Source organism: Anguilla rostrata, chromosome 13 (genome assembly GCF_018555375.3).
Source record: "Anguilla rostrata isolate EN2019 chromosome 13, ASM1855537v3, whole genome shotgun sequence".
Classification (NCBI taxonomy): domain Eukaryota; kingdom Metazoa; phylum Chordata; class Actinopteri; order Anguilliformes; family Anguillidae; genus Anguilla; species Anguilla rostrata.
In genome coordinates, this window is record NC_057945.1 from 12,886,815 (window position 1) to 13,149,780 (window position 262,966).

General features: G+C 44.6%; 9 protein-coding genes and 2 long non-coding RNA genes across 25 annotated transcripts; 4 read left to right on the forward strand and 7 right to left on the reverse strand.

The window, feature by feature from the left end:
- The first annotated feature begins 1,802 nt into the window (after positions 1-1,802).
- On the forward strand, positions 1,803-58,860 carry LOC135238390 (RNA-binding motif, single-stranded-interacting protein 2-like). 2 transcript variants are annotated; one of them, XM_064306229.1, is made up of 14 exons: positions 1,803-1,967; positions 23,610-23,776; positions 34,964-35,022; positions 35,318-35,409; positions 43,523-43,680; positions 43,878-43,957; positions 44,175-44,284; positions 45,261-45,304; positions 45,971-46,064; positions 47,732-47,782; positions 48,373-48,483; positions 49,026-49,106; positions 49,502-49,589; positions 50,742-58,860. In XM_064306229.1, the coding sequence occupies exons 1-13, from the start codon at positions 1,896-1,898 to the stop codon at positions 49,580-49,582; spliced, it is 1,200 nt and encodes a 399-aa protein (XP_064162299.1). In that variant the 5' UTR covers positions 1,803-1,895; the 3' UTR covers positions 49,583-49,589; positions 50,742-58,860. The 2 variants fall into 2 exon arrangements, with proteins under 2 accessions (XP_064162299.1, XP_064162298.1); XM_064306228.1 differs by having other exon boundaries at positions 1,804-1,967; positions 50,770-58,860.
- On the reverse strand, positions 33,644-46,044 carry LOC135238392 (uncharacterized). The gene is made up of 3 exons (XR_010325102.1): positions 45,946-46,044; positions 43,562-43,711; positions 33,644-34,480 (listed from the first exon to the last, which is right to left on the reverse strand). It is a non-coding gene; the product is annotated as an uncharacterized LOC135238392 (long non-coding RNA).
- Positions 58,861-60,164: 1,304 nt separating the features above from the next.
- faim2b (Fas apoptotic inhibitory molecule 2b) lies at positions 60,165-74,585 on the reverse strand. 2 transcript variants are annotated; one of them, XM_064306231.1, is made up of 12 exons: positions 74,289-74,585; positions 70,550-70,637; positions 70,091-70,188; positions 68,721-68,785; positions 68,570-68,623; positions 68,088-68,138; positions 67,348-67,387; positions 66,107-66,144; positions 65,113-65,200; positions 64,811-64,906; positions 64,494-64,547; positions 60,165-64,201 (listed from the first exon to the last, which is right to left on the reverse strand). In XM_064306231.1, the coding sequence occupies exons 1-12, from the start codon at positions 74,301-74,303 to the stop codon at positions 64,052-64,054; spliced, it is 837 nt and encodes a 278-aa protein (XP_064162301.1). In that variant the 5' UTR covers positions 74,304-74,585; the 3' UTR covers positions 60,165-64,051. The 2 variants fall into 2 exon arrangements, with proteins under 2 accessions (XP_064162301.1, XP_064162300.1); XM_064306230.1 differs by lacking the exon at positions 66,107-66,144 and adding an exon at positions 66,284-66,321 and having other exon boundaries at positions 74,289-74,584.
- A 3,455-nt stretch (positions 74,586-78,040) lies between these two features.
- On the forward strand, positions 78,041-86,305 carry LOC135237362 (zinc finger and BTB domain-containing protein 39). Its single transcript, XM_064304464.1, has 3 exons — positions 78,041-78,768; positions 80,162-81,724; positions 81,950-86,305. Exons 2-3 carry the CDS (start codon positions 80,192-80,194, stop codon positions 82,793-82,795), a joined length of 2,379 nt encoding a protein of 792 aa, XP_064160534.1. The 5' UTR covers positions 78,041-78,768; positions 80,162-80,191; the 3' UTR covers positions 82,796-86,305.
- A 374-nt stretch (positions 86,306-86,679) lies between these two features.
- Positions 86,680-95,691, reverse strand: LOC135237363 (phosphatidylinositol 5-phosphate 4-kinase type-2 gamma-like). 3 transcript variants are annotated; one of them, XM_064304466.1, is made up of 10 exons: positions 95,517-95,691; positions 93,994-94,091; positions 91,733-91,829; positions 91,178-91,327; positions 90,240-90,386; positions 89,772-89,810; positions 89,052-89,165; positions 88,188-88,452; positions 87,644-87,747; positions 86,680-87,500 (listed from the first exon to the last, which is right to left on the reverse strand). In XM_064304466.1, the coding sequence occupies exons 2-10, from the start codon at positions 94,056-94,058 to the stop codon at positions 87,420-87,422; spliced, it is 1,062 nt and encodes a 353-aa protein (XP_064160536.1). In that variant the 5' UTR covers positions 94,059-94,091; positions 95,517-95,691; the 3' UTR covers positions 86,680-87,419. The 3 variants fall into 3 exon arrangements, with proteins under 3 accessions (XP_064160536.1, XP_064160537.1, XP_064160535.1); XM_064304467.1 differs by lacking the exon at positions 95,517-95,691 and adding an exon at positions 95,400-95,423; XM_064304465.1 differs by lacking the exon at positions 95,517-95,691 and adding an exon at positions 95,025-95,383.
- A 1,370-nt stretch (positions 95,692-97,061) lies between these two features.
- LOC135238549 (uncharacterized) lies at positions 97,062-97,581 on the reverse strand. The gene is made up of 2 exons (XR_010325145.1): positions 97,470-97,581; positions 97,062-97,189 (listed from the first exon to the last, which is right to left on the reverse strand). It is a non-coding gene; the product is annotated as an uncharacterized LOC135238549 (long non-coding RNA).
- A 1,803-nt stretch (positions 97,582-99,384) lies between these two features.
- Positions 99,385-106,709, reverse strand: LOC135238064 (insulin-like growth factor-binding protein 5). Its single transcript, XM_064305710.1, has 4 exons — positions 106,117-106,709; positions 104,867-104,898; positions 102,222-102,341; positions 99,385-101,878 (listed from the first exon to the last, which is right to left on the reverse strand). The coding sequence occupies exons 1-4, from the start codon at positions 106,454-106,456 to the stop codon at positions 101,765-101,767; spliced, it is 606 nt and encodes a 201-aa protein (XP_064161780.1). The 5' UTR covers positions 106,457-106,709; the 3' UTR covers positions 99,385-101,764.
- Positions 106,710-109,901: 3,192 nt separating this feature from the next.
- LOC135238165 (SPRY domain-containing protein 3-like) lies at positions 109,902-167,786 on the forward strand. 2 transcript variants are annotated; one of them, XM_064305878.1, is made up of 11 exons: positions 109,902-110,072; positions 111,067-111,201; positions 113,092-113,167; positions 119,783-119,907; positions 120,328-120,463; positions 122,823-123,011; positions 148,629-148,778; positions 155,670-155,727; positions 160,680-160,799; positions 161,577-161,713; positions 164,589-167,786. In XM_064305878.1, the coding sequence occupies exons 2-11, from the start codon at positions 111,074-111,076 to the stop codon at positions 164,721-164,723; spliced, it is 1,254 nt and encodes a 417-aa protein (XP_064161948.1). In that variant the 5' UTR covers positions 109,902-110,072; positions 111,067-111,073; the 3' UTR covers positions 164,724-167,786. The 2 variants fall into 2 exon arrangements, with proteins under 2 accessions (XP_064161948.1, XP_064161949.1); XM_064305879.1 differs by lacking the exon at positions 122,823-123,011.
- Positions 167,787-167,896: 110 nt separating this feature from the next.
- On the reverse strand, positions 167,897-205,124 carry LOC135238164 (LIM domain and actin-binding protein 1-like). Of its 5 annotated transcripts, none has more exons than XM_064305873.1 (11): positions 204,856-205,122; positions 188,602-188,756; positions 185,994-186,039; positions 181,348-181,764; positions 175,980-176,052; positions 175,313-175,431; positions 173,066-173,143; positions 172,447-172,492; positions 171,168-171,262; positions 170,811-170,944; positions 167,897-170,614 (listed from the first exon to the last, which is right to left on the reverse strand). In XM_064305873.1, exons 2-11 carry the CDS (start codon positions 188,721-188,723, stop codon positions 169,402-169,404), a joined length of 2,343 nt encoding a protein of 780 aa, XP_064161943.1. In that variant the 5' UTR covers positions 188,724-188,756; positions 204,856-205,122; the 3' UTR covers positions 167,897-169,401. The 5 variants fall into 5 exon arrangements, with proteins under 5 accessions (XP_064161943.1, XP_064161945.1, XP_064161944.1 ...); XM_064305875.1 differs by lacking the exon at positions 204,856-205,122 and adding an exon at positions 204,578-204,779; XM_064305874.1 differs by lacking the exon at positions 204,856-205,122 and adding an exon at positions 196,242-196,409.
- Positions 205,125-206,285: 1,161 nt separating this feature from the next.
- On the reverse strand, positions 206,286-215,340 carry LOC135238024 (tumor necrosis factor receptor superfamily member 6-like). Its single transcript, XM_064305650.1, has 7 exons — positions 215,164-215,340; positions 211,868-211,967; positions 210,808-210,876; positions 210,371-210,454; positions 209,595-209,652; positions 209,175-209,263; positions 206,286-208,977 (listed from the first exon to the last, which is right to left on the reverse strand). The coding sequence occupies exons 1-7, from the start codon at positions 215,176-215,178 to the stop codon at positions 208,946-208,948; spliced, it is 447 nt and encodes a 148-aa protein (XP_064161720.1). The 5' UTR covers positions 215,179-215,340; the 3' UTR covers positions 206,286-208,945.
- Positions 215,341-224,392: 9,052 nt separating this feature from the next.
- znf740a (zinc finger protein 740a) lies at positions 224,393-238,186 on the forward strand. 6 transcript variants are annotated; one of them, XM_064306679.1, is made up of 9 exons: positions 224,393-224,543; positions 227,046-227,213; positions 228,378-228,551; positions 229,474-229,590; positions 230,422-230,545; positions 231,983-232,078; positions 232,935-233,030; positions 235,012-235,130; positions 235,700-238,186. In XM_064306679.1, exons 2-9 carry the CDS (start codon positions 227,169-227,171, stop codon positions 235,871-235,873), a joined length of 945 nt encoding a protein of 314 aa, XP_064162749.1. In that variant the 5' UTR covers positions 224,393-224,543; positions 227,046-227,168; the 3' UTR covers positions 235,874-238,186. The 6 variants fall into 6 exon arrangements, with proteins under 6 accessions (XP_064162749.1, XP_064162752.1, XP_064162753.1 ...); XM_064306681.1 differs by lacking the exon at positions 224,393-224,543 and adding an exon at positions 224,677-225,804; XM_064306680.1 differs by lacking the exon at positions 224,393-224,543 and adding an exon at positions 225,811-226,008.
- Positions 238,187-262,966: the final 24,780 nt, after the last annotated feature.

The following is a 262,966-nucleotide window of genomic DNA, read 5'->3' on the forward strand; positions in this document are numbered from 1 at the left end:
ATGTTTGATATTGTTGCCTTGCTGTAGGATGAAGCGCAATCCAAAGAAAACTGAGGCATTTAGTTGAACTTGAGCAGATAAGATATTTCCGTACACTTCAGAATTTATTCTGCTGCTGCTGCTGCTGCTATCATCAGTTACATCAGCAATGAAGACAAGTGAGTCAGTGCCTGTGGCAGCCATATATGCCCAATCCATAACACCCCCACTACCATGTTTCACAGATGAAGGGGGGGGGGCTTCGAATCTTGGGCAGCTCCATTTGGCCTCCACACTTCGCTCTTACCATCACTCGGATACAAGTGAATCTTGGTCTCATCAGCCCACAAGATCTTTGTCCAGATCTCTTCAGGATCTTTTAGGTACTTCTTAGCAAACCAAACTGTAACCTGGCCATCCTGTTTTTGTGGCTAACTAGTGGTTTGTATCTTTCAGTGTAGCCTCTATAGTTCTGTTCAGGAAGCACACCTGGCTATGGATATGGATGTGAAGAGTGTTTCTGATCTGTTGTACAGGTATTTGTTTTTTTTTGTTTCTCTAAATTATAGTGAGAATTCTTCAGCCATGAGCTGTAGGGGTCTTCCTTAGCCTACCAGGCCTTTCACAATTAGTGCTCCCTCTCTTCTTTATGATGCTCAAAACTGGATTTCGGTAAGCCTAAGGATTGGGCTGTGTCGTAGTTTTTTTCTTCTTTATTTCACAGCCTCATAATGGCTCCCTTGACTTTCATTGGCACAACTCTGGTCCTCACGTTGACAAACGCCAATAACGGACTTCAACGGCAATCAAAAAAGCCCAAAATCAAGACTACATACTGAAAGCTCTCTTATACCGTCACTAAGGAAGCAACTGAACACCTGGCTAATCAGAGAGACCTTAAATACCCTTTAGTAAAAGCTGAGAATCTGCACTTCAGCCACATGAGAATAGTTTGATTACAAATCTAATATTGCGGAGTATAGAGCCAAATAAAATTAAAAAGTATTTGTCCCAAATGTTATGGAGCTCATTGTGTGTGTGTATATATATATATATATATATATATACACACACACACACACACATACATATATCAAAACCAGTGACTAAACCAACAGAACGGGGAAATCTTAAAAAATGTCCAAGTGGAACTTTTGTGCATGGCCAAATAGATAATTTATGCGATCTGTCACAAATTCATGCTCAAACAAAAACTTCTCAATCCCTGTACAGAGCAATCTTGTAATAATTCGTCCTCCAGTAGGGGGAGTTTGGATTGCAACGTCCCATCTGAAGTGAATTAAATACCCTTCATGCAGACAGTCTTTAGAAAGTGCTTAAAACGAATGCTTAATTGCATTCAGCAACCAGTAAGGGTCATTTCAGGGCATTACGTTCTTTAAAAACACAAGTGCTGAAAGTGTGTATACGCTGCGCTCTAGGAATTTGACGATGGCTACTATATTAGCCTACATTTCGGTTCATTCAAAAAGTAATGCGAAAGCAACATATATATCTGGAGTCTAAGTAAACCCACTGTGGTTTTACTGAAACATTCTGGATTTTTAGCAGTTTCAGTAATTTCTCAGATCTCCATCTGGGACAAAAATATTGCTTCTGAAGCATGTTAAATGTTCTACAACTGCTACCTAAAAATACCAGGCATTAAAATTTATGAAAATTAACGTTAAAGTACGCACTTGTACAGATTTTGTAGTTATTTTCTGAGTCTAAAGACATTGAAGATTCTATAACTGAGGCGCTAGGACCCAGCTGATTTTAAGCGCGCACCGCGGCAGCAGCAGTGGCGGCGGCGGGACTCCAATCGCTCCCCCAGATTCCTAGCTCAACTTCCAGAGCTGACGTCAGCGGGCAGCCTTGGCAGTTCTCGCCGCTCCGGACATAACGCTGTAAAAATGCTGCTCTCCGTACCGCCAAGGACAGGAATCAACCCATACAACGGCTATAACAGCAGAAACAGCAAAAAGGTAAAGTGATCCTGGGATTAATGGTTTTCCTTCGCTGTCGGTCGGCCAGCGGAGCTCACTCCCGCTCATGTCGCGACAGTAGCCTATTTTGTGCATGACTGTAAGCTGCAGTGTCCTTGAACGCAGAGCATACAAAAAAAGCAACTTCGCTGCTCGTAGAGAACAGTGCTGCTTACTATACTGCACCCACTCTGTGGTGTGGGTGAAAAGACCCGTGCTGTGGTATTTATGTATGCTGTATTTCGGTTCTTTTTCTCTGCGCTTTTTTAGTTCTGATTTCGAAGTGAATTCTCTCACACAAATGTGTAAGAAACGATAACCGGGATAAACGTGCAAATGAAAGCGAAGGAAATGGTGTAATAATATGATGGGGGGCGGCTAAAACCAGAATGGATGTTGTTTAACGTAATAGATCATTGGTCCTTCTTCATAATGGCACTGTTTAAGATGCGGCGAAAGGAAGAAGAAAACAGATAATATATATTTCACAGGTTTGGCAATGGTGTAAGTTTGGCAAAGTTTTTTAAAGTAGTCGAAGCCAAGAGGGTGAATTGCCCCACCCCTTAAATTTCTCACTACGATGACGGGACTGCGCGTCGCTTGCCAGAAATTATGAATCGGAAGAGAAACTGTTACCATTAAAAGAAGCGAAACGTAACGACACTGTTATCATTTTGCACGCTGTCTGTTTACATTTTGGTAAAGTTTGATTTTGTATGTCGGCTATTTTGAGTAAATTAATCCGTTGAAAAAGAGGAAAACGTCAAAGTTTTATACTTACATAACTATAGGCTATGTGGATTTTGTCTGTGTCTTGCCGAAGCTCGATTGAATTTTTGTGCTTAGATTATGGTCGACATTGGCCTGTTTCACGGGGAGACAAACGGCGATTCCCATTGCATAAAAGGACTTTGAACGAGTAAACACTAAGAATTATTTATTTTGAATGTATATTTCTTTCGTACATTACATCTACAGCTGTTTTTCAGAACATTGTTTTTCAAGGGACTGCTAAATATAGGCCATTTCATAAAAATGGTACTTTCGCTGTCACATGGAAATTGATAACGTAATAGAATATCACAATGTTATTTCTGTATTATTTTAAGATAGACTTCAGCGAAGTCCCAGAAGTATTGGAAATTAAAAATATAAAAATAATAATAAAACATGGGATTGCTTACTTACACAGGGATTTAAAATTTTTTTTTTTTTTTTAAACAGACTAAAATCCTTTCACATTTGAATAAGCCACATTAAGTGAATTAGAAATGACAATCATAGGCTACATGTAATAAATTATTGCATTCGTACGTAATTGACGCGAAAATAGTGAAAAAAATAATGTTCATTTTGCCTCAGTTATATTATATGCACATTTGCGCATGTGATAGGCCTAAATTGGCGAAGGGTCTGAAAGTGGTATAAGCGAACATAATTTGATTATCTACATATGTTTGGCCCAACAATCGTTTTGATTGTCCCTGTTTGTTATTTAAACAATATATTACTGGTAGCCTTTACAATATTTATTTTATATAGGGACAGCCCAGTAGCAAAAATGATAGATTTTAAATTTGACACCGACGACAGGACGCTATTTCATTTTCAACTTTTCCACCGTGCCCAAATTAATATATTGGGGAAAAACAATCGCAGTAACCCATACTCAAGGACGCTGTTTTAACCCGTACTATTTTTTAAAACAAATGTTTTTGTTGTTTGTTCTACGTGCTCTCGGTGACTTGAGTAGGTCGCTGGTTTCGAAAGTATTTTTGACAATACATTTGCTTATAATCTCATATTGCTTTCGTTTTAGACTTTCATATAAGTAAACCATATCTAAATAAACCAATCCTTGGTCATATTACAACCGTAGTGTCTTTATATCTACTAGATAGCATGTATTGTATAGAATAGTGACATAATGACATCGCGATAAAAGGTATACTTCCATTACTCGTGTAGGCCTATTAAATACCATATTGTAGCCCAAAGTGGGTGCCGGATAAAGGTGTCAAAAGTTAAGCATCGTATTAAGGTCGGAGTCCTCTGCCACAGGGTGGTCATTTTAGGGGGCATTGCGATGAAAAGATTCGGATGCCCTTGGGCTATCCAACATCTCTTCTGCATTCACCTCTCGGGCCGCGTCACTTAGTGGCAGACAGATTGTATTTCCCCCCCAAAAATGTGTTTCTATTATTTGTATTGCTCGGAAAGGAGATGGCAATGTTGTTGTGTGACAGACAGTGATGTATGACTGAGAATGTGACGGACAGGGAAGTAGAGGCTAATAAAAATAACACGTCGTCCTTGATGCCTTCCTTCCTGCAAGGCGAGCGAGAACAGCAATCTCTCATCGCGCCTGTCGTGACTATTCTAAAACCACGAGAAACAAAAAAAAAAAACGGACTTTTAGATGGTAGGCTACCAAGCAAAAATAACATTTAGGCTAAGTGGCATATACTGGTATAAAATGAAATTATTAAATGTCAATGTTGCTTATCTTCAACTTTTTAATGGGCCACCTGCCTTTTCAGCTCAACATTAAAAGTATTTTTCATTTTCACTAGCAATATAATAATAATAATAATAATAATAATATGGAGAAGCATTACATACACATGCATAACATCCATAAGTGGTGAAAACATTTTAGTCCTGACCACACACACACACACACACACACACGGTATATCTGTCCAATATTCTTGAAATGATCTGTACTCAACATTTTGTTGAATGTATTTTTACAGTCAGGAGTATTAGCAGAAGTCCATAGCTGGCTCTTAAATATGTTTTGTGGTAAGCAACCAACTATTTCTTCTGTATTTGTATCTGTAATAGGTCGTTACATATTTTCTTTTTGTCCTGTGTGTGTCGTTTCATTTGTCGGATTGTTGGCAAATGTAACATTGCAAGAAAATTTGTGGGCTTGATTGAACTAGCTACATAGCCTTCTGATCTCAGATTGCCCAAATAAGAAGCTTTGCAGTGTTGGTGCCCACAGTGCTGTGATGGCCTGGAGAGAGAGAGTTGCTGTAAATTTGGACATGCGTTAACTGTAGTATACTTACATCTCAGGACAGTTGACAGGTTCAGAATTTATCACAACATGGCAATCCACAGAAATGTGGTAGGTAGAAATACATTGGGACTTCCAGTAACTTTAAACACAACATTGTGTGCCAGAAATGTCCTGGACACACTCTCCAAGAGCCCCATGATGACTGTCAAATTTGTGACCGTAGTAGGAAGCCTACCGTGTGAATTCTGGTGATGTCTCAGGTATTCTGTCAAACCTACCACGTTGCTCTACGTTCAGGTCAGCCCACTGTCTGTCTGTGTGTAAACCTGGCTTAAGTATTCTTTGTTCTTAACAGTCTTGTCTGTTTGTTAGGTTGCTAACAAATCACCCATTTGCTTTCCTTGTCTTTCTAATGCACTGTGATTACACCTGGATACGTGAACTAATGTCCAATGGAAAAAGTCCTCGTCAGCATTGCAGCTGGGGGTATTTTTTAAAACCTTCAAGACTTTAAGCAAACAGCTTCTTTGAGCGGCTGTTCCATCACATATGGAAACCCACGCGCGCACACACACGTGCACACACAATGAATATTTAGCCCCAGATTCAATATAATGAAATAAGGTCTTTCTTCAGACCACTGAGTGGCAAATTTTAGCTAAGCATTATTTTTTTGTTTGTTTATTCCTTAAGAAATAGTATCTCTGAAATGTAGTAACATTTGTATTTCTGTGTTACGCCCAACACATTTTAAGGGAGAATTCTGGTCCTAGTTAAAAAAAATTTTTGTAAGCCATAAGCCCGACCTTCTATCTTCAGTCACTGGCCCAGTCTGGCAATAGTGGCATCCAAACAATCGGCCTAAACCGACTAGAGCAGTCTAATCTGATCACTCCAATCAATCATGTTCATCTCCAATCATGTCATCAAAGGAATGTTCCAATGCTCATTTTTAGCAAAGAGATGATACCATAGTTTACAACTAAAATGAAATAAAAGAAAGCACAGGCTTCCTTGAAATCAGTGACTTTTTAAATATTGTCACTACACAGAAAACCCAGACTGAGACACTGGCGAGTTGCTTTTATTTACCCGATCATTTGGTGTCTTTAAGCGATCAGAAAGCTATCCACTGGGAAAAAAAAAACCAGCTTTTTCACAGCAGGGTTCATGTTTATCTCTTGGCTCTAATGAAAAGCTCTGGCTGGGAGAAAGCCTGGCTTGCATCATCGGGGGTGGGATGGGTGTGGGGGCGTTGGGAGGGGTGGGGGAAGGTCCGGCTCTAGGGTTGCAGGACGCGGTTTGTGTGCGATTCAAACGATCGGTCAGCAAAGGCTGCCTTTTCCTGCTTTTCGCACGGCAGTCATTCTGCTCTCCAAACCATGACAGCCTGATGACTCGATTTTGAAAAGTACCTGTGCCCACTAGTCTGTACATGTGATGATGTCCAGTGGAAAATGGGTTAAAATTTCTGCCCCTTCTCTTAAATATAATTAATGTTGTGCATAAGGTTTTTAAAATTGACATTTAGACCATGTATCATTACTCACTAATAGTAAATCTTGCATGCTAGGCTTGTCATAGCATTCTGTGCAGTTACAGACTATGGCTCTTATCTCATAAATTGCTTCTCATTTTCAGACAAATAACCTTTTGACATGTGCTTCTGAGCTGTGCTCTATATATGTGTATCCATTTTTCCTATTTGTCTTTATATAGCACATTAAGTTGTGCTACATTCAGACTAGCATATGCAGCAACTTGGAAGATGTTTTTATATTTGGGTTTGATTTAATGGAATGAAATCAAACATATTTTTTAAGGTATTTTTACAGTGCCAAAATGTATGATGGCCTCATACTAGCCTCTAACTGTAATCATGATACTCACGATAGTCAGCGTTACACAAAGCCAAATGGGGTCACAACCCAGAAGGATTTCGTTTATTTGTAATTTATTTAAATTGAGTTTGTGGTACAGGAAACATACACGCGATACATGAATGACCCATCCTCAGTTTGTGCAGTCTACAAAGGGCCAATAGAGGTGAGATGTTGGGCTTTGGGACTGCACATGAAACGCCCTCGGTTTGAGCCCATCTTCACTATGGTCAGTGGTTTTTACCGAAAACCAAAAATTTGTACCGTAGTGTTGTGGGACATCGCAGCCATACAAAATTGTCTGTGTAATTGCTCCCACAAGTAAGACTGGGACAGTGGCCCCTTTAAATTTGAGAGGCAGTGTTGTTGCCACAGTAACTGTGAGTGAGTTGTTGCTCATCAGTTGCAGGAACTGGATGGCTATCTGTTCAGTTTCTTGCCATGTCTTCCTAATTGGCCCCGAGCTTGCTTCCTTTGTACAAAGGAAGCCTTTGATTGATGTGTGAATTTCTGAAATCAAAAGTGTTCTATGTTCCTATAAACTTATCTTGAAAACCAAAACTTTTTTATATTAGCGCCTGTGAGACTCAGAATGATTAATCTGGTAGGCTGCTGGGTGGCTCATCCTATTAAGGCACTGTTCTAGTTTATCAATGGCCCAAACAGTCTGGTATCATTACATTAATTACATTACAGGCATTTGGCAGACGCTCTTATCCAGAACAAAGTACAACATGGCTGCATTCCTCAGCCATTGCCAACTGAGCAAGCAGCCCCACAGGGAAATGCGTTACTGGTCCTGTCCTCACCCGGGGATGGGAAGGTTTCAGTCACCTATGGTAACAGTATCTCATCTGTGCATACTGACCACGCATACTGACTGTGAACCATGGTGCAGAAAGAAGTGATGGCTGACATCATGTGTTTTTAATGACGCGTGTTTGCAGAGCTTGATACAACGAGCGCTAATTAAAATACAGTGGGGCATTTCAAATTTGGGAGAAAAAGGAGGCAAAACCATTCAAAGAAAGATTCATCTGAATATTTCCTTATTTTATATTTCTGTGTGAGTTTCTGAGGAATGCAGCCATGTTGTGCTCCAATAGAGAATGCCTGTGTGGCTTGTGCTTTTCTGCACTAGTGGCAGGCATCCACAGGATCCTTATGTTAGAACGGCGTTTCTGGCTTTTGAATCATTGGCTCTGGTTAAAGCCAGTAATTTGAGGCCCTTTCAAGATTGGCTCTCGTTTCAGTCAGGACTTTGAGGCTTTTTCAGGACTGGCTGTCATTTAAGTCAGTATTCGTAAGATCTTTCACGACTCACTCTTGTTTGCGTCAATATTTGATGGCTTTTTCGGGATTGCCTGCTTTTTGAATCTGTATTTTATATGAAGCCATAAACAGTGGCGCTTTTGGCAGACACGTCCAATTGCTCAGACTAGTTCAAGTAACAAACAACACCCCCCTCCACACACACACACACACACACACAACATACACCGGTGTCCTAGGCACATAGGTAGCCTGGGCTAGATTAATTTCTTCATTAATCAAGTCCCTGCCAAGACCAAACACAGACCACAGAAACCTGGAACAACTCAAAACACATGTTGGCAGGCTTCAGAAGTCCTCTGCCTACGCCTTTGTACAGTGGATACAAAATACGTGTTGCGAAAATGAGAGCATAGGACAGCCGATGTTGGCACAATGCAGGATTGACACTTTGTACAGCTTTTCTTATGGTGGAACTGTTTTGTTATTGCACTTATTGAACAACATCTATCATAACTGAGGGGACACATTTTTTTTTTAAAGACTACAAATGTTCTCTTAATTATGTCCACAACTAAGCTATTAAAGAAGTGTATGATGGTTGACTAAATAGTCAAAAAAGGCTCAAATAAAACATTAAAGGAAATAGACAAATCGACTTTAAATTCATGTCAGTCTTGGAGTGGCCCTGCTGGATAGATTCGATTTTTTTATCCCTCTTTTTTCCTGTCATCCAGAGTAGTATTTCCACCTTCCTGGTACGTAAAAGATGAATCGAAGCAAAAGAATGTCTTCCCAGTTTGAACCGACGGTGGCCTGGGTTGCTCCATATTCTTGTGGCAACGTTTGAACTGCCTTTTGGCCAGCTGCCACGCTTTTGAGACTCTACCCGCTCCTTACAGACCAACACAAAGAATGCTTCATGAGAGCGTGCATTTATCCTCGAATGCTCCCAGCCTTGAGGGCTAAAAGCCAAATACACCTTTTCTGTCTTTCCACTCGGCAGTGTTTTCAGGTTGCGGAACATCTGGCGGGGGCCGCCTAGCCGAGGCTCAGCACATACGCAACTCGGGACGCATTCCATGGGGGAGGGGCTTCGGAGCGAACGCAGACGGAACGAGGTAGTCGGTCTCGGGGGGATCGGTCTGCGCTCTGAGGGGCGAATCGAAACTTAACTCGAGTCATCCCTTACTCGAGGCTTGCTGGAGCGGCCTTCGAGAGCCGTGCGACGAACGGAGATAGAGTGCAGTTCCGAAACGTTTTGCGCCCTTTTGTTTTTACTTTTTTTTTTAAAAAACGAGTGGGATGGAAAAGCAGGGGAGGGGGGGAACGGGCCTTCGCTGCTTTGGAGGGCTTCTTTTAAGAGCCGCTCGATGCCGAGTTCACGCCGAGGTCAAGTGGCCCGGTCAGAGAATTCCTGACATATCTCTTTCCTTTACCTGCGGTTCGGGGATAAATAAGGGAGAGGACACTGAACAAAATAAACGCTGCCAAAAAAAAGAGCCCTTTGTTCGGGAGGTGATTTCGAAACCAGATGGCAACGGGTTTCATTTACACCCGTTCCCCCACTCCAACCCCCCACAACCCCCCCATTCACCCTCCCCTGCCGTTTCCCCATTTCCTCTTTCAGATCCGTAGAACACGAGATTAAAAAATCAAAGGGTATTCTTATTTTTCGTTTAGTCCTTTTAAAATTGTCACTAGGCCGGAGAGCGCTGAGAGCAAGCGAGGCCTGTGGAATTTCAGCCAATAGATGCTAAGGTACAAGATAAAACATTAAAAGTAGAAATATAGTACCTAGAAAGTTGCTTTTGAGCGACGTAATTGTGTCATACTAAACAGAAACCGGAGCTTCACAGCGGCCTGCGACGTTACCTCAGGTCATGGCGAACGCGGTGCCAGACAGTGATTCATAGGAGCAGCGTTCTGCGATGTCTAGATACAGAACGTCCTACTCCCCCTCGGTATCTCCACCGCCGGCGAAAGCACGCTGCGGTTCCGCCGGTCGCCGGCACTGCGGGGTTTTTTGTTCGACGCTGTTTCGGTACAGCTGGTGCTAAACTTACGGCTGAAGTATTGCCGCGCTACTCCTTTTCCTGCTTTGCTGTTGGCATGGGGTCCGACTGCTCGGATTAATGCCTCGGAAATTCAATCCAATTCCATTCCGAGTCGGAATCCCAGGAATTTCTGCCTCAAACAATGCACTCATTACTGGAGGGGGGTGTTGCCTTTTTTTCTGTGTTTTCAGAGTTGAATAAACCTCTCTGCTCCAGAAAGATTGTAGGTGATTGTGTTTACGTCTCCTGCAATTGTGTGGTGAGGAGATCCAGACAAGCTTGTTTTCAAGCTAGCTGCAAGAGTAGGGATTTGCAAGTAAATGTTTTAAGCAGCACAAGGCATTTTCCTTAAATCCCTACCTTTAAGAACTCTCATTTTGTTTCAGCCATTTGTAAAATGTGAATCTCAGCATTGTATCTTTAAAAATACACTGGCTGTCTTTCAGTAAAGGCCAGTGCACAGTTATATGTAAGGTGTAAAAACAACTCTAAGAGATTCATTTTCAGTTTGATCCCACTTAAACAGATATAAATGAACACTGAGCGTTTTACTCTGTGTCCATTCTCAGACGCTTATCATCTGGTCTAAATCATTTGAGACTGTCTCTTCCTCCCTGCTTTACATGGTTTAAATGAAGAGCAGCTCTTTCTCTGTCCTTGGAACTGGAACTCGTTAATGGATTTCTTTCATTTTCCATTGGGATGGCAGGTATGCCGTCCGCCAAGTCTGGGCTTGGCGGGGCATGCCCAATACCTATACAGCACCGAGAATCTGGCACTTTTCAGGGTTTCCTACAGAAATAACCACAACGACCACAGACTCTCAGCCCTTAATAAACCTCATATAAATTAAACCTCATATAAACACACATAATTCAGATACAACATGTCCACACAATGAAGCCCCCAAACTTTGGTTATTTTGCATTTTCCCTCTTTTTTTCCTAATGATCTCGTCATCACAAATGCTCCAGTCCCACAATCAGCAGTTCACCCCATTGTACATTAAGGCTACGTTAACACCATCTGGTAAAAGTGACCCAATTACGATTTTTTGCTGACATGTGGCATCGGATATGTATTATGAACCTGAAAATGGGAAAAAGCACATGGAATTGACCGCTCTGGCGTTTATAGTGTTAGGTACTTTTTAACTAGGTTACTGCAGCTACCTTGCAAATGCCACATTTCTAAATTAATGTTAACCAGGCTTATAGATTTACCAAAATACAAACATTTAGTGGGTCTATCTTGTATACAATAATCCATTAAAACACTTAATCCGTAATCCATTTAAAAATATGAAAAACACTTTCATTTATTTGTAATTCATAGTAAAGGAAAGATTACTGAATCCACACCTATGTATTTCTTTGAGCTAGAATGTATGTGTGTTTGCATGTATGCATGTGTATGCACGTCTCCCTCTAGCTGGTTTGTATGGGCCATAAATCTATATGCTTCATTATCAGTCACTCATAACACACTACAAAAAATGATATATAAACAAAAAACACTTTCAGCGTACAAAAATGCCATGTTACTCGTGCACACAGAGCACTGTCTGTAAGTCATTAAAACTAGACAAATCTAAGCCTGCCGTGAAATGTATTGATATCAAAATGAGGCCAAATTACAAAAACAATATTGGCTATCTTAGCTCACACAAATTAAAGAAGCTTTATTCTAAAGCGAGGCTACCCAATGTTTCCTAGATTATTTAATGTAACTTGGTCCTGTGTTTTTTCGTTTTACCATCTGAAGAGAATTTGGTTGTTCAAATGTTATGCCTCACGTAAAATAAACTTGTCAATGAACAAAAATGTTCTCACGGAAGAAGAAATCATTTAAATGAATGTTTTAAACAGCTGATGAAAAATTACACTCCATAAAGGATATGTTTACACTTGGTTGTCCAGGTTTTTGTATATTTGCAACTTAAAATAAGTATTGATTGTACAATAGGCTGATTGGTAATCTCTACCATGGTAGTGGCAAGGTAAAAATGGATCTATATGTTCTGCTCAGGCTTGTGATGGTCCTTATCTCAGTACAGCTTGCTACCACATATTTATGTATTTTACTGTGAGCACAGCTGATAATATCTTTTCTGTTTTTTTGAGAGACATGATATGGAATGAGAGCCTACTGGTCTTGGGAAGAAGATGCTAATTCCATGTTTAAAGACATCAGCCAGGATAACTGTGCATCTATATCTAACTATATGTGTGTTAGTATGCTAGTATGTTAGACTAACCTGGAACTTATTATAAGCGATATTAGAGGTTGTAGCAGTCCTAACGCTAACAGTAGTAATTGCTTACTGGTAGAATTATCAGCACCATTTATGTCAAGTTTTGCCAACATTGTGATTTATTTTCCTCTGCAAGAATGAAATACTGTATGTATAGATATGTTTTAACAATATATTCATGAATTTTGATATCAAATCTTTTGTGGGGTGAAAGTTTAAATGTTAAATACTTCATTATGTAAGAGTTTGGAGCATGAACTCTAGTTTTACTGTATATAGTCATTTATTTTGCTCTACATATTTGAATCTTCATTAATGAAGAATTCACAGCTAGAATGAAAGGCATTGTGCCCAATGAATGGCTTTTGGAGAAACATGCCAAAACATTCAAAAGTGACATTTTAGCTGTTGAAGACGCGAAAAAACGATTCAGTTTCATGCTTATGAGTCTGCAAGCCCTTGCTCCACTTTCCCCACCCCAATTTCATTTTTTGTACCTCGATTCGCACAGCTGTAGACACAGGCCGGTCAATTTTGCTCAAATTGGTGTAAAATACAGATTCTTCGCAGTTCCCTCACTCACTCCTTCCCTCCTTTTACCTCTCCCTCTCTCTGAGTTCTTCTTCACCTGGTTCTTGAAAAGCTCCCTGACTTGGGTGCCATGCAGCAGCACTAGATTGAGAAATCTGTCTGAAAGAGAAAAAACACGTGAAAGAGGAGGGCCCTTTTTTTGTTGGTCTTCGTTGATTAAATCAGGCAGTGGCGGCTAGGCGGCGGGGGATTAGGGTTAGTTGCTGGATGTAAAGAGTCGCGGGAAACATTAAGCAGCTGTAGGCAACTGAAGGCAGTGAGGTCAACGTGATCTTCTCCACTGCGCCTCTGTGTACATCTTCCATCAAAGCGGATAGACCTGCTCCACGCTTCCAGGGTCCCTCTCTGCGAAGAACTAAAAACACAACCGTAAACGACATGGTGAAATGGTTGGAGTGGTCTCCATAATGTATGCACATTCTTCAACGCCAAACAGTTTAGACTTGTTCATGGAACTAACTGTTCCTAGGTTGTGCTATTCATATGCATACCTCTCCGGGTCATATTTAGTGAAGGGCATTGTGTGTTGTAAGTGGTTTTGACTACAGTTTCGGCAGCGATTAGAGTCGCGTAAGGAATCCATGACTTTACAGTGGGTAAAAGACTGGATGGGAATCATCTCGTTCACTCTCAGCTCTGGTTGTAATTTGGGTTATCCCTGTAGGGGGGCCTGTAATCGGGACACTGGATACCCTAAACTGGTGGTCCCTGTGCTGGCTGGGAACTGGCCAATGAGTGTGTGGGGAAAAGTTGATGGCAACTTGTGCGGTTGTCGATGAGACTTGACAAAAAGTGTGCAGCACGTGGTCCTGAGGAAGTCTGTATCCAGATCACAGAAGTTTGCACCCAAACCTCCTGACAAGGCGTCCCCAACCGAGATGGGGATGCCAATGAGACGAATGAGACTCATCATGCGAAGTGTTCCTTACCATTAAAGTTTTACTGTATTTGAGATCTTATCGTCTTCCAGCTTGACGGTAACGTGGGATTTTGTCCAGCCAATTTGTTGAGTCACTGCATCACACTGAGGTTAAAACTGAGGTTCCAGTAAACTTTCAAGAGCAAAAATTGAAAAACAGGGAGATCCTAATAGCACTTCTTGGTGTCTCAGGCACATGAGGATAGGTTGGCTACTCTTCACCAGGCTGTGCATGCGTTGCTGGCTCACTCTGTAAGCAGTTGTGATGCCGTTTTTTTGTTGGTTACTTAAAATGACTAAAAAGCAGTTGTAATTTAGCTCTAATACATTGAATATGCTATTCAGATGTACTCTCTAAGTTGATTCAATTCAAAGTGTTTTGCTGTGTAGATTAGAAGCAATGGATTAGCACTGTGGTCGTGTGTTTCGATGGGAAAATGCTTGATGCTCCTCACCTGGTTAATTTTATGGCCAGTGCCTTGAAAAAGCAGTCCTTTGAAAGTGGTTCCTTTTTCTGAACCGGGCGTCTTTTAGGCAACATTACTACTGTTGACAGTTGTTGACTTTACAAGCTTTTCAACTGCTTGTTTTCAGTTGCATCTGACTTTTATCACAGCCCTGGGGTACTGCATGAGCGAGGCTAACTTTGCTACCCCACGTGTGTGGATTTGATCGCTTATAACTTCTCGCATTGCAGAGCAAACTGCCAGCCCTTGCTCAACTTTGTTCTCGTACATAAACATGATTTAAAACATAGAGAAAAAAAAACGTGGCATTGTATCAGCGATGAGTAATGAAATGCAGGCCAGAGACTGCAGCAGAGTAAACTGCTGTGCCGAGGTAGTCCATTGTACTAATGGTGCTGCGTGTGAGGGTTCTTTAATGAGGGGCATTATGGGATGCCGGGGAGTCAGCGTAATGCCTGAGCATTAGCGGAGGAGCCATCAGGCGTTCTCGGCGGACGGCTGCAGGGACGTGCCTGGGCTGGAGCCTGGTGTCGTCTCCCTGGTAGCGTTTGGCGGTTCACCTCATTTGCTCCGCCGGTAAGAGGGACGAGGGGGTGCCGAAACACGAGGAATGGGGAAGTGTTCCCCTCCAGGGGCATCATCTCCGGGAGGAGGGATGGGGGCGGAGATTTGTTCGATTGGACGTATCCCTACTTAGCATTAATCCATATGCTTTGAAGGGTGCTCAGCTCACCTGATTGAGCTAGAATGGAGTGAGTGTGAGTCGTGGTGTATCCAGGGTTTCTCTAGTGTGGTAGATGAATGGTATTGTACATTTCTTTTTAAAAAGTCAACACCTACTGCAGAAATCCTTGAGGTGTTCAAGATTACGCTTGACTCAGTGTTATATATTTCCTGAACTAGGCAAAATAGATGGGCTGAACAGCCTGCTCTCATCAAATGAAATGAAACACCTCTGCTATTGGGATTTGTCTTAGCAAGGGGATTTTGAGTGAAAAATGAATAAGGGTTTTTAACGTGAGCACTTTAAAGTACAGATGCCATTTTAGATGAACAGATGGCTGACTCTGTATTCTTAACTTCAAGCTCTGTGTCACTTCCTTTGATGATGAAAAAGATTGCATTTATTTTTATGAAGATTAAGGGGTGTGAAGAAGTACAGTGCGCTTTCAGTGGATGTTTGGAAGCACCGGGAACTCCTGTTACTAACCAGAACCTCCTGGAGAGGATGTAAGGGACACAGGAGCTGACCATCTGGTTAGTCTATAAACATATCTGTGTTTAAAGCAAGCCATTCTTTAGAAGGTTTCATATTTTCAGGTGTCTGGATAGAACGTGCCTTTGGATTTTTGTACTCAATTTATAACGGAAAGTAAGAGAAGGTATATATGGTTCTGAAATGTAAAGTAAGCATGCAGTGATGTTGTCAGTGCACGGTCAGAGACAGCCCCCCCCAAAAAAAAAGAACACGGTCAGAGGCAGACCCCCCACCAAAAAAAAGGGGCCGTGTGCTGAGGGTTTTGGTCAAAATCAAGCAGGGACTTTACGGAATCCCTGGGGGTGAGGGTTCACGTGGAACAGCCTTGATCCACTGTGAGCTGAGACACCCTCGGACAATGGGCTCTGACAAAGTGCGCAATCTTCAGCACTTGAGCTTCCTGAATGTAATGAAGGGCACAGCAGCTGTTTGTCTGAGTGATCCCCTTCAGGCCTTTCTGCTTGTTCTCTAAGGGGTTGTAAGCCTGCCGATTATTAACCCACCATTTTGAATGTATTGGTATTGGTTGAACTGAGGACAGGGATAACAGGTTCCTTTGATATTTTCAAACCATAAGCACTAAAAATTGTTGACTAAAAACAAAGGAAAGGTAATAAAAATGAGGAGAGAAGAACAAAGGTAAGAGAGAGAGAGAGAGGTTAAGCTGTAAATGCTCACTCTGGTTGTTCCCGCACGCAGCGATAGCCAGCTTTTGCTCTCTCCCCCGAAATGGCAAACAGACCAAGGCAAAAATCCAGCAGTACAGCAGGAGGATAGGCAGCACGGTTGATGGGAAAGTCTACATTTGAGGGAGAAGGCACGGCACCTAAGCGCTCTCCTAAGCGGACCTGCCCCCTCGAAACCCACAGCAAATTATGAAACGGCAGACAAATGGATTTCCAAGTGCCTGGCTTTGATCGTGACGCGCAGCTGCTGCGTGGGGAACCACCGCGCGGGATTTGTGATTTCCCCTTGAGCCAGATAAAGACAAAATTAGGGCATGCGCTGAGCTGTCGGGCTGGCTTTTCCACGTCTCCATTTAACCTGCGAGCCCTCTGCGTCAGAACAAACACGACGGCACCCGTCCCGGAAAAGACTGCCGCGCTCCCACTCGGAGACTGTCCCACGCTCGACCGTGCGATCTGCTACCACGCATCGTAGCGTTTAATTATCATCACGTAGGTATTCACTTCCTTGCTTCTCGTGTGCTGAGCGTGACACGCGTGATATCGCAGCTGACTAAAAGGAGGAGTGCATCAAACTGTGCTCAAAACACAAAACTTTTTCATTAATGTATTTACTTTTTTAAAAAGACAGTTCTCCACTCAAGTCATTGCCAGTGACCATGGCCATCAATGGTTTGACTGTCAAAATGAACTTTTTCATCTAGTGAAGTAAATAATGATGAAAACTGTGTGTTTGAGTTCAGAACCTGCACGCTCTTTTTTTAAATAGTTGTGCTTTTGCAAACCAATTCTCTTTTAGGGCATGTGTGTTTTTGATGTTTGAACCACTGAGAAGCAATTCAGATGGAGAAGTGGTGTGCTAAAGGGCATGCTAAAAAGGTGTTTTCATGTTTTTCTAACCTGTCATATTGGTTTAAAGCATTGGAAATGGGCATCAAATGTTTCTACAGGCGATGCTGCAAACAAAGCTATTTGAAAATATTTTTTATGCACAAAGTTAAAGCGGGCGCCATGGTCTTTGGTTTTTATAACGCAGCTAACTGTGATAGGTGTGAAGGTGATGCCGGCATATCAACAGGAAGGAATTAGTCCGCTCCAGGAGCCCTCTAATCGCACGGCGTGTTGTGACGACTGTTACCCCCGTGAAGGAGGGAAGGGCAAAGAACTCACATTTTGGTCTGAGAAAGTCACCCGAGATTAGAACCTCTGGACTTTCAGAGACGATACTCGGGAAGTCAGCGGGCTGTGACTCTGTGCTGTCTCAATCAGGTCCTCACAGGGAATGATGGACACGCATCATAAAATGTATTTGTTTGTAAAAAATGCACACACACACAGAGGCAGTTTACACTCTTAATGTGTCCCAATGTTGAGTTATTATATTGCGATTGAATGGCGTCCCTGTTCAGCAAAATGATCTACGTATTGGTGGCTATAGATTAATCACGGAAAATCTTGAGGCCTAGTCAGCTCCCGGCATTGCTTGTGACTCTTTCAGAGAATTTCAGGCACTACATTTAGAACAAATGCAGGATGCAGACCACGAAAGCACCAATTACATTAATGGGAATTTTAAAAAAGCACTGATAGATGGTCACATTGTTGCATTTTTGTGAAGTCATGACAGGAGCACGCAGCAGAACAATGGACGAAGTGGGAAGATGCAGTAATGCAGAGCTCAACGCGGGAACGAGCACACACGAGCCATTTCCCAGGGAGGGTGGGTGGGTGGGGCGGGAGGAAGGGGTGACATCAGTGTTTTTGACGTACGAATGATGTCAGACCAATAAAATGTCCACGAAGGCTGCAGCCTGTGACTGCCAGGCGTGAGTTCCCTTTTCGGTCGTCTCTCATTTTCTCCTCAGCCCGCAGTTATTTCTGCTACCCTCTCCTCGAAAGAAAGTTGCGTGGTGTCGCGGAGGCACTGGAGGCAAACGTGCCCTCTGACGAGTTGTACGATGTTGTGTTGTGCGTCTGTGTGTGTGTGCGCACATCTCTTGTGTTTGTACCCCTGGCGTGGGCATGGGTGGGCCCCTTAAATAGTATCCTGGCCCACCAGTTTATCTTGTGTATGCACATGCGTGTTCACACAGGTGTTTGTGTGTATGCTATGGTATGCAGCAGGGACTGTCACTTTTTAAAAAATTGAGTTTGAATGAATCTCATAAGAAAAATCTTAGAGAAGTTGTTAAAATTTTCTACCATCAAATTTCTATATTTTGACCGAATATTTTAATATCCCATTAAACCTGTAGTTTAATAGCTTACACGTGCTATGCTTTAATTATGAAATAACGACAACAGTATCTTGAACTATTGTTACGCAAAATAAAACCAGGGAAGATCATAACAATGCCAGTGATGCTGCTCACAGCAATAAAATGACTCGGTGGATTAACTGAACTCAACAAGAGAAAGATTTAACACACTATTAATTCACAACAATGGCATGACTTACTTAAACTAACCTGAACTGACCTTTCAATCAGTATTTTGAGGGTTAGTACGGTAGTTTCGGCTTGCTTATGTTTCTCCTTGGTCATTATTTTGTCTCCAATGGCATAGAACGTGTAATATTTCCAAATGGCACTCCCGAAGTGCGGTGAAGCAACAATTTTTCTTGGCTCCCCTATTGGAAATGTATAGCTTACGGGCTACGCGGATAGCATGACCCTCACATGAACTTTATTTTTAGGCTACCAAACGGTATACCCTCCAGACAAAACAATAAGATGGCTTGCTGTTTATAGGTCTCTTTGATATTGAGAGCTACCATGAGTGCAACGGGGATGAGAGAAGAGCGGAACTGGGCTTGTTATTTCGCCTAGGCTAACGGGATAACACGTTTGAACCCTTAATCACATATTCAGATTTTCTTTTAATTCCCTGAGATTTGATGTTCCGTTATGGAACAGAAAAGTGACAGCTCTGGTGTGCAGCCGTCGGTTCACCGACATTCGGCAGAGCAGAAGTAATGAGCCGGTGCTTGACTAGCAGGCACATGAGAAGGATTAGCATCTTCTGCTAACGAGCTCTGACTCCAATTAGCTGTGGCTGCTGTTGCTGGCCCCAAGGCAGCGTAGCGAAGCACGGGAGAATGCAGTGGACATCAAGAGAAAAATATATATGGAAATATGATGCAATCACAGGACAGCCTATCAGGGCAGGCCTACATTGGACTACATTACTGCAGAGCGAAGCTCCTTCGGGCTGAGGGTATGTACTCTAATTGTAATGTGGAATGTCAAAGCTGAGCCTTCCATTTTAAGTTACTACTTATTTCATACTGGTGGTAGTCTAGTGGAAAATAATGGTAGTAGACCAGAAGAGCATGCACACATCGCTTTGCAGGTTTTCATTTTGCTATGGCTGCCACACAGGTTTTTGGCTTTCATGTTTGGGGGTGCGATTTGCACTTATTTTCGCAATCGCACTTGTAATTTTGACACAACTCACATCAGTTGGACAAATCAACACCTTTGCCTTTGCGAATGAATGAAAGTCACGGCAACACGTGACCTGATGAAAGCGGTCCGTCTTTAACGAGGATCGCATCAGAAACCCTCTTGTTCGGACCGGCTGTGATCGTGTCCGTAGAGAGGGGCCGCGGGGGAGCGTGTCGCCCGGGTAACCTGCCGGAACGGGACTCTCGAGCACGAAGTTCCCGAGACGGCCGACGGCAGCCGAGGCGGGACGGCGGCGCAGCCGTGACTGTGGGGACGGGCCGTGGGGACTGGGAACGAAGGGGGGGGGGGAGGGGGGGGGCGGCGGGTAGGATTGCTTCAGTGTGTCCAATTCAAAGGAACTCTTGTAATCCTGGAGAGACATTCCAGGCGAAGCGGCGGCCGCTGACGAGGAGATTAAAGCCGCGGGACGGGTTGTCAGCGCAGGGGCCGGGCGGCGGCCCTGGGGGCGGAGGGAGTGCTCGGTTCATAAATAAAAAAAAGGCAGAGGCTGCCAACGGACGGGCTGTAATTGGCGAGATTCTTATCTTTCCTCAGTTCTTTGCTTCGTGCCCCTTCCCCCCTCCGCCCCCTCCCGCTGAGGTATTCCCAAACACGCAGGGTCTGTCCCATGACCTTGTGACTCCTGACAAATTTGCCCATTGTCCCTATGGACCAGTGGACAGCCTATTATAATTAAATATTTCATCCTCTGGTGCACCCCTGATGAGTCATGCATGGGGAGAGAAACCGGCCTTCACGTCCAGGACGTTTCAGCTGTGTGAGGGCGGGGTGGGAATGTGGATAGCCTTTATTTCCCTGTATTCCCATTCCCGTTTTCCACGGCATTTTTAATAACCACACTTTTACAAATAAAACAAGAGGGCACCCTCTGCCCTCATTGTGCGGTTGCTTGTTGCACTGGGGATTAGCATGTGAATTCGAGAGCTTGCTGCCCTATGAACTGTCCAATCACAAGACTTTTTTTGTGCCATGAGTTCCGCCCTTAATTGCCAGTGTGAAAACAGAGGCTGTGATTGGCGGTTGTTCTGTAATTAATCTGTACAACCGTGCTGACATTTTAGAGTCAGCATGGCATCATGTGTCGCTTTGCAAATTTGGGCAGTGAACATTGGCAGCGTTTGAATATTTCGCCTTGTCCTAAATCAGGAAACTTTGCCTGTGAGTCTGTAATGAATGCAGACGCGAATATGTGGCAGTGTGAAATCTACAAAATGTTTAGACTGGCAGATTTCTGATGGAATGGATAGAATCTAAGGCCTTAGATGATTACAACCCCCACATTTTCAGCACCACTACTAAGCAGGAATTCAAAAGTACGCAAACAACCCAATGACTCTAATTGTGTTGTTTTGGAAAATGTGTTTTTACCAAGTAGTTTCGCTGATTAAAGAAAACACATTTTGGGGGTCGTTTGAACAGGGTGTTATTGCCCTTCTCGCTGTTGTGAAAAGCCAATTGTTGACAGAGATCTTGGTAAAGCGTTCATAAGCAGAGTCCTGTGCTATCGTCGTGATGTTTACAATCAGTAATTTCATCAGGAATATCTAATCAGTTCCTATAAAATCACTGGAAGGCCTTCATACAGACTTGTTGAGCATATAAAGCATATGTACTTTGTGAATATTTAGGCTTTTCGGATGAGCATATTGAACTTATCTTAACTTTCTCCTAAAATGATGCGCTATTAATGTACTTGTAAACAGCCGCAGGATTACCTTGACCACATCCTTGACCAAACTGACCTGAAACATTGAGCTTTTTTTGGTTTGGCCATTTCAAGGTTATTCTGCTTTGAATGGCTGACTGACGGCAAGCGGTTAAACCATTTTCACCGTTAACACAAGGATCAACTTTTGGGTGTTGTTTCTGGAGGAACACGGATTTCTTATTTTTTCATCTGCAGCTACAGTTCCTTCACCATAATACTCTTAAGTTCTACAATAAGGCGAAAAAAAAAAAAAATACAATAAAGAGACTGCAGTCGTAGCAAAATTCATAAATAAGTTAACTGTGTTATGCCATTTTTCATCTTGTGGGATGTTGTGTTTGAGTGCACCCAGCGTTGCCGAGGGAGTTGCCTTAGTTGTCTGGTCGAAACGAAGCCAGGCAAGCAGGCAGGTGACATTTCGAGGCTTCACTTTGGTCAACGGGTTGAAATCTTCTCTGAATGACTAAGGACAGGTTTGCCTGAGCTGACAGTTGCAGAGGGGGAAACGTTTGTGCTAAACAGGCAACACTGGAGTTGTTGATATCATTCACCGGGAGTCCTGCAGTGTGATTCGTCACTCGCCGCTGTCTGTAGGCGTTGGTGTGGAGGTGTTGAATGTAGCGATGTCACATAATGTTCATAAATCTGCGTGCATCTGTACAGAACACGCTTTCCTCAGCTCTAACACATTGTCCAGATTCCTGCTGGAATTAAAATGTGCCTGAAATCACATCTACGTTTATGTTTTCTGTAAAAAATCATTTAAAAAAAAACAAATTATTTTTCCTTTTAACCCTACCTATGTACTGACTGGATGGAAGGGTTATTTAACACCGACTCCAGGATCAGGACATAAGACTACTGCACACATTTCAAGGCTCATCAACAGACAATGAACACTGTCAAGAGGACAGGTTAAAAAAGAACACTAAAAAGGGGACAGAAACAATAGTGACAATTCCATCACAGGACCTACTCATCTACCCACTATACACTGCTAGACTACCTGATGGAAAGGCAGTGTGTTGGGAAATACTGTTTGGCTGGCTTGTGTCCGGTAAGCATTCAGTCAGTGAATTAGCTTTTTGGTAGGCCAGCTCCTTTGTCCCTGGCTTCATGGATAGTTGAACCCTGAGGATCTGAAGCTGTATGAAGATCACTCTAATGCTTCTTCAAATGTAAAATATGCCTTATTGTATGGCCTGATATCAGCAAATCTACACCAAATACAGATATCAAGATCAGCCATCAATCTGTATTAGAGTACATTTTTACAGAGCCTCAGTACACGTAACTATAATAGAAAATATCTAATGAAATAAATAATGGCATCCCTAGACACACATGTTCAAGGCTTAACCTCTCAATGGTGGTTACAGCGCCATGTTACGTTATGAGCAAAGGTTCTTCTGGCTTGGTAGTAGGAGAAGCACCATCCATGTTGTGTCACGCAAGTGGAGCGGTTGAGAGATTAAACTCTGATGGTGTGGGCTGCAATTCGGTGTGCATGGAGATCACTGTTGGTTTTTATTACTGGCTCACTAACCACGCGTTGCCATAGAGACTTCTTACTTTGATCCCATATATGCATAATGATGCTTGGCTGAATACCACGCACCTCCATTTGACTTTCCTGGCAAGAAGTACTGTTCATCAAAGTGCTCGGCCTGTTTACCTGAAGTGAACCCAACAGAGCATCTCTAGGACATTGTGTGAGCGTGTTAATCGTTTACCATCTCAACACTAAGAATTTACTAAAGTCACTGAGTTGATTTTTGGGTTCCCTTGACAACTTATGTGTTATAATCATGTACGCTATAATTTACAGTGGTCAGATATCCATTTGTGTCTGGTACATAGATTCCCCTTCCACCCATTGCCAAGTAGGTGGCATAACTTGCAGAAATTAACTATGGATTTGCCCCAGAATCCTCTTAATTATGTAAAAATGTGTAATTGAATGCTTTGTTTTTGCCTCAGTTGTAAGACATCCAGTTATTTTGTCTCTCTTTTTCAACTATTTAGTAATAACACCCCTTTTGTTTCTGTCTGCAGCAAGCCTATGTGTCCTCCAGCCAGCAGATGGCACCCCCCAGTCCCAACACCAACAGTAGCAGTAACAGCAGCAGTGGGGGAGGCGAGCAGCTGAGCAAAACGAACCTGTACATCCGTGGTCTCCACCCGGGTACCACAGACCAGGACCTGGTCAAGCTCTGCCAGCCGTGAGTATCTTTGGTCGCTTACTCTCCGCCTCCTTATCGTTTTTAATAGTGGGCAAGAAGGCCATAGCTGTTCCTGCATGACTCATCAGGACTGCTCATATGTCCACATATGAAACATATTACTCTGGTCTAATGCACTGTTAAACCACTGGTGTATTGGAGTGTGCTAGTGCGTTCGGCTCATAGGCTAATTGGGCCGCAGTACTTGGTGGCTACAACAACCTGCACACGCAGTGGCCCTCCAGGAATGGAGCAGTCCACTCCTGCTTTCATGGGACTCTGGTGACATTGCACACTCAAACCCACAATGCTGCCTCCACGATCTCTCCCTGACACAGCCACACCTTGGTGGTCTACATGTTACATGCAGCATAGATTCATCTCTTTAGCCTTAGCGGTGTACTTTAGCAACCCCATAGACTATTTATTGTATATAGGAGCCATCGATGGAGTCTGACAACCTTCAACTAAATTCATGGTAGTATTTCCAGATTAATTTAGTATTCAGTTATTTAAATATGTTTAGCGTAATCTCTCCAATTACAAAGAAGTACAACTGAATGGTTGTGCCTTTCCAGATCACTGCCATGATATCTACACCCACGAAAGAGTCAGCACAGCTGAAATACACACACTCCTCTTGTGCACTCCCCACAAGACAGGCTATTCCACGCTAGGAGAGCTAGTGCTGTTTTGGGGCGTGGCACATCTTTCACTGACAGCTGGTAGCCTGTGGGCACCTGGCAGGTCATTGGTTCATGCAGCAGTAACCATAACAACCACCTGTTGGTGGACTCTCAGTCATAGCTGGCTAATGACATAAGCAGAGCTGAAACCTGCCCCTGAGAGTCATTCACACGGATGTGTTTTTTTTTCATACATATCATTTCAATTCTCCTGTTTATCGCTACCATTGAAGGTTCTCATTATGAGATTACTGCAGCTCATATAATATAGGTGTAGTCCACATGCCGTGTTATTTCCCAGACTGGGGCAAACAATAGACAACTTTCTCTTCCAGATAGTGCCACTTTGGATCCTTACACACAACTGAGGATTGTTAGCACTGAGACAAGACCGTTCCTAGCTTTAACAGACATTCATCAGAATTAAATCTGCTGCCTGTTTTCTTTTGGAAAGTATTTTAGAGATGAGTGTCGTTCAAGTACCACATCACAACAAAAAGAACTCCCTGGAGTAGACATTCTGGCTCAAGAGGTCTTGATCAAGGTGTTCAACTGAAGGATATATAAACCATTTCCTTTTTCAACATGTTATTACTGCACATCTCTTTTTCTAGCTGCTGGGTACAATGTGCCAAGCATGTCACTGCACAGGCACTCTCTTTGACCCTAGCGTAAACCAGTTTGACTGAAGCTATCGTACAGCTGTAGGTGTGAAATTCAAATGAGTTCACTTCTCTTACTGATTTAACCTTTTATTTATTTTATGTAAAATAACAATTTGCAGTAATTACAAAAGGGTGTCATTTGACAAGCCTGTGGGCAGGGCAAGGGAAAGCTTCCCCATTGTTAGGTGCAGCAAGAATATTTGCATGAACTATTTTATTCAGTTTTCTGTGGAAATCATGTAGACCAACACAGGCAGGGTGAGGGCATCCTGGATGAACGAATGAATGACGCGTGAGCAGAATGGTGGAATCATAGAAAAACCGGTAGAGAAATAGGGGGTGATTTCTTCAGAGGGAGAGGAGTAATAAGAGAATGGGGGGCAAGAGAGGGACGAGTAGTATGGAGAAAGAGAGCATGGAAACAGGGAGGGTAAAAGAAAGAAAGCAGATAAATCGAGAGTGTGTGAAAGAAGGAGGGGAAAGCCGGAGAAGGGGCCTGATCGGGGGGGATGCATGTTCTGGATGTCCTTACGTGACACCCCCTCTGGCCCCTCCCCATCCAGCGGCTGAAAGGAACGCAGCAGCCTTTTCAGGCGGGGTGGTGTGTGGTGGGGAGGGGGGTGCTTGTAAAATAAATTATCCTCAGCCTCGCCGTTTCCCCCCCAAAAAAGCAACTTAACAGCTCCGCGGCTAACCGCGGCATCCGTCCCAGGCAACGAGGACAAAGGGAGACACTGTTACAGGGAAACGCCAAACGAGTAACAACACAACCGCGCACGCGAGAAGAGAGGCCTTACATAACGACGCGGATTCCTTCTGCGTCCGTGCGACACGCACTCGGACGCCAGCGCTCGGATCGCGTTGCCGTCTGAAACTCCCGTCGCCGGGCGAGCGGGTTTGGCCCCCCAGAAGCCCGGGGCGGCCTGATTTTCCCAGAGTCCCCTTCACTTCCCTGAACTCCCCAGCTCTAGTTCGGCTTGCCTTCGCGCTGTGCGCGCCAAGGTCGGAAATCTCGGGTGCGAGGTTTCGGGATCGAGAATGTTCCGGAACGCCTTGCTTAACCGCGTCTTAGCCGCTGCTTCGCAGAAAAGGAGGCGGGGTGGCGAAGCGGGAAATGAAACTCCGGGGGACGCGTCTCCGTTTCCCGCGGCTCCCGGCGGCGACAGACGCCAGAGCGCCCGTGACAGCGGCAGCGGCGAACTCGGCACGCTCTGGCGGAGGTGGCGGCTGTGGCGTGTGGAAAAATTCACGTGCGATCACGTCTTGAGCGGTGCTTTCAAGCTGGCAGGCCTCAAATCCAGACTCTCTTATGGCTCGCTGCTCAGTCTACCCGCCGCCCCCCCGCCCCCCGTCCCTCGTCCCCTCCCACGGATAATGCAATGAAGAGAAAGTGAACGGAATTCCTTCCCGGAAACGTCCTAGGCCGGACCTATCCTCTTACCACCAGGACAGCTTCTCAGTCTTGAATTTCTCTCTCCTTTCTCTCCGTGTTTCTGCTTATTCTCTCTTTGCCGTGAGTTCCTTTTTCCTCTTCAGTCATTACCTTTTTTTTCCCCCCATTCCTGCCTCCCCAAAGCCCCCCCCCCCCCCCCCCCCCACTCCCGGGCCCCTTCACCCTTTTTTCTCCCCCCTTGTGGGGAGAGCCTGCCGGCTGACAGTTTGAGATGGTAATTTCACACTGACGTCGTGGGATAAACGGCTGGCCTGACAGCTCGGGCCTCTGTTTCTCCCCGACAGAGCCAGCTGGTTACGCTCTCCTGTCTGGAAAATAGGGAAATGTGGCCCCCTGGCTAGCACAGGGGTCGGCCCGACACAACACGCTAGTGCGACGGCGTGGCGGGACGTTTGGTTCTGCGGAACTCTTTAGAGAGAGGCCAAACAGGCCTGTTTTTTTTTGTTTTTTTGCCAGGGCTGACCACGCTGGCCGTGGTCAAAGCTGGAGAGGAAACCGGACCATTCTGGAATTTTTGAGGCCCGCCTCCTAGGAAAAGGTGCCGGGCAGTTTTTACTGTTTGTTTGTGTCAAACGTGCAGGAATGCCAGCTTCCTGTCCATAAATTTTAACTTCGCTTCGGCTTTGAAATGCGCTTTGATGATCTTGCCTGAGATAAGCAAGCCAAGGGTTTGAAAATAGAGGCCCAGGGAGAATCAGTGAAACAGAGAGAGAGAGAGAGAGAAGGGGGAGGGAGGGAGTGAGAGAACAGAAAGAGAGGGGCAGAGTCGATGAGGGAGGGAGGAAAAAATGGGAATAGAAGTAAAGAGAAAGAAAGAAGAAAACAGGAGAAAAACAGAGAATTTGAAAGTGAAAGAGCAGAACAGTCGGACAATATTGAGAGAAGGTGGGGGGAATAACAGGAGAGGGCTAAAAAAAGACAGAGGCGGGGCAAAAGAAGGGAGGAGAAGAGAAATGAAGGGAGAGATAGCAGGAGGGAGCAAGAGACAACAGGAGGGGAGGGAGAGGCTGAGCGAACGAGGCAGGGAGAAAGCGAGGGAGCGAAGAGAAAAGGAAAGAGAAAGAGGAGGGAGGGAGGGAGGCAGGGAGCGAGACCTGCTCTTTTTACAGCTGTCTGGAAGCGTTGGCTCACGAGAGGCGGCCGGCCCCGACAGGAAACGGTGAACCATCGGGGAAGGGGAAAGATAAACAGAGGAGCGAGGGAGCTGCGAGGGGGGACGGAGAAACAGAAACCGGGACGCGGGGAGACGAGGCCCCGGCCCTGCTCTGCCGGGCCGGGAGTCACTGGAGCGCAGACGGGCCAGGGGGAACGCTCCCAAAAACCGGGAAAGGAAAGGGATTTAGCACAGCAGCCCTGGGGCTGCTCACCTCATCCTAAAGACCCCGCACGCTGAGCATATGTGCGATGCATATTGTGATATTGTATTCTATTGTGATGTTGATAGCGTTAAAAATAGCAAAACACAATAATTTATTTACAATATTTGCAGTATTGTCAAGTACAAGTGTCTCTCAATTATGGTTCACAATGGCTTCACGAAAATGTGTTGTCTGGTTGCTACAGCAACTAGAGCATTTCGCATGGTTCCTAAACACTGTTATGCTATGAAGCGCATTTCGTAGGCCTACTTTTACACTGAAAACAGCTGGATTGAATAGCCTACAACAACAACATAGACTAGCCATAGGAGGGAGGGAGGGAGGGGTGGGGGTGAGCGAGGGAGGAGGCAGGAGGAGAGGGATCAGAGAAAGAGAGGAAGTGTCAACTGAAGGGGGAATTGATTTAACTGGGGAAAGAATACCAGGCCTCGTTAAGTGGGTCAGAGTTGAAAAAGCCCCTCTATCGTCTGCAGCCGCGCTCCCCTTCCCGCACCCCCGCCGCCTCCCGCTCAGCCGCCGTAGCCGCCCGTCACTCCGGCTGGGGTCAAAGATCGGGGAGTTTCCGCATTCCGACCCCTCGGGCTGTTCGCGGCGTGGCTAAGCGTGACCGTTTCCCCGCGGAGGACTGGCGCACTTTTACTCTCTCTCTCTCTCTTTTGAGAAAGGCCCTTTCTTCAGGGAGCGCGGGGAGACAGCCGCTGTGTCGTACCAGTAAACATAAGACCCCGGAGCAGCTTCTGTCGCCGCTCCGCACGGTCAGTGAAGAGCGACAAATAAAAAAGGCCCCAAGAAGCACCTCAAGGAACATCGCTCCATAAAACCATGAATGTTTCATTTCATTCACATAATGATATGTGGAGCGTCCAATATTTTTCACTGGGGACAAAACAGTGACATTATTTGAAGATCGTAGCATCATCTTCTCTTGGAAAATTGAGTGAAAACTGAGCTAATCCGGAATATTTTTTAAGGCTCTCTAAGACGTAGGTTCTTGTAGAGCACTTGGTATCACAGGCACCTAACACTTTGGACTTAAAGTGAATAATTTATTGAAGAGCAGCAAACAATGACGAGCAGCTTTAGAATCATTGCACTGAAAATGTAAATTGTTATGCGACAAAGTGCTAACAGTTTATCTGTGAGTTGACAATAAATTTATAGTCGTTTTTAAAGTTGGGAGAAAACAGAGGCTGAGCGTATGAATAGCAAACGTGTGAGAAAATATGAATATGCAGTGGGAATCGCCAGGGGACGAGGCCCAAGCAGGGTAGTTTTTCTGTTCGTGTGGTGATGGTGAGCAAAGGCTTCCTTTCATATTTTTATTGGCCTGAAAATGACGAACAGCCACTCGCTCTCTTGCTGGCGGGTCAGGGGGGGTCTGCCGTTGGGTTTTGCCCTCATTCACAGCGACCCTTCGCTTCCCCGAGGCTCTCTCGCAGAATGTCACCAACGGCGAATTTCCAACGGTTCCCTCCTCCCCCTGACGCCATCTCTAAATCTGTTGCTTCTCTGCCTCTCTCAGCGCTCTGCGAACATTGCAGGCTCCTTGGGCTGCACTTGACTCCACCCCATTGGTTGCCGGGCAACTAATGAATACACACGATCCCGCCCCCTGACTTCTGCATACCCTGGAGAGCTGTTTCTTCCCAAGTCATTTTGCAAAAGTGCCTTCGTCTGCCAATAGAGAGGCAGGCTTCTCCTGCTTCAGGACAAATAGACACGGGACATAGGAGGATAGGGGGAAGGGATTGACTCCTTAGCCCTACATGAAAAGGCCACTCGCCCCAAAATCATAAACCATTGCAAGTTGACCATTAAATTCTGGGGCCAGTTATTCAGTTCTTCATACTGTTAAGGGCAGATGACTGCCTTGGTCGTGTTTCATTAATGTTTGACCAGGTTTGCACTTCATTAATGTTCTACCCCGATCCTCCTCTACAGAAAGCTGAGGGTGTTTAATTGTAAAGAAGGCGTTTACCACTGAGGGAAGATCAGCAACACACTCTTTTCTTCAATAAAATGTCAAAATTACAGCTTGGGGGAAATTCTGCATCTCAACATTAAAACCGCCATAGCGCACTGTGGGCTACAGAGCATTGCACGTTGTGGCCTTTGCTAATGCAGATTCACGAAATACTCACGTCAGCAAAAAAAGCGCCAAAAAGATCACTGTGACTGCGTTCCTCAAATATGCTTTATATGCTGCGCTGTGCTTGCCGGAGCATGTGTTCGTTTCCGTTAATTCAGTGGAATGCCCGTCATGTTTTAGCGTAATTATGATAATGTTGCTGCAGCTACACACTGGCACCAACAAAATTGGCATGAATCTTTGAAACGGAGATCTCTAAAATGGAGAGAGAAAGATGGTGAGAGAGAGATAGAGAGAGAATGAGAGAAAGAGAGAGAGGTGGAGAGAGAGAGAGAGAGCCAGAGAGACTGTGAGAACAGGCTTCACTTGCTGCACACACATTGTATTGCCACTTTTAATTTAGCGTTTTTAAACTGTACAATGAACTTTTTCAGACCGAGGTCAGATCCACCTGAAATTGAATCAGTGCATCGGGGAAAAAAAAAACGTTTCGGAAGCGTTTTTAGTTCATTAATCGCGTTTGAATTAATCGTCTGAACTGACAGAATGGAGGTGGAATTGAGCCCGACCCTGGTACCTTTGCAGTGATTTAAGTGCTGATTCAGCTGGCCACTTTTCATCTATGACCTTTACTTCACAATGCACTCTTGCTCTGGCCTAAGTGCACATTTAGCTGCAGTTGTCATGAAAATGTGGCGGAGCAGGAAGCCTTGTTGTGGTGTGAGATGCCCGGTCTGTATGGACACATGCTAAGTGCAGACCTGTGGGTGAGCCTGTGATAGGCAGAGCTTTTAAGATAAGGCCCGTGTGGAACAGACTGTCCTTTGTTCTTCGCCCTGCACTCCGAGTGAACTCCGAGCAGCCCGGCCAAACCCCCCGGGGCTCCAGGTGTCACTCAGTGGTCTGCGGTCCACAGGCCTGTGAGCGCACACATGCACACATGCAGTCCACGTGCATACGTGTCGGTGGACATACACGCACACGCGTGCACACATGCAGTAAACGAACAGGCACGTTGGTGCGCATACACGCGCACGCATGCACACACGCAGTCTATGTGCAGTGACATCGGTGCACATACACGCACACGCATGCGCACATGCAGTCCACGCGCAGGCACGTCGGTGCAAATACACGCACACGCATGTTGGTGCACGTACACGCACACCCATGCACACATGCAGTCCAAGCACAGGCACGTTGGTGGCACATACACGCACATGCATGCACACGCACTCGCACATGCACACCTGCAGGCACACACATCCACAAGCACAAAAACATGAGCACATACACAGACGCACACACACACACACACACACACACGCATAAACAGGACACTTTTTGCTTCCCTCAACGGAGCACTCCAGAGACCTTGCCACAGGTTGTTGTTCCACTAAACTGGTCACAATTACGCACAGCCTGTTTGCCTAGCCTGAAAATCTCATGTCGGTTAGCGGATGGCTACCCAAGCTAGCTATATCCGAAGAAGTGGAAAGGAAAAAAGCGATTATTAAAAAGGAAAAAAGACATGTCTCCTCTGACAAACACAATCGTCAGTACTTTTGAGAGTGTATGTATCCTTGGGAGCGTTGCAGGTAGAGAGAACATATGCTACAGCTTCCCCACAGGCAGACACGCACTCACGGAGGACACGCTTTTGATTTCAGTCCCGCTTGTGCAAACAACAGCGCTGGTTTCATATCCGCATGCCTTAAATCCAGAGAGCCTGAATCACGCCACACCAGCAGTGCGGTTTACTACTGCCAATATTATAATTGGCAAGAGCGTAGGGCCAGCGCACTGGTGTAGCTCTCCAACAATGCTGGGTTTTTATTGTACGAGGCAGAGGAAAGACATTTGACCAATGTGGTTTTCATCAGAAAAAATTTGGGGCCCAGGAGATGAATCTGGGCCCTCTGCAGTTTCGCGTCTGGGTTTCACAGCCCGTAAATCAGTCCTCTGCTGGCGAGCCGGGGGTACAGCCTCCGCGCGAAGCCGCTCGCTGAGGAATCCATCGTCTCTTTTCAGGGCCGAAACGATCTCAGTTAGCCATTCGGTGAGGAGCGATTGTCTATTCATGAGAACAAGCTTTCGTATTCTTGCATTCTTCAAAAACGAGTATTCACGTTTGTAACATTATCAAACTGTGGAGATGTGTACAGTGTTAACAGGATGTTTTAATATGTTTCAATAAATTAGGACCTACCACCCTCCCCACCCCATTAAACTCCAATTCTTTCTATTCACCCCACAACTGTCACTTGACAGTAGGTGATAAACACCATTATATGGATTCAAATACTGTGTGATGCAGAGACAGTACACTGCAGTCAGATGTCTCGTGACTTTGGTTCTTAAACTCTCTACATCTCAAGCTCAGTGTTTTGGTGTTAAAATCTGCATGTTTTCCCAGCACAGACAAGCGGGGTATTTTATTGCGTTTGTAATTTAGAAAAACATTTCATATCACCTCCAGTAACCAGATGATAGGAATTACTGGAGTTGATCATTGTCCTATTAAATTTTAGACTAAGGATTTTACTGCACATTATTCAGGAAGTTGGGAAAAATGAGTTCAAAGCTGTTCCTGTTGTATTTGTTTGAAATACAAAGAATTTGAAATTCTATTCTATTATTTTTTTATCAAGATTAAAGGAATATCATTTGTCTACAATCTCACACAGTTTGTGGCATGACGCCAATCTATGAGTACGATGAGATGATGATGATCAGGAAAGAACACAAGATCGTCTTGCTTTACGTAGGGATTACGTCACGCCCGTTTATTTTCAAGGCGAGAATTTAACTCCTTCGTACTCAATGACGACATGTACCATAACAATCTACAAGCGTGCCAATGCTTACAACGAAAATATATTTTATTTCCGTTGCATAGGCCTACATTATCATCTGTGCACTTAGTGCTCTTGATGTAAGATGTTTGCATTTCTGTCAAATTGATGTACGGTATGGGATTTTTACCCACGCTAATTGGTGGCGTCTCTCCCATGTAATCGATACGATAATTGAGATAATACTACAGTAAGTGGCCTCGAATGGTCTGCGAGGCTGACCTAGATTAACGACGTCCACGCCGGCGGCGCGTGAGTGCTGAATTTTGTTTGCTGCAGACCGCGGCAGATGGAATACAATACTATCCCCCGGTTATTTGCGGGACAACGTCTGTGAGCGGATGTCGGAGCCTGTCTCGTTTAGGCGTCGGCTCATTGCAACAAACAAAAAAAAATACGTGTTGGTGTGTTTTGCTTAAACTGCAGTGCGGGCTCATACACAGTGTGTGTACCAATGCACGACTGAATGCACTTAACCTACGCCGTATTTACACTGCTGCGGATGTGTGCTGCGTATTTATAACTGGCTGCTCATTATGTATTACCAGGGGAGATGAAATGAGACCAAATTAAATCACTGAGGAAAAACGAGTAATTTTCTTTCACTTTCGTTTCATTTTGTAAAATAAAGTGTCCCTCCCTTCCAAAGCATTCAAAGCACTCCTGGAATATTTAAAACAAATATTGAAAAACCTCATTTTAAATAGAAATTTAACAATTCACAGATGCTAATTGCAGAGTCTCATAAAATAAGATTTTATTAATTGATATATACATAAGAATATGTTATAAAATTTGTGGCAGGTTGTTACAGTTTATGGCAAATATATGCGGTAGATTTTTCAAAACATATTCAAAATAATAATAACTGCGACAGTGTTATGACATTGGTCTCATGACTGGTTATGACCAGAGGAGAAAAATCCAGGTACTAGTGAAAGACCTCAAGACCCCACAATTCTTCAGTCAGGAGGTAGAACTAATTTGTGAAATCAGCTGGCTGAGTTCATGGCTGGAAGAAACACAAGGCAGGACTGACCCCTGGACCTTCCACCTCTGGTTCTGATCAGTGTTATATCGTGGTTACAACAATGTTAAGTAGGTTTTATGGGGTCTTTTTCAAGAAAAGAGTGAATAAATATATTAGGATAGGGTGGTCACCATTCCGTCATCCTGTTTATAATATCTTGGAATGCAGATATGTGCAGATAGATATTTGCAACAGTTATTCCCATACAATCAAAGGATGGTGGAAAACTGAATTAGTCATGCTGGTTAGCCATCTGTGCGGCTGATGGGGTGTGAATAAATTATTTGCCCTGAGCTCACATCAGTTGCCACGTGAGTCAGTTAGCCACTTGGCTTCAGTCACGGGTCAACTGAGCTGATCTCGGACTCGGTTTTGTTGAGCGGAAAGTGTCTGGTTGTTGACGGTTTAGGTGGGGCGCTGGGAGTTGAGGGAGGTGGGGCGGAGGGGATTCCCAGTTTGGGCGCGCTGGTTGTCGGAGGCCCGCAGTGCGTTTCCAGCCAGCGCGTCGTGCAGGGCAGGTCGAGTTACGGGCTGGGAGGGAGCCAGGCTTCGGGAAAAAAAAAAAAAATCTGCAGCAAATCATGCATCACCTCCTTAATAATGCACTGCAGCACAAGTGCCGCATAATACAATCAGATTCATAATAGCCGGCATTCACCTGCCCCATTGTGCGGGCTATGTCGGAGCGGCCCTCCCAGACATTGTACACAACAATGCGGGATCGTGCGAGGCAATCCACACCAGCGTATAAAACAGGGCGGGGTGGGAGCTGTCAGAGGTGAAAGGAGCAGGCGGACTGGGCGGGGGAGGGGGGGGGGGGTATGGGGCCAGAGAGGCTGGAACAAATTGTTTTCGTCCCCAGGCGACGACTTGCTCGCCATCAAAAAAAATTTCGCAAAAAATGGGCGGGTAGAGCGAACCACGGTGCCAAGCGTACGGTGCCCACAGGTTCACGGGCACCCAGCAGTCTCCCCGACTCTGCGAGATACTCTGCGACTCTACCTTACGCCCCTCTCTCTGTATTTTTAAGGTACGGGAAGATCGTTTCCACTAAGGCCATCCTGGACAAGACCACCAACAAGTGCAAAGGTGAGAGCTGCAATTTTTCCGTTTTTGTTTTGGGCCCACGACGCATTGCAAGCATGCTCAGTCTTTCTCTCGGGCCTGAAGGGGCTGTATTACATAACAGGGCCGATGCTAAGCGGTTACACTTGACACCTGATTGACACCAGAGTTATTATGTGTGTTCTTTGTTTCCTGGTTTTGTTCAGCCATTTTGAACGCAGCCCCGTAAAGCATATTTGCCCCACAGCGTTGCCCATTTGGGAGGCCTGCTGGGAGTTTGTCATTGCCCCTCTCACCAATGCCTCGCGTCCCCTCGCAGGTTATGGCTTTGTTGATTTCGACAGTCCAGCTGCCGCGCAGAAGGCGGTGACCGCCCTGAAGGCCAGCGGCGTCCAGGCACAGATGGCCAAGGTAGGAGGCCCCTCCCCCTTCACCTGTCCGTCGAGACGCACATACGAAACACTCACTTTTTATTGTTGTCTGTTGACCTTCGGTCATTGACGTTTGTGCCATGGTCCAATGGACAAGGCTGCTGACCACAAGGTTCAAGGTTCAGATACAGCTAAAGAACTGTTTAATTATTGACTGTCAAATAAATGGTGGTAAAGGGACAGCAATGTTTAGTTTCATAATATGCAGGTTAATAAAATTTTTATACCGGCCTGAGGTTATGGTTCCATGCATATTTGGCTACTTAAAATGGCAGTTAAGGTTGCTGGCACCTGCCGATTTTGCTTTTTGATTGAAAGAGTTTAATTGAAAGAGAGAATGTTTAATATGAAAAGGGTTTCAGAAGGGGATGCTGGGTGACGCATAAGGTTAAGGCGCTGTTCCTGCTTGTGGACACACTCCACAGCCCGGTACTGAATTCGTCCCTCTTGTGCGCTTGGAACAGCAGCCACTCTGTTCAGGGCGTCTTTGCACAGCACACTGTGTCCTAGTTTTAGGTGTCACCTGATTGTGTGTGTGTGTGTGTGTGTGTGTGTGTGTGTATGTGACCCCTAGCCACAAAAAAGCAGTATATCCGTGTGTCGGAAGATGCGCTTCTGGGGGTGCGCCCTGGGCCAGCTGACACGGGGGCTGCTGGCTCTTTGGGGGACCAGTTGGCCCTGTAGCTGTAGAGACTGAGGGGAGATTTGCAGCCCTGAGCAGATACTGTACGTCTTGCTGCAAATGGCAGGCTTTATGGGCTCACAGGTTACAGAAGGTTGACTGACCTAAATTTGGGAGAAAAATGTTTTTTCCCAAGGAGTCAAACCGCTATTTTTCTATTGGTAACTGTGCAAAGTTCATATGAATTCATTAAAAAAATAAATAAATAAATTCAAGTAAAAAATATACACAGACACACGCACGTGCACATACACACACAGTTTTGTCTGCTAGTCCTCAGTGGAATAGTAAAAAGTTGAATCTTTTGACCAGAAATATAACCATGTACGATATACTAAAGTATGTATTATATATGCACATATAGTGATATGTGGGTAAATGGCTGAGGATAGAGAGGTGGCTCCCTCACCCCCCCTCTCTCTCTCTCTCTCCCTCTCCCTCCCTCTCTCTCTCCCTCTGTCTGTGCGCCCTGTGGGGAGGGCTGGCGGGCGGTCGCGGGGCCTTTGTACGGGCGTCGGCGTGTGAAAGGGGCTTCTTGTAGTCTCATTAAGCCAATCCGTCCGCCATTCAGAGCTCCCCGCTGGGAGAGCCAGGGGAGCGTGCTCTGGCGCCCGAGGCAACGACAATGGCGACGGCTCGCCATCAACTCCGCGGCGACATGGGGGTGGTGAAGGGGGGGGGGGCTGGGGGGGCTGGGGGCGGACGAACGTGCGGGTGGCCCTCATCTGCAGTAGTGGAGGCTCTCGCTGGCCTCTCGGGGGCTGTCTCAGTGGTGTCTCCGTATCTGAATTCCTCCGTCTGCTCTGCGGCCAGGCGGCGGGCGATGCGCTTATGCTCACGTCGGCTGAGTTTGCTCCATTTCAAGGCATAACTAGTCAACTACCGCTGTGCCTTCCGAGCGAGAGAGTTTTTAGGAGTCGCAGTGCGCAGTTTCGGTAATCTTCTGAAGAAAGTGTCCTGATTGCATTGTTTGTTTCTGAAAGGCCACTATAAGGGTAATTTTTGCCGATATAAATTACGATACAGTACTGTGGTGTGGGGATGGCTGGTTTAAGCAGCCACACCTGCCCTGGGTCAAGCTAATTAGACCTGGCCAATTGGATAATTGGTGAAGAATTAGATAATTGGCCAGGCTAATTGGACCCAGGAACAGGAGTGGCTGCACCTGTGCGTAGTGAGGTAATCACTGCGCACAGGTTAAATCTGCCATCCCCACCCACACCAGGAGCTTCTGTCATGACAGGAATAACATCTGCTCATTTGGCTGTTACCATCTTGCCAAACCCTCGTGGAATAAATGTGGACTGTTTTGAACATCTTCTCCCTGTGTCTCTGTGCTGGAGGGCCCCAAGAAAAGCCACTTCGGTGGCCTGTGGCAGGCGTGTTTGCCACAGTGGCGCCCAACGTGGGGCTCCTCCGGCACAGCAAAGAGGCACAGGAGGGCCAGCCAGGAAGCACACTGGAGAGGGGGCGCTGAGGTGTTCCCGACAGGGCTTCGGGTGGATCCTCCGGGCCAAAAATGGGGAGCTGAAGATGACCAGGGAGGGGAAGGAGGCAATCCTCAGCTGGGACGCTGAGGAGCTGCACCTGGCGAGAAGGCAGGTCAGCGACGGGCGGTGCACGAGAGGTGGTCGCGCCGTGAGCTGGACTTGGCCGGGAAGGCGGGTCAGCCACGGGCGGCGCACGAGCGGTGGCCGCGCCGTTTTGCTTCCTTTCTCGTCCGTTTTGGTTGTTTTTAGTTCTTTGTTTTGGCCTGGTTGGTTTGCCCGGAGCCCATGAGGGGATAAGCCTGCAGCCGCCTGCCAGCAGAGCCGACTGGCGGCCACCACAGCCACGAGGGTTCCTGGTCCCCAGCACCACACGGCCAGTCCACCAGCCCACCAGCCCAGCCACCCCACCACAGCCCCTGGAACAGCCCAAGCCGGTGACGCCCCCACCAGCCAGCAGAGCAGCCCAGGACTTCCCGTGCTCCAGGAGGGAGGAGGAAGAAGGGCTGCCTTGTCCGAAGGAGGGTCACCGCATGTACTGGACTGTTCCGGGGCCACCCACCCTGACTTTTTAAAAATTTTTTTAGCGTGTTTAGAGTTTATTTTTATTTGTGTTTTGCTTTGTTGGGAGTGCAGGGGTGGGGGGGGGTAGGCTTCGGCCAGTGATTCTCCCTGGCCTCAGTTTGGCGTTGGGGGTATGTGGTGTGGGGATGGCTGGTTTAAGCAGCCACACCTGCCCTGGGTCAAGCTAATTAGACCTGGCCAATTGGATAATTGGTGAAGAATTAGATAATTGGCCAGGCTAATTGGACCCAGGAACAGGAGTGGCTGCACCTGTGCGTAGTGAGGTAATCACTGCGCACAGGTTAAATCTGCCATCCCCACCCACACCAGGAGCTTCTGTCATGACAGGAATAACATCTGCTCATTTGGCTGTTACCATCTTGCCAAACCCTCGTGGAATAAATGTGGACTGTTTTGAACATCTTCTCCCTGTGTCTCTGTGCTGGAGGGCCCCAAGAAAAGCCACTTCGGTGGCCTGTGGCAGGCGTGTTTGCCACAAGTACATACTGTATACCATCATATTGAAGTTCGAAGTTCCAAATTCTGCTACTGTGAACCTACCTGTTTTGTTTGCGGTTTTTATTGCTGTCAGCTATTTTCACATTGTAGAAAATGAAACCATAAATTATAATTCCTTTTATAGGAAATGCGCTCGGAGCAAAATTCCCCAAAGTAGAGAACATCTCTGTCGAACCATGAGTCAGGCCACACCCTCCCTGATAGTAAAAAAAAAAAAAAAAAAAGGTCAGGGACATGATACGTAAGTGACGTGAGGGTTTGGTGTTGATTGCGTGGGAGGTTCTTTTTCCCACACGGAGGGAGGAAAGGACAGACAAAAGAGGCTTTTTAAAAAACACCCGGAGACGTTCGGCTCCTGTGGGGCCCCTCCCCCTCGGCCGGGCGTCAGCGCTCGCGTAGCACCTCAACAGACTGGCTCGACCGGGGGGTTTGGCTCCAGTCAGCCGCGCGGTAAACACGCCACAGCGCCGCTCTCACTGCACGCCGACCGATTTGGAACCGTCGAGTCTGTTTACGCTGTCTGTGACCGTGACAACAGAGGGTTGGACAGCTCGACTCCCAGGAAGTTATTGAGGAGTTAAGTAATGATGCCTTGCTGTTTTGCTCTCCGAAATACCAGTCCTACAATGGGCCAGTGCAGGTTAAGTTCTACTCATAGTAAAAATGGGGAGTCGATTTGCCCTAACACAATTTCCTACTGACTTGAAACAAGTGGTCAAAAGATACTGTAAGATATTGCACAGAACCAAGATGGAAGCGATAGGACAAAAGCCATATGAAACTTTGCAGCATGGGTTAGGGGACAGCGTAATAAGTAGTGTTTTACACTTCCTGTACGGTACTTGTATCGCTGTATACTTTTTCCCTTCACATGGTTTTTAATTTCCCTATAACTTTTGCATTCTGGGGAGGATCTTGTTTCGGAAATGAAAATGAATTATATGCCAGATGCAAAAAAATCTGAATAGAACATCGCTTCCTGTGGTCCACGACCCTGGTCCTAGAGAGTTGCAGGGTTCTGCCATGTTTTTTCAAAAGCTCAAAGTTGACCAAGCCAGTAACACAAGATGCAGGATTCTAACACGAGTTGCTGCTTGTAATTACAGCTGGGCTTGTTCGAGCAGTTTCTGGGTGTCGTAAACCCGTATTTATCGCAAACGCGAGGCCACGGGAACTGAACTAATGACCCCTCGGTTTCTTGTCCTGCTGGAACGGAGCGAGGAGCGCACACCCCAGAGAGCCACGCCCTGTTTCTCCCTCATATCGCAGTGCCGGCGGTGCACATCGGCACGCCGCGAGCGCACAGAGCACCGCGCTGGTTAACCTGTTGGGTACAGCTGCCGAGTCATGATATCATAGCACAACCCGTTAAGGAATTATAACACAGCTAGTTAAAGCAATCGTCTGTCCTTTAACTAGTATGTTTTTTTTTCAGACTTTTTCAGACGTTACGCCGTTTATTTGATGCGTTGTTATCGACCACAAAAGCAACGGAATAAACTGCAGTTGCAGTGTATGAAGGAGCAAAGATGTGTGTCCTTTGTCCCTGTTGAATGTCACGTATTAACCGCGACAGGCCTTGTCACCAAGCAAAGACTGCACAATGGGGTCCATAGTTTATATATAGCTGTTTGCAGCAGCAATGACAAAGAGACCTTCTTGAGCTGAAGCCACATTCCTTTTCACTGTCTCTGCGACACACACGCACACACACACACACACACATTCTCTCTCTCTCTGTCTGACACACATGGGCTTGCACAATGGGTTCGCTTTTTTGCCCCTTTCACTGAATAGCTGTGTAATAAAAAATTTGGACAGAGAAAAGGGGGACTCTCTAGGGATGGAGTTCAGTTGAAGTCCTGACAGTCCTCCCTCTCCCTCCCGCCCTCCTTCACTCTCTGTCTTCTCTTCCTTCTCCTCTCCACCTCTATCACCACCCCTAGCCAACCCCCCCCCCCCCACCCTCCCTCTCTCCCAACCCCCATGATGTCCCACTCTCCTTTCTCTGGCCCCACCCCATCTCTCAGCTGCCAACCCAGCCTCTGCTCCTCCTCTCATTCCCCCTCCCAGCTCCTCTTCTTCTCTTCCTTCCGTCCGACCCTCCTTTCCCTGATCCCCCTCTCCGGTTCTCCTCCTTTTCCTCTGTATCTCCGGTCCTGCCCCTTTTGCTGCCCCATCTAGAATCCAGGCCATGTTTCCTGTGCGTTTCGTGGAACTCACGCTCGGTTCAGTTTTCACAGCCAATCAGAACCGTGCCTGGAAAACCTCTTCCCTCATTCGTCCTCCTGGTACAGCTAGTTCTGACTGAACTGAAAATTAGTCACGAAAGATTTCTGTGAAATCAGTTGCAGCAGCCTTAAAAGTATGCCTGTTTTTTCTCTGTCTTCTGTGTTGTAATGCATTTAAAAAGGTACTTCAGATCATTTTTGGACTACTATGTGAACAGTGTCTCACAATAACTACCATAACAAAATATATTAGGACTGTTACATTTTATGTACAAAGTCAGTGCATATCAAAGTACAAAATAAATGAAAAATCACATTTAACACATTTAATAGATATTTCTCTTCTAATTTAAATTGTTGTTTGCAGTGACTTCTGTCATTGTGGTAGAGCAAGCTGTCTGTCCACATAATGGTTTTCCTGTATATATCTTCATTAAATGAATTGAACTGAGACAAACAGTTAAGTATCCTGCACAATTAGAATCATGTTTTATCATAGTCATATAATGAACCAAAGAAAACGAGTACTATGATATTTAGCCTGTTTTATGCGATAGAGATTTAGGGTTTTTTTATTTTATTTGAAAGCACATCTGAAAGGTATTTCCCACTACTGGAGGATTTGGTATTGGCCATTTGGCGATCATGCATCTCGCATAAGAAGCATGGAGCTTTCGTTTTAATGACTCATTGACCTTTTAGTGAGCTACAAATCAGAGGGGAATGTTCACACAGAACAGACATTCTGTGTCACACCTCCATTTTCCATCTTTAAAAATGACATGCCTTACATCAGGACTTTTTTTTTTTTTTTTTTTTGATGTTTCTAAATTTGAAAAAGTACAGATCTTTATCTCCCGGCTTAATTAGGGCTTTAAAGTTAAAGTTCATTTTTTAAATTTAATTACTTGCGGGCGGTGAATTCCCCACCCAACACTGAAGGAGGCCGAGTCTTTGAAGCCAGAGATGGTCTTCAAAGCCTTCGGCCTGCTTAAGGGCAAGTATAGACTGAAAATGCTGCACATGACCGTAATAGGATTTCCTGCTGAAAAACAATGAGCATCTTGCTTCATTTTCACTGGACACCCATGTATTCTTGGCCATTGGGATAACATGTAAATTGCCAGGAAAAGAAAGGCAGCACATACGATGCAGTGCGCAAGTATCCGGACAGTGACGTCATTTTTGTCGTCTTGGCTCTGTACTCCAGCACATGGGATTTTAAATGAAACAGTGCGGACTGTCAGTTTTAATTTGAGGGTATTTACATTCACATCAGGTGACCCGTGTGGGACGTAGAGTCATTTTTTACACGCTCCCCCCATTTTGGGGGAGCAGAAGTAATTATACGTATTTACATAATCTTTAATAGTCATCATATTTAGTACTTGGTTGCAAATCCTTTGCCTTTGATGACTGCCTGAAGTCTGCAACCCATAGATACCACCGTACACTGGGTATCTTCCCTGGTGATGCTCTGCCAGGCCTGTACCGCAGCCATAATCAGTTCCTGTTTGTTTCTGGGGTGTTTTGCCTACGGTCTTGTCTTCAGCAAGTGAAACATGTGTTCAATGGATTCCGGATGGCTGATTGATTTGACCAGTCAAGAACGTTCCCTTTGTTGCTTTAGCAGCATCGTCCTGCTGCAAGGTTGGTTTTAGTTAGTACTGGATAGGCAGATATGGACCGGATGACTCTGCAGTATCATTCCTGTTATCCATTCCCCACTCATTTTCTTTATCCTGTTCCCTGTCACGGTCTGCCCTAGACCGAGCTGTAGCACAGCCAATGATTTGGCTCTATGTCTCTGATTGATTTATTCAGCATCACGATGGCCTGCTTTATTGGCATTGATGCTTATTGGGACCTCATTTTTAGAGACAGAAGCAACAGATTCCAAAATGCAAATTACACACCTAGAATCAACTCCAGACCTTTTGTTAGCTTTCTTGTGCATGAGCTAATGATGCAAAGATGCACAGCTGGCCAAGAAACAGCTGAGCAGCCAACTGTCCAATTAGATTTGCTATACTATGTGCTATGACTATGTATAAAATGGGCTGTACTGTCTACATGGATCACCTGATATGAATGTAAATACCCTTAAATTAAAGGTGACAGTCTGCACTTATCTTAGTCTAGCCTCATATTTATTGTTTCATTTCAAATCCAATGTGCTGGAGTTCAGACCCAAAACAACAAAAATTGTGCCACTGTCCAAATACTGACACACTGCACTGTATATTAAAAATGAAAAGCAGGGAAAGTTTTGATTGGATGTTCTGAGCACAGGCCCAAATAGACCTCAGGTTCTTTAAAACAGCCAGATGGTCAGCTCTTGTGTTCCTTCTGACCTCTTCCTAACCACAGAAGGTCTGGATGGTATATTGGAGTTTATTAATATTCATGAAGAGGCAGGCCCAAGGGCAGAACATTCATTGCCACAGTATTGTCCTTGGCCACGTCCCATTAGCAAATATTCATAAGATGCATCAAACTGAAATTTTATTCATCCAACCAAGCAGCATCCCTTTGCCTCGGGTGTGTGTGCGCCTTTTAATAAGCCCCGCCTCTCCCCCCCCCCACCCACCCCTCCTTATTGTCTCACAGCAACAAGAGCAGGACCCGACCAATCTGTACATCTCTAACCTGCCGCTCTCCATGGACGAGCAGGAGCTGGAGGCCATGTTGAAGTCCTTCGGCCAGGTCATCTCCACCCGCATTCTCCGTGATGCCAACGGGACCAGCCGCGGCGTGGGCTTCGCCAGGTAAGAGCAGTCCCCCCGGCCTCACCGGAACCTGCTACCACACCAGATCAGACAGAAACGGGCAGCATTTACCAAACCCGGCAAGACGTAACGCGTAACATAACCAGAAGAAATCATACAGGAGTAGACAGTAGTGGTGTGGGGCTCGGTTCACCGTGATTTGCCCCACTGTATTAACATCGTGTGCTGACTTTCAGGATGGAGTCGACCGAGAAGTGTGAAGCCATCATTCAGCATTTTAATGGCAAATACATCAAAACTCCCCCTGGTGTCCCAGGTATATCATTACACTTTTGCTTTTCACAGTTGGTCAGTGACGTACAGTAACTATTTGTTATTAAAAATCCAAAGGTACATCAGCCACTGAAGGACATTTCTGCAACTCTACAATGATTTTAATTTGAATAATTTAAAATAACAATTCTTCTAATTTGAATACATTTGAGTGCTCCTGTTTGTTCATTGTTCGCGTGTGTCCTCCATCTCCCTGGCAGTGCCCACGGAACCCTTGTTGTGTAAATTTGCGGATGGGGGACAGAAAAAGCGACAGAACCAGGGGAAGTACCTACAGAATGGGCGGCCCTGGACCAGGGACGGGGAGACGGTGAGGGGGTTTGGTTTCTAAAGGCTCTGGGTGTTGTCATATTGTGCCACATTGCTTTTGTGATATAAAAATCTGTTTGTTTCTCACAAATTGCTCTAGAGCCAAGAATATGAATTAAAGGTTAAAAATATAAGCCAGAGGACATGAGTATAGTTGGCTGTTCCACTTTCCTCATTGAGAGAATATTGCTTTAGAATTAAGCCGCTTCTCATAGTACTTTTGCAAACCCAGGGGATGCATGTGATTAAATGAAGGCATTGGTTGTCAGAATCTTTCGGGGAAAAAAATTAGTTTAAATACTTTCATTTCACCAAGGAAAAAAATCATTTTACAAGAAAGGCTTCCACTACATAAATGACATACGATGTGTAAAATCCAGGCTAGTGCTAAATTAACAGCTCAATTAAATTCCTTGTCCTAAGCCGTTTTTGCAGACAGCCTTATCCATCTTAAATTCACTTATCCATTCATTCAGATGAATTTTTTTATGAACCACTTCAGAAGACATGCCTTGCTCAAGGCTATACCAGCTGTGTCTCACTTATCATTTGAACCTGCAGCCATACAGTTTTTAACCTCTTCACATCACACCATGTCAGACAGTCCACTGATCATTCCATACCACACAGAGATATGGTAAAACAAAATGGTGGCTTAACTCCTCCAGGCCTGAAAAAAGCACATTGCTGAAAGTGATCAGAGGCCTACCAGACCTAATGATTTTTGGTTTTGCCTCAAAAACAGAGACCAGCTCTGACCCAATAAACCAGCTGAGCCAAGTTAATTGTGTAATCAGTTGCTTTTATTGAACAATTTAGGACTGAGTAACAATGAAACCAGCAGACTGTGGCCCTCCAGGACCAGGGTTAAGCATGCCTGTGCAATAACAAATAAGCATCTTTTCTTAGATTATGCCTTGAATAGGAAGTGCTGTAAATTCAAAGGCATCACCAGCGATTGTCTTGCGTTTTCACAGGGAGGAATGACGTTAACGTACGACCCCACAGCCTTACAGAACGGGTGAGTTCCCCCCCCCCCCCCCCCGCCTCTCACACAATCACACGAAACCACGCTGCGGAACCTCAGCTCAGTTACTTTTTTTCCCCCATTTGGCTTCATTTCCAGATCACAAATTTGAAATTTAACAGTAATTACATCTGAAACCGTGTCACATTCAACACAAAACCATGTTTTGTGCAAATGCCCTCTTATTTTATGAAAGCGGGGAGTTAAAGTTAACAGTTCATTCTCTGAAATTGTGACAGAATTTTTCCTGTGAACATGTGACATTCATTTTGAGGGAAACGTTTGTGGGAAAGAATATTTAATATGAATTCTATATTTTGTTTGTCCCAAGCAAAAGTTGGCAATTAACAAATTAGATTTTCTAAAATTGAGTCATTTTTCCATCTGTAGTCATTTACAGTTTTATATTTGATCAGTTGTTTTGCTGTATGACCAATTCATTTTTATTACATATTTTGCATTGAAAATGTATTTTGGAACACAGCAATAAAACGCAAACCAAACCTGAAACCAAACGCTAGCAAAGGTACCAATTGCAGCGTAATCACATACTTCCATCTGCTGGATGGTTAAGGAACTACAACACCAATCGTTTGTATAGCCCAAAGTAAATTCTACTTCAAAGTCAGTCTTACTTGCTGCCTGTCCATGTGTTTGCAGATTCTATTCGTCCCCCTACAGCATCGCCCCAAATCGAATGATTGCTCAGACGTCCATTTCCCCATATATGCATTCTCCTGTCTCCTCCTACCAGGTTAGTGCTCACCTCTTAACGCATCCCACCTGTACCCCCCCCCCCCCCCCATTACCAAACAGCTTGAGCTCGTTTGTGCCTCTCAACTTTGCTGTCCCACAGGTGGTTTAAATTCAGCACTATCAAACATGGTTTCTCTTCAGGTTGCATTTACTGAGGAAAATACGCGAGGTCTTGCAGGAGTTGACAGTGCTCGTGAAGGCAGGGGAGACCTGACTTCATGAATGCGCACAAGGAGATTCTTTTGATTCACAGATCTTGCAGCGCTAACAGTAACATGTCCCTTCTGCTTTTGTCTAGTAACCTTACACTAGATCACTGCGCTTTTAAAGATCGCACGTGCATGTTCTCCTTGCGTTCAATGAGACCTTCCATTTAGCTATTCCCACCTAAGGGTTCCATCACTGTGTGATGAACATAAGGCTTTTTTTACAGGATGTCAGGCCTTATAATTAAGGAAATATAATCAGTGATATAATATTATCAAATTAACTGCTATACTTTTTTATGTTTAATTAGTGACAGTAAAAAGACTGAACACGCCCTGAGGCAGGAATCCCCAGTCCTGGTCCTGGCGAGTCACAGGGTGTGCTGAGTTAAGAAAATCAGCACTTAATCGATCAATTAAAGCAGCTTATCACACAGTTGACTCAGTTAATTGACCTTGTTTCCTCGGGCTAATTTAGTTGCTGATTTTTAAGCTGAAGGCCAAATCCAGCAGACCCCGTGTCTCTGCCTTGGGGTTTATTGTACACTGGTGTGTGCAATAATAACGCCAATTAAACACGACAGAACTAATTAATCGGGAGTCCTATCAAAGTTGCGTTTTCTGTCATTTTAGCTTTTCCTCCTTCTCCTAAAATAAGGATTCCTTTCAGTGTTTGCTTTATTCAGGCAGGGAGAACGTAGAGAGGGAAACGGACAGAGAAGGGATCACAGCACAGAATGCGCCTTGACTGGGGAATCAAGCCCCCGCCCATGCGAGGGGGTTCATATAGGACTCGAGAGTCTGCTGTCCTACGGGCTTCCCCACACGTCTAGCCCACGTTCTGGCTTTATGTGACATTAGCTCAAGAATGAAAATATATGAATAAAATGTTTGTGCAATTAAAGGCATACTATGCAGGAATTTCACCTTGAAAATATTATAAAACAACCATACTCAGTCATTACTATACCCGTTACACTGGCAGTCTGTGTCTGGGTGTACTTCTGTCCAGTCCTTGCTTATCTGCCTGTATTTGTTATTCTAAAAAGTGTTTGGGACGATTCTGGGCGTGGCCCTTTTTTCTTCTTGGGCCGTATCTGAAAAGCACGTGGCCAATAGAAGGAGAAGAAGAAGGGGAAATGTGTATGGATTAGCTACTGTGAGTGGTGTGTTTTCAGTTGGGTTAGAGCTAGAGAGGTAGGGTTATCTTGGTGGCCGCTATCCAAGTGGCTGGTCAGTGTTAGGCAGCTGCTGTAATTAGCTCACTAACTAAATTCAGTTATGTTTGCCATGTTAGCTGGCTGGCCATGATGGCCTGAGAATTTGCTGTGGGTCTGAGCAATTTGTGTACACAGGCCTGCTAATGTTCCACTGGCTCAAGGATGAAAAATTCTCACCTTTCTCTCTGCTATCCCCCCCGCCCCTCTCCCCCACCCCACACACACACACCCACCCACAGGTACACAGTCCATCCTGGATGCATCACCAGTCGTACCTCATGCAACCAGCGGTAAGTCTGCATTTCCCCACCACCCCTTTTCCAGCCCTGTTAGCGTCAACTCATCACATTTATCTCACCGTAGCAGGATCTGAGGCCCTGCTATAGCTGTCAATGCTGAAGGCTTCTGCTGACAGCAGTTACATATTCATGTACAGCCGAGACGTGAACATATTCTGCGTATTGAACGAGTGCCTATTACTGTTCCTGGCAGGTCCAGATCGATTAGAAAGAGAACAGTGCAAATAACAGTCCTTACTGAATGAATATGAATATTCACAAGCACCTGTTTTACACTGGCAGCCAAACAGTTACAACCGGTTCTCACACGTGGACAGACAATCTCATGAAAGATGTGTTTTTTTGGACCTCTGGCTCTAACCACTTACTGTCTGTCGTTGTGTACCGTATGTGTGTTTGAATGTCTCTGTGTGTGATGTGTCTCTGTGTGTTGGGCACGTGTGTGCGTCTGTATCTGTGTGGTGTGCGACTGTGTGTGTGCGGTGTGCGTATTTCTCTGGTTGTCCGTGCGTGTTTGTGGTGTGCGTATTTGACTGTCTCTGGTTGTCCGTGCGTGTCTGCGCATGTGCGCATGTGTGCAGGGGACCGTCCTGACCCCCACGTTGGACCACGCCATGTCCATCCAGCCCACCTCCATGATGGGCCCCCTCACGCAGCAGCTCAGCCACCTCTCCATGGGCAGCACCGGCACGGTCAGTCGCCAGGCAACCGCCACAGCGTTTCTCAAACCGTACTGGACCCATTCCCTCTCCCAATGCCCACCGCAACACAAGGGAGCCCTCTAAAAAGCATGGGGGGGAGGCAGGGGGGGCTAATTAGCTCTTAATGCTCCAATTTCCATTGATGTGTGAAGCCAGTTACACAAGTGAGCCAGAGTAAATGGTGGAAACAGAAGTCTGTGTCCAGAAACCGTCGTCCACCCCCCGCTCGAAGAGCCTGGGGGTCTGGCACCGCTGCTCATGCTACATATTATATTTCCATATAGAACTGGCAGAATTCAAACATAATTTCTCAGTTTCCTGTATTGCCTGCCCATGTATAATTAGCCTCTTTCCTCCTTCTTCTCTCCCGTTTTTGAATGCCCTGCCACATACATCAGTGCTGCCATTGCTGGCCTTTTGGTATTTATTGTGAAGGGCGCCCCTTGTGGCGATGCCAGGTCAGGGTTTGATTGTCCGTCTCTTAAGAGACGCGTGGTGTGACGGTCTGTTTCTCTGCCCGCTCTCTCTCACAGTATATGCCCGCAAACACAGCTATGCAAGGGACGTACATCCCACAGTACACCACGGTGCCTCCTTCCAGCGTCTCAGTAGAGGTGAGAAACTAACCTTAAAGGAGGGGTGGGGAAACTGTGCCGCTCCAAGTAAACAGAAAAAAACTTCCACTTGCACAATTGAAACTGGTGGAACATGTACATGAAAATTTTAAAATTGAGGGGTTAAGGGTAACATACTGAACAAGGGAAATTAAATACTATTTATGCTTAAAAAACCTTACATTGTTGAACATGCATATATTCCATCTCCCCTGGTCTAAATGAGTAAAATTAGCTTATCGATCTATTTTTGTGTTCTCATGAGGCATATGTGACATGAATATATCAGGGCAGCTCTGATATCCACCACAGTGAGATGTTGTGAATCCAGTCCAGTTTTTCATTGAATCCAGTAACACATGTCCCTTTTGTCCCTCACTCCCCGGCCTGTCCAGGACAACAGTGGTCAGCAGCAACAGGTTGCTATAGAAACACCCTCAGAACACACGAACTACTCCTACCAGCATAGCAAGTGAAGCAGAGGTGAGTCTCCCCTTGAGGGTGAACCAGTGAGAGCTGGCTGCGTTCAGAATTCATTCATATGTTGAGTTCCAAAGCCTCCACTTTTCTATCTATGTAAAATGACATCCTTTTTATTTCGATGAAGCTGATGCCATCAAGCATGGTTGCCCCTTTTTTCTGTTCCCTCACATTTGTCCCAGTTTGAAATGCCCAACCGTAAAAACTGTGCTTTAATCAGCGTTTAAACTGGACCCTCCGCAGTCAGTTTAGGGGAGCACAGAGGGGCGCGTGCTGTCCTCCAAAGCATATGGTGTCACGCGCAACTTCCCACATCGCAGCTCTCAAGTCGGGCCTGCACAGAGACGAGTCAGGGCAGGGCACTTCATTCGCAGCCACTCCATTGACCAGCAGGGGTCGCTGGAGAACAGTGAGTCCCGGATCCTTGCCAAATGAACCCTTGCTAACTCTGGGTGACACTATCGTCAATTATGCATACCTCTGTAGGGCTACAGGCCACAGTTAGCTTTAGCTTGGGACTCAGTCCTAGATCAAGGGGCTCATGAACGCACTAGAATGAGAACGGTGCCTTTACCAGATGAGCTACCCAGCAGCCCCATGGTTGCCATTTTTAATTATTTAATTTTTCAACACCTCAGCTCATACTGATGTAGACTGATTCAGACCAAACAGACAGGTTTGGAGAAGGTTGACAGCAAATGTTAGTCACAAATCACTATTACATTACATCTTCATAATCAGTGTAATGTCAAAACATTTCTTTTTAATGTTTAGGTTGCCTGGCAAGAGTCCCCTCACACTCAATTTCCCCTCAATTTTTAAATAGTATAGTGCGAGAATTCGAACCTCTACCGTGCTGTAAATGTTCATACTGGACTTGGTTTCCAGTTTTGTTGCAGTAAGTTTTCCAATAGTCAGGGTTGTGGTTGAAGACAGAACATTCATAGCTTCACCTGTAACATGGCAACAACAGTACTGGAACTGCCTATAGCAAGGGGGTCTGCAGGAACTGACCATTCGCTGTGTATTGCATTGAGCATAACCAGTACGAAGGGGAAGCTCCACGCTTGTACAGTATCCCTGTGGTAAATAGCTGCGATACTGGTGCTGCCTTTAAGGATGGTAGCTGACAGATTCACTTGGGCGGTTTTTCAGAAGAGTTTCTACTTCTTCCCTTCATCAGCTCTTCAAGGAGGTACATTCTGGAGTGGGGTCAGGAGATTCCCGCTCAGAGCCTGACAGTGGCTTTGGTCCCTATGTACCAGGACACTATGCACCAGGACTTTTACACAGAAGACAAAAAAAGGAAACTCATTTCTTTCCGAGAGGACAAACACTTATTTCGTCAGGCTTTTTTTTTTTTTTTCTTTTTTTTTTTTCTTCGGGAGACAAGCAACCAAAGGTGGGGGATGTCCACGAAGGAGAACCAACTTCTTTGTATTTTGCTAACAGAAAATCAAAGAAACAAAACATTGAAAACAGGATAACAAATAGAGAAAGGGGGAAATAACGAAAGCGTTACTTTTGTGCACGCAGTATAGCGAGTTTTTTTTATTTTATTTTATTTTTTTAACATTCTGGAGTTGCAGAACGAGACAAGGAAAGAAAGTTACAACACGACGTGTCTTTTTTTAAGGTTTCTTTTTGTAAAATATTCAGACTTTTATTTTTTAGTTTGTGTCTGTTTTTTGACATTTTATTAGCTGCAGTAGGACAATTTTTGTACAGATTCTAAAACTCGAACAATGCATTTTTGTCCAGTTTTGCAATGTAGGTTTGATATCATTATTGTACTTCTAAAAATGAAACATTTAAACACAAACCGCTTAAAGCTACTACTTCCAGTCCGTTCCAAATTGAAAAACATAGCTGAACAGCTTCCATTAAGTTGAGAGGCAGAGCATCTGGAGAGCAGAAATAATTGAAAATGCATGGAGTTACGCTAGATGGTTAGGATTATTTAAAATAGTCTTTTAAATCACCGACCATGTAACGGATTCCCTCATATACAATACCAAGAGTATTTTTATTAAGAGCAAAAGACAATCATGACTATTTTTCTATTTATATTTTGGTCATAGTTCTATTTTTTTAGAGTGTAAAAGGAGAAACACAAACGTATCATGTATAGTTTATTTAATTAGCCTATTTAACAAAGTATGTAAATACTTAACATAGACAGAGGTTAGACAGCTTTCTATCTGGATAAGGGTCGATGCTTATTTGAGATTTTAGATGTTCTATTCACAAACAGGTATCCAGTTATCATGAAAATAGGTAAATTCTACTCTAACTCTGAAGCCAACATGTGAGGAGATTTTCATTGGGTTATTTCTATAAATAAGAATCTGTTTCAATTTTTTGAGTACCTTCTTGTCATAAAACTAAAGTCCATAATGTAGAAGATTTGTTGTTCCCTTTAGGGAAAAACATCTTAAATATTTTGTTCTAATGTATTTTGAAGTTTAAAGAAATCAGAAATCATGCCCCCCATAAAATTACTAATGTTTTTATTTTATTTATAAGAAAACACTTCCTATGAATCCTATGAATTTCATGCTATAGCAAGAAAGAAAATAATGAGATATCTGCAGTAGCAAACAGGAAGGACTGATGCTCATGCAACATAAATCATTCAGATTATAATGACATTAAACTGTGTCAATTCAGTCATAACTGTTACCAAATTATGTTGTCCATCAGAAATGTGAGGACTATGTGGCATGAGCAGAATTAAATATTATCCAAAAGTTATATAATTTCCCTCTATCAAAGCCCCTATATATGATGTAGTTATATATTAGTAGCCTAAGCAATACTCATCTCTTAGACAGCCTGTGGCAGTGCAATCAATACTCTCATATTTGTGTGTTGTAAGACGCATCGACAAGCTACCCTTTGAGAAAGGGATACCGGCTGTCAACACAATATGAGAGTTTATCACGTGCAGAAGTTAAACAATTTAAAAGCATATAATGCTGTATAGAGCCTAACAATCTGACCATACTCAGAAAATGAACTTTCCGGAATACCCTCAAGAACGGCATTTAAATCACTTATTCGAATTTAAAACAGGAAGTCATTGCTCATTATTGCGATCATTTAATTGTTGCCGTAAAGTCATATATATATTTGTTTTGTATAAACACACTGTGCATTTTTTGTGGAGTGTTCTGTGGTGTTGAATCGTTCTCCAACACACTTGTGTTAACTAAGCATACGAATATCTCTGCTCTTATAACAGTGAACGGTGCTACCGTAGCTCCGCACTGACAGCCTCCCCAGAATACACGCCGGCCTGCTCTGCGGGCAGGTGCCAGTATTGCAGAGCACCGCGCCGAAGAAGTGGTTTTAAGCGGTTTCGTTCTCGTAGTTGCTGAGAAGACTGTTGGGCAATCTCGCTTTTTTTTTGCGTGGACGTACAGGTCCAGTAAATAGTAAGTAATAGTAAGTAAACGTGTACAAAAACACTACAGAGTTGCATAAGAAACGATTTTTAAAACATGTCAAATTACGGGAATTTTTTTTTTTTAATTGAGCGCCATGTTTTGTGTCCGATAATGTTTTGTTGTAGATGGCGGGAGTAGCTGTGGGTGGTTTTAGATTTTTGCTTTCACGATGCTGCTGTTACTTTGTTTTACTCCTTTCTTTCAGGTTTTAAAAAGTTGTTTCTCTTGTGGGGCTTTTAATTCACTTGAAAACTTTTTTTAGATTTATTGTCATTTTTGTTGAAAAAAATGTTTTTTTTAAAAAGAAATTTCTTTAGATAATGTAGATCTTTAATAGGGAAATAACTTTTTTAGGAGTGTAGCTTTTAGCTTTTTTTAAAAGATTCATAGGATTTTGAAATTATGCTTTAGTCTGTTTGTACACGGTTTGTACACGGTCCATGCAAACCACAAATTTATTTAAACTTTTCTTTCCCATGTTTCTGATACTGTGCATCTTTTTCGTTTAAGTGTTCTTTCTCTTTCTCTCATATCCAAAAAGGGCTTTGCTGCATTCTTGGGGGGATAATTTGCAATGAAAACTTATCTTTCTTGTCAGCTTTGGGCCAAAAGTAAAACAGCAGTCAATCATATTAAAGTTACCATAGAATATTTCAGATTCTAAACTGGCATGGCGCTGCTTTATGGAAAATGTTAGTCGCCTGTCTTACAAATTTAAGATTACAATCTCCAAGCAGATGTTACAATTACAAAAAACTGAGGGAGAAGCATTTGGTTTATAATTACAAGTCAGTCACCATTACCTTACAAATGCTTGATCCATCCAACCAGACGTTTTCCATGCCTTTTCTTTCATCAAACTTCTCAACATTTTTAAAGGTATGCTATGCAGGATTTTTAGCCTTGCTGTGGTCCTGTGCTTGCAATCACTGAAGTCTCCTCCTCTGCCCTCAACCCCGCCCACACACCGCCATTGAGGGCACTATGGTTGGGGACACCCTTGAGCTCAGCAAGCATAGCTAGCTGGATAGCTAGAGGAAACGTTACTTACAAGGACTCCCACCCCACAGGTTCTGCAGCCACACCCACCCCTCCCCACACAGAAAAGAGTGTCACGCCCAGACACGCCAACTCATCTAAATGCAGGGGACATTCAATGTGTGCATAGACAGGTTGCCCGTGCATCATAGATATGGCTGTGCATGGTTATTTTATTATATATTCAAGGTCAAAATCCTGCATAGTATGCCTTTAGGACAAAAGCATAGGTAACAGTATAACACTGCAGAGTATTGAGTGCTTTCGGTACGACCCAAGACTCAGCATTTTGCCGTCCTTAAAATAGCCTAATCTAAAAAACAACTTTCAGGATACCAAAAAATATGAGATTTAATGATACTCCAATGGTGACATTTACCATATATTCTTTGTGTTGTCCGAAAGTGATATTTTCCAAAAGAAAATATAGGCTATGTATACAACATGCATTGAAGGCATACTTGTGAACAGTTGTACTCAACTGAAAAATATGAATGAAAGCATACAAATCGAACATGCCTCTAAGGCTGGATAAGTTCATTATCTAACTATAGGAACAGTTTTTAGCCATAAACAACCCCACAGGACACAGTTTCATGTTAAAAAGAATATGTATCCACCCAAACATTTTGCATACAGTACATGAAACATACCTATTACACATAGGTCCCACATAATCTGATGAAAAATGAGCATGTCCACAATCAATTCTAGTCAACATACAGACATACAGATTTTTTTTGTTTGTCATCAATACTTATCAGAGATGGATCTGTCCTCTACCTGAGAATGCCTGGATGCATTTTCTCCCAGGTGCATTACTGTAGGTATAAATGCAGTTAGTTAGTCATACACCCAGTCAAAGAACAAGACCGCACTCAAGAGCCATTGATAACTTCTAAGTTCTGAAATACGGCAACATTTTCCTTTGACCGAATCGCACGTTCTTGATATTCTTGTAGCCTTCCTGTGCATAAAATGTCATTGATATTGATTCACTTTTTGAAGCAGTCAGATTTCTGGTGCCTAAAAGCTTTCTGGATGGTTAAACATCCTGGACACGTGGCAGAGCTTTAAAAATGCCTTGAAACCCATCTGGCTGATGTATTCTTGTGAAACAGAATGTGCAGCAGCATACTGTATGCACAATAAATACAGCAGGGTGGTTATGAGAAATCAGTCTGTGTCATGACGGAACCACTGCGAAATGCACTAAACTTGGAAAGTCAGTTTTTTCCTCTTAGTAAATAAATAGACCTCTTGATTTTATTAAATTTCTCTTTTCTTTTGTAATTCAACTTCAAATACAGTGTCTGTGCAGAAAGGGCTATTCAATTAGAAATGCATTTTTCTAAAAAAAAAAGTAATGCAAGTTTTGTTTCCCTAAAGTAAGATGTTTTTGTAGAGAAATGTCAGGGATAGTATATATATATATCCCTGAATTAATGAATGTACATTATAGCTTGGTAAACTGAGATAAGGTTTCTTTTTGAACCTTTAGGGTTGGTTTCAAAATCATTGCTACTCTGGGGGAACCTTTAAGATTCATTAACCGTTTTGTGGGGTTCAATTAGGAGCTGCTTTAAAAGGTTAACAATTGAAAGGAAATGTAAAACTAAATCCAAACATACACAATTCAGACGTAATCCCAGGCATTAAATGCCTGTGGGATTGTACAATTTGAACACTGGGAGTAAAATGTATCATCATTAAAAGGGCACCCAAAGTTGTTCTGTCCAAATTAAGTTAAATATTTCCCCTACATATGATTGTTTGCAATCTTTACTCTATGGACTATATGGCTAACGATTGTTAAAAAAAACATGCTGCCCTGGTCAATTATGTCTATGTTTTTATATAATTCAAAATAACTCTGGAGAGAAGATATACTTCTCTCTCACTGTTTTTACTGCTTGTGCTCACTCTTTTTCTCTTTCTCTGTCTCTCTCGCTCTCTCTCTCTCTCTCAAAAGTGTTGTTTATGTACCTTACCAAAGACAACAAAGCCATCCATGTAACATTAAGCAAGCTGTCTGTCTGTCCAAGTACATCTTTAGGGGATAAAAAAGCTGAAATCTCATATGGTGAACATTTTTGCCCTTTTTTTTTTTTTTTTACATTTTCTGTTTGGTCGGCAATATCTTCCATAGGGAATTTGTGGCTGCTGTTTCCCACAAGCCCTTGCAAATTCCAAAACCCTTTTAGAAGAAAATCCTCAACAGGGCTTTTACGGGGCATGTAAGAGATAAATGAAACAGATAACATATGGCTAGATGCAATTTGTCACAACTCATCTGAAGTAGAATCATGATATTGCCAAGTAAGCTGGGAAATTTATATGTGAGGATGGAGGCAGTTATGAGATTTCAGGCTTTTCCTGTAACTCTTTCTGTGTACATAGTGAGACTCTCAGCTTTTCTTTTTTTATTGAAACATTGTTAGGACCATCCTTCCATTTTATGCCTTTTTTTTCCTTGTTTTACTGTTGATTGTTTGTTCTGTGATTTTTTTAAATGTTCAGATACAACTATTGCCGTCACAGGTTTATCACAGGTTTATGCACCTCATGAAGGAGCGAAAAGCGAAACTGATAAATTGTGTCTCAGCCACTATGTATGGAAACATAACATGGCTTTGAAACTATGAAATGACCAAGTCGTTACGTCGCAGTGTTTCCCTTGAAAGCGTGTCTTGTCAAATGCCGATCTAAATTTGGGTCAAAGTCTGGGGGAAATTGGCTCGAACTTCAAGGCGGGTTGATTTACGCAGAGTTGCATGTAGCTAGTCCAGATCTGTCTCTAAAAATTGTGAAAACTGTAGGAACTGTAAAGCAGCTACCCAAAGCAAAGGCATATTTATTTGTCAGTCATGCTGCCATCATTGTAGGAGAATCATTTTACCTCAATCTTGAACCTCGTAGTAGTCCATAAATGGGTTTGCAGATGAGCCGAGTCAGCCAAAAAATAACTAGGTCGAAGGCTGTAATGTGAGATAGCCAGAGTTGGCATAGAAGTTCAGCTAGCTAGTCAAACTATCTCGGTAGATCCCACTTTGAATAGGCTCTTGCAAAAAGTCATGGTTTTTAAATGTCAAATTCACAAGCGTGGCTAGCCTCATGTAGCTTAAATGGTTTATTTCATAGTTTCAAAAGGTTTTGCTGCTAACAGGAGATGTGAAAGCAGTTTGTGAGTGGTGAGCCATGCTGGTTGTTCAAAACTGCAGACGTCAATCCATTTTACGAAACCTGGAGGATTCATTGCTTGCCGATGCACTGCAAGGCACTACCATTTAGCCATGTACTTACACATTCAATGGCGACAAAGGGCTCAGCTATTTTACCTTACCTGTTTTATGATTTTTAAGTCCAGTGAGCTTGTCCCTCTTCAAAACTGGGAACAGATCATATTTTTTATGCAAAAAACTTGTTTTAGTTAAGAATAACCGCATGTTTGACCCCATATGGCCTCCCTTTACACAACTATAAATAATCATTGTAAGGGTTGTATACACAGGAAATGAGCATTTCTTTCCTTAAAACATATTGGTTAAACAGTATTTTCTTCCCATATTTTAAATGCCCTTTTAATAAAGCAAACTGACAGTATGTTGATTTATTTCATATACTTGGGTAAATGGAAATAAACTTTTAAAAACTTTAATATTTAACCAGGAAAGTCCATTTTTCGAGGTAGACCTGGCCAAGATGGCACACATTACGAAGTTACAAGAGTTGGTAAAAAGCATATTAAAATATTGGGAATATAGGGAAATAAAGCCGACATACAATACAATAATTGATCTAGCTCAGGAGAAGCCAGTACATTCTTCAGTTACACAGTCATTGATCATGACTTTGAATTTACCTATTAAACTGGCTTGTTGCCTGTCCATTCGGTAGCTTGGTGTATTTTCAATGCTTTGCATATTTTTATTTAAAATTCACCATACATGATGTCTTAAATAATTAATGAAATATTAAAAGCTGAGTTTTTAAGTTAAATAATTTCAGGTATCTTTTAACTGTTAACAACACAATCAGGCCCTGGCAGGAAATATGTCTTGATACAAATACGCAATATAAATGAGAAATTACAGTGGTACTAGCACATACCTGTGTGCTAGAAGTGGGATACTGCTAGTAGACTAAAGCAAGCCTTACTGACCCTAACCTTGTGTAAATTTTTACGCATGCATCCAAATATGAAATCTTTAATAATATCCAAGCAAAAACAAACTGTGTTGCCCAGGAAACATACACATGCAGAGATGCTGACATTGTATGTGATTGAAGTGCCACTCTTTTAAAATAAAAACAGGTTTTTTCTCTCTTAAATGACAAATTATATTTTTGTCAAGGTCACAGGGCCTGTACGCAAGTATGGGTTGAGATCAGAATCATGCCCTTTGTAGCCTACTGCTAGTCCTAAATGTACGTCAGTTGCCCATTGGCAAATTATCCAGGTTCCAGTCATCTTTTTTGATTACAAATATGCAACTGGCTCCTCACTCACAAAACATTGGCTTTTAAACATTTTCCTCAATCATACAATAACTCATCTGTATAATATATGAACAGAGAAATGTTTTGGTATTTAGCTAGCTAGCTTGCTAGCTATTTTTGTCTTCCTGTGCCATAGAGTTGCTGGTTTCTTTGTTACTCTTGTTTTTTTTATTCATGGAAGAAAAAAAATCACAGCCTTTTGAATTGTTTTTGTTTCTTCTTTGGATTTACTCTTTGAATTTGACATGTCCAGTTTTCTTTTTTAATTAAAAAAGTTCTTGTTTTTCCATCTGTGTGCCTGTGTGTTATTGAATCATATTAGGTTCTGGTGATTGCTAGTACTTTTGAATGCCAATCAGTGCAGTTGTTATGAACAACTATTATGTTAATACTTTTTACCCAAAACGTATCCCCTCTGCCATATGAAAAAAAAATCTGTGTCACTTGCAAAAAATTATTTTTTAGCATTGTTCAATTTAGAAATTAGCTGGGGATTTACACTATGTGGCGGTACCCATATTTATGTAAAATGATGGGGACATTAAATTAGCAGGTAAAAGATGATTGGTTGCCTCAAGCAGTCAAGTTATTTTTGTACGTAGAAAAACTGTTGTTCAGATTCCTGTTTCAAGATGGAAATTACTAAAATCTAAGCTACGCTTAAAACCTCTTATCAAACAAATTCACAAATGATAAAACGTTATATATTTACTCTGTTATAATTCATAATAAATGTTATAATATATAATAAATAGTGTGTTAAATAGTTAAACAAGCACGAAACCGTGCAGACCCACGGCGCACCTATACAAAGTGTCATGAGTAAAACTTGGCTAACTACATAGCTAGCTAGCTATGGTATGTCCTCACCTCTGTAACAGTATTTGTTGTCCTCCGTGGGTCCATAAATCTGTATCGGTGGTACGCGCTAAGTGGGTTAACTAAAGTAGGCGAAACGCTAACATGTTAGGGTTTGTTAAAGTAACGTTAGGCGATAAAGCTGTGCTTAAAAATCTCGTGCTGTTCGAAGTGATTTCGGACGATGCACCTGCGCATGCGTCCTACTAAACGAAGCACCACCTGCCATGCCATGCATTTCTATGATGCCATGCATAGCCCACGACGGCAGTTCCTGGGCGCCGTGGGGAAAAGACTGTTATGGTCATATTGGTGCTTAAGTGATAAGCTTATGTTAAATAAAATTTTAAAAATAAATAAAAAATTAAAACTGTTATGGCCACATTTTAGGCTAAGTGATAGGCTTATGTTCAATGATAAAAAGACATTTGGAAAAATGATTGGAAATAAAACAATTTATTGATTTCTAATGCCCCCTTTGTTATTTCTATTCAATGCTTACTCATGTGCCACAATAATGTAATGTTTTTGAGTTGAAATATCTATATTCGGGGGCTTTTCCAAGCAAATATTGATATATGCAATTAATTGCGATTCATTTGATTAATTAATCAGCATATCATGTAATTAATTAGATTTAAAAATTTTAATCGATTGACAGCCCTAGTTTATACTGGTGGTGAGCATGACACTGTTGGATTTTCCATAAATGAAAAGCTTGCTGTAAACAAAGTCAGTATTGAATAATTTATTTTCAACTTACAGAAAATACAATCTTCCTTCATTTCCCCCCAATTAATACGAAAGTAAATAAATACACAATAAAATATACAGGATGTGTGTTTCAGTTCATACAATGACTTGGACACATACAGTATATCTGGAGCACTGGGAGAAAGTATAATATCTTCAGTATCTCACAAAAATAGCACAGTCCCTCTCTCTTAGTACTGTGGTTATCTGATACAAATGTAGCTTTTCTAAATGAAAATTTCAAACAGATTTTGTATGAAGAAAAAACCTTGAAATGTTTCTTAAGTAATTTAATTTGCATCTCATCTGACATTTACATTTCATGGCAGTTATGGAATTATTGTTCCAAAGGCCACAAACAACACAGTTAGCAAATAGCTAATACAGAGTAACTTGCCCCTGAACTTAGAATGACTGTGAACCTGCATAGACATCACTTATAGCGATAAAGGTATCAGATTTTCCATTAACCTCCCCTGTAAAAGCCAAGCACACCATTGCCCTGAACGTAAAGCAATGTCAGTACAAAGCTTTCATTTCAAAGCGTAACTGGCCGAGGTGTTATTCTATGTAGTTTACCGATACAATGGTTTTGGCATCAAACACAAACTTCTATGGTCTTCTATGACCTTTTTTTCAAATAAACTGACAAAAACATAAACTGCAATGCGTATCATGCCACACCTTGTAGTCTGAACTCTTTTGATGCCCACTTAGAAAAACAATGCTTTTAAAAGAGATATTAACATATTGGATTATTCAGACATAGATGGTCTTGCCCATTTAATTCAAGCAGCACCACAATGGTCTTGATGTAAGTGTAATCTATGGTAGGTTTGAACAAGACCTCACGTGACATGAAAAACTACCTTGATGAGAAAAGAGTTTGCATGCACACAGAAACAGCATTCATTGACCATGCAATGAAGACTGAGCTAACTTGACTGGTGTCAAGGTTGAACGTTTAAATTTGTTTCAGCAACTCTAACAAACACAGAGCAAAATTAAGAGCATGCTGTTGTTACCAGTGCAAAACCAATACTCGCTACGGTGATTTAGCTTCTATAATACTATTAGCTGTAATGTTATAGTTTCTTTCCTGGGATTTTTCCAACTGAAATACATTTATTTTCCTTTTTTTCCTTTTTGCAGATGGACTCTGCTTAGCAGAGAAAATGTATGACCTAATTAAAGATAAATAATAACAGACCAGATGCACAGAATGCACAAAAAGTATTTGAAAATTGAAATGAGAAGTAAAAATGTTCAAAATGTGCTTGATCTATTTTTGGATTCACACTCAATAGTTGTCATGAGATATACTGAGAAGCACTTAATGCCCTCACACTGAAAGAAATACATACTTCCCTGGCAGCAATCAGGAAATGTATAGCTTATTATTTTGGAAGGGTTTAGCTCATGTTATATTGCTCAGCATTGGTTGGCTCAATTGTTTCTTGAAATAACACACTGAAGATTCCTTTCCAGTGAAGAAAAAAGGGGAGGGAGTGGTACTTCATTTGCAGAAATGATCAAATTCCCCAAAATAGGTACTATAAAGCTGCCATTTCCGTTAAGACTTCCTTCATTACTTTTCTTCTGCTGAAACCACGTCCTTGGATAAAAAAACAGTGTTTGACCAAATAGTATCATATTATATGAGCTTTTGTAGGTCTGGTCTAAGTTTTGTGAAATCTACAGTAAAATATTTATGCTTAAGGAGAAATAAAGACCTGGCAAGCTAGGCATAGCTATGTTTCCTGTATATTTGACAGTATCATGCACTTGGTTTTAAGGTATTGAATAAAAATTAATCTTAATACTAAAACAAACATGCTTTGGCTAAGACACCATACAATATTTTGGGAAAAAAGAAACAGAAAAGACAACCAAAACATGAAAATTCAATACTCAAACTACAGAGTGCAATTAGCAGGGTTGGCTGAGTTTTTAGGAAAGTAAAATTCAAGTGTTGACAAAATAGAGAACACAGGAACAAACACAAAGGAGTGAAAGCATTCCTGTACCGGTGACAGACAAGAAAAGACACAATGGACAGGAGAAGAGGTGAGCCACCCACTTGTATCAACAACTACAAACCCTACAGTACTATTATCCATCCATCCATCCATCCATTATCTACACCCGCTTATCCTAGGCAGGGTCGCGGGGCAGGTGCTGGAGCCTATCTCAGCATGCATTGGAGAGGCGGGAATACACCCTGGACAGGCCGCAGCAGCAGTACTATTATATTGCATGTAATCATTACTTAAATTTTTTTTTTCCCTTTTCCTCTCAATTTGGAATGGCCAATCATCATCGGCACTGCAACCTCTGCGACTGATTTGCGATTGCGCAGACAAGCACGTACCCTCCTCTCTAGCGTGCGATGTCAGCCGCCTCTTTGTATCACGCTGTAGCCTGCAAGCTGTCTCGCACAGACACGAGTCAGAGGAAGACACTTCCCCTGCGGGTCAACAGGCGGACCGCCGTTGCCCAATTTACCAGTGGGGGTCGCTAGCGTGCAGTGAAACAATGTCACCCAGAGCCGTCTGGCAGAGCGTTCAGCATGAGCCTCGCATCGACCAACGGGGCTGCCGGCCGTGATCGGCACTGGCATGGCCCAGATTCCAGACCCAGGGACATTGGGATATCCCTTAGAAAAGTTTTAAATCAGTCATCAAAAAATATATCTTGTGATATTTTGATTTAGGGTAAGTTAATATTTATTTCAATTCTTTTTTTTTTGCTAAAAAAAAAGACTTTGGTTATGTTTTAACCCAGCACTAAGACAACTTATTCTACTTATTAGTTGAATCAGGTGTTGTAGTGTTCGGCACTTTTCAGATACGACTTCCGCCGTCCTGGTCTGCGCCATCTCGAATCGGCAGTGGGGTTTGTGCATGAATACAGTTACAGTTGCAGATATTTGGACATTCCAAATTAGGGTGGGACTTGGACATGTTCAGCCCTGTGTTGGGTGCCAAATTTGTAAAATTATTCAGTCACTGGATCAGATTTGTAGTGTTGATTAGCCGGCGGTCAGTGGTTTGTCTCAATTCTAACCTGACTTCTCCGTGACAAATTTGAGAAGATTAGAAAATAAATGTACCATTTCTAATTTTGGAATAGAACTGGGGAACTGAACGGGTAAAAAGGGGAAGAAGTTAATGAATAGATTTTGTTGTGTTACAACATACAACTACCACAGAACAAGCATAGCAGAGGATTGGAAGTTCAGTACAGTGTCAGAGCTCCTTTTATAGAGAGCTTTAGGAATGAACATCTGCATGCTGGTGTTCATATGGCTGCAAGTGCTCAATGGAATTTTCTACCATTTGGTTCTTGTTGGCGCTGTAATAACATCATAGAGATCTAGCCATCATTCTCTTCCAATTAGAAGACATGCTCTTTCAGATTTGACCATGAATTATGTTCGTAGCTCATAATATTTCGGCTCATTTTTGGCTCAAAACCCTACCGGTCGAGGGGTAGTGAAAAACAAACGCTGAAAACAGGCAGCTTTGCATGTGATTGGTGGGACAGTGGCATTAAGCAGGAGAGTGGACCAATTAGAAAAAAAGGTTCAGGTCTTGAATTAACTAGAGCGCAATCAACTACTTGATAGAGTTTTACACGGTCTAAAAGACAAAATGACTGACATCACAAATGTGTATTAGGACCGGGATCAGTTTCTACAGTGAAGCCAGTTAGCATACAACCCAATCATGCAAGGGGGGTGTGAGGCGTCACTCAGTTGGGCGAGAAGGTGAGAGACCTGGAGAAGACCTGGACCTGGGGGAGTGGGGGGTACGGACGATCACAGTGGAATGCCTTTCGGTCGCGCGACGCCCCGGGCCCATGGGATCACTCCCGGCCCGACCCGAAAAGCTGGAGGAAGAAGGAGAAGATGTAGATGATGTCCAGGTAGATGCTGAGCGTGGCGAAGATGTACTCTTCGGGGCTCAGGGCATATCGCTTGTTCCCCAGCAGAAGCTGGGTATCAAACGCCAGGAACTGTGGGAAATGGGAAAAAAGGAAAGGTAAATGGACTGCATTTATATAGCGCTTTTATCCAAAGCGCTTTACAATTGATGCCTCTCATTCACCAGAGCAGTTGGGGGTTAGGTGTCTTGCTCAGGGACACTTCGACACACCCAGGGCGGGGGATCGACCCGGCAACCCTCCGACTGCCAGACAACCGCTCTTACCTCCTGAGCCATGTCGCCGAAAGGGAGTGAGCCTGCCAGGAAAACCTGGATTGTAAACTTACATAACAATGGGACCCATCTCAGGGTCTGACTCTTACCATAGTGAACAGTGTCGCTCCTAGAGCAGCGTAGATGCCATGTAACCAGGGGACCTGCAACACAGGACAGGATTTATCCGAGTCAAGCGATGCTCGGACAAATAAGGGAGTGGTAACAGCCTTGCGGGGTCAAGGGATTAGAACAATCCTTCTCTGTGCCAGAAATAGACCCGACCATTACCTCATCCTCGACTTTATAAATACCCACACTACAAGCAGTCCGAGAGGTGGCATGACCTGTTCTTTTAAAAGCTGATTTATTTTAGTTTGTGTATGTTTACAGGAGACCTGGGGGGTGGGGTTTTGGGATTACTCACGTATCCGCAAGGGACGACAATGGCCAAGACGATCCCACAGATGAACATGACCATGCATAAGGTCATGAGCAGGCCCTGGCAGGAAGTGAAGTCAACCTGGACATAGACAAGAGACAGACACTAAACGGTTGCTCCCTCTTTATATAAAACGGAAAATAACTTCATTTTATATTGGCATGACTGCCAATACAATGCTCATTACATACCACTTATTGTTCCATAAACAGGAAGTGGAAATGTGTAGCCTGCTTCATGAATGAGCTGAAGAGCCCTATGCTACAGCACGTTGTGCCCTTTCTCACCTTGGTCTGGAAACTGAAGACAGTGACAGACAGACAGACCATGGCGGTGATCCCGAGACACAGCACCACGGACTTGGTGTTGTAGAAACTGTACATGAGAAACAAGAGAGTGGTTAACAGGCAGGCGTAATGTTCAAAAATCATCAGCCCAACCTTACGGAATTGACACACACTAAAAAATATTTTACAATAAAACATACTCTATTGACACTTCAGAATATATGGCTAAATACATAAATTATTGCTGCCTTCTGAAAATACAACTTCATATATATATACAAATATACATATAAACAGTACAGTGAAATATATTTATCAGTAAGTTTTTTTAAAAATCCCCAAACCTTCCACGTTTTGCAGTATACAGCATTTCCAGAAGGATACACATCCACACTCATGCAATCACAGTGTTTGCAGATTAGAGCAGGGCTGCCAAACTCACTGCTACAGTTTGGCAGCCTTTGGCAGCTGTGATTAAACTACTAATGCTAGCCAGGTTAAGGGCTGAGTTAGAGGCAGTCATGAGACTCAGGTGGTTAAGTGTCTGGCTGGCAGGGTAAGCATGCAGACAGTGCTGCCTTTCAGGAAATACCTTAGCCTGGATGTATTTCTTGGAATACTTAAATACCCCCACATTATACAACTGTCTGGACTATGTGTGAATAATTTTGCTGAAGTGCTTTGGCTGTTTATTGTAGTGAAGAATGGAGTGCAGAATTGGCTAAATAAATCAATTTCCCCACCCAAAAACCTACATTTAAAAGAAAAAGCTGACATAAGTAAGCCAATATGTGTGAAAATCACCACGAAACCTTGAAATTAACATTGATAATTAAATTGCTCATATCAATAAAGAACAGAAATGCTTTTAAGAGAAATGAAGGGTAGAGGGTGTGGCTGGTGCAGAGCAAGGCTGTGTCAGGCGTGCTGTGATAGGCTGGGACTGGCAGGGTCGCTGAGGTCACGGCGCAGTAGCACATGTCAGCTGGGTTACCTGGACACAAAAGCCATCATGCTGGCCATGCTGACAGTCTGAGGAAGCATGCAAACAAACAAAGCACAGGGGAGAGACACAGACGACGGTGAGAATCAGGGGCGTGCAGAGAATGCGAGAGAGAGAGAGAGAGCGAGAGAGAGAGAGAGAGAGAGAGAGAGAGAGTGGTGACTCTACCTGGCCAGCATCCCTGTCATATAGGTGAGAGACAGAGTCTAGAACACAAGAGGCTGCAGTTAGCATGGCACAGCCGCAAGCTCACAGATTCAAACTGACCGCATGGCGCTTTGCCCTTCGGCTAAACCCAACCGCCGACTCAGGAGGGCGTGGCCTGCCGCACACTCCTGCCGAAACGCCAGCCGCCCCCTCTTTTCACTTGGACACCCACCGCCGTTACTGCAGTCGGACATTTATTTGAGAGGCTCAGGGTCTCAATGACACAGCTACAGCAGCATCCCAGCTGGGAATTTAACGCACCACATCACAGGCTAGCTTCCTGACTCACCATGCCACACTGCCACCTGGTGGCCAATCTCAGAATGCACTGCTGCAGTACAGCAGAAAAATTACACAGATTTTTAGCACCATTGTTTGAAGGTTTAGGTTCAGCACTTAGCATATTGTTTGAACCTGGGCCTGCACAGAGACAGCAGGGTCCAGGAGGAGACGGCCAGGGTATGCAATAAACGCTTCAAGAAATAATTTTTTGTTAAAGTGCGAGTTTCACTGGCAGGAACCATGGCAACCTAAAAAACATGAAAATTCCACTGACATCATTGGCGATGTACATTGTTGCTGACCACCCTTTTTTCTGTTTCTCTTTATTCAGACAGGTAGAAAGCAGATAGGGTATCAGACGGAAAAGGGGTCCCAGGTCAGAAGGTGCCACAGCTGGGGATCAAACCCCCGCCCACGCGGGGGCGAAGGGGGGATTTGCATTTGGCTTGACTGTCTCTTGCCCTACAGACTGTGCTTCATGCCTCCCCCCACTCAATCTCTGTGATTCCTAAACTGTTTTTTGGTGCTTCATTGTTCCTCGTAGAAAGGTTTTAACAATGACTCAAATCATTAGTGAGGTCTAATCCTGTTTCATAATGCCCCGAGTCCTTAAAGTCACAATAGGTCTGCATCTCACTGAGGACCGTGGGGGGGGGGAAAACACAGAAGTATTTGTCTAGACTCTCCCAGCCCCGTGAATTCTGCCCGCACAAAATGACTGTTTCCAATTCTTGGATACTCACAAAGACGGCCAGCAGAATCAAGTTCCAGGGAAACTGCCTCCTGCAATGGAAGTACAGAGGAGTGAGACTGTCATTGTTCTTTTATTTCCCTTTCACTGACTTGATAATGTAGGAATTTTCTTAACAAAAATGATGGTGCTGAAAATAAAGATAACAAACGATAGAGTCAGGAGCTCCTTTATATAATTTAATGATACGACCAGTCGGGAGGAGGTACAAGTACAGTCTTCTTCCAATATATGAGTTTGTATAGTTTTCAGAGACAAAGAACTGTCGTTCCAGGCTATGAGATTAACTTAATCACCATAAGCAAAGATTCCATTTAGCCAATCATCAGTTAGGATCAGGGAGTCCATACCAAGGCTGACCATGCAGGCCTAAAGGTCCTCTAATCCCCTAAAGCACTTGATATATACCACAGCTGGAGTCTATCTCCTCTAGCTTACATTGCAACAGGAACATGGCACGGGGTGAAACAGCATACACGTAGATATACAGCCTTTAAAAGGGCACTTTCAGAAGTACGTGTATCAAGTTACCATAAGATCTATATGATGTTTTACATAATTGCTTATATAATTGCTCATATAACATTTTCTGAAAGTCAACTTTTTAATCATAACCCATCAACAATTAACAATAAGCAAATGTGGTGTTGGAGCCGCAGACGCTAGGCTAATCTGTGATAATCATCTGAACGGCCTTGATGCTTAACATTGAGGAGGCCGGGTGACACTCACCTTGGTCCCGCGCAGCAAGACAGCGTCAGGTAGGTGACGAAAAACACGGCGCTGTCGAAGAGCAAGACAATTAGGATCAATCTCAGTGCTAACTCAGTTTAATCTCAGTTTAATCACAGTGCTAACTCAGTTTAATCTCAGTTTAATCACAGTGCTAACTCAGTTTAATCTCAGTTTAATCTTACCCATCTGTTGGGCCTGGGTGCCAGATACGTTCCCGGAAGCCCTAACTACATAACCGGATTAATTATTGGGCTTAATGAAAGCAGGTGACCGTGTGCTAGAGGAGCATTCAGGCACAGACTCCTCATAATCAATCAAACTGAGTAAATAAGCTTGTAATGGGTGGAAGGAAAACTAGAGATGGCTTCAGCCATCTGGGACCGGGTTTCGTCTATCAGTGTGATACAGTACAGTCACATCTACGGATCAGTGTGATACTATACAGTCATATCTATGGGAGCAGTGAAACGTCCACTCACTAGGAAGCCCAGTACCAGGCAGGGTTAGCCTGGATGTAGAACCTCACTGGGTCACTGGAGGAGAGAGAGAGATAAGAGTGTTACTGTATGTACCGCAGGCATGGGCAGGTTATGTGCGGGAGGGGTGCAGGGAAGAGCTCAAAGCGCTCACCAGAATGTGAAGATCGCCACAATGGCCATCGTGACGAACAGCTGGATCATCAGGATGGCATAAACCTGCAGGGAGGGGCAGGCATGTGAGTGGAGCCCTGAAACAAATGCTGCACACACACACATGCGCATGCACACACTCACTCACTCACATACACACACGCTCACTCACTCACACTCACGCACACACTCACTCACTCACATACACACACGCTCACTCACTCACACGCATGCACACACTCACTCACTCACATACACACACGCTCACTCACTCACACTCACGCACACACTCACTCACTCACACACTCACTCACACACACACACATGCATGCACGCACATACGCATGCACACACTCACTCACTCACATACACACACGCTCACTCACTCACACTCACGCACACACTCACTCACTCACACACTCACACACACACACACACATAGACCATGTGCACGCACATACGCATGCACACATTCACTCACTCACATACACACACGCTCACTCACTCACACGCATGCACACACTCACTCACTCACATACACACACGCTCACTCACTCACACTCACTCACACACTCACTCTCACACACACACACACATACACTCACTCACTCACACACTCACTCTCACACACACACACACACACACACACACATAGACCGCGTGCACGCATGTACACATACACTCACTCACTCACTCACACACACACACACACACACATGCGCGCACAAGAACACACGTATGCATACACTCACTCTCACACACACACACACACACACACACAGACCGCGTGCACGCATGTACGCATACACTCACTCACTCACATACACACACGCTCACTCACTCACACTCACGCATACACTCACTCACTCACACACTCACTCTCACACACACACACACACACATAGACCGCGTGCACGCATACACTCACTCACTCACACACTCACTCACACACACACACACAGACCGCGTGCACGCACATACGCATGCACACACTCACTCACTCACATACACACACGCTCACTCACTCACACTCACGCATACACTCACTCACTCACACACTCACTCTCACACACACACACACACACACACACATAGACCGCGTGCACGCATGTACACATACACTCACTCACTCACTCACTCACACACACACACACACACACACACATGTGCGCACAAGAACACACGTATGCATACACTCACTCTCACACACACACACACACACATAGACCGCGTGCACGCATGTACGCATACACTCACTCACTCACTCACTCACACACACACACACACACACATACGCGCGCATAAGAACACACATATGCATACACTCACTCACACACACTCACATGCAAACGCACACATATGCAGCTTTACCTTGCGGATGAAGATCCTTCTGATGTTCTTGTCATCCCAGCTGAATTCTGTCAGCATCTCCCCGTCAAGGTAACTCCCACTGTAAGTGGGGCTTGATCCTAGAGAGAGAGAGAAAGAGATAAATAAATAGCAGTGATAGGCAAGGCCCCACATCGGTATATCTATCCTGTAGATCAGAGGTGCCCACACTTTTTTGACTTGCAATCTACTTTTCCAATGGCCAGCACAACATGATCTACCGACCACTATACTGGCGATACTGGTTCATATAGGGTTGACTGTGCCATATAAAATGCATTGGCAAAGTTACTATCATGTAAAAATATATAAGCCAAATTGTGCAGAAACCTGTATTGGCAAAAATGTGTCATTTTGGAAAGTGGAAGAGGCACCTGATTGAATAAGTGAACTGGTGGAGCGGGTCCACGTTAAGGGGTGTGCGTGCACCAGTCTAGTTACCTGCTGTCGCCTCTTGGTAGCTGGGCGGAGCAGCTGGCACAGCACCTCCCTCTTGCTGCCCATTGGCTGTCTTGTTTGTCACGGAGAGCTGAAAACAGATTAAACAATCAGAGCTTCTCTCACCTAGATAATGACATCAAATTATAAAGACTGCACTGTTCTCTGTGCCAATAGGGCATGTCTACTAGGAGGCACTTTACTGATAATGCATTTGCATGTATTAAACTCCACAGTTTAATACATGCATAACAAGTGCATAATTAGTGTTCCCACGATGTAAAGATACAATGATTTCCCAATATTATCCGAATGCTCTAAAGTACTTTCTATACTGTGATACCAGTTTGAAATGTCAGTTCTGTTTGTCTCCACCTAGTGGTGGTGCAATAAAAGACAGGAAGTGCTAATTAAGTTCTTATAACCCCAGTAGGCATCAAAATTAGACACTGGTGTCTAATTATAATAATTTTGAACAGAGTGATGAGTAAAAGGGGATAACCTTCTGAAATAATCCTAAAGGACAGTATCACTTCAAAAAGGAATGAAAAAAGAAAGTGCTCTTACCCTCTCTTTGAGTTCACTTGTTTGTAAGATAATTATTCATTAATAGTCTTTGAGTCTGCCAAGCAGCAAATATTCACAGAAGAATAGGTTATGGTGGAAACGCTGATGGTGAGCTGAATAGAGGTGAGCTTGTTTTTAAATGCTACCATGTCGAACAGAGCTTTCAACCACACCGTTTCTTCTGTGGACCACGCCAGAGAATTCTGGAGCATCTCACCAACATTCACACATAATCGTAATCCTACATTATAAAAGACTGTATTATACTTACTGTATTATACTTAAACTCACACTTGGTAAACTGTTACATAATACTGTATTAAACTCGCTTGACACAGACTGTGTTAAGCCACATTTATACTCAGTCCTGTCCAAGGGAGAAGGCCCGGTGTGCCCCCTTGATTGGATAAAAACATTCATATTTGCATTTTTTTTTTTACGTTGCTGTGATTAATAGTTTCATTCATTTTGGTAAAAATAAATTCTGTACGATAACTTACGATCATTTTCTGTAAAACAGTTTTTCTAGGCTGGTGTGCCCTTTTTTCACCTGCCCCATCCATGAATACTGTTTAATGCTTTTTTAAAACTCCGACTTTGTTCAGACTGGAGTAGAATGCATTAAAATCGTACATAGTCCAGACTGTATTTTATTACACTGCACAGATATTACACATAGACACAAGTGTACAGTAATGTGAAAAAGTATTTGCCCCCTTTCTGATTTCCTCCATTATTGTATTTTTGTAATTATTTCATTTATTTAATGAAAGAATTATCATACATCCATATCACCTATGCAAAAAAGTAATTGCCTCCTTAGTAACTCAATCAACCAATGAACCAAAGCTTACTGATAATTAGATTCCGCTAATTGAACACAGCCAGGCTTCATTGCAGCCAGCCCTGTTGAATCTAAACCTCACTCATACTGAACCTTACCATCAGAGTGAAGTAGTCACCACAAAGTTTCTAAAAGCACACAATGTCTCAATCAAAAAAATTCCAGAAGAGGTGAGAAAAAAAGTTGTTTAAATATATCAGTCTGGAAGGGGTTCACAAAGCCATTTCTAAGGTTCTGGGTCTCCACTGAACCACACTGAGTGCCATTTTCCTAAATAGAGAACATTTCCAAAAATTTCTCCAAGGGTGTAATGACAACTCATCCAGGAAGACACAAAAGATCCCAGAAGAACATCCAAAGAACCGCAGGCCTCTCTAGCCTCAGCTAAGGTCAGTGTTCATGACTCCACAATAAGAAAGTGACTGGGCAAAAACGGGATTCACGGGAGAGTAGCAAGGTGGAAACCACTGCTAACCAAGAGAAACATCAGTGCTCGTCTCACATTTGCAAAAAAGCACCTGGATAATCCCCAAGGCTTTTGGGATAATGTCTTATGGACAGATGAGTCATAAGTGGGACATTTTGGATGGCATGGGTCCCATTATGTCTGGCGTAAAGCAAATGCAGCATTTCACAGAACATCATGCCAACAGTCAAACGTGGTGGTGGCAGTGTGATGGTGTGAGGATGTTTTGCTGCTTTGGGATCTGGACAATTGGCCACTATTGAAGGAACCATGAGTTCTGCCCTGAAACAGAAAATTCTTAAGGAGAATGTCTGAGCATCTGTCTGTGAGCTGAAGAGTGGTTGGGTTATGCAGCAAGACAATGATCCAAAACACAAAAGAAAGCCCACATCTGAATGGCTGAAAAGAAATGAAATGAAAGTATTGGAGTGGCCCAGTCAATGTCCTGACTGGAAGCCAATAGAGACGCAGTGCCAGGACCTGAAAGAAGCAGTTCATACTCAAAAACCTACCAACTTGTCTGAATTAAATCAGTTCTGGAAAGAAGAGAGGGCTGAAATTCCTCCATAGCGGTTTGAAATACTGATATCAAATTATAAAAAGCATTTGGTTGCAGTTATTGTCGCTAAAGGTTAAATTAAATAAAGTAGATAATATTTTGCCTTATTTTTAAATAAAAAGATAGACCTGGCACGGGATACATAATTATGATTACATCAAGGGTTCCATCATTTTTGGAAGTAATCCATCAGCATATCACACTAGGGTTTTTCAATATATAAAAAACACATTTTTGTTCTTATTTTTCTAGACTCGGAGATCATGAATTTTCCTATGAATACGATAGTCTTGTCAGATGAAAACCTCCTTCAAATGTCTTGCCACTACCTCCAGCCTCAAGTAAGACAGCCAAACTGGAACGAATGTCCACACAAGTATGCTGTGTAAATACAAAGTAAAAGAGGAATACATACCCAAAGAAAAATACTTTTAAGCCTTATAGGCTTACTTATTGTTACTCAACAAAATATGTATTTGGAATTTCTCGAGTTTTGGAACTTAAAATCAGTTTCTTCTTTTATTATTTTTATCGCTGACTTTTTCATATGAACAGTTTGAAAGTCACAGAATTCAGCAACAGAAGCCTAAATTAGTGCGACCTTCAGGCTGGGCTATTCAAATGAGTGATAGCCTATATTGACAAAATATGTATGGATGGTGGAACAAGACACTGCGCCAGACCGCAACATCGCTCCCCAATTACCTGCAATACCAACACTAGTTCTGAAAAAATAGTGCGACCTTCAGGCTGGGCTATTCAAATGAGTGATAGCCTATATTGACAAAATATGTATGGATGGTGGAACAAGACACTGCGCCAGACCGCAACATCGCTCCCCAATTACCTGCAATACCAACACTAGTTCTGAAAAAATATACTAACAGAATAAAACACATTCTAATGCACACGAGACGTGCCTGTAGGCCTATATCAGGTAATTTAGGCTGTGTTATCTTGATCAGGCCATCACAAATGAAAACCGTGCTGTTTTAAATGAATCAAAGGCCATAAAAGCTGTGGCGCATTTTTCAACTGCCGCTTGTTCAGCGGAATCGCACACGCATTTCTGTTCCTCTAGGCACAGAAAATGGAGAAAGATAGTCAGACTGTCACGCAGCAGATTATCGAAGTTACAGAGTGAGTAGCCTATACTAATTTAAAAAAATACCATCCCCCTTTACAATAAATAATCCAAAATAATCCATAATCACGATGGTTATCGCAACGCGCATATTAATAATCTGGTTGTAACCTTAGAATCACTTTGGAACATTATGCAGAATAAAAATGTTTTATAACTTACCTTCCCTTGGGTCATGACTGTCTCTTAAATTCCTGACGACGTCCGAATGGTTTAATTTCTATTCTCGAAAAATATGCTTCTCTGCTTTGTTTTTTTCTTGCCCCTTATTTATTCTTGCCACTTAATTGTTACGTATTTTAAGAAAACGCACCTATAGCCATTATGGTGCCATTTGTTGTTCGACGGAGATGCGAAAAATTGTATGACAGGTGCTGAGGCTAAACTGACGCTTTATAGGCTACCGCAGCACTAGGCTAATCCTGGATCACAATGGAAACTCCCCCACCCTCATTCTAGAAAGTACATTCTAGCAACATCCAGGTGAGTCTGCAACACTGAGAGCATCTTGGGTTATACCATTCTAGCCAAAAAAAGGGGTGGAGTTTTGTGCACGTGATTGAGATCAGTGACGCAACCGTTTATCTTGCTGCAGCGAGGGATTATTGGCCAGCAACACGAAGAAAGTCAATGGATTTGGGGAGCGGAGAAGCGCGGTGCTGATGTCACATACACATATTGTATAACAGGCTTGATCACATAACTAATAGCTGTATTAACAAAATTCATCCAATGACCAACAGTGTTTAACACCCTTATTCAAAACATACACAGTAAAAAGGAACACATTCATTACAAGCGTTTGGCACAATATAAAATTGTTCATATTTGTATTATTACTATTCAAACTGAAAACAGGAAACAGCATTTATTTATTTACCTACTTCACATGAAATAATGACGTTAGTACTCCATGCTAAATCAGGCTGTTTCAGGTTGGTGATAGTGTTGTTAATGCACTGGCCTGTCTTTTGAATGATTACAGTCAACAGTCTGAGTCACCCTGATTGTCCTTTTAGGATGTGTTCCATAGCAATTCATGTTTTTAATCTTAAAGGAACAAAGTGGATTTTGGCTTATGCACAAAATCTCAGATTTTTAAAAAAGCTTTCTGGGTTGGCTGTGCTCGTTCAATCATCATTCTTTTTGGATATATGACACCATGTAAAGCAGACCTTTACTCTTTTTTCAAATTTTCCACAAGCTCATTGACTTTAACAGCACGTTATTAACAAATAAATCAATGTCACAATGTGGTTTAGTCATTTTGGATGGACTATTTTGACCTCATCAGTAGGTTTTAACCAAAATTTCATGGCTTGCACAAATAGGGTGAAGTGTCAGACAGTTATCTTAAATGACTCATTTCCATAGAGTTATTATTGTCCCTCAGCAATATACATGGCAGGACATCCTGAACTCTGTCCTGAGGACCACTGTGTTTGATGGGTGTGTTCCAGACAATCCCATAAATAGTAAAAAATAAAATTAAAATAAAAAATGATTGAAAACATGTAAAGCGTATAGCAACACCAGTGTACAGTCACCTGGGGCGACATAGCTGTCGGAGGGTTCGATCCCCCGCCCTGGGCGTGTCAAAGTGTCCCTGAGCAAGACACCTAACCCCTAATTGCTCCCAACGAGCTGATTGGTACCTTGCATGGCAGCCTTTCAACCATTGGTGTGTGAGTATGGGTGAATGAGAGGCATCAATTGTAAAGCTCTTTGGATAAAAGCGCTATATAAATGCAGTCCGTTTAACACCAGCTTTTGGCCCATCTCTGCCCACTTCACAATTTTAAAAGACACAGACTGGGGCTCAGAATGAGAGACCAGAAGGGAGAAGGGAGAAGGGAGAAGGGAGGAGGAGGGGGGAGGAAGGCACGATCGAACCAGCCAGTAATGCATCATAGGGACGTAGGTGGCCAGCGAGGGGGGAAACCATCTCGCGCCGGTCTAATAAATCCCGTCACAGTTCCTAATAGGGACCCACTGTAGATCAAGCTAGCTGTAATTGCTATTTTATTAGAATGTCAGCGCATGACTTTCAATTGTTTCCTAAAGACCAGCAAAAGCATTTTGGCACAAAAAAAAAATCCGAACAAGGAAGTGCTGTCCTTATGCAGTTATAGAGTAGACAAATAATCCAATTGTGTCATTGTAGATATTGTATCTATTCCCCAAAATGACAAAAAAAGCTAATCACCTACTAAAACCATTACACAAATTTGAAAGTAGTTGAACTACCAGCAAAACTGCTGCAAAATGCAATTAAACTACTAGTTTAAGTACATGTAGTCAAAGACTCCCCAACACTGGCCTTAAGTGTATATGAAGTGCACTTATCTGACCCAATGGGTGGGGAAAGAAAAGGTAACTGGCAGTTAGTCTGCACTCTCCTGAATTGGTGGAGGATACCACAGGGATGAAAGAAGCCACAGTTTTGACATTGTGAGAAAAATGTTTTGAATAAATATTGCAACTAAAACCCTTTTGCTTTATATATCTCAACACTGAGCAGGTGTTTTTTATTCACTCTGATTCATAATCAGAGAGATGTGATCCGAGTACTGAGGAGAAAAATAACTCAGTTCAAGTTCAAGTTTTCCAAACAAGATTTTGAAGAGCATATCCATTCCCTGCCTAATTATTTTCTTGTGCTCTTCCTTGTTCATGGTTTTAGACATTGTTCCCCTTTCCTGTCAACCACTCTTATTCCTTTGTTTACCCTAAAGCCAGGAAAATTAAATGAAAACACTTCATAAAATATCAAAAGGAGAGGTTGATAATGATGTAAGGGTGCACAGTAACCTACAGACTAAGGTGTTCTAAAACAATCAATCAGAAGATCCCTTTTGTAACAATTGTTTTGCAACTTACACATAGGGCTTTAAAAAGGCTTACGGCTTATGATTTTCGTGAAACGCTGAGCTTCTTAACTGAGGGTGGAGCTGGCTTCTTACGGTAAGACACTTTGAAAAATCGAATTGCCTCCTGGGCTGAGCCATGGAGAACAGACAAGAGAAATCCAAACTTAACTTTATTTGACAGGCAGGGGGAAAGCGAGCCAATTTCAGCAAATGTCTTTTACTAGCACATAATATTTACATGTAGTATTTTCCTGGTCTAAACACCCAAAATATGATTTGTTCACCAAGTATCCAAATGACCTTTTCGGGAACCCACCTAGACACAGCAACAAACAAACAAAAAAAATGCAGAATGCTCATTTTTGGTGGGATTGTCATCAAATTTCCAGTGTTGCGGCTGTGGTTACATTGTGTTTTTTAATTTACCTGGGACACTCGCAAAAAACTCTATCCATATTAAAAATCATATTTTAGGTGAGAAAAAACTTCCACCTCCACTGTGTTTGAGCTTATGTCACTTTCTTTCTGAAATATTTAGAGTAATTCTGAATCTTGGAACTTCCAAGAGATACCATTCAGAAGAGACCAGGATTATGTCTGTAGTCAAAAGGGTTCAAGAATAGTAACCATTTTATTTTGGGTATGTTATTTTCAGGCTTGTGTTAAAAACGGGGAAACGCGTAAGGGTTTGAAAACAGCCCCGCACAGTTACATTAATTACATAATTATCTGCCTTTTGTGTAGATGGTGTTGTTCATACTTCCGTCCACTAAGGGGCAAAGATTTTATTTGGTTGCTATAGGACTGTCTGTGGCAGTACTCTTTCCGCTCACTGGGCTCACTAACTTGACAACTATGGCCTCGACACGTGAGTAAATTTGAATATTTGAAGAGCTAACTTTTCTAGACGCTAAGATTGCATACCTTTCATACTCATACCTTCGTTTCGAAAATAGGTTAATTCAAGAAAATATTAATTTCACACTTTAGATTGTAAACACACGCATGCGAGGCCGTACGTGCTGATACTGCACTGGTCTTCAAATGAAACAATAACACGTTCATGTGTTAACTTCCAGCCTATGTACGACTATATGTTGTATTATCTTGAATACAATATATAGTCGTACATGGGCTAGAAGTCAACACATCAAAGTATTTATCAGCATATGCTTCGTTAAGCTGTAGGCTAAACTCTTCTAGATTTTATGACATATTTAGGAGTAATGAACGGAAACTGAAAATCATGAAAAATTATTCTTAACCATTAGTATATTTATTAAGCGAACCTTAAAAGGACATAGCGTAGCCTATATGCCCACATACATTCATGTGCAGGACATCGTAGTCATGTCATGCACCGCGGATCTAAGGCGTGCAACGTTAAGTCGATCTGTGAATCTAGTACTGTTCTACACTTATCAGACGCACTTGCAAAAACCGCCATTGATAAGACCGTCTTCCAAGTAGATGCCTAAACGCAAAACAAAAAAGCAACGCTTTGGCAACATGCATCCGTCTGATTCGCAAGTGTGTGACGTCGTGCAGACATATATGTCTATGACGTCGGGTACTCATCTTGTCTTTTCGCGAGTCACGTGTTCTCGTCTGAGTTGTCCGTCGTCCAGATTCTCCTGCCAGTCAAAACCAGAGAACACGGGAGTTGTATTGATGTTTACTGATAACTAGCAGGAGCCTGTGTAGTATATGAGGATCACGAGAAGAAGGAAGAAAAGCAAAAAAAGTTCATTCAAATTGGCGTCTTTGCATGGGTGAGCTGCAATTTAATTTAGTTTTCCGGAATCACTGTATAGTGTTTCATCGAAAAGATAACTACCTGGACTAACTGGCTTCCCATTGTAGCAACAATAACTAGCTTTCTAGCTGGTTATAGTCAGATTATAATCGTATTATTGTAGATGGTTAGTATTATGATACGAGACAGTTGCATTAAGCGGGTCGCCATTCTGAAATCTTAGTTAAATATAGGCTGTATCTGCTAGAGCTTTACCTGGGCAGTTAGCTAGCTAATGACAACGTTAGCTTGCGATATTTACAAAAGAGGTACTTGCTCTGTTCAGTCTAGCTATCCTTTCTAAACTGTCTGTTTTGCATTCATAGCAATGATGCTATGTGTGTTCTTTACATGTTTCCATTGCATTGCTCTGTGAGAACTCCTAGTTCGTACATAGTTATTACTATGTATCGAATTTGTACCAAATATTTCGCGCTACTTGTCTCCGGTCCACTCAGCTCCCAGCCGTTTTGTCCGTACCGAACGAACGAAAAAATATAGCTGCTTGAAAAAGAGATTAAATTTTTTTTTTAATGATAATTCATTTGGAGTTTTCCCTCAATTAAATGTACTGCTGGGTCTGATTACACTCCCTTACCAGAGTTGTCATGTTTATTTCTAGTCATCTCCTGACACTGTCTTGCTGTTAATATTCGTTATTATTGGGATTTGTTGCATGACTATCTTTGATGGGCTATAGTAAACACTTGATAAACTTGTAAGCTACAAGTAGCCAGAGACATTCTATGCTGCATCAGTTCTAGAAAACTAAGAACCTAACGTGGAGAGCAGATTTAGTAGGTAGAGGTTTAAGTGGGTAATTTACTTCAAAGGACGTTCAAACCTATCGAAAACGAACCACCGGAGAACTCTTTGCCGAATATCACGGTCATAGGCTATAGCCTACTCCGAACTCCGTGTTCTTCATTTTATGTCACTCCACGCCGCTGAGGGGCACACGCAGAACTTGTCTCGCAGATTTTAATGAGGTCGGTTGGAGATTTCAGGAACTGGTGTTCTATCTGATAGGTTCACCGTGATTGAATCATTAAATCAAGGACATTTATTTTGTCTTCCTCAAGAACCTCAAAACTCACCCTTTCAAATTATATCTCAGTGTTTCTTTTAAACTCAAATGTTTCTGTCATAAAAACAAAAAACAAAGAAGCCAACCCTTATCTCCCTTTAGTTCACAAGTCTTTCAACATGCACCTTGATGGTGGCACAAATATAATTGTCACTGTTCCAATCTACGGTTTTTTATGGTGTTTGCTTACCGTTATGTAATACGCTTTTGTAAGTCACTTTGTTTGAGTGCAAAATGAGTAAATTGTAAAGTTAAAATATTCTGACCTTTTGATTTGTTTCAGTTGCGTTCTGGTTGCGGTCACACTGTCGGGATGAGGATCCGGCTCCAGGGCACGGGCCACGGGGCGAACCTCCTCGCCGAGCTGAACCGCTGCCGGCTGTCCAGCTCCCTGTGCGACGTGGTGCTGCGCGTGGGCGGGCGCTCCTTTCCCGCCCACCGCGTGGTGCTGGCCTGCGCCGCCTCCTACTTCCGGAGCCTGTTCTCAGCGGGCGCCCGGCCCGCCAGCACGGTCACCCTGGACTTCGTGGCCCCCGCCAACTTCGAGAAAGTGCTGACCTTCATCTACACGGCGGAGATTTTCACCGACCTGATCAACGTGGGCGTGCTGTACGAGCTGGCCGAGCGGCTGGGGGTGAGGGAGCTGGTGCGCGCCTGCCACGCCACTTTCCCCGACCTGCGGGGGTCCGGGCCTGGGGAACAGGAGGCCGACGGGGACCCTGAACTGGGCCTCACCCCTACCCCCGTGGGGCCCGCTTCAGTGTGCTCGTCCTCGGCGGCCTCGTCTTCCTCCTCGTCCTCTTCCTCGGGCTACTCCACCGCGGCGCCCACCCCGGCCGCCCCTCTCCCTGCGCTCCCCAAGGACGGGAGCCGTTTCCACGTGCCCTCCCCCTACCTGTCCCCCTCCCCCTCCGCGCCCCCGCTCTCGCAGCCCCCCAAGGCGGAGGACGCGGGCTCGCTCTCCGAGTACGGCCGGGCGGCCGACGGGAAGCGCCCGGAGCAGAGCCCGTCGGACTGCGGCCCCCCGAGGGCCGCGGACTCCCTCCTGAACCCCCCCCTGCAGCTGAAGACCGAGGAGGTGGAGGAAGGAGAGGACTCGGCCGAGAGAGAGGGCGAGCAGGACGCAGCGACGGGGCAGGAGTCTGGGCCCACCCAGCCGTGCGCGGGCGACACGTACTCTTACCCGGACTCTTCGGCCCAACTGGGAGGCGAGCTCTGCGCCCCTTCCTCGTCGTCCGGGGACCCCCTGGAAGGCCTGCAGATGGGACCGGCGGAGGAGAGGCTGGGCATGGAGGAGGGGGATGTGCTCTTTGAGGAGGATGAAGAGGTGATAGGAGAAGAAAGGCCCGTGCTGGTGGGCGGAACGGGGGTAGGCGACGGCGGCGCGATGACGATGGAGGAGATCATCGAGCTGAGCGACGACGAGGCCAACTACATCGGGGAGGAGGAGGAGGAGGACGAAGACCTGGTGTGCCTGGAGGGCGGGAGCCGGAGCTGGGCCACGTGCAGGGCCTGCGGGGAGACGCTGCCGGCCGACGCGGCCGCCGTCCGAGCCCACGCCGAGACGCACCTGTCCGAGACCGGGGCCTGCCGCGTGTGCGGAGCCGGCTTCGCCGACCGCGCCGCCCGCGTCACGCACGCCCTCACGCACGTGGGCATCCTGCTCTTCTCCTGCGACATGTGCCGCCTGCAGTTCTGCAGCCAGGCCAGGCTCAACCGGCACCGCCGGCAGGCCATCGCCGGGGCTCAGCAGCCTCAGCCCGGGCAGCTCAACAGCACCTCCTGGGGGCCCGGAGGGGAACTGCGCTGTGCCGTTTGTGGGAAACTACTCGCCAAGGACTTCCAGGTCAGGCCGGGACTTTAGTTTTTGCGTTGTCATAATTTCACAGCTGCGGGTATATTAATAACCATCTGTAAGTTACCATCTGTTAAGTTACTGAAGTTTCATTGTGTAGCTACATTTGTGAGCTATACTAAGGCACTAGTGTCTGTGATGTACTTAATATATATGGGTGGGTGTTAGTTATCCTTCTGTCTCACACATTTCCCCTCCCCCTCTGTCCTTCTGTAGGCTGTGAGGGATCACCTCCTGGCCCACGTGTGTGTGCAGTCGCTGCGGTGCGGGGTGTGTCAGCACCCCCAGCCCTCGCTGTGCGCCCTGCTCTGGCACGCCCTCACGCACCTCTCCCTGCCCATCTACTCCTGCCCCCGCTGCGCCTGCAGCTTCCTGGAGCGCCCCCTGATGGAGAGGCACCTGGCGCTGCACACCGGGGAGGACGGGCCGGGGCCGGGGGCGGAGCCGGTCGCCCTGGGCGACGGCGCGGAGGAGCTGCGCTGCTTCCTGTGCCCGCAGGTCTTCCACTCGGCCTCCGCCTTCCAGTACCACCTGAGCCAGCACGCCGGCAACCTGCAGGTCCGGCCCGGTAGCGGCAAGCGCAAGGCCGAGCACGCCCTCGAGTACTCCTCCCCCTCGCCCGGCGAGGCGGGCGGGCCCGGCAGGGCGGGGCACCTGGGGGCGGGGCCGGACGGGTCGCTCGGCCCGGGTCTCCGCGGCGACGGGGTCGCCGGGGCGGGCCAGAAGGCCAAGTGGTACCGGTGCCGGTACTGCGGGAAGCCGTTCGCCCACTCGGGCGAGTTCACCTACCACCTGCGCATCCACACGGGCGAGAAGCCCTACCAGTGCAAGGTGTGCCTGCGCTTCTTCCGCGGCCGCTCCACCATGATCTGCCACCTGAAGACGCACGCGGGCGCCCTCATGTACCGCTGCACCGTCTGCGGCCTCTACTTCTCCACCCTCAAGCTGGTCTCCTCCCACATGGAGCTGCACAAGGACTGCCTGCCGCCCGACTTCAACATCGAGCAGACCTTCATGTACAATGACCACTCTAAAGAGCCCATGCCCAGCCTGGACAGCTGATCGGCTCTGGGGGAACCACGTGCCCCTATAGCCAAGCACCCCCGCCCATCCTGTCCGTCCGTGAATAGGATTTTTGAAGTTAATGCCAAGGTGTCGATTCTCGTTTGGGAAAGCAAACGTTTGGGAAAGCAAAACGAAACCATGTTTTGGTCCAGTTGTGACGTGTGATGCTCCGTATTCCTACGCCTCCGTCATCTGAACGTGCAAAAGATCTCTTCTTGCAGTAGGAACAATGAGCTCTACTTTTGCATCGTGACAACGGTTACTTGTGTTTAACAGACAAAGGTGTTTCAGTTAACACACGAGTACCACACAGAGCCTAGTGGATCAGTGTAGCGTCTGCACTAAAGAGATGCCTAGGAACCAGCAAGGAAATGTTTGCTCAAATCTGTTTCCAGCTATGGATCATTAGTGAAAGATGAGCACTTCCTGCTTCGTATCCGGGGCCCAGAACCTTTAGAAATGCTACCTTCTGCAATTCAATTTTCCTCAAACTGCAGGACATATGCTACAGAATTCTAAGAGCATTTGCCACGTCACTCCTATTCCAGATGCGTAAACTCTTAACGACTGTCAGGATAAACCTTATGCTGTCTGTGTGCGTGCGTTTCTCGTGTTCTGAGTAGTAAGTGATGGTTATAGCGATTTCATGGAGAGTATTATAATTTTATTTTAAAACTTTTTTACAGTATCAACACTATCCATTTCTGCCACTGGGTGGCAGCATAGTGAGTGGTTTGTCATTTTAGAAAAAGAAGAGGTGTCGGAAGTTGACACAGTGGCCCTGTTGGCACGGTCAGGTTTCAGCTCGGCCTCCATTTTAACAGGTTTAAGAAATGCTGAAAGTGTTTGCTTTGACGACAGTAGCCACTGGTCAAAAGGCATGGCCAGTAGAACAAATAATTTTATTATATATGGATCAGCCACGTGCATTACAGGCAGCTGCAGCTGGGGAGCGTTCAGCCGCAGCAGCATCCCAAAGTGCTGTGAACTTTTAATTTTTCTTGAATGACCGGTTTTGCTTTTTGAATCTCTCGACTAGTTTAGTTCCCATTCGGTCAGTTTATTTTCACTAGTTTATTCTCCCAGTGGATGTGGGTGTGTAACAACGGAAAATGAATTTGGCCCCCGTGTTGGCCCAAAATGGAGTTTGGCCCCTATTTCAGCTCTTGGTAGTGGCTGCAGCTGACAGATCACAGGTTAAGTACTGTTCCTTCATCATCAAAAAAAAAGAACTCTGGAAAGCAGGAAATAATTGACACAGCTTTACAAATATAGATGCTCCACATTTTGCAGCAATAGAGAATATCTAGCATCTTTCTCAAGGTCATGCAAGCACTTCTAATGTATAGCCTACATGCAGTTATATTAAATGTATGTTGTGCCTATATAGTGGTTAGGAAGCTCATATATCAGATGGTTGGCTGGCTGTGATACATGAAGCACCGCAGTCAAGAACACAAGTGCATACTCAGCACTGAGATTTTTTTCAAACTGAATATTAAAATCAAAGTCGCTTCCATTAGCTTTGCGATGTGCTGAATGCAGTCTTGCTCCATTTGCCACAGGTTACGGTGTCCCTGATCGTGGATGATAAATGTTCATAACAGAAATAATACAAGCAAGACCGCACAGTTGCTAGCTTGACATTAGAAACAATTTAAGCTCAACAGCCAATCATGTGACAGTAATGCATGCTAGGAGCGTTCAATGGTGGTCTGCTGGTTTCTGTTTTGACAGTATTAACAGCAAACCAATTTACAACCAAGAAATCAGGTGAAGTAAGTTACCTGCACATACAACCGGTCAATCAAGTGCTGAGTTGCTACAAAAACTAGTAGACTATGGACCAGAGTTGGACACCCCTGCTCTACAGTTTGAAATGCCTAGCTAGTTCATGACCCGATCCACATGCTATATGACACGGTCTCCCTTTGGGAAAAGTGTCTCTCAAAATGATGACAGTTGGAAATACGATGGCACTTGAGCGTGGAATGGATGCATCGCCAATATGTACGGACATTATAAAGACTATTAAGGGTTTTATTCATCAGTCAGTCATACTGTATGTCAGTTTTCACATACTGAGCCATGTAAGATGGAATGTTCTGCCAGTGGATGTCATCGGGCCCTGCATATACCTCAGGTCAGGCTGCAGATTCTGAAAAAAAAAAATCACTCAACTGGCCCTGTTCGTCGGTGCCACTATAGCCAATCAGCTGGCAGTGATTACTATGCATCAGAATACACTAAAAAAAACAACCTCATCCTTCTGTGTTTTTGAGCTACATTATTCCCACTCTACATTCAGGATTTATTCAAACGGCGGCTGCCGGTCTCTTAAACTGCATTTCAGCAAAAGGTCCTCATGCTTATCAGTAGCTCCGTTACAATTTGAATGTTGCAGAAAATTAAGTAGCACAATTACTCGTATGCAAAAAGCCAGTCAGGGCAGTGGTGTACCATTACAGGCATTTAGCGGACGCTCTTATCCAGAATGACTTACACAGTTCTTTACATAGCATTTACACTGCATCCGTTTGTACAGCTGGATATATACTGAAGCAATGCAGGTTAAGTGCCTTGCTCAAGGGTACAACAGCTGTGTCCCACCCGGGAATCGAGTGGTTACAAGACCACTTCCACACCCGCTATACTACACTGCTGCCCCCAGTGGATCGATTTGAGCGCGCCTGATATCTTTCTGTCAGCGATGACTTTAATATTTGTGTGTGAGGATGTCTGATTAATGCAACCAAGGCGCAGGGTACATTAGGTTTTGTGCAACCCACAAGTTTCCATTTGCCTTAATGTGCATATAAACCAGTAGTTTCACATTTTCCCCCTCCAAACTGTTGACTTTGTGATAAATGTCTGTCTGTTGTGTTCTTTAGCTGACTAACTTCATTTTTTTAAATATGCAACACACTAATTTTTATTTAGCAAGACATGCAAAACTGGGAACCATCTTTCAAAAAATTGTGTAAATTCATAAGTACGGAACTATAGCTACTGATTGTGTGCTCCCATAAACCCCCAAAGTTCATATCTAACCGACACTTTCAAGAAAGATTTTTTTTAAAGATTAAATTGGTGTAGTGAATCATCATTTATATATAAAGTGATAAAACTGTGTTAAGGCGTGCATGCTTCTGTGTACTTAAAAGAAATGGATGGTGCTGTATTAATATTCTGGTCCATTTATGAAGATATTGATCTAAACATTTCTGAGAAAAAATGAAAATGTAGACTTTTCTTTTCAAATGTACAGTGTCTGTACCAGTACGGAAGCAATGCTTTGGCCTTATTAATTTCTTCTGAGCCTATTTATAGAAGTGTCTTCTATTCACAGAATTGTAGTTTTATTTTATATGGGTTTTAAAAGCTAGTTTTATTTGTATTGTTTTTAATAAGTGTGAGATGCTGTCATTGCAAACCATGACAATTTTATTACACTGTCCTAATCCTGTTTTGTATCTGTTCTATTAAGAATAAAAATCTGAAAATGAATGCTTTAGCATTACTTTGGAGTCCCTAAGGAGATGACCCTAACTAGTTTTTAGGCTATAGGTTTTGTAATAAATTAAAAAGTTAAAATAATGACATACAAACACACATATATACAGAGGCTTCATTTTAAAATTCTGAATTTTATAGTGTAGTGATTGACAAATTGTAACAAGGTCATTTATAGTGCATGCTGGACCCTTCCTTGGCCATGTCACTGGCTGTCTGACTGGGAGTCTGCAGTGTTAGGATACCACTGGCCTTTCCCGCTAGGGGTAAACCAAACAATATTTGCCAACCAGGAAGTATAAACTGCCTATTGACATTCAACCACAGCTACAGCCTGTGGCTGTTGCCATAAAAACACGCGACAATGCTTCAGAAAATTTGTGTAAAATATATTTGGTCCGATCCTTGAATATTGCACAACAATCGTAAGGCATATGGTCTAATGTGTCCTTCATGTCTACATTAGTTGACAGAATCCTTCATAATTTATTTCTACTTGTTAATCATCTACACTTGAAATATGACCATTTGAACATGGTGGTCTTACACGGTTTGTGGTTCGTTCTTGAATTTTCTTGAGAAAGTTTGGAGAAAACTAAATTCTCCAGCAATGACTTTTAATTACTGATCACACTGGTTTGTTTTCACCAGAACTGCAATGGACAGAGAAAGAAATATCTAGTCGACTATGCCACTACAGACTACTCTGTCCAGTCCACTTGATGATGTCACAAAGACTGTTCCTAGTCGCCCATGAGATCAGCTGACTTCTCAGATTGCTCAACTGGGCTTTTCATCAAGTTGGATTCACTGAACAAATCAAATACAACATTTTTCCACAAGACATTGATCTTGCTGGACTATATGCCCTCTTGAGGCAAAGCAAAAGGGATCTGTGTCAGTATATGATTGTTTCATGACATCATCAATAAATACATATCCGTAAGATAACATAAATAGAAAATCGCTTCTATGCGTTGACCCTAGCCAGCTCCATTTGGTCGGCGTTTAATGGCGGTATTTGTTTAATTTGTGTACTTTCTGAGATAGAGTGCGGAGGAGCAGAAAGAGACGGGTGTGTCGGTGGGAGGGACGGTCCATGCGGCTGCTACGCAAAGATGGTGGCGATGAATTCGCGGAACCGCTTGGCGTACTGCTCCGGGTGGACCGTGGAGATCTCCGCTCCGGCCTGGAGAGCATACAGGGATCACACGTTCGTTAATTCCGGTGGTTTGGGCAGCCGGGGCCTCCAAACTCCACGCCGGCCTGCTGCGTGCGACTCTGGGACTCGGCGGTAGCTCCGCCTCCTCCCGCCGTACAGCTGCGACTCACCCCGTGTTTGACCGTCTTGGCCGCGTGCGCCGCCTTCTTCTTGGTGTCGTACTGCGTCAGCACGTCGATCAGGCCGATGAAGTACACCTCCCTCTGGGGGGCACCTGGAAAGGAAATGGGGGGGGGGGTGACCAATTATCTCCACTGGCCGACAATCCACATCCTCCCTGACCCCCTCCACTGGTCAAAACCGGGTTTTTGCTCCCCTGACCCCCTCTACTGGCCAAAATCAGGTCCTTCACCTCCTCTGTGGCATTATGTTACTTTACTCTCACGATCGGTCACCTTTTCAACAGATGACTATTTTCTCTCACTCTGTGGCTCCAGATTTCTCTGCTGCTCTTTAGTGCTGTTCCTCACTCTCACTCTGCCTCTCTTGTGAAGTCGCTCAATAATGTGCACTAGGCAAACAGGCAGCCCGGCAAACAAAACGTTCTCACAATGTGGCTGCAATTTAGTGCCAATGTTATAACACTGACAAAACATTCCACCTACGCTTGGAGGACAGTGTGTGACGGGCGTGGCCTCCCCGCTCCAGACTGACCTGGTGCACTTTTCACAGCGTACATGTCCACGTAGGGCTCAAACTCCCCGGGGCCCAGGGGCCTGTACGAGCTCAGGTACCCGGCAATGCCGTCGGGGGACGTCCCGTACGAGCCCACGGTGGGCGCGGGCACCTGGCCGTTCTCGGGCTCCGCCTCCTCCTCGTACGAAGACTCCTCCAGCTCCTCCTCCTCGCGCTCGGCCCGGGCCACGTCGTGGATCCCCAGCAGCAGGCTGTAGCCCATGATCCTCAGCTTCACCAGGAACTGCAGCGCATGCACGCACAGATAAACACCACACATATACACACACACCCCAGGGGCACACACAGACACACACACCCCAAGTGCACACACACACACCCCAAGTGCACACACAGACACACACACCCCAAGTGCACACACACACACACACACACCCCAAGTGCACACATGCACACAAACCACATGGACACACACACCACACATACACACAGACACCACATGGACACACACACATTCATTTAAACACACCATATCCAGACATATACATACAAACATTATCACGCACACAAACGCACATACATATGTACCACACGTACACACACACCACAGACTCACACACCACATACACACACACACATACATACATATACACACCACATCAACACATGTACATTGCATACATGAGCACGCACACAAACACACATACCACACACACACACCACATCAACACATATACATGCACACACGCGTGCACACACAAACGCACATAAAAATAAGCGAGTTGGCGCAGGTGCTTTCACGCGACCGTCTGGCCGATCGGCGCCCGGCCGCAGGGGGGGCCGGCCTTCCTGGCGGTGGGGCGGGGTCGCGGACCTCCTCACCTCCACGTCCCTGTTGAGCTTCTCCATGACGCGGTCCTTCTCCTCCTCGCTGACGTACACCTTCTGCAAGTTGTTCCGGAAGTCCACGTCCTTATAGGTGGGCAGCTCCTTCACCTGGGCAGCACGGCGAGTGCGGCAGGAGGGTAGAGGGGCGGGGTTTATCCAGAGGATGTGCTCAGTGTTAAGAGGGGGGCTTTACGACGCAAACAGTTCACTCAGATTCCCTCTCTGCTCATGCACAACACCAGCACGTTCATTTAATATGTGCACATTTCTTCTAATAAAATTATTAAGAAACAATTCCTGAAAACAAATGGCCACAGAAACGTATAGATGACTGCACTGATGACAGCGCATGTTGAATTGTACAAATGCTTGTTCGTCCAATTTATTCCTAAACTGAAGATCTGTAAACAGGCATTTAAAAGATTTTTTCTTTATCGCATGGACTACTCATCAAGGCTAACTCAAATATCTTCTCCTGAAATGTACATTTCTCTTACTGAGGGTGCCCAGGAATATGACTATTCTGATTTTTGTGGGTATTTATCTCTGCTGTGGAAAAAACGTGGAAAAAGGGGGGTGCTGGGTGGCTCGTCATGTTTGGCCATCGCTCTGCCCCGTGGAATCTGGACCGCGCCAGTCTCGGCTGCGGCCGGGGCACAGCATGAAAGACGTGTGAATGGAAGAGAAATGAAAAATCGCTGCGTTCAGCCATACCTTCTCTTTATCGCTCGCTTCCCGAGAAACCAGGGAGCCCTGGAAAGAGGAGGGATATAAATTATTATTTTTTGAATGTTACAAATTATGCTAATGCTACCACAGTTTATAAATGCGCAGACACACACACACACACACACACACATGCACGCACACTGAAGCATGATCAGCTAAATACTACCTGATACAAACCACAGCATGAGGTAATACTGATCCAGGATCAGTGCCCTTTTTACACCTGGAGAGCATACAAGAGGGGTCTCTAACCCTGATCCTGGTGTTAAAAACACTGCTGGTTTTACACTTACCGGTAACCGATCAAATAAAGCCACTGATCGCATAGTTAACCCACCTATCCTAATGAAATCCAGCACACCCTGTGGCTCTTCAGGACTACGGCTGCTGGCCCCTGGTGTGGAGTACCACTGTGCTACAGAGAAGCCTCAGGCCCTCTCCCTCCTGCCTCACCTTCAGGTCATACTTTGTGTGCACAACAAGCCGGTGGCTGAACATGTTCCTCATGACGATGATGTAGGTGTCCTCGCTGTCAACGCTGACGCGGTACATGCCCAGGAACTGAGGGAGCAGAGTGCTGCCGTGGCACGTCACAATGTGCTGAGGGAGAGGAAGAGAGGTGAGGGGGTGGACAGGGAGGAGAGGGCAGGGAGAAGGAGGGGAGAGGAAGAGGAGGGGAGGAGAGAGGAGGAGAGAGGGGGAGGGAGAGGGTGAGAGAGAGAAGGGAGAGAGGGGGGAGGACAGAGAGAGAGGGAGAGAGAGAGAGGAGAGAGAGAGGAGAGGGAGAGTGGAGAGGAGAGAGAGGAAGGAGAGAGAGAGAGGGAGAGAGAGAGGGGGAGAGAGGGGGGAGGAGGAGAGAGAGAGAGAGAGAGAGAGAGAGAGGGGAGGAGAGAGGAGGAGGGGAGAGGAGGAGAGAGAGAGAGAGAGGGAGGGGGGGAGAGAGGGGGGGAGGGGGGAGAGGGAGGGAGAGAGAGAGGGAGAGGGGGGGAGAGGGAGAGATTGAGAGAGAGAGAGAGAGGGAGGGAGGGTGGGAGGGCAGAAGGAAGAGAGAGAGAGAGAGAGAGGGAGGGAGGGAGAGAGTGAGAGAGAGCCGCTGTGACACCAGGGGCTGGTACAAGAAGAACATTGTGTAATAGGGTCACATCACAGTTCCCACAACCATGGCACATCATGAGCATGGTACATCCCCATAAATGTGAAAAGCTCCCACAAACATTGCAAGTCCCCACAAATTCAGAACATACCCAGAAATACACGTCCTCACACAGTCCAAATACAGCAGGTCCGCATAAGCATGGTAAGTCCCCAGAAACACATAGCAAGCTGTCACAGAGTGTATATACAATATTGGGAAAGGCTGCCCCAGGCCCCAGGTCAGCAGTCTACCTTACCTGGTGATACTCAGACAGGAGGTTGTGCATGTCCTCCACTTCCTCACTGGAGATCTGCTTGACCACCAGCGTGCGGTCATAAGAGGTCATGAGCAGCCCCTCATCCTGGCCCTCCCCACCCCTAACAGGGGGGCTGCGTGCCAGAGAGACCTGTGGAATTGGGGGGGGGGAGGGGGGCACACATCAGTTAGGAGACAGCCACAGATGTTATCATAAGCTCCAATGCCTACCTGAGACAAAAATGCCCATGGAGACACATTAGTGGCTTTGCAATCCACCCCATCACTAAAAAACCCAGCAACACAAATGGCCTCTTCAATACGCCACTGTTTTAGTCATCATCATCTAAAGACCACTGCAGGCAATGTTAAAGGACTTGGAAGGAGCTAAATATTCACTGCCAATCATAGACTTGCATGAACCATTCAAATGACCTAGATCAAATTGGTGGACCTTCAATAACAAATGACTTCCCCATTTAGAGGTTCTTTCTTCAGGAAAAGGAGGCAACAACATTTAGCCCAACGTAAAAAAAAAACAAACAAGACTTCACACCTGATAATCCAAATCTTCGATCCCAAAGCGTTCTCGGAGGTTGCGGAAGACCTGCGGGCAGTACTCCTTAAACTTGAAATGTCCCGGAAGATTCTCTCTGCGGGGGGAAAGATGAAGGAGACCCAAAATGAAATACATGACGTGGCACAGGCACTTCGACATCAGCACAAACTTTGATCAGGCCAGATTCGCAAGTGTACTACTGACACACCCTACCGAAAGCATTAGCCTTTTTTACAGTGTAACTCTGAAAATGGATTCAATTTTAAAATACCCTTTCATCCCTTACTTGTATTTTCTCTCAACGGGAATACCCAAATATATCTGCAGGACTCTCCCATGATAGGCCTGTGCAATGTCCTCTGATGGTCGGGGGAGGAGCCAATAACATGCAGAAATGTGGACAGCCAGCTGATGTTTCTTTTCATAGCCCACCAACTGTGCTGCAGAAGGAGTAATGCACCCCTTACGTAGCTTCCCATGCCCCAAAAAAACCTAATTTGCAAAAGGTGGAGAAATTCTACAGGAGAAGCTACCCAATCACTTAGAAACGGCAACAGTGAAGTCCGACTGAATTCTGAGATTTCCTCTAGTGAAACGTATATTGTAGGGTGTACCGTGTACTAAGACTTGGACAAGGAAAATTGTGGACAAAGATTTCCGGTGCACAGCAAATCCTGGTGCCCGAAAGCCTCCTTCCCCAGGCGACACTGTGGCCAATTACATAGCGTACCATGGAGCTCCCAGCCACAATCAGCCCTGGGACGGTTCCTAGGCCAGGGAAGTGCTGCTGAACTGGGAACAAGTGCCTCATACTCCACCTGAAAGCCTCAGATTTTCTCAGGAATTTCTCACTCCCTGTCGGGACGTTCACACACAGACACCAGCCCCTCTGTCACTTCCCCGCTACTGTTCCTGTGCTGGTACACAGCAGAGCAAAAGCAGCGGGGGAGAACATCTTGAAATCATGACTGAAATGTCTTTACATGCTGCCATTGCATCTCTATGCTCATTAGAACCCCAGATAAAATACTTAGAATTGTCAAAACACCCACCCCCCGCCCCACCAGAAAGTGCTGCTCAAATAGAATTCTGCATCCAAGAATCAAACATTTCGGAGGCGATTCTTTTCGGGAACGCACTGTGTCCTGTGGTTTGCTCCAAAACAGAGAGCATGCAATACACGGTAAATTTCTGTTGCTTGCTGCACACTGTGCTAAGAGGGGAAGCCTCTCAATGGTATCAGAAGAACAAAATGACCAACAACAAAGGGGCTACCCAAGGGGTAGGGCATTTCAGTGCGAGAAGGAAGCAGACCAGCAGATTTTTGAAAAACTGCATTTGATCTGGCATCCTTCCAGCCAGACCTGAATTCCTGGAGAGATTATGGGATTGTGGAAATCCACTCCTGCCTTGCTGAAAATACCGCCCCAATCTCGGTGAAGTAAGCCGAGCCGAAGGTTGAAAACGCTGCAGCCAATCGCAATGCACAAACCCAAGTTGCGCACACCCTCCCTCCTTCTGAGTCCAAACAGCGGTGCAATGCCAACTCCTCAAACCATCACCCGGGTTGCCAGACACATGATTTTTCACCCCTCCAAATGTTCCTCAAATTTCCCCATAACCTCAACTTCAAAATGCCACACCTACCATTAACTCTGAATCATACTGGCACTTTCACAGATCCCCACATTTTGGGGGAGACCCTCTGGCAACCCTGAGCGTAATTCTGATCGGTCCGTTCCAGGGCTATGGGTCCAAGTGGGCACCAGTGGTACGGCCCTAAAAATTCCATTCCACCAGAGGCTCTCCCACAAGGCTGATTGCTCCAGTCAGCCTCTGCAATGCATCCTGTTTATGTGAGCCGTAACCTACATTTAACAAGGCTTCCTGTGAATGCCCAGTTCCTCAGAGGGCTTATTTAACTGATTTGAGCAAAGGCGGTTTAGCACGATTACCAGCATGTTTTTTTGGTCAGTTTTCAGAAACTGTTCTTGGATTATTCCAAGTATGCAACCGTATGGCAGTCATCCGTAGAATTCTGTATCATTGTTTTTAAAAAGGGAACCTTGGAGAGACAGAAAAAACAAGCTTATAAACTGAAGAAAAATAAACCTACTAATCTTTTGTTTATTTCCATGGTGAAAAGGATCTCTTTACTAAATGTACCGCACAGAACATGTTAAACTAGACTGTGAGTTCATATTGACATATATTATGTCGTTTGGCTGTAGACAGTCGGTGTACAGTTTGTGTCTTACTTGTTGAAGAGGTGGTTAGTGACTTTAATCTTAATATTTGCTTTGAAGTCATCAGGGAGCAACATTACAGGAACTGGCACCTGGCTGAGGTCATTGATCTAAAAAAAAGAAAAAGAAAAAAAGAGTACACTGCATCAGGAAGGCACATGTCCGTCCCCTACAAAAAAAATAATTAAAAAACACACCCCAATACAGTAATACATCGGGATTCATCAACATTATTAACAGGCTGAGGGCAAAGTGAGCACTAAGCCTTTTCTGTATTTGTGACGTCAATAAAACGAATTAACAAACGTTACATTTTACAAATGCCAGTAAGTGCCTGTAGCAGACATTCTTTTTCTGACCGCTGTCAACAGTGCTGCGTGGGAAACTTTCCCCACTAACTTCCATTTCAATTTTGAGTCCGGTGCTGTCCACTGAACGTGAAAATTGCCAGCTGGCTGTCTAACTTTTATTTGTACTAGCAAACGCCTAATAACTTTACGTGCATAGATAGTGTGTTGTTAGCTATCAATCTAGATCTATCCTTATGGAACGTTATCCATTTTTTCCGTTTGGCGATGAAGCAGAGGAATTGCTCCCCTTTGGAGTAACTATCATGCATCAGTTAAATACCCACCCAGCTATCCTAAAACGTCACATGTACACACAATACGCAGGTGAATTAACAGTAATCAGTCGCCACAAGTCAGATATAAAACTAAAAAGCGAAATGGCATTCGGATACAGATGTGGCTGAAAAGTGACACAAACTGACCGGCTAGCGGATTGTTATTAAGCCTGCTAACTAGCCAGCCACAGCAAGCTAGTCAAGCGAGTAAGTTAGACTACTGTGTAACTTATATCTTTCAATCGATGCCCGTTCCCTAACGAAAAAAAACGAGACTAGCAAGCCGCAAAACATAAATTAAATAAATGATCTCAATAGCTTACAATTTAGCTTCTCTTTTAACAAAAAGTCAAGCTAGCAAGCTTTTCATTTTCTTGCTAGTTAGCTAATATGAACTAACTAGCTAGCGTATACCTACCGAGTGATTGACTCCCCACATAAGTACACTAAGCACCGGATCGCTGGCTCGAAATACCTCCACCTTCTGTTGTACAAAATGTTTCTTCTTGGTCTTGGTTTTAGGAGCCAAAATGACCATAGGGCTTGAAGCGGAGCCCGAGCTACCAAGAGACGCCATCGTAATGTTTGCTTGTGCTTGTGTTTGAGAGGTGTTGATAGCTAAATAGCCAGTTAGCAAGCAGGCTACTTTTCCCACTTGCCAAACTTCTTTCCACCGAAACAACCTCTCCAATCAGCTAGCTAGATTTTCTAGCAATGGTAGCAGCATCAACCCGGCGTTACTGTGGGAAAGGTCCGCAAAAATTGCTTAGGACTAGGACTTTCCGTTCCATACCTAGATTTTTTTCCCTGGTCAAGTTTTTATTTATTTATTTTTCGGTTTGCTCTCGCTCCTGGTCACGTCCTCGGTCCGTATTGTATGCTATAATATTTGAATAACAACATTCAGTACCTGAATCAGTATCCTGTAGGTCCCCAGTCACGTGTCCGTCAAATAGACAAGTGATTAAACCATGGTCCTAATTCATACAAATAAATGTGAGCTTTAAAAAATATATTTGCAGCGTCCTAAACCATGAGCACGAAACTTTGGCAGTGCATCGTTAGTTCTTTTTCGAAAAATCACGATAAAACACTGGTTTTGGGGTAGCCTGCCTTATTATGCTTTGATCACTTAATTTAAAAGTTGGTTTGGGCTTTTGGTTCAAATTTATTGAACAGGAAACATCATCGAGTTCACGGGACCGCGATGCACAAAAACAATTGACGTAGGCCTCCTTGACTCAGTGGGTGAAAGTTGTTTCGGTGCCTGCATATGGTAAGCAACCTAATGCTTGTAACGTCGGCATTTCTTTGTAAATCCATACTGTGTAACAACACTAGAATTGAGTTTCACTGTGACATATTTAGAATGTACCTTCTCTAATTGAAATACACAATGCTCAAGAACTGTTTTTTTATTTGACATTTTATTGGTTCATGCTCTGCATGGACTATCTAGCTATGCCTCTCACATTTTCCTTGCAAATGCTCCTGACATGGTTGATACCAGGAAGATCAAGCAGACAGTGTGTATTTGATTGTGTGGCTGATCATATGTAAATCAAGTGACCAACTGACCAACTGAAAAAGATGAGACAACTCTGCTGCTGTGTTTAGAGCAAAAAAAACCTGGACTGGATTTTTTTTAAAAACTGGACTGGACTAAAAAAAAAAACCTGGACTGGATTTAAAATGACTGACTCAAAAAAAAAAACCTGGACTGATTTTTAAAAAACTGGACTGGACTCGGAAAAAAAACCTGGACTGGATTTTTGAAAAAAACTGGACTGGACTCGGGGAAAAAAAACCTGGACTGGATTTTTGAAAAAAAACTGGACTGGACTCGGGAAAAAAAACCTGGACTGGATTTTTGAAAAAAACTGGACTGGACTCCAAAAAAAACCTGGACTGGATTTAAAAAAAAACTGGACTGGACTCGGGGGAAAAAAAAACTGGACTGGATTTTGAAAAAACTGACTGGACTCGGGAAAAAAAAACCTGACTGGATTTTTGAAAAAAACTGGACTGGACTCAGAAAAAAACCTGGACTGGATTTTTGAAAAAAAAACTGGACTGGACTCGGAAAAAAAACCTGGACTGGATTTTTGAAAAAAACTGGACTGGACTCCAAAAAAAAACCTGGACTGGATTTAAAAAAAAACTGGACTGGACTCGGGGGAAAAAAAACCTGGACTGGATTTTTGAAAAAAACTGGACTGACCGGGAAAAACCTGACTGGATTTTTGAAAAAAACTGGACTGGACTCCCAAAAAAAAAACCTGGACTGGATTTTTGAAAAAAACTGGACTGGACTCCAAAAAAAAAACCTGGACTGGATTTTAAAAAAATAACTGGACTGGACTCCCAAAAAAAACCTGGACTGGATTTTTGAAAAAAAACTGGACTGGACTCGGGGGGGAAAAACCTGGACTGGATTTTTTAAAAAACTGGACTGGACCAAGCGGCCAAAACCAGACTTCGTTTTTGAAGCTCATTTCCTGGTCTTGTTGTTCCTGGTTGCTCACTAGCGCCACTACGGTTGGCTCCAGTATAGGTGTTTTCATATCCGGTTTCCATGTAAGTCTACGGTACAAATGCGGTCAAAATACAAAGTCAATAATTTTTTCTCATGAGTACAAATAGTCACAATATGTGTATTTTATTCGTCTTATGACTGTCCATGGGTCGATTTCATGATTTATTGTGTCATTTGAGCACTTTTATAATATTTGTTGTGGACCAATGAGGTACAGTTTGCGTCACTTCCTGATTACTACAGTAGGGGCTACAGTCTATGGTCACTGGGGTGGGAGGTGGCGCCTCTTGTCTTGGCCTTGACATTGTGGCTCCGACCATGGTCCACCTGTGCGAAGTCAGAAAATGCAGGCATCCCATTTCGTAGTGATTTCATTATGGCGTGTGCTATTTACAGCTGCAGTAGACGACCATAAAATAATCATCCTCTGAAGTTTTTCGGGAGGCGAGTCATTTTTACTATTTCCTTTAGCCTACTTAACCAAATAATTCGTTGGCAGAAAGCGTAATCAGCTTGCTATATTTGGTAGTCCAGTTGCTATATTTGGTAGTCCAGTAGCCTATGCTATAACTTCGCAACTTCGGCTACCAAGCTATTTGACTAGCTAGCTAACCCTAACCGGCAAATATTCAATCTGTCAATTGTCAATCTATCATCACGGATAGCCTACCTAGCTCACTGGCAAGCTGATATGCTAGCTAAGCATATTCGTTTTGCTGAGAAACATAAATTGAAGATAACTGAACGTAATTGTATGATTAATGTCATACATATAACGTGATTACATGACACAGTACAGTCACGGATGGAAATTAAACTCCGTAAACATTTGATAATATATTTTAAAACATAACGGCAGACAGTCAGCTAGCCTCAAGTTCGTTCTGCAATCGTTCGTTCAGGTTGATGAGCTTTTCCGCACCGGACTGTCAATCACATTGTAAAAATCACAAGACCGCTTAACTCTATGGTTTTGGCTCCAAATCGAGAAAATGGCCGCGCCCGCCATTGAGCTTCAAAACGTGTTTTAGAGACCCACGGAGTGGCAATGGGTGACGTCACAGTGGCTTTGTCCATATTTTTTACAGTCTCTGGTTTAGAGTTTTTCTGACAGCTACACCAAAAGCTGAAGCACTTCACTTTCTGGTAGATTGCTCACTGGTCAGGAAACACACGGGTTCTGAGCTCCTACGGATGTATTTGGAGTAGGCCTAAAAACGTTTCATCCTGATTGATTATGATTTCAGTTGGACCTGCAGCCTATGTGGTCCAAATGCAAAGGTATCTTCGTTTTCACAAACAGACATTTCCCCAAATTAATTGGATTCATAAAACCTGTCAAAAGCCTTAGGCCTAGGGTAGCAAACGCAGCAGGTTAAATCAAGTAGCAGCCTACTCAATATAACTATTTTTATAAATAGGCTCCTTGTTTTATACAAACGAAACCTCTCTGGATTTTGTGGTTTCGTAGAATAAGGCTCCTTCTTGTGTTGCTGAGTTGAGCACATTGCACCAAAGTTCACCTACGACAAAGTAACCCGGACAACATGCACAACATAATCCTAGTCCTCAGAGACTGTTCACAGTAGTTCTCAAGAAAGAGGAATTACATTTGAAAGGCAGCCATAATTCCCATGTCTATGCCAAATTCCACAAGCCTATATATTTGATTAAAACAAGTGAGATTTAAAAAAAATTGATACCTGTATCTTTTCTACCTAAACCTCAGTACGCTGGCATGTTAACTGCATAATGAACTCAGTAATCATCCCTGAATGTATGGAAGCTCATGCTTTCAACATAGCCTACTACTGAACTGTTTCCACCTTTTTGGTCACTACCTTATTTTAAAACATTTGACAGGACACATTAGCCTGTTATGCCTACTATTATTGCATACTAGAGAGTAACTCTGTTGTGATCTAATCCGCTCTCAGCCACACGTCATATGAGTGGGATTTCGGGATTATGCAATGGATGAAGGCAGTGTGTAAAATGTGACTGTTCTGGAGAATTTTATGTTCAGATGGGGGTGGGCCTCATGCTAGCAGGGGCCAGTCTTTTACATCCCAAACAGGAAGATTTCCCTCAGATAAACCAGTGAGACAGAGCCATCCATACCCAAAGGGGAAACTCTACTAGTCATTTCTTTATTTCTGCCTCTGCCACAGAATAAAAATGTCCAAAGCCATATTGAGTTGGATTATTTAAAAAATAAAACAAGAGAAAGAAAATTACAAAATGAGATTAAATTTAAATTTATTAGACTGGATGAAAAGCAGTTTCAAAAGCAAAGGTCAACATTTACAGAATGTATATTGACTATAAATGACAGACATAAATAATACAACAGCAAAGTAATATGGTGACATACAGCAGGTCAAGCTCCAATGGTATGCCTATTAAAGTGTATTTTTCCCCCAACAAATTTCCAAAAAAATTCCCTAATCCAATAAAATAAAAACATACTAACTTGTATTTTAAATAAAGAGAGGACATTATAAAAATACAGAGCTGTTCATTAAATAATAAATCAGACTTAATTTACACATGTATAAAAAAGTGTATAAAAATATGCTTAACGATATTTCCTAAAGGGTTGCAGTCTCCAGCATTTCTTTGTCCTCACACTCAAAACACCTCAAAAGACTGAAAGTTCAACTCAGGTTTTTCACAAAGTAAGAATACCATGACAAGAACAGCACAAACACCATTCAAAATGTGTGTAATTTTACTTTTACACATATTTAGATTACATAATTAAGTGCATACATCAAATATATGTATTGAAGTGCATCACAATAGCATATTTCTCCATAATGAATTTGATTAATGTTGTGGCGAGTGGGGACCATATCCCATTTCCACACCAGTGCGGCCAACAGGGGATTTGTTTGAGATGGCTTTAGAGTATTCTTGCCAGACAACTGAACTGAATCCTGCTCTTCCAGCTCACAGCACAGTCATGTTACTTTATCGACAAATTTCGGAGCGCAAGACAAAGCAGAATGTCCTACTACAATGCTCTGCTTAGTGACAATACTTCAGTATATCTGTTAGTTATTTTTTCAGTGTGCCTCAGGGAGGGATGGAGGGGGGCTGTCTAGTTTGAAAAGGCCCAACCAAAGTACTCTGCTGGCTGATAAATGTAGACTCTGGTCCTGAAATTTCTGTTAAGCTTTGAAAAGGAAACAGTTGTCACTCATAGCTTCAGTTTTATGTATCCTATACATTCAACTTCAGAGAAAAGATGAAATTCACACAGTCTGTGTTATTCCCCTGAAATCATCAGATAATCTGCTGGACATTGTCTCTCCCAGAACAATTAAGGAAATATATATTTATATATATATATATATTTTAGTTAAATACTCTTGTTCTTCATTAATTTATACATTTATATTATGTCTTCATTAAAAAAACGTAAGTTAGAAAAGAGCAAATAAACTGGTGAAACAGGACTACAGAAAGATTCCAGTAGAGGGCAGTATGACCCCATAGCGCTCACAGACAGTTCAGTCATATTCTCCCAAATTCTTCAATGTGGAAATGAGAATTTTAAAATACGAAGAATCTTAGGAAGATTATTATATTTTCCCCCCTTCTCCGCAGACTTGGTATGAAAAGTGAAAATATCTTTAAAAATGAATTGATAAGCTCAGAAATCATCTCATACTAAGGTAGAGTGCTAGGTACCCTACACACCAGGGACTAGTGCTTGGTGCAGACTACATCCGCTGAATAAAATGCTGTTAATGTTCTTTACTCTCAAATGTCTCGCAAGAAAGTAAGGGTCTATTCCGTTTGTTGTGTCTACTGTCTAATACAAAATACAATACCTTATTTCATCTTTTATAATCTAAATGATTTAGATTTTATTTGGTCAGTTTACTAATTTTACCTGCCTGTGCCATTGGATGCAGAGTGCAATGATATTCTGCTAGGGACATTAATATGCTTATATTTTGAGCATTTAAAGCTGCGGTACAGAACTCACCAAAGTTATGGCCTCAGACGGAGGAGCCTCAGTGTAGCTGTCATTGGCAATGACTCATTTAGGGAATTAAGAGGATTGTTTCTGGGAAACTCACCCATAATTTAGGTAGCATTCAGGAGTTCATTGTTTGGCATGCAACATAAACTCAATGGATTTTTACTGAAAGGGTGTCTATTCCCTACAGTATCGTGATAGTCAAAGTATAGGTCCTTATTTCATGTTTCTACCATTAATTTACATTACATTAAGCTGCTAGATCTCGTTGGCAATGCTGAAGTCAAAGGGACAAGGCTGGTTAGCTTGTTGGCTAACATTACCACAGAAGACATTGGATTTTAAAAACCTCAGTTTGTGCTTTCATCAAATTCAAAATTAAGACAGTAAAAATTCTAATCACCAAAAGTGCTTTCGTTCCATAGTTTCTGTGTCCTTACGTTGTCATATGAAGCAGTGAACCTTGCTTGAGGACTTCATGGCTGTGTTTCCACTGTTTGGAATGTGTGGCTGTGGGAGAGGGGTGGCTAACGTTTGATCCCTGGCTCTTTTGGGGCCGTACAGCGTCCAGCATGCGCGCAGAGACCCTCCACTGCCCTGCTGCGGAGAAGCCCGCACCCCCACCCCCCTCTCATTGGCTACCGCACTGCACCGTGCCATTTTCCCTGCTGTGTGACGGCAGGAGTCTGCCGTCCTCGTCCACACACCAGCAGTGGCCACGCTGCATTTGCTTGGACGACCGGCACTGCAGAAGAGAGAGAGGGAGAGAGAGAGGCAGGCGTCACACTCCTCCCCAGCATGCACACGTGCACAAGCAGGCACGTGCAAACACGTGCACACAAACACACGCACACACATATGAACACACAACCATGTACACAAGCAAATGCACACATACATGGAAGCTCACACAGACACGCACACCGTGTCATTGTGCACCAGCTCTACTGTGATACCGTATTGTTTCCATTTACAGTCAGCGAAAGGTAGGTGTGCTGTGTCAGAAAATGCACACGGACAGTCGTGCATGCATGCAGATAGCGTATAGACACACACACACACACACACATGTCAGGCTGCTAGCTTACCTGCTTTCTCCTGTAAAACCCGCGAGTGTCACAGTTGGGGATGTAGATGTCAGGGTTGGGCTGGAAAACAGTGAGTTCCAGACGCTGCAGCACCGCATTCTGCCGCTTTCGACAGGGGCCCTAAAGAGAGAGCGGGGCTGTCACTCCGTGCCTTAAACAGCAAGACTGTCACTCACAACACTACATACAATCTGTACACCGTCACTGTCCTCAGCACTACATACAATCTGTACACCGTCACTATCCTCAGCACTACGTACAATCTGTACACCGCCACTATCCTCAGCACTACGTACAATCTGTACACCGTCACTATCCTCAGCACTACATACAATCTGTACACCGTCACTATCCTCAGCACTACATACAATCTGTACACCGTCACTATCCTCAGCACTACGTACAATCTGTACACCGTCACTATCCTCAGCACTACGTACAATCTGTACACCGTCACTATCCTCAGCACTACGTACAATCTGTACACCGTCACTATCCTCAGCACTCGTACAATCTGTACACCGTCACTATCCTCAGCACTACTACAATCTGTACACGTCACTATCCTCAGCACTACTGAATCTGTACACCGTCACTATCCTCAGCACTGCGTACAATCTGTACACCGTCACTATCCTCAGCACTACATAATCTGTACACCGTCACTATCCTCAGCACTACATACAATCTGTACACCGTCACTATCCTCAGCACTACGTACAATCTGTACACCGTCACTATCCTCAGCACTACATACAATCTGTACACCGTCACTATCCTCAGCACTACGTACAATCTGTACACCGTCACTATCCTCAGCACTACATACAATCTGTACACCGTCACTATCCTCAGCACTACATACAATCTGTACACCGTCACTATCCTCAGCACTACGTACAATCTGTACACCGTCACTATCCTCAGCACTGCATACAATCTGTACACCGTCACTATCCTCAGCACTACAGTACAATCTGTACACCGTCACTATCCTCAGCACTACGTACAATCTGTACACCGTCACTATCCTCAGCACTACATACAATCTGTACACCGTCACTATCCTCAGCACTACATACAATCTGTACACCGTCACTATCCTCAGCACTACATACAATCTGTACACCGTCACTATCCTCAGCACTACATACAATCTGTACACCGTCACTATCCTCAGCACTACGTACAATCTGTACACCGTCACTATCCTCAGCACTACGTACAATCTGTACACCGTCACTATCCTCAGCACTACATACAATCTGTACACCGTCACTATCCTCAGCACTACATACAATCTGTACACCGTCACTATCCTCAGCACTACATACAATCTGTACACGGTCACTATCCTCAGCACTACGTACAATCTGTACACCGTCACTATCCTCAGCACTGCATACAATCTGTACACCGTCACTATCCTCAGCACTACATACAATCTGTACACCGTCACTATCCTCAGCACTACGTACAATCTGTACACCGTCACTATCCTCAGCACTACGTACAATCTGTACACCGTCACTGTCCTCAGCACTACGTACAATCTGTACACCGTCACTATCCTCAGCACTACATACAATCTGTACACCGTCACTATCTTCAGCACTACATACAATCTGTACACCGTCACTATCCTCAGCACTACGTACAATCTGTACATCGTCACTATCTTCAGCACTACATACAATCTGTACACTGTCACTGCATCTTCAATTCTCCATACACTTTTTGAATTTATAACATACCTTTTTTCCCAGATCATTTAAAACGAAATATTTTAATATATTAAAAAAAGTTTTAGGCATACAAAGATTATTTTTTTAGCATAAAAATGTTCAGACTCCTCACATGGTATAGAAACAATTCTTATATCTAGCCTATGTGACAAATATAACTGTGACCTTTCTGCAAGAGCAAGTCTTCAGCAAAAAAGAGAATAACCTTTATCTTTGAAAGGTGAACATTTATTAGATATTTAAATGTAACAATGGCTTTGAAAGCTAATAGAAAACATCCCATCATCCCAGATATGTTTGCCAATATATTTTATGATAGCATTTCAGGATTCCGATTTTCTGATTGTAAATGGGGATATTCCATTTCCATAAGGGAAACCTGCACCCTGGAGCTCTCAGTTTGAAATGAGTCTTCTTCAGACATCATTCCACAAAGGGTTCCACTAATTTCTTTTTGGCTTTTACCAAGGTTCTTTGAACCCCAGGCCTGATCTACCTTGTCTTTACGCAAACTTGAAGAACACCAGACAGACAATAATAATGCATATCCCATCTGGGCAGGGACTTCAGTTGTTCGGAAACTGATCATTTGTGGGTTCCCAAGTGGCTCAGCCATTAAAGGCTCTTTCCATGCATACATGTAGGCTAGGCTCTAATGCCATGATGTAAGTTTAGCATGTAGCCTCAGCCATGTCACTAAGCCAGCTATGGCTGCATCCCACTATGGGAAGAGTGGGTGAAGAGGGCCATGGCTCCTAATGTTGCCATTGCATCACTTCCTCCCAACAATGCACAAGGTGCCCACAGGCCAACATTCTGCACAATGAGATTAATTGTGCAAATTGGAGAACTGGTGGAAGAGAGCACATGAAAGAAAGGAGTTTGGAAACAACAACTTACCTTTTCTAGCTCATCGAAGGTTGTATCTACGCCTGGAAAAAAATGAAAAAAACAACAGCAAATCATAATTTGTTCCCTCACAGAATCTGAGCATGGTCCAGTTTAACTGTGCGCAGGTCTATGTCTCACCCCCTTGGTGAGCGCAGTGGTTTAGTCTGACCAATGGAAGGAGAGATGTATGCTTTTCAGAGCGGAACTGCCAGGCTGTGGTCTGTCCACAGTAAATGACAGTGGGTGCTTTGTGACAGACTGCTCGTCCCATTATAATTACAATAATTACTACAGCGATTATAGCCTGTACAGCGCAGATTCAGCGGTACAGTGTTGGACTGTACCAATTTTACACCGTAAAATTGCATTTCATTCACTCGCAATGTATTGCCAGTGCATATTCCTAGAGCTGAGTCTGCTTTATTTTTTCTTCTGTAATGCATGCTGTCCATCACAATAAAAAGGATGGGATTAAACTGCTTTAGCAAATGGAGTCAAACAAAGGTGAGCAAAGGGTTTTTCTCTGCTCTGAACTTCCTTTTTGGCCCCGTTCCTTGTGTTTGAACCCCACACACATCCTACAGACACACACACACACGTGCGTGCATGCAGGCACATGCACACACACTTTTGGAACATTTTTTTTTTTTGCAGCTGAGAATCCAAGCCAGAATATTACCTTCAGGGTGCCAGAGCTCAAAAGAAACATACCCTGGGCTCTTTAACGCAGCCAGTGAGACCCGTGACAGCGCCCGAGACACGTTTACCACATGCCAGGCAGCCCTGCCAATGACAACCTCGCGTCCGCTACGGATCTGCAGCCTCCCTCCCGTCGCTTCGATCCCAGTGTGATTCGGTTCTCAGCCTGACAACCCAAGACCGACCGCAGAGAAGCGCTCCCCGTCATTAGGGGTGTTCTTGCCGGCCATCCCTTGATGGCTCCCACCCCCCCCAAAAAAAGCCTGCAGCTATGCACTCCCCCCTCCCACACCCAGGTTATGTGGAATCCTGCTTTCAATTAGCCGTTTCTAGCCCGTCCTTAAGACCTGCAGCGTACTGGAGGGTCATTAGCACGGAGCTGGGTGATTTTTACAGCCTGTCGCTAACAGCGCGTAGACCTCTTTCCATAGTTCGTTACAGAGCGCACGCCTGCGTCTCTTTAATCCCGCCTAGCCGGGGAGATCGCGGCGTGTCGGATTTTAGCGTGCCTCGGGGTGACCCCTGGCTGAGCAGCGTGCCCGACGTGACGCGTTCCTTACCTGAGAGGGGGGGCCTCTGAGGGGGCCTGACGGTGTGGTTCTTGGAGCAGACGCCCTTTCCCTGCAGCAGAGCCTGCAGGGGGCTGCTCTCCTTGGGCGGGGGCACGCACCTCAGCCCCCTAGCGCAGCTGAGGGTGTACACCCCGCAGGGCTCGCCCAGGGCCAGGACCGAGGTGCTCACCTCCGCCGCCTGGTCTTTGGGGCCCCTGCTGGTGGCGGATGGCTCCCTGCAGGATGGGCAGGACTTCTGGGAGCCCAGATGAGCGGCCAGGGTCCGGAAGTCTTGCATCGAGAGCAGCAACAGGGCCAGAATGGCCAGCAGGTTGGAGAGGAGAGGCATTTTGTCCTGATCCCAGGCTCCCAGCAGCAGACGGCAGCTCCTTATTTGTGCCCTTCTTGCAGAAGGATGACTTCTCTGTTTCTATCTCTCTCTCTCTCTCTCTCTCTGTCTCTCTCACTCTCTCTCTCTCTGCGGCTAAGCCGGGTGCAGCTTGGAACGTGAGGCAGCCAGGAGTCCCCTGCAGCACTGCGAAAGAGCGATAAAACAGACAGCTTGGAGAGACGCGGTGAGCAGCGGCTTTTAAAGATCTGTAAGGTGGGGAGTGTGCAGGGAAGAGAGAGAGAGAGAAAGAGAGAGAGGGAGAGAGAGAGCACTGCTGTGACACCTTCAGGGGCTGGGACTCGCAGAAGGGAGAGAGAGGGAGGGAGGGAATGAGGGAGGGAGAGAGATAGAGGTTATTTTTCTTCACTTTCTCAGAATTCAGAAAGACCCCCCTCCCCTCGCACACACATACTGCTGTCATTCTCTCACTAGCCTCAGCACCCATACCCATTTTACATTTTTCCATGGAATCTGTTTCTTTGGCCACCATCATATGCCAATTTCATGCAGCTACATTGGACTCCATTGTGGTTTCTGTAGGGCTTATATTTTCTTTATGCATGTATATGCGCTGATCATGTTTCTTAAGATAACTGTAAGAAAGTGACTGCAAATGTATTGCCATCACAGAATAGTGTAAATCATGTTTTTTTGACCAGCTCTCATACGGCTCAAGGTGTTTTCTTTAACATCACACAAACTCAACCGTGAATTGAAATAAAGGTGAGGAATTAAATTTGGTAACAAAAATGGTCAAGCAATGCACAAAATGTGCCGGCATTGAGGACAAGAAATCGTTTAAGTATATAAGCCTATTTCAATTTTGCGTCCTGTAAGAAAGCCAAAACGTAAAGATTTGGACTGGTCACTAAAAGTTTATAAGTAGTGTACTTGCCTGGTTGGGAAATGACACTTTATAGGCGCTAGAGGGCAGAGCTGATAATAGGCTCGCGTTGTCTTAAACCAGGTCAAGTCAAGCTGCAGCCGCCGACTCACCGGAACAATTTCAGAAGTTAGGCCTTGACATTTTCTTTTAAAACAAGAGGACATAGTCCAAAATAGGCTACAGTACTTTGTAGATATTTAATATTGGAAAAGGCGTCACAGTATTAAAAAATGTTACTGGAACGTGACCTACAGTTAATTGTCCAAGCCAGCGGCTGACGGAGCAATCCGTCAACTAAACCATTGCAGTGTCTTCCTTTTCAGTAACTGTCAGAATGATGGTTGGTAAAAGACAGACGTGAATGTCCTTCATTTTTTCAGATTTTGCATTGTGGCTGCACTGTTGGAATAAGACGTCACGAAGCAGAATTTATCGGTATTGTTGGAACAGAAGGATTAGGAGTCAGATAGGTACTTGGGTAGCCTACGCTACTTCTGTTGATCCCGATGCACAACCAAAATCAACACATACAAAAATAGATTTAAAAAAAAAAAGTGCAGGTTATGCACTGTACCGTATCGATAGCTGGTTTATGTAAGTTACCATTGCAGGCAACTATTAAACCAATCCTTTGCCAGTGAAGTGTCTGCGATCAAGGATCGAGTGTTTGTTTTGTGTACGCAGTTGCCACGACGTAGCGCGAAACAACAAAGCGAGATAACAAAAACAAAGGAGCGGGAACGAACAGGATTTGGACCGTTGATCTGGCTAATTTGACTGACTTGGGCGCGGCACTGCTCATAATGGAAACAGGGTGGCACGCAGCAAAACCTTTGTGACCCGTGATGACGGCGTCTGCTACAGGACATGCAGATCATCGCACCGCCTGACTGCTGTGGTATGTGAGTGACACTAGTCCCAGGAAGGGATAAACATTCCAAACTTGCACAAACCGCGGGGGAACCCCGCTTGGGGGGGAATCCTCTGTTCTTGGTCTCTGGCCAGTCCGAGTTCACATCGCCGGTGATTAATTGTGGCTCAGAGAGCAGGAACTGCCTGCCGTCTCTAGTTCTCATAAGCGGCGCGAACCCAATTTCGTTTGCCACGGTTTTCTGTCCGGAGAATTTTCCTAGTGGCGCGCCAGGCCGGTGGGGTCTGCCATACCGTTTCCACGCTCATTTTTCCTCCCTCCGTCACCCTCTCAACTCCTTTCCTGGTATCAGTCTTGTCCATCTGAAGTTGTCTTTCCCTCCTGCCTTTTTTTTTTTTTTGGAAAAAGTGAAGCTTCCTACTGTACCCACAAACCCCACTCAATGTAAGCTATTTTAATTCCCTTGCAACATGAAAGGAGATAAGGCAATCCTCTGTGTGCTTTCATCCTACACCTGCATATCTGAACACTGAAGACAGGACTCACAATACCATGTTACTTTCAGTACTCTCTCTCTGCTCATTACCTATGCCTATAGTGCTATCTACACTCACATGCGCTTGTAACAGATGTGTATCTACTACAAGCTTTGAACTGTGATCCTAGCCATCAACACTGTATACCCCTAGCTAAATGAAATAATCCCACTTTTTGAAACTGGGGATGATGTCACCTGTTGTGGGTTTTCATATTCTCACTCACTTCTCTTAGCTCTGCTATACACACACACACACACACACACACATATATATATATATATATATATACACACCTAGAGATACACACCCTCACAAGCATATGCACACAGTGCATGAAGGTAGATGAGAATGGTGGGATAAAAATAGCAGTGATCTCTGAAATACTGATTAACAAAATCTAAGAATAAAGGCTAGATTTTCATATTTAATGCTTTGTTTTTATTCAGCATGTGCAAAGAAAAAGTGGTCCTGGTCCGAAAGAATGTCATGATGTCAAACTGAAACCAGTGACCTGAGCTGCCTTTTCTGGCACAAGTTGAATACTGTGATTTAGAATTGTCCAGCCATAGCATATATACTATTTTCTCTCACTTACAACCTTTCTCTAAATGCTCACCTGGGCGCTTTTTCATTAGAAACTTCTCACGTTGCACCAAGACTCACGTTCAGTGGAGTGTTTATCATTCTTGTCAGGTACCATCATCATGGATCTAAACGTATTGTAGGGTGAACCTAAAGCATTTGGTTAGTATAGGTTTAAAATATTTGCTATTTAAAAAATCATTTTCAAAAAGAACTTTGTAAAGAATGGATGTTTATGGTTTATGATATATTTAATACAAACGTTTCAAATTACAGTAATTGGTGTTTCCCACTAGTTTTGGCATCAGACACAAAACCAAGTATAGGTTCACTCGCAATTTCGCACGCAGAAATGTCCTAAAAACAAGCAAATGAGGCTATTACATAAGTGAATTAAATAAATAAATCATAATTCAATCAACCCTCGTAGGCTACATACAATCGGTGTAATTTGTCTAATTATTTTCTTATCTGTCAAGAAAACTTACGGCTTGGTTTAAAGATGCCTCAAAATATTTACAGCGCTTCGATCTCTGATTGGCTCCTTTTAACGTTACTGGTAGCAACGTCACCAGAAAGCGCCGATTGGCCTTTGAGGAGTTTTGTCAATGAATAGAGATAATCGGCGATATAGAGCGGAAAACAAAAACGAAAGTGACCTGGACAACGTATTAATGACAGTCAAGATATTATAAGGTAAATAAGATTACAAATCTAATTAATGATGGGGTTACAGGACATATGTGTTACGACGGGGCTTACACTTGATGGAGTTTTGAACTGAGTGTACAACGGAGAAGTGGAGATGAGCTGGCTAGCTAGCTAGTACTAAAATTATGTTCACTTGTTAGCTATCGTTAGATAACGTAATCGTAACTATTAGTGGTTTTTGAAATCTTTGTTATGACGATTTAACATAAAATATATGTATTTGATTAACTGTACATGTGTACGTTCTCTTTAGCTAAGTAGAACTAAACAGCTTACAGTTAGGTCGCTAATTAGCTAGCCAGAAACTATAGGGTTGACGTAGCTAGCTAGTGTGTATGTTGTTGACTTGAAAAAGCTAAGCTAACATGTTACGTACGTCACTGAACAGTGTACAAGTTGATAATCTATGTACAACTAACTAACCGATTTGGGTGGCCGAGTTTTCTTGTTGTTTTTGGTGAATTTTTCGGATGTTCGTGAAAGAGTAGCTTTCAGCTAGCCGTCTAGCTTGCCAGCTATCAATCAGGAATGGGCCTAACCTGTTCGGCTAAATGATTCATGACGTCATGTTGAAATAATTGATTTTTAAGTAGAGCCATCTGTAGGAGAATTTTACTGCTGATTTTGTTTATAAATACACGGTACATACACGAAATAAAACCACAACAAATATCTTCAAATGTAACCGTTTCAATTCAAGTCCAGTTGCAAAAATATAAACAGGGTTCTGACCCTGTATTGCCGAACTGGATTAGTACACTGTTTAGGCCGTGGTCTCTTGGTGTAAACTGGAGGATTACATTCTTGCGAGACTTGTTGTACTTGCCCCACCCCCTGAGACCTCAGGGAAACGTCCCTTAAGAATCACAAGTGCCATAATCTTTTTAAAAAAATGTGCACACATCACCGTCTTCAGAGACCTTGTTTGATTTAAGCATGATGTCATAGTCTGTGCTCTTTCTTGGCCTCCACCAAGCAGGGCTGGAATGGATGACATCAACCTACACTACAGGTTCCTGAACTGGCGGCGGAGGATACGGGAGATCCGCGAGGTGCGGGCCGTCCGCTTCCAGGAACGATATAAGAGAATGCTGAAGGATGGAGACACACTCAGGTACGCTTGTGTGTGCGCGAAGCAGGAGTCCCCCGATATCTTGAGTTAACGCAAGCGGACTGTGTTCCTGGCAGGCTTGTTATGTCTGTGTGCTAGAATAGTGATTTTTCATGTTATTCTCAGCTGTTGTAGCAAGTGTTGCAGCATCAAATGAATGAATATCAGCATTTGAGTTTTTTAAATTTTTTTTTACTGAGTTTAGTGCTTTAATGTCGTCAGTTCATGAAATTTCCTGTGAGAATATGCTGAGAGGACCTTTCCAGTTATTGATTATTGATTGGTGTGCTGTTATTTGAAATTTTCAGATTTTAGCTTGCATAATCTGGAGTTAAATATATACACTTTTAACATTAAGATGGTTGTCAACCTTTGTGCAGACGATTGTCTAAATCCCTCTGTGGAGCAATGCAGACCATGCTAAATGGGAATACAAAGTGGGAATGAATGCCTAGCCGGGTTTCACTTTTAACCAGAGAAAGAGAGTCTGGAGCTCACTTTGCCCGAGTCAAAAGAGCGGTCTTTATACAGAGCAAAGCGGTCCGGGTGCCATGCTTACACCCAAAAGCAAACAGTCCATTGCCCCGCCATTTGAAATGCTGTTAATCTTTAAAGTGCTTTGAGGCTCAAAGCACTTTAGGACCATGAGAATCACGGAGGCGGGAAGTGGAATATTGTGAAATTACCTTTGTTTTGTGGGGGCCATCGAGATTAACTGTGATGCTTCCCTTTCTGAAGCATCTGTTTACACAAGTCTTCAACTCCAATCCTCCAGAGCTAAATCCCCAAGTAATATATTTTTCTGATATTGCACACCTGTTGTGATGAAACACATCCATTTATGTATGATTAGAGATGGGAAATTCAAAGCACATCCTACACATTTTATTTGACCCAAGTATAATTTGAAGTGATTAACATGCAGTGTGTAGACCTAAGTGGGATCTTCCTTCTAATGCTAATGTTTGTTCTTGATGATGAAGATGGCGAATGTACGGATGTGACAGTTGGTTGTTTCCAGTATCTGCTGGTTCCCTGCAGATAATTCTTGTGAAATGAACAGTGATAAAACGATTTTATCCTGGATTTGGTATGCCCAATCATATTTTAATCAGCATTCATTGTAGCAACCTCCACTATCAGTGCGGGAAAGCCCAGACAAGCAACAGACTGTAAGGCCTACCTATACTCTTGAAAAGTACATTAACAGAAGTCCAAGCAGCCCCAAACTTTTTATTCCATTTCTTTACACCCCCATTTTTGCCTGCCCAGTCATTTTTTTGAGACCCATCCCATTTCTGCGGCATCCACTGTAGTGAAGGGGGGGGGGGGGCATTATTTGGAGATGAAGTTGGGGATACCCTGTTCTAAAACCGTCCCTGCCATTTCAGCCCCTGCCAGATATGGAAAATCCAGGTTCAGAAAGTAGAAGTCCTCCCCAGCATTTTGTTCTAATCACCTGGATTAGCTAATTAGCACAGTTCTTCAGCTAAGAAGTAGAACTAATTAGTAAAATCAGCTGGCTGAGTAAATGGAAGAAACACTTTCACTTTCACTTCCTGACCCCTGGGCTTTCCACCTCTGGCCTCTGCCCAGTGGAACTCCTTGCCAAAGGGGGTTCGAGCACACTGAGGAATTGATCAGAGCATCAGGTACAATTCAAGCTGTCTTCACATAGAATATATTATTTTTTTCCTGTGACTCTAGTTCATTTTTATTTTAAGTCTCTTCTCAGTTTTACGTTCTGTTGCTGTCTGAGATGACTGGTGGTGATTGACAATGAAATGGCCGTCAAATGAAGGCTTGTGTACTTTCAGACCATATTTGAAGTAGTCTCTCCAGGACAGACCAAGTCATGGTTCCTAAAAAAACGACAAACCTTTTCTTTTGCAGTTACCAGGGGAACTCCGATGAAGTTGGCTGCTACGTTGCGCCTCGGCCACTTTCAAAGGGAAACTGCTACTTTGAGGTGAGTCTTGACACCTGATTTTTTCGATATTTAAAAAAAAAAAACTGTTTGAATTTCATTTATGGGCAAGTTTTCTCCCTCTTTTGGAATGTCCAGTTGAAACTGTCGGCCTGTGCCACCGCTGCAAAGTGTTTGGAAGTATGCATACTGCCATGTGCTCCTTCTGGAACGTGTGGCATGAGCCATGCACAGTCCACCTTCTGGGCATCGATTACAATGTTAACAAAGCAAGTTAGAAAACTAGATTATTATAACTTTGCTTCAGCGACAACATTATATGTCTGAATTCAGCTGGCGCTCTTATCCAGAGCAATTTACAGATCTCATTTTTGCCTACAATACATGTATACAGCTTGATATTTTTACTGAAGCAAGTCAGAGCCTTGCTCAAGGGAACAATGGCAGCACCCCTAGCTAGGAATCGATGTCACAGCCTTCTAGTTGCCTAATTCCTGACGTTTATGCTAGACTGCCACCCCGGACTGTTGTGCAATATGTGTACAAAGTGCTCTTGACAGTATTTGGCAAAATCAGCGACCTTCTGAGTATTTTTCAGCTTTCTCGTCCCGCTCGTACGGTCCTCACTGCTGCCTGCTGAAAACCATTATTAGCGGTGTGTTTCGCATGTGAAAATCTCTCCTGGGTACAGCCCCTGACACCTGTTTGGACTGGAGTGCTTTTCCAGGCTCTCCTTGCCAAAGGCAAATTGAAAACCTACTTTTTAAGGGTGCCCAGTGCTTTGCAGGAGGTTAGAAGTCTCTGTGGCAATGCCTCCACGGTTTGAGACCGGTGGGTGAGTCACGGAGAGTTGATTGATTGCAGACTGTTGTTCAGGGCTATATATTTGCTAAATTTAGCTGACAGATTTTAGTAAAAAATAGTTTGTGGACCCAATTTTTTTTTTCCTGAATTCTAGAAATAACCTGACGTACAAGTCAAGATATTTTCCCTTAAAGAATGGTGTTTTCCAACTAGACTTTTCCAGTTATTAATTTTCGATGCTCGATGCTCGACCTGCAGCCATATAAAGCGGAACCGACAATAGCATCCTTGTGATTTAGGTGGGGCTAGCCTGTTTGAGCTCAGTTATAAATTAGGGAATGGACGGCAGCTTTCAGTTTTTTTTTCTTTCTGATTTAATTTATGAGACTGTGAAAAAGCAACCAGGGCGTGCAATGGAAGTGAGGCAGGCTCCGTGGTATGTACACTGTTGGCAGGTCGGGCCGGTCTAGTGAGCTAGCTCCCCCGACCGTTTGGGTGTCCGGTCCGAAACCTTTATACCATAGGGGAGTTTCGGGGCTCAAGTCACGCAACAGTGCTTTGTGTTTTTGTGAAAAGATGTCTAGCATTTGGTGGCCCCTGCTTGAGAGTGATGTATATTCTTACGGAAGGATGTAGAAAATAGCGTAGCCTTCGTTTGGTTTGCTTGGGCTCTAGTACACAGTACTCTAGTACTCTAGTTTGCTGTGGAGTTTGCGGTTTGACGGGATGTAAATGCCTTTAAGGACATTCATAACCTGTAATTGCTCTTGGACACAAGAGCTGGGGAGTATGGACTGAATAGCATATGGACTGAATAGCACATCCTGGACCTTAAGCACCATGTAAAAAAAAGTTATGTAAGTTTGGTGATTTGTACTCTTTTCTGTGCTTCACAAAAGCAAGGGCAAGAATCGCATTGCTGATCAGAACTGATGAAATAAGATTACCAAGTGGAACCCTGCTGCCGTCATTTCACATGCGTGACTTGGCATGTCACTTGCTGTACCATTGTTAAATTATCAAATCTTACAGAATTGATTTAGAACTCTTAATGAATATGCATTGTTTCATTTTGGATTAAAACAATGGGCCTGATGAATCGAGGGTGTGTAGCTTTGAAACACTTGTATGTTTAGCACATTTTTTGATGTAATGGGAAAAATGTTCGGTGGATAATAAAAAAAAAAAAAGCAAATTTCCTTTGCAGTGAGTTATATTTTCCAGTGGAGAAAGCCGAGCAGAGCTCATGCATGTTATACTTTGAACTTGCTCGAATGTCCGAAGAGTATATTTACACAAGAATTTTACTTTATTCAATTTAGTTTTACAGGGACAGCGCACGTTGATAAACATTTCAGTAAGTGTGCCAGTTTTGCCAACATGGCTAATATTCAGCTGTAGTCCCTGGGCAATTTTGCTGGAGCCAGCAACCATATTTGTGTACAAAAGGAATCCTTACTCGGGTACCTTGGAGATTTAACTTGACGTTTGATCAAAGCTTGGAGCACAGTCCTTTTTCAGGTCCTGGCACTTTTAATGAAGTGCGGGCTGAAGTTTCAACTTCTACGACGCGTGCCTCAGACTTTGTCTACTCAGTGATAAGAGCAGCGGCGGTTGGCATTGACCAGGAAAGGGCACAGAGAACGGCGGCCGTTAAATCGGCCGTTCTTGCCTCTGGACCCCGCCACACGGCCCAACGTTTCGACACTCTCCGCTGGGGCGGCAAATGCAGATTAAAGACTTCAGATCGACCCCCACCGGTCATCCAAAACAAGTCTGTTGCACAATAAGGGAACAGTACATCAAGATAAAGCCAGGCGACTTTGTTGTTTGGCTTCTATAGATATGGAACCCTTTGCTAAAGCAAGCTTTCTAGCATCGCAGACGAGGATACCTCCTGCCACCCAAGAAGTTTTTGATGGTGTAGCCGTGCCAAGTCATTGGCTATAGCCCGCGCTCTGTACGGGGAAGTTAACTGCAGAAATCCTGGTAGTGGGCAGATCGGAGATTTTGGAGTCGGCGGTTACCGCTGACGCAGCACGGTTCTTTCCCTTCTGTCCGCCGATGGGGGCCTGCCGTTACCCTCCCAACTGACTAAGCCCTGCTTTGGTGTGGTAAGGTCACTCAGCCTCAGGTGGTTCCCCCCCCCGACACCCTCCCCCAACACCGGCACCAGCAGGGCTTTTGTCAGCAGCAGAGCCGTTGCCAGGGAAACCTCTGCCCGGGCTAACGTGCCGTCTCTCTGCCCCGTCGTCCGCTTACTCACACATTAATCTTCCGCGGGAGCGCTTTCAAGTCGTGCGCGCACATTCCTCGCGCATTACTACGCGCACGCTGTAAAAATAACACCTGCCTGCGCGAGAAATTTTTTTATGGCGTCTTAATTTCGACGTCCCGAGGCGTTTTTTTGACTGTGCGAACCTGAATATCCGTTGCTCTGTAACCCTGTCTTGACCGTGCTGTCCGCTATATTATGTTTAAGTTGCAGCTCGCACGGTCGTTATATGTTTTTCCTCTGCTTGTCTGTGAATCGTCTTGATGCAAGGCAGGAGCACGCAGCCTTGATCCTGCCGTGCCGAAGATGGCTGTGGTTTTGACTTCATTTGAACCCCTAACTACATAATTGCTGCCATTATTATTGAATTATTAGGCTTATTGAACATGAGTGGCCGTGTGCCGGAGGTAGTCGGCATTTCGTCATTCAGACTACGGTTTTCACGCTTAGACTCCCAGTGGCAACCGTGCCGTGTCGTCAAATTGTTGCTGGCCCACAGGTCAGGACCAGGGCTGTACATCAGGATCACTTATTGAATCAGCAATGGTTTGCGTGTGGCTGTGAATTTGTCAACCTTCTTTTTTTTTTTCTTAAGGATGGTTCTGTTTGGCCTGTGCAACACCCCCAATGCTTGGCAGTCCTGTGACGCGTATTTTCCCAACAGAATACGCATCAGCAGGGTCCCCAGGTTTCCTCCTCCCTCTTGTATAAAGGGACACTGTTAGCAGTGTTGTGGCTATATTAGACGGCACATTTCAAAATATACTTTTGAAATCCTGTTAATAGAGTCAGTTTCTCTTCTTTCTGGGGTTTTTGCTGGAACAGGTCATGTGGTAGTGAATGGCTTTGGGAATGGATGAACGTACTGGACTCTTTATCGGAGAAGCCTGAGACTTTCTTCGCTAGGTTTTTGTACCCTACTCATTCTGTTCTGGGTATGGGATTAAGAGGGCAGGGGGTGGATTCTGATTGGCCGTTTCTGGCAGCACGGCTCCTCTGATTGGTGCCCTGTGCTCACCTGCTGAGTGGGTGGGCGGAACTGGCCACATTTCGCCACATTGTCGCCGGCCTAGCCCTGTTCCTGCCCCTCCCCTATCGGAGAACGGGGCGTTTCATTCGCATTGCCTGATGGGACTGGCGACTGGAGAGCGAGGTGCAGTAGCCCCTGCATCTTTTCTCTCTGCAGTCCTCCAGGTGCACAGTAGCCATGGCAACGGGGGACTGCACAACTCAAGCGGCTGGTGCTGGCACACTGCAGATGCCTGTTGACGGAATGTAATGCTAGGTAATACTCTTTCTCCCTGGGTAATGGTGTGGACGACTGTGCCCTTCCCCTGGACTCCAGGACACGGTCCGTACCATCACGATCTAGGTGGCGTTCTGGACCGTGGGGCACAGCATTGGAATAAGGGCAAATGTCACAGCTGGTAATGAGTCCTGAGGAGAGTTGGCAGGTGTTAGGACCCAGCTTCTTCCCGTGGAATCGAAGTCAGGACTATGCAGGAACTCACCAAGAGAACAAACACTTTACTGAAGAAAGTAAAAGTTTATTGTAATCAAACTGGCCAACGGGAAGGTCACTGAAACGCAACACGTTTGCGATAAAGCAACCTACCCCGCACTGGTCTTCTAGCTTGGTTTATGTACCCTCTGGGGCCTTGACTGGGTACGCATGTCCATCCTATCTGCGAGGGCCTATCTCTTTGTTCCCTAGTGACATCTGTTTTGTACATAAGCAACCTATGCCCTTGATGTTGCCTGATACCATGTGGCGTCACTACTTGCTGAGAGGAGAAACACATCACAGGCAACCCTGAACCTGGAGAGCTGGAGATGTTTCCGGTTCTTGTTCCATCCAAACTTAATTGTGTGTTAGTTTGCTTTTTTGGAGTCTGACTGTGAGTGGACTTCCATCCACACCACAGTCATGCTGGTAGAGGGCACTTAACTTTTTTTTTTTTAACTGAGATAGACATGGGTCGTTTAAAGCTTGACCAGAATGAATCACGTGTGGTTCAGGTTCTTGAGCGGAGCGACCTAAGTCGACTCTCATTCTTGTTTGTTTTGGCGCCATCCCAGTTTCGAGCTCTGTCGTGGGAACGAGGCGCGGGCCCGTTTTCTGGGCGGGGGGTCCTGACGTCAGAGCAATGCGGTGGCGCCCAGGAGTGGTCGCTGCGGGGCCTGCAGCCACCGGTTCCTCCTGGCGCATCGGCGCACACGCCCATCTCTCTCGCAGGTGTTTCCGCGGATACGCCCTGCGTCCTCCGCAGCACGCCCACCTGCCTCGTCAACACTGGGAAATATAGCGCGATACAAAGAAGAAAGACTTGCTGTCTCTCAGCATCTTGTCAACATCTCTCTCTCTCTCTCTCTCTCTCTGTCCACCTCTCTCTTCACTGCTCTCTCTCTCTTTTTCCCCGTCGCCCACACAACGCAATCAGAGATACAAGGGGCCGATGAGGTAATGGATAATGTCTTAATGGCTCCTTGGTTAAGAGCTTTCAATCTGTCAGTGATCTGATTGCCCTTCGTCGACCGCCCCCAGGGTGAGGTAACTTCATTACGAGCCGCTGGAAAGTGAGGCTGTTTGGAAGCAGCTGCCGCCTTTGAGTGAGTTCCCCAGCTTCAGCCTCTCTCTCTCTCTCTCTCTCTCTCTTTACTACAGTAACTTACACTCGTTCTTTCAGAGGAGGGGCATGCCTTCACACTGGATGAGACCTTTCAATAAACAACCCCCAAAATGGCACAGAAACATGCAAGTTTTCAGCAATACACCGATGACTCTCACTGGTTGGCCAGTATGCGGACAGACTTTATTCTAAGGCTCAGGGATGCGTACTGTAGTGTACGGTCTCAGATGAGCACGGTAGTGAGAGTGAAGCGAGGAATGGTTTGAATGAGGTGAATGCACCAACAATGCATTATTTAAGGGCTGAGTTTACACAAAAAACATTTTCTTTCTTTATGAAATAAAAAGAACTGAAATTTCAAGAAGCCACTTCACTTTAATAATTTGATTGATATCACAAGTATGATGATTTTCTGTCAGGTTCTTGGTGGTCATTTGAAGGAGTTAAGAGTTGGGGCCTGTTTCCACTGGGAAGGAAAACTAACTATTACTGACTATAAATATGTAAAAATGTTTTCAATTCAATAACAATGAGCAACAAAGACAGTGATTATTTTGACCACTCTAAGAATAAGTTTTAGGATCCCTCTTCAGTGGGAAAAAAAAAACCGAAACATTTATTTTCAGTCATTGCTTTGTGGCATCTGTTCACACAGGAAACACATATGTATTGAGCGACAGGTGTGTCCAGTGTTCACTTTTTACAATGTCAGCATTTGCAGATGTGGACACTGGAAAATAGATTATCATCATATTTGTCATTCCCTGTGAAAACAGGCATTAAGGTACCATCTAAGCTCTCTGTGCCTCCGGCTGAAATAACACAGGTCAGATTTCAATCCGCAGGATCCTAAAATGATACGACAGCGTAGCGACGCGCTCGGTCATGACGACGCTGTCCCCGCTGGGTGGGAAGGTTAAAGGTTAAGCACGTGACCTTTTCTTCCAGGTGACCATAATGGACACGGGCGTGAGGGGCACGATCGCGGTGGGCCTGGTGCCGCAGTACTACAAGCTGGACCACCAGCCCGGCTGGCTCCCGCACTCCATCGCCTACCACGCCGACGACGGGAAGTGAGTCCCAGCCCGCTCCCGCCGCCCGAGCGCCGACGCCGCTCCGCGCGCCGAACGCGGTCTGGAACGCCGCTCGTTTTGGACCGCCCGACTCGTTTACGCTAGACGAGCCTCGTCTGGAAGTCCCGCGGGGGGTTAAAGTGCACGTTTTGACAGTGTTTACTGAACTATATAATGTGGACATTAAGTGTGTGTTTCGTTCGTGGGGGGCCGCATTGTTATCAGTCTTCGCCTCCTTGTTCTTTTGTCTGATGATGTCATTGATCGTGTTTACTGTAGTTTATCAAGGCATCTCAGAGGTGTAGGCTTCAGACTGACAGGCCCGAGTGAGCGTGGCTTGTGGTGCCGGGGAATCTTCCCTCTGTTTTTGTCTGTTTGCGACCCCTTGGCTTCCGGTTCACTCCTCTGCCTGACCCGCAGGCTTTACAACGGGAACACCGTGGGACAGCAGTTTGGTCCTAAGTGCAACCGTGGAGACCGGATCGGCTGCGGGATCCACCTGGAGTCTTTTGATGCCGGACTGACAACTGTTTTCTTCACCAAAAACGGCAAAGAGGTAAGACTGTGCTGCCCTGCTACCCGCACCCTCCCTGCTAACTCCAACCCCCCCCCCCCCCCCCACCTTTAATGTGTCACGTTTGACTCCCCTGCCTCGCACGTCTTGTGTCTAACTCTTGGAACGTGAGGGACGTGTTGACAGTCAACGTTACACAGAAGAGACAGAGTCAGTCATGGAAGAGTGCAATTCTAGGGCGACAGGTCAGGCACCAAGGTTGAAAAAAAAAAAAAAAAATTAATTTAAAATCTTGCCTCCAGTTTTGGGTGTTCCCTTCTCTTTGTCGTGTGTAAATCTGTTTTTTTTTCTTCTTCTTTCCAAATAGCCGGTGCAAAAATGCACCCTGTGCCAGCATTTCCATTAGTGCGTAATTATTAGCCTGTATCTGAATCACATTTGCAGTGACTGGAACAAAACCTGGCAGTCAGCGTGACTGACAGAAGACGTTGTTCGTTATTCTGCCCACTTAATTCTTCAAAGCGTTTGTTAACTCCTCTTAAAAGCAGCCCTATTAGCCTGTCTGCTCGTCAGATTGCTACCTTTCGGGCAACCCTTGAAACATTCACGTGTAACAAACTCGTCTCTCAAACCGGTACTTCTCACAGAAGTGAAAAAAAAACGAATAAATGAAAGGAATCGGCGAGTAAATCACTTTTAAAAGAAATTTTTTTATAAAGCGAATACAAACATTTACATGACAACGTAACCGTTTGACACAAGGTAACCCGCTTGCACTCAGATGGGGGAGAAGTGACTTAACGGCGCAGACGTTGTTCTCATGCTCATGGAGACTGACTTACTGTGCCACTTCACCATGCCCTTTGTTTATCCTAATTTTTATACAAGCCCATTTCCTTGCATGGCTATTTCTGACATAATGTGCCCTTAAGAGGCTAAGTCATCCCAATTAAGGACCTGCAGCGTTTTACGAGTCAGCAGTTTCAGTTATGGTTGGAACGAGAATCAGAATACATGGAGGTGCCCCAGGACCCCCAGGAAACACTGGCTTCGTAGCAGCGGTCCGAGTATGGAGTGACGTGTGCAGTGACCTCACTTCCTGCTCAAGAGATGTGGAACAAAGATGAGCAACAGGGTGACATCCATCAAAGAACACGTCCGATTAAACTTGTAAATAAGACATAGGATTAATAAACATAAGATTAGAGAATTAATTTACAAAGCAACAAAACCCCAGACTGAGTTTTATACAGCATTTGAATTTGTTACATGTAAAAGATTGATGATGAAGTTAATTGTATTACCGCTTTGTTTCTGATTTGTGACGGTTCCTTTTCCCCCTTTTCTCATGCTATGGACACTGTTTACTTTTATTTTGAATGGATTTTGAAAATGACGTTGTTCCATTCAGTTCTTAATAATGAATTGCATATAAATATAATGAAAAGGCCTAGTCAGTGATTATAACGATCATTCTGCATTACGTTTATGTAGATCCTTGGGCTGATTTCAAAGCCCTTTTACCGTCAAGCGTATGTATAAACTCATCTTCATGATTCATGATCGCCATATTGAAGCAGTACTCTGACCACACATTGCAGAAGATGTAGATGGAGATCTTCAATTAGCCAGTTAAACCTGAACTGGGGGATAATTTTGTGGCCAGATTGAGGATTTTACCGGAACCCTGGGGGACTTCCATCTCTGAGAGAAGTGCCAAATGGACCTTTTATGACCACAGTGAGTCAGGGCCTCTGTTTGACGTCTCATCCGTGAGACAGCGGTTAGGTAAATTCCTGCAGCACATCGATTCCTCCTTCAGAACAGCCTCTAATTTGGGAACATCTGCCTTCATCCAGACTAATTGGTTGTTTTTTTACCAAACAAGAGTAGGCAGAAAGAATGACTGACGATTCGAGTGGGGTTTTTCCACCTTTATCGAACTTTACACGACCTTTGACCTTTACCAGAAGTGGGCTCATTTTTCGTAGAAAATTCTGGTCAGATCAGATTTTGCTTTTGCTAATGCTAGCTAGCTAACAAGAGTGTCCACTAGGAACATACATCTGAAAATCATCGGATTGGATGGAAAATATATCCCACATCCTCTCAGGAGTTTGTATTGGGAGGATGGTATGAACAAATGGATGTGGATAGTTTTAATTATTTTGTGTGCTCCCTTGTGTTGATGGTGCTACTATACGGAAGTACAAAAGAGCCAATGCAGTGATAATGCAGTGTCATTATTTACAACTGTCCGCCCAGCTAAACAAGCTAGCTATCGGTATGTTGTGGACGTAGTCTCCGTGTATTCAGAATTACACACCTGACTGAAATCTGTGCGGTACGTGACAGACCCTGCGGGGCTGATTTGGGCGGCGTGGCTGTCTGTGCCGTTCAGGTGGGTTCGGTGGTGGTCCCGGCGTCGGCGGACGGACTCTTCCCGGCCATCGGGATGCACTCCCTGGGCGAGGAGGTGCGGCTGGACCTGCAGGCGGAGTGGGGGGCGGACGAGGACGACAGCGTGATGATGGTGGACAGCCACGAGGACGAGTGGGGGCGGCTCCACGACGTGCACGTCAGCGGCACGGTAAGGCCGACCGCCAGGAACGCCGGGAACACCGGCTGCTTTGCGCCTCCTGTGCCCAGCGTGGTCTAACTCCAGGATGGGGCTGCGAAGTCCAGGAAAGTTTGTGCAAGTAATGAAGTCGTCAATCAATCGGTGAACAAATGCAATCGGTGAACAAGTACGTCAACCGAAAATTATTTGAATGGAAAAACCAGGAAACGCGGAGCCTGTAATGGTAAATCTGGTAAATGATCCATTCGTTCTGTAATTATTCATTCATTTGGGAGCACGTATCCATCAGTGCAGTACATACCACTGTGAGTAGACTGCTGAATGGATAGACGCCTGTAGGATTCAGTGTAGTCCTGTGGTATATCAGTATATCAGGTTGAATGGAGGTTCTGGTAAACTCTTGGGCATAGGAGGCTGACTTCTAAGTTCTGACAAGCTAGTTGCTTATTATTATCATTATTAATATCTTGTTCTTCATCATTGACCAATCTTATTTGATATTGCAGTCTACCCTAAAAATCACATAGGAAGCATGTGCATTTCAGTTCTGCACTGTTGTGATGAGGCAGTCTAATTAACATACAAGGTTTTATTTGTTGTGAAATGGGTGCTAATTTGTGGAGAATAATGCAAGGATAATCTCACACCTTTGTAGAAAGTGTTCCGATGCTACTTTTGTATTTTAATGAATTTGCGATATGGAGCTGCTGCCTGTAGCTGTAATGGGTAACCCAGCGTGCTTCCAAACTGTCCTCCAATGGCTAACTTTTATTGGGGGAGAAAAACTGAGGCCCAAGAACAGGACCTTGAGGGACTCCACATGTTGCTCTGATGAGATATTTGATGCATTCATACAATTCTGTTGCATAGTGATGGTCTGAACCATGAGAGAGTGTCTTTAACCATTTGGGTGTTTTTTAATTGGCTGAAAAGAGGTGAATGATCAGTCTTGTCAGGGGCCTCGCTTGACCCCAAGAGGCTTCCGTACATTAAACATGTGGGAAAACACACATGAATCATTGACAACTTTCTCAACTCTGTGCTGTGCCCTGGGTGAAAGCTTGATTGCAATATTTCACAAATCCCTTGGGATCTGAAATAACGTCAGTAATTGTTATGACACCACGTTGCCCAAAATTTCTGAAAGTGATTAGAAAGGGCTCTAATACTCTGTGGTGTTTGGATCTAGGATTAAGAATGTCATTACAGCTGTATAGAGGGAGTCAGGAATATATCTTGTGGAAAAGGAAGTAGAAGGTAGAAAGTATCCTGACTCAGTACTATCAGCTAATGTTTTCTTGCATTTCCAGGTAACAGTTTTCTAATGTCACAATTTATAAATGAAAATTCAATGATATTATGTAATAAATTGTGTGTGTGGGAGAGGTGTGCGCAGTTCAAATAATTCCTTTGATCAATGATCTTTAATGTTAACATATACAATAATCGATAGTCGTTAAGTTCCATTGACGACTAGGTCACCAATAAAAATTTGAGTGACGCAAGAGGCCATACTTTTCCTGACTCCAGGCTTTCTGAATGGGTTTCTTTTCATCCACGTTCGAAACGCATTAGACCAAAGTATCTAACACAATGTGAAAGCACATCGCAATATTTTTTCAGATGGGTGTTAAATTTAGACTGAAAGGAGAATTTAACATCTCTTCCTTCTCCTGCTATACTTAAATTGTCTATTAAAATCGTACATATGTAGCTCAAGGATATAGCCTGCATGTGTGTAATAATAAATGAAAGACATTTTGTTGCAATTAAAAAAAACTTTATTGTAACTTAATTCCACGTATAAGCAGGGATAGGTATCATTTAGATTTTGCCGGCAACGTTGTTAAAACTATACAAAACGGTACCAGTTTCCCCCTCACTGGCTCCGCCTACCTGCCTATGAAGTTTTGCAGACTGTATCTGTGCCAGTACCCAGATGTCCAAGCCTCTCAGTAGGTTAAAATATTCAGCTCCATCTGGTGGGCAATTCAAATCATTGTTTTCAATGAAAATGGGGTGCCACATTTGGCAACCCTAAATAAAATGAATTCTTTTAATCGTTAAGTGAATATGCGACGAAGAGTAATTGATCATCGATTAATCGACAACATCCCTAGTGCGTGTGTGTGTGTGTGTGTGTGTGTGTGTGTGTGTGTGCGTGCGTGCGTGCATGTGTTTCTGGATAAAACAAAACCATTGCTGGCAATGGTTGGAAGTATGAATTTGAACAATTTATACGCACATACATAGATTAAATAATCAAAAATAGTTAACAAAATTTTTTTATTTCTAAAACATTTCAAAATAAAAGATCACCAAATATTACCTAGGCTGCCGTTCTAAATGGGTAATATAGGAGGCGGGCAGGGCTTGTTGTCATTCACTTTTTTTTACCATCAGTTGAAAAGAGCTTGCAAGAGTGCTAAGTGGAATGATTTTGAGAAGCTCAATCAACTTGTTGACGGTTAGAATTCACATCCCTAGTTGGAAGCATTGATGAGGATGGATCATTGGATCATGGGTTTTCTCAAAAAACATTGAAAAAAGTAAAAAATGAACAAGACAGTGGAAATTAGATCTATTATTCATCGTAATGGTCTACAAGAAAGCATCCAACTCTATGCTCTCCAGTCTGTTGCATATCTTATCTTAATGTGTTTAGGTATTGTGCTGGGTATATTTATCCAAAATGTTTTGTTATTTTTTTGGATTATATTTTCAGTCTGAATACATTGAGAGTCGTACTACTCTTTGGCCCTCTTTTGTTGGTTTTTCTGGATTAACGATGAATCACATCAGCGTAGTCCTCTTGATCTAGTTACGCCTAAGTAACTTGTCACTTAAACACTGTGACTGTGACACATCTTCGACAAATGTGCCATTGTCCCATCTTGGCCTAAAATTTGACCACTGCCCATCTTTGACCATTTTTGACCCTGGCCCCTCGTTTTGTTACATATAAGCCTGGCTGCAAAGACACAGTCTCCACAAGTCATGTAACTGGCTCCAGCTTGCCTAAAATTGGGTGGTACACAAGGTGCTACCTCCCATGAAAGCCACTGGAGAGAGTTAAATATACTAATCTCCCCACAGGAGTGTTTTCTCTGTATGTATGGGACTGTATGTAGACTGCGTCCCGTGGAGTTTGAATCGCTTACCATTTTACGAGGTGTTACCAATGGATCCAGTCAAATTGTAAAAAATTTAATTTCAAAATAGGAGGGATTTATGAACTGTGTACGCTTAAATCAAAAATAAAGACTTATGGCACCCAGAGGAATCTTGGCTCGGCGATGCTCGTGTGTTTGGACGTTCTAGCAGTCGGGGTGCCCCGTAGAATGCCCCGTAGAGTAGTTTCTTTTTTTTCCCCCTCCCTGGGGGTGACAGCGTCTGCATCTGGCGTAGCCGTGCCGATTTAGGGGGCTGAAGATTGAGGAGGAGATTAGCGCGTGTTTGGACAAGCTCAAGGACCATTGAGCTCTCTTAGCCGAGGCCGGTCGCTCCTCCGGTTCCCCTCCGCGGCGAATAAATCCCCGCGCAATATAAACACAATCACAGCAACGCGGAGCGGGAGCACGGCCCCTTGGGAAGGATTTTCCACCCGTCAGGATTAAGCACAGTCAGCCACACGAGTAGAAAAAGATCTTTATTTATTTGTTTAATCACATGACGGTGCACAAATCTGTTCGTCCAAGCAGCGTCGGCTATAAAGCAAATTTTCATTTGCGGTTCTCGGGCGGGAAAACATTAAAACCTCACCATCAAAACAAAAATTGCATGATGCGAGGTTTCATGAAATGTAAATTTTAGACATACATAATACATAAATATTTTAATACAGTATGAACTCAAGAGTTTAAAAAATGTAGTCAAATAAAGAGGCAAATATGATTGGCTGGCAGCACTGGTGGTGTGGTGATATCAGAGACTTAGAACTTCCTTAGACTTCTCTTCTTGATCCCACTATCAGCAGAAACTTTAAAACCAAAAAGCTTGTGCAGTCTGGGTCAAAGCAAGGAAAATTAATTCAGTATTATGTGAAGCTAAATCCTATTTATTTTGTCTTATAGTGATATGGGACAGACATGCATTGACCAGAATATTTGAACATGTCTGTCCTTTATTGCATCATGTAACACACAAAAGACCCCCGTCATTCATCTCATCTGTTGATTGGAGGTGGAAATTGAGTGTTCTTGAGTTAGCGATTGACAGCACTTGGTGGCTTCATCCTTTATGGGGTTCATCAAGCCTCTCTGTCCTAACACTATATTGTGTATAGCTGGCTAGCATTGTGAATTAGCTGCCTTGTCGAAGGCTAGCTACAGGCTTTACCATTACCACTAATGGCAACGCTGTGTGTACTGACCAAGGCAGAAAAACAATCTGTGAAAGTAGCCTTCAACTGTTATGATAGGTTAAACTGTGCCTTCAAGATGAACCACCTGGTGATGAGTTGGAATTTGCGAAGGGGAACGCCGCATTTGCATGCGGACAGCATCGAATTTCCAACTTTGTAGTTGGCCCTTTCCTGCACACTGTTTACCCTGGTCTGGTGAGGAAGATGCTCCTGTTTAGATGAAGGACTGTCTCCTTTCAGATCTTTCCCAGCTGTCATTGAGCCCATCGAGGTACAACTCCACACACGCGCCCCCTCCTTTCTCTTCTACTTGTCTCAGTTAGACGCTAACAGATGACATCCATCAACTGGTGTTGAATCGAAGCTTTTGTGAAAAAAGAAAAAAAAAAAAAGTCGGCACATTTTGTGTTTTTTTTTTTTTCAAGACTCAACGAGTCTCTTCCAAGACAGACAGAGACATACTTATTTTCTTTGCGTTACGCATATCCCACTATGCCTGGAGTTCCAGGAAACTTCCTTTAAGCCATATTGGGACCACATGGGCCACGGTATCGTCTGATTTTTTGCTTTGTTTATATGCTATGGTCTTAAATGGTCACCAGCCATTTACCGTTGTAATTGGGCTTTTGTCAATGGGGCAGTGCCTTAGATACTACATGGTCATCCCCTTGGGATTTGATCATTTAGCGCAAGTGAACAGGCTCTGGCTGGACTTGCAACATCTTTTAACTCAACTCAACTCATGGCCTGAGTACTGGAAATGGTGATGTTCTGTTGATTTGACGTGTCTTTGGCTTATCACTCAAATACTTAACGCAAAATAATTGAATGACATGGATGTTGTTTACAGGCTGAAGCAGTCCACTACCTTTGTGTTTAGTCTTCTGATGAGCAGACCATGAGCGTGTGTGGTTGTGTAACTAGGTTGAATGCTACTTGTTTATTTGCGGTCGTTGTTTCTCATTGATAACTAACTACAACATTACCCAGCTCTATGTCTGTTCGATAGAATTTTTCTGTGTGTTTTTCATATACTGCAAGTGTTATGCGTTTTGGGGGAACCACTGCCCCAGTGGAGGTGAGCGGTCATCTGCTTGACGCCTGCTGAAGAGGTGTCAGACTTGGCCGGCAGCAGGGCGGCCTTGTGTGAGGATTTGTGGGGCTCGGGCTCGACGTGAAGCTGGGCTCTATCTCAACATCGGCCTTGCTTCCCCGAGCACCAATCTGGAGGCACATGGTCCGAGACCTCGTCAGAATCTCTGGATCTCAGCGAGGAAGCCCTCCACTGCGCGGTGCGTTTCAGTGTGCACGTGGGAGGGGGGGCGCACGGCAACAACGCTGTTAACTCTGACAGATTTACAAGCACCCAACCCGCCAGATCTTTTTATTCCTCTTTTTTTTTTTTTTCCTTTTTTCCTTTTTTTCCCCCCCTCGTGTCAAACCGTGTGCGGGCACCGTGGCCTCGCCGAGGGTTTTTGTTGTGGTTGGACGTCGGCGGCTTGTCAGCACAGGCGGCCCCAGATCGGCGGGGTGAGTCAGACCGCCCGGCAGCGGGTCCGTCTCCGGAGCCCCGGTGCGTCACGCCGCGCGCCAGCCCCGGGCCGGTGTCGCGACTTGTTCTCCCTCTCCCCATTCCCACGTCTCCCTCGCTCCCTCGCTCCTCTCGTTTCTCTCGCTCCTCTCGCTTTTCAGAGCGACTTTGGGAAAGGGGCCGACGGCGTCAGTCTTTTAGGACGCGTGGGATGTGAGTCAGACAGGACGCGCACGGCATTAGCAACTTTCTTGGTAACGATTAACAAAAAGGATACCCAACAGCAGCTGGGTTGCTCCCGGGCAAACGGGCCACATTCCTTCTCACGCTTCGGCACCTCTCTCTCCCCCACCCCCCCCCCCCAAATCTTCACTCTTACCATGTCACCATGACACCCAAAACCACACGCCTCCTCTTTTTCCTGTATCGGCGCAGCTCTCTGGAGAGGAATTTGCCACCTCATTCCCGGCTGGCCCATGCAAACGTGCCTCTCGTAAGTAGAAGGATGACAAACTAGAGAGGGATTTTAAGGTACGTGCCTTGGTCCTGCTCAACTTCCTGTCACTCTTTGTCAATGAGCAGTGACTAACACCCTTCTCGTGCAGTGCCAGCCTTCTCGTAATCAATTTCACAACTTTGGACATCTCGTCAGAAAACAGGATCGAAAACGGGAAAAACTTGATCATTTGTGATCGTTTGGCCAAGAAAAGTTTTTTCTGCTTTTTATGCATTTGTGTTCTTAATTAAGAGTTCAGCACATTTGTGGTAACTGCTGAGTTTTAGGTGACTTCTGGAAAAAATTATAGTTTTCAAGGGAAGCACTACTTGCATTTCAAATATATGATTGCCATGTAGTTATTTCAGAGGAGAGTAGTTATGATGTGATGTTTTATACTATACACTTGTGCAGGTAAGGGAGCCAGTGCTTTTAGATATATACCACTACCACTTATTCTGCTAGCTGTTGTGAGCCAACTGGCAGTGAGATATCTTAATGCCATCTATTAATGCCATAATTACAGTGAACCTATAATATACAAGTCTGTGTAGCCTATAACAATAAATAAGATTGTAAATACCTTACATTTTCATCAGACCTGTTTTCAAAACTACATGTTACTGAATAGGACACTAACTATATTTAAAATGTATTTTATTGCACTTTGTCAATTCTCATATGTATAATGGGAACATGAATCGGTGACAAACCACAACACAATGCAGCACTGCGCTTTGTTCATTTCCCCTTGAGGCAATTTCTTGTTGGGCTGGGAGATGGTGCAAACACTTTCACAGTTTAATTAAGTCAACTGCAGTTCTGTAAAAAAGCCAGTTCCTGGAATTACAGGAGTCTGTCTTCAGGTAGTGTAGTTTTCAGATATCAAGAAGATATCGAAGATTTAGATGGTTTAGAAGTCCCATATAGCGTTGTTCCCTGATGCATATGTTAGGTTGACATCTTAAAAAGTATTAGATTTTTTAAATACATAATTTCTTATGCTTAAATTTAAGCATATAAAAAAGTTACAACAGAGTAATGCATGTAGTAATAGGAGAGAACACAGTAACTTTGTCTAATGATGGAGTGAATGTTTCATGAAGTCGTGCCCTTGACTGTCTATAGGCAGCACCACAGGCTTGAATTTGGAATGGAAAATTTCCCCTTAAACTGATTCATTCAAACAACACAGTCATTATTTGCTAAATTCTCAATACAATCAGATGCAGCCAACTCTCCTCTATTATGCTATTAGGCAAGTAATAAAATTATTTTAATTTGCATCTCAAAATTGTGCACATTTTATCAACATTAATTAAAATTGTGGATACATTTACTGTTTGTTCTCCACAAACAGTATTCCGGAGAATATTCATGGCAAATATGCGCAGATTTGATCATTTTAACAGTCCTGAGGTTCAGGTTTTGTTGGATGGTGCTTATTTAAGGTTGTGCTGAAAGCTAACATGGTAGTTAACTGAGTGGTGTGTATTTTTTAGTTTAGTGTACTTACTGATTGAAACAGTTTTTTCTAAATTGAATTTCTTCCATCACCCTAACATGATGGTGAAGAAAGGAGCTGTGTATTTACCTGCCATGGATTGTTCAGATCATTGGCACACTTGTTAATCAAGGAAAATGAATGAAAACATTAAATTAATAATGAGTAAATAAATCAATAATCACTTTTAAGTGAGGCCTGATACTGGTAATTCCGGTATTAACGGTGTTTCCGAGGGAAGTAATAACGGTGTCAAAATAGTGACACCGTGAGAAGCCTACACTGATCCCTGGGGAACTTCTGTTGAGAACTAGAGAGGGTGTCTTTAGAACAGTTGAACTTTGTGAAGGTAGGGGGCTAGTATTCCCTTCCCTGCTGGCTATTCATTAAAGGTGTGTGTGTGTGTCTGTGTCTGTGTGTGAAAGATTGATTGTATATTCCCTCATGGCAGGCTGGCAGTTGAGAGGATGAGAAGATGAGATTAGAGTCAGAACTTGTCCATGGAAAAGTGTGCACAATGGGGCCCCTTCTTCTCTGTTGATGATTCATGATAGCATGGCATGAGAGGAACTGCTGATGTGAGATGTTACCGTTAAAGAACCCCCACCAGTTTTCAGTTTCAGGTACTTCCTTTTTAAGTAATAAGACTCATAAAGAATGACGTTCTGCAGAAACCGACCGTCATGCCAGTTAGAACCGAGTAGACCAGCTCCTCACAAAACTATTCGATCAGTGTGATGCATTCTCCTGAATAAACAGAAACTAAGGGTGGTTTCACACCTGCGCTTGTTAGTCTGGTTAAATCTGACTCTGGTTCGTTTTTCCCCTTGGTGCGATTTGTTTGGACAAGTGTCAACACAGTAATCGCAGTCTGGTGCGGACCAAAACAACTGCACCAAGACCCTTAAGAGGAGGTGGGCTCGGTCCGGTCCCAAACGAACTCTGGAGCGGTTCGTTTGTGGTGGGAACATGATCCGACCTCGATCCGACCCAACTACCAGGTGTGTACCCCACAAGTTTGAGCTAAACAGCTCCTGTAGCCGTTTTATTATATTTTATTACATTAGCTCCCTTGTTCTGCTCAGTCGTCTGAAGGCAGCACGTCTTCTTTGCAAAGTGTGAAGCAGTATAGTATTTTCAAGACGTTTCCTCGAAGTGCATTCGGCATTTTGCTGGTATAGTTTTGCCTGGTATATTGCTCAGATAATTACCACGGTTGTGAGCAAATGCCAAATCTGCCGTTGCTCCATGTTAAATTGAATAGCAATGTTTCGCTCACAGAAATATGCACAGGACCTTCTTCCTCTATTTACTTTCTTGCTCCCGCCCCAGACACATCTGACCAACAAGCGGAGTGAACGTTCTCACGTGGTTTGTAGTGATGCATTTTGGTTCGCTTGGATTTTTCTGTGTGAAAACAAACCGAACTAAGGGGAAATAGCTCCAAGTTTACAAACTCATCAACTGATTCGGACCAGAGCAAACGAACTGTAGGTGTGAAAACAACCTAAGATGTGTCCCTATGTTGTACTTCTGTGTTTGGTGTTTTTAGTGTTTTTGGAGACCAGACCATATAATTTGTATTGAAAATTAATAAAATAATTAAAGAATCTAATGTTGTGGGGATATTATAATAGACAATGAGTGAAATGGACATTCATCTCAGTTGGTACACATCTAGAGAAGAAAGAAACGTCCACCTAGTACTGATAGACCTTTCTGCAACTATGTTCATCCATGGGAAAGTTTGTAATGAAGTGGCCGAGCTGATGGTGTACCTTAAAAATGAATGCTGTATGCAGATGAAGTATGCTTGGTAAATTTTCATTTAAGCAGTTCTCATTGGTAGTTTCTCTATTCAACTTAGACCTGTGGTGAACCTTTACAGTTTGGTATTGAAGATTGCTATCAGCATATCACCGTGTCACTGATGAAGGCAGTATTCCAAACTTGCTGCATTTTGACTGAAAAACACTTAATGCATATATTGGTGCAAATTTTGTTTATAAATTTTGGTGACAAATTTCTGTTAGTTTAGTAATTATTAGTTACTTACTAGTTGCTTACATTTGTGTTGAACAGACGCTACAAGCCATTAAAAGCTAGCTCTGTACTCTTGAATCTATTGTACTCCGTTTCTGCCAACATTGCAGTCACATGGCTTTCACTGGTATACGTGGGCACAAGAAATATGTAGGCACTGAGAATAATATAGTAATAATAGAGTTATTTATTCTGTTAAAGTATAAACAATTTCAATAATAAATCAGATTTAAGAAGACATACAAATGCCAAAATAGTCATTCAGGTGGCAGGCTTCTGTTTTGATTGCTAGTTACAACAGGAGGAGATTAGAAGCAACAGTAGAAAGGATTAGTGTTTGAATGGTTGGAGGAGTTCTCAGGTGAGTGGGTGATTAATGCTATTAATGTATATTGGAAAAAGAGTAGGAGGGAAGGAAGAACCTTTTGAAACCGAAGAAGTTTCTGACAGATTGACTGTCCCAGTGAGACAGTGGGAGTTGTTGAGAACCCCGGACCTGCCAAGGCGTTGTTGACCTTCACGGAGTCTGAACCTGGAATCAGACCACCCGCCAAATGCGGGTAGATTATATAAGTGTCAGGTTAACAGGACCAATTTACGAGACACATTGTCGTGTAGAAATCTAACTGCCGAAAAAATCCCTGAAACATACATGGAAGTTCACACAGTTACAGCAATCACAAACATTGGTTCTGAATAAGAGACTTCACCTCCCACAAATCCTTGGGTTAATTAGGTCACTCTGACTGGACGTGTCTGCGGCCTCCACCTGCTAGAGCGGTATGGTGTGGTAATGAAAACGTTAGCCAATGGGCCTCAGAAGTCTGACGTAATGCTGAGCAAAACTTTTACCCATATGTGGATTTCTGGTTCAAAGGATAATTTCTCTGTTATAGACTGTGATTTAACCTTGTGCATTTAAAACTTGGACGTTTTTTTTATCCAGACACATTTCTCTCTTAAGTGGCACTGGATCCACTGAATGTCGGTTTTGCTTCCTGATGTTGCTTTTCTGTATAATTATTTTGCTAACAGCAAGCTAATGTTGCTGCATTATTTATTTACATTGCAGCTAGCCTGTTGGCTTTTCAAGCTGGTCAGAGCTTCCTGTTAGCCAGCAAAGAAATTTAAAGAAAGTACTCAGAAATGACTAACAAGAACAGCAATAACAACAACAATAAAGATTTTCACAGCGATATATACAACTGTACGAAATTGAAAAAAAAATTTTTTATTACACTAACTGGTAACAGAAAACGGATTATGCATGTAAATGGGAGCTGGAAATATAGCCCTGTGCGTGATGTTGTAATTGTGCAACCGGTCTCTAACCACTTAGCTGTTAACTATTTATTTTTATAATCCAAAAGAACAGAATTCTTTTAGATTATAAAAAATTGGTGAAAAACATTCTTTCTTTTCATATACAAACAAAAGTCCGAATGTCATAAATGATTTTGATGGAATTGGGAAAACGGCATTCTTTTCTCCCATAGGCGGTCTATTTTTGTGATCTGGAAGTCTTGAAAATGGGCCTCAGAAGTAGTGTTTTCATTCCCTTGGGGTTCAAGACTTTTGGGTCAAAGCAATAGATGGCTTAGTCTTCTAAGCCTTTGTGAGTGCTATAGTTTCCATAAGGCTACTGTGGCAATGTACATCTCAGGTAGTTAGGCATGGTTTATTTGGGAAAATTAGCTGACTATTCCTTTTGATATCTTGCCTGATGAGTAGGTGATGATGAGTTTGTTTCCATGGTTATGAGTTGCGCAAGGACTCCAAAAACACTCAGTTATCAAGGACAAAGAAGAATGAAATGCAAAAGACGGAAGTTGAACCAGCAAGTAGTGTTGCTTCGATGCCTATTTTAAACGCTTATTTTTCCTGTTGAAGTGGTTTTTATGAGAATCTTTACAGTTATTTTTATTAGGAGAATAATTATTTAAAAAATTGTGTTTGGTGAAATGTATATAAGGGTCAGGGAAAGTTTTTCTTTCCACCAGATGCAGTGGCTGGTTCAACAAAAAGTTAGTCTCTAAGACCCTGCCTTCATTCCATTCATGATTTGTTAAGTCTCTTGTGCACGACAATGTCTTGTTCTTGTTTTGTTTTCCTTCAACGACTCTGTTTTGACTGGAATTGTGGAATATTTTTTGTGTCTGCACTGGTGTTCATGCAGCCTGGTTGTGCAGTGTTTACTGTTGTGATGAAGCCTAAATGTCATGAGAGTTCATTCAGGGGACTCAAACGAGTCAGGCAAGGTGGCGGACACTGGGCCACTTGCCAAGGCTTTTACGGGCTAATCGTTTTACGCAAGTATGAAATGTGCCTGTCCTTCCAATTAGAGCTCACTCTCCTGTAGTGTGTCTGGTAGCTTTAAGTGTGTAGAATAATCAAATATGAGAGAGCCAGGTGTTCATGTGATGTACAGAAAACCCTTAGCCTGGGAATTTCCCACTGAAGATAATTTTGGATAGTCAGTTCATTGATAAATTTTTTGCAAGGATTGTAAAAACCATTGCAAATCTTTCAAAGCTGCTTTCAGTGAGATTGAAGACAAGCCACTCAAACCCTGCTTTGTTATGTTTGATCTGTTTTAGCTTAAGAGTCACTGGCCACTCTGGAAATGCACAAGCTCAGAGGAATGCACAAGTAAAATAAGGAAGTGAAAACAGAGAGCTGATGGTGGTCCTGGAGAGCCGCAGGGCCTTCTGGTTTCTTTGGTTTACTCAGTATTAAATGGATTAATAAAAGCAGCAACTTGAGCGATTAACTCACTTCACATTGGTGTGTGGAACTAGCTGGTGATTTTGAGGTGAGAACAAAAGCCAGGTGAAACCCGTGGCTTTCCTGGACCAGGGTCGCCCACCCCTGTTCAGAGCTATGAAAAGAATGCAGTGAAGGACAGAGTTGAAGGCTGTGGCTATGCAGAGGTGTTGAAGAGTCAAGGAGCTGCATCTGTGCTGCACTGTAAAGGCGTTCGTCTGTGCATCTACACTTATTTATCCAGTGGGTGTAAAGGTGTGCTTGATCGCCAGGCCATCCAAATACAAAATAGCCTTGATCACCAGCCCCCCCCCCCCTCAGCTTACCTCCCCATTTCAGTGATGGTTTGAAATGTACTGCAAGACTAAACCTGGAGGGAACATGCTTGCCTGAAGGAAATGTAGGTGAGTTCTGACTAACTGGATGTAAGCGAGCAAGAGCTTTTGGGAAGTCAAAAAAATATCTATAATGTACACCAAGGTTTTAGTTATGCAGTGTCAGTTCTTCTGGGCAGAGCAAATGTATGCTCGCCATGCAATTTCAGTTCTTCCGAGTGGCTAATTCACGGTAGCTAAATCTGTATTTTTAGCCTGCTCCTGCCTCCTTGTCTTGGATTGTACAACGGATAACCATTCACACCACATTTTCACATTTTGCACACTTGGACAGCCGTTCGTCGAATTTTTAATCAAGAAATGAGGTAGGGTAGATACTGTGTGAGTACTGGATACTGTGCAGAAACCTCAGGTCAAGATTATTACAGCCCTGCTGGAAACTGCAACAAACGAGCATAGCAATATCTGGCACACGCATCTATTTGCTTAGTAACTGAACCAAAGGTGAAACACCGTTTTAGGTTTGCTGAACTTAACCATTCCTCAGTTTTAAAATAACCAGAGTGTGCTGTATTGCTGACAAAGCACAAAATGGTTATATTTATTCAGACATCCTAATTAGAATAGGAATTTTGGGAACTGTCCAGCGGGTGCTTATGACTGTGGTCTGAATTTAGAAACTTGGAGTGTTTCAGACAGCCATGCAATTATAATGTCTTATTGGTTTTATGTAGCTGGGATATGGGTGCTTCTTGTAAAAAAAAAAAAAAAAGATCTTTTTTTTTATTTTTTTAAAATCATGTAAGATTCTTCTGATGAACTAACTTTTGTTTGCATTTTAATGTACGGTTTTACCCCACGGTGCCTTTGTGCCGTTTTTAAAATACTTTGTGGTGAACCTCTGTGGACGTCCCCTTCACCAGAAGGTTTTTCTTGGTGATGTTTACGCCGCTGTTTTTCCGCCGCCTGGCCGGGCCTACGACTGTAAGCCTACTTGGTGATTAACGAGCCACCCCCGTCTCACATTCTGAGCCACCAAAGCCATAAATCCACATGTTGATAACGGTACTGTGGCTGAAAGCGCATTTTCTTGCCCCTCCCCTCGTCTTTTGTGGGTTTTTAAATATCATCTTCTTATTTGCGCGGGCTACCCCATTTCGCTCACTCGCGTTCGGAGGATGCGTTCTGTGGGCGGGGGGGGAGGCGGGAGCAGGGGGCTCCGAACGCGGAGTCGTCTTTCCTCTTCGCCATGAGCGCAGTCGACCGCTCCTCAGGGTGGTGTTTTTGCTCACTGTTGGGACTTTCGCTGCTGAAATTAAGGCCACGCGTAGCTACCAGTTTGGAACAGGCAGTTATATTTGCAGACCCTCTCTCAACGCTGAATTGTCCTCTGTACGTTAATTACATGCAGACAAGCCGTCCACTTCTTTAACCTCCACAGTCGGGGGGGTCTCGTGGCGTAGCCTGTAGAGCACTGTCCACATGTTCATTACGAGCCGCGACGTCGGCGGTTCGAGTCCGACCGCGCGAACTTTGTCGCACGTCTCTCTCTCTGTCTTCCCTGTTCTTCCTGTCTCTCTACACTGTCCTGTCCAATAAAGCTGAAAAGCCCAAAAAAATATAATAATAAAAAAAAAAAACTCCACAGTCCACCGACTATGCAGTCTAAGGAGTACTTTTCTAGTTGGTGGCTGCAGACAACAGGCACCCTGATTGAGCAAAAGGGCCATTGATGCCCATAGAAAATGAGGCTAGCCCTGCTATGTGAACCTCTTCCTTTCATGGGCTGTGGCACTGGATCCCAACCCCGTTCCTGGATATCTACCGTCCTGTAGGTTTTTATTTCAACCCTCATTTGCCGCTCCTAAATCTACTAATTGGCAGCTCAATGAGATCTCTAGCTGTTGAATGAGATGTGCTTTGTTAGGGTTGGAGTGAAAACCTACAGGGTGGTAGATCTCCAGGAACAGGACTGGAAATCACTGGGTTATAGTATGGCTAATTATGCACTGTCCCACATCGAGGCACTGGCAGGGACCGAATTAAATTCCAATCATTTAACTGAAAACCGGTAGCGGGACTGGCAACTTCATGACCTCACATTTTCATATTTTGTATTGGATCGGTTGTCTCAGATGTCTGTTTGGTTGGCAGACCTATCGGTCCCATTTCTTTTGCAGACTTTACAGTTTCAGAGCCTTGCTGCACCATTGTGAGCTAAAAACAAATACAGCCTGTAGCATTTACTGTTTTTGTTCATGACAGGTCTTTTTCCAGTCGTCATAGCTTGGCATTATTGGTTTTGGCTGTTGATCATTTCAGTCTAGCAATGTCCTCAAATATATCGGCGAAGGAGCGGATTTTATTAGTCACCCAAAAGACAGTTGCCTCAGTCATGTTCGTGATTTTGATAAGGGATTCCGAGCATTAAAAACAGTTGTGTCCTCAAGTGCTACGTAAGGATGAAGCTGTTTAGTTCTGGAGTTTTCCCCATTTAACATGTTTCTCATCATAATGGGTCAGTTTTACTGAGAAAAGTCTCTATAGTTATCCTGTCTGTATTCTCAGACAAGCAGTGTCTCACTCAAGATATGAAAAATTCAGTATTGATTGATATCTGTTGTTATAACTGTGTGTTTGTGTGCGTGCGTGCGTGTGTGCGTGCACGCGCCCACGTTTGAAACTTGGCGAGAGAGTATGTGTGAAAGTGAGTTTGTTTTTGTGTTTACGCGTGTACACGTGTGAGAGAGGGTGTGTCCGTGTTTGTGTGAAAGTCTGTGTTTACATGTATGTGCGTGTGGTGATTCAGCGCGGTAATGACGATTGGGCAACATCCCCCCCCTGAAGCTGTTTAAAACAATTAGCCTATTAAAAGGTGGTGACAACCCGCACATGCCCAGTGAATGACGCGGGCAGGCGCCGACACAATGCTCTACTGTGTCTTTCTTCTTATTTCTTTTCACTTTTGAGCGAGTGGCAAACTCTCCTCTCTCTCTCACACCACTGAACAGGGAGATCTGATATCTCTCTCAGAGCACACGGTGCATACATTTTCATTCAGCTGAAGATATCAGCTGTCTGTTCAAATAAAGTCAATGTCGAAGCACTGGAGATTATACAAATACCTGCACATATCTTTCTGCTAAAAATATACAGTGGACACACTGCGTGCCTTTAAAACAGTTATATTGGATCCAAAGGAAAAAATGATTATGTCCGATATATGGATCCAAAAATATGTAGATCCAAAGGTGAAGTTGTTTAATGCATATCTCCCACTTGGCTCCATGTAATATATGAGGAAAAGTTTTAATCTCAATTTTGTTATCTGCCAGATATAGTTTCGTTTAATGAGTCAAAAGCCAAATGGGGCACTTTATGCACTTTTTGAATGTTATATATAATTACACCTGAATTTGTTCCCCCACCCCATACATATGACATTAACGGGTAGCATTGTGTTTGTATGCTTTCTGTTTCTCTGTCCTTCTGTGCTTATTTTGGCCTCTCGAAGGCTGATTCATGGGCAGCGTATATATTTCTGCCCAAAAACACAGGCTCCAGCTCAGTGCTCGGGGGTTAATTTAACCCTAAAAGCACAGATACAGGACCATAATTATTGTGCAGCCTAAACATCCTGATAGACCCTTGATCATTGCTTAGGATTCCGAAACTTGCGTGTAAATGGCTTTCAGTTCAGTGTCGGAAAGGCAGGAGTGGTGCTCGCTAGCTCCCCCTATTGGATCGCATGGCATTGACGGGGCCCATCACTCAGTCACAGAGCATACAGAATGGGGAATGGGGTGAGCTCACAAGGCATTGCAGATCGGTTGGTGGCAGCCCAACAGTGAGGAGCGTGGAGTCTTAGGTCATCAGGTTTGTCTTACTGTCACCGCCTGCACCTGGCTTCGAGCCACTGTCTGGGGAGTTCACGTCAGCCACACAAAAGATGTTTTCGCAAAGAGGCGGCGCAAAAGAAGTATTTTGGGAAACTCCTTGGAAACCTGGAGGGTAGTGGTTGTGAGTTTCGCGAACACGCGACAAGCAGGGCGGCTCCGGTTTTATCCGGCCTGAAGACGCAACTCACTCGTCAGCTAAGAGCGTCCATCCACTTCAGGAGCTCGTTAAGGCGCGTGTAAACAGACCTAGCTGGGAACGGTTTGCGAATTGTGAACTTAATGCCGTGAGGCGCCTGGGGGCCTGAAGCCTGCAAGCAGAAAGACAGAACCCTCAGAAGATAAAAGTGTGGGTCCGCTTAAGGCGCTTTTAAGGGGGAAAAGGTGCGGTCGTGAAAATTTTGGCTGAAGTCATGGAGCATCGGCAAGTGTGATACTGAGAACTGGGAAAAGCGAAGAAAAGGCGTTAATAACTTAATTATTAATGAATACTCTTGAGAGGGAAACGAGCTGGAATGGTAAATGGACTGCATTATTAGCGTTATCAGCGCTTTAAATTGACCTCTCATTCGCCAGGCAGTGGGGTTAGGTTAGTGTCTGCCAAGGACACTTGACATGCCAGGCGGGTTTGAACCGGCATCCCTCCGACTGCCAGACAATCGGTCTAACCTCCTGAACTATGTCACCCCTCAGTGAAGTAACGTGCAACTGCAGCAGCAGTAACAAGTGCTTGAAGTGTCAAAAAAGATCAACAGGAAATGACTGGCTGCTGGGAACAAATAGCCTACGAGTAAAATCATGATAGGCCGGTGCATTTAATCGTGGAAAGGAAGAACATGCTGTATTGCCTTTATTTTTATCAGAAATAGAGAGTGCTCAAATTGCATTGTGTTTCTGTTTTATTTCTTTAAAGTTAAATGTTGTGCATTGCTAGATTTGGTCTTTGATGAAGGACCTCTTGTCATTGAATGTTATAAGGGACTGAGTGCTGGGCGTCAACATTTTTTGACAGGGGCCGTCAAACATCTGATTGCAACAACTGACAGGGATGGGAATCTTGATCCTAGCATTCCAGAATCCATATGCAGTGTCACCCTGTTTCATCCTGCATTTGGCAATATTGTTAAAATGCATATGCCTATAAAAATAACACTGAAGGCTATGTTGCGGTTGACTGTTATCATCCCAGACTGCTGAAAAATTACATTTGAAACAAGGCACTTCCAGCCTGCTGACCCCTTTAAGACAGAGTTTTGAGAAAAGACGCATTGAAGTCCATACTGACAACTAACAAGTTAAAATCAGTGACTGCCAATATTCGCTTAAAGAATAAGTTTGGCAATGAAGCACATTTCACCTGACCAACCAATCAAGGTGGAACCACTGGCTCAGAACAGCTTCCCCATCTGCTTCTCCATAACTGAAATATCTAGGAAATGGCATAGCCACACTGTTTGAAATTTTGAGCAGCCTCCACCCAGCCCATCAGGACTTATTCTTTGGAAGAATTCAAGTCTGTAGAAGATATTTTTTGGGTCAGTTTAATCAAATATAGTTGCTATCCCCCAAAAGGAGAATCCCCAGGCAAAGGTGTAATCATACACTACAAACAGGAAAACACTTCCATGAAACGCACTTCCTAAAGGACAATGCAACCATAGCTATGTAAAACCCCTTCTTTTTACTGTTTTAAGACACACTGTTCTTATGCTGGAAGCTATGGTCAGTTGTGGTTTATTTTCCCTCTGTTGTGCATGGAAAAGAGGTTTTTCACCATGTGTTATGTGTGACAAACTAGCCGGTTGCCAGTTAGTCTTAACAGTATGTGCATATGGTCCATGTTATATATTACGCGATAACTCGTTAATGTAGACCAATTTATTGCGTGTTTTAATTACGGTGATGATAGCCTCCAGTCATTGTACGAGTTAGTGTTTCACGTGATTATAAATGGCTTGTTGACCTGCTTGTCTCCTTGTGTGAAGGTTACAATCCAGTTGACAATAGACAGTAATTATCTATAAATATGCATGCTTCTGTTATGCAGCTTCGTCTGATGCAATAGTTTTATTTTATGATTTTTATTTTGTTTTGGACTTCTTTCTCCAATATTTGGAGCAATGCCACAGTCCACATCAGCTGTCTGGCTTCTTATTGTGGTGAATGGGTACTTATTCGTTTTCCGGAGGGTAGCTAATCCATTTGTCATTCTGCGTGACTCGGTGTATATCCCAGCAACTGACATATTTTTGGAATATGATTTTAACACTTGAGCTCTTTTTGTTTTGCAGCGGCAGTCTTAATAGCAGGGTTATACACTGTGGAAAAGGAAGGTGGGATTGGTGCATGGTCATTGTTATCACACATCTTAAACCCGGGTGCTTGCAAGGGTATGCCTAGCAGTACGAACCAAATGCCAAACCCCACACAGAGCACCCAACTTTGTGGGGGACCCCTGCTTAAGTAGTGCCGGCAACTTAAATTTGTTAGCTCTGCTAGCTACCTAGCTGGCTATGTAAGAAGACTGTATCCTTGTTTTTTCAAAGCAAAATGGAACCAAACTGGGTTTTTTTCCCGAACCAAAGGATTCCGTTTGACATTTGTGACTATTGATAATGAGATTAGTGTTCATGGGTGTTTTCAGTTGGCTAAATCTGCTCTTTCAGTCAGATTTTAAGGCGATTAAAACTTTTACCTAGAGGTCAGCGCGGTCATTTCTTTGGTTGCTGCACCTGATCCAGAAAAAGCGGGATAGAAACGGTAGATCCTCTGAGAAGAGCACTGTTGCCAGGTGTGCTTTTCCTGTCAGTTTCCTTTTGTTGACTGAGCAGGAAGATTATATGTGGGCAAAAGTGCCTTATAGAAAAACATAGAGATTAATCCAGGTAACATACTTTTGGATTAGTTCACAAAGAGGTTCTCCGTAGCTGTTAGTGCTGTTGGCAGGAGGTGGAATTAAGGGCCTGTTCCTCTTTGGAGGGTTTCTGAGGACATTCGTGTTCTCACACCACTGGCATTAGGAAGCATAGTTTCTTCATGGGGAGTGAATTAGAAGGTTTTGTAAGGATGACAGGCAAGGTCACTTGCGTCAGAGATGGTTTCGCGGCGCTTCGACTTAACAAATCCCAGGGCTGGAAGAAAGCGGGTTAGGTAAGACGTGCGTGCTCGCGTTTCGGCCGGGCAGGATGCTCCGAGGCAAGCGGTTCCCCGCCTTCCAGAAGCTTCTCACCCTGTCTTCTGGCCTTTTGCCCCTGTTAGGGGTCGAATGTAAGAGTGGCGAGCGAACGCTCTTAAGGTATTGATGCACGTGGAACTCGTTTGGCAGCTGCTGTGGGTGCGGCTTCAAACTGAGGTTGATCAAAAGTTTTGGACACACGTCTACAGCTGTGACTAAGAAGCGTGCGGAGTTTGAGTGAAGTCAGGTGGAGCTGTTTAGAGTTACTCATGAACCAGAAGTGAGGAAGACAAAAGGAACGGTAACCGAACAGTAGGCGGAATGAGACATATTGAAAATTACATGGAAAACAAACCCGGGATCTGTGGTATACAACAACTAGCAGCCAGAGAAAACGTCCAATGCGTAAAAATTGCACTGCTACCAGAAAGAACTTGTGTTTAGTCCTACAATAATGATTATGAACAGATTTTACACGATCCAACCCTTAAATTCCAAAGCAGTATCTTGGACATCTGTTTAAAATGTAAATGTTATAGCCTGAGGTATGTCATTAGCTGGCTATGACCAGTGGTCTACGGGGTGGGGTACTGTTTGCTTTGTATTGCCAGGGGTAGGGCAGGTTTGTGTTGGTCAGAGTTCCTCAGGGCTAGTGCTGTATTAGCTTCTCCCAATGACATGGCAGGTACCCAAAATCTAAAAGTTAAATACACCCCTTCTTCGGTGGGTGCTAGCTTTCCTGTAACACTGTGTGGCCTGTAGTTTGAAAACCCTTCAGAGCTTTGCAAATGTGCAAATCGGAGGAATCCTGTTTTGGCTTCAATTGGAAATTACGAAATGTGGGGAAATGTTCATTGATAAAAAAAAGTGAGCTTGGGATGTGGTGTTAGTAGAAGCCTGAAATAAAGAAATATAAATTTTTTTCCCCTTTTGTGCCTCATGTTTATTTCTACAAGGAATAAAAATAGGGAAACGTTATCTTTTACTTAATCCTCTTTCACTTTAGTACGTGCGGGTCCCTGGAGGTCATTGCGGTGAGGTTTCAGGTTTGTATTAAAACCTGTCTGTGCCAGGGCACCTGAGAGCTCTGAGTTTCTCAGACACCGAGTTTGTTTTGAGCCGGGGTTCTGGGCCTGTCTCTTGGACCGCAGCATTGTCGTGCATGCATAAAAAGCCTTGAGATAAACCAAAACACTGAAGAATCGCTAATTGGGGTCTTGGAGATTTTTTCCACTGCGGCAGCGGCTGGCTCTTTGTTTCAGAGCGTGGAAATCGCTGCAGTAATTAAAGCAGTGTGTTGCCTGTTAGGTATGGTGGCTTTGAGGCGGAGGAACGCAAGGAGTGGGAGGGCGCAAATTTCTTTCTGGAAAAAACTTTGGGAGGCGGCTGCACACAGCGTTTAGCCCCGGGCAGGTTTGAGGCTGCAGCCCACTCCAAGGCCGTATAACATGTGCTCTGACCCACTCTGCGAGTTTAATAGCTTTTTTGAGAGCAGCTCCAGTCACCCCCGCCCTTCCACGAAGGGAAGCCAAGGCCGCGGCCCTCGCTGCTGCTCAAGGCGAGCGGCAAGGTCAGCTCAGGTGTTTGTGGGAACGCGCTTCGGCTTTGTGCTGCGCAGTCTTTTTTTAATGTCACTCCCTGTCAGAGAACATTACATACAGTCATAGTTGTTCGCCTAGCAAGTTGTCAGGTGTGTGTGTGTGAACGTGTGTGCCTGCATGTGCGTTATGGCTGTCAACAATGGCATGAAATTGAGTTAAAATTTAACCTTATAAAATTGGTACGAATTTGAAATATTCAAATATAATTTGCATAAATTTGCGAATTGTTCCATGCTATTTGGATAGTAATATGCAGTGACTCTCCCTATATTGTAGTATTAAGCCTTATAATCCTCAAGGGTTTAGTATAACACAATACAACATTGACAGCATCGTTCAAAATAGTTCCACATTTTGCGGTGGTTCTACACTGCATTAAGTGCTGTTCATACAATTGAGCAATTATCTCAAGACTGAGACTGCCCAACATTTTCAACAAATTAACCCAGTGAATAAAGCACGTTTCTCAGCGATGTGATTTGTCATGGCTTGACGCAGTAGCTCACAAGTGCGTTGTTGGTCTTGTAACCTAAAGGCCGCAGGTTCGATTCCCCGGTAGGACACTGCCTTTGTACCCTTGAGAAAGGTACTTAACCTGCATTGCTCCAGTATATATCTAGCTATATAATTGGATACAATGTAAGTCGCTCTGGGTAAGAGCGTCTGCTAAATGCCTGTAATGTAATGTTTTGTTTTTGTGAAGGGGATGTTACATTAGATTTGATAGTTACCCACGGCAGGTAGGCATTGAAAATAGTTGCATTCATGGATGTGATTTGACACTTTAAACACACACTATAGGCATTATAATACAGTTTTTTGTAATCATATAAAATGCGGGACCTAAAACCAATTTTAATGAATTTCTCAAATATAAGTTTGAATAAATTTGAACAAACTTAAACTTTGAATATTTTCTGACAGCCACAGTATCTGTCTCCATGTGTGTAGTGTGTGTGTGTAGTGTAGTGTAGTGTAGTGTGTGTAGTTTAATTAAACAGACTCATTATGTGGATTTGCATTACATCTGAATATAATATCACTGGGAGATTATAATGTGTAATGATTATAGTGTGTCATTATTTTATTTCATAATTATACTGTAATGTTTCAGTGGGCCTCATATCACTACAGAGAAGCCATTTTGTACTGGCTTGCCCCATTAAACACGCCAGGGGTTGCTGTGCTTTGTTGAAATTGTGAAAAATGTTCAAAATACAGAAATAAATGACACAGTGCATTGCAAATGACTGATCAGCACGATCAGTGGCTTAAAGGAGATTAAAGGTGCATTTTCCAATCAACAAACTTGCTACCCAAGTGCAGATTATATATCATAATTCATGCGTGTCAGTACAGTAGCAGTTCCAGAGAAAATGTTTTAGAATATATCACATAGTCGCAAAAGTTTTCAGATGAGTGAATTCCCCTATAGCGTATGAATTGGGTGTGATCCGCTCCATCTACATTCCATACTACATTCTGAACAGATTAATGTTTAATTACGGTGGTTGCACATTAAATTTAATAGTCTGCAAATTGTTTTGCTTGTGACAGCCTTTTAATGAGACATGTAACCTTAATAGTCCTGTTTTATGGGCTGCTGGGTGGCTCATTCGGTTAAGGCACCCGGCCGCGGCGCATGGATGAGCCTCACGGTCTCGTGCCCAGTCTGAACCGTGCCAAGGCCGAATGTGGCTAGTACCTACAAAGGGTGGCATGCAATTGGTGGGAATGGGAGAGGCCAGTTGGATAGCGCTTCATCTTCATTGCTATTTAGCGACTCCTGCTGGTTGATCGGGGTAGATTGCGGTCACAGTTGCATAAGAAAGATCTTCCTCCGACTCCACTCTATGCAAGCTTAGCTGCAGTGTTTAAAGGAGCAGCTGGTGACACCATGTGTTTCAGAGGAAAACCATGGATGTTTACACTCTCATATTTCAGTGTATTCATATGGTTTTTTAAGAATTTTTGAAAAAATCGATAATAGTTATAGTGCCACCAAGTGTTTGATGAGCCAAATTAGAGGTTGGGTATTTGGCATAGGCACCTAGCCACCTGCCAAATTTTAACGCTTTATCACTTTAGGAGTGAGTGCCAAACCAACCGCAGTAGGATGCCACCGCACTGTAGTTTCGTTTTTCAATAATGAAGTCGTAATCACTACTATCATTCAGATGTTTGCTCAGACCTAACAGACAGCAGAAAATTCCTTGGAGCTCTCGGGTTCTTGGGGACGAATGAAAACCTGTCCACGAGAGCCAATCATATCCAGGTGTCCTACCTGTGGTAAGCAAAGTAGCCTGCACAGTGAGTAACTTTAGTGCAACCGTATCGATACAGGGCCTTCATGGTAAAGGCGGACTGGAATGAGAGCGTACCCTTTGACGCCTTAACTTTGTCACTAGCCCTGAAAGATGAGCCGAAGTGTTCTTTCGAGCCCAGGCTAACACGCGGCTGACAGTGCATTAGCGTCACTGCGCCTTGGGCGTTCTTTTTCCCTTTGCGCCAGACAATAGATGTTAGCAATTTGGCTGGCACAGAACCCGGCATATAAATAGGTGGACTATTAAAGACAAACGTGCATTCTGTAGTTGTTTGTGTGTCAATGGGTGACATAATCTCTTTGGCATTGTCATTTTGACGTTTTCACTCGTAAACATTTAATTGTAAGAGCATTAACTGCTTCACAAATGAAAGACTCATTACGTAAGACATTACGTTGCATTGCATTCACGTGGCCGCCGCTCCTAAGGCCAGTTTGCGGTAAGGAGATGTACGATCGGCCGACAGATATCGCTGCGCTGTCACCAGCATTCCGTTATCACTGGACTTTTATGTTGAACACTGTCGCTCATAAAACATATAAACATGTAACTGATGGCCAAAATTGAGTCATTAATGCCATCTTTGTAGTCCGTCCGGTTGGCAGCATACAGGCACGGAAACATCGTAATTGTGTTTATCAAACTATCAAGAAATGTGTCGTCTTCTATTTTATTTGTTTTAAGATTAGGCTAGGTCATAACTTTACATTTCGATCATTACGGGAGATGAAAACGTTCTAATAATAATATTGTCAGGACAACTGAGCCTGCGATGGGGGGTCAAAGTTCAATACAGTTTCAGCGATAGACACAACAATGATGGCAAAGAAGGAAAATCGTCCGTCTGAAGAGGTGGCTTTTCGGTCTTTGTTGGAGCTCTGGTGAAGTGGTACTTCATCCCAAAGAAATATTATTTTACAGTTGTCCCTGTATCAACCAGGTAGATAGTCTGTGATTTCTGTAAGGTTCACCTAGGGTGATCTTACAATAATCCAACCAACAGCATCACAAGTAAACCAATGTTAATACCCAACAGCTACCAATTTGCAAACTAACAGCACAATGATTTTTCACAGAATTGCAAGAAAGGATAACCGCTAGCCAGTGTGGTTTGTGCAGAGGTTGTACAGTAGTAACCAGGGGCTGAATGCTGAAGTGCCACCATTAAGGGTTTCTCTTCCCCTTCTGTTTGAGGAGATGTTTTTATCAGAAGATCACGCGTCTCAGTCGTGATCTATTCCTCAAGTTTGTGACTTACTCTCTTCCTCACTAGGATAAATGTAACATTACTGTTAACATCCTGTTACTCTTCAGAAATGATAGTACTGAAATCCATACTGTCCTCCATGTCTGATGGATTAAAAGAATAAATAATAGTCTTCACTGGGTACAGATGACCTCCCTCCAGGGCTGCTAGGGAAATGCAGCCCTGGAGGGATGCTTTAAAAAAAGATGTTTTTGCACCTTTGTGTGTTTGACGCCACAAAGGAAGTTCCTTATCGGGCAAATGAAGTTCCTCTTGCCCAGTGTAATATGATGTGTGTAGAGTGCGTGGTGTGACCGGGCCGCTCCTGCCTCTCCTGTCTCCCCAGCTGCTGGAGTACACGGGCAAAGGGAAGGGCATCATGGACGTGGGGCTGGCGCAGGCCCGCCGCCCGCTCAGCACGCGCAGCCACTACTTCGAGGTGGAGATCGTGGACGCCGGGGAGAAGTGCTACATCGCGCTGGGCCTGGCGCGCAGGGTGAGCGCCGATCCCGCCGTCCCGGCCGACCGCGCGCTGGGCCTCGTTACGGTCCGCTGCAGGACCCTGAGCGATACCCTCTCATCCAGAGGAAAAGGAGGTCTGAGTTACTCAGGAACACCTGTGTTAGTCAGGATTATAAGTGTGCTGTACGTCTGAGTAGGCGCAAAGGCCCATTTTAAATGAGCCTGAAGTTAGCTAAACAAACAGACAGTTAGCACTCAGAAATAAATGTCCACACTGCTAGCCTGTTTGTTTCTACATTACTATGCGTAGAACATTACTATCCCAAAAGGGAATCCCAAAAGACAGAAAGGTTAGCAGTGGCCAACTGGAGAACCCAGTTGGAGCTCCTGAACTTTACCTGCCGCTACCCCATAATGCGTGGACGCCTTCATTACAAGACAGTAAGGTATTAAGTTTAAGTGGGGGGGGGGAGTAAATGTGAATACACCATATATATGGGAATATACATGTAAGACCCTTTGTGGCACATATGCACACACACAGACGCACACATATTGTGTCTTTAAAAAAATGTATTGGTTGCTTCCTTGTAGATTTTCTTAAGACAAAAAAACATCATGTATTCCAATAACGTGTTTAACAATTTGTCGGCGAATACTCGCGTAAACAGTACCACCTAGTCTCATCCAAATGGAATTTGATTTGTTCAAGCACGTTTTAACCACGTTTTATGTTAATGATCCAACGGTCGACTTTGCTTAAGTCATAGCCTCCCACTGGAGACCCACCTACAGGAAATCGTGGTTTTCCCAGAACAACCAGCTGATCGTTGACGTCTTCCCAAAACGCATCCCTGGAAACTGGGTGGAATTATCTGACATTAGAATGTCTACCATCAGTGCCAACGACTTTTGCCATTTTTATAGCACGTTTTTATTCCCTTATTCCCTATTTTCAGCTCTTTTTTCACTATTTGACTGGCCTGGTTTTAACTGCGAGCCGGCGTCGTTGTCACAGTTTCCTCTGTGAATTTGGGGAGACTACGCACACTTGCAGAGCTGCCGTCGCCCGCTTCGCTGTTCACCGCCCGCCCCGCTTCTTGCCGGCGTGATCTCGGCGCTCGATCGACCAGAGGAGTCGCTGTTGAGGGCCGAGAAGGACACCGTGCTGACTGAGGCCTCCCTCTTCCAACAGCATGGCCTGTCACAGTCATCCAGTACAGTCATCTGGTCACTGTCATCCAGTGCAGTCATCCAGCACAGTCATCTGGTCACTGTCATCCAGCACAGTCATCCAGCATAGTCATCCAGCACAGTCATCTACCATAGTCATCCAGCACAGTCATCTACCATAGTCATCCAGCACAGTCATCTGGCGTAGTCATCCGGCACAGTCACCCAGTGCAGTCTTCTGCTGTAGTCATCCAGCACAGTCACCCAGTGCAGTCTTCTGGTCACAGTCATCCAGCACAGTCACCCAGTGCAGTCTTCTGGTCACTGTCATCCAGCACAGTCATCTGCCATAGTCATCCAGCACAGTCACCCAGTGCAGTCTTCTGGTCACAGTCATCCAGCACAGTCACCCAGTGCAGTCTTCTGGTCACTGTCATCCGGCATAGTCATCCAGCACAGTCATCCAGCACAGTCATCTGGCGTAGTCATCCGGCGCGGTCAGGAATAGATTCCGTAGTTTGGGGCGCACCGCAGCATGGGGGGGGGGGGACCGCAGCTTCAGTGGGTTGCTTGGCGCGAGAGCCCCGCCCCCTGGGCCGGAGCCCCCGCAGCGCGTCTGCGCGCCGGGAGAGCCCCTGGCGGTTCTCCCTTTGAACGCTGCGGCTCGGGCTCCGGGGGGGAGGGGGGCGCCGTCACTATCGCCGGGGCCAGCTGCGACGGCCGCTCTCCCTCTTTCCGCTCCAAGTGGTAAATGACCCGGCTCCGTTTGAAGGAGGGCGGGGGAGGAACAATTAGAGTTATATTTTTAGGTCTCATTTGGACCCCCTCATTTGTTTTTCCAAAGAATGCGCACATGGTTTTCATTTAGCGTCCAAGAGCGCTGCCTCGCTGGCGTGACAGCCCGCCGCCGAGCGCAGCAGACGGGAGTGCGTGTGAAACGCGCTGCATCGGGGCCGCCGTCCCTCTCTCCCTCCCTCCCTCCCTCCCTCTCTCCCTCCCTCCCTCCCTTGCTGGAGCGCTCGGAAGAGCGACGGCGATTGAGGGGAAAGGACCCGTCTCCTCCACCGCTCCTGCCAGGGAAACCGGAACAGGAAGTGAAAGGATGTGCTGACATTTACTGACGACAGAAAAAAGGGGGCTTGTGCCATATGTAACAATACACGTTATAGTGTGATAGTGGGTGTTCAACACTTTGAATATGTGGGACAAAATTGGGTTGTGGAGAAAATTGAAATTTCAGAACAGCTTTGATGTATTCATTATGTCAAGGTTGGCTGCATAAAGGGGACTTCACTGAAGGGGGTGATTGACACTGATTCCAAAAACCGGTAGTGTTGTATAATGGATTATATGCAAGTTCAGGTAAAGCCAAGACTGCCTTTATTATGCAGTAGGGAGGCCTGGCTGTGTGTGAGTTGGCGCTTCTAAAGTATATGGCACATACTAGCTCGACTGCTAAGCATGCGTATGTCATATGATTACAGAAAGAGTTGTCAAATGTTTCTTACTCCTGTCAATGTAAAGTTCTGTTTCTGTGTTGTCATCTCACCGTCTGCCCATGTATATGTCTCACGTTCTCGCAATCAACTCTCTTTATACCCTCAATGGCGGTAAACTGTTAACTGTATAGTTGTCTGGCACTATTGAAAATATAGGGGATTATAGGCACTATAGACTTTATGGGTCTATAAACAGTGTTCTTTGAAGGACAATAGACACTGTCGCCTGTGGGGGACTGTAGACAACGGAGGCTATGCGGACTGTATGGGACTATAGTTGGTATACGGGTCCATAGTCGCCATATGTAACTATAAACGCTTCACAGCGAAGATCCTGAAGTCTGGCCTTTATGGTCAGTAGTGCTGCTGATTTCTCTTCTGTCTGAAAGTCAGTATTCCAGTAGTGTCCCTGATTGGCCAGAAATGACGCTCTCCTGGTGCGCCAGGTTTAAATCAGTCCCTGATTAGAGGGGAGGAATGAACACCCGAGGGCCAGATTTGAGTGTCCCTGCTGCGCTCAGAACAGACTGTAGGGGGCACCCTGCTGGCATAATCTGCCCTCACGCTTTATTCGCCAGGCTGGCGAAACCGACCATCAGGGCCAAATGAGACTCGAGGGTTTATCCCGGGCTGGAACCTATTCCTAGTTTTAGGTTTGAGTTTTTTTCCCCACACTGTGCGAACCGTGTTTCAAAGGACGTTAATGGTTGGACAGGTGTGCGCGATGACTTAAGTTTTTCTCCTCTCCAGACCTTGAATTTAGGAATTCGTAACTCAGGCACGCGGCGGCCCCACGCCGGAACGCCGTGTTCTTTCGGCGCGTTCTGTTCGCCGTGTGCCCGCGCCCGCGCCCTCTCTCTTTCCCAGAAAGCCATTACGGTGAACGTTGACGACGGAAAATTGGGGAGTCCATTAAAGGGGCGGCTTAATTAGCGTTTATGAGCATCGCATCGCGTGCGTCGCTGCGCGCGGCGTCGTGCTGCTTAATACGAGCGGGAAACGCGGGCGGGAGCCAAGGTAGCTTGACGCTCGGAGGTTTTTTTGGGGGGTGGGGGGGGGGAGGGGGCTGAGTATGACGCTAGGCAGAAAATGAGAAATGAGGTGTTCTCACTTGACCTGCCAGGCTACTATAAACGTAGCTGAAGCACATCTGAATGAGTCTGAATGAGCTCCTAACATCACCGCACCCCTGAGGGGATGAAGCGTTTGGCCGTTCGATACAGTCACCGTTTGCCTCTCTTCCCCCGAACCCGCACCCCCCGCGTGCGTGAGCATATTTGTGTCTGCACACGTGTGGTAATTTTAGGCACCATAGCAAATCCTTTTTCCCACGGTGACACGCCCCCTGCGAGGGCACACGCCCGGCACGGCATACCTGAGGGGCTCACGCTGCGTTGTGGTTAAGGGGCTGTGCCCAAAGGTTGCAGGTTCAAATCAGAGGTGGGGCAGCCTCTGCTGTACCTTTAAGCAAGTTACTTGTTCTGTTTTTATGGAGTAAATATTCAGCTGTATTCATTATTCACAAATTGTTAAAAAAAAGAAAATTTTAATGTATAATGTCAAATGTTAACGGTACAAATGCACAATTAAATAAATAATTAAACGGAGGTGGGGTGGCCTGAATTGTTTTGACTGTTTTGCTCGCTCTTTAACGGTATTGCTTCTCTCTGTGGTATTTTTATCCCGGGAGATGCGTATCGGTCCGTAATCGCGGCTGTGGGCAGATGGGTATCTGGTCGCGACCCCGTCGCGGTCACACTGGAAAAGCGGGCCGGCCGGGGCGTCAGATAAGAGCTCTAATGTGGAGAGAGAGAGAGAGAGGCTGCTGCTCTCCTGAACCGTTGGTCCCGCCTTTCGTATCGCGATCGCGTAAACAGCTCGGGCCAGTTTGAGCTTTCTGGGCTCCCAGCTCCCGCCTTCTTCAGGTTCAGCACGTCCGCCATCGAAGCACGTTTAAGACGCGTCTCTAAGAAGCTGTGAGGTGAACTTTGAGTTGCGGCCTTTCGCCGTAGTTCAAAGGAAGGAGGCAGGGTTCCACGCGTTCACCTGAGGTGAAACCAGGTCTCGTCGTTAGGGACGGTTTTCAGCTCCGTTCGGAGAGGAGGGGGGGGAGGGCTTGCAGTGTCGCTCTCGCGCGTCCGGGGGGCGGGGCGAAGTCCACCCCGACTCCCCTCCTGGGCGACGGTGTGGCCAATCGTGCTCCGCCCACCCCCCCCCCCCCCACCCCCGGCCGCAATCCGGTTTCGATTCCGGGCCGTGGGACGTGCCGCGGCAACGTGAACAAGTGCTTCAGCGGGACAGGCTTTCTGGGAAGCCAGGAAGGCACATTTTTTCAATTTAATAACTATCTGCCGGGGTTGGGGGGGTTGTATAAGGAGGGCTTTAGAAGTTTTATTGTCCTTTGAGCACATTCCCTGAAGTCACGCTCCTTGCAATAACCACAGGTTTATTGCGCTGGTTGTGTTTTTTTTACGGGGTCGTACGTCACGTTTTGTACGCGGAGGTATCGAGCGGATCGTCTGTTTGGCTTCCAGTAAACACGTTGCTTGGAAACGCGTGCCCGCGAAACGTCGTCTCTTCTGTTTACTAATGTTTTTTTTGTGTGTGTGTGTGTGTGTGTGTGTGTGTGCGCGCATGCTCGCACGTGCTTGCGTGCGTGCGATAGATTTGGCTGCTCAAGGGAGAAATGAAGGAACAGACAAGGGAGTTAGGCGGCGGTGACTTCATCAATTGTTCTCAGGGAACGAGGCCTGGGGTGTTAGCCGCGACCGTAAATCCGTCACTCCTGATTACTGAGGTTCCGTCCTCCTCCCTCTCCTTACTGCAATTAGACAGACAGACAGGACGAAGAAGGGCTTTTATCGGGATACCGAGGGGAGCCATTTTATTTTGTGTCAAAACAAATTAATACATCATCCACGAGGCAGGTTTGATAAACACCAGGCAGAGCGGACCTGTTGCTATGGACGAGTCTGCGGTATCCCTTCCTTCTCTTCTGTTCTGCCTCTTTCCCTCCCGTCTCTCTCTCCTCTGTCATTTCGTTCTGCCCTGAGCACCTTTGAGTTTAACTCGGGTCGGTGAAACGAGGGTTTCGGTCCCGCCGTGACGCTCGCCACGCCGCCGCCGCCGCCGCCTCCTGTTTCATTAACCCCGGGATCGAGGGAGGGAGGCTGTTTTTTTTTTTTTTTTTTTTTTCGACGGACAGCTCGCGCGGTGAGCGTCCGAGGATTAGCGAAAAACCGGTCGCCGGTGATTAGCTGGGAGTCGCCCGCCCCGGTCTTATCACGCACCGGCCCTCTCCGCTGTTTGGGTTGGCGGCGGACGGGAGAGCGGGGTCCGGGGGTTTCCCCTCCGCTCGCGTCCCCGCCTCGGAACGCCCGCTGAGCACGCTACCATTCCCTCACTCGCTGTTTGTTTTCATTTCTCTCTTTTCTGGAATTTGGCGTGTCCGGTTCCCACCCTACTTTCGGGTCGTCCCGTTAGGTCATGGATTCCCCGCCGCCGATCGGTGAGGGCGCGGGCGTCCGCGGCGCTCCTCGGGAAAGCGCACGCGTGCGGCCGGCCGGCCTGGTTCTTCTCACGCCGCGGCCCGCCGGCCGAGCTCGCCCGCGCACGGAGCTCAGCCTGAGGAATAAACATCTCGTGCGCCGCTTTAGCACGCGGCCCGCAGGCGCCCGAAACCACCAGCGGGGGTCACTAGAGAGCAACGACCCCCAATTGACCAAAAATCCTTCCTGTACCTGGGTGGGCAGCGCAGTTGTCAGTTGCGCGTCACAGTTGGCGGAGGCAGGGCCCGGAGTCTGAACCAGATGAGCCACCTGCCAGCGTGATCAACTCATTATGTCACAGCAAATAAAACAAACCACCAAGAAACTGAGTTTTTTATGTATAGAATGAGAGCAAATGCCAAAGCTGGTTAAAAAGGCGTTCGATTAAAATGGTACTTGACTTTTTTTTTTTTTTTTTTAATTCCATGGTTCTGCCAGACGCGTGCCCGTTCGTCCAGTCTTATTTCTTTACTCTTAAGAGCTGTTGAAGGGTATTCGCAGGAGCCCGCAGTGCTTTCTTACGTCTCAGAGAGCGGCACGCGCACTTTCACAGACGGGTTTAAGCCAGGACATTCGGGCTGCCGGAGTTCTGTTTGCTTCGTTGTGGAATCCAGACATTAAATAGATTTTCGCCGAGGACGGTGTTACTAAATCCCTCGGTTGTGTTTGTTTGGTTGTTAACTGAGCTCCTCTTTTCGTTGGCAGGACTACCCCAAAAACAGACACCCGGGATGGAGCCGAGGTTCTGTGGCCTACCACGCGGGTGAGTCTCCGCCCCCTTTTCCTGTTATCGGGGCCTGACTCCGCCTCCTTTGGGTTGTCTGCGAGATCGGATGTGTGGCAGCCTGTACTGCTGTACTCAGATTAGAATTACAGGGTTCTGCCTGCAGCTAGTATAGGTTTGAGATGCTAAGCTTTATAAATATAAACCCACACTATTGAGTTCTTTTGTGTTATATCTATGTCCGTTTGGTGAAGTAATTTGAGGTATTATTGTATTCGAATATGACATGAGAAGGACCGTTACCTTGTTAGTCATTTTTGACACAAGTGTCAGATAGGACCTTATAATTCAAAGCTTTCGAGTGTATGTACATTGTCTTGAACCAGCTTGGATTCTTTAAAAGAAATTCACTGCTACCTTTTCAGTCAGTCAACAGACAAATAGGGGAATTGATGTTGTTCCGCGGTTGAAAGTGTCTCTGTTCTCAGAAGTGAATTGATGCTGGGTCATCCTGCAGCAGACCACTCCTCAGAGGACAAGGGCTCTTGTCTGTGCTCTTTCAAATTGGCAAAGGTCTTGAGAGAAGGCCTGTGTGCCCATTTGGCCTTTCCAGTTGGAAGTGAAGAAAGGAAAATGAAATATGTTGAAAGGGAGTACATCCTAATATGCGAGTTGTGTATGTGGAACGTATATTGTGGAAAAAAAACAAGACCGTATGGTCACATGGCTTGATTGTCATGTTGGTTCTTGCCACGCACTTTAGAAGCTAAACTAAACAAAACTTGGCACTCACAAAGTGCACCTTGTGGAATGGATTAAAGTGCTTTTGGCAAGATAATTACTTGCAGTTTTTTTTTTTTTTTTTTTTTTTTTGCCTTATCAGATCCCCCACACTTTCGAAACTTACAAAACACCAGGCTCTGTCGAGATGAACTTGGTACACAGAGATACCGTGTTCAAAGTTGGTCTTTAATAGTCTTTAACGCTCGGTCTCATGATGTGGGGGTCGCTTGCTCTCATCAACTCCGCGTTTTAAAACAGCGCTTGTTTTCAAACAATCGTCCAGTGTGAAGATTTATCAAACAAGCACTAAACCAGGTTGTCCCGTTGGGATAAGATAATCTTCCACAAGAGGCCTGGTTCAAGATCACAACGGATTTAGCGAGAAAACAGAACCCAGTGACCACATGAGCGCCCGTTACAAGCAGTAAACAGCAGTGAGCGTGTCAGCACAGTGCCTGATCTGATTTGACGGCAGTGAACTAGGAGATTGTCTCTGTAGCTACGTTAGGCTACGTTGCTTTGTGTGCTTATTGTTATTACTATTACTATTATTATTATTATTATTATTAGCAGTTATGTGTATAGCAGATTTAATTTTATGGTAAAACTCTCTGATGCACTTGCACTGTTGCTGATCACGAAAAGTAAACACTTTACATAATCCAACTCTGGTGCATAATGAAGGTTCTGCACTAGCGTATATGAACAGAAAGAGAGTGGCATTATGGGCATTGTAGGGAAAAACGGCACAAACTGGGGAAACAAAAACTTGAATTATAACGTGAATTAAGCGCAGGTCTGCGGGCGACCGATCCAGCTGTGGGTCAGAAGCGAAACGGGACGCACGTTCTCCGAAACTCGTTCCGATGGCGGCGCGGTACCCCTTCCCCCCCCCCCCCCCCAGGGGGCGCCAGAGCGCGCGTCCGCTCTCGTGGCACTCTCGCTTACCCTCGCGGTGGGTCCCAAATTGGAAAATAGAGACCCGCTCAGCTGCAGGTGGTATTTTTAGAAGGCTGAGGAAAGGCGAGTCTGTGCCAGCGTATCTTTCTTTGCGGTCCCCCATCCCCCCCCGCCCCGCTGACGGCGTGGTACGGCCCGCCTTATCGAGACTGGATCCGGCGCACTGCTGGAACAGGCCCCCTGATGTGAGGAGACCCTGATGGAGATAGCCAGGGCTCGTTAACTCCTGTCCCTCTGCAGATAGCGGGAGCCTATTTGGGCCGCCCCACGGGCTCCTGAATGCCTTTCCCGAATGTCACTGGCCTGTGGTGTGACTCACCTCCACACACTTTTTATTCCGGTTAGATAACGTGTAAAAATAGCACAAACGCCGCTTTGTTTACGAGCGCGAGCGCTTCGGCACCTCGTTCGCGCCCTATAATAGCTGCATCTCTGTTTTGCGCCGTTGTTCTCGCGTTGTGCAGTTTGAATGCGCTAAATTAGTATTTTGTAAGATTCTGGTATTTTTGAAGCAACAGTCACGCCTTAGTTTGTTTAAATATAGTCGGCCGGTCTCGTTGCTCTCCGGCGACCCCTGCTGGCCGACGGGGCGCCCGCGGGCTTCCAGCTCGCGTCCGCGCGCGGCCGAGCCGTGAACCCCAGCGTGACGAGAAGCAGCGGCTGTCATCATCGCATGCTACAGAGGAGGGCGCACGCCGGCCCGCTCTCCCCCCGACCGGCAGCAGGCTCACCAGCTTTGCGGAGTGGGAGCGCGATTGGGCATTCCAGAGAATTTGAGAGAAAAAGTGCAAAAGGCTTTTTTTTTTTTTTTTAAGTCAGCCAAATGGTTCATCAAGAAACTTCCGAACTTGGCAGGCGTGCGCAAGGCCGTGAGACAAGTCCGCACACCCGCCGTGGTATTTGTTTGCCGTCTCGGGTGAGCTTAGAGTTACCAGACATACCGATATTTTTTTTTTTTTCTTGATGCAGCTCTGAGCTTAAGTCCCCTTTAAACGTGTGTCCCGATCCCTTCAGAGAAAAAATCTCCAACTGTCCCGCGTTTCGGTCGTACCGTATTTTAATGGGACTGCTTTGAATCCCGGCCGGGTGCCTTTTCTGGGTGGTTTTCGTGTTCTCCCCGTGTCCTCTGGGGCTCCCTACAGGTGCTGTGGTTTCCTCCCACAGTCCAAAGACACGCAGGTCAGATTATTTGGAGAGTGTAAAGTGGCCTTGGAGTATGAATGTGGGAGTGAGTGGTGTGTGGGCCCTGCGATGGATCAGCGAGCAGTCCGGAGTGTGTATCCTTGCCTTAAGCCCAGTGTCTGCTGGGATAGACTCCAGCCCTGTCCCCCCCCCCGCCCCACACCAAACGTGTCTGCATTTTTCACCGGTGAGGTGTGCCATGTTGCTGCGCACGCTTCCACACAGGCACACGGCCTCCACTTCTCTCTGCTCTCCCAGGTCCCCCCGGCTGAGCCGCGCGGCGCGGGCCCAGTCGACACCGCTCTCCACTTCCACATTAAATGCTGCTTTTCACGTCGTCTGTTGACAAGCTCAACCATCCCCCCGATTGAACTCCCCCCTGGATTTTGGGAGAGAGAGAACTTGGACTTATTTCATATTTCCAGTTCGTAGGTCTTACTTTAAGGGGAAGTCGCCGGTTGACTCCAGGCCCAGGCGCTATCGTTGGATAAGGCAATCGGGAGCACGCTGTGATTATTTATGTATCGTATTACATAGAAAAACTAGAATTTTTCCCGCTCTGTTTGACTGGGGGGGTAAGGGGGGCGGGGGGGGCCAGGAGGGGTTTGCCAGGTCTGTCCATCCTGGCCCTCAGGCTGGCTCACGGGGGGGTGGGGGGTGGCGGAGGGGTGTCCAACACAAACCCTGATATTATGATAGCGGGCCTAGTTGGCCCTCTCAGGCCCAGTTGGCACTCGCAAGAAGACTGTTTATGTCAGTGCTGGGCTTATTTCATTTAAACTTTATTAAACTTTAAACTGGGTGAGCCTCGTCAAGATTAAGATCTCTTTCTCAACAGACAGGAAGCTAGCAGCGCCTACAAACTGCCTTACAAAAACATTATTCACACATCGCACACGTAGGTATGATTACACAAAGCGCTGAATAATTGTTATTATTATTATCATCCATTTTTTTTCAAAATATCTAATTTTTCTAGTGGATGCCTTTGTCCAGAACAGGGCTCAGTGCTAACATTTTTTCCGAGGAGCACATGGGCTCTGAAGTTGAAAAATTTAGGATCGCATTAATGCATCCCAGTTAGTAGATGTGCTCCTACATTGTTAGTCCAGTATGAACACATCAGTTTTCATGACAAATCCAGTGCCAAATTTGGGATTGGAACATGGAACACAAGTTACAGGAGTGGTGGCGCCCCAAGCGTTACACTACACCCAGGTGGTGATCGTGTGTCACCATCTCTGTAAAGGCAAGCTCAGTATTAGCGCCGAAATACAGCAGCCCTGGCGAGTGTGGATTCATTTTGGCTGAGTCTGACCCCCCCCCCGAAGGACAACGCACGTTGAATCATCTCTTGTAATACCTCGTCATACGAGTCAGTGCTTTTAGTGGCGGGCACACTTCCTGCCCGAGCGAAGGGTTAGAAGTGGGTCGCCACCGCGCCACCCCACCTCTGGAGCCACCCGGGGAGTCGGGCCGGAGTCCGCAGCCCGCGCCGTGAGCGCAGAGGACTCTGGGTATGATTCAGGAGAGGCCTCACCTTAAGGGTCATAAAAAGGTTGCCACGACTGGGGTGTGTCATTGTGAGTAAGCAGGAAATCCTCGTTGCCGGGATACGGTGGGCTTCTCGTCATACGGGCTTGCTGTGCGTTTAGGTTGGCCGGATTGCCTCGGGTTACCGCTGCATTGGCTCCTCCCACAACCGTGCCCGGTTGCCGCTGGCATGACGAGAGAGAGAGATCCTCTCGATGCGTTTGAAGTTTGTGTGTAATGCAACCTGAAACTGTTTCTCAGGTTTGTTCCAGTTTTAAAGTATAGCCCTTCTTTTTAAGGTTTTCTGTTTAATAACTTTAAAAACTCTATGGTCTTTTTTTAAAGCCTTCAGTTTAATAACTTTAACAACTCTATGGTCTTTCTACAGCCTTCTATTTAATAGCTGTAAAAACTCTATACTCTTCTTAAAGCCTTATGTTGGTTCCATATTAAACTCTATGGTTTTTCTCATGTTCTGATGGATCCTGCTAATGCGGCTGCCCCCCCCCCCCTCCCCCCCCCCCCCATTACAGACGATGGAAAGATCTTCCACGGCAGCGGCGTGGGGGACCCCTTCGGCCCCCGCTGCTTCGAGGGCGACATCATGGGCTGCGGAATCATGTTCCCCCGGGACTACATCCTGGACAGCGAGGGTGAGAGCAGCAGGGGGTGGGGGGGGGGGGGGAAGCGTTTAATCGTGACACCGGCTTGGCTCGCACGGAGCGGTTCCCCTCAGCCCTACGCGTTTGCTCCAGTTAGTTTGTGTCTTTAGGTGCCGGTCAGCTTCCCCAAACCCGAAGGGAATGGCAGAGTGCTGACCCAGTGTGGCTGTGTTTTTCCGCTCGGCTCCGATGGCCTCTAAAGTTTTCCCACTAATAGCATGTGTGAAATCAATCACCATCTCGCCGTCCAAAGCTGTGATGTATTACTTGGCAGCACGCGGCTATATGTACAGAAAATGGAATTAATGCCGAGGATCGTGCCGTGGGTTTATGAGAAATGCTGCCTGTCTGGGGAAGATGAAACTGGCCGCACACGTTTTTTTTTTTTTTTTTTTGTACTTCCTGGTCCCACTATTCACACCTTCCTCCACGGGAAGACTTTTTCAGCCATTATAGATTACAGCACGTAGGACGTATTTAGATTTATGTCCTCTACATAGGACATAAATCAGATCAACGTTGGTTTGATTCATAGGCCCTTGTCATTGTAATATCAGCCTCTATAATCACTCCTAAAATGTCGGTGCCCTCTGTCTTCTCCCATGCATCCTGCTGTCAGACTCACACATAGAGATCAGGCTAGCATTGTCAGCTGATAAATGAATGTGATGTCATTTGGAGAAGCGGTTGCTGAACGCGCCTGCCTGTCCGTTTCTCCTGTGTGTGTGCGTGCGTGCGTGTGTGTGTGTGCGCGTGCATCCCTCGCAGACGACAGCGACGACGAGGACTACTTTGAGGTGCGACCGAAACAGAGGAGGGTCCAGAACGTTCTGTACCTGAACGATGAAGACGAGGAAGAGGACGGGGAGGAGATGGAACAGGAGCACGAAGGCAGGAAGGTCATGGTGAGCAGCGGACACCCCCGCATGTGTGCTCTAAACACGCGGGCGGGCTGATCGAACGCACGCAAACGCACGTCCACACGCGCACACAATCACGCACAGACACGCGCACACAATCACGCACAGACACGCGCACACAATCACGCACAGACACGTACACACGCGCACACAATCACGCACAGACACGCGCACAATCACGCACAGACACGCACACAATCACGCACAGACACGCGCGCACACAATCACGCACAGACACGCGCGCACACAATCACGCACAGACACGCACGCACACAATCACGCACAGACACGCACACAATCACGCACAGACACGCACACACAATCACGCACAGACACGCACACAATCACGCACAGACACGCACACACAATCACGCACAGACACACACACACAATCACGCACAGACACGCACACAATCACGCACAGACACGCGCACAATCACGCACAGACACGCACACAATCACGCACAGACACGCGCACACAATCACGCACAGACACGCACACAATCACGTACAGACACGTGCACACAATCACGCACAGGCACGTGCACACAATCACGCACAGACACGTACACACGCGCACACAATCACGCACAGACACGCACACAATCACGCACAGACACACGCGCACACAATCACGCACAGACACGCACACACGCGCACAGACGCGCACACAATCACGCACAGACACGTACACAATCACGCAGAGACACGTACACCCGCGCACACAATCACGCACAGACACGCGCACACGCGCACACAATCACGCACAGACACGTACACACGCGCACACAATCACGCACAGACACGTACACACGCGCACACAATCACGCACAGACACGCACACAATCACGCACAGACACGCACACAATCACGCACAGACACGCACACAATCACGTACAGACACGTGCACACAATCACGCACAGGCACGTGCACACAATCACGCACAGACACGTACACACGCGCACACAATCACGCACAGACACGCACACAATCACGCACAGACACACGCGCACACAATCACGCACAGACACGCACACACGCGCACAGCGCGCACACAATCACGCACAGACACGTACACAATCACGCAGAGACACGTACACCCGCGCACACAATCACGCACAGACACGCGCACACATACGCACACAATCACACAGACACGTACACACGCGCACACGATCACGCACAGACACGCACACACGCGCAAACAATCACGCACAGACACGCACACAATCACGCACAGACACGCACACAATCACGCACAGACACTACACACGGCACACAATCACGCACAGACACGCTACACACGCGCACACATCACGCACAGACACGCACACACGCGCAACAATCACGCACAGACACGCACACACGCACAATCACGCACAATCACGCACACAGACACGCACAATCACGCACAGACACGCACACAATCACGCACAGACACGCACACAATCACGCACAGACACGCATGCACACCGCGGATGTCTACACTCTCCCGAGCCAGCAGTGGGGTTCGCACATGAACGCGGCTGCGGTCGCAGATAATTGGACGTTCCAAATTGGGACTTTCCCAATCCCCACGTTGGCCAAATTTTAATAAAAGAAAGGAAAGTTCGGTCTCCGTACTCTAACTCCGGCTGACTGACGTTCTCCCGTCTTGGACACAAGAGCCTGTTATGCGCTGTCCTGCAGCGCTGCCTTCCGCGGTTATCGCTGACACGGCCCAGATTCAGTACCCAACCATCGAGCCCAGCCGTGCGCTTGGAACGGAGCCTTAACAGCGTGAGACACCCAGCAGCCCAAAATTATTGCTTGGAGGCAAGCGCTCGAGGCAAGGAAGCACGGAAGGACTGTAATTGGCTGTAGGTCGATTTTCAGTGGAAAAAAAAGTAAGAACGCGCTTAACCTATTAATTAAGAGTCAGAAAATATATGTACCAGCAGACTGTTAATGGCATGGGCGTCCGAAGAACAAATAAATCCAAAAAGCCGTTATTATGTGACCTGTTATTTGCATTAACTTTGGCCCATTTCATTCTCATGGCATCCCTCAAAAATAAATTGCACTGGCATGAAAATATGAAGTGATCCCCCAGCCCTGATACACACACACACATACAGTCCCACACACACACACACACACACACACACACACACACAGTCCCGCACACACACACACACACACACACACACACACACACACACACACACACACACACACATACAGTCCCCGCACACACACACACACACACACACACATACAGTCCCGCACACACACACACACACACACACACACACACACACACATACAGTCCCACACACACACACATACAGTCCCGCACACACGCATTTTCCTCTGATGGAAACTAGGAAACTCAAACATTGTGCATCATAGATGCTGACGGCACGCTTTTGACAAAGGAGGAGTGGAAGTCCCGGCGACTTGTGTGACCTGGGGAAGGAGGGTGGAGAGGAGGCCGGGGATTATTACGGAATGGCTCGAAGGTCTCCGTGGAGTGTTTGAAGTGGTTCTTTTTGAAGAGACTGGGTGGACACCTTGTGTATTTTCATTTACTGCTAAGATCTAGTTTCCTCGTACATCCAGTTTGAAAAATGAACGGATGTCTAAAACACTCGCTGTGTGTGTGTGTGTGTATGTGTGTGTATCTATGTTTGTGTCTGCATGTGTGTGGTGTTTGTGTGTGTGTGTGTGGTGTGTGTTTGTGTGTATATGTCTGTGTCTGCATGTGTGTGTGTGTGTTTTATTCCTATGAGTCACGTTAGTCCAGGGGAGCACTGTTCTCTTCCTCATGACAGCTGTGCAGAAATGCTGACTCTTTGTCGCCCCCCTGTGTTTGGACAGGTGTTCTTCACCCGCAACGGCAAGATCATCGGCAAGAGGGAGGCAGTGGTGCCGACAGGGGGGTTCTACCCCACCATCGGGATGCTGAGCAGCGGGGAGAAGGTGAAGGTGGACCTGCACCCCCTGAGCGGCTGAGAGAGGGTGGGGGGCGGGGCCCGAGGAGGCGGGGCCGTAATCTGATGCTGTCGGGACTGAGGGTGGATGGAAAGAGGGTCGTGGGCTTGCCACACACGCCACCCTCCCCCCCTGCCACCTTCACTCCTCCACCTCCAACAACCATCGCTCTCCTCCTCCTCGGAAACTACCTGAAATTACGTGTTACTTTACGTTTCCTTTAAAGCCCACGACCGAATGCGAGCTGTTCCACTTCCTTTCGTATTTAGGCTGGCTATCTTGGGCTAAGGAGACAAATCTGTACATTGGCGCAACAAATGTTCAAAAGCTGAATCAATTGACTGTATGCCGAGTAGCGATTTAAATCCTGCTGGCAGTGCCTGTTCTGGGCACCAGGGTGCGCTGTTTCTCTACAACAGTAATATGACATTGTGCCATAGTGACCATTGACTTGTCAGTGGCGCTGGGCGAAAATCTTTCTCACTAGTAAGTTCTTAAATCCGCGAATGGCAAAAATGAACACCTTTAAACTGTATAGATTATATAGTCTATTTTTGAATGATATTACTTGAATATAAATGTAACTCCCAAGATATCACTGTGGTGCAAACGCATGCCGACCCATAAGCATGTCCCTAACCCTCATGCCGATTGTGCGTCCGTAGGTTACTGATACGGACTGACAGGAGCCCGCCGCCTGAGAGCGGCGAGGTTTGGACAGCGTTCGACTGCGAGCGTTCAGTCCCATCAGATCGGCCGCATGCACTTTCTCCTCTTGTGTCAAGGCTCGAGCCTCGCGTGTGTCCGTAGGCCGGGCGACAGTTGCAAATCTGGGAATTGCGGAGGTGCAACGCATACAAAGGCCACAAGGGGGCAGGGGTCTTCGTTCAGACTTCCTGCCTCCGGAGTTTGTGGGCTGCTTTCTCCACGGCGCTTTTAATCCCATTTAATCCCAACCGCACGTTTTAGCGCAAACCTCGGATCGTTGAATGCTGGAAAATGAAATATTTAGAGAATATTTGGAGATTAGAAGGCTCAGATACGTGTTATTACTATTATTTTTTTGACGGACACGTCATTACACTTTTTAAATCAAAACGAATGGTTGTTAGTGAGTAGTTATGCATGAATCACTTGAAATGTAACGATCGCATTGCTCTTATCGCTGAGATTGTAGGCTGCGTTAATTGACGGCTGGCTAGTGTTATTTCGGTCAATCGCCTGCTGGCATCTGGAAGGCCACAAACTATCAGCAGAAGCCCCATGTAGTCTCTGCTGTGACGGTTACCTGTTAGTAGTAAAATTCCTAGACACAGGACACTTTTTTTGTTTATTTAAAATGAACTTTGGTTTGATTAGTATGAAATCTTGTTTTTACTGTGCATTTTGTGACCGTTATCACGGTTAGAAACGTCTTACGTCATTCCTTGGGATTGCCAATGAGTTCGCATTTTGCCAAACTGTGCTAGAAGTTCCAGAGAGCCCTGGAAATGTGGAACTGGAACTTTTTTATTAGATCAAGGTTTCCAATCCTGTCTCACTCTCTCTCAGACCTCCTTCACTTTGTCTATAATAATAATAATAATGAAGTAATATGAGTAGTATGAGTAATAATACCTTTGTTTGAAACACATGAAAGATCAGAGAAGTGAGGAATCTGTTCTGTGTAATTTGGTTCTGTAGGATTCTTATGTTTGTGTCGCGGTTCCGCTGGTATCGATGACCTCCGACCTCCGGCGAGGGGCCGTGTCGCTGCATTGCAAACCGCAGACGCGCCACACGCTATCGTCACGAGCACTTTACAGACGCGCAGACCGACCGACCGACCGACCGACCGCTGCTGCGCGGGGCCTCCAGGGGCCCCCAAGGGCCCCCAAAGGGGCCTCCCTCCTCCACGTCATTTTCCCCCGAATGCTACCTTTGAAACGAACGTTTGACCATTTAATGCTGTTTTCTTATATATATATATATATGTGTGTGTGTAAAAACCTTCTGCTTCTGTTGATTTAAACGTTTTGAGCCGATTCGCTTACGTACTCCTGTTCCTCTTTCGCGGTCTTTGTTTTGGGATAAATTTTTTTTTTTTTTTTGCGTTTGCTGAGAGGAAACGGACGAGCCGTCCGTCTTAAGGTGCGGGGAACGTGGCTCCGTTCTCGTGGGACGGTCCCCTCTCCGCCGAGCTGGCTGTTAATGAATAATTCATTAGTCTTAATTAGTGGTTAACTGCGGGGTCTGAAACACTAGACGGTGGCATTCGGGGGACGGCTGTAACGGCCTTGTTTTATTTGCATGTTTAATCACCGAACATATTTGTATGTGTACCATAGACGCCATAGACCGACTCTCCCATCCAGGTGGAGTGTGGGGTTTCCCCACCCATATTTAAAGCTGTCCTCAGTTCTGCGTAACTGATCAGTCATGTATGTAACTAAATAACATGTAGCTAGATGACGCATACTTAGCAATATATATATATGTATGTACGACCCGAATCTGTGCCTACAAGGCAGACACGCAGGTGCCTTCTTGCGATTGCACTGAATAATCGTCCGTGGCGTTCAAAGCCCTCGGTATCCGTGCAGAGTGCGTTCGAGGGCACCGACTAATCACCGCGATGCAGCAAACCTGGCTCCCTGCGGCTGGAGTCGGCTTCTCTTCCAAACGCGCTCGCCTCTGATTGGTCAGCGGGCCCCGTGCCACGTGTCCAGGCCAATCGCTGACGGGGCGCGAATAATGCAGGAAGACTGAAGCCACACGCCCCACCCTAAGAATCACACACAGCTGGGACGGTGGGCGTTGGCTTCGTCGGTATCCTGAGTCTTAAGATTAAATGCAGGTGCCAGGGAAGGGGGGGGGGGGGGGCAGGATGGCAGAGGCGCGGTTGTACTATGGAAGTTTGGGAGGCGCGACCTCCAGCGCCGCAAGAGCAGGACCCCGCCCATCGCTTGCAGCAGCCAATCACGCTGCGCCAGTCAGCAGGCTGCTGTTCAGGGCCCCTCCCTCTCTCCGGCAGCCTGCATTGCTGTTAATGTGTACATACACAGAGATGTTTATATGATTAAATAAAGATGGCTATTTCCATACTGTTCGGCCTGCGTGTCCTCATTCCCGAGTCTCAGCCGATTGGCTGAACGAGGTGACAAAGTCAGTAAGGACCAATCGCACCAGAGTGATTTATAGTAAATACAGACAACTGCGTATTTTCGTCTTTTATTTCATAGATGTGGAAAAAACAAAACCAATTAAATGCCCATTACACTATCACTGGGAAAGTGTCAGACCTGGTTACAGATTAATCTTGGCCTGGCGGTATGAATTTAAGACAACAGAAGGGTATTTTATACCATAAATCTTAATGTGCAAATATAGCCTGCTGCAGTACACATGGATATGTGACTGTTGTATAAATAACATTGTATTCAGGATAGGCGATGATGAACTTGTTTGAACAGTCTTATTTCACGATGTCTTCATGTTGCAAGTAAGGATTACAGTGTTCAGCTCTTGGACTCAAGTTGATCAGATCACTCTTGTTCTCATTTATTACAGTTCAGATTAAAAATGCTGAATTTGTTTCCTTATCAGGAAGGAAAAGAATTGTACAGTATCCACAGTTTACCATGCCCAGTCTCACACACACGCACTCCACAGCCAAACCCACTCATAATTCACCCCCCCTCCCCCCCAAACTGAAAAACGCTAAAGTAATTCATTGTTTGCATAGAGCACTAAAGACTGAGTTAGGTTTGCTTCCTATCCATTTTAACCCTTTGTTTGGAATGTTTTTTACCCAAAATTCTAGAACTCCATTGATTTCAATTACCACCGGTGATTGTTACATCAGCATTAGAATGTTAAGTGAAGAACATTCTAATCACATATTTGTGGTCTTTCCCCTTAAAGGGTTAACTAGGGTTCCCTCTTTACACTGCTTTGGATAGGTGAGCATCACAGAGGTCCGCCTCCGACGAAACTCAGTACTCTGTCCTTTATCTCAGACCATCACAAGTTCATTGTACTACACAGCTTAAGATTATAAGGCCATAGTTTTATAAAATACAACAAAAAAAGGTTTATTAAAATGTATAGTTTCAAGTTCAGAGCCCTCTGTCGTGAGATGATATTCCCCTCCCCACTGTACAAAAGCTATAGCAATGCAAAAATGTACCAGTTTTTGATTTAAAAGACACACGTCAACCCTTACAGCATAAAACATACAAAAGAAAAATGTACAAAAACATTTTCTTCTTCCCACAAACTTGGAAATGTGGCAAATATGGAAAAAAAGGTACAGTAAGGAGCATAGTTTCCTTCTGTTCAGGATTCTGGGAAAGAAGGGATTAAAATTGTTCTTGGTTCTCTGGAGTGTGGCAGTTTTTTCAATGGACAGATTAAAACAAACACGAAACGTTTGCGCCGAAACAAAAACAAGCTGTCTCGCTCTTGTGGGTGAGCTCGGGGGGGGGGGGTTGAGAGCCAGAGAAGGGGTGGGGGGGGGTGGAGGTGGAGGTGGACGGACTTTGCAGCAGTTGCTCAGAAAAAAGAATTAAAATCACAAGTTGTGAGAAATTGGAAAAGGTGGGGAGGCAAATCTCGAAAACTGTCTGACTGGCAATTTTATGGAATGTGTTATTTTTTGCGGAGGAAATATGCGCCCGGAGAAGTTATGGAATCTGGATAAGGTGCCGCTTCAGCCCTCCTAGTCTTCCTCCTCCTCCTCGTCCTCTTCATCGTAGTAGCGGTTCCTCTTGATCATCTCCTCCACGGACAGCTCCCCGCCCTCGTCCTCCGCCTCCGCCTCCTCCCCGTCCCAGAAGCCCACGTCCTGGGACGTCCTGTTCTGCTTGCTCGCCGGCGGGGGGGAGGGTGAAGCCGGGTCGTCCGGGGACGCCTCCTGCGGCTTTGGGGAGGGCGCCTGTTCCTCCTCCTCCGCTTCTGCCTCCTCCTTTTCACCGGCTGTTTCTTTGGCCCCCTGTGGGGAGGAGGCACCTTCATCCTGTGTGCTACCGCTCTCCTCTTCATCTTCAGAGGCAGTCTCTCCGTTCACGATGCTGTCTCTGGGCGTGGTCACTTCCTCTCTGTGTGGCTCAGGCTTCGCTTTTGGCTCTGGCTCTGGCTCTGGCTTCGCCTTTGGCTGTGGCTGTGGCTCCTCCTCCGGCTCGGGCTCTTTGGTGTGGGGCCTGGGGGCCGAGCGCACTGCCTCTAGCGAGCCCCTCCTCTCCAGCAGCCCCCTGATTGGGCGGCGTGGCTCTCTGGGGGCGGGGCCGAGGGCGGGGGCAGGGCAGACGGCCAGCGAGAAGGGGCGGCTGCGCTCCTTCAGGGAGGCGCTCCTGCGGAGGTTCTTGAGCTCCGAGCGTTCCGAGCTCTGGCCCGAGGGGACCGCCCCGTCATCCTCCGGGGGCCACTTGGCCCGGAAGGGCCTCGCGGGGCCCCCCTCGGTGGAGGAGGCCCCGGGGCCCCGTTCTGAGGGCGGCGGCCAGGCGATTCTCAGCCGCCGGGTCTCGGCCGGCTTCTCGGACGGCTTCTCGGCCGGGGGGACGAAGCTGTGCGCCCGCGTCTCCAGGTCGGCCGCCAGGACGTTGACCTTAGCGATGGGAGAGTCCTCCACGTTGGGGCTCGGCACCTTGGCTTCAGGGGCCGCTGCGGTGGCGGGGGCGGGGCGGATGGGGGCCGCCGCTGCGGTGGCGGGGGCGGGGGCCAGGCGGACGGGGGCCGGGCTGACTGCGGCCGGGCTGACTGCGGGGGGCTCTCCCTCCCGCTCCTCCTCTTCGTCCTCCTCCACCCGGGGCGACCACAGCTCCTTGTGCGGCCGGTGGCCAAAGCCTTCGTCATAGTTGCCCTTGGCCTTGAACAGCTGGTTGAAGTGCGGCTTGCAGTACACATGGCCGTGCAGAGAAGCGAAGTTCCCCAGGCTGGCCAGCAGAGGGAGACAAAATATTGAGAATACAAAGTCGTTGAATGTTGGAAAAAATGTTAATGGGTTGTTAATCATTTCCCCTGTTCACCCTACAGGGTGTTTTTGTTATGCAGCAATTGTTCAATTGCAGCATCTGATTACAAACAGCTGTGCGAGTGTGAGTGGCGTAGGAGCTGGGGGTGTGGCCTTACCTCAGATAGGTGTTGCAGTGGCAGCAGCGGAAGCAGGATTTGTGAAAGACCTGCTGATTGGCCATCAGGCGCTCCAGGGGGTACACTCTCTTCTGACATGCCACGCAGGTCTCCTGCACCGGCAGACCGAACTTCTAAACACGCACACACACACAGACAAAACACAAAACGTGGTTAGTAGGAGCACAACTTTAAAAATGCAATCCAGACATGCCGCGTTGTTACGTAACTTGAACGTACTACGAATCTGACAGGGAAATAATCCCAGCCAGTTATGGCGCGTTCCCTTCTGGCGCGCTAACGTTAGCGGAGACTCCGACGAGCGAGCGCGTGGGTCGGCCGCGCAGCAGCACTCACCCTCGCGGCCTTGGGCTGGGCGCTGTCCGGGGACGCGGCGCTGCCGGCGTGGGCGGCCGGAGTCTCGGCGGGGCCCTCTGAGATCGGGGACAGGCCTGTGGAGAGCGTGAAACGGCCCGCTTTTAGATTCACGCCTCTGACAAAGGGAGCATCTCATCTGCACATGCACGAGCCTTCCAGCCCATTCACTTTTTTTGGAGAACGACGCTGTAGAGAGTGGTAGTCCTACAAGGAAGGGCATCCTTGATCACGGCCAGCTGTGTTGCCCTCTTCTGTGAACTCTCAAAGGTAATATTTAGTGATGTCTGAGACCAAACATGAGGCCTACTACTGTGCAATACATTGCAGAGAGAGTATGTGGGATCTGTTTTTTCTCGCCAACTCCACAAACAGACGTCCTTTCAAACACATAGGCATGAGCCCACCGTACTAACCTGGTAAACAATTCCACAAGTGCAGTAACATCACTCTGACACAAGAGGGAGCCCTTAACCATTAACAAAAGGCTTGTACTGAAATGGAGGATGAGAGAGAATACCAAGTACTGAAGTCGAACAAATGCATACTCCACTTCAACCAGAATGTCTTAACCCCCTTCAAGATGATTTATTTAACTGCCACTCTCTCACTTAATTGTAAAAAAGCACAACTAAGTTTTCCTGAGACTGCTTCATGTTAGGGGGCTATCCAATGACCATTTCTTAGTTGAAGGGCTTTTCAGGTTTTGCCTGCAAATCATATACACCCTACCAAAACTGCTATGTTGTCAGAGTCAGCTGTTAATGCAACAGTACACTCTGGGTACAGGGGGTTAACTTACAGCACCTCCATTGTTGTGAATATATTTGAATATGTGGTAACGTGATATTGACTCACTTTTAACGACTCTCCGATATGAACCAATGAGAACCGTGCACTGGCGAGCGTAGATTTTGAATATGAACTGGCATCTGTGAGCATGCGATAGCCTATGAGAATCCAACATCCTCACTCCACACACACTCCATACACCAGCAGTGAACTGGAACGTTCCTTCCATCCTGTGGTTCAGGTGATCCTTGCATTGCTACCCATTGAAGTTGTGTGCCTTCCTGCTCAAATGCCCATCATAAATATTAATGATGGGCCAACCAATCAGATCACTTGGAGCCTCAACAATGGCAGAGACGCATTTTGACGTCAGGAACACGGCGCTGTACATCTGGTTTGTATGTAGGCAATCTGTGCCTCACTGTCCCATCAGCAGTGGGAATAATATGATGTTTATTTCCTGACTCACCATTGCTGTCTGTGGTGGAGCCCTTCCTACTGCCGGATGCAGCATTCTGTGAACAGGGAACAAAGGGTTAAGGCCTGTTCCCAAGGGCAACAATGACTATAATGAAAACTAACAAAGCGTACACTGTATCGTTCCCCAGCCTCCACACCAAGGAAACTAACAGCTGTAAACACCTGGCAGCAAACGCACACGCAGACACACATTCTGTGGGTACAGGCAGCGCACAGTGCAGTCAGAATGTACTTTCTCTTTGGAGATTTGTTTTTTAAAAATGCACTGAGAACAATGGCTATCGTTACCGTCCCAGAGCATTTCCGTAGTTGCGTTGCTATAGAATAGGCACTTTCCTTCATGTAAATGGGAAAGATCTCCATGATTTCACAGTCATTATCAGAGATATTAGTCGTGGGGCAAATTAGCAGGTGGGTGGCCATGACACTGATGGCCCACTGGCGTCTGCACAAACATCTCTCTTCCATCCAATTAAGTCCAACAAACACATTTGTCTAATTAACTGACATGCTGGACCGTGTGCTTGAGAACTTCTCTTCACCTACGCTCTTCTCCTGTCCAATTAAATTTGTCCCTTGGGGGAGCCGGTGGACTGGCGCGTACTCACCCCGGCCGGGCTGACGGGCGGCACGTTCTCCTTCTGGTCCACGCGGGGGGCGCTCCGCTCCTCCTCCAGCTGCTCCGCCTGCCAGGAGGGAATTCGATTGGTCAGCGCGTCCAGCGCGTAGATTCGTTCTGTCTGTACAATGTGCCCCATTCTCACCAGCTACTCTACACAGCTCCCAACCCAGGCCCTGTTGCTCTCCTCGCCTATTTTGATTATTTTAGTGCCCGCTGGTCTCCCTGCTCGCGCCCCCGAACCCCCTGCCGCTAACGCAGAACGCAGCCGCGCGACTTGCCTACGACCCTCCCGAGCTCCTGTCACACCCTTCTCCTCATCCCACTTCACTGGCCGCCTGTTGCAGCTCGCAACCGCGTTTAAAAACGGCGGTACTTTCCGACAGACCAGCGAATGGGACGGCTCCACCATGCCGCCAATCAGTGTTCAGACCGCACCTCTCCCAGTCACAACGGCGGCAGCGCAGGCAGGCACTGCGATTCACAGATAAGTGCTACCAGTATCAGGGATTTGGGATGAACTTCCCAAAGTGGTAAGGACAGCCAAACCATCAGCTGCGTCGTCTTCCGATGCAGACAGAAGACCCCCTCGTCCGCTGGTTCTTGGTCCCCCCCCTTCCATCCCTACCCTGCAGCGCTCCCAACTTTCGTACTAACTCAGGTTATGGCATTTACTATTTTTATGGTTACAGGTTATATTTTTATAGTTTTGTGTTTCTTTGTAGTTTTTATGCATTGAGAATCTGTACTGTTGTTCCTGCTCAGCAAAGTTAATTTGCAGTAGCTTTGTCTTTACCCGCTAGTCTGGGAATCTGGGTAACATTATATGCTAAAGGAGTGTAATGTAAATGTAAATGTTATGTCAGCAAACCCTGAGGCTGTGTGCGTCAGACCCTGCGCACTCGAAGAATGTTCTAGAAAGAATTCTTTCGCAAGGTGTGAGAAACAGGATTTTTAATGATTTTTTTTTAAAGGTACTTCCTGAACCTTAGGGGGATGACAAAATATATCGCAGTGTTTTAGGGGGTTTTATTTCTTTACATTTTAATGTTTGTTTTTGTGCTTTAATCAGCAGGTTGGCAGTTTAAAAAAAAAAAAAAAGTTTTTCCTTTGTTAAAATCGACGGAGAGTTCTCTACATGTTTAAATTAAGCTTTCGTCATGTAATAAGAGATTGCTTTGTGAAAACAACCTTTACTTTGTATTGCAGAACACCAGTATGTGCAAGAACATCTCAGCTGGGAAAAAATTTACCAGCACAAAATGGCCGCTCAAATCTGAGGCATTCCCGACAAGGGAAAAACAAGGCCGCTTTCGTAATGTAATTGAACACAATCTTTATGTCAAACCAGGAAAGAAAACAAACGTTGACACCAGCAATCAAAGAATTACTCTTTTGCATAGGAGGCAAGTCCCATCGTAGCTTTCGACAGCTCATTTTCATAGTGCAAGAGACAACCTATTGCGACAGCCCCGAAAGGAGCTGAGAGAGATGGGGATGAGCTGTAACACAGTTACCGCTTCAACCTGCTGTTGTTCCGTCTCAAAGTTGACTGTTGCTATGCAAATTGCCTACAGGAAAGGGGAACCGAACTTCTGCCAAAGAACAAAGCACTCTATGACGATGCCTGGCCAGCGGGAGGCCATGGGGGGGTGGGGGGGTAGGGGTTCCGTGTTAGGCCATTGGGTGTGGTTGCACAGCCTGAGCTCAGTGCTCTTATCCATAGCTCCACGTAGTCTCCCACAGCGCCAGTGTTTTGTCTGTGACATGTTGCCAGTTTCCCTGTGACCAAAACACCGCAGCAAATCAGGAGGCAGGACCTGCCAACCCTTCCTATTCCATAGTGTGCGCACGGACACACCAAAACACACAAACGCTATTTAGTCACACACCCTGAAATGTGCATATACACCCAAGCACAAACCCCCATCGCACATACTCCAATGCATAGGCTCAGCAAAACAATTACATTTTCCCAGGATCTAACCTTACTTATGAAGTAATTGTCTCCAAATTCTTTAAGCAGTGGATTCATCAGATGGTTCATTACATAACCATGTATGTCAAGACTCTTGCATGAGCACTTTTTTTTTTTTTTTTGCACAACTGGTGCCCCGCAGCTAAAAGTGCACACACCCACACACACACACACACACACACGCTGGCGGAGGACTGAAGTACAAATGCGAGACAAAAAGGGGAGATAAACTTGTGGCCCTATTTCAGAAGCACTCACATTGTGAACTGCAGGCGAAGGGTCCTTTTTGGACACAGCGGCCTGGTACTTGGCCAGCCGATCCCGTACGGAGGTCACCTCTCGCACCCTGTCCAGGGTGGACGACCTGTCTGGGACGCCTAGGAGCAGGCAGAGGCAGAGAACAGGTCACCCCAAAATTTAGAGCATGCTGGACTTCTAAAATGCCACAGGCCAGGCCACGCTAACATCAGTCTAACCTGCAGAATGCTTACAGAACACTGTGTGGCCTTAGGTTTTTCAGGTTTTATACTGTAGCTCACTTAAAGCAACACACACATGACTTTGTGCAAGATATTTCTGCTGCTGACAATGGAGTCTTTCAACATCTGACCTGATCTCCTTTAATAGAGAACCAGGCAACAACATTTTCAGGTCAGACTGTGTTCTCTCTTAGGTTCTGTTAGACTGTGCTCTCTCTCTCTCTCTGATTCTGTGTTATACTGTGCTCTCTCTCTCTGGCTCTGTGTTATACTGTGCTGTCTCTGGTTCTACGTTAGACTGTGCTCTCTCCCTGGTTCTGTGTTAGACTATGCTCTCTCTCTCTGGCTCTGTGTGAAACTGCTCTCTCCCTCTGGCTGTGTGTTAGACTGCGCTATCTCTGGTTCTCCTTTAGACTGTGCTCTCTCACTATCCTGTCATGCATTACCTCGGTCTCCTGGTCGCAGGTCCTCGTCCTCAGAGGTGCTGTTCCTTTCTAACCTCCCAGGCTCTCTGGACACCTGGAAAATGAGAAAGGGTTCCATCTCAGAGTCACCGACACCAAGGCCTACCCCTGAAACGGGACTCCTGCCCTCTCTGTCTCTCCCTCAGGCTTTGTGTGGATGACCTCTCCCCACAATGAGAGAAGATCAGCTCCCTCCTTTACAGTAAGAAGACCCAGTGACACTGTGACCTCTTGGCCTTTCAGGAGGATGACGACATCACAACGATGTTCCGATGGTGAGGAGCCCCTGATGACCTCACATTCGCACTAGGACTGAATTACAGCTCCTCCCACCTCAGCACAGGCCCCTCCCACCCCTGCACAGGCCAAACCACTTATTTGCAATTCTGCAGCAACACATTTACCCACCTATGGAACTTGGAACAATGGAGCAAATCAGACTTAAAATATGTGAGCCCTGATTCATGGAAGGAATCAAATGTAGTTGAGTCGGCACTTGGCAAAACCCCAGCCCCCTCCCTCAACAGAGGGCGGCTCAGTCTACCCTTGGAGGCAGCATGTGTCTGCTGTTCTAAACTGTATGGGGGAACGAGAGTGTCTCAAGAGTGTCACGGTATAGTACAGCCAGAGACCATACGCATACTGACCAGATGCTCAGGTCCATATCTTTATCATTGAAAGTTCTCTCACTGCCACTGTGGAATGTGAAAGTGCTCTGACTAGATGACCCATGATAAAACACAGGTAACAAGGACAGCCGGAGCTCATGTATCAACAAGCAGAGATGGAGTCACTTGTTATCAGTCAAAACCTGCTTGAACAATGGAGACTTCAGTAATGAAGGAGCTGTCCGTCTGGTTTGTGCCGAGCATCTGTGATAAAATCTCAGTTATAAAAAAACAGGGTCGACTTAATTTAAAAAATACAATTGTGTTTAAAGTGTTAAATAGTTTTCACTGCAAATCTTAAGAAAGAAAGCAGTCTGCACTAGTCGATTGGATTGGACTGGGAGCCCCATGGGAGGGAGGTTTAGGTATTGGGGTGGGGGCATGGTGGACTGAAGACGAACTGAATCGCAACAGACGGGACAAAAGACCCATGGAAACAGGAAGTAAACAACCAAGCAAAAGCCCTAGACTGAACCAGGCTGATTGCGCAATCACAGAACGACTTAGGCTTAGCCTGGACACCCACGGGCACAGGATGCACCCGATTAAAATGGGCCAGGCTTCCTGCAGAAGAGCGTGTCATTGGCCACCTCGCTTGAGAGGGCCAAGGAACAAGGTACATCTGGGACTGTGGTCAATATTCTCAGAGAACCTCTCTGTGAATCTTAAAAGATTTTTCAAGTCAAATTGGATATCACCAAGAAAAAACATCATTAAGTAAAAGGGTCGTCTTTTGTGAACATTAAAAGTAACCTAAAGAAACCAAATAATGGCAGCCAAAGACAACAACAATCCCCTTCCGAATTCAAATCCCACTGGAAAAAGGTGCAAGGAACCAAGCAAACAAAAACCATCTCGGTAATGTTCCTCTCGATCAAATGATAAGACCGTTTCGCACAGAAACAAGTTTGAGCAATTCGTCGAAAGGGAACGGTGTTGTAATTCGAGTGGGGCGGGCGGCCATTTTTCTTAATCTCTTAAGAGGCGGGGAGGTCTTAGACGGACCATCGGGCAAGATTCACTGTGCGGGGCAAGGAGACGTGTCGAAACAGCCCATAAACACGCCCTGCCGCTATCGCCCGATGAGCCACACACGTACGGCACGGTTGCTTCCAAGGCCTGGCCTCGTTCTTTAGTGTAATGTACAGCCTGCGTGTGAATTGAGATAGTGCACTAAGTGCTACCCGGGAGCTCCAAATGCTCTATCTTCAATGAGAAGCAATAATTCTGGAGAAAGAGCCGTCAGAGCAAAATTAACTTGACTCCACCACAGAGTCTCTGGTCTATTGTGGGTATATAGGCATTTTCAGACTGGATATTTCATAGGTGTATAACCCATTGTCGGTCTATGTGTATTATAGGTGTAACCACTCATATGATTATTTAAACAGTGGTTTTCTTGTGGACATTAAGCTATTCTCAGACTGAGTATATAACAGACACAAGCCGTTCCCAGACTGGGTTCCGTTTAGCCATACGTCCTTTTAAACGAGGTGCATTGCATCATGTCCGGCCCATCTCTGAATTGTTAGCTAAACCGATGAATTAAATTAGCAGGAGAGCTGCAGCTCCGGGTGAAGGGATCAGGGATCGGATCGACCGCCCCTCTCTGCCGCGCGGGGAGAGAGAGAGCCGAGGCGGGACGGCGCTCGGCGTGCAGCCCTCACCGCGCGGCACAGGGCCTCCCGCTCCGACCCCGTGCGGAAGAGGGGGAAGAAGCGGGGCTTTGACGGGAGAGAGAGAGAGAGAGAGAGAAAGGGGAGTCTGTGTGGAGGCCCGGAGTCCCAGAGCCCCCTCGGAGCGCGAATACCAGCCCCATGACATCACCGCTGCGAGCGGGCATCTGCACACAGCAGGCGCGCTGCTAACACGTAGCGCCACGCGCTGTTTGTGCGCGCTCCTGAATTTCTGTTTGGTAGACGACTGCGGTCCAGTGTGTTTTACACTGAGCTTTATATTTTGATAATTAGTGGGGTTTTTTTTAAACCAGAGACCAGCAACCATTTAAAATATTTTGTAACTGAACAATGAGTCAAGTTTTAAAGGCCATAGGAATGTATGTCTGACAGCAATGCCCAAGAAGAAGAAAAAAACAGCTGTTAACAGCCTCGTAAGAACAAGGAAACCAACACTTAAAACCATTCCAATATATTTCAGAGTAATTTTCCACCCATTTGCACCCCTGGTGTGTGAGCGTATGAGGTGGGGGAGGGGGAAGGGGGCGGTGCCCTGGTCTTATCCCATTTCCTCCTCGGTTCTCGCTTCCCTTCAGCTGCAGGGTCAGGTGACAGGAAATGGGGAAGTAGCGGCCCATGTGGGAGAGGAGACGGCGGACCTGTGAGGAAGCGGGGAGTCTCCACGCCGCAGAGATAAAATGGAGCTGTGCGCTTGTCTCATGGCCTGCCAGCACATTCCACCGAGGAGCCCTGAGAGAGCGTGGTGAAGGAAACGCTCGGCTGGGTGGACTCGCTGGAACAATGGGGCTCGTTCTTCGAAGCGCTCTTCTTCCCGGATGGCAGATACAGACCCAGAAACACGGGAGTACTCAGTGTTCTGCTGACTAAACAGAACGCACAGTATGTGTGTGTCTGGGTGTGTGTGAGTGTGTGTGCTTGTGTGTCAGCCATCGGTCAAATGTGAATTTGAAGTACTTTAACTGTTTAGATGCTGGTCAAATTTGAATAGAGAAATATGAAAAATACTTATTTTCAAATTTATATAGGATAATATAAGATGTAAAGTATTTTACATATTGTAATTGACACAGGTCTTGTGAGAGAGTGAGAGCGGGAGAGAGAACAAAGTCAGATGGACACTCCAATTCTCAGCAATGGAGCCATTTTTCTGTGTGTTTATAAGCTAAATTACCATAGCTTATTCATGTTTCACTTTAAAACTTCTCAAACCTGTGCAACAAAGTCATTTTTAAGGCGAAAAGGGCGTAGCAGTGGTTCACAGGGACTCACAGTGAGAGTGCTCCCTTTAGAACTCGCCAGCTTCAGGCTTTTGTTCACAGTCACCAGAGACCCTGAAGACCACTTTACCAGCACAGGATTGTCAATACCTTTTTTTTTTCACTCCTGCAGTTAAACCAGGAAATGGCGATGAACATTGCCTCTCTCCCTCTTCGGGGGTGTTAAAGAGACTGCCTGGCCCCAGCAGTCCTGTCTATCAGAGGGTGGGCGGGGCACTGCAGATATGCAGGAATGTCCGTGCATTCCATAGCCCCGGTGACGACAAAGGTCAGAGGTCGGGAGTAAATGAGAAGTGGGGGGGGGAGGCCCATTGAACATCTTCCTTAACGACGGGCTATCAATCCCGCGAAACGCAGATTCAGAGCATTCCCCCCACCCCCCCCCCCCATCCCCCCGCCTCAGGCCCTCCAGCCCTCGGCTAAAGCGGCGCTATTGTGCTTTGTCATTAGAAGGCTCGTAAACAGCCAGGTGAGAGACCTTCGGGTAAGATCGGGTGTTGTTGTGCAAGTGGCTACTGACACCTCCACCCCCACTTCACCCAAACATGCAGACAGCCTTTGTGTGTGTGTGTGTGTGTGTGCAGGCAGCCCGCAGGCAGTTGTGTGTGGAAAGGGACATCGGTGGGGTCTTCGAAAGCCCGAGAAAGACGTGTTCTCGTGAAGCGTAACCAGGGTGTGACAGTGTAGGGCCGCGGCGTGTCCTGTGCCTGACTCAGCAGCCCCTTACGAGCTCCCATTTCAAGCGCCAAACAGCCCATTGTGATCCGGGCTGATGACATCAGAAGTGGGCGGGGCCCAACCACAATGCGTGCGCTTCACCGAAACCCCAGAGAAGATAACGGGGCCTTCGTCAAGGAAATGCGGAAGTGCACCTATCGCTTTCACAGAGAGATCAGAGATCACAAACCTGCAGAAGCAGGTCTGTTCCCCAAAGGGAACAATAAGGGCAGTGATGAGAAAGAGAAGCAGGAGGAATCAATAGGCATTTGTGGGGAAATAGTCAATGCTCACAGACTGCAGGGGGTCCCCCGCATGTTTGATTCCAGTTTTGTTCATGGCGACCGTCTGAACATTCAGCATCAAAACCCTTTGTGTTGCAGGGGGGTGAAATGCATACAGCGCACCCAAAAGACCTGCTTAAGTCGAGTTTTAAGGATTAAGAGTCCTCGTAAGGATATGGGTTGAATGGGGACAGGGCTCTCAAGAGATTTACTTGCGTTGAGACTAAACAGCCATGCAAGGTTTTAATGGTCATTATAAAAGCACTAATGATAAACCCATAGGAATCTTTAGCACTAGGAAAAGGGAGTTCTGAACGATGAAACAATGAAAGTTGTCATTATTAAGTTGGCTTATATTCTCATTATTTTTTCTTATACCATTCTGTCCATCAATTTTCTGTACATTACTCCTACAGCTTCTCAGCCAGACCTACTAAAATTGGCCGGTAGCTTTCTGTCAATATATCAAATAGTTTCTTCTAGATATTTATGATTTTATATCAAAAAGTTTCCCATTGATTAACACTGATGGAACATTCGGAATCTGAACACACCTGCTGATGTCACAGATATAACAGCTACTCTTGCAAAGCTTCTAACGGACAAAATCTGTGGCAAAGCGAGTAACCTTAGCAAAATCAATGTGAGTTCAACCAAAACTGATATTAGAAACTTTCCTTTTTAGTTATTAGTTATTATTTACTTACTTTGTGAGTGGCCTCTCCCTTCTCAAACATCCTCTTCAGGCTGGTGAGGGGCACGCTGGGCTTCTCCCGGGGGCTGACGGGCAGCGCGGTGGACTTCGCCTCTTCCTCCGCCCCCGCGGTCTTCCTCTGCGCCCTCTCCATGGCCTCCGGTTCTCTCGCTCCTTCGGCGGGGTACACGAACCGGCTCCCGCTGCCCGGCGTGCCCGGCGACTTGGCAGAGAGCGGCGGCTCCGCTGACGGGCTGGGGGCGGCCCTGGGGGCGGGTCTGGAGGAGGAGGGGGGCTGCGGCGGCGTGAGGCGAGCGCGGGGCGGGGCGGTGGGCGGGGCCGCGGGCCTGGTCTGGCTGAGGGGCTGCTCCCAGCGCTTCTTCAGAACACTCAGGTTACCTGAGCGCAGGGGGGGCAGGGTATCCACAGTCTGGGGGGGGGAGAGTGGAGGTTACACTTACACCTCAGCCCGGCTGTCAATCACCCTCACACACCCTCACCCGAAACACGGACCTGGACACGGTCAATATCTGCCCTCAACTTCACCTCACCACTGAATGTATTTCTTCAAATTTTCTTCTTCACAAAGGCAATTTGAAAAGCTCACCAATCACCAAAATCAAATCAATATCGATTAAATAATACGCCACTTGCATTTATTTATAAGTCAAATTTGAGGACAAATGCAGATTGAATTCAATCCTGAAACTCAAATCAGCGTCGGAGTTTTTATTATTTTCTTTTACAGGTAGCGAATCAGTCTGCTTGTCAAAGAACAACATTTTTGCTGTCAAAGGCTTAGAAACGGCTGGATGATGACAGAGAATCCAGAAAAACAGCCTTCACGCCTCGCTGTGAAACAAAGTGATGTGGAGCTGAGCCGGCTGAGGGGAGAGGAGCGCGTCACGGGAGTCAGCTGACCGGCGGACACGAGCGCATTTCTCCGCGTCGCACATGGCGTGGAGCGAACTGCGCCCGCATCACAGAGAACGAGAGAGAGATAGCAGACCTGAAATGTGGGGATTTCTCCTGTTTGGCTTCGATAAAAGCTCAGGACAATGTGGAGAAGCGAGCGACAGCCTCTCTCAATCTGTCTGTCTCTCTTTCTCTCTCTCTCTCTCTCTCTCTGAAATCTCAGTACTTGAGAGGTGAACCAATCAAGACAAAGCACATCACCTCAAGATCCTGTGCCACCTAATTATCAATGCATTCACCTTCAGCGCTGAAAAATCTACCTCCAACACTATAAAAACACCAAAGCGCACTCTCTCTCACATCCACACACACATTTCTATTGAAATGGAAAGAAAAAAAATGCTAACTTCCTCACATTCATTTTTTCATTTAGGTTTTAGCAATGGAAAGAATTGCCTTTTCAATTCAGTTATATTCTGTCATCTAAGCAATCTGACGCTAGTCGTGAGCACCTACAGAATGGTCTGACCTTAAAAAGTTGCATAGAAATGTATTCAGAAAAACAAGTTTGGAGCCACCTTTTGTTGTCTCTCTCAAGCAACGAGAGACAGACAGTCCACATAGAAAACATTCATACCAGACCAAGAACCCCTGCCTTCAACAAATTACACACAACAAATCAGTAATGCAGAGCATTGCACAACAAGAAGAAAAGCTACATAAATGTCAGACAGAAAAGAGTTGAAATTAGAAAGCATTGAGTCACTTTCTCTGTTTGTAGCTACAGCTGCATAAGAGAATGAAAGTATAGCAAAAAGAGGAAAAGAAACCTTCTGAAGCCCGGCGACTGAAAGCTCCTGCTCGCTCCCTCTCTGTCCTTCTGCTGAGTGGAAATGATAACCCTCCCCCCAGATGTTAGCAGTTACAGTCGCTGCATGTAGGAACTGGGACTGACCCACCCCCCACCCCCCCCCCTTCACACCACTAAGGGGGGGGGGGGGTTATGGAGAGAGAGACAGAGACAGAGAGAGCGAAACAGAAAAAAAAAAGAACGTAAGGAAACGCGAAAGCAGGAAATGATACATTTGGGAAGAGGTTAACCCATTGCTGACTGAACCGGGCAACTGCCTCCAGCACAACCGAGGAAACAGAAAGTCCATTCAGTGGTTTTCTCACTTTCCTACAGCAACTGGGAAGTTAGTTGTGAAGTTTTTATGGAACTTGTTTCAGCAGCGATTTCAGTGAGGCTTTTTAAGGGACCTCTACACAGTCTCCAGTAGATCTGAACCGATTGTCCTTTTCAAATGTCCAAGGCACTGATGTGCAGGTTAGTGTTTTTTCTGAGCCAGCTGGTCGCCTTTCTCTGCCTGAGATTAAAGGGCGGATCAGCTGTGGCCTCGCAGACACTGAAGGGGCCGTAACGCTGCAGTCATGATCCTGACCGAAAGCGACAGGTCACACGCCTGCTTCGTAGCGCTCGTGCCCTCTTGACCTCCGTACCACCCCGGAGCGGCTGTCCTGGGATGACCCGTCAGCGTCAGCGTCAGCGTCAGCGCGCGCGCGCTCAAAATGACCATTTTCGGATCGTCGGGGCGAGTCTGGAGCGCTCGGGTCAGCTTCCTCTTTCCGACGAAAAAACCTCGGCCGCCGCCGCCCTCATCGCTGTCCTGACTGCATGACAGCCCGCCCAACCAAATCCCCCGCCGCCGCTCTGGCCCGCCTCGCCGGCCCCAGGAAGCGGAACTCCCGGGCCCGGGAACGAGAGACGCGCTGCGCGGTCGCCGAGCGAACGCGGGAAAAGGCAGACGAGGAAAATGTTCAGACCCTTCAGTGCACCTCCGGGACATTCCAAAGCCGGGGCTTCGCTCTCCGAGGCCCGCAAGTTTCGAAACGAAAAGGATGATACGTGGCAGGTGCCCTACGTCATGATGAACGTCGCTGTTCTGACGATGCGTGCAGCGTACAGGTAAACGAATAACAAACCCTGCAGCAGACTACCCTCGTTACCCAACAGGCTAACTGACGGAGGCGCTGGCTCCTCTGCCAACAAGTGCTGAGAACACTGCGGCCGGTGGCGTAACTGCACCGGTAATGTCTCAGGTAACGGGGGGGGGGGTATTACCTTGTGTTTCTGCACGAGGCTGGGCAGCCACTATGCTTTTGTGCTCTCCTGGACGGCCAGTCAAACGACTGGTAATCGGAGTGGTTATATAAAACCAAAGGGAATTACCTGCAGATTAGAGGGTCTAAACGAGGATTAGAGCCTGACTACCTTCCAATTGCCTTAAATGGCCTTGGACGACTGGGCCCTCAGTGTGTGACCGGACCTACTTGTGTCTGCTGTGTGTGTGTGTGTGCAGGTGTATGACTGCTTTGTGTGTGTGTGTGGGTGTGTGTGGGTGTGTGTGCACGCATGTGCGTGTATCCATGCATGTGTGCTTACAGCTGTTGGCCAAATCCAGTTGTGCAAAAACCAGATTTTTCCATGCAGTCTTAACATTCATGGTTATGTAATTTGAAGCACCTGAACTACCTGATAAACCATTGCTTAAAGTATTCTAAGAAAACTATTTCATAAGTGAGTTTAGATTGAGGGAAACAGCTAAAAGGTTAGTAGGCCTGCTCTTCATTTGACCAATCAAAGGCCAGAGAGTAGCTTCCATTTTCAGTATGAGTCAGACAGCCAGTAGAATAGAACTCAAATAAAGGAACTATTGACCAGCTTTAGGAATTACACAACTACTGTATACACCCATTTACTGTGAAGAGGCATTAGTATAGCTACTGCTAGAGGGCATTTGGACACAAACACACAGAATCAATCTGAAAGCAATCGAGAGAAAGGCAACTTGTTTATAAACTAGTATGTTTAGTATGCAAATGAGCTTATAGACAAACATGTGAATTCAAGTGTCAGAGTATTGAGCCTCTTGTTAAAACTGAACCTTTAATCATTTTGATAAAGTTGATTGGATGTTCATCTCGACAGCTTCTGCACGCTGGTTGTAAGACGTGTGTTGAGAGGGCTGCATTTGTCCTAAAAGAAGGGAACTCGTAAGCATGCCCCTAAACAATTTTGTAAAACTTGATTATAATTCAGGAATATAATTCATAAGTGACTGATAATTTTGTGTGAGGATCTGATCCATGGTTTTGTATAATTAATAAGCAATGTGATGTTCTTTAATGGATGAACCTGAATCAAAGGACTCACTCTCCACCAAAGCACACATGCACATGCACACACACACAGACACACGCATGCACACACACACAGGCGTATTATTCCCAATCTCAGGAAGCCCTGATAACAATAAACTTTTTGAAATCTAGACATATGTTGTACAACAGAGAGAAGCACAGAACAGAAAGAAATTAGGAGAACCTTCCGGTGCAGCAAGCATCGGGGGGGTGGGGGGCATGTGTCCCAGCATTCCTGCAGGAGAGGTTACCCCACCGAAAGCCAATGTACCGAGAGAGGAAATGATTCACACATGTGGCTGGAGGCTACTTAGACCGGGGGACTCAGAACCATCCAGTCACGGAAAGACATCCAGACCTCTGGCCACAAGAAAGTCACGGACTAGAATCAGTCGAGCTCTGATCATGCGTAACGTAGTAACTTCCAACTTCACAGCCTTTATTAATAAAGCATGTGTCGCATCAGTGGCAGACCACGCGGACACTTGTGGTAGGCCCCGCCTCCCTTCCCACAATGCCCGTTTTGCTCGGTTAGACACTCACCGCTTTCTTCTTGTCTGCACTGGCCTCTTCAGCAGCCCTCTGGTACCTGTGGAGAAAATCAGGAGGTGGTGGTAGAAGTGTAGCTCTGGAGGAAGTACGCACACATTAACCCCCCCCCCAAACGCTTATTTAACCTGCTCATTCCAAGGGGGGCCAAGCAGAGGTATGGTATGCTGTTAAACCTCTTTTCGCTGAGGTGGTTGTGAAAAGGAAGTCACAGCTTGTTCTGATTTTCAAATTAACATGCTTTTGGGTGGTAAAGTGCACTAAACTGATTCACAATTAAACTGAATGTGGTCTTGGTGGTCAGAAGGGAACACTACAGCAACTTGGATGGTGATTTACCCCTTATTTAAGAGACATGGATTTAATTGTGTCTGTATTAGAGCAAATGCCCTATTGTTCTTCCTTTTCTGAAATACCTCAGCACTCCTGCATATTTCGGCTTCTGGCTTTTGATTTCCCTTATTTAAGGGGTCTTTCAGACATGGATTCCTAATTTCAAGTCTTAAATTAGATGTTCAAATGCACCCTATTATTGCTTCCTGTCCCTTTGTCACTGAAGAGTGACCTCATCACCCTGCATATAACCCCGCCCTCCCCGTCCCAACACCAGTACTTTATTCCTAATGCAAATAGTGTGTTCCAAACAGGGCCCTTGCCAAAGCAGAGATGCGGTTGAGCCCCGGTTTTCCAGCTGCAGGTCTTGCCTGCGTTTCAATGCAGGAAGTTTTGCGTTCGCCTGACGGATGATTCGCGAGATGCTCTTAATGAAGGGAGCAGCAGAGCTAACGCAGGGAGAAAAACCGGAACGGCAACTTTGGAGACGAGGTCATGGTTGGAATGGCAGTCAGCGAGGCCCGGGGACTCCAGGGGAGAGAAAGAGGGATGGGTGAGGAGAGGAAAAAGCGAGGGAGTGGAAGAGGAGGCCCGAGGCTGGGAGAAACGGGAGAGGCAGAGGTGGGAATTTCCCGCTGCTGATCGAGCGAGGACGCACGGCGGTTCGTGGGGCTGAGAGCCCCGACCGGGCGGGCGTGCTGAAAACAAACGGTGACCTTTGAACCTTCACCCTGAACAGCCATTTAAAAGTGGCTAAACATTAACAGCGAGAGGGAACCAGGCACTCGGTGAGCTAGCTGTGAGTCCTGCCAACAGGCCTGGCGGACAGATGGACGGCCACACGAAGGCCCGAGACAGAAGCGCTTACCGAGGCGCAGAAATGGAAGGAGAAAGACAGAAGCAGACAGAGAAACAAAGAGAAAAACTCAAGGGAGAGAACAAAAGATTAAAAACAGGGAATGGGAGTTTCAAACAGAAGAGGGAAAGAATAAGGTATGAGAACCGTGAAGCGGAATTCCTGCAGGATAACGCGTGACTGGCTATGACATCATCCGGAGCAGGCCCCGCCTTATTCTGCAAACAATAGTGACCCCCTTTGGTTGGCTGGACACCTGTGGCCTGCCCAGGAAAGCTTTGCATGGGAAATGTGGTCCTCTGGCAAACGGGTTAGCGCAGAAAACTACAGTGGCTGGCTGCACACATATCAGGGAGCCATTCTACTGGCTGTGCGATGCTCTTCTTTGGCCTTTGGTAGGCTAAGGAATCCTACACTGGTAGCAGAACTATTTAATTTACCATTTTCTTTAGTCTACACTTAGTCACGCAGAGACATGTGAGTCTGAGACAGCAGCACGCATTCCAAAATGGAGAATGAAGGGGAAAAAAAACTACTGATGAAAAGTGTTCAAAAAAAGAAAGAAATGGGGAAGGAAAACAAATTCAGTCGGCAGATGAAAGGAAGTTGTGTCCCCGGTGTGAGGAGGGGACGCTGGCGCAGGAGGGCTGAATCTGTTCCAGGCCAGAGCAGACGCCGCAGAGTGTTTCCCAAAAACACCAAGCCCAAAAGACTCAGCTGGTCTACAGGCACAGCGATGCTCCTTTCTCCTGAAGAGGACACACCACCTTCTCTCTCAGCCTCAGCCAAACACGGTCTGCGCGTTCAGTGTGTGTGTGTGTGTGTGCGTCCAGTGTGTGTGTCCAGCGTGTGTGTCCAGTGTGTGTGTGTTCAGCATGTGTCCAGTGTGTGTGCGTCCAGTGTGTGTGTGTTCAGCGTGTGTCCAGTGTGTGTGCGTCTAGTGTGTGCGCGTCCAGTGTGTGTGTTCAGTGTGTGTGTGTGCGTCCAGTGTGTGTGTGTTCAGTGTGTGTGCGTCCAGTGTGTGTGCGTCCAGTGTGTGTGCGTCCAGTGTGTGTCTGTGAAAAACGCTGTCTATTCATGTGACTGTCTGGAACGGCAGTGGCGGATTTGATCAACGAGCCTGTGTATGCTTCTCATGAATGTGCATAGCATGTGTGTGTGTGTGTGTGTGTGTGCGCGTATACAGAGAATGTGAGCTTGTTCTTCTCATGAAGTGTGAGTGTGTGCTTGTGTGTGTGTTGTGTGTATTCAGAGAATGAGCAAACACGCACCCACCTGTTCCTCAAAAACAACCCTCCTCGCTCATGATTCACCCTAACATGCTCATGTGCTCAGCGACTGTGTTGGTGTTTAACGGAGTGTAAAGCTGCCCGTCCCTCAGAAACGGCGTGCGTTGGAGGCGGGGACACTCACTTGGAGAAGCGCTCGGCGATGGCGTTGCCCCTCCCGCGGGTGCTGACCAGCGACATCTCCTTGGCGGTGATGCGCAGGGACTGGGAGGCCCACTGCCTCCGGCTGAACGGACTGGCTTCCATGACTGCTTCCCGTGGCTCTCTCTCCCTCTATCCCTGGGAATACAGGGGACACAGGGAACCGGGGGGGGGGGGGGGGGTCACAAACATTGCTTCTACTGAAAAAGAAACATCTGTACCGTTTCATTTTTTATCTGTTCTAGAGTGTACCGTCACAGCTTAAGATAAAATTTAAAAAATCCAATTTCACGCAACAGGAAAAGGCGTTCGATTCGCCTTTAACATGCTGTTAAAAAATATCTGTTATCTACTTTTTTACATTCCACATCGTTCCTGTTCCACTCCTGTGAGTTAGGCTCCTCCCACTTCGGCTGGGCACCAACACAGACAAGTTACAGAAGGACAGTGGACAGACTTAGCCTGTCAACAGCTATTCTCTTTCAAGTGGCCCCTGTGCTCTCTCCAATAACTAACAGGAATACATCATTAGAGTTCACTGAGGTACAAGACGGCATCATTTTATTACCATTAGCTACTTTTTATTTACCATTATCAACAAACACTTTAACTGCATTTGACACTTTTGTTGTGTTTGTTTCACTTGCATTTAATTGGGAGTTGAAGTTGATGACAAAGGTTGACTGAAGTCACGCCCAGTCGAGCCTGAGTAAGAGAGAATGCTTTCAAGGCACCGGGGTTGGAGGGAAAGCTAGACGGACAATCAAAACAAGAAACTGTATTCAAGTTCGAAAGTACAGTTCGTCGTTAAAACATCTTGAAGGAGTGTCTTTCCAACACCAGAGAGTGTCTGCGGGAATCTGACCACCTGGAATCGACAGATATTAATGAGGGTACGTTTTGTACCTTAGGCCAGAGTAATGAGATATACACGTGTACGTGCAAGCTTTTAAGATGGCCTGGGAGCGCTGTATCGGATGTCATGCTGTTCTGGCACAGAATCAAGGGAGTATCGCATTTATCATCGGTGACATTGATGGTGACCTGCGGAATAAGCATGCTGACTAGCCAAAGGGTATGGAATGGGATAAACCACAACAGAGAGTCAGAGAGGAGAGAGGGAGAGGGAGAGAAAAAGACATGTTAAAGTCAGAGTACTGACAGAGAGAGATAGAAAGATAAAGAGTGAGCAAGAGATGGAGGGACAGAAGTAAAGAGAGAGAGAAAGAAAAGAGAAATTAAGAGACAGATGGGTGAAGGAGAAGGAAGGAAGGGAAGACGAGACTGAAAGCAATGACGAATGGAGAGAAAGAGGAAGGGAGAGGGAGAGAGGTAGGGATAGAGAGGGAGAAATAGCAGGAGAGATTGAGAGGGAAACAGTGTGAGGGGGAGAAGGAAGAGAGCAGGAAGGAGAGGGAAAATAAAGGGACTGAAAGGGGTCGGTGCGTGTGGCGAATGCGTTTCTCCCCGAGCGTCGCGAACGAGCCCCTGCTGGCCGCCGCAGATAAGCCCCGTCGCCGTGATGAACGACCGCGGCGTCACCGGATCACCCCCGGCGCGGACCGCATGGAGCCGACGGACAAGCAGAGACACGCGTCCCTACCCGCGATGTCATTTACGCGTAATCTCGTACGAAGACTGAAGGGGGGGTGGGAGGTGGGTGGTGTAGGGTGTACAAGTCTATTCCCAGTTACAGTGCAGTCAGGTTTTTCTTATTTTTTTGTTTTTTGGTTGCTGTAACCGTCGCCCTGTTTCCCGAACATGACGGCAGCCCCTCCCGCCCGCCCCCGCGCCGCACAATGGAGAGACCTTTAAGCGGCGCGCTGAGGCCGGCCGGCGACGGCGCGATAAGGCCTGAGAGACGTCACTCCCCTTTAAAAAGGAGGCAGCTTCCTGCTGGCCAGAGAGAGGCGTGTCAGCGGTCTCCGGGGCGGAGGCGGAAGCCGCCTTTAAAATCCCATTCATCTGCGATTGGCCGATACGCCGCTGACGCGCGGGCGATGCAGCGGACCTGTGCGCTCGATTTGATTGCCGGACAAAGGCTCGAGCTCGAAAAAGACAGGCGAGCGGAATGAGGTCAAGCAAACAAAATTTTCACAAAAGCTCAGGAGCGGTACACAACGGGCAGGACCACAGACGACCGTGGCGTTAGGGTGCACCGAGCGCAAGCTCAACCTAACCATGTACAGTATGTGTATTTTGCACAGAGTCAGGAGAAAGATTTTTTAAAATCAGTGCGCCTCTTCACTAACAAACAAATTATTTTTTCCTTTGTTTTGCTCGGTTTTTAGAACCATGTGATGCCCCATCGTGCACAACAGGGAAAGAATCAATCATTTATACAAATATCTTTTGGATATTTTTTTGGATATCTTTGCCTTTCTGTTCCAGGTCTGCCTGGGGAAGGGGGGCGGGGGGGGGGGAGGTGGACACCGGTCTCACGCGATTCCCAGACCACTGTGAACTGCAAGCCAACTCGCACCGGGGCACTGTGAACGCCCAAAGTCCTGCTTCCGTATTGACACAGGCCGTGCTCGCTAAACGCGCACCTGCGACGCAGCTGACTCATTCACACTCCGGGCCGCGGGTGGGGGGGGGGGAGAGGTCACATGGGTATCAACCTCAACAGCTGCAGCCCTTGTGTCTGGGTGGCAGCCGATCAAATTCCTAGCCCTATAAGACAGGTTAAACGTGCATCGCCACTCCGCTCAAAAGACTGGACTGATTCACGACGAAAACTCCCAAATCATGCTATTCAGAGCCTCCCTTCCACATAGAGTACACCTCTGATCTTGTATTAAACGACAAACGGTCTGAACAGTAGTCGGCAAAGAAAAACCTCCAAGCCTTTCAGTGAAAGGGTGCAGCTATTTACTTTGAATATTGTTGTTCATAATTCAATACTGTTTTGCTGCCAATAAAACGTCCAACATAATACGTATTTGTTTTTGATTAAAATGCTTTTCTGTGCTCAGTTGATCTTGCCTGTTGTAATTAAGCCTGCCAATATGACCAGAAGGTGGGGTTTGCACTTTTTGAGAGTATTTCATTGGTTCCAACACACCAGACAAGATCAGTAAAGCGTAGAAAAGTATTTGAATCCAAAACAAATACGTATTTGACCCAGGTCTGGCCCCAGTTATAAGCCCAAGTCCTCCATAAATCCTCGAGGCAGTAGCAGTAGTCCTATTACTGCATAGCAGACTAAGCCATTCCAGGTTATACGATAAACCCGTTGGTGCAACAACCAGAAGCAGCTTTCGTGCACTGCGCTAACCACCTTCACGCAAGACTTGGGATGGCTCAACCTTTAGTGCACTAGAACATCCCACTTCCAGGGGATGCAGCTCCTGTCCTCAGGTTTAACTGAGCATTCTCTGTAGGTCTTCTGCAAAGGGCTCATCCCAGGTACTGTAAGCTAATCACATGGACCTACTACTTCACTAGGCCTTTGTTTTAAATTGGGTGTTCCTCCTGAGAGCTAACATTTAATAACGTGAAGGGAACACCCTGAAGCACCCAGCCAGAACAATCTTTCAGATTCTTTAGCTTGTCTTGGTGGTATTGAATTTCAGTAAAACCCCTGTATATGCCTGGATACAAAAAAAGCCTATGAAAACAGGGTTTCTCAAAGAGAAATGAAAGGTGGCTTGAGACTAGTAAGCAATCTTCCCATTGTACAAGGCAAGTCAATTAATTTCGGGTTCAAACTGACATTTTAAGCAAAAATAATTCCAAATCTTATGTGGACATGCAATGCAGAGAAATCTGTACCCGGGACTGGTTTCACATTCACGACTGCTTCGATTCAGATGTACTATGAAACATGCAAAAACAAGTTTTTCAAGGTATGAAACACTGCAGGAAGTTATATTTTTTTCTGAGGGCTCCCCTTCAAGTGTTACAGGGTACATACAGTACACCGCTTCCAAAATGTACCTAATACCTGTCACATTCCAATGGATTGGCCAACCAAGAGAAATGGAATAATATTTATTCTTGTGGTGTGCTTGCACGCGTTCTCTAAGGTTATAGGGCCAAAGTACAGTATACGCACGAAAACTGACTTATTAGCCCCTTGAGAAAAGTCCACATGAAACATGCAATAAGAACTTGCTGGAAAGCAGGAGAAACAGTTTGAAAAGCAAAAACCAGAAAGAATATCAAAAGGCAAGTGACAAGAGAGCTGGCTTCCCAACAATCTGCTTCACCCCCTGCGGTAAGTAACATGAAACAGCCACCCTCATTCCTTAATTTCCTCTTTCATTCCCGCTCTCCAGAGGTAGCAGAACGTCCCCACGGTTCCCCTCCACCGCCACCTTGTTTATTTAATTTATCTTTTTTTGCCAGCAAGAAAAATACAACCTGAAAAAATTGAAAGTACACAAAGAAGAAACTCAGCTACGCACTTGCGCTACTTGAGGCCGGGGGGGAAAAGTTCACGGGTCACGTAACGCGGGTGTGAAGGGTCTGAGAGGAGGTGTCGGGGAGCGCCGCTGAGCAGACTCTCTCCGGACCCTGGCCAGATAACTGAATGGAACAGGAAGTTGCACAAGCACCGTCTTGTGTAACACCACCTCAGATACACACCCCACCCTGAGGACAGGAAGCCCCTTCAGCACAGGAGCACCCAGGACCAAAGGAAACCTGATCAACAAAAGACCCTCACAAATGTACAAGTGATCACCGTATAATTGTAATCACATAGACAAACAGACATTGAATGTCCAAACTATCCAACAATATACTGGTTCAAAGGGTTGACTGGTTAAAAAAAATCACTTTGGAAAGATTATAAGGTCAATATGAAACATTAAGGATTAAAAGTTTTTGTATCGTTAAAGGGCCTTTTCTCAGCAAAAACAAATGATGGAAAAAGTGTTCTGTAACAGCTAAAAAGGTAATCTTTCACCAGGGTGACCTGAAGTGAAGAATCAGGTCAATGCTGACTTATGTTTATCCTGTAAAATCTGAATGCATTAGACTGCTGAGATCTGATCGAAAGTCTCCAGGAATTCTGGGCGACAGGTCCATTTTCTATCTTTACTGACACTTTGACTGGGACATTTTAGAATCGCTTCTCAGCACCAAAAAGAAGCCTGTGGCCCTTGGCAACCTCTAAACTTGAGATTGCATAACATGAATAAACTTTAATACTTCATCCATTAGAAGGCAAGTTTACAATTTGGCCAAAGCAATGCATTTTGAAATGTAAAATTAGGTACTGCAGACAACACACCTGTATGCAACAAAATCGTTTTTACCATGTATTGGAATGGACTGTAATATATTGAATACTATTTTTCAACAGAGTAGTTGAATATATGCAGACACTCCAAACACATTTCCTAATATTTGCCAATATATCATTATTATTGCTGAACATTAACATTATAATGTTTTGATTCAAATACAACCCACAACGACCAAAGAAACAATTCATATATTGTACAATATATTTCTATATATTGTAACAATTTAGAATTGTATATTTCAAGAGTGAAGTTTTCTTATTTCACAAATAAATCAGAGTTATATGTTGATATCCTAGGATATTATCATAATATGATCATAACAGCCATTGTCACAAAACCAAGAATGTGAATATATTGCTTGTCCATGTACAGAAAAAAATAGTTTTGTTGCATCAGTATACCATATCATTGATTTGGATTCTCCAAATTCCTGTAACTTAACAGTTTATCGTCTCAAAACTAAATTTGTCAATGTTGTTATATGCATGTCACAGTGACATCACCTGTCACAAACATAATATACGCAGACACCTAGCGTAGTGTACATAATTGTTCACATGATCATTCCAAGCTACCAAAGAAAATCTTTGCCTTTAAGACATCTTGTCCAGCATGATACGGTAATACGTCCAAACCAAGCTCTGTACTACATGCCCCAACAGATTTGTGGTCTGAGGTTCGCTGGAAATGTATGACTACTACTTCTCAATCTTCACTATAAATACAAACATAAAACTACTTCCTGGAAGCATTCCTGGTGAGAAAAAAGAAATTTTGTCATTCTCATTTTATCTCAACATATCACATTCAGGGAGAAATATTACACATTGTATGAGTTTCTGAAGGTATATTTTTCTTCGCTCTTTCTCTCAGTCCACAGACAACTACAGTGCATCAACAATTTGGCAAATGTAGCCTTTCTAACCACAGTTTACACTGGTCCATGACATGGGCAAATTTTTACAGACTTCTAGGCTCATTCCATCCCTTCTTGTAAGGGGGTCAGGAGAAGTTCTTTGAGTTTTAGTAATTCTCTCTGGATGGTGTACTACAACACATCCTGCACTACTGTGACTGTAACCAAGTTTGGTAAAAAAGTTGATTGACTGGTTAGTGCACAGCTATGACTGATAGCAATCAACAATAGAGAGGAATTTAGGATGACTTCAAAGGCGTTCATTGTGGTTTGGATAGGAAGAGAAGGAACAACCGGAATAGGCACTCTAGTGGTGAGGGTGCTTTTGGTTAGACTGCGGAACACTATACCATATCAGGCACTCACCACCAATGTTAAATCACAGCTAAAAATGTGCCTTTTAAACTGGCTGTTATTATCCACTTGCTTAACCATTGAGTTGTGTTTCTCACTGGTTGACGGTTTCTTTTTGTGTAATTGTGTGTGTTATACATTTAATATTTAGTTATTTTATTAATAAATTATATTAATACAAATTTTTACGTATTTAATTTCTTTTGGCCATAGTATTATTGTATAAAAGGGGCTATGACAATTGTATTTCTATTTCATCCAGTTCTAATCACAAGGCCGCTGAAATGGTAAAATGAGCAGCAGTTTTAAACTCTTCCGTGCCAACCTCATCTCACTACCACCTTGCATTGTTTTCTCTGCATCAAAACTAAGTGACCACAACCTAGCAACAGCGAACAGCCTCATAGCACTGAACAGTGTCACATAGGGCAAGTGTCAAATACATGTCAAATACAGAGAACACAGAGTATTGTAAACGAGGGGAAAAGTGAAAGGAAATTTCCGAACGTATGCCTAGGAGTTATGGAGAGGAGAGGTAGTCAGAAAACTGAAGGGGAAAAAAACCACCAGTCAGACAAGCTGACAAGCTGCCCACAGGCTAGCAATAAGGAAGAGAATGCAAAAGACCACACAACGTGATTTGAAAAGTAAACAAGGCCCCCAGGTGTGTGTCTGCTCTGCGGCATACAGAAAGAAACCAAAAGATGGCCTTTGGACGGACGGACGAACGGCCAGAGCGGGGTGGACAGTGGACCCGTCGCGTCACCCGAAGCAGTGGATCAGGTGTCGTGGTGCCACCAGACCTGCTCCTTCTAGGGTTTCAAGGCAAGTGACTAAATAATGCTAAATCGGCAGGCACCTTCGCAGAGACACCCTGTTAATTACAGTCCACAAAAATTACACGGACAGAGCCCAGCTGACACAAAGGGCTGGCTAACGGAATCCCCAAAAAGGCTAAAGTAGGAGTATCGCGGGGTTGCATAACACCCACCAGTCAGAAGCGACGACTGCCCGGAAACATTTCACCTGGTTCACCGTTCGGAAATAAACAGTCTCCCGGAGCGTGAAAGAGAGGTAACCGGTCCCCTTTGCACTCACCTTTACAGCTTCTCTAGTTCCTGTGTGCGCTTATTACTTGTCTTTTTTTGCTTGTTTGTTTTCTTGCCTGTTCACACTGGCATTCCTTTGGTTGTGTCTTCTTTCTTTCTCTTCGTTCTCCTCTTCAGTTCTAGGTGGTTTAGAAATAACCTTGCAATACCTGTTGCACTGTGTGTGCCGGGGGAAGGGAGGAAGGGAGGGAGAAAGGGGGCGGGGATTGGGCACAGGCAGAGCCATAGTCAAGCCATGTGACTATATGTACCAATAAGGCGTCGGCTCTCACCTGCTGCCAGGTGAGCAGCTGCCTCCCCCATGCACAGTCTGTGTGTGTGTGTGTGTGTGTGTGTGTCAGAGAGAGAGAGAAGACCAACGGGACACTCCAATGTAAATTCTGACATGGAGCCATTTCTTTGTACATATTTACACAAGTCACTAATGATTTAAATTAATATTTTAGTACCCAACGCCCACTCAGCCAAAAATAGAGGAGGAGCTTGTGGCAGCTCAGTGCCTTCATGGTGGAGAGCAATGGCAGAGAGAGGGGGGACAGATGGAGAGGAAGAGAGAGGAAAGAAAAGGAGGGAGCAGCGGCTCACGTTTCTCTCTGCAGTGCGAAACTGGACCTGGAGACAGGAGACCTCCCCAGGGGCCTCTGCGGTGTCCCCTGCAGGACGAAACGCTGGTGGCTCTGAATGCATGAGAGGTTCAGCATTTCAGTCCAGACTGCACAACACAACTGCCTTTCTGCTCGCGTATGCATCAACACAATGGCCTTTGTTGGGATGATAACTGTAGCCTCTACCCTATGGGTGTTCTAATTGTCCAAGTCAGCAATGACGCTTCCTTCCTTACGCAAACCCTACATTCCCAGCTCAACTCCTTACCTCAAACCCAATTTGTACGCCTCAAGCATTTACGCAAAACTTTGAGGTTTAACCATATCGTTCATCCATCTCTTTAACCCAAACCCTTACCAACAGGTCAAATCCTGCCATACCTTCAACCTGCTTCACCCTCCTCAAAACTTCTCATACACATTTGCCTGACTCAAGCTATTACCCTGATCCCAGTTCACCCAAATCAAACTTTTATCTTAAAATTATTCACTCAAATTTTTGTAAGTGCTATAAATTCTGTGAGAATTTATGGAGTTTCCGGTGCTTCCCAAGAACATAACAGATATTGAATGGGGAAAGAAGCATCCTATCTTAGGTCCAACCTGATCTTAATGAGGCTGCCTTTTCAGCTCCTCAGTCCACATAGCTGCAGGCTTAACTGTTTGATGTCATTTTAGAGTTCAATTCTGATGGGATTTTAGAAGTCTCCATTGCATTTCCCAAAATGACAACTGGAGCCAGGTGTAGTCCACACTTTGTTGCTATAACAACCTCCACTCTTCTGGGAAGGTTTTATACTAGATTTTAGAGTATTTCCGTCAGGATTTGCTTCCATTCAGCCAGTAGAGCTGCACCGATCTTGACAAAACCATTTCTATATGGACCTCATTGTGTGCCCGGGGGTATTATCATGCTGTAACAGGAAAGGGCCTTCCCAAAACTGCTTCCACAAAGTTGGAAGTACAGAATCTACAATGTCATTGCATTAAGATTTTCCTTCACTGGAACTAAGGTGCCTAGCCCAAACCATGAAAAACAGCCCCAGACCAAGGGGTGTCCAGATACTTTTGGTCATACAGTATATGAGTTGGATGAAGACTCAATGTTCGGACAGGCGTGACTGCCTGATCGACCAGCAGAGGTCACTGTTGAGCAACAAGATTCTGTATTACCGGTTCAATAAAACTCTCCAAACCCTGAGGGGGGGGGGGGGGGGGGGCAATTGTGTGTGTCCCTGCTGGACTGGCGGCCACAGTTGACACTGGCATGGCCCGGATTTGATACTAGATTTGATACTATACTATTATCAAATGTTGCACGTATTGGATTTGTCAAAGAATCAGACGCAGAGTTTGTCTCATAAAAAGATAAATTAAGCCCCAAACATTCAGATGCAGAGGATAATGATTAGGTGGCCAAATGCAGAGCCAATTGTTGGGAAATTTGACCAGGTGACCAGGGATAACACTACAATTTCAATAAAATGCTATGGGATAAAAAAATAAAAAATACAGTACAAAAGGGTGTACCCAATTTCCCTTTGCACGATATTTCAGTTTGCATTGCAGCTTGCTTGTTGACATTTACCAGGGCTGTCTCATTACCCACAGCTCACGGCAGCACACCAACACAAACAAAATCTCATCTGGAACCCAGAAACATGGCTGATATTCTGAAACTGACCTGCTTTCATATCACATTCACCTACCTGTGAATAGCTGTACTGGAACCCATTCACACTGCATGTCTTTCTTTTACAATTTATTCATTCAGAATCCATTTGAACACGTTTTATTTTTGCGCAAAGGCTGTACCAACTACAACCACAATTCTAAAATGTAAAAAAAAAAAAGACTATCCACAGCCTCATCCTGTATCCTATAAGTAACCCCATGCCCGACTTGTGAGCGACTCCTAACGTCGGTCCTGGCCAGTCAGGATGAATACGTGATTCATGAAAGGCAATGAGGCCACAGTGAAGACATTTCTGTCCTCTATGGCGCAGTGGAGGATGAGTCATTGGTGGTAAGCAGGAATGAACGGTGCCTTTATGCTGGTAAAGATGGGCTTTGCACAAACCAGACTGTCAGCACTGAGAGACGAGAGCCGGCGACTCCCTATCGACAGACCCCGGGCTCCACTGCAGAAGCAAATAGAGGGCCCTGTCTGTGCTCCAGGACCTGATGTCCACTAATGCCCCCCCTACTCCTGTTTGGAGGTCTGTCTTATCTTGCAGTCATGAACAAAATAACCAAAATAAAAAACAAAAAATGTGGAGATAAAATGGATTAGCAATTGAACTTAGAAGGGTATTTGTGGCTGCAAATGATTTACTTTAATCTTTTATTACTTATTAAATTTAATCCATTTTTATTATTTAGTCTATTTTCTTATGCTCCGGCAGTTCACAGTGACACAACTTTTTAAACAAACAAAAGAAGACAAATAGCACTACGGTCTGTTTATCATCTGCATGTAAATAGCCTGAACGTTTTGTCTAAAAAAAAAAAAAAAGCTCAGGGTGAATGTGTGCTAGGTGCTACAGCCTAAACACTACCATTTAGCTGCAAGTTCACTTTCTGTTGGGTAATAAAGTTAATCTGATCTCATTTCAACATGCATTTTTTTGACATCCTTAATTTAGTTTTAGCATGACAACAGAAGTAACACACAAACCTGTCTACATCATTTTAAAAGAAGAAATGAGGTCAGCAGTTTCAAAGTTCACAGACGTTTCCATAGAAACACAGATAAGGAAAAAATAAATACGCAACAGGAATAACAGCAGTAACAGTGTCAACAAAATGTATAATGTTGGTTAATACAGCTTTTTACGCATTCAAATGGTTCATTTTTCTTTTTTTTTCTTTTCTCATCTTTGAATTTCATGCCAACATTTGCTCTTAAATGCTTAATCATCCCAATTATTTACTCGATGCAACATACAGTCAAGGGCTACAGCTGCAGACAGCTGGTGGAGTATCCTTGGTGGAAACGTTTTCTGCGGTCATATATATCAGTGAGGCAATAGGCTAGTGTGCACATCCAGCCTAATCTGGGTTCAGGTGCAAGAGAAAATAGACAAACAAAAGTAAGAAAGAAAAGATGTCCAGACGCTGAAATATATGCTCCCAAATGTGTAAATGTGTTAGTGTTTGCCTGACGAAGACCTCGTGGGTCAAAACAATTGCAATAATACATTTACTCATTTGGGAGAATACATTTCAGCATGCAAACACATGTTCTTTCTCACTAACATGGCGGTGAACCATCACTGTTATCCTGCAGCCCGACTGCTGCACTAATTCTTGCTGAGCAGAAACTGAAGGCAGGGAATGAAGGAACGAAAGATGGAGGGATAAAGCAGAGGAATGAGGCGTTTTCCCCACGGCGCGCAGGAACTGGCGCTGTGGGCTATGCATGGCAAATTGTGGTCACTCACTCATGGACAATCTGAGAGGGACGTTTAGTAGGACGCATGCACAGGTGGTGCTTCGTTTAGTAGGAGTAGGCGAAATGGGACGCATGCGTTGGTGGTGCTTCGTTTAGTGGGAGTAGGCGAAACGCGAACATGTTAGGGTGGTTACCTAAGGCCTAACTTAGTTAGCGCGTACGGATTGCCTACTTTATAGTTAAAGTAGTTAGCGCGTACGGATGCTACCCTGCACGCATGAGTGGAAGCTAAGGACACACAGCTACAACCACAGATACCGACGTATGGACACACAGAAGACAACAAATAACGTTACAGAGGTGAGGACGTGTCATAGCTAGCTAGCTATAGTACGGAGGGCAAAACGGAGCTTTGGAATGTCGCCAGCAGTGTATGCGCATGAGCTCGACAACGCATTTCACATAGAAAAGGTAGTTTCAAGGCTTTTTTAGTCCATTACAATGGTGATAGAAGTGACAAGAGGTAAGTGGTACTGTGCGGTTAGCCTTTATTGATCGCCGTGCAAGGTTAAAGTACCTAGCACAATCTGACAGCACTAACCCATAAAAATGTAGGCTACTGTGAATGGTAGGCCTACTTGCTCAGTCGAAAGGTAAATGTGAAAAACATTCGATTATAGTCAGCGGCACCGAAAATTTCTGTCACACCCTCAATAAACGGCAAAAGTCCCAGTAGAAGATTGAATTAAATCTTTTCGAAAACGTTATCGATTCCGCTTGGCCACAGTGAGTGAAACTAGGCGATCTAGGCGTATAGTTTCTGTGTAAATGTTACATCCCCAGCCTCTGCTTGCCTGGGTAGTGCAGGTGGAGGTAATACCTAATTACTTAATTGCTTGATTGCCTCCACCTGCCTGTGGCCCAATATAAGCCCTGCAGTATGAGGCTGGGGAGATTCTTCTTTGGGGTTTCTTTTGTGTGGTTTGCGTTTGGTAGGTTTTTGTGAAGCCCCATTATTTTGTGAACTTTGAGTTTTTGTTTGTTTTAGTGTCTGAGTCTCAGTTTGTGTTTTTAGATCAGTTTCTGTCTTGTTTTTGGTACTTTGGACTCTGTTGTTGCGGCCTTGCGAGCCGGCCGTAACAGTAAATTACGTCAAAATGATTCAGCCTTGTGGTTTGCTACCTACACTTCACAGCACAGTCATTGCCGTTATCATGATTGTAGCATGAAGTGTCAAAATCAATTTAAACCATTCACAAATTACCTGGGACTTTGAAGTTATAAGGCGGGATGTAGGCTATCAAGTCTCCAATGAAAATATTGACCTGCCTATCAGTCAGAATTCTGAGAGAACCAACTGCCATAAAATCAACCAAAAAATATAGTTCGCCAAGTTGCACCGTGGGTCTGGACGGTTTCGTGCTTGTTTCTACAGAGAGCAGAAGAGGCTCCAGCGTGACATTTCCCCAACTTCAGAGCACAATGAGAGCCCTGTTCCACCAATGAACAAATGCACTTGCATTATGAGCAAGCACACAAACACACCTGCCTTCACCGGTACTATCTTTGCATCTTCAAACACACCACTGTCTTTGCCCAAACAAAATGATAGCTTTTGTTTTCTCGCAGTTTCTCTCTCTCTCACACACACACACACAAATTACTCATATGCATTCACATGAGGTGACATAAGCACAGGCAGGTATATGCAACACAGTCCTGAGGGAGTCTCTGAACTGAGATAACAGCATGATATGCATCTCTTCCTGCGAAATCACAACTGTCTGAGTGGCATTTGACTACACTCCCAGAAACAAGGTGCATAGCCAGACCATAGTGCATAGCCAGACCATAATTCCTCCCATTTTAATGGCTTCAATAACCAGACTTACTTTATGGTCAATGGTTCAAAAACATTCAAAACAAAACAAAAACTCTTTACATTTTAGTTTGGGAATTATGTGCAGGCTACTGTACATGTCGCTAAAAATCTGTATGTGAAACCAATAAATGTAGCCAATCACTATAAGTCTGATGTGTTTACCTAAGAGAAGGTTTCAAGATGTTATTTACAGTTGTTTGTTAATAGGAGTTCTCCCACAACAAAACCTCATGGTGGTGAGAAAACTTTGCAACGCAAACAAAGGCAATGGCCCCACTGCACAGGATATTGGATGGCGTACCATACATCTAAAAGTTTAGGTTTTTTGCCAAGATCCACAATCCGAGACCAATGAAGCATAGAGAACACACATGATTACACTTAGCTTACAGCATGGAAAACAGGACATACAGATCATTGATGTAAACAGTAAAAGGCTCCTACACCTGACTACAGATGTTTCAGTTTCAAGAATTATGAATCAGGAATCACAGAATATAAAAATGTGTACAACTTATGTTTACTAGCTTACCTGACATTCCTGTAAATATCATCTCTCTCTTGTTCTTTTCTTCCTTGCTCTTTGACACAGGTTGTTATTATAAAATGAAATCTACCTTTAAGAACATGTTTCTCTTTTTAAAGCTTTCAATAAATCATAAAATATAAATCTGCAGTATCAAATGATAAATCTTAAAATATTATGAAATGAAAACAAATTATAGTATACAATCTAAATAATGCATCAAATATAGCAGCATGGCCAGTTTATTATTGTTTTGTATGTTTTAATAATCAAATTAATAAAACAAACTATTGAAATTCTGTATTTATAGAACAGCTAAATGGAATTTAAAAATATTTTTTAGATCTAAAAGGTTGTCTATATGTGAAAATAAAAGAAAAGACACATAAATGTTGGTTCAAACTTATTTAAAGATGAAATCATATTGAAAGGACCAAAAGGTAATTACGCTCTTTTCATAATGGCCCAAATCCAGTTACACCTGCAACTTCGCGTATGTGGATGCGCGACAACATCTGACGGGTTTACGGTAATTAATCTCAGGTGCCCTGTCCACAGAACACACGGAAGATGTCCCATGTGTAACAAATCAGTGGCCCATTGTAGCACCATCTCGTAAACAAGATCAGACCATTGTGTTATCCGCTTCATTGAAACCCCTTGTTAATATTCCTATGAAAATGGCTGACCTTCGCACTCCACTGTAGCGTACTCATTGCATCCACTGTAAATTGCAGACACGGGTGGTGCAGTTGGGTTTGCATAAGGAGAAGGAAACGTAAGTTTTCCAAACCCTGTATTCACCATTGATCACTTAACCTTGTGGGGCTAGTCCGTAAATTCGATGACGTTCTTTGGGAACATGATTTACAAAGATCCCGTATGTTTTGAAATCAGGGTGCTTCGGAGAAAGCGCCATTATCGTTCCCTGTTCCACACCGTTCTGTGGGGAGTTCTTTAATTAAAATCCAAGCCCGACTATTCAGTCAGTATCCAGGGAAGAGCAGCCTAGTTCTGTGGCCAACTATAAACCAGCACTGGCACTGAAAGGGAATGGGCGAAACGGAGAGCAATTGAACGCATTCCATGGAGCCCGGCCTGCAATATAAATCATGTGATGAGCAGACAGCACCTGCTTCCTTTGTGGCCCTTTTCAAAAGACGGAAAGAAAGGGAAGTAGTGGCCTCGTCTGTCCTGGCTGGCTGTACCGTTTCCTGATCCAAGACACCCCTGCGTGGACTCCAAATCCCAGATAATACAAGAACATCGCGGTGAAATAAGTACAGCGCTGCATTCAAATTGCTTAGGCCTATTGAAAGGGTCGCCCAGCGCGGTCAAGGTATAGGCTACTAGGACAGTCTGTATTCTGCACATATTGCTTAAGTTTTTAGCTTCCTTTTTTTTTTACACCTATATTTTTCTCAACTGAAATGTTTCAAGTTAATTTGAAGTAACCAAAACTTTTCAATTGAGAATTTCTTTAATATAGATGTAGCAAATTGTAATAAGTTTAGGTTTCCACTGAAGCATGTTTTCAGTGTAGGCACATAATCATAATTTTCAGTGTCGCTATAATAATAATAATAATAATAATAATAATAAATAATAATAAATCAGTGGACAAATAATGATACTGTAATCTGTTCATCAGCTGAAACGATTTAGTAGGCTTCATTACTGTTTTGCAATGTATAGTTCGTAAATTACAGGTCCACTCGTTATTTCCTGCCAGCCTTCAGTTGGTTTGTTAATTGTGTAAAATTATAATAAGTATTCAAACAAGTGTGGGTTTAGAGGCAAGTGGAACGCATCTCGGAGAGAACAGGCACACGTAGGTGTTTTTACGTTAATCAAAGTTATCAAGCAACGAAAACATTGGGATGTTACGGCTTGGTGGGGCGGCATGCCCCATACTTACACAGCACCTAGAGTTTGGCACTTTTCGGGGTTTCCTACAGACCAGACTCTCAGCCATTAAAGCGTTTACTTCTGTACTTTCTGACTTCAAGTCAACAGACAGAATCCGAAAACAAGTTCACACGTCCGCACAATAAAGCCCAAAACTTATGGGATATTGCGTTTTTCCATCTTTACGTTTACTACTCTCCTTTATCTGAAAAAAGAACACGATTCAAATGCAAGGGCTGCGTACAAGAGAAGCAAAAACAAATCCACATACTCAGACTAAGCACTTACTTCAACAGGTGTTGCGGCTCCACTCCACAATCCCGCTTGTATTTGCCCCAAGCCGGGCCCCAGTGATGCCTGTCAGCTTGCTAATGGGATATTGTGAAGGGGTTTGTTCCGCCAGGATGGATTGCTTCACTGAAAACACTTCTTAAAATCAAACGAGTAACCCAGGTTATCTCTCCTTTCCCCAGTAAGACGTTGACGTTTCTCGATTTTTGAGTCCATACCTCCCGCGGTTCATTTCAGGCTTCACATGGGGCGGGACAAAAATGTCAATGAGCCGCGGTTTTTTTTTTTTTTTTGGTCTTAAAGCAACAGTCTTGTCACAAAAAACAGAGGCACTGTGATTTCTCTAGAGTAGGAGCCCACACAAAGTTTTCCCTTGTTGGCAGGCCTACATTTCTTCCACCCATTTGTTTTTGCTTGAGTTTCCTGATTTTTGTATAGGCCTAGGCTACCTGGGTTGCAATTTGGAAATATTCTTGAAAATATCACAACTAAAATCAGAACGATAAAAAAAACAAATCCAATTAGGTCTACGTTAACATTACTTGAAATAGCCGACAGTTACCACTTAGCAGTCTAGTTCCACACAGTAGCCTAACTCCAATAAACACTTGTTTCATTGTGTTATCCTTATTATAACGTATTCGATCTGATCGTGAATATTCAATGATTATTAATACAATGTATAAAAAAGCAACAATTACCCTAAGTATTTGCAATTAATTGATGATACATTGGTTCCATCTAGTGGTAAAGAAGAGTTACTTTTTCATTAAAGCCTTTGATACAAGTCCGACTTTACTCATTCCAACAATTCGAACACACGTAAAATAAAATAAGCGCTGGTCTGCATAAACATCGGCTAATCAAATCTTCTGCATGCTTTTTAGGCTCCGAATCAATTTCTCTAGCGCAAGATGCTACCACAAAATAGGCGGTTATGTGCATTATTCTGAATTCAGGGAAAAACGGTTTATAATTATTCTGCTAAAATGGTGTAAAATAGCACCTATATTACATAACTGTGTTCTTGGTCCTGAAATGACAATTAAGCCTAACAATGACATTGACGGAACTACGTGTGTGTGGTATTTTTGCATTCTGCAACATTTTAAAGTATATTTGCACACCTTGTTTTGCATGTTTTCTTGGAGAATGACAATGACTATTAAATAGGATCTATATAACTACAATATAATAATTACATGTTGGATATTACCAATCTGACCGATCTTAACAACTTTGACATCCACAAAATATTCAGTCTATTTTCCCTTCATTAGGGTTTCAGTTTTCACTGAATTAAGATTAAAGCATAGGACTACTTGCTGTTAAACACCTCCTTGGAATATGCAGAATGCATTTTCGTGTGTGTAATTGTGAAAATATTTACATGTGTATTCTGTAGGAAATGAACAGGACCAGAAAAGTTTCACAATATAATTTATTGTCATATCTGGTTTGCGGAGAACCCATTAGAGCTGATACAGTAGCATCATGAGCATAGAATGGTATCATAAATCAGTCATTTAAATTTAAATGAGCAAAAAGCATCTCTCACACTATGGGATATTGTAAACCAAGTATAGCAGTACCTTTGAGAGGTCTCCTAACAAAAAAGACAGCATTATATTTCACTTCACAGTACATTCAACTGAATAACAGCCAACTCAACTTTCAGACAAAAAGAAAGAAAACAGCAACAATGCAGTGACAATAGACAAGCATTGTTATAAGTACATTTTTAAAAAACCGGAGATAGTCACAAACATTAAGTATGCTCAGAATGAAGATATATAATAGGCAAATGTATGTGACACAAAAATGGTCTCAAATGATCACTTAAGTTTCAGCATGGTTTCTGCCAGTATTCAATGTTAAAATCAGGAACTCTGTATGAATTCATCCAGAGACAGAAACATGAATGCCAGTTAGTTCCCTGCAAACCCCGTACAATCAATTTCTTTAATTTAAAGTGTTCATTAAGCTCCTAGGTTAAGATGTGCATTTGCTTTTTCCAAATGTATAAAAACACAAGAAACAGTAACAGAAAAAAGGAAATTACAAAATTTCCCTTTTAATGTTGTATCTAAACGTGTGAACTCAATGTAAATTCAGAACAAGTTCACCCCTGAGTAATAAATTGTCAAAATAATTTATGACATTGACATTATACAAGAAACATGGTTTCAAAAAGATAAGCACCAAATACTCCCATAGGGGGCAGTATTAGAACAGCTTTCATACAAAGAAAAGCCTCGTTTAACATCGCAAATGGGATAAAATATCACGGCATTTGCTTTCTTCAGTTCGTTACGTGTAGCTATTAGTGATTTTGATTGCACAGGGTTTCATATCAATGGGATGTAAAAAAAAGAAGAAAGCTGATGTCTGCACCAGCCTCCCTCGGGTAGGACTGAACACCCCAGTTCCAAGCAAGATCTATTATGGATCTTTAAACAAAACCAAAACCCTGAGGTTAATGCTATAACAAGTGTAATAATTATATAATAATGAAAGAAGAAAAAACAGATAAACAGATGCAAATACATCCATACAGACACTATCCACTCAATCAAGGCAAGGCATAGCATTAATATCATGAACAGCTCTAAGTAATTCCAGTTGTCGCCCTATTTATTTATTTATTAAATATATTTATTAAATATTTGATTTATGAATTTAAATATATAAGTAGTTAGCAAATATAACTAAATATAAAAAACAAACAAAAATGACAAAACAAGTCAGTTCTTGTTAGTTTTATGCTGAAGTTCAGCAAGGTTCAAAATGTATTGTCAGGGAAATTTTCCTGGACCAAAATTCTTAGCGACAAATTTTCACTTTTTGATTAGGTTAAACCAATTTGTAACTTCTTTGCCAGGCGGTCATTATAAATAAGATCTCCGATCTTAATTGACTTGCCTGATAAAATATAGGTTTAAAAAAATGTAACAGACTAAGCAGTTAAACTCAGTTGTCAACATGAATTGCCCTATGAAGCATTCTCTGATGTGCAGGCGGTTTACAATGTATGAGTCTTAAGGATCCTTTGCAGAAATCCTCCATACGAAAGGTTTTGTGCAACACTCAGAAATAATCCAACAAAAACAGCTGAGATCAAAGGTAAGAACCTTTGTTCAGACCTACATTCTGTTGTTTTTGAGAACAAGTGCCCAGATGTGTGTTCAGAAAACTGAAATTGAATTGAATGAGAACTGAATTGTAAAGAATATTGAATTAGAAGTTTTAACTTGAAATTAAAAGTGAATATTTAATGGAATTTCAAACCACTGTAGTCAAATAGTGAAACAAAAATTCAAGTTATGCAATTCAAATTCAATTTTAAAGTAGAATTCAATTTAAAAATTAAATTCAGATTACTGTAAAACAAATTCAAGTTTGAAATTCAAATTCAGTACCTGCTGACACTAATAATTCACATACAATTCAGTATAATCGTTACAAATTCAGATTAGTTCAATAAAAATTCAAGTAATGCAATTCAAATGACATAAACCGGATTGACAAAGCTGAAGATTTTAAAATCCCTCAAAAGCCAGTAGGTGGGGCTATATTAAAGTTGATTAAATTAACATAGTCTCTAAATTCCTTTTTTTGGTATGTCAATTTGTGAGAGACATGACTCCACATCAAACATAAATTGAGTAAATCTATACAAACTGATGAGATTTTAAGAATTCAAAATGTAGTGCCAAATTATGATATGTAATACTATTGTAAGCATGATGACAATACACCACCATTACTAAACCTTTATAAAAGATTACTATACGGCTGTATACATTTTGTAAGCTACTTTAACCCATACATTCTTGAAACAATTTCTTTTATTCACAAAAAAAGAAAAGCAAAAAGGGGTTAACCTAATCACAAGCAATGACTGCCTCAGCCATTGTAGCAGGGGTTGACCATCGAAATTTCAATTTCAAATTTCAAAATTTTCTACACCTGCTCGGTCGACGGTACATTGACAAGACACCGCCGTTGTAGTCCCACCATAGCCTCCACAGAATGGGTCGGAGCCTCGTCACTGACCCTCTCACCTCTTCTCTCAAAGCCCCAGGTTTCACACTGGGTACGGACTCTTCAGAAACTTCCCTGTGAAAGAACGACGAAGGATTAGCCGACTTGAAAAATGTCTGCTTGACTTCAGGGTCTCATCTTTGAGGGGGAATAAAAGAGCTTTTGTCACTGTGTGACTCGTATTCGTGTGATTACTTAGGTGTCATTATTTGTCATATGTAAAAGTTCAGATCTCACAATGTTAAGTTCTGTGTTCCATTTTATATAGTTACCTGTTTGTCTACTTTTATGGTGACAGTGACAAAACACCACAAGCAGAGCAATCAGCATGGTGATCAGCAGAACAGCAGTAACGGGGACACTGGAAAGAGAGAAACAAGGGCAAAGAATCATTATTACCTTTGTAAATCAATTAACTAACAGTATATTTCCTGCCAATTGAATTAGAAACAACAAACTAAACAAAGCACTTAAAATGGACTGCCAGGATAAAAATGGCATCTTTTGTGAATTATGATTAAAGCAAATTGCATTATCACTATCGAAGTAGTACAATTTGTAATATAGCATTATAGGGAGAGTGATTGCTAGTACTGTATAGCTCGTTTTGATAGCTAGATCTCTAGGTGACATTTACCATTTTCAGACTAACTGTGTGGAAAATACACGACTATGCAATAAACAAATCTTACAGGATATTGACTGGAGGATCTTGTGCTGTACACTCTGGACACAACGTTGGGTCTGTCACTGGAAAACAGAAATGAGAGAAATAAAAACTTAAACCACATACACGGTTATGATTTACTTTGCATTCCGTGTTCACATTTTCAGCACCCTGAATAGGCCCCTCATGCTGTACCACAGTCCAAGACAAGTGAGTGATAGAGTGTTGTGATTCACAGGGGCACATCCAGGTGCAGGGAGTGATTGTTTGGACATTGGCACCGAGCAAAAGCGAGGAAACAGACTATACAGTAATGGCAGTTTGGGAGAATAGGTCACTGCATTTGGATTTGAAGAGCAGCAATTCCCTTTCAAAAACGTGTCTGCCAATTTCTGCACAAATGCCGCTCCCGTGAAATCACCAGATTCTTAGACGAATCCGAACAAAAATCCAGCTACTGCACAGGTTATTTCGTGCTGGTAAAGGGAGTCGAAGCAAGCCAGTGAAGCTGGTTGCGCACTGACAAGAGCAGACTTGGCCATATTTCAAAGAGGAGAAGCTATTTAAGCCTCACGTAGAGCATAACGTTGGGAGAAACAGGCAGCGAGTCAACCATGCACTACCTCTTACGGCCTGGACTGTTAAAGCATTGTCTGGTCTTCAAAGTCTGCCCATGTCTACTTTTTCTTGCTGGGTGTGACCAGTACCCTTTCACCTCGGGACACCACTTCAGTGGCAGAGCGCCGATTGTAACCATGTCCAAAAGCACCCCCCTCCCCCCGCCCCCCAACCTTGCCTCACCAGTCTCGTTTCTGCAACCGTCCGCACAACCGCACTTGGTGTCTGAGAAACGGGTGCAGTTGGCCAGGATCCTCATGCCCATCCCTGCAGACGCAAACACCGTGGAGTCACTTCTGTGGCTCTGTATGCTTATCAGCTCGAGGTTGTAGAATTTACGACCAGCTAGAACACGTCACATTGACAATAGATACTGCTGTTTTTCTGGGCAATACTGCCAGTGGTAGACAGGCACTCATTTTCCAATGCTCAATCACATAGTCAGTTCGTTTTTTTAATTCAATACACTTAACATACTGTGTGCACCCAAATAGATCTACGTTCCATTCACATACAATTCACACAACGTTAAAAAAAGGGGGGGGGGGGAGTTCAGTAAAACTGAAAGTCAGGAGATGGAAGTCAAGCATTTCTTAGCGTCACTCAGTGAAATACTTTACCTGTGCATGTGCTGCATGGCCTTGCTGAAATGCTACTCTGAAGGGTGCAGTTCTTGGTAACGTAGAAACCTGCAAAAATAAAAACATATTCATTAAAAAGTCAATTTGGCGGAAAACCACCCAAACCCTTTCATACAGTAAAGCTTTTTTTCAAGCAAGGCAGTGTAGATGACGCAGTCTGTAGGGAGGCTGATTCTCAAACCAAATTCTGAATCCCCCAGTGTATTTGGGACTTTGGTCCCTGCCTCACCACCTAGTCCAGGCTCTGGTATTCTCTCCTCTCAAGTCATCCCTGTCTGCACTGACCCCGCCAATGGTGGAAGGAACTTCCCAGGGTGGTCACGTAAACTAAAGACCCAAATCTTCAGACTGCATTTTGCTTCCCCTCTCATCTCACTCTCTCCTCCCCTTTATAACCTCGATTTTTACAGGGAAATCACATTGAGACTCCATGGGTCTCTTTTTCAATGGAGACTTGATTACAAAAATTGAATAAAACAGAAGTAATCTAACAGTCAAATGTTAAGGGTTACACGACATAAAATATCATTTAATTATTATATTAATTATATTATATCAATTATATTAATAAATATAATTTTTAAATTAAAATTAAATAATAATAATAGTAATTCAATTCAGTTGGATCATTTACATTCAGTGATTACTAGGTCCATTATCAGGGTCCTGAATTGTTCCATGGTAATCAAAGAGTTCAGCTTTAATGTGCACTGTAACTCATTCTAGGTGCAAGGAGCACTAAATCTAAATACAGGTTTACCCAATTCAGAGCAAACCTGCAGCATCTGGAGAATCAAGCATTCCTGAAAATTACAGAGATTTAATATAAGGAGGTAGGTTTGAATAAGTACTTTATCAGGAACCAGTGTTGGTCCCTTCTCCAAGACAGGCCTAACACGCATACCTATTGTACAAGCTCAGGTTGTGGTATTTTATTACGGTTTGGGGTTTTTATTCTTAGGACTCGTTCTGGATATAATCAGTTTTCAATCACTTTGATGAGCATGCTCAACTGCTTACGAAGCATTGACTGACATACTTGGCTGAGGGTTTCTGCAACAGAAGCCTTCCTCGGTGAGAAATTCACTTGAAGAACACTTGCTGCTCACCAGGGCCGGTGTGAGGGACATGGCAATGATCTGCAAAGAAATAAAAGAAAGATTGTTTAGTGCTCGAAAGCAGCAGTAGGATCCAGTTTTAAAGGGCTCTGCACTGATCTTATCATCAGACTGTTGTGCAGACCTCAAGTCATGTATCAGGGTAATTCCTGTGAGGAATAAACCCACACTTACACACCCCTACTCCCAACAGAAAATAGGCTAAATTTGTGGGACCATTTGGATTTTGGAATCTTGTGATCTGTGTAGTTCCTTGCCTAAACATGGCTTCTGCAAGCCTTCTCTGGTCATATTCAGATTCCTCACATCGTATAGTATTCTCCACCCATGCACTCTTTTCACCTTTGACATGAAACTTTTATCTGACACTAAAAACCAATGATAACCTGTCTTTTCTCCTTAGTTACAATACTCCCAACCTTCCCGAGTTCTATATTGGCTACACTGTTAACCAGATTTGTACAGTATTTAAGCAAGAAAGCAGGCAAAAGAATTTAGCTAAATGTTACAAATATATACTAAATGTTCAATACTACTGTCCTAACAACATTTGGGACATCTACTTAGTTGTGTCTTATGTACAATTCAGTTGTTGTTAAATGTGAGAAAAATGGGGATTTTCTGGGTAATTGTAGAAAGGAATCCATAAAATAATCGCATTTTATGTTGCATTCAGCACCCCATACAGTCTGCAAGCACTGTGTAAACATTTCTGAAAATTACAACTGCTGGAATTGGGATGCCAGCTATGCCACCCATGCCAGGTTACGCCTTGGCGGGGCATTCCGCATACCCAGACAGCAGACAGTTCAGCAGACCACACACTCTCAACCCTTAAAACATTCATTTCTGTACCTTCTGACCCCATTCCAACAGAAAGAATTCAAAAACACACATCTACACAATAACGTCCCAAACTTAGGGGATTTTGCATTTTCTCCTTCTTCTTCTTTGTCCTGCCAATCACATCATCACAAATGCTCCAGGCCCACAAAGAATACGTCTCACCATTGGATGTTTAGGTACATTAGCCAATAAAAACATTGGATGCACATGCATGGACACAGAAGTGCATGCATTCAAAAGAACAAAACTTTGCAGCCTCGTAGCTCACTGAGTAGCGTGTTTGCCAATGGGACTACTGGACGGGTGACAGGCCCAGATTCAAATCCCTCCTCGAACTAAAGCAAACCTCAAACTCATTACACTGGCTCACTAACTAATTAAAAATAAAACATTTCAAACTATTGCTTTTGTATCTGTATAATCTTTGCGAGAAACTCATTTATGTTTCTGAAATCCAAATAAAATACAGCCACACTGTGCACAATTCCGTTTTCAGCATTTTGACAGAGTTTAACCTCAGCTGCCTTTCTAATGAGACGACAGACCGATTGTATAACATTACTATAAATCAGATACATTCTAGCCTACATCCAATTTGTTTACATAGCCTGTGCTCACTGCAAACCAAACAAGGTGAAAATGCAGTATGTTCCATTCCAGTTACTTTTACATTACTTTTCAGTTAGTTATTAAATAGCTGTATCACAATTAAATTAGCATGCTGAGTTATTCGCAATTTGACATATTTGACATATATTGTCTAACATTCAGAAAAAAAGACACAAGGCAGTATTTCTAGAACTCAGTCCCAGGCCCCCGTGTATGCTGGTTTTTGTTCCAACCATAATTGCAATAACAGAAATATAACAAGATGTTCGTTTTTTTCTTAATTAAGTGCTTTTCAAGTTTAGAGGGATTATTTACCTTCAGTGATAAGAAGCAAAACCTGCACTGCATTAATATATTTAAGAAAACATTTTAAAAAACACGTGATCAACAGCCTAATTAGAAGACTACTAATTTTCCTCAATTTTTCATTTGATCTGTTAAAATGCAATATAGCACAATAAGCACAGTGGGAACATCAGACTTTTTCATGGAAAGGTTACCTCCGTGAAGTTGGGTTTGTGCTGGTTTTGGGTTTGTGCTGTTTGTTTTGTTAAGTGCCGTTGTTTACACACTCCTCTCTTGAGCGTCTAGCAGCGATTATAGCCTAACTATCGAGATTCTAAGTAACTGGAGATAAAACTTAGCTTTAGACATGATGATAAATATGCAAACATAGGCTACATTTTGAGGGCACGTTCATGTAAACCAGATATGCGCACATTGTGCGCAAGCAAACTGATCTTCATAACATTTGCAAAGGTTTGTTACAGGAAAAAAAGTAACCCATAATATAACGATTAACTAATTTGCGCAGAATCTGCGTAGATCTGGCTTACATGAACGCTGTCAGTGATGAGAATAGCTACGCAGCACGAACGATGCTCGGAGGTAGATGACCTAGCTAGCAACCTATCTGAGAGGCTGGATGATTATTCAGAAGTCAAAAAGTTTAGGCTACTATCTCAGAAAGAATACCGACACAAACAATCATTTTTACAGCGCAAACGAGCACAAACCCAGCACAAACGAATGACACCAATTTGGATTTTGTCATGCCTTATAATAAAACGCTTCATATCTAAATAAACATAACGGCACTTAACAAAACAAATACAGCACAAACGCAGCACGAGCGAGACTACTTTAGAGCGATTTGGACAATGATGGAGTGGGAAATGACGTCACTGGTAAAAAAAAAAGTTTAATATCTAAAGAATAAAAATACCACATTTGTCCCTTCAACGGCATAGGCTAAATGAGCACAGACATAGAACAAACGACCGAGACTACTTTGGAGCGATTTGGAGTTACTTGGGGTGGAAAGTGACGTCACAGCTCATTAAATATAATGTGAAATATATGAAAAACCATAATGGCACAAATTATGATTTTTACGGCACAAATCACGCAGCACAAACGAATAATAATTTTTTTTATTAATGTGCTGATCACATGGGGTGGTAACTTCTCGGAGGTTATATAGGCTAACTACTTCTGACAAGAATATGGCTTAAAGGGTTAGTAATCACTCTAAACATGAAAAGCACGTAACTGAGCAAAATTGCTTGATAAAAATTCTGGGATTGCAATAGTTGTTGGAACAATTACAAAATTACCATACGCAAGGGAACCCCAGGAACGAATTAAAGGCATTACAGCGATCTAGATAAGTTCGTCTGAATGACTTCTAAACCGCAGAAGTTGGCAATATTTTTGTTCTATCAATATAGCAGTAAGCAACAGACAATAGCTCGCTACTCACTGCGATTAATTGCATCTTGTAAATCAAAGCGTTTTCCAGCGTTTTCGTTGCCTTCGAAACAGAAGTAACCTTTCAATCAGCTATACGTCCTCAGCATTTTGAACAGTCCAGTGTGACCTTAGAGTAGCTATATAATATATGTGACTCATTTGGTCGACTCCCACCTAGGCCTACGTATTTGTTACGCATGTGTTTCATTACGCCCCCGTCTTTATGAATCGCAACGCAGTTGTGCCAAAACCACACCCACCGGCTATGACAATTGATAAAACTCAAAAGTAAAGCCGCTGTCCTGGCCGTTATTGCTCCAATGCCCAGACTTCATGCAAGCAAAAAATTAAAGCCTATACCGTAGCCACAGCCTGACTGCAGTCGAGCGCAGCACATACAGGCAGGCGCCCTCTAACAGACGACTGGTATTATCTGCTACTACTTTTCTTTTTATTGTTAAATTACCTTTTTACAAAGAAAAGCATAATGTCAATGAAATGTTGCCAACTTGGTCCACAAATGGTATGGGAGCGTGGTAACGTTGTTGACATTTATCAACGTTATCGACCGACATTTGTCCACAACAGCGCCTCATATGCCTCTAAGCGTATGGACCTTCAAGAGTCTTCCGCATAGAAGAGGGGTTCCCATTTCATCCCTGGTTTTTGGAATACTGCATACTGGTTTACTCCTCAGCTTACTTGCAATACCTGAAGTCTAAACTGTTGTTGACAGACACTTTTGACATCGAATGAGGGATGATTTAGCCTGTTAGAGCTACAATATAACAGAAACATTCATATTACAAATAATTAATATCCAATATTCATTTAAGCACCCTTAATCAAAAAATGTTTTCAAGGGTGGCCTCAAGCCAGTCCCCCTATAAGTACGCCTCACCAACTTTTATGCCTGTCTTCATCTGCATTTTTTGCATTGAAATAAATCTGTTGGTAATATATCTTATTTTAGTGTAAATTATTCCACATGCGACGAATGGCATTTTTCTCCATTGACAAATGTACCCTGTCATGCTGACCTTAAAACAGCATTCACATGCAATACATTTTAAAAGGATTAAAAGGAGGTAGAGCAGTCGCAATTACAATTACAATGTCCACAAATAGAAAGTACTGCATGTCCGTTCGCTTGGTTACTACGCAACCAACTGGCTCAGGTGACAACAAACATTGATTAACTATACTACAGAAAAACATGGCTTGTTTCCATGGTAATTTAAGATATGCAGGCAGAGCGGGTAGAGCTATGACGCTAGTTATGCAGAAGTTCAAGTCATCTTGAAATGTGTACGTGCATGACCTGAGAGACTAGTGACTGCAGTTGTGTCATTGCAAGCATTATCTATAAAAGTGTTCATTTGCAACTGGGTTTGTGACTGAGATTTTGCAGGTCCAGTTTCCTAGTGGGTTACCCTTGAACAAGGAACTTTAATTTATTTTATTTTTTAATTTGCAATTACAAGATACAACAAAAGGCATCAGCAAAGTAACACCTGGACAATCACTGCACCACATAGTAACACAGATCACATCAACCACAAGCTCGACAGATGTATGAAGAAATGAGAAAAGAAATATAAATAAAATAAACAAAAAATACATATAAATAAATGTCAGATGGTTTTCATAGTAAGCTCATAGGTCTTTAGAAAATGATGTTATTCTATTTTTCTTATGCCCAGGGCGATATAGCTCAGGAGGTAAGATCGATTGTCTGGCAGTCGGAGGGTTGCTGGTTCAAACCCCGCCCTGGGCATGTCGAAGTGTCCTTGAGCAAGACACCTAATCCCTAACTCCTAACTGCTCTGGCGAATGAGAGGCATCAATTGTAAAGCGCTTTGGATAAAAGCGCTATATAAATGCAGTCCATTTACCATTTACCATCTTACTGATATCAGTTTTTTTTTCCATTGCATTTAGGAGGAAGTTCAGTTCTATTCTAAAAACATGGAGCCTAATAAATAAAAACTTTTTAAAATAAAAGTCTTTCCAATAGGATATTACAAGAATACCAACTGCGGAGTGGGTGGAATTCTCCATGGACTTTTGCACCCTCGCAGCAGATAGTGGATGGAATGAGGAGGCACTCGTAGCAGTATTCCAGCAGGGCTTGTCACTAAAGGACAAGCTGGCATCAAGGGACCTGCCCAACAGTCTGGATCCACTCATTGATCTTGCTATCTGGATCGATGGTTGCCTCCGCGAGCAAGAAAGTAAGGGAACAGGTCTGCCATGTGCTTCTGCGAGACACCACTGTCCTCTGCAGAGTTCTGCTTCATCCACTGCCTCATTCAAATCCCTACCAAGATTATCCCCCTCACAGCCAGAGGGACCATGCAGCTGGGAGAAACCAAGCTGTCGTCCCAGGATAGAGAGTGATATGTGTGTGAGAGGCGAGGATTTACTGCGGTCAACCTGGTCACTTCCCTGTCTCCAGCTCGGTCCAACTCGTCTGGGACCGGGAGAGTTCTGAGGAGTCAACTCCACTTTCCCAACCTCTGTTTCCAACAACCTATTCCCTGTGAATCTCCATTGGCTATCCACTCAGCGCAACATCCATCCATCCATCCATCCATCCATTCTCTAACTGCTTAGTCCAGATCAGAGTTGTGGTGGCAAGGGGGCAAGCAGAGCAGCCCAGACGTCCCTCTCCCCAGCGACTTCCGCCAACACATCCCAGTGGATTCAAAGGCGATCCCGGGACAGCCTTTGGATATAATCCCTTTGGCGTATCCTAGGTCTGCCCCTGACTAGGGGCACACAGGGTAGAGGCAAAAAAAACAGGTGTGGCCATCTTTGAAAGATGTAGGAGAAAGCAGGGTCCGCTATGACATGGGGCCAGTTGTTACGCAATGTTTTTGCCCACATCAGAAACAGCATGCTGTCAGTCACATTGCACACCCCCGTGTACGCACCTTCTTTCACTTCGTATTTCAACTGACACGACCCCATTTGATGAATGAATTGCTTCATGATATGTGCAGTAATTGAATTAATTAAAATAATAGAGGTCTCCTTTAATGCAGACAGATACATTTAATTCACACACTTGACATGAGCAATAAGAAGGGCAGTGATATATGCCAGTTCTTTGGTCAAAAAAGAAAAGTATGTTGAGAGAAGTCAGAAATTAATAGATGATAATGCTTTTGGTTTAGCAAGGTTTGAATCACAGGAGAGCTCAGAACTACCCCCCACCCCAACCCCTGCAAAAAAGCTATAACAGTGATAACAGCCTCTCTCTCCCCCTCACTTCCCCCCCCCCCTCCCCTCCCCGAAAGTGTAATTCAAACCATGCTTACAAGTTTCTTCATAATTATACCCCATTCATCACTCCTTTCACAAGACCTTCAACTCGGGTTTCATAGGCTTTTATATTAGCAATGGACATGAGAAGACTTGTGAAGACATGTCATCTGTCAGCGATCAAACAAAAAGTTAAAGTAAATATCACACAAAACTGGGCTGATGAGAGTTTTGGTTTACCTAAAAAAAGATTTTAGAAGAAACCTTAAAGAAAACACCAGTCACTGTAATTTGTGCATTACAGTCAGATTAGTTATTAGTTACATATCCCTAAATATTAAATACACCTTATTTTTAGTTATAATTGATCAAGCACATATTGAAAAATGATGCCTTAATAACTTTTGTAATTAAAGTGGCACATCTGATTACAAATGCCAGACAAAAACAATATGGAGGAGCCCTAATTGACTACTCCATTTCTCACATGATATTTCCATTTTCACTTGTTTACATTCTGCATGCAGTATATCATTAAGCCATTTTTGAAAAGCTGTTTCAGAGCTACTCAGAGAAAAAAAAACACACAGAGAGAAAGAAAGGAAACCTTCAAAACTGTGTGAGACTTTTATTTGGATGAAAAGAGTGAGAGTTTTATGGATGAAGTGGGGGAGGCTAGAAAACGAGCGAGTTGCAGCACGTCATGCTTTACAACAAGGTCCCGCACTTTGGCGTGGAAAAAATTATTAGTAAGCCAATTTGTTGTACATGAAAGATTCACTGTTATTGTTGTTAGAGATAGCGATATAGATGTATGAACAGCTCAAATAATGCCAAAGAAAGCAAAGGCTTTCAATAAGTAATCCTCACAGACATGGACCAAAAAAAAGTTATGTTTAAACAGGCAGGGAAATGAGCCTGCCGTGACGTGTTTAACAACAGCAGACAACTTTTTGTTCCTGCACCTCCACCCTTCCACACCTCACTCTACCTGAACCATTTTCAGCATCCCTCTCTGTCACCCCCTCCGTTCTTGAACAACTTGAAAAAAGCAGACATTTCTTTGTCTTTGTTCAAAACTTTGTTCAGTTTTTTTTGGGTGCTTAACATGAGGCAGCTGACATCTGTTGTGAGGATATTCAGGAGTTGATCTCTGCTGTTGCGTGTGGAGAACCGGAACCTTGCATCTGGGCCTGGTCTTTCTTGGTGTTTGGTGTGTGCAGGGTCTGACATTTTTGTCTTTGGTCTTAATCTGGCATTTTTACATTTTTACCCCTGGTCCTTTGGAGTGTTCTGTGGTTCTTTTGGTTTTTGGACTTTGGTTTTGGGGTTCTTCAGACTATTTGGGAGAAACAGGCTGGTTTGGTATTTTCTTTCATTAATTTCTTTTGTGGCTGAACTTATCTGTGTCTGTAACATTTTTTTAAGGTAGTCAACCTTCATCTTTAGATTAGACATTGCATACTTGTTGTAATTTAATAAATCTCTAAATTTTAATCTGGTTGTCGGTTGTACATTTTGATTAAGGTTGATCCAACAGGTTGCTCTGCCTATCAACACATTTGGTGAATTAATAATTGATATATTTGATAACTATTGTATTGTATTTCTGAGTTTCTGTGACAGCTCAGACAGTGCGAAGGACATTGCATAACGTCAACCTCTATGGACGGCGTCCAAGAAAAAAAACCCTTGCTTGCTCTTCGGCACAAAACTGCAAGTTTAAACTTTGCTAAAGGACATGAAATGAAGCCTGATAAATATTGGGAGCACATTCTTTGGTCAGATGAGACCAAGCTAAATTTGTTCGGCTCAGATGAGGTCCAGCATGTTTGGCGTGAACCTGGCCAGGACTACCACAGTGAATGCATAATCCCAACATTGAAGCACGGAGGTGGGAGTGTGATGATATGGGGCTGCATAAGTGCAAAAGTGTTGGGGAGATGACGTTTATAGATGGCACCATGAATGCCCGTGGATATATCAAAGAGGAATATTCCAGCATGATAACGATCCAAAGCACACTGCCAAAATCAAACAAGAGTTTCTAAAGGAGAAAAAAGTGAAAACTATGACCTGGCCAAGTATGTCGCCTGACTTGAATCCAATAGAACACCTTTGGGGTATTTTAAAGAGAAAGGTAGAGCAACACAACCCCTCCAGCAAAGACACTGGTATCCTCTATGCCGAGGAGGATTGAGTCTGTCATCAAAAATAAAGGTGGACTTACGAAGTATTGAAAAAAATAAAAGATTTGAATCTCAGTAATAAAAGATGTACTGACTTTTGTTGCATTGAGTTCCTACTGTGGGGCCTGTATTTTTAATATAGTAAATCTAAACTGTTAGTTTTTAATTTTACATAAGAGCAAATACCCTACTGTTCAACTTAATAGTAATGCAATTACTGTAAGGTGATACAATTTTGAATCATTTGACATTTAAGTGATATTGCACAGGGGTGTACTCACTTCTGTTGCATACTGTATACATAAAATGTAGGTGAAAACAGACAAAAGCTGCTGAGGCTTACAATGTCTAGCAATGGGGTTCCAAGAATCAGTCATAAGCCGCGTTTCCACCGCAGGAACTTTACCCTGGAACTAGGAACCTTTTGAGGAACTCAAAACCCTAGTTCCTGCGTTTCCACCGCAGGAACTAGGGTCTAAATTTAGTTCCGGGGGCTTTGTTTTACCCCCCAAAAGTTCCTGCTCGGGGGGTAGTACTTTCCGAAAGTACAGGAACCTTTTGGGTGGAGCTTGCAGCGCTGAACATTTCTGATTGGTCGAGTACTCGCAGCATTTTTTTGTGTTTATTTTCAGGCGCCATGTTTAAAAATATGCAGGCGCAAACCGATTTATTTTCATAATAACTTCAAATCAAACTTGTATGTTATGCGGCGCAGTAGCCTACTTTTGGTTATAGCCTGCCAACGTCTTGGAATTATAACGTGTGCTCTTCTGTTCTTTTCTTGCTTTAGTATTTGTTTTATAAAATGCTAAGCATTCGTGCTGGGACAGCATATTACATACCAAAACCATATTTTCTTCCGGATTTTCTTTGTTAGCCCGTTGTAATTGACTCAAAACGTTTGATACAGTTATGTGAGGTATGCGGTAGTTCTGCGTAATTCACATTGGTGATACAGTAAAAGCAAACTGGAAATCACCTTCCGCACTTTTTGTCAGGGTAAAATAACAGGTTAATTCTAGTAATCGTACCTTTAGCTTTTTCAGACTGCCGTAATTTTACTCTGCCATTCTTCAATTCCACAAAAAGACCAGGAAGCCTATGGACTAATTTATGGTGCATGGTTCGCATCTGGAGGGCACACTTCGCTGCTCGGCTAGCAGTAACTTCGAAAGAAAGCAAACAGTGGCTGTACCACTACTAATTTAAATTTTCACGCAAGTCCGAGTTTTCGTTCTATTCTTGTCATTTTGCAATTAGCCTATATAGAATTGACGATGAGAAAGTAAACAAACAGCAAATTGTTTACAACGTGTGCATGTTTTCTGCTGTTGTTGCCAGTTATACATATAAATGTGAATGCATTCTGTCGCTTCGGATGTCAAGACATGAAAGCGAATGTTCGCATAAAAACATAATGAATGTGTTTGAGAGGATATATAAAACAGTTACAATCTGACTATTGGCCTATTATATCCTATTTGTTGCATAACAACGGTCCAAGTTCAACTACCCACGACAGTTTTGCTTGACAACGGTAAAATATGCCCAAACGGCTGCAGAAGAATATTTCAATTCCAGGTGATTAAATCGATAAAAATCAATAAATACAAAAGTAACCATATATAGTCATTGTTGGTAACTTGTTGTATATAAGTGGAATAAACCCCTCCGGGCTGTCCCGGTTATTAGAAAATAATGTAGGCTACTTCGGTGGTAGTATGGGGTTACAGAAGAAATCATATGACAGATGGACCGACGACAACGTCGCTTTTTCATACGTCAGTGGGCTAATTTGCCTAATCTTCGCTGGACTTTAGACCGCGGTGGAAACGCAGACAACCATGGGCTGAAGGAACCTTTTAGTTCCTGGTAAAGTAGTTCCTGGGACTAAAAGTTCCGGGTAATTTTGGTGGAAACGCGGCTATAGAGAGCCGTGGTGTGCATTGGTTTTCATTCCAACCAAAGTCTTCATTAAGGTTATTGAAAACATTCAAATGACAGAAATTTGTGCTGACAAATATTCAGGTTTGACTTGTTCACCATTTGCTTAATCTTTGCACAGTTATTTTTCCAGAAACAGTTTTGTTTCAAAGACCCCTTTAAATGACTACACTGATTCCAGCTATATATATAGTTAAACGAAAAAGTATTGGGACATTGACATAGTTTTAATTGATTTGGCGGTACCCCAGCATATTGCATTTAAAATGAAACAATATGAGGTTAAAGTGCAGACCGTCAGCTTTAATCTAAGTGTATTTACATCCATTTCAGGTGACCTGTGTAGGAATTACAGACCTTTTTTATAACTTCACATTTTTTGCAGTTATTTTCCCTGTTTAACTAACAAAATAAATTCAACACATTCATGATACAAAAAATAATTTTCCAGCAACATTTTCTAAAAATGAGACTTGTATTTCTCATTTACATAGCATTTACTGGGAAGCTCCAGGTGATGGCATTTCTCTCTTTCTATGTGGCTTCAGTCTATAGCTATCAAATCCATGAATAGATTGATCTCTGTCAGTCTTGTAACTGGCCACTTGGTAACTGTTTTGACAAATGCCCTTCTTGTCCAGTTCAGTTTGGCAGGATGGCTTGATCTTGGCAGTGTATGTTTGTGTCATATTGTTCCCACTTTGTTGCAGTGGACTTAACAGTAATCCTAGGAAGGTTCACAGCTTTGCCAGTATTTTTATAGCCTTGTCCAGATTTCTGTCTAATCAGCAGTTTCTGAAATACTCAAACCAGCCCATCTGGCACCAACAACCATGCCACGTTCAAAGTCACTTAAATCACCTTTCTTCCCCATTCTGATGCTTGGTTTGAACTTCAGCAGATTGTCTTGACCATGTCTACATGCCTAAATGCATTGAGTTGCTGCCACGTGATTCGCTGATTAGATATTTGCGTTAACGGGTGCAGTTTGCAGTTGAACAGATGTACCTAATGAAGTGGCCGGTGAGTGTATATATACTGCATATGGGGGTTCTCCAACACTAGGGTTTGGAGTCCCTGTCCTAGGGTAAAATGACATCTGTAATTATTAATTAAATAATTATAGATTTATTTCACTATGCTTGACAAACAAAAATAAGAAAGCTTACTAAGAATATAATTAAGAATAGAATATAATTAAGAATATAATTTAAAATATTCTTGATGTTCAGGAATAAAATTCTGCATTTTTAAGTGCATGTTTTTTTTCCATTTGAGATTTTGAGCCCCACAGTCTTGTAAATTAATTAATTAATAAAAGATGTGCATTTACTGCTTTCAAAAATATAGACCTGGGCCTTGACATCTGACACAAAAGGAAGTTGCACATTAGTCAGTACATTCTATTTAACCAACATTAGGGTGAAACATTAGGTCAAAACGCCTGTAAAATAAAATACGGACTGACTAGTGCAATTGATGACTCTGCATTTGCGACTCCTTGGTTGTTAATGTTGCAATTCTGCTGCTGCTGACGTCAAGATTCGCAGACATATGTTCATTTCATCACAGCAGGCTTTTACATTTAATGCAATTTTGGGTGTTACACAGCTATTTTGTACAACCCATCCAAAATTAGATGGTTTATCACTGGTTGAATCCAGGAAACTTGAAATACTGGATGCAATAGAATTAGATAAAGGCCAAACTAACTGAGAATGGGAAACAGTAAATAACAGTACGGGAAACTCTCGCTCTATGGGCAGGATGGGCATGGGTCGGCAAACTCCAACCAAAATGGAGGACAGGGTGGTGGTCGGTCCTCTCACCTTCTTCAACATGGCAGCCAACCCTAGCTCGTTTTTCTCCAATCACGTGGCAGTCCTCTCCCCGGGGAGCACTTCCGGTGGCGTTTCCTGTGTTTGTAAACTGAGAAAAACTGGAACTCGGGCGAGAGATTAAAACAGCGAAATACGAGGAAACCAAAAAGGTAAATAAATCATTCAGAACGTCAATTGGTTTCAATCATGGCTTACTCTCTACGTTGTTAAATCGACTTTAAAATAGAGTGGGAAATAAGCTCCGCAGACTTATCTAAGGGGACTGTAGGTCGCACGATTTGTGTGGCTAGACTGGCGAGGGGGGTGCAGTACGCAACCATCATCACAAACGTCTTGCATTATCGCGAAATCTCGCTCGAATTGTGCGGTGCTCGTGTAGACTATCCTATTTGAGTCAATGGCGGGTCGTGTTTAGTATTCTTGCATTTCCATGTTGTAGGTCTTTAAATACGCGCGATCGAAACACATTATTTTTTATTTTATTCGGCTAGATGGCGAGATAACGAACTCGTGTCTGTTTTTGAACGTAGAGCTGTTTGCGAGTTAGCTAGCTAGCCAGCTAAATTGCTTGCTAGCTAGCTAACGTTAACTGCCAGTCAACACAATTCAAATGCATTGTTCTACGTGGAGTAACTTATGCATTGCTAAAAGTGTGGGATAAAATAAGGGACGATGAAGATGTAGCGGCCATTATTCAAAATAATGTATCGACTGTAACTAATTGTACATTAGACTAACTGAGATAAACAGCGATGTAACCAACTGCCATATGGACGAAACGAACTAGGCTAGTGTAGGGTTTAGCAGTCCCGGCTAGAACAATAGTTAGTCTAGGACTTGACAGAGCTAGCCTTAGCTAGCTGGCTGGCTAACGTTCGTCAGCTGGTTCAATTTGTTTGCGTTAGACTAGTGTAGATAGTTGTTTCAGTCTTGACCGGCTAACTAGGCATGTGTTAAAGAAAATTAACGTTAGCAAACAAGTTATGTCGGCTAACGTTATCTTCTTGCGTTGAGATGGCAGGGTTATTTATAGTTTTAATCAGGAAATTTGGCAAATTAACCCTAACGAACAAAAGTGAGGCTTTCTTGTATGGGCAGTCAAGGCTGCTACCTAGCTGTCACTAATTCACTGTAATCTGAATACTTGTCTCGCTAATAATATGTAGTCTAGCTAGGTAGCTAGAACCAAGTTAACCGGAGTTACAATATGTCAATGTTGTACTAGTCGAACATAGTTGTAGCTTAAGTATTGATTCGAGGCAGACTGACGTACCTCTGTGGGCAACTGCTTGTTTCCCAGAACCGAATTTAAGATGAAACTCTCCAGCAGAATCAGACAGTTTGTTTGTATTTGAAAATACAACCCACATTTCGACGTGCCTCATTAATGACGACAAATGACTCCTGAAGGTGATCCGAAAAGCTACTCAGTGGATGGCTGTAGGCTATAACAAACTTTAGCACCTGCAATGAACTGAGTGTTAACAATAGCAGGTTACATTGTTTAGCTAATGGGACCTAAATATCAATTGTGAGGAAGAACTTGTGAATGGCGTTGTTGTGTCATATGAGACTATAAAGAAGACAGGGAAGCGGTTCTCTTTGGTTTTTGAGGCACGTTCATCTGAGTTTACCTAACGTGGTGCATTTAAAGAAAAGCAAGATAACGGCTTGGGAACAATTTGTTTTTGGTTAAGTGAACTGGGAGTTTCTTTCCTGAATCGTTTTTCATAATGAATTGTATTTTTCTTGGATATACACCCTTTTGCGAGTTAAAGAGACGTTTTGTTTCAGTGAAGAGAGCAAACAGTCCTTATTGGATGATAGCTTGTAATTTTGTACCAGAATGCCCTTATATGTGCCTTATTTCTACAATTAGCATTTTAAATTCAGCTGATTCATTAGAAGTACTTTTATCTTTTGTATTGTTAAAGTACACAACTGTCAGTCTAATGAAATGTAAAATGACAATACCCCTATGAATGTGTGTGTGTGTGTGCGATAACATGCACTTGAGGTAAACATGGTTGTTCTTTGAATAGTGATCCTTCTGTGGACTAAAGAACTTTTTGTGATATTTCTATTCCCCTTTCATAGTCCAGTTTTCATAGCTTTGTTCAATGCTCCTTTTTTGTTGTAGTTAATTTAATGTAAGCCCTTTACTATGACTCATTGCGTGGTTAGCCTCGGAGCTTACCTTCCTTTTGTTCTTCTTGGCCAGATCCCTGGACTTTTGTTTTTTCTTATGTTAAAGTCTTTTTCTTTTTTGTAAGAAAGTAAATGTTTATTTGTCCCTTTTGTCTCAAGTCTAGTTTTGTAGTATATTACATATATGCCTCATTTTTAAATGAGTTTGAGGCCGTTTCAGCCCAAATGTATTTTTCTGTTTGCCTTCCTTTCTTTTGTGATTATGTGCTTTAGCTGGAACTGGCTTGATTCAAGTATAATCGATAAAATTAACAGTCTTTCATATCATAAAATCCTGGAAGTCATATCATGTATAAACTGAAACCAGTGTATTGGTTAGTCACATTTACCTGGCCCCTCCCTCTTACTGTGGTTTTGCCTTCAGAAGCCAGACGAGTCTTTCGGCAGTTGTGTAGACTTTCTTGTTCCGGGGTCACGTGACATCCGGTCTTTTTCTTTTCCAGGGATCTGGTGCCAGATGACCGGGGTGGGCGAGTCCTCCCGTCAGACAGACCATCCTGAGTGACGGCTCTTCAGGCAGCTCCGTCACCGCCCCCCCCCCACCCCCACGCTTAGGGACCGCGGCGATGACACACCTACCAAGCAGCTCAGTCCGTGACCACATGAAATGGGTTCGTGTTCCCGCCATTACTAATACTGTGATTTTTGTCTTCTGTTCATTGGAATTGATGGCAGTAGTCCGAGCAGGCCGCTGGCGTAAATGCTCAATGCAGTCGTTTAAGGCCGCGCACTTAAACTCAGTTTGTGTGAGGGTGCGTGTGTATGTAGGAATGCTTTAGGGCCACCAAAACCCAAGGGCGGCTCTGGTAATAGTGCTGAAGTCAGTTATTGGTATCTGCCACGCACAATAACATGTTATAGCCTAGCCGACATTAAGAAGAAGCCACATAATCTTATGCTGCCAGATGGCTGGGCTGGGTTTCGGTAGTGCTTTCAATGGGAGCCCCCCTGGGAAATCTAAGCTGTTGGAAGAGGTGTGGGTGGGACAGTGCAGGGTAGTCATGTCTCTCTGGACTAAGCACATACTCGATGCACACAGTGTAGTGATGGGGACACTGTGCCATTGAAGAGGCTATCTTCTGGATTATGCAGTCAACGGATGTCCTAAAAATGGGAGTATTCTTGCTGCGAAAAACGAACTTAGACTGGTTTGTGTGAACTAAATGACGTAAAATGATGCGTTTGTGGAGAAAAGTGAACTCTGCATCGACTTCGGCCACTGCGGTGTGAATGTCCCTGCAAGCCGAGCTAGCCGAGATGTTAGCACACCGATGTCAGCATGGACACTGCCTGCAGCTGAAGCGTCTACCCATTAAAAAAAAACATATATATATATATATATATATATATATATATATATATATATATATATATTCGCCTTCTTATCAAGTGTACTCCAACCTTAACTCCCACAGAACTCTTCACAAATATTAGGGGGGTTCCCTGTTGTCCTTGCCAGATTCCCAGCCTGTCTGACTGATTATCCGCGAGTAGTATCCCTCTTTGTCCACCTCTGCTGGTGTAGGGTTAGCACTGTAGCAAAATGGCAGCTGTGCATCATCGAGGCGGCTGCCATACTTTGGTCACCTTTCAGATGAGCCGCACCCCTCACTGATGCGAAAACACGTTAACATGCGCTAACGCCGCTGTTTAAGCGTGGTCCATTCGACCAAAAGTCCGACCGTACTCCCCTCGGTCTCATTCTGTTCCCTCCTTCCTCCCCTGACTACGCATGTTTCCCGTGGCTGTCTCCGCCCCCGGGCCCTGACTGGCAGGCGGGGTTGCTGGGCTGTGAGGCGGTTTTGTCAAGCATGGCCCTGATGCAGGCGAGCTCCATGGCCGGTCCGAAGAAGATGATGTCACCGCTGAGTCACGGGCAGCGGGAGAGCGCCGAGCGCAACGCGCCGGGTCACATGATCCTGCCTTCTGGAATGAGCTGCCCACCGCTGGTGAGAGACTTGTGGGGGAAATGCAGACCATTTATTCAGTCCAAATGTATTTTAGTAATTTATTTAAATGGCACATTGGGCAAAATCAGTTGCCTTGCCTACATTTCTGTAGTACTTGGAGGTGAACTCTTTAACTCTTGAGACAACTGGATTGTGGGTAAATGGGGGGGTACTTGAGTATTGTCATTATAGAGTTGAATGTATGAAGTGGCAAAAAAGATGTTTTTGCTCTCCTTGGAGCATAACACAAATGCTAAGAGTGCTTCACTTTCAATGCCCTGCCAGTCACATGTACACATACAGGTATTTGACCTTATCAGTAGAATTAGCATGCCAGTAAAATGCACCTGTCTTTTAAACCTCATCTTGAAAAGCAGCTTATGCAGTGATTTTTACACGTTTTCCTTTTCGCAAACTCCCATAGTTCATTGCACAATCTTTGTCATGTATTCAATCAGCAAACAACTTTAACTTTGACTTTCATGTAAAAGTAAGCATCACACATTTCCTTCACAAATCCAGTTTTAAGCAGTGTAGCTGTAGAATGAGGCTGTAGTGTTTCTGTGGTATGGTTTGTGTAAATGTTGAGGTTTTGGAGGGCTTTAAATACAGCAGTTTTAGGTTCCACTTCTCTAGCACAGTTAATTTAGGCCACCTATCTCTCAGTGTTCCTCTCTAAGGGCTTTAATCTCTTAATCACATTTTTAAGGAACTCAGAGAAACACCGTGGTTTTTGGTTTTAAGGTGCTCATCTAAATGCAGTAGTTCTGATTTCTGGACACTTTTGCGTACGCCTGTTGGTTGTGGTTGTAGGTCACTTGTCTCTAAACACAGTGATTTAGGCTGTGGGTCGCTCCTCTGTAAACACAGTGGTTTTACAGCACTCCCGTCGGGTTGTAAAGTGACTGCCTTCCCCCTGCAGCTCATCAGAAAGGAGGGAGAGTTCCATTCCTCTCGGCTGTTGGACGATAAGGAAATGCGGGACAGCGACGACATGCAGCTGAAAAAGAAGAACAGGAAGTCAGGAACGCCCTGCAAAGTGAGAGCGTGGGGGAGGGGAGCGGGGGGGAGGGGGGGTGGCGAGTGGGGGTGAGAGGGGGAGGGGAAGCAGAGTGAGGGGGGTGGTGGGGGGGAGAGGGGGAGGGGAAGCGGAGCGAGGGGGGGTGGGGGGGAGAGGGGGAGGGGAGCGGTGGTGAGGGAGGGGGTGGGGAGCGGGAGGGAGGTGGGGGAGGGGGGGCACAGGGAGCTGTTGCACTATGGAGGGGGTGGGGGGGTGGAGACACTGGAAAAGAAAGGGGGGGAGGGGTTGTGCAACACAAACTTCTGTGTGTAGGTGCGTATGTGTGTATGGGGGTTGGTGGGTGGGTGCGTGGCTGCACATGTGTGTTATTTTCAGGGAAGCTTGTACTGTATATTTGGAATGTGCCCTCAGTGCTTCTACTGACAGGCCACTGAAACCTGTTCTGATGAATAATAAGTGTGGCAAAAATATTAACTGGAAATATAAGAAGGCAAAATTCAAAAGCACACAGGTCCCTTCAGCATACATTGTGTATTTTTGATTTTGTATGTACGCCCACACACATGCACACATCATACATGCATGCACACACTCCATATATATGAATATATAGACACAGTTGTATCATGCGAACGTACGTGCATCTGCATTAATGTGAACCATAAACTAAAATGCATATTATTCTTCAAGCAAAATACCAATGAAAAATGCTAATCGTTCATGAATCTGAAAGTGATTCAATTAAAGGCTGTGCCTCATCTTGAGGGCCTGTCATTACACGCCTGTTCTGAGCGCCTCTCTCACTGTGACTCTCCACCCCCACCCCCCCCCCCCCCCCCCCACCCCCAGGTGGTGGTGGTGGACGAGAACGGCGACTGTCCGCTCAAAGTGCAGAAGAACTTCATCTGCGAGCACTGCTACGGCGCCTTCCGCAGCGGCTACCACCTGAAGAGGCACATCCTCATCCACACAGGTGAGCGCCCACCGCCTTCCACCAGCCCCGCGCGCCTGGGCCGCGGTGCGAGCGGGGGGCGACGTCCGTCTCGATTTGAGTGAATCGCGTGTACACGGACACGCGCACGCTTTGAGAAGGTGGGCTTCAGAAACACGGCGAATACTTTCGGCACCTCTGTCTATGGCTGTTCAGCATCACTGGAGTGGGCGTCTTCACTCTAGTGGCAGTCAGCGATTGCAAGCGATGCAGGTTCATTACACTGTTCCCCTGCAAAAAAAAAAAAGAAAATGGTCCATTATTAATGTAAAATTGAAATAAATATATAATTTGAGGCAAATGATGATAATGTATGATTATGGTCAGAATGCTCTCAGCTCGCTAACTGGCACTAGCTTTTTTTACACGAGTCAGGGCTTGGTTTTTTCACAGCTGATGGCACTAGAAATCTTGGGCTGTTCGCAGTTAAGAGAATGGGTGTCAGTTTATTGGTGCTTTTTTTATTTTAAAAGCCTTTACTGTTGCAAGACGGTCGTTGACATCTTAGGGCTCTCTACCAACATATAGGCAACATACTGCTAATTGCCATCCACTGTATGCAGTCCCTATCAAGTCATGCAATTTTAAATGAACTTCAACTTTATTTAAAATAGAACTTGCAACAATAATAACAAATCAATGAAGAAAACTAAAGGCTTGCTAAATTCTAATTGCTGAAACTTTTAAACATTAAATGATAAACATCCTAACTGTGTGCAGATGTCAGTGAAGCTTATCGTGAAAACCAGTAATAAACAGAATCCTACCATTAATAGAAAAACTACCCACGGTCCATTAAGTCTCTCTGACTTATTTGTGCTTATCGTTAATGCTCAACATGGCCTTTGTGAAGCTCAATAAAAACAATTTTGTTGACAGCTAGAAGTACAAGAATGCAGACGTTTCAGTCAGTGGGCTTCATTCTGCATTGAATATGGAAATGGTGATACAAGTGAAAATGAGAGAAATGACAAAAGAAGGTTGTTTACTGCTGTTACAACAGACATCCTTAGCTTTATCCTTAACTGGCTGTCAGCCCCAGTCCATGAGACTTTCTGTTACCATTAAGTTAATGTGGGAAGGGCAACAGTGTAACCGATTTTTAAGTAATGGGTCGAGACGTGTGCTGCAGTACGTAGGGAGGCTGACTCTTACCCAATATGCGAATCCCCCGCCCGTGTGGTTGGGGGTTCGATCCCCCACCATGGCACTCTCTGCCTTGGGATCCCATCGCTGTCTGTTGACAGTTGGGAAGTGTCCTCTCTCCTTTTAAGAAGCAAAAACAATTGTTGAAGCGTTAGCCGTTGTTTTTTGTTTGGTGACGCTGTGTGTGTGTCGTTAGCTTTGCGGGTTAGCGGTTTTGATAATGTGTGCCTCTGTCCGAAGAGCATTTCCTTACCAGGCTTTCTGTCCTTCTAGGGGAGAAGCCGTTTGAGTGCGACCTGTGCGACATGCGGTTTATTCAGCGTTACCACCTGGAGAGGCACAAGCGAGTTCACAGCGGAGCGATGCTTTGTAGGCCTCACTTCTTTTTAATTTTTTTTTTATTATCAAATACTTTATTTGCTGGATTAAGCGTGCCTGTGCATGCACTTGGTTTAGAATGACACAAGTAGGATGAAATTGTTGAATTTTAACTAGTGTTTACCAGGGATGTTAAACAATGGATGATTTTTAAAAGTCATGGTCAGAAGTTAAAATGCTTGCATGGTGCTTTTCACAACATTTACCATTAGCCATGTAGCTAATGCCCTGACGTGCAGAAAAAGCTATTGCATGTAGCTAATGCAAGAGATTATGTAATGTTAGTCAAGTGAAAATACGGGTGTGCCCCCAGTACAGGACCTATTCATGATGCTGTTGCCCTGCAGAACGTCGGTTATAAAAAATAAAATCCATAGTGAGTAAAAAGATTGGCTCACTGATTGCCACTAGCCGTATTCATATGATTTGACCCTGCTTTCTGTCGCTAGCAGTCGTGAGCCGAATCAGTGAACAATATACTATTTAACTATTAAATAGTCAAAATTACAGGTGTGCTCGAAACACCAGCAATAAATGGGAACTTGTCAGTAATAAACAAACCAGCCTAAGTCCATAAAATTTTTCTGTGCCTAGGCTTACCTGTGCTTAGCATTGATAAACTAAATTAGCCGTTCACGAAGCACGGTCCGCGTTTCGTTAGTCCAGAGGCGGTCCGCGCACCGCCGCGCCGACGGGTAACGAAAAGCCGACCGTGCTTCGGTAGCGTTGCCGCTAAGCTGCTAACCCACAGCGCTAACGTCACGCTACGCGCGCGAGCGTTAGCGGCTTTGATGACGTGTGCCTTTGTGTGGTGAGCGTTTCCTAACCAGGGTCTCTGTGCACCTAGGGGAGAAGCCGTTTGCATGCGACCTGTGCGACATGCGCTTTCTTCAGCGTTACCACCTGAAGAGACACGAGCGAATTCACAGCGGAGAGAAGCTTTGTACTTACCCCTATTTGATTTTTTTGCTCAAACACCGCACTATGTATACAAGGACGTAGGGGAATAATAAAGCATGTGTGAATTTCCTGTACTGAAAACGAATACACTGTTGCTGAGAATATAAAATTTATGTAATTTTAGTCCAGGAAAAATCAGAGGAAAAGAATTTAACAAAAAAAAAAACATGAGTCAGTTTTAATCAGAACACTCACAGCTCGCTGACTGCCACTAGCTTTGTTTACAGAAAGAGTCATAGTTTGGCTTTTTGTGGCCAGTATCTGCAAACAAACACCTACAGAACCAGTGAAGCAGAGACCAATACAGTGCCTTGAGAAAGTATTTGCCCCCTTTCAGAGTTCCTGTATTATTTAATATTTGTCATACTGAATGGTTTTCAGATAAAATTATTTCATTAATTTAATGGAAAAAAAAAAAAAGATCAGACACCCATAGCATCCATGTAAAAAGATAATTGGCATGTGAAAATAGTAAACTGAACTGGTTGCGACACCTTTAGCAGCAATACTTGCAACCAAACCCTTCCTATACTATGATATCAGTCTTTCACATCGCTGTGGAGGAATTTTAGCCTGCTCTTCTTTACGTAACGTTGCTTTAATTCAGACAAATTGGTTGGTTTTCGAGGATGAACTGCCAGTTTCAGGTCCTGCCACAGCATCTTTGTTGGGTTCATGTCAGTGCCTTTGACTAGGCCACTCTTCTTTACAGCCATTCAGATGTGGACTTGCTTTTGTGTTTTGGATTGTTAACTCGCTGCATAACCCAATTACGCTTTTGCTTTAGCTCATGGACAGATGACTGGATATTCTCTTCAAGAATTTTCTGGTACTGAGCAGAATTCATGTTTTTTTTTTTTAATAATGGCAAGTCGTCCAGCTCCCGAGGGGAAAGCAAAAAAAAAAAAAAGAAAAAAGCATCCCCACACCATCAGTTACTGTGAAATTCTGTATTTGTTTTACACCAGACATAATTGGACCCGTGTTGTCCAAAAAGTTCCACTTTTGACTCATCTGTACATGGAACATTATCCCAAAAGCCTTTGGGATCATCCAGGTGCTTTTTTGCGAATTTGAGATGAGCATTAATGTTTCTTTTTGTTAGCAGTGGTTTCCTCATTGCTAATCCCATGAATCCAATTTTTGGCCAGACTCTTTATTGTTGAGTCATGAACAGCTTAATACATGACCTTAGCTGAGGCTAGAGAGGCCAGCAGTTGTTTGGATGCTCTTCTGGGATCTTTCGTGACTTCCTGGATGAGTTGTTGCTACGCCCTTGGAAAAAATGTTGGCAGGCTGGCCACTCCTAGGGAGATTTGCCGCAGTTTCAAGTGTTCTCCATTTGGAGATAATGGCTGTCAAGTGAGGTTTGGTGGAGTCCCAGAGGTTTAGAAATGGCTTTGTAACCCTTTCCAGCCTCATCTCTTCTGGAATTTCCTTTGATTGTGGCATAATGTGCTCGTAGAAACCTTCTGGTGACTACTACACTCTTATGGAAAGGTTCATTATGAGTGAGATTGAGTCTCAACAAACCTGGCAGCAATTAAGCATGGCTGTGTTCAATCAGCTGAATTTACTTACCAATTAAATTTGTTTAATTGGTTGATCCATCATGGGTGATAGATAACTTTTTTCATTAAAATGAAATGATAACTTTAAAGATGTGTTTTGTGTTTACTCAGGTTCCCTTTGTCAAATATTACATTTTGTCTAAAGATCTGAAACCGTTCACAGTGACGAATATGCAATTATAGAAGAAATCAGGGAGGGGGCAAATACTTTTTCACGGCACTGCAAGTCGTTATTTATTTATTTATTTATTTATTTACGACCCCTCACCAGAGGCATGTTCAGTTACAATGCAGTGCAATGTAGTGTGGCGTTAGTGTTGGTTGGTTAGCGGCTTGATTACATTAGCCTTGTGCCTGTGGAGCGGTCACTAACGAGGTTCTCCGTGCGTTCAGGGGAGAAGCCGTTTGCGTGCGACCTGTGCGACATGCGGTTCATTCAGCGCTACCACCTGGAGAGGCACAAGCGAGTTCACAGCGGAGAGAAGCCCTACCAGTGCGAACGCTGTCAGCAGGTGAGACAGACGGCCCCTCCCCTCCCGGCGTGCGTTCTCCTCCACGCACGTCTGCCGTAACGCACTCGGGGGCCTGATTCACTAAGACCCGTTAGCATATTCAAGACCTTTTCGCACATGCAAAACCAGTAACGTGACCAATGATTGGTCTTGGTATTTGCTTTGCGCCAGTCGTTGGTTTTGTTATTAGTTTTGCATGTGCTAAAAGGTCTTGAATATGCTAACGGTCTCCGTGAATCTGGCCCCCTATACGAACAAAAGCGTTTCACCACACTGCTGATTTAGGAGGAGACTTCGTGTGACGACGACTGCGGTCGATCCGGCTTTACTGCCACCGTCAAATCACCGTCTCCCTGAATTTAACTATGTTTATAATGTTAAGTTCTGATCTTCAAGAGACCTGTTAATTGACCTGCTACACTGGGTGCTGTTAAATCAGCAGTTAATCAGTATTCGTCATCAATCAATATCGATGCTCCTTGTCCCAGTGCGTTTGAAATGGGTAGAGCGCGTCCTCGTTCCCTCGGCTCTCGTGCCCGTTAGCTTTACCCGCATCTCCTCCCGCCCAGAACTTCTCGCGGACGGACCGCCTCCTGCGACACCGGCGGCTGTGCCAGGGACGGGCCGTGGCCAAGGTGGAGAACCAGTCCTGCTGCGACGTGAGGGCCTACTCCCAGGAGCCGCCGCCCCCCACGGCCGCCTGGAGCCCCCTGCACCCTCCCCCCGGCCGCCTGGCAGTTTGACAGACCCCCCTCTCCTTCCCGCCCTACCCCCCACACCCACACCCCACCGCCACCCTGGAGAAACACAACACGCCACAGCTTCACGGGCTAACAGTCTGGAGCTCACTGGCGCCATCGCCAGGTGCTGACTGAAATCGCAGATCCGGTCATGAGCTTCCGGGAGGAGACACATTTGAACGTGCTTTTTGTTTTCTTTTCTTTTTTCCCCCTCCTTCACCCTTTTTTGGTCATCTAGTTTCTTACAATAGATGGTGGATAATTTTGTACTTCTTCTATTTGATTTCTATATTTTTTTATTTTGTTATTATTTCGACTTTACTGTTTGTTTTTATGGTACCGAAAGGTGGGGAATGGAAGGGTGGGCGTCAACACCATGGCAACGGCTAAAGCTAAGTTTATACATGCATATGGTGAAGCTATGGAGGGAAATTATATGTAGTTATCTGTAAAAAAAAAAAAAACCCTGTCAGATGATGGTAGAACCGTAGAGGTTAGGTTTGTATACCAGGCATTGGTTGTGAAACTGAGGGAGACGAAAAAGCTTTTTTGACATTTACAAATGAAAACCATCCCGTTGACAAAACAGGGCTATTGTTGGTCATAATGCCACAATGCTCTGTAATGGAAAGGAGAGGATCAGTTATCTTGTGTGGTGTGGAGACGACCCATTTAGACTCCAGTGTAGAACAGCACTGAAGACTCAGGACACTGCACCAGGAGGCAGCTTTACCAATATATGTCAAATGTTTTCTTGTTTTAATATATACAGACAGACTTACCGAATAACAAGTAAGACACAAAACCTTGTGGCCTTCATACATGCTCACAGGCGTTTGTATTCTTTTTTTGAGGTTTAAAAAAAAAAAAAAAAAAAATTGTTTTTATGTTAGCTAGAGAATGTGACTGGCAGTTATCAGCGGCGGGTTTTACAATTCCGAAATTGCGATCGCGAGACTGCCGCTTGCCGCATTGCATTATAAAGCCTGCAGGGGGCAGCAAAGGATATTTAACAGTGCAGTTCACAGGATGGCGACGCCCCAAATGGCACACCTCTGAGGGGAGCACGGTTTTTCCTCATAAAAAAACGGGCCACCTCAGAGCGGCAAGCCAAAATGTAGGTTTCCGTGTCGTAAAGCGAATCCCGTTGGGGCAAGCGCCCGTGGATCTCCGCGCAGCTGTCACAACCGTCACAACCGACTGTTAATAGGTTTCCTCTCTTAACACCTGTATCATTCAAGCCAAAAGGAAAGCGAAAATCAGGACACAATGCAGAACTCCTCATCCAGAATAGATGTGCAGATGATGTGACCACAGCCGCGACCGGTTTGGGGTCTCCGTAACGCAGGGCTGTGGCGGCCTGCTCTCTGACGGTTGCGCTGCAGTCCGCACTCTTTCTGCCAGAGGTGCGAGCACGTGCAGCAGCAGCAGCACCGAACAGGGGCTGTTGGGGCGGGGCGGCGGGATCCGTAGGCGGGCCCTAGTCGCCGCGTCCGGTTTGAACATTCGCAGCCTTCTTTTCCGCCAGTCTGAAAACGACGAAACGCGTTTGTGAAATCCCGACCACCAGCGGGTGACCAGCGGCGTTTTCAGTTTGAGGATCACGTGCTGCTGCGCTACGGGCAACCCAGGGGACAGAAAGCGGGGGGGAAAGCACTGGGTGGACACCCCCCACCCCCGCTTCTGTCGCTTAGCAACGTCCCTGTCACCGAATCTCAAGGACCTTTTTTGTTTTTCTTAGTATATTCTTAAACACTGGAGCGAGAAAAAAAAGCTGGAGCTGATAATGGATGTATTGTTTTTAAACGGCTATAATTTTTAGTCCATTGAAAGAGAGACATAACCTCGCTTTAAAATGGTGGAAAAAAAGAAACAAATGACCAATACTTGGATTAGTATTGTTTTGAGAAATCAGATTGTCTTGTATTTAAGTATTCTTAGGGACCTAGAGTACCTCAGAAGATTGCAGTGTTTTAACACTGTTCTTACCCCCTTCTTACCCCTAAAACTGTAGTGAATAATCTTAATAGGAATACTAGAACAACTGTGTCTAGAGTAGCAATCACAGATTAGAGTTTTTTAATAGTCTTGCATGCAGAGCTGTGATCCTCGGTTTAACTAAAAGGATCATATATTAATTCTTTGTGTAGGTATGAAGATTTTTTGCGTTTAAATAACTTTTTTTTTTTATTGTTATCGCCATTATTGTTAAAACGGGCAAACTAATATTTACCCTCATGATCCAGTTAGTGACAATGGTATGGAGTGAAGAGCAGGGCTTTCATTAAGCTGTAATAAACGCCTTTTTAAAAAAGACATCGCTTTTGGCCTTCGTTTTTATGGGGTACCTTGTTAAACCTGAATGCAGCGGTCATTAGATGCTTAATTAAGGATGTCATCACTAGCAGCGGGGCTGTTAGTGTAAATAGTGAAGGACGGTTGTGCGCGCACGCGCGTCGCGGTCGCTCCCGAATGCGCCATTTTCAATCACAAGATGAAAGGTTCGAGGACCACGTGTCTCCATCAGGTAAGGTGAAAAACACCAATGCCCATAAATTCTTACCATTGTGCTGACGTTGTGATTAAGTAGACAGGGCACAGGTTTTCTTGGCCTTTAAACTATCTTGGATTAACCTTGGACTGTCTATAGTCCATAATGGTCCCCTTCCTTATGTATTGTTCCACTCATACACCATATGTTATTTTCAGTCTAAATGTTTTACATTGGAAGTACTGAAATATAACTATTTTCATGAATTTATTCCAGAAGCATTTTTTCAGTTTGGAGTAACCTAATAATTTTCTGATAGCATAAAATGCTTTCTATTAGTGTTTTTTTTTCTTTTCTTTCTTCATTTATTAAATTCTTACAAATGTGTTCAAGTAGGGCCGCCAGTCTGTCTCCCCTTGTTTTCTCGCATGGTATTTCAGTCCTCCACCAGCTAGAGGTTACGATAGCCTATTCCTGAAGCCCCTTCTCAAACAATTATTCCATTTCGACCACCTCAGTAATTTGTAGTCAACTGCTTAAATCGATCTGTTGCTGTGCTACTCGAGAGCTGAGTAACAACGAAAGCCAGCAGACCCTGCAGCTCTCCAGGACCAGGAGTGATAACCACTGGCCCAAAGACATGCTTTTCACAGCATTTAAATTTAATTTTTATATCCTTGCAGGTCACATTTTGGAGACAAACTGGTGGCCCAGCTTATAAGGCCTTATGGGCATCTGCAGGACAGTGAAGTTCAAACAAAAGAACAAAGTAGCATGTATTTATACACACGCACACACATACATATGGTTAGATTAAACCCTGACTGGATTGAAAGGCAAGGGATAAATGACTTTTGGTCTAAAAGAAGACACGGGGTTACTGCAATTCAGATTCTTCATTAATTGCATCAGAATTTATTGTCTCCGGAGTGTGAACCTCGTGGCCTTCCCTCTTTACCGTCAGTTCTCCACTTCCATGTAAGGAAATCTATTCCCACAGTGGCCAGCAGAGTGCAGAAGTGTCCGTATGAAGTGAGGAGGGCCTTTTTAAGTGCTTTCATGTAGGCCTTTCACCTTGGATAAACCCTGGATAATCCCTCCAGAAAAGGTAGCATTTATTCACCCCAAGAGGGCGCTTCTCTCTGCGGCGCTGGAGAGTGCAGGGCTGCCAAGGCCATGATTTCACACGAGACGGACCATTTGTCAGGATAAATGGCTGTTTTAGTGTCGTTGGAGACGGGAGCATTATATCTACCCGCACGGTCTCCGTTGGGGCGTTGCGCTGAGGCTCTGTGAGCCAGACTGAAACTTGGGAAATGGAGGATTGATTTTTATAAGTAGTTGAAAGTTAACGATATCCCTTCACTTTTGTGACAGTAATGGCCATTTATTATTAGCAGCCAAGGCATGACTCCGGGATTCTGTTTTCCCCCCAACATTCGTTTTGAGTTCAATCACGATACAACGAGCACCAATGTCGCATCTTTCAGGGGAACGTGCAGCCACGTGTCACAGAAGTATCAAAATCCAGGAAGACCAATGAAGTCAAAATTGGCTGAACATCCAAAGTTACAGGAATACGTAAACAAGAACGGGTAGCCGTTAAGGCCAGTCTTGGAGCCAAAACAGGTAGGTTTTCCACACCTGTACATGCAACTACAAAGGGTCATCGATTGAGTTCTTGGCGAACGCACAGTGGGACTGGGCGAATAACATTCAATGTCCTAGTCAGTGAAGTTGCAATATTAATTTGGGCCTTGAATTTAACATGAAGCCTGGACAGTGAACAGGGGTGTGTCACATGTGGTGGTTTGGGGTAGAGACGCCCGTTTCAAAATTCTATTCTTTCCTATATGTATACAGGACCACCAAAAACCTAAACGGAAGTTTGACTGGTATGACAAATAATTTACCGGAGCCTACCCCACTGTATTTGCATAGGCATAGCGTTTACTAGCAATTAGCTGTCCTTTCTGACTGCTAACAGCATCACCGTTCTTCCCAGTTGTCAGGCTCCCAATTCACTACCATTTATTTTCAGAACCTCGCCGAAATGAATCGTTTTGTAGCACAAATCAACTGGAGGATAATTAATCGAGATTTATTTTTGGAACTGATGTGTTTCAAGCGTTTCATTTACTTTTAAAGGGAAAAGAAGGTCCGGCAAAAAAGTTTCGTTATTTTACCTACGTGATGTATCATTGTGCACAAAAACAAAGTAAATCAAACTACGGCTTGCCGTATTTCTACGCAGTAGCCTATCTAAAAATAGTTCCTCTGTTTATTGATAACCTAAATCTGAAAACAGCTTGTCAACTCAAAAAAAAAGGTACCTAAAAAGTTATTGGTATATTATCCTTTGTAGATTAATTTTGGCGAGGTCTCGAAAATGAATGGAAGTTCGGAGCCTGCCAACCGGGAGGAAGGGCTATACTGTTCACGGTCCGCAGGGACAGCTGGTGTTTTTTTCATGCTTGCAAATACCATTTCGGTAGGCTGCAGAAAATAGCTTTTATATACCACAGTGAAATATCCCTTTAAGAAGTAAACGCTTCTTCTTTCAACCACTCACAACTGAAATTTTGAAAAGCTCTATTTAAAAACAAACAAACATGAAATGTGCATTGCAGACAGGCTACCCATTTCTAGCTTTTGGGAATGACAAATGAGGCATGACACTCGCTCTGAGGAACATGTGAAATGTTTTTACTAATGTGAAAACAAGCTTTAAGAAATGAAACACCCTTCTACTACTAACAAATGTAAATATAATGTAGGAATTTATATTTATAGGAATAATGGCCAAATAGGCCTATAACATTTTAACAGACTATAACACATTTGAAACATAGGCCTATAAAATATATCACATTCAGAGATTTGAAGCACGTGCGTGGAGCTCCTCATGCAGTACGGGCGGAGCTGTCCTTGGAAATAAAAAGCGCAGTTGAGTGATTTTCTGAAATAGAGAGGGGATTTATGTTGCCATGAAAACTTGTTGCATGGCTAGAGATCGGATTAGACAGGTGTCATTCAACTACCTTAGCCCAACCCCCTGCCTGATTGACCGCTGAACTTCAAATTGGATTCGCTCGAAACACAAACTAAACTTCTTGCCTCTGGTGAGTGGCGAGTTAATTTCCAGCCCTTGTTATGAACATTTTTCAAAAATTCTCTTGGGCGTTTTTGGGGCCTCTCTGCTGGTTGGCCCTGTTTCATTTGAAAATTGAGACGGCACGCCTATGGTTGGTTGGGGGGGGGGGGCAGCACTCCATCTGCTGAATTTTTTCACTAGATTAAGTTGCAGTGTAAAGGTGGGCAACCAGGCATCACAAAGACATGCACCGCCCTTAAGTTCCAATGTCTTTAGCCTACCTGACAGCCTAATCTGTCTCAGTTTTGCTATACTATGCAAGTGACAATAAGGTGGCCGTATAAATGTCTTGGTTGAGCCATTTAGACACAGCTCAGGGTCCACTCTTTATTTTTTGTTTTAGAGAATGACCACCCAAAGCTGTGCCTTGAGCCAGCCAACAGTATCTGGATCACATTTCAGACATTTGCCATCTGTTCCTAGGTCATACCGGAACAATGAGAGATTCGATTTCATTTGCAAATGAGCCAGTGCGCACTTTAGACTAATGTTAGTCATTTACGTGCTATAGCCCTGGTTATAAGCAGTGCTCTGGAACCAGCATTAACAGTAGCGTACATCCTGTGGATGAAAAAGTCATATGTGACATTGAGGGAATATTTTCATCGTTTGGAGGATCATACAGTTCCATTATACGTTTAGATGCATTCTGCATACTGCCCAGTAAGTGAAAGGTCCACCACCAGCTTTGATCCCTCAAGCTTATATAATTTAAAAATAGCAAGCTCGCTAACTCTGTAAGATTGCAGTTTATAGGCCAGTTTTGTATTTTATAAACAGACATGGTGGATTTCTCTGTTTCCTTGCCCTGCAGGCAGGCTGGCAGGCTATAGCCATAGCTGGTTTACTCACTAGCTGAAGATGTTCACAATAAATACAACTCATAAATGTGCTTTCTTTCCAGTTTTTTTTTAGCAAGCTGGCTAAATAAAACTGCAGTTTATGTGGCAATGTTACAGCTCTTCTTTTTTTAACCTGGCTTTCTTGATATATCAGAATAAAAACCAATCAGTTCCTCCAGCTTCCAGTTGGGGGCAGGATGCACCAGGAGCAGGGATGCAAGGTAATTTTAACACAGCAGATGTACATTTCGGCGCTTCAAAGGCGTCTGTACTGTAGGTCCTTCAGGGCTGCACATGAAATCTTGATTTCATGCCCTGTATGTTAGAGTCTTTGTTTTTCTCCCAGAGTTCCTGAAAAAAATGTACAAGTAGGTCGGATGTGACTGAACGCACCAGCTTTTATTCATTCTGTCTGGAGCACAGATAAGCCTCAAAAGGTGAAGTGCTGACGGGTGTGGTGCCATCATTTTGCATCTTGAAGGGAAGTAAACTTTGGTAGAATGAGAAAGACGGTTGTATTTTTTGTAGAATCAAAATTAATTAATCAGTGAAAGCTCTCTAATACCCATGTTGCCAAAAATACATTCTGAGCCTCCCCCCCACCACACACACACACACACACACACGCATACCATGGAAACACTGGTTTTGACGAGTCACACCACTGATCTATATTTCAAAACTGCCTAACACCAGCATGCCTCTTATTCACTGTTCACATCAATTCACAACCGAGCAGCAAATTGATGTAAAATTCCTGGCATTTTTATGGGAACCAATATAACCTGAGAAGTGATAGACTAACACCCAGTAAATCTCGGATCTGATTTCATCTCGCGGGATGGTAAATATTAATACGTTAGTAAATGTATTATTAAATATAGGGCCAGGGTGGCCAAATTAAGAAACTCCAGTAAAGGTTACAATAGGCATGGAAATGGGAATTTCAATGGTATTTAAATATAGTGCCATGGAAAAGTATTTGCCCCCATCATTATTTCCTCTATTGGTGACTTATGGTGACTACTTCACTCTGATGGTAAGGTTCAATATGAGTGAGGTTTAGATTCAACAGGGCTGACTGCAGTCAAGCCTGGCTGTGTTCAATCAGCTGAATCTAATTATCAATCAAATTTGATAGATGGTTGATTGAGTTACTGATATGGGTGTTTGATACTGTAACTTTTCTCATTAAGTAAATTAAATAATAATAATAATAATAATAATAATAATAATAATAATAAAAAAAGAAAATGTGTTTTGTGTTTACTCAGGTTCCCATTTGTCTGAAACATTCAGTCTGACAAGTGTGCAATAGAGGATATCAAGAAGGGGCCAAATACTTTTTCACAGCACTGTACAGTGTGTACTGTCTAAAATTCCTCAATCTGGAAACCCTGTCTGCCTCATAAAAGTGCTATCTATGTATTTACTAAATATCAATAAGGAATATAATGCAGTTGTTAATGCTTTATCATTCACTGACGCTTGACGCCTTAGGCTAAAGTGTTAGCGGAGGAATATTGCTGAAAGCCTGGGAACGCTGTGTATTTGATGTGCTGATACACAGGAGATGGGCTCGAGACATCTCGCATGCGTTTAGTGGTGCTGAGTATTACGGTTCTCTGCCGTAGTTTGCAATGAAACCGCGTTATTGCTGTATACCGGGAACCGCACGGAGCCGGGACACGCTACAGGGACCCTGCAGCGCCCGCACGGTCCAAATTCCATCTGTTCAGCGAAAAAAAAGAAGCAGAAAGAAAAGATGCGGAGGAGAAGGGCTCTCCCGAGGCTCGGCGCGGTTATGCGCCGGTAAATCAGGCGCTGGAGCAGATTATCGGCCGCGGCGCTCGCCGGTTTGAGAAACGACACGAAACAGAACCCCGCCCCGGGAGGCTCCGGAGGAGTGAAGCGCGGCGGGGGTTTTTTTTTTGGCCGCCGCGGCGCTCCGCCGTAGCCTGGGCAGCGCCAGGGCCGGTCTGCGGCGCTCGCCGGTCCTCCGGCGGAGGAGCGCGCTGGCCTCTCCGGGAGTCTGGCCTCGGGGTTAATGGAGCGCCCGCCCCGTTTCAGGGGTCGGTTTTCAGCATTACCCAGCGTGAGTGTGCTTGTCATTCATTCCTAATCACCCCCCACACCCCACACACCCACGACATCGCTGTGCTTTCTCTATCTTCTCCCAAATCTGCCCCCTCCTGTTGACGCGGGGTGCAATCAAACATCCGGAGTGCGATGAGATCAGCCTGGCTGGCGGGAGCTGGAGGGGACGCGCTCCCGCCCCGTCAGGCCGGGCCGTTTCCTCTGATTTGCGGCGCCCCCGGGGCCCGGCGTGCTCGATGCGGTGTCATCGCCAGCGAGGGGGGACGTCTCGGGCCGGGCGGCGCAGCACCCCTGCGAGGGGTTAGCGGGCCCCTGTGGCTGCGCTCCGCTCTGTTCACGCGCTGCGGTCTGCGCAGCCGAGCGATGCGACGCCGTTTCAGAGCGCAGGTTCCATTCCCGTTCACGCTGGGCACGCTCAGTCCATCACTTACAGCAGATCCTGTGGCTCTCCAGGACCATAATGGAGGACCATAGCAGTACATTACAGGCCTTTAACAGACTCTTATACAGAGCGACTTACATCGCATTTACATTGCATCCATTTGCAGCTGGATATATATGAAGCAATGCAGGTTAAGTACCTTGCTCAGAGGTACAACAGCAGTGTCCTACCCATGAATTGAAACTGTGACCTTTAGGTCACGAGACCAGTTCCATACTTATAATACTACACTGCCGCCCACTGTACCACTGTACCCTCTCAGTTCAGCCACCTTAAACACAAGGAACGCTGCAGCTGCAGCACACAAATGCCACCATTGCACTTAGCTGAGGGCAAGTGACTGCTTTCAGCCATACGCTGAACAGGTTCCAGCCAGACAGCCAGCGCTGATCAAATGAGAGGCTAATATATCACTGATGACAACTGGTAACCAGTGGCTGGTGGTTGGTAAGCAATGCTAACCCGAGGAACCGTAAACAAATTCAGCTTTCCTCCTTTGGCGTAACACAAAGCCGAAGCCTCCCAGCTAAAGTTGGCTGTTGGCATAATGCATTAGCTGAACGAACATTATCATGACTAGATAGCCTAGCCTGAACTTGTTGCACGTGCCTTTACTGACTGAGTCATTCAGAAACCGCATCCCTAACACTTTCAACCCCACCACCCAGCCCCAGTTTATAACTGAACTACTAACTGTTCACTTCAATCCGGCAATCTGCTCCAAGTTTAACAGGAAGTGGATATTTTTGCCGATTGCAGCAACTTCCTCCTCCTCTTTTTGAAGAGATAATAAAACCTCTGCTGGGACAAGATGAGAATTCCCCCCCCCCCCCCCCCACCCACCTGCGGGAAACGGCCGCTGCAGTTCTGAAGCGTTCGCGGCCGCAGATTCTCCGCTGCCGCGCCGCTGCCAAATGGACCGTTATGAAAACTGGCGAGAGAGCGCGAGGTACGGTGGAGGAGGTTTTTTTGTCTGGGCCTGTTTCTGGTTGTGGTAAATTAAAATTCAGACAGTAAAGCAATTTATATTTAATTTACATCTTCAATTTCACCGGGTAACTTCCTTTTTTCTCCTCTTGGATGGATACAAAGTTGTCATAAATTAGCTATCACTCCCCAGGTGCCCAGCTGACACACACACACACACACACACACACCTCCTCCAGTGGACCCCCTCCCCCACCCCTCCCACCGCCACCGTGCCTGAAAAGGTCTAAATCTAAGAGCAGCTCCTTGTTTAATGTTTAATTAATAAATTAATCTGCCTCTCTCTAAATGCTCCGGTCTACTCCCTGTCATCCATCATCGAGCTGTCAGCCGGCCTCTCTGTGTTAATTAACAGTGATATTTAAGTGAGCAGAATGTGTTCTGTGGCTGTCAGCGTGTCAGCACACCTCATTAACATTTAAACCCACCTCCAGCCACCCCCTCATTCCAACCCCCCCCCCCACCCACCCATCTCCAAGGACACCAGCGCACGCAGTGCAAATAGAGACAGATAATTGTATTGTCTCCGAGATCTAGTGCACGCTGATCTCATAATGGCAAAAATGACTTATATATGCGAGGCGCAGCTATATCTGCCACTGTTAGCCATCTGCTTGTGCTTATAAAACCTGACATGCTACCTCTGCATATGGAGGCCGTGAAATGGACTTTAAAGGGATGCTTTCAGAGATGCCACACAGCTACACGCACTCTGCGTCTCTCTCTCCCATGACAGACTAAAAGGATCCCTGATTGACAGTGATGCTATTACTATTGCTATCGTCGTTTAGCGGATACCCTTGTCTTTTGCGACTCGGGCTGTGCGGAATGTAAACATTTATCCGCTGCTAAAATGGAACGCACAGCCGAGGACCGTGATTTCATTTCCTTGTCCCGCGTGCATAATTTCTTGGCAAAACGAAAAGGCGAATTCGATAATCAAATTAGCGTTTCCATTTCCTTGTTTGAGAGCGCATCATTTATGCCAAGGTGAAAAATTTAAGTGCAATAGTCAATTTGATGGTCACTTTTTCTGTGGACTGCCAGGACAGCCCTGCCGTAACTCTGACGCAAATGCAAATGCGAAACATGCTTTCATTTTCATTTGTCTTTTTTTTTTTTTTGTCCTTAGCTCTCCACATGTTGACTACCTGTAGCGGGCTTTTTCACCTAAGCGGCTAGAGATGTGTGAGGAGATGGACGTGTAACATGACCAGGGTGATTCATTGAGAAATGTATATGTAACAGTAGTTTTGCAGACCTTGACATGAGAATAGCTACATGTTTATATGATGCGTAGTCTATTGTTCAGCACTCTAACACTGCCAAGCAGTGACACTTGGTGGTTTAGTTTCAGAAATCATGGTATGGGACATGATCAACTGGAGTTCGACTCTTGCCACCGCTAAGCTTGTTTACTTAAATAAATACTTTTAAAAGCTACAAAAATATTATGTGCTATCTGGGATGTAATTGGTCTTCTCCTGCTCTCCAATCATTTGTTGTGGACAGAACCTAGTCTAGCTTTTAAGGTGCCATACACTACAAGCACATTTTTCAACAAACCAGGACTGCTCATTTTTATAGTGATGAGAAATTGCTAATACCACCTTTGTGTTCCCATACTCTTATAACACTTGAGTGAAATTCATCAGTGCAGTAACACTTTTGGGCAACAGGGGGCAGCTTTTCTGTTCTGCCTACTCTGGAAGCACCGCCGTATGCCAAGAATTTACATTAGTGCTGTAAAGAGGTTGTTTACATGAAAAAGATTAACTGCAACTGCTTTGCCCGGGGCTAGAGAGAGTAATCGGGAAAATGAGAACAAACAAGAAAAAGATGACAGGAACACACGGATTAAATTCAATCTCGCAGAAACGTCGGCCCCTCGGAAACCCGAATCAGAACCTTATCGCGGCGAGCATTGGCTGTCCGCTTGTTTACCCTGCATTGAGATGAATGGGTCCGTGAGAGGATCTTAAGAGAGTCATTGAAGTGTTTATATCTACAAACTAATCTCCATTAAGAATGGCTTCAGGAGTGAATTAAGCTCCTCCAACACATGCGTAAATATGGAGGCGGCCTGGCAGCTTCAGCAGGTCTGAGTCACAGAGGCCTGTGCGAAGTTGCCACATAAATTCACATTCAAGTAGCTTTATGGCCAACTCGGTGGGTTCCGTGGTAACTAAACTTGTAGTATATTACGTAGGGCATTTGCAGAGCATTTTAGAACCCATTATGAATGGGCCATGAATGGAGGTATGAATGTTTTCAGAAAATAATTCATTCGGAAATAATGAACATAATCCATGCTGTGAATATATTTTCATCCGCCATGAAAAATGCAAACATTTTCTGGATATAGAGCATATGCCTTTCTTTTTTCTTGTTCTTTTTTTACTGTAGGCTTGTGTAATGCCAAAGCAGTAAATTAGTCATACAACAACTGGTCCCCTTACAGAGGACCAAAAGGAGTATATTAATGAATAACTGCAATAACATAAGTAATGTTCACCTGAAATGCATCTCTGGCATATAGCTATTCCCTTGGTGCCCTATGGGCCCAATTAAAAGTATATTAATGTTTAACACCGTGAGCAAGCAGAAAAGGTTTATTTTAAAAATACATATATAAGCTCACCAGCCCAAGGCATGCTGAAGTCTCAACTCCAATTAATATTTCATTACCTCAGTATTAGAAGACTTAAGTAAGACCAGAACACATTATACACCGAGTTGCATTGTTGCCATTTGCCAACATGTTGTTTTTCATATAATATTAATTGGGTTGAGTTGTGCAGGATTGCTACGGCCAACAATTCCTTTGAGTAGAGTCTTGGCAATTGCTTATTTTAATGAAAAGATATAAATTAAAGGCATATTCTAAAGATAAAAGTCCCAGTGCAATCATTTTGAAACAGGAGATCATAAAGGAAGAAATCCCTAGCACATAAGAGGGAAGACATCCCTTGGGATGTTATAAAAAAGGCGGCCATTTTGGCTCACTCCTCTGACTGCAGCAACTGCCTTAGAGACAAAATGGCTTACAACCTGGCAGGTTCAGAACTTAATAATAAGCTCAGAGCTTATATTATTCTGCTCCTGTAAAAAATTACTGAGATACTTGTAACTACCTGCTTCTTCATTTTGAAGATTGATGAAATGATTCATAAAGCCCATATTATAGGTTTGCCTCCTTAATAACATTTGTACACAGTAAGAAATCTTCCGTAAGAAGAACTGTATCGGTCCAACCCCTGGATTGGAGCTCACTGAATTTATTCTGTCTGATAACCACACCATTCTCAAAGCTCTAATAAAATTGTCTCACTATAGCTGTGCCTCGCTAAAATGTTTCAGTATCAATATAGCAATAATGATAATAATAATAATAATAATAATAATAATAATAATAATAATAATAATAATAATAATAAATTCAGATGTACAGGGCTTTTCATAATCTCTAAGTGCTACACATGCAATGAAGGGGTGAAGCTCATCTCAACAACAACTGTTATTAAGAAGGCAGACCTAAAATATTGGCTTTCTGAATCATTTAATCAACCTTTAAAATGAAGAAGCAGGTAGTAACAAGTACCACAGTACTTGGCTGTTTCGTCCTAGAGTGCTCAGCCCACGTCATCGTCGTTCATGGGAAGTCTACTTTTCCCTACATTTAGGGGACTGTCTACATAGAACATTTTTTTCTTGGTTTCATGTTTATTCTAAAACATTGCTTATTTCCGAGGTAGCATTTTTTAAATTCACAGTTGTCACCTTTTTATTTTGTTAAGGTGATGTATGTTGCACAACCGCAAGGAAAGTGCGTGCCTCTCCTCAAGCCGGACCCAGGCGTGAGGCTCATTGTGATTAGTGAAAAACACCGCGCCGCAGCAGAGGAGACAAGCACAGGCCGGGGATACTCCAATCTGGCCCTGGAGGCCAATAGCGCTGCTGATTTTTTGTTCTTGCCCTCTAATCAGGGACTGATTTAGACCTGGCGCGCCAGATGAGTGGAATCTCTAGCCAATCAGTGGCATTAATCAATCAATTAACTTTCAGGTGGAAAGGAAAGATTAACTATCAGGTGGAAAGCACTAGTGGCCTCCAGGGCCAGATTTGGGTGTCCTTGGTGCGGGCTATGTTGAAGGGTGTGAAGAATGGTGCAGCCTGTGTTGGGAGGGGAAGGGAACGGAATGAGCCAGCGGTGTTTATCTTTCTCTTGCAGAGGTACGGGGTGTGCTGTTTTTTGTTTTCGCTTTAAAATCAGTAACCAATTCAGACCCAAGTAACCAGGTGAAATGAGTTATAAACTGTAATGGACTGCTTTAATCGATCAGCTATGCTCTGACTAGCACTTGGGTTGCTTTCACATACAGTGATTTTAAAATGTACAGAACTCAGCGCTTTTAAAGTGAACTAAAAGGGATCCAGCTGCAAATGAACGCAGTATTTTTTGGGTTCACGTTGTAAGTGGGCTTGGGCTCAGCTCTTTCTTGTCCACTTTAAGCACTGATAAGATCGCAGACCACCTGTTGTTCACACCACCGCTCCTTTAGAACTCAGACCCTACTGCTGTAACATTGGATTATGGACTGGGGTTGGCATAAGTGTGGCACGCAAGTATGCATTCACGACAAAAAGACTTAATATGCATGCAATTTTATGTCATAACAGAATACCTACCGAAAAATATGGAGGCGCTGATGGTTGAGAGGCGGAAAGGAACCTAGTATGAAAAGAGTCTTAAATTCTGAAAATGTTCCAAAGCAAAAGTTAATACTACTGGCACAGACTTTGTTTGAAGGAAGAGGAGCATGGCGAAGGCTCTATTGGAGGAGAAGAGAGTAAAGTAGGGCAGGGGTGCACAACAAGGGCTGATCCGTTTCAGGTTTTTGTGTTTTTCTCATATTCATTTAGCTCAATAATATCTTGATCTGACATTTTGAATAAGCACCAGCTATGGCCACAGACTGCAAGTGTGTCCTAAAGATTTTACTGTGCTCAAGTGACGAGTCTGAGTTCATAGAGCTGTCAGAAAATTAAAACTAAAGTAACCGGTTGGAACTAATAAAGGACTGGAGTTCTACACCGCTGAGGTAGAGTCTTCTGGGATAGGAGAGTGGTGTAGGTGTCTGTCTTGGAGGAGAGGAGAATGGTATTGTCTCTACTGGAAAGAAGATAGAAATGGCAAAGACCATTAGAGAATTAAAACGGTGTAGGTGCAGTTACGGAAAGCTCGGTTTTGGCCGTCGCTTCGGTTGACCTCACTCTAATGAGCGAGTGTTTGCCTGATGATAACAGGATGAGTTATAGGTTAACATTTTTGTGTGCCCAGTCATGCTGATCAAGATCCATTAAGATATCACACAGACACCCTCCTTGTCTACGGTTACCCTAATTGACCCTCACACATTTTTAATCGGGACACAATGGGCCCAACACCTGTTATTCAAACACATAATCACCTCGACGACTGTTATTCAAACACTCAATGACTCCCAACACCTGGTTTCAAACACGCCCCCACCTCAAACACCTGTTTACTCGAACACAGCGTTAACCTCGGCGTGTTTACTCTTCTCTTATTATGGGATGGCCGACCCCGCTATCAGATGCCGTCGCCAAACTCAAACCTGGGTGGAAAAGCCCGTCGCTGTAGCTTCTCAGAGTGCACGGCCAATTTACACATAGCTGCGCCGCCGTACGGCTTCACTGCCGAGCTTCTTTCGTCTCCTATGAGGGGAGAGATGAGCTATTGTGACTGTGCCACACTCTTGCCTTAAACGCTGTCGCGTGACACTGTGTCACGCCGACGCTATTTCGCACGGCTGCACGGGAGACCGCGAGCCCTCTTCCCTCTCCATTTCCCTTCCTCATAACTCTCCCTGACAGGCACTGACGAAATCCCATACCTACTTCATCACCTGCTATACTCCGGACCTACAGAAGGCTCCTCTGATTGGCACAGATGAGTCGTTTTGCTCCCACAGAAGACGGATGGTCGTAGGAGGAAGCTAGCTTTCTCAGCCAGATCGATTGCCTCTGTCTAACAGCTTTGCTTTATAGAAGCCTGTGGCCATTTTCTTCTGTTAATAACTGACAATACCGTGGCTTTTCAACTTTTTTTAGACAAATGTAGTTCTCACAACTGCAGAAAAGCAAAGTAAATTGGCTCTTAAAGTTCATTTTGGGTAACCATTAGAGGACCGAAGGAACACTTTCCCTTTTAGTCTTCTAATTATTTATAGCGGGAAGCTTCAAGTAAAATCATTACTGTGTTTCACATAAATTTTAAGTGTTGCATTAGGACTTCCACCAGCCAGCTTTAAATATGTATCATTGCAAATACTATTACGCAGGGGTGAATGGTTCTCTTGTCTTTGTACAATTGTTTTGCCCTGATATAGGGTAGCTTTCAATGTCTTTGTGAAACACTGGTTTATTGTTATATTGATATGACCATTTGAGCCATACACATTTTGAAATAAATGGTATATACACCGTTAATATAAATAGTACATACACTGACGTATTTGTATAAATTACAATTACACCATTGCTATAAGTGCTATACTCACCATTGCTATAAACAGGATATGCACAATTCATAAAATGATACAGTACACACATCATTGATGTAAGTGGTATATGCGCCATTGCTGTAAGCAGTATATACCCTTGGTATAAATGCTTTGCACAGCGCACAGTCTTTTCAGGGTCTAGACCGAGGCAGCGCGGAGCTGGAGCGCGTCAGCGGAGCTGGCGGGGTGCTGGGCGGCCCAGCGATTGGGCAGGGAGATTTATTCCGCGGGAGAACCATCCACTCTCCCCCCCCCCCCGACAGGCCGGACACCCCCTGCCCCCTGCAGCCCGGGTATAAAAATCACTTTTCCCCATTGACGCGCGCCGAGCCTCGACAGATCCATTAACACGGCGCGGCCTCTCGCGGCGCCATCAATCTGCGGCTAGTTGGAGTCCGTCACCGCGCGGCACCCGGCGCTGCGCGGGCCGAGGCGGAGCTGCCGCCAGCGACGCCGCGCAGGCGTTCAGCGTTTACTCCCAAATACGCTTCACGCGATAAACCAGTTAACATTTATCCCCCCCCACCACATTTCAGTATTCCACATTTAGCCACATTTCAGTGTTCCACATTTAGCCACATTTCAGTATTCCACATTTAGCCACATTTCAGAATTCCACATTTAGCCACATTTCAGAATTCCACATTAAGCCACATTTCAGTATTCCACATTTAGCCACATTTCAGAATTCCACATTTAGCCACATTTCAGTATTCCACGTTTAGACATTTTCAATGTCCCCTTTTCAATAAACTACCGGTAATGTCCTCTTAGGGAGTGAACATAAAACTCCTTTAATGTCGTGTACAAGCTGAAACATCCTCGTTTGATGTGTAACCCCGTAGTGCTGAACATAAATTCCATTTTAATTCTTGCACGAACTGCCGCATCGTAAACATCGTCAATGCATGATCAAAACCAGGCACCGCAGGTAGATAAGGTGACCTTTCGGAAACCTATCTCTTTATACGCCATTTTCCATATGTTTATCAGGCTTTCCTCTCATTGGAGCACTTTTCACACGGCTCTCTTATTCGACTGTTTAAGTTGCTGCAATATGAAATTACAACAAAACAAAAACCTAAACTTCAGTCTGCAGCCAGGCGGCCCTGGGGAATGATAATAAGTGCCAGGCTTTCTTTTAATTGTTTCCTGTTTTTCAAGCAGGAACCATGGACTGGCCTGCCAGAACGCAAACGGGGGCATCGGGCTACACTGATACGTGCTTGTACGTGAGACACGACAGTACCTGTGTAAATCACCTCTAACTACCGCAGAAGCGTACCGTGGAAATGCCTGCAGGAGTCGTTTTGATCGTTACCTCAAACAATTCAGAGGAACGACGGCTAAGCAGGCTCCACTAAAATAACATGACTTGAACGAGACGCCAAGACCCAATGCAGAAGATCACCTGAATAAAAGGTTTGGACGAGCTTCGAAGAAAAGGAAAGTAAGTCCAGCTTCTGTGCCGCAGCGAGCCGCGAGCGTTCCGTGCCCACTGTACAGAGCGCCGTCCAATCAGAGCGCGCCGGCGGGACCCGGCTGCCACCGCTCCGTCAGCTGGCGCGGCACGACGCACTGCGTCTCCCGCCCCCCCCCCCCACACACCCCCCCACCCCCGAGTCGTAACGCGCCGAGACGCCGGCCAAGAAACCATTTCCTGGCCGCTCGTTTCTTCTCATTTCTCCGTCCCCTGGCCACATTCCTCCTTCCAAATAAAAAAAGAAAGGAAAAAAAGGAGATAAAGGAAAAGCTTGCATTTGATCTTGAGAGGGAAGGATGTATTAACAGATTGAGTTTGACAGAGAGGGGCTGGCCGGGCCAATTTTCCGTTCCGGGGGTCACGGCCGTTACACGGGGCTCTCTCTCTCTCTCTCTCGCGTGCTCTCCCTCCCTCTCTCCGCTTCGCGGTGCCCCGCTGTAGGCCGGGGCTGGCGGGCCGGGCGCGCAGGTGGACGGGCGCGCGCGCGCGAGCGAGCGAGCAGGTGAGCGGACGGACAGACAGGGAGCCAAAGTGACTTTGGCACTCGCCCGCCATCGATCAGCCGCGCCGCGCGCTGATTTACGCCCGGCCGTCAGGAAGACGCTTTGCGCGTTATATTTCACGCGCCGCTCGGCTGATTGCAGCAGGTATGCGGCGTGGGGGGAAGGGGGGGGGGTGTGGGGGGGTGTGGGGGTGCTTAACGGAATAATGGCATTTCCGCAGAGGAGAGGACGTGCATATGCTTGAGCCGGGCAATCCAGCGAGCGGGCGACGCTCCCCCAGAGCTCGGTGGGGAGAATTTAATTTTGCACCGTGTCATAAAGCCCCAGCTTCCAGCGCTGCGATCATAAAGGGCGTAATGCGGTTTCACGCTGTCATTTTAAGCTGTTATTGCGTAACGAGGGGAGGCAGAAACAAGGGCATTTTAGAGCAGCGGGAAACCTGCGGCTGAACAGACGAAGGCAGGCCCCGGGGTTAAGGAGGAATCAAAGCTGGATGCCTCTCTGCTGTTTGGGCCAGCCCCCTGCCAGACCCCAACTTCTATTGTAATAGAGACACTGTGGTTAATACCCAGGATGGAATCAAGAGAAATATTCATTTCTGTACGCTCATCATTGTGGTTGCTCACGGTAGGCGTGTTTGCGCACACTGTGGGAGCAGGGAAGACAGACCTGAGGCAAGCTGCAGGGGTTTCCAAAGCAAAGCGGCCCAGGGAAACGGCACATTAGCCAACCTCACGTCCGCTGGTGAGATTCAGCTCCGCCAGCAGCAGCAGACGTTTAATTTGTGGAAGATTCCATAGGAGGAATGGAGCTTTTCCAGTGCTTCTCTCAGCAAAGCAGCACAGTCTTGTTCTGTTTGTTTATCAGTGGAGCAAGCAAATATTTCACCACTCGTGTAGCACACCGACTCTACATATGATAAACAGTACTGAGCCCAATATTCCACAACAGGAATAATAACATGTAAAAAGCTTAATTGTGAATTGCTTGAATTATATGTTCTTATGCTTGTATTATATTCCATGGTCAAGGTGACAAGGGGTACTGGAAACAAAGTGACTTAGAGAAAACCCAAACTAACTTAACCTAAACTAACCAAAATTCATCTTCCAACATCTGTGCCCATGAGTAAGGCGAGTGACTTGAAATACTGAATGAATGAATGAATGTTTTCTCCTTCCATTTTGCAAACCGCAGTACCACCAACATGATGAACAGCGCAGCCGAAGTATGCGCTCTCCGATGCACTCTTCCACGAGTTGACAAAGGCGTGGCTAATCAGCACATTCCTCGGTGACGAAAACTGGTAACCCGTGGGCACCTGGTCCATTGTCAGGAAGCGTTAATACTGGTATCCCAAAGAACCCCCCAGTCAGCCATTTTTTTTTTCAAAATTTCAAGTCAATTATCAATAGTGATTGTTACATCAGCATTAGAATGTTCAGTGAAGAACATTCTAATGACATATCTGTTATCTCACACCTTAAAGGGTTAAACTCACCCTACCCTTGGTGGAACAAAGCCAATTGTTCCCTTGTCACAGCCAGCAAATGACATATTCCAGACTCAAACTTGCAATGTGGGAGGGTGGTGTAATTGTCATAGCTTGACATGGATAAGGATGACTCAATAGTTAATGCCTATGAAAGTAATACTAAGGAGCAACCACACAAATGTGGTGATTGATCTTGTGTGTAGGCAGGAGTAAGCAGTTACAGAAGCACTCAACTTTAAAGATCTTCTTGGATCAGCAGCACTTAAGCAGATAGCGAGATTTCATTGGCCGAAATGATATACTGGGTCATGCTAGAACAGCACGCGCACAGCCACGACCGGGTCAGCGGAAAGCAGACTCGTTATGTCCTCTTCTCATGAGCCGAACTCATGTTCACCGTCAAGAGATGGACGTCTGTCATTCTCGGTTTGATTTACGGTCTCTGAGAAACATACGCTAAATGGATTAAATCAATAACATTCATTCACTGACTTGGCTTGCAACATTTTTCTGCATATGCATAATCAATATTCATTTGTCAAAAGCTGACATCCTCATGCATGTATATAGTATTCTTACAAAGGCATTTTTTTGCATGTGCACGTGTGCTTTTTCATAATGTGTGTCTTGAAGTAGGAGTGAATGCATTTCCACAAAAGCAATTCGAGGGGAGTACTATATGTGGCTCGAAAAATACTGCAGCTTTAAATCATGTCCCCCTCTTTCCCTTACGGCCTCCCCCCCTCCCTCTCCACTCTCTCCCTCACTGGTCTGAATCTCGTCCTTTTTTCATGACGTAAAGACCGCGGCATACCCCCCTTTACATCGGGGACTGGATTTTTACGACTGCAACCTGACGCCGCTTCTGTGTCCTATCAATGACAGGGCTGTAATTCACTTCAAAGCCAGCCAGTGTCGAATCACAGCGAGCCTATAAATTTGGCTGTCAAGATCGGGCCAATGAGAGGCGGGCATTAAATCACCGCTGTCAGACCGGCGGCCAATGGTGAGACGGCAGCAGTAAATCTGTCAGGAGCGAGTCCGTTAATGGGCGCTGCGCTCCTGCTGGGGAATCCACGGGTAAGGGGGGTGGGGGGTGGGCCGGGGGGGAGCTAAGAGAGAAAGAGACGCTTTAAGATGAGAACCATACTGGCGAATGCAATATTTTTCCTTCGCCTGTCTTAAAGGCCACATGGAAACACATAGCGCAACTTGGATCCACCACACTTACAATTTTCTGATTGAAACAAGACTAAACACGACCACAAGAAACAACAGCGTGACTCTTGATGCATACATCCACAAAGACACCAAAAAATAAATAAAAATTAAGAAACAAACTTTGCCACTAAATCCTTCACTTTTTATCGTTGACTGCTACTGAAAGTACATTATAAGCGCAGCTGTCATTTTTTGCCTCTCTGTTTAATGCTCTGTCACGCATGTTATTATCTTTAATGGCGGTACCGTTTGCTACGCTGCGCTGCGTGCAAACCGGTAATATCTTTACTGCTAGCTGTGGCGTTTAAAACAAAAATAATTGACGGGTAAGGCCTCCCGTCCTTCAGACACTGCCTCTGTTGTGTGTCCAGATGTGACTCAGCTGCTCGCCAATGATGTCCAGTCGTATTATCAGCGGGGGAAACATCTGGAATGGGGCTTCAGTGCTCGTGTGTTTCAGGGTCAGAGCGAGAACACTTCTCTTTTCTGGCTGCGTTCAAGTACAGGCCTCTAGACTTCTTTCATCGCAGAACTGCTCAAAATAGCATTTTGCTTTTTTATTATCATTATGATTATCACACAGTTGTTATTATTATTACTATTATGTATCTTATTCATTATTATTTATTAGGCCTATTAGTTATATTTTATTGCTGCATTTCTGCAGGTCTATCCCTACTGGACCTCGGATCTATTCCAAAAGGGTCAGAGGTCACCTGCCCCTGACTCCGCCCCTACATGCCAGCTGTTAATGGAGCGCAAAAGAGTGGGGCTTGTAAATTTCTGGCGAGAGAAAGTTATTTCCATTTGCCCCTGTGGAGGCTTGTTTGAAAACAAAAAAATGGGGAAATGGAAATGGGATCGTGTTTGGGCACATTTAGCCTACATGTTCCAAAAAGTTTTTTTTTTAAACCGTCCTTGATTACTGCTGATATACCTGGACTTCAGCCAGAATGAGTTGCACAGAATAAGGGCATATTATTTAGGGCAGCTATTTTAAATGAAGCGGGTGGTCACATTCATAAAGGACATTGAAATGGCTAATCCCAGAAGTCTATGCCATGTTATGCAAGCAGAAAACTTAAAATACAAAAATAAAAATAATGAAAGGAGACACAGCATATGCACCCTGCAGTGGAAGACTGTAGGCCTTGTGAAGTAGGAACATGTACGACTGGAATGTTCCCATCCTCACTCAGCCACCTCTGGGCTCTGATGAGCCTAAAGTAAAGTATTGAAAGTCTTTGCAGATCACACATATTTTAGTTCACTGTAGTCAAGTTAAGTTGAAAGGACAGCCTATTACTAGCAATTAACTTCTGGGCATAGTTTGGAAGAAATAAGTTATTTCGAAACACTTAATATACTCACTTTGCTTTGTTGAATGTGTTTTGTCACTAGCTACATCCGTATTTACTTGGCGAATGAAGTTTCCCAGACGATGTCAGATTTCACCTGCAGCTACAGGTAAGTGATCTGTCTCAGAGCTGCCCACTGGCATAAACACTTCCGCATTCAGTTAGGGCCACAACCATCCTTGGGTCACACAATTCACTATTTTCATTTTTATTTATTTCTTTTCTGGAAGACTCTGGGGCCGCAACGTTCTTGTTTAGGGCCACTGAAACCTATAGGGAGCACCCCATATGCTCAAAACGGCACATCGGCCAGTACAAATACGGCCCCTCCAGCATTAAAGGCATTCTCAGGTGGCTGAGCCCAGGTTGTATCATTCAGGGGCCGACAGCTGGACTTGCGCTGTTCAACTGCTTATTCCTTCTTACATATTCTATTCAGAGCATGCATTCAAAAGATTTCCCATGTTTATTTATAGAAATTAGCTATGAACTGTGTGATATTAAGAGTGATATTCACTTAAAAGATGCATAGATATAATTTAGTATTCTGTTTTGAGTAATGCTGGCATTGTGGAGACGCAGCCTGCAGACACAGGCAGCATTTTGGGTGAATTTTAATAATGCTTTTTCCATCTCAGTGACTGCAGAATTTGGCCCCCAGGCAATTGATTTGCCCTGGCCTACGGTATAATTTCAGGCCATTAAAAGCTGCTCTTCCCAAATTCATTTTCTGTCACATCTCTGTTTTGCATTGTTTCTCGATACAACAAAATGCAGGATCGTTTTTTTGCTCTGTTTATGAGAATATATGACATATGCAGTGATGGGGCAATATAAATAACCTAAGTCCTCTAGTCAATACACGTTGACTACGGTTCGGAAAAATAAGGTATTATATTAGCATTTAGCACAGCAGTGCTTAGCCTTTGCTAAGTGAAGTGTGATAAGCGGCCAGAAACTTGAGAGAGACTGAAAGCTTAGAGAGACTGACCCAGGGATGTACCTGTGGGTAATATAAACAGGAGGAAAGCCCATGCTAGACTGAGGTAGTTTGAGTCCAGGCTAATGTAAACAAAGAATTACAAACATCTCCATGGTCTGGGTTTAATGTTCCATCTGGTGAATAACTCTATCCTGAAAATCATACATATATATATCATATGTATTTCTGGTGAGTAAGAAAGTACTGATATATGTGTGCGATTAGGGGTCAGATTGAGAGGCATTTTCCCCCCCTTTTTTTGGCTGCCAATACAACAACAAAGAGCTGTTACAAAGATCACCATGGGAGTTTTAATGACCACAGAGTTGGAAACTTGGTTTAATGTCTAATCCCAAATACAGGAACAAAATTAAAATGCTAATAAAACATGCTGAGTGGTGAATAACTTAATGAAACCATTCTTATTAAATGGAAAACACGACAAAATCTAATTTGAAATATAACTGCAAATGGGCCGCTTGGTGCACTAGCATTCTTTGTTGCTCATTTAATTATTTCCTGTGGGAACAAATATTATTCTTTTGATTTACTTTTACTTTTTCCTTACAGAGCAAATGCAAATACTACATATACTTTTGAAGTAAACGTTCAAAACAATGTGTGTTTAATGCACACATGTTTAGTTATCCCTTTTATTGGTTGTTAGCCAACCCTCCAACCCTACCCACCCCATCCGCCCCAGCTAAACCACTTCGTTTCAGGACATTTTTTATTGTGGCTATTTATAAACTTAACAGATCAATCAAATGACCTCCAGTACTTCGGCTTGCACCTCTCTGTAGGTTTATTTTGCTCTATCTCTTAAGCAGTAATTGCATTCTTACCGATTCAATAATAGCCTGTACAATTTCCAATGGTTAGAATACATGGACTCATCTGAAAAGACATTAAAATAGTTTTACATAGCTCAGCGGCTCTGAATGTGAATGTGATACGTGACTATAATTCGTGTAGGCTACGTGTTTTTTATAGGAACGCGCCAGTATGGTTTCTGTACTGAGTTACAGCCCGAGAGTAGAAAAAAGGAGCATTTGCTGTGGTGGTGTTGTTTTTGGCACTGCTTTCCTCCGGAGCTGAAATGGCTTTCTATTCCACGAGAATCAATAACCTGTACCCACGAGGGCGACCACAGCCGTAAAGCATAGCGAGCCGCAAAAAGATGCGGCAGATCACCGTCGACTGGCCCGGGCCCCACATCTCGTAAAAAAGCCCCCGAACAACCGTTTCACTGCGGCTCTGCGCTCTCATCTCTCCACAAACAAGCGCGGGTTGTGGACCACGTTCGCGATTCTCTGCTGATTTCAGGGTGTTTACAACTTCGAGCAAACTCACCTAAAATGAATGTCTCTCCAAATGCCCTCTGCTGCGTCGTATTAACTGCGTTTGTTAAACTTTCACGAGACATAACGCGCACAGAATAGCGACAGTAGCTGGGTTGTAAACCGGCTAGCTGTATGTGCATCATTGCCTGGTAGGCCTCTCCTGCCTGCTAGACTTTCTTCAGTTTATTCTTGACATTATTCTTGACACCAAAACTAGCTAAACAGAAAATCACTTATGTAAACGGGCCTACTGTTTTAAAATGCATTCATTTATTTATAACAAATGTCTAAACTTGGGGTGTTCAACCTTATCCGAAAAGGGCCAGTGTGGTGAAGGTTTTCAACTAACTGACTAATCAGAATGGTCAGTCAATACCATGATAAGTCGAAAGGTGTCTTAGTGCTGGCATAAAATAAAAATCTGTACCACTCAGATTGATCCTTTTCAGATGTTTTTTCAGACTGAAAGGAGAGAATCTCTCTCTCTCTCTCTCTCTCTCTCTCTCTCTCTCTCTCTCTCACTCACACACACACACACACACACACACTATCTCACTGTATACACACATCAATTATAAGCTTGTGGCCAACACGTTCCTGACAGTTTTATGATGTGTTATGTACAGCGTGTCAGCCCGAGGTGTTTTGCACTTTTATACTCATTCTTGTATAATTAATTTAAATTACCATATTGTTTTTTATAGCTATGTCGTCGTAATTAGTGAATAAAGAGCAAGTCTTTGCACACAGAATTTTCTCCATTTTAAAAGCAAGGGTATTACGAACATTTCTCACACCACGGTGCGCTATAATCTCACACTAAATGTCCTCTTGAGACATTCAGGATATCTCTCCAAGAAAGTCACACATGCATGCTCGCATGGACATACACCCACATAGGCACATGCACACAGACATGCACACACATAAATGCATATGGACAGGCGTACAAAGCTCATGCAGAGATGCCTGTGGACAGACATACAGATGTACATGGACTCACGCATACCATACATACAGGGATGCGTGCGCTCACACACGCACACACACTCTCTCTCACACACACACACCTTTAAACAATAAATCTCTCCTAGCATCTGGCAGCCTGTTCCGTTCGGAATGTGCGCTGATGAAGCCGTGTCCGCTCGGGAGCCCGGCGCGGCTGTCAGACGCGGTCTCCCCGCAATGCCTCGGCCAAAATCCTGATTAAAGACTGAGGAAGAGAAGTGAGTGAATCTTTCCACAAATTATACGCTGCGTTTGATGACAGGAATACGACCGGTCCCCCTGCACCCCACTGCCTGCCCAGGCACGCTGGGATCAGCTAGTTACAGTACTTTACAACCAGGAAATGCTGAAGCCGGAGAAACATTCGGCGCAGCCGTAAGCTACGACTGTGTATGGCCCGCAGTCTCTAACAATACTTATCAGTGTTGCCTTCTCCAGGGCACTAACTCACTGTGATTCACCGCTCCGCTGCCGTTATTGCTTAAAAAAGAAAACTTTGGTCCATGCAGGCAATTCTGTGGAAAATTCATTATTGTTCCTTGGGATTAGTCTGCTGGCTCCATCGAGTCTGTTTTAATATACATTATTCCACGTGTAACAGTTAGCAAAAAAATAAATGATGTTATTTTAAAAGAAATGGGATATGCTGCTTTAATTCCGTTGTGGGGATTTTCCATTAAATGCTTCTAAAATTACTTTTAGAATTACGGGTAAATCGCACGAGAAAATGTATTTTTATTGTGCTGCGCTGTGTGCTTCTGTTGTTATTGATGCCAAGATATTCACAGACCATTTCTGACAGAATCACTGGGAAGCGCACTACTGACACAGGATATACACTCTCCAAAGCTATGCTGCCTTCAATTCAATTCAATTTTATTTGTATAGCGCTTTTACAGAGAACTGTCACAAAGACGCTTTACAGAGTAGCAAGGCAAAGACATAGCAAAAAGAGCAAACAGAGCAAACACCAGGCCTGAACCCCCAAATAGCAAGTACATAACGTAAAAAAACTCCCAGTTTCTGGCCTTTATCGGTATCCCTTCTGCTACCAGTTCCTTTGTGGCACGCTGAGCATCAGACCCAAATAGGTATTTCACTTG

Excerpts from the sequence above, each read along its gene's own strand:
- LOC135238164 (XM_064305873.1), bottom strand. The coding sequence starts at position 188,723 with ATGGAAGCCAGTCCGTTCAGCCGGAGGCAGTGGGCCTCCCAGTCCCTG. Across the intron at positions 171,263-172,446 it reads CTCCACCACAGACAGCAATG|GCCTGTCCCCGATCTCAGAG; the intron begins GTGAGTCAGGAA and ends CGCTCTCCACAG. Across the intron at positions 170,615-170,810 it reads CACTGCAACACCTATCTGAG|CCTGGGGAACTTCGCTTCTC; the intron begins GTAAGGCCACAC and ends TCTGCTGGCCAG.
- LOC135238064 (XM_064305710.1), bottom strand. The coding sequence starts at position 106,456 with ATGCCTCTCCTCTCCAACCTGCTGGCCATTCTGGCCCTGTTGCTGCTC. Across the intron at positions 104,899-106,116 it reads TCAGAGGCCCCCCCTCTCAG|GCGTAGATACAACCTTCGAT; the intron begins GTAAGGAACGCG and ends ATTTTTTTCCAG. Across the intron at positions 101,879-102,221 it reads GGTTTTACAGGAGAAAGCAG|TGCCGGTCGTCCAAGCAAAT; the intron begins GTAAGCTAGCAG and ends TCTCTTCTGCAG.
- LOC135238390 (XM_064306229.1), top strand. The coding sequence starts at position 1,896 with ATGCTGCTCTCCGTACCGCCAAGGACAGGAATCAACCCATACAACGGC. Across the intron at positions 43,958-44,174 it reads AACTCCCCCTGGTGTCCCAG|TGCCCACGGAACCCTTGTTG; the intron begins GTATATCATTAC and ends TCTCCCTGGCAG. Across the intron at positions 46,065-47,731 it reads CTCCTGTCTCCTCCTACCAG|GTACACAGTCCATCCTGGAT; the intron begins GTTAGTGCTCAC and ends ACCCACCCACAG.
- LOC135238165 (XM_064305878.1), top strand. The coding sequence starts at position 111,074 with ATGGATGACATCAACCTACACTACAGGTTCCTGAACTGGCGGCGGAGG. Across the intron at positions 160,800-161,576 it reads CTACATCCTGGACAGCGAGG|ACGACAGCGACGACGAGGAC; the intron begins GTGAGAGCAGCA and ends CATCCCTCGCAG. Across the intron at positions 161,714-164,588 it reads ACGAAGGCAGGAAGGTCATG|GTGTTCTTCACCCGCAACGG; the intron begins GTGAGCAGCGGA and ends GTGTTTGGACAG.
- faim2b (XM_064306231.1), bottom strand. Across the intron at positions 68,786-70,090 it reads GAAGGATCTTCATCCGCAAG|GTTTATGCCATCCTGATGAT; the intron begins GTAAAGCTGCAT and ends CCCTCCCTGCAG. Across the intron at positions 68,139-68,569 it reads GCCTGGTACTGGGCTTCCTA|CGCCGTGTTTTTCGTCACCT; the intron begins GTGAGTGGACGT and ends GCTCTTCGACAG.
- LOC135238024 (XM_064305650.1), bottom strand. Across the intron at positions 210,877-211,867 it reads TTGCAGAAACCCTCAGCCAA|GTTTCTACGTTACCAAGAAC; the intron begins GTATGTCAGTCA and ends TTATTTTTGCAG. Across the intron at positions 209,264-209,594 it reads GATCCTCCAGTCAATATCCT|TGTCCCCGTTACTGCTGTTC; the intron begins GTAAGATTTGTT and ends CTCTCTTTCCAG.
- LOC135237362 (XM_064304464.1), top strand. The coding sequence starts at position 80,192 with ATGAGGATCCGGCTCCAGGGCACGGGCCACGGGGCGAACCTCCTCGCC. Across the intron at positions 81,725-81,949 it reads TACTCGCCAAGGACTTCCAG|GCTGTGAGGGATCACCTCCT; the intron begins GTCAGGCCGGGA and ends GTCCTTCTGTAG.
- LOC135237363 (XM_064304465.1), bottom strand. The coding sequence starts at position 95,183 with ATGGCGTCTCTTGGTAGCTCGGGCTCCGCTTCAAGCCCTATGGTCATT. Across the intron at positions 91,328-91,732 it reads TCGAAGATTTGGATTATCAG|GTCTCTCTGGCACGCAGCCC; the intron begins GTGTGAAGTCTT and ends CCAATTCCACAG. Across the intron at positions 89,811-90,239 it reads ACACAAAGTATGACCTGAAG|GGCTCCCTGGTTTCTCGGGA; the intron begins GTGAGGCAGGAG and ends TCCTCTTTCCAG.
- znf740a (XM_064306679.1), top strand. The coding sequence starts at position 227,169 with ATGACACACCTACCAAGCAGCTCAGTCCGTGACCACATGAAATGG. Across the intron at positions 227,214-228,377 it reads TCCGTGACCACATGAAATGG|GCGGGGTTGCTGGGCTGTGA; the intron begins GTTCGTGTTCCC and ends CCTGACTGGCAG. Across the intron at positions 233,031-235,011 it reads TCACAGCGGAGAGAAGCTTT|GGGAGAAGCCGTTTGCGTGC; the intron begins GTACTTACCCCT and ends CCGTGCGTTCAG.